Source organism: Falco punctatus, assembly GCF_963210335.1.
Source record: "Falco punctatus genome assembly, chromosome: 4".
Taxonomy (NCBI): domain Eukaryota; kingdom Metazoa; phylum Chordata; class Aves; order Falconiformes; family Falconidae; genus Falco; species Falco punctatus.
In genome coordinates, this window is record NC_137583.1 from 99,810,501 (window position 1) to 100,054,293 (window position 243,793).

A 243,793-nucleotide genomic window follows, 5' to 3' on the forward strand; every position below is an offset into this window, starting at 1 on the left:
TTATGCCTGTGCAGAACATTCTTCTTGCCCAGAGTACCACCTCCAATTAATCAGTTTGTACTTTGCTGGACTGTTGTTTGTAAAGCTGGGAATAGTCTTTAATATGAGCTCAGTGTCTGGGTTTTTTTTCTGTCTTCTAGGTGTGGAGGATCAACACAAAACATGATATTATTTATGTAAATGGGTCTGTTCCAGGTCACACAAATTGTCTGGTGAAGGTATGTTTGCTAGTTTCAACTTATTGGTGTTAGTGACTCCTAAGCTCTCTACAATGCAATCTTCATTTCTTCAGAGTCCCATCTTGTACTATTGAATTAAAGGATGATAGGATCAGTTATGTAAAAGGCTGATTAATAGGGGCAGTGGGTCACCATCTTCCTTGAAATGGCTCATTTTTAGCTTTGCACTGGGGTTGTGCACCCATGTAGCATATAATAAACCAACACAGTCACTGTAACCCTGTTACAGGACCCTCAGAGCTGGGTCTATCCCTTTTAACACTAACCTGAGTCAAGAGCACGGTGGTGAGATTTCCAGAACGTTATTTAAGGGCTGTATTCGTGAACAGAAATGCACAACAGGCACTGCTTTAAAGGTTATTCAAAGTATTCCCATAACAGTAGCAGTTACCTTTGTAAGGAGCAGGAGAGGTACAGGAGGAGACAGCTGGAGTTCACAATAGTGATACAAGTTCCCTTTGCAACAAGTATAAATGTGTCAGTGTTATTTTCTGTGGCAGTCTACAGCATTAATTTCAAATTTTATGGAGATTGTTTCAGCGTTGTCTATGAAAAACTGAAACAATGAAGAGTCTGATAGGTGTTCTTGTGAATAATCTGCATCAAAGCAAGGAAAGTACTCTTAAGGATTTTCAAAATAGATTTTTCTTTCTAATTAGGTATATTTACACATCTGCAAGTGCAAATTTTGTTGGTCATATACCTATGTATCTGATATATAGCTTAAAATTCTCAGTATTGTAGGGATTTAAACGATCCAGTTCTTGAAAAGTTACAGAGTTCAAGTTCAGATTTTTCAACTAGTTTATTCACGCTTTTGTCATATTTTACTATGGGCACCCAGTTTCTGTTACGTGTTTTCTAGTTGTGGAGCAGAACTCCACAGTTACTGGGCATTAAATAAAGCAACCCTAGCTTTTGAGTAGGTGTTTTACACACAGAAAAATGAAGTTTATTGTTGTGTTTCTCTCACTGGAAATAACGCCTTTTTTTCTGAGTGAGTGAGGTATCTTTAAACTGCTGTGATTGTAATGTCCAGCCCAAGCCTGGAAAATACATCCTGCATTTCTCACCCAAGACAGTGAAAATTGGTTAACACATGTCCAGGAGAAATAGTTCTCAGGATAACTGCTGCAAAATAACTTGGCATGACATCAGTGACACAGACATAAGACTGTAGTTTGACTGGGTTTTCATCCTTGTATTGGACTGAAGGCCCTTTTCAACTGTGTTCTAAGAATTTTTCATAATCCTGAGCCATGAACCTGGTTGCTATATGTTAGTCTGAGGTTTAAAAATGACATCCTACAACAAATGCACAATTAAATGACAACGTATGTATGCAAGCAGCATCATGTAGCTGAATAAAAGAGTAACATTTGATGCCCAGACTTCATTCTTTGATCTTAATGGTGCTCATAAGCAAGAGCTAATTGTTGCAAGATGTGTTACATCTTGTTCTCCTAGTCATGCTGTTAAAATCCACACTTACATCATTCAGTGGCAGCTGCATGTACACATTTCTGTCTTATCTGCAAGGATACAACATTTTATGAAGCCATTGAGACTCTGAATACAATACTTATTTCTACCAGCTCATAATAGCTAGACTCAGTAAATTAATTTTTTGATTTCTGGTTTTAAGTGAGTTAAGAAAATAAACATTTTTTAAACACCTGTAATATAAACTGTTTTTAAAAGCAAAGCCGTGTGTGTTAATACCACACATTCTTACATACACCATGAATATCTCATTTAAACAAGTCAGTGCCCCCTTGCTTATCAGACACTGCTCAGTTACACTTGGAGGAGAAACTACTGCAAGTGTTATGTGCTTTCTCTCGTGACTGGGTCACTTCCACCTTTTTCTTCCACTTTCTCTTTACTCAGGCATTACTTTTGCCTAGGAAAGCATCCTCCTTAACACCTTGGATTTACTGTTTTGTTCTGAAAGCAGTCCTGCTATTAGCTTAAAAAAATCCTTAGGCAACAGTACTGTCAACAGCCTTATTAAGAGGAGACTGCTGGACCAAGCTATTTGAGCATACTGCAGGAAAACAACCGTTTTGACATCTGTGATGTGAAGAGGATAGTGGACTTTGATTGCCATGGCAGTCTGCTGCATACCATTTAAGTGCTTGCCATGTCCAGGAGTGATTTCTGTTCAGTTGATTTGTCCTGGGTGATGGTTGGAACTTTATCCTAAGTTCAAAAGTTAAAATGTCTCCCTTGGTGGTTTGTTGTTTTTTTTTTTCCAAGTAAACTTAATGCACCAGTATTAACTAAGTGGCACAAGGCATTTTTCTGACTGCTTTATTAATCCTTGTACATGACTTCTACAAGATACAGAATCTGTATTAATTGTCAGCTATATTTGAAAATGTTTCAAGTCATAGTTATCTACAGTTTAGAAGTCCAGGTATCTTCAAGTATTTTGGTATACCCATTTTGGTATACCCATTTTAGAGTTGTGGGTAATTTCATTAATGAGGGTTGAGGGTCCATGGGAAGAATGAGGGATTTCATCCCTTCAAGCTGTTTGATTAACATAATATAGTATTTGAAAGATCTTGACCAAAGTGCTCAAGACTCCAATTTTCGTGGCTTTTTAGTAATAAATAACACTGAGATGAAGGCACAGTGGTAGGTATTACTATTATGAAATAGTTTTTTTTTTTTAAATTGCCTCCACTCACATATTTGGTGATTGGAGGGAGTATGTAGTCAGCAACAGTTCATTCCAGTTCCATAAACTGATAAATCCATTCTGTTTTGTTTCCTTCCATACGCTACATGAATTACATATATTAATTGGATTTTTTCCCTTATATTTCCAAATACATGTCCGAAGAGGAGAGAAAGCTTTAGTTAAAAAAGCTTGCAAAGCAATACTATTTAGCATGTATTTTTAAATTTCTGTTTTTTCTTTCTCTGTTTAATCTTGCTGCACTCACCTGTTGTGGTTTTAGCTTGTGTCTTATGCCTTTGTTCCAGGGTGTTTTCTTGTTTGCATATAGACTTTGACATTCTATACATTGTTGTATATTTGTTTGTATCTGTAGCTGGGGAGAGAAACTGGGATATTAGCATTCATAATTACTGTTCATTCCACTAAATACCTGCCTATAATTAGGTAGGACTAATGTCTAGGGAATTTGGATCCATCTGGTTTTGAGCTCAAAAACTGGAATATTGCATAATGCTTTTCCTTGTGTGTCTGTAAGAGGAAGGCATTTGTGCTCAGTACCCACTCTGTTGCCTGGTAGCCATTAAAACCACAGTATTCCTTAAAGCAATTTTTTTTTTTTTGTATGTTCTTTATTTTTGGAAACTTAGTGCATCAGCACTGTATCAAGACAGAGGTGACACACTTAATTTTTCAAGTTTCGTTTTCAGTAGAATAAAAGTACAAAATACTGGGTTTGCTGGATTCCTGGTTTAATTAGAAATCAGTTTTCATTTGTTATGGCACGCTGAAGCATGCAGGTAAATAACTGACATAAGTAATGTTTCTAGCCAACTGGAAAACTAATCAGAAAGCTTACTTTAGCATGGATTTCTTTCTCAATGACAAGGTCTAATAAAATTAAGAAACTTTAACAGTGTGCTAGAATATATGGAATATTTCTGTTACAAGAGTAACATCACAGAGTAAGCATTTGTAGATTATGCCTATCGAGACAGCCTACCTCAGGTAATACCTGTTTCTCTTGATGTATCTTCTTAGGTCACAGGGCCTATAGTTACAGTATGTGGTGTTGATCCTCTAGAAAAAAAGCTAATAGTTTTTTCTTTTGGAAGCTTATGGCTCTCAATTTCTCTCTGAAGTGTATTACCGAAAAGTTACCTCTTCTGGTATTCAAGAGAGAAGCCCAAGACTAACACCCTGTTTAAGTAGATGCTTTGTAATGGAGGGGATACTGTAATATAGTGTATTATAATTCAGGATGTTATAGTTTGTCTTTGATAATGTTTTATACCTGTCCTAATTTTAAAGCATCTGGTTTTCTTAGGACATTCAATGTTGATCACTTCGAATATATCACTTGTGGTGAAAGCAGAAATTCCGGCCAGTCCTGTAACCCATAGGAATTACTTAGCGAGTTAGATACTGAACTGGCCTTTTTGTATGCTGGAATTGAATTAAACTTGGTGTACACAGTTGCTTTAGCATTCTGCTTGAGCTAATAAACAACTTCTCAGTTTTCACCTACTGCTGCTTTTGGTTTTGGGGGGGGGGGGGGGGCGGTATTGGGGGGGAGGCAGCGCCAGGGGTGAAGTCCATAGAGGTTTGCATCCTACTTACTTTGTATCACACTTGCCAGTGTTGCTGTCTCTGTTTCTAGCAGCTGATACCAAGTTGGATGAGCTGTGCTCAAATTGAGGACATGCAAGCATAGTGTGATGCTTTCATACTTTGGCCCCCATGATAGAATTGAGTGAAGGTGGTTTTTTAGTTTTAAGACAAAATAAGGCTGGTCAGAAATGGATACAGTTCTTGGATTCAATTTTTTGTCTAGCTTCGAAAATAGCAGAGAAGCTGAGCTAGGTAATATATGACACCTGTGGTGATTATTTCTAATATTCTGTATATTTAAGCACATTTTACTGTTCAGCAAACAACTTGCATTCTTTGCTGTGGTTGCTAACAGCCTGAAGCCCCATTAAACTACAGATGTGAGTTGTGACTTAAGCATCAAGTTTTAATGCCTTGTTTAAGGCCATATTAAGTATTTTGTGGTGATAGATTTCTGAATTTGTATTTGTTTATACTACCTGTTATGCAGTGAATATATGGGACAGGCATATGTGCAATTTATTAGTCTGCAAATCCTTTATGACTGTTTTAAAGATCTAGTGACAAAATCCCAGCCAGCTCTGATTTCAGCTTTCGCTGGTAACTTTGTTAATAAAAAACTTCACAGAGAATATACTGTAGTTTGTATATACAATATATACCATCTATCTATAGTACAGTGTACTGTAACATATAGTGGTAATAGTACAGAAGTTGAGCAAGCCAAGTGATTAGGTTAGATTGAGTCATGCAGTGAATGCTTTTATGGATTGTAATAACAAGTTGGGCTTTCAGCCCGATTCCTGCTGTTGATGAGAGCTAAATTCACTGGGTTTTCTAACACGGCATTAAAACTTACTCTTTTATTAGGGATGTTCTCAGAAGGTTATTGGGAGAGCAGGAAGAGCTGTGCTGGGTCGCATGTACTTCTTGTCTGTGTATGTGCTTATACAGACAAGTGTAACTGCTGCTGCTACCATTTAACCCTTTATAATACCCTGAAATTATTGTGCAGGAATCTGAGGTAGTACATACAGGAAGCCTTTGGGTGTGGTGCTGCCTTCGTAAATGTAAAGGAAATCATTCAGTAATTTTTTTAAGTTGCTGATCAGTACTTTCAGATGTAAAATGAAATTGAGTTCTTCCCTTTGAGAGGAATAATAATAGTATCTGTCTTAACTTTTGAAGCTTAGAATGGAGAAAGAGTATGGTCATTCAGTTTGTTAGGGATGCTCTAAGATGGTGCTTCAGGAGTAGAACTTAAATTGTGTTTGAAAGCCATGAATGTGGAAGAAAATGGAAGAGCAGCAGTAATTTTCATCAGTCAAAAGAACTGTTTCAGTTATGCCAGTCAAGAGAAAGCATATCAGAAGGAAATCATTTTAATATCAGATGTGGCTTGTGCTGCTGGGATCTGTCAAGCATCTGAAGATTTTGGAAGGGGCGAAATGAAATAGTATTGTACTCCTCTGAGAGCAACAATGGTCTGTTGGAAATGTTTCGTAAGAATCTTAAAAGTACTTCAAGATTTCTCCTTATCACACAAGAGGCACTATCTGCAAAATGCCACCTGACATTAATATGTAAAATACAATGTTAAGGTGGCACAGAAATTTTGCATTTATTTAGATAAACTAATGCAGGACTAAGATTAGACTGTTGGGTTTGCCTTCAGTTAAGGGCAACTCATAAATCCTGTTGGTAAGTTGTTGTAAGAAAAGATGGGGGGGTGGGGGACGACATGGCCATTTAAATTCCTTTCATTTTCTAGATGTTCAAAACTGCCTATATGTAACAGCAAATATTATTTCATGGTGAGAATAATCCAGAATAACAAAACATTTTAATAAGATACATATGAAAGGAATAAGTTACCAGAAATAAATAATTTATTCTAATCTTCCTAATATTATGGTAACTCGTGTAGAGACCATGGGGGTTTTTACTGTTGATGAAGCAGGCTTGTGATGTGTAATAGGATTAGGGAGTAAAAGAGAAAGGGGCAAGGGAAATAATAGGTAACTGGTGAAGTTAATTAAAACCTGTTTTCATATGGTAAAAGAAACAGTGGCAGTGTAATGGAAGGGGAGGATGACTTCTCAGCTTCAGCAGTTCAGATGGTACTGTTGAAGCTATCTGTGTTTCCTCTGAACCCACTGCTGGTGGAACTGTTGCAGTAGAGGTCTTTAGATGTGGACCTCAGCCTAGTCTATTCCATGTAGGTACACAATGTAAATTGCTGTCTGCCAGGAGTACAGGTGCTTTGGTAGCTACACATGGCAGTTTACAAGTGAATAGAGAACACTTTTCATAGGGAAGTGTCTGACAGGAGAGGAATGGTCAGCTTGAAAAGCTGTAGCCATCCTAACCAGTGCAACATGTTGAGCCCTTCACCCCTCAATTCTTAGAAAAAAAGTTTTCTTTTGTTTATCCAGCCTGCACTTAGAAAACTGTTGGAACTTCCTCAGGGAAAAAAAAACCAAAACCAAACAAACCAACAAAAAACTAGAACCAAAACAGTTCTTCAGAAGCTGAAGTAAGTCAGATTTATTGTGCATTTCATCTGCCAGAATCATCCTAGGCTTTGGGAAAGGCTCAAGTAACCGCATATACGAATCTGGTAAATATAGTGCTGTCAGAACAGAACTTTCAGTGGGCATAAAATTGTTTTATTTAATTTCTGGCATAAATCACGGTTGTCCTATGTGAGGTTTTTGTCCAACCAAGTAAGAACAAGCTTCTGGTTCTTTAAAAGTCCACCATAAAAATAAGAGGAAGAGCTTGTCTTCTCTATACTAAGATTTTGTCTAATCTATTTGTACTTTTTTTCTTTTTAATCCACTTGAGTATAGTGGATGAAAGGGATTATTACAGCTGAGGAGGAAGATCATATGTAATAATTTAAAAATGAAGAAGTTAATTTTAAATAAAATTTCATCACTTGGGAATTTGTAGCTTTTTTTCTTCAGAGATACCAGCTATCTACTGCAGACAAACTGCTTTTTGCTGATAATTCTAGCTACTAATTTTCTTCAGAGATTGGAGTTTCAGGGGGCTAGATTTTAAATCTTTCCATATGTAGAGAGGTCAGTGAAGGAAAGTAATTTCCCTGTGGCACTACAGTTCTTGGAAATAACTCGTGTTTGACAAACTTGGGTACTGATTCCTAGATGAAGAATTTTAGATGCTTAATTGCAGTCACTGAATAGCTCTGCAGTAGGCAGAAGGACTGAATACAGCACATGCACATGTCTTTGCAAACTTAGTTGCCATAATTAGTTTGTATCATAAATGCAAAAGCATGTCTTGGTTGTTGAAGAGGTGATTATACCAATTTACCTTGGTATGTCATGTGGGAAAGTGCTGTGGGATATAAACAAAGTTTAAACAAGCCATACTTACATGTCTTTTAATAACATTTCAAAATATTGAGCAATGAGTTAATGAGAGTAGCTTGGTTTTGATTCTCTCGCAGTACTGATAAACCTATCATACAAGTGATAAATTCTCCTTTTTTGTTTTGTTTTGCTGTTTTGTTAAAAACTCCTTAGTGACGGGTACAAAATGTTGAATTCAGTAGCTGGGGTTGATGTTAAAATAACTGGTGATATACCTGGGATTCTTCACATGTACAAGTGTAATGTGATAATGGAATGCTGTTGGGGTTTTTTTGTTATGCATGCAAAGTGATTTCTTTAATTTCTAGCGTATCACTGTCTGAATGTCTTCTGTGAGATTTATTAACCCTACCCTTCCCCCTCCTGCTTTCTAGGTCAAAGATAGCAGATTGCCTACTTACAAAGACTGCAATAAAAACCCTCCATTCCCTACGTTTTTTGCTGATGGAGATGAAAAACTACCAGAAGACCTGTATGATGAGGAGGTTTTCCAGTTCACAGACCCATCTGTCACATATGCATAATGTTCTTCACAGCTTCAAAAACACACAATTTTGTTACTTTCACAAACTTTGCAATGTTGTATAAAAATAAACCTATGAATTGCAGTCTTGCCAACTGACTTGAACACTTCAGATATTGCCATTTTGGTCAGGTAATAAGATTTACCGCTGTCAGTTTCAAACCTGTATTTAAAGCAGCAGGTGAAGCCGAGGGACAACTTGTGAAGCACGCCAGGTAGTTTGTCTTCAGTGATCTTCTGTCGTCTGTCTCGGGCTGTGAAAACTTAGATATGTCTGAAAAACTTGTTTTGAAGATGGTTCCATTTAATTTTCTAAATGCTACCAAACTCTGTTTTTCTTTTGTAGAAAGTATTCTGGCCAACTCTGAGCAATCAAAAAAGCTTCCAAATCTGCCTTGGCATCTGGGGGGATCCATGAAGAATAATCCAAAATAAAACAAGAAAATGCTCTGTAGCAGCATGCGCTTGTTTTGTTTCCTTCTTTTCACCAGAGCTCTTTCTCTCCTTTTGCTTTAGTGTTCTGTTGAGTTTAATGTGGCATATACACAACAAATTTTCTAGAGGGAAGATGGTGCCAACCACTGCCTTCAGAGGAGTTCTGGCAGCATGTACAGTGAGGGGGTGTTTGGATGGGGAATGTTCAGTAACAAAGCGGCACTAAGACTGCAGTGGCCACCTGTTTGTCGCCTTCATTGACAACTTGTTCTGAACTTCACAAAGGATCCCTTGCATGCTCTCTGGAGAAATATCTCCACATCTACACTTGTCTCCGTATTGGATTTGTATGCTGTTACAGGAGAGCTATTATAAAGAGAACAGGCCAAATGTGAAGGATTTGTCTTTATGAATAGTGCTTGTTACCTTCTACCTCACCTTTCAATGACAGCTGGAATCAATATGCTCCATTTATTTTTCATCTTATATGATTTACTATTTAAAAGTCTGATCTTTTGAACACTGTAAATCCTCTCACATGCAGAAGCAAGTAGCTGCGTAACTGTCAGGGCCTCTGAGCACACAAGCCCTGCAGTAGTTCAAGAATTTGCATATACTAACCTACCATTAATACTGTGACAGTGCTGTCTGCTCATCTTTGCAGTTTCATCACAAGACATCAAATATCTACAGTAAATACAAGATTTCTAAAGACCTTACTAATACTATCCAGTTTGAAAGGTGATGTCCTTGTCATGATGGTATGTCTGTTACTGAAAATATTTTTACTTTTTTTTTGGCAATAGCTTCAAGAAACCACATGCCATCTTAAAGAGGCTGTACTGTCTACTACTGGCTTATAGTAGACCAGGAGACATCTTTAGAGACTGTGGTATAGAAATGTGAACTGGTAAATATCTACATTGTAGAGTATCCTCTTAGCTGGATTCAGTTGAGTTAAAAATGCAATTGAAATGAGTGCATCAGAATGCTGGAGAACAGCACCATCTTCATGCTTCCCCTTCAGTAACGTGGGCTCTCCAAGTGCAGACATCACACACACAGCAGGTGTGGTGCAAAAAGCCCATACACGTAGCAAATACCCAGTGGGGTGTCGGGTTTTGACCATGATACTTTAAAAGTTACAGCATTTCCATTTTTTTTTGCCCTTGAACATATTTAAAGCAGGGTGTGCACAGGTGTGTAGCTTGCTGTTCTTGGGCTGGCTTATGGAATAATTCTGGCACCCATATGTTTACCTTGAGAAGCTTTGTTGTTATTTTTTATTTTATTTTTTTAATTTAATTTGTAATGCTACAGGACTATGACTGAGGTGGTCACTTGGAGAGATGCTTTCTCCTACATGTTTTCTCAGCCGGAGGTTCCAAGACTGTGGGATCCTCACCTGTAAGTTGTTATATTCTGGGTTTGCTTTCAGTACATGCCTTGGAAAGCACCAAGAATCAAATGTGAGTTCAAAGGGAGCCACAGGTTTAAAAAGTAAGTTAAGATTAACTCTGTATCAAATGACATTTCAGCTTTAGGGGAAAATCAACAACCTACTTGAGTTCCTGTTTCTTTAGTATGAGAACTTCTCCCTTTTTGGCATAAACAGTGAAATTCCAATGATCTGATCATGTTACTTTTCAGTTTCGTTGTCCAGGGAATGACTGTAGTCATCCAGGAAATTCTGTAGTTAACGTTGCCTTCCATTTCTTTAGCTTTAAAATTTCTGTTGAAGCCTATATGCTATCAGAGTAGTCTCTACAGCTGTGCTTTTGAAGTGCATGTGGGATGTCGGGGGGGGGTTTAGTGTGTGTGTTGGGGTGGGTGGGAGTGAGGGTGTTTGTTTTGTTTTTTGAGATGTAGCTTATTTAGGTCATTATTGGTCTCAGCTTTCTTGAGATGTACAAGTGAAGCCTTTTCCATCTTTGTTTATCAAGAGTGCTTGGATTCTAAAGACAAGAGCTTTCATGGCTTAAGTAAAGACTGATGTCCTGAATGTAAGTGTTTTCTGTAGAGCAGATGCAGGGTGAGATGGGTGAGTAAGATCTGTTGACATGAGCTCAAAGTAGCGCAACCTAGATTGGAACATAAACATCTATTAGACCTGTTCTTCCATCAGGCGTTGGAAGGCTTATGGTGTTTTGTATTTAATTTTCCACACGCTCTCCATCTCTCTGTCTTCTGCTCTTCTGCCTAATGAAGGGACTTTGTGCAGGAAAAAGGCAGGCTGAATTTATTGCAGGGGCCAAAATTGTTCAAAAGTGTAATGATACCAAATACTTTAAGCCCACCTACGAGTTTATTCTTAGGAAAGGCTAAGGGGTGCTTACTGAAGTATTTTTAGATTTTATCAAAGGTGCTGGAGCTGAGTATTCTTTAATTCCTCAACATGGCTGAAGGTTGTTGCAGTTTATTGAGAGATGTGCTTTTGAGAGTCAAATAAAAGCAGACAAAATTAGGCAAATACCAAGTCCTCATGTCTGATTAGCCACCAGTGTCATGTGCTAAGGGCTGTGTTCAGTTTTCTAAAAGGCAAACCAAGGGCTCAGTTGCAAGTAGATAACCTGTGTGTTCTGTTGCTGTGCCTGAGTATCAAAAGTTTAGAGCCACCGGGGAACATACGCCCAGGCAGCAATAACAGCATCAAAAAGAAGCTCTTACTCTATATTACCTGTAGATTATTAAAGAAGAAGGAGCTGAACGTGTTACCGGGAGTCTGAATCCCATAGGACAACATCCTATCCAACATTTTACTGTCTGAATAAGTAATTGTTGGCAAGTTCTGCTGCCACTGCCATAACCTGTGAAACAGCTAAGATCTGCTGTGAATTGTGTAGCTGCTTCAGCACAGAGAGAGAGCAAATTATTCCTCTCTTCTGGGAGTATAATGCTTGGAAGTCGTGCACACTCTCCTCAGCCTCTTCTGTGTCCTTGGGCTGGTAAAGGGCCTGCACTTTCTCTGGCATGTACCATTTTGCTTTGTGATGCTTAAAAATCATGAGAGGATCCAGCAAAAAAGCGTGAGTGCTTTTAAAATTGTGAGTGCAAGTAGATTTATTGTGTCCTCTACTGTATAACCATCTTACCAGGAAACCGGTTGTGCAGCGCTTTTTTTTGCTCGTGTTTTCTGGAAAAACACCTACACGAGTGCCCGTACACCCTGGGAATTTGACTGTCTGGAAGTTTCTGTAACAGTGAGGCAAAGCATTGGTACCAAGCAGTGCCTTCGATTCGGTCTGTTTTCTGCAGGCATTTGGGAGTATAAGGGCTATGGGTTAGACCCTGAGCTTGGCTTTGCACATTACCCACTCCTTAGGCTGTTCTGTTTGGGCTGGAGGAGTCTTTAACATCGCTAACACGCTGCTTTGGAGGAGCATGTAGTGTTAAGCTTTAGCTGTATCCATGGCTTCATGGCGTGACTGCTTTGAAAAATAAATACTCTTCATTAATAACCCCTCTCAGCGGTTCGGTAATAGTACATGAATAAACAGTGGCAAGCTTACAATATTAGTTGAGGTAAAAAGACAGCAGGAAGAGGAAATCAAAACACTCATTTGTCACTTGACAACATAATTGCAGTCGTTGATGATAAACAAGGAGTTTATTTTTCTTGAATTCATACTTTCAAGTACCGTTGCTCTGTCATTATGTGAGACCAGTAAACATTTTCCTTTGCTGTTTTCACTTGATGTGGAAAAATGTGGTTTGTTCTGTTAGTATTTAATAAACGTTACTCTAGTAAAAGCTGAAAGATGACAGGAGTTCATATGTAGACTTTCACCTTCCTCCACCCTCCATGTGGATTTTGGAGCCTGGTGTGGCCCAAGCTTTTCCAGAAATTGCTGTTTCCTTGCTGAAATTCTTAAATCTTTGGAGGACTGAAAGAAGACGGATGACAATGTGGACCATGAGGGAGGCTGACATTGCATAACCCAGCTGCCCCCGTGATGCCTGGCAGCAGAGAGCCCAATACCCCCAACCAGTGGCTTTGCCCTGGCAGCCTGGTGCAGAGCCAGCAAGTGCACTGGTACCAGCCCCATACTGTGAGCTCTGGCACACAGGGCTCCCGCATGATGCCAAGGTGATTGCTATTTTAAAGAAATTGCTGGCCCAGTCCTAGAGTGCTTTATAAAGTCTGTCGATTAGAGGGATGGTTCCTGTCCTATAACCACAGTGTGGACAGCAGCGGGGTGCATTCACTTAGTGCTGTGTCTGTAACTCCTATCACTTGGCTGGGATCATTCTCCTGATTTATGTTATTCCCACATCTCCTTGAAATTTTGTGTGGGAGTGCCTTGGTTTTGTAACTGTAAGCATTACTTAGACACCCTGTCTTCTAATTAGCTCCTGTGCCCTTCAGTGCACAGATAGTGGTTATTAATTGCATTATGGAGCATCTCTCAGCTGCAGCAAATTGCCCTGTGCTGTTACACACCTTAGTGTGTAACATAGCATAGTATAATTTATTTATATAACACACTTGATGGCTCTTAAATCTGTGAAAACATGCGAAAATGCTAACCTTCGTCTTGGGTATTTACTGGTTTTGGAGAATGTGTGCAGTTTCTGGTGGAGGAATTTGAGTTGGTTGCATGTAGCCTTAACTTTATCACACCAGCAAGAGAATTAATTTCTATCAGTGCAGCTCTGCTGTGTTTGAGGTGTGCGGCCGCCAAACAGATAGAAGGCTGGCAGTTTTTCCTGGGGGCTGTGTATTGCAGCAAGCGATAGCGTCAGGTAGTAAGGCTGTACATTAGGACTGATAGTCTCCAAATTAATGCAGCCAGCTGACCTACCTCATGAAGTATCCAGAAAGATGTGTGATGTGAAATGAGGAGGACTGTCACACCAGTTCAGTCCCTTGTCATTCTAGCAGTGTGCTCTTCCTTGCATCTCTCCCCTTGCTTTACAGAAGCATGTGTGCAGTGAGGGTGAACGCATCACTGGACTGGGCGTCACAAGAAAGATTTCTAGCAGCGTCAACATCCATGATAACATAAGGACTAATAATACGCTAGTTCTCTCTGTACTTCCTTCATACCGGTAGGACATCACGTGTGGGTTCCCACCTGTGTGTATGGTTGATATGCCATAGACTCCTTTCTGTTTAAAAAGTGAAGACTCAAGGTATTTTCTTCCTTTCTGATTTAAGTGGGCAACCAGTAATCTGCAGAATTAGAGCTTCCACCTAGCTACTGCCCATGATGAACTGAAATTCACTGCTTGTGATTAATACTCACTTTCATGGCAGTAACTCTGAGCACTAGAACAGAACCCAGAAGAGGCAATCAGCTGAGAAACCAGTGTGAATGTGGAAAATGGCTTGAAATATTTGCTGTAACTTAATGAGTATACCTGGAGATGGAGCCTTCTGTGCTCTGTTGCTTGCTGCTGTTTCCTGAATTGCAGTGTGTAAAGTCTTCTGCCATAAGCTGTACATATTGAAGTCAAACTATGGATGAATCCAGCTTCTGGGGATTTGGCAGGGGTGGGATTGCAAGGGGAGGTTGTCAACAGAAGATAGACTTAAACCAGTTCGATATCATTCAAATTGTGTTATATAATTTGCTTCACATTTCCCTGGGTGCACAGTCTTGCGCTCAGCTAAGTCAAGTTTTCATCTATCCATTTTCATCTCCTTCTTCCTTTCCTTTTTAAGTAGTAGAAAACCTTAATAAAAGAATGGGGTTGGGTTTTTTTGCAGGTTCTCAAAACAATAACCTTGAAGAGGGTCCCCTGGAAACCTGCTGCTCTATTGAAAATCAGTATGATTCATCTTTCATAGGCAAGACAGTAATTTTATAAAGGTTTCTTTTTTTATTTCTAGATCAAGATTTCAAGGTCAAGAGGAAAGAGTAACATTGCTGAAGCAGAGGCTTTTCTGCATGGGCCTCTCTGAAAGCAGTGTTACACAGATTCTCACCAAATCCTGCCTGAGATGTGAAGTTGCTCCATACAGTAATGAACTTGTGGCACAAAAAGTTTTGGTGCCTCAGTCTTGTTTAATATGCATCTGTCCAGCACCACACAAAATATGCATGAAATAATTTGGTAGTGGGTGATGAGAGATTTACCACATGGTGCAGATAGCTGAAAAATTGTGGTACCTTTCTCTGCAGTTAGCAAGAAAGGGATTTTTGTCTGCTGGTTTGTTCTCAGATCTCACCTCCTGTTTCCAAAGGGGGTTTTTCCTTGGGAGCATCCATGTTCTTCCTTAGGCTAGCCTGAGATTTTCCTTTATTTGACCTGAAAGTTTAGAGCTGCATATGGAGAAATAGCCTGACAGAAAATAAAAGTATTTGATTTCCCTTCTCTCATCTTTTATTTCCCTTGATCACAGGTCAACAGAGAGCTGGTTTCCCTGTATGCTACTGAAAGAGAAAATCAATTGTTTTCTGTGAAATTGCCAGTTGATTTCTAAACTGCTATTTCATCCCCACAGAGAAGATGTTGAGAAATGTCTTTCTGCTCTTTGTCACCCTGTCTTGGATCCATAAGGCCACGGCTCTGAGCCCAAGGCTATCAGCCTGCAGCCGCACCAAGCGCCAGAGGCAGAATGTTTCAGGCTTTGTTATATGCAGCTATTGGACAATGTCATGGTGCCGCTGCTGAAGTCTACGTGTTACAGGGTGCACTGAGGACACTCGCCCAGCCATGCCGTACACGTGGCATGGAAAGAGTTTCGGGGAGGCTTTGTCTTCTCATGCTATGGAAAAGCAAAGAAGTGCTTTTAGAAGCACTATTTGCTAAGTACCCTGCGCAGCGGCTCTTCTTATAGCTGTGAACTTCTACCAGCTCTGAGTTAGTAGCTGAATAATCCAAACAATAATGGTGTAGACACTGTGTGTGTGTGCCTGCCTGTCTGCCAGCACTTGCTGTTTGTTCATTTCGGACTGGGAGACGCAGTGACAGGCTTTCAAGCATCACCTGTTTGCAATTCAATGAAACTGCTGCAGTTGGCAAAGCAGTCTGTTCTCTGCCCTCTTTGTAGGAAGGAAAAAAAATCAAACGCAGTCCTGAAACTTCAGTGTAGATGTATAAGCTAAAATGGATTTCTTCCCTATTTCGCATCCCCCACAGCCAGATTTGTCATGTTTATTGATGTCCAAAATACATGCTTTGATGTGAACACAAAACTTGCTCCTGTCTGAAATGCAGCCTGTATCAGAAATATCATCAGGTGGTGTCATCTGTTCTCATTGAAGCCATTGTGTTTTAACTGGTCATGTTCACTTAATCTCTTAATGAGCTTTATTGTGGGTGATTAAAAGTAATTGCTTATTTGCAAGCATGGAGAGATTTTGACAAAACAATTTCACAGTTACTAAACATCAAGTTAAAGTATTTACCATTTTATAAACATGTAAGTAGCTCATCTGTTAATTCACATTTTTCATATAATCATATCACATAATTCACCTGATTAATTATTAGTGCCCAGTTCTTTATTTATAAAGTATTTTTACAACCACAGACTTATGTTTCCAAAAGCTGTTAACTGTGTTTAAATTTATGCTAGTAAGCTACAAGAGAGCACAGGTCTGTGAGATGCCAGTAAACTGCAAGATTTATACCCCGTCCCAGGGCCTATGGAATTTAAATGAAATGTGATACAGGACAAGTGTTTTGTGAGGTCCTGGAGAAGCAAGTGCTGCTCAGAAAAGGGATTTGAAGAAGAGGAAAGTAAACACCTGGCAGCTGAGGACCGGGCAAGTTGTTACAGCTGTGCTGCACTGAGGGCAGCACACCTGAAGGCTGATGGGGAGAGAGAGGAGTGATAAGGGAGTGAGGAGGAAGGTGTGTAAAGGAGTATGAGGAATCCAGTGCTGCAGTCCCTAGGGAAGGAGACCCCAAGGGCCAGGAATCTGCAGAGGAGTGGCTCAGCTGACAGGAGAGAAACATGGCTTCGTGCTGCAGGTTGGTGGGAGCAAGGGAAGAGACTGTAAAGTCAGGATGGATGTGGGTAATAAATCTAGGAAGTGTTTGTAGCTAAGGACTGTGTTAAAAAGATCTGACTGGGCATCACCTGAAAGAATGACCCTACAGAAACAGATAAACTCTCAGAAGGGCAAGGTTGGAGGAAGATGGGGGCATAAAGATAAAGCCCTGTGCTTTAATGCAGCAGAAAAGATAAGCAACCCTCCTGAAAGGAGAAATTCTGGCACTAAATTATTTTCTGAGGGAAATGCCTGCCAGTTGCACACAACTAGGCTTTCATTCCCTGATTAAGGGCGGGATTTAAATTTAAGTCCCATCTTTGGTGATTCCTATTAGCTTTCTCAAGTAGCCCCCTGCTTGCTGTGCCAGCTGCTGTGTGCTCTTGATATCCAGAGTATTTTGGTATGGGGCCAGCAGGATGTACAGACCTCATGTTTTGAAAGCTGAGTGCAACGCAAGGATGATCTGTACCGAGGTGTCCATCAGCCTCTGCCCCTCTGTCCTCCTCTCATTTGTCTCTATCTGCCTCCCTGTGGCAGTGGCTGTCAGTCATTTAATAACACTCTTTATTACTACCACTGACTTGTTGGGTGTGTTACAGGCAGTAAGCTTACTGCAAAAGCTAACAAGAAACATAGAAGATGCAATGTATTAGATAGGTGGAGGAAGAGAATGTTTTGTGAAAGGAGTTAAATAGATAAAAGGCTTCATTCTGCATCCAAAATTAGCTACAATGAAATATTTGAATAGGGAGGGAATGCAGGATCAGGCCTAGATGTAATTATACCCGTGGTGCTTGATGTCTGTGGGGTGACAGGTTTTACAGTCCCACTCCTGATACTTCGACAGGTTCACTTGGAATTTTAACGTGTGTCTGGCAGGCTTTGTGACTGATCAAATCTTGTCTTCCTGGCAGTTCTTACACAGCACAGGTTATGTTAACATCTCCAGAAAGGTGTTGACAGACAAAATCCTAAAAGGTGATAATATCTTAGTAACAACTAAGCTTTCTTCTCTCTTTTTTACTTTTTTCTTTCTCTCTTGTTTTAATCTTCTCCCCCCTCCCCCCCCCCCCCCCCTTGTTTTTTCCTTTCTTTTTTCTTTTTTTCTTCAGTACCTTACTGTAATTGCCAGCCAGGTCTGTAAACCCTGATTATCTGTTGTCGGGTACTGCAGGTTTGGTGTGACAGCAATGAATGGTGCTTAGGTTTCTGCACAGGGAAGTCCAGTGGTTCATTTCTCCTGTGAGAATCAGAGTATGCTTGGCTCCTTCATTGCAGAGAGCTGCAGAATAGATTTCATTTCATGTTACTTTAATCTGCTTTTCCTCACCTGCCTCTTTCCCTCTCCACTTCTTTCGGTTTTCCATTGTGTTTAAAGTAGGGAACAGCAGCGCAGGATCTGGCAGTTTTTGCATTTTGTGGGTTTGAGTATTCAAAAGTAAAACTTAAAGTCCTCTGAGGTTGATTAGTTTACAGACTAGAAATTGGATCTCATAAAATCTAGCACTAGATTTTATAGGTCTAGACTGAGTAACCAAATAGTCAAAGTTAACTAAAACCTACCTTGTAGATATAATTCCTGATTTCATATCATCTTTCAGCAAAGGCATACTTTTTAAAAAATCCCTGAATATAGAAATATTTTTGCTTGTTCTGCTACAAAGGCAGACCCATGGGAACCTGTGTGGAGGGAGTGAATGTGGGTGTACAATCTCCACAGCAGCAATAACTCAAAAGAAAGTGGAGGGCAGGCTTTGCAGAGTCAGCTCTTCACCTAGAGGACTGGGATATGTGGGTGTGACTGGGAAAGCAGCAACTGTAAGACATGGCTTGTACTGGAGGAATGCAGGACCACATGTGCTTCTAGCTCTGGAGAATGTGTGCTCTGCTCTGGCCAAATGCTTTCCTGTCACTGGGAGATGAGAGCAAGGTTGTGCTTCCAACCTCAAAACTGATGCCAGTGCTGCAATCTCCGGTGAGCCCTATAGAGCCAAATATCATGTCCCAAGCCTTGTCACATCCTGGGAGTGCTCCCTGCTGTAGCACAGGGAAGCCTTTGGACCTAAATGTAACTCTGGTTTGAGGGTTCCTCTGATCTGGTAAGCATTATATAGAGTTATAAAAAGTGCATTTTGTTCCCCAACAGCTCCTTGTACTCAGGTTACTCAGGTTGATGTATATAACAGCTTCTGCTTGGTCTCACTCCCAGTTGGACGGCTGAAGCCTGTTGGCCCCTTTCGTTTGCTGTTTTGCAGGTTTACTTGTAAAATTAATTTTAGAAATGCAGTGAGAGAAATTGAATATCTGGATGCTGCATCTCAGGAAAGTTTGCAGCATCATTTTGTTTCCATTCGGTCAGTGGTTCCCATGGGAACATGGGTAAGCCAATGTGGAGTGCCTTGGAGAAGTCTCTGCCCTAAATCACATTAATCATGCCCACAAAAGTGTATGTGCAATAGAGAATTTGAGTTGAATCAAGGCTTAAGGAAAAAATCAAGCTTAAAAAGGCTTTGTTTGTATCCAGGAAAATTACCTACCTCCTATGTTAAAAAATTCTATACTTTTCTACCTTCCTCCAGTAATTCCTGTCATTAAGTTTCATACAGTAAATGCAAAATGCTGTAGGCTACGATATTAATTTGAGCTAAGGGCTCAGGTGCTTGGGTTTTCATTAAGTTCATCCATCTATAAACCAGCCAAACCTTTATGAGAAAGAAAGTATGAACTTCTTTTGCTGATCGTATATTACTAACAAAAGCAGGAGGCCTTATGTATGTACTTTGCATGGACAGATGCGCTTCAGCTCTCCTTTGTGTGCTGAGGCAATGTAGCATAGCACAGTTTTCAAGTGAGTTGCAGCAGCGCAGACTGCAAAGCAAAAAAGCCAGGCAAGTCCTCAGGGACCTACAATTACTATTCAGAAAGTCAGAGCAAGCTTTCTGGAGTGTGGAAAAATTTCAGGTCATCTAATTATGGGGTATGCGCCACCGACAGCAACAGTAGGAACCCAAGTGCTCATTGGAAATTTTTGTCACTTCCATTTTACCCTTCAAGATGAGTTGTATCTTGCCCAGTGTTTCAGCATGTGACGATTCAGGTGGGACATGCAGGAGCTGGTGTTCGCTGCGCTGCCCCTGAAGTGAAACTGCTGCCAGTTATTGACTTTATGGGGAGTGCTGACAACTCTGTCCCAATCTCAGAGCTGGTTCCCATTCCTTGCAGCCCATGAATGGTGCCCACTGCCCTGGAGGTTGTCTCAGGTTTGAGAGCATGTTACACCTGCCAAGCACTGTCTTATTTAATGAGTCCATTGAACAAACAGACAGGAGGCAACCAAACCATCTGGGGTGTTCCAAGAGGTTTCTATGCAGCAGCTCCAGACTAAGCTGGAGCTCCCTGTGAACAGGGCAGAGTAGCTCACCTTGCATTGCCTGTGCTAAGAGGACTTCTGCTGCTGTCTCTATTCATGCGCTGGACCCCAAAATCCTCCAGTAGAGCAGGGAGTGATGAAGCCTCTTAAGGAAAAGCAAATAGGTTTTTGCTGATGCCTTAGCAAAACTGTATCACTAGAGCTGTTATAGATGCATATGATGAGATTTATTTGGGTCTTTGAAAGAACTGGAAAGCAAAAATTAAGAAGCTAATAATTTTCCTTTTAGAAAAGGAAACTGTTAGCAGCTTCTTGCTGTCTTTCGCTTTAGTCTTGTATTTGCACCAGTATTGTGAAACACCAACATCATATAAAGTATCTTTGTTAAATGCAACTTGTATCCAATCCTAGTCCCACAGACCCACAAGCATCCAAGCCAAGAAAAAAAGGGAGGAGACGAGCTCTATTTGCAGGTTTCATTATCACAATGAATCTTAATTACACATTCCTTTTCATCACAGGTTCACCACACCTTTTTTCTTACCATCCTACACGTCACTGTCTAATTAAAGGGCAAAGCAAGGTGAAGGTGGCCTTTCAAATACTCACTTTTCATATGTCTTGTTGATTACGTTGAATGGGCTTTCCTTACAGAAAAGATGATACCTCTGCCTTTCAACCTAGTTTGACCTGTCTGCTCACTGTTTGTTGAGGGTTGTCTCTGGAAATCCGTATTCAAGTCTAATATTACTACTTACTATCATTAATAATAGCAGCTACAGCATCAATAACAAGTGCTGTTTATCTTACCAAAGATCTTAGGGAGTGCAGTTGAAGTGGCTCTCTCCTTTGCTTCCACTGCTTGTACCTCTGGGGTGGTCTTGGCCTGGAAGAGCTGCTAAAGTCTGCAAGAGAGGAGCCAGAGGAGCTGTGCCTTCCTGCCTGGTCAGCCCCTCTTTGTGGAGCTAACTGAGCTGAACCCCTAGTCAGGGAAGGAGGATCCCAGAAGCTGGTGGTCCCTATGGAAGTGCTGCTTTCTGCAGGTCCTGGGTAGCCGAAGTTAAACCTATGTCAGTTTGGGGATCAATAAAGCAGGCCAAAAGAATGATAAAAGTGAACAATATGAAACAGAAAGCATAAATAAAAATTAAGAAACTGACTACACTTTATGGTCTGCTTGTAATGACTGATACTTTAAAAATAAGCACCTAAATTTAGTCTCCTGCATTGTTTTGCTTATTTTCCAACTCTGGACATCTCATTAGCTAGGTGTTTCAAATTATTTGGCTATTTATTTAGGTACCTAAAACTTAGATGTAAGAAATTTAAGGCTAAGAAAAAAAAGCTCTGAGCTGCTCTGTCAGAATTAGGTCTTTGCATTCTGCTCTTCATAAGTCATATGTAAGCTGGGATAATGTCCATAAATTGTGGCTTGGGAGGTTCAGGATGGACATTAGGAAGAAATTTCTCCACACTGGAAGAGGTTACTGAGAAGCTGTAGATTAAGCAAAGTTCAGACTGGTGTCTGAGGGAGAGTCAGAGATGATGGGAAGGCAACTGCTGCACATTGGCACCGGCAGCGCTCGGCCGGCATTTCTGGGACACTGAAAACAACCCTAGGCTGTCTATATTTCAGGTATAGGCCAGCAAGTTGATCCTCATGGTTATGAAATGGCCAAAAAGAAAATAATGAATGACAAGAAAAAATTTTGTTCTACTGTGTGTTCAGAAAAGACAGAGGAGTTAATTATTTTTTTTTTAATGCAATGTGCTATCAAAACCTTTGCTGTGCATTTCCCATCCCCAGCAAGCAAAACTCATGGTGCCTGACTGCAGCTGTAGTTTAATCACTAGCTCTATTTTATACCAGAGCAAACCATGTGGCTATAATCATGTTTTCAAACATAAACCCAATCTTAAATTTAGCTTTATTTTTGCCAGTAAGCTTTAGTAACACGTGATGGATCTGCCTATTTCAGTAGGCTCTGTCTTCAGGTCTTCACTAGTCCTTCCTCAGCCAGGCTCCCACTGGGTGCATGAGCAGTGGTGCTGGTGTGAGCCCCTGCTTTGGGCAGGAGGAACCTGTAGCCAGACTGGGGCTGTTGATAAGGGATTTTACATCTGTAGAAGTCACAAGCCATATAATTCCTTACTAGATGCCAGGAGATGCATCTCTGGAAAAATTACTGATAATTTGTTGTTTCCCATGACGGTTCCTAGGTAAGCTGTTGCATCTGAGTTGCCAAGTCCCGAGCTGTGTTCGGATTCCCAACTTTTTGTTCCAAGAAACTGCACCAGCTTCTTCCCCCCCTGGAGAGCAGCTAGTTCTTCCATCTGGCACCAGAGCCTGACACCCCTCCCAAACAGTCCTGTTGCACTGCACAGTGTAGGGCTGGATGGTAAAACCCAGGTCACTGCAAGTTTTTTTGGGGATACAGCCTTAGCTGATCAATATTGTCCTAGCTCTAGTAATGTCTCCAAGTGAGAATGTCCCTTGATAAGGCTTCCAGCGCCAGACATTTGCCTCTTTAGTGAAGGGTGAACTGGTTATCTCACTGGTACATCTTCCTTTGCTTGCCCCCCCCCCCCCCCCCAATATTTATTTCTCCCTTTCCTGATAGATGACTTCAGCTTAACATACAGAGGCTGGAGATTTGGTCTCTCTGATTTTCACCCATATTGGATAAAACCAGCTGTGAACTATTTATAGCATCAAAGTCAATCCCCGCCACACACCCCCCCTTTATACTCATAAATTGAGCAGAGTTCAAATGAATGTCTGCAGGAGAGGTGGTAGGAGGCTCTAAAAAGATGAAAATAACAGGAAGGCAGGTGCTGTACATTGGCTCCATTGGTGTGGCTCAGCACTCCCCTGTCTATTGAGGGATGGATTGACTTGCATTAATCAAAACACGGTTAATATTAAAGAAAAAAAAAAAAAGCAGAAAAACTCTTCTGCCTGAGTGCCGGGTTTCTCTTCATTCTGCAGTTCAGCTTTCTCCACAGGCTCATCAGAAATAGAAAGCGCCATTGTGCTGATGATTGCTGGGTTTTAACTCAGAGGAGCGAAAGAGGGGGAACAAGATACAATTTAAGCTTTACAATCTGTAAGTGCAGAAGAAGAAGTTTGAAACACTTCTATGCCTACTAGTACCAAAAATACTTTCAATGTCTCTGTAAGAGTCTACCCTGCCAGGTGAGGGCTGTGGAGGTAGCCCTGGGGGTGCTTGGATGCTCATCCCCACAACCTGTCTGCAGAGTCCAAAGGAGCAGCCTGAGCACAGGGGTGGTTTTGGGGTCTATGGAGCAGACTCAGGCAGCCATGGGGGATGCTGTATGAAGGATCCTGCAGGCTGAGTGCCACAGTGCACATGTCTCCCTGAAGCACACCAAAATGTTGTGTCCCAGTCAGGGCAGGCACTGGTTTCCTCCAGAAGATCTCATCTGACCTCTGCAGACAGGTTGTCTCTTCCTAGTGAAGCATAAACACTTTGGGGTAGGTGTATTTTCATCCTCGATTGCTTGCAAAAGCCCTCTGCAGTTTGGTTGCTCTGTAAATAGCAATAACATTTAGGTCCTGCTGAGAAATGCGCTTGGTATGAAGCCCTGCAGGAAAATGTACTTACTGCCAAGTCCAGATGGAGGATTTTGAAGGGGGTTGCAACTCTCCACATGTTACATGGGGTCCAAACAAATCTCCAAGGGAACACAAAGTGTTTATGCCCAGTGGGATGGATGCCTGAGTTAAAGGAGTCAGGCAGAAACCTGATGTGGCTCTGGGGAAGGAAGTTTCTCCCTGGCTCTGTGCCACTGACCCCCATCTATCACTGTGCCCCAGCAGCCTGATTCGGCTGGTTCTGTCCCTGGGAGTAGCCACCTACCCCAGCAGTCCTTGACAGTTATGTTTCCACCAAGGAAGAGTGGCCAAAGCCCAGGGGTTTTCCTTGTCTTGTAAGATGTAGACTTGCACCTGAACCTCAAGCACGCAATGCAACCTAGCGATGCTCAGCCATGCAAAAGCATCAGTTGGGGCCAAGGTTGAGCAGAGAGGAAAGTGTGGTTGTGCCTAAGATGAAAATCCTGTGAGGTCACCTGGGACTGGTACCATGATCTGACTTTGCATCAGGGGTTGGTGTGCCATGGGTGCCATTTTACTCCAGACTCTGTGCGAGTGAGATAGTGTAGCTGACTGGTCCCTGCTCCTCCTCTGCCCCCACACATATACTCTTGATTTGCTGCATCTCCAGGCCTTTTACTGGCACTAGATAAGAGGCGGACATTTGAGTAAATGGTCTAGTTTTGCATTGTGCAGATACTCCTTCTACCCTTGTGAGAAAGATGAGCAGGAAGCTCATCAACACATAAGCAAAAACCGGATGACTTGTGCTCCTTCACTGTCCTGTTGTGGTGAAAGGGTGACTTCTCTGTGTACTGTTGCAACCTTATATGCAACAACAGGTAATAAATAGGTAGTAAACTATGGCTGTCTTCAAAGCTTGATGCTGAAAACGTTTGCTGCATTGATTAGTAGGAAATCGTACTGCAAGTGTCTCTTCCAAAAGTTATCTTTAGCTCTGTTACTTTTGTCCTTGCTAGTAAGTGCCCCGCTTAATTATCATTGCTCTGTGTGCTCCCAAGGATTTTGTCCTTTCCTCTCCTCCCATCAGGAATCACCTTCTGTGGGGAAGTGTCTCAAGATGGTGCCTTAAGGGAATAAATTCTCTGTGGGATCTTTGCAAGGTTTTGCCAGGCTCCTTTAGGGGACAGTAGGGTTTCACCCATCCATCCCAAAATGAGCAGCTGTCACCCCTGTGCACTGCAAATGTCTAAAACCTGTGCCCACCATCAGTTGAGGGCTCTGGACACAGGTGTATCTGGGGAAGCTGCGTGGGGAGGTGTCTGCTGTGATGGGTGATGTTCCCTTCTGATGTTTTATCTGTGCTGAACTGGGCCTGTTTGGTGTGGGGGTTGGTTTTGCCACATCTTTCAGTGGCAACTCAGGCTAGCTTGTGATCAAAGATGAAATTAGTGCTATGTTGTGACATTTGGAAAGGATATAGTGAAAACTCTTTAAATGCTATTGGGTCACTGAGAAAGGATGGGGTTGGAGTTGGTGCAGATGCAGCACTTATGGAGCTTGAGTGTTTCTAAATAGGCTTCTGCCCTCTTTTTTTTCCCTTTTTACAAATGGCATTTGACCCCACTGTTGCAGAGCCAGCTGGGAAAGTGTAGGTGAAAGAGAGCTATAAAGATCTCATTCCTACAGCCCTGTTTTAGGAACCCACCCACTCAAGGGCAGAAGTTGAGAGAAACTCACTTTGCTGAAGAGGGTCACCCAAACAGGCACAAAGCCAGGCCAATGCCCGCTGTCTTTAAGAGAGTTCTGTTTATAGGGCTGTAACTCAAAAGCCGTATTAATCCATAAAATGTCTGTGAAGATAGTAGTATTAGTGTTTTCATCTGTTTCTTAATTATGTCATACTTTTTAAAATATATATATATAATGAGGAAGTAGTTTCAGAGGCTATTGCATGTTCCCACCCAAAAAACCTGAAGTTATTATTTTTCATTAAGTATAACAACAATTTTTTCTATAGGACTTGAAATAATTGTTTGTTTCTGGTACTTCTGAACTCTGTCTGGTTAGTTTTTCTCCATACTTTCTTGTTATGCCTGCTTTTAAAAAGCCCTGAGCATTTTGTCTCTGCTTCATGCTTTTGATTTTTATTCATGTCACTAATAAGCACACCAGTTCTGATCACAGTTGCTAAGCGTTCAGTCAGCCAGGTCAGTCAACAGATACATTTTCCTCCTGCAGAGAAAAATTGTTTGTCTAACTTCACTGGGGCAAATAATAATAAAAAAAATATCTGACAGCCATCAGTCCTCTGCCTCTCTCATTAGAGTAAGCAAAAACTTCCCTCTGATTCCTGGGGCCTTTGGATTAGGCTCCTTGAAACAAAAAGTATTATTCTGTTGTCATAACTTACAGTCACAAACTTGTTGGATTTGATCACTGGTGATTTTGAAGCAGGTTCCAAGATCAGTTTCAAATAAATGCCAGTTCCCAAATTCACAGGATTGTGGGTTTTTTCCTTTCATTATGCTGGATTTATCAAGGCAAGGTTTATTTTCATCCTGGAGTGCAGTCACACTCCCACTTCAAGTCTGCCAGGATCAGCAGCAATCCTTGTGGAAATGACTCACCCGTGCAGACAGCCCATAGAACAGTATAGATGAAAAGAGGCTTGAGGAATAAAAAAAGAGTCAGAAAAGGATGTGGTTCCCATCTGATAGGGTGCCCAACTGGTTGCATTGAACCACATCATGAGAAAGGGTGATTTGCACTGGTTGATGTTAACTATGGAGAAGTTAAGCGCTCCTATTTTCCTTGTTCTCCCCATCACCCTCATGCTTCCCATATTTTTTTTTTTGCCTGTATTTGGTCTAGGATATCCACAAAATGAAATAAGTCTGGGTGGATTCATCATGTTCAAGGATCTGTCATGCTCTGGCTCAGTAAAGAGGCCCAGTTCTGTTTAGAAGGGGCAAGGATATTCTCAGCAGTGTGTCTCAAATACCAGAAATGTAGAGGACAAATGAAGGCAAAGTGGGGCAGAAATCTGCTGAGATGCCCTGCCAGGGTTGTAGGCTAGAGCAGCTCCTTTGGCAGCTCTAAACCATAGCCAGACTTGGCTCACGCAGGACCAAGGGTGACACATCCAGCTCCCTCTCCAGGACCCTTGGCCACCCTTTGTGCTCAGCAGACATACAAGAGCACCAAGCCTGTATGAAATAATAGAGGATTGGCACTGCTCACTAGCCCAGGGCAGCGTGTTAACAAAACCAGACATACTAAAGGAAGGGCTCAACATTTTCCTGGGGAGTGCTGAAATTTAAACAATCATTTTCAGGCAGTCCTCTTCAGAAAGCCCAGCTGGGAAGCCCACCTGCCTTCTCTGGGCCATTGTGATAAGACGGCAAACTATCTTGGGGTGCCTCCTCGCCGCAGGTGGCTGCTCAGCTGGGTCCTCCACAAGCCTTCTGATGTGTTGGGGAATCAAAGGGGGAGACACAAAGAATTGGCAGAAGTCATACATATGAATGTGCACATACATAGACAGTAACCTTTCCTCCTCTGATTACCCTAGCCATAAATGCTTGTGACATCAATACTTTATGAGAACGAACCTTGTGTGATTACCAAGTGCTGCTTCGGAATTGCAAGTGGAGGGAAAGGATTTAACCACCTTAGTTTAAGTGACAGCTCAAGTTTTATAAAGTTGCAGAAGATGGAGTGAGCGAACACCATATAGATAAGCCGTTACTTCTGCAAAGAAGTTTCCTGGTGTAAGACACATTAGATGTGAATTTGTTGCATGGCTGTTCTTGGTTGTATGTTCTGCTTCATGCAAAATAGCATCATGAAGCACTTATTTGTTTTTATTTATATGTGTGTGTGTATGTATGCATATAGATGCACACATGTATGTCTGTGTACATATTTTGTATGCATTTTACACATGTCTATATAAATAATACAAACACATTACATATGTATGCACCCATACAGAATGTAAAAGTGCTAGGATGAAGTGCTAGAATGCTTTAACACGGACAGCTATTTTTAGTTGAGTAAATAAGAACAGGAAACATTTCTAGCGCCTGAGTTCTTGCCAGCTGTTAAGATCTAGCCAAGAGTGAGAGGTGTGTGTAGGTTTTGAAACTAGATTAATTAACATTATGTTTTTACTCCCAGATTATGCCTGATTTTGGCTAACTTTTGCACTCCTCTACATTTTATGCCTTACAGTAAGATTCAGTTTCCAGGTGTTTTCAGTAGGGAGACCAAAGCCTGGAGTATTTTCTGCAGCTGATTGCCAGTGTTGAAGATGTGGTTCAGTGGATGCAGGTGCAGACAGGGACAGACACAAGGACAGGCAGAGGGACGGGGACATTGCCATTGAGGAGAAGAAGAGCCCTTTTACGAAGGAGGTATGCTTGTTCTGTAGCAATTGTGCCAGAAGGTGGGGAAATGAAGATCAGGAAAGAAGGGTTTTCAATGGCCAGGGATAAACTTTAGCCTGAAAAGAGGCTTTAGCAGTAGAGACTTGTACTTGTCCATTTTAACACCCAGGGTTCTCGGCTTACGAAGCCCACCTGGCCATGTGAGATGGCTATCAGGCCTATGCAGTCTCTTCCCAAACTCTGTTCACAGCTAACCACTGCTACTTCTGCTGTATAAATAATGGGGGTTTAACATCTCAAAACATCAAAAAGCTGAGAGGGAGACAGCAGCATATAGAGAACATGACAAAGTCAAACTGCAGAATTTGGTACTCTCAGGGCTCTCCTGGGAATGAAAAGTATTACCAGCTCCCAAAGTCATTTTAGCTGTGGCTGGCTGCGCAGATGTGCGTTGTTCACCCTACCCAAGAAAGTGTTGCCTTTTAAAACGTTGTGGTACGTCATTTCTCTGAAGCTGGAGCATCCTCTGCTAGGGATGCCCATGCATTTTTAAATGAGGCATTTGATCAGTTTGAAAGGAATCAAAACTGTGCATCAGACAGGACCTCTTGGCTTTGATGTGCCAGTTTTAGGACCATCATAAAATTTCTTAAAAGCCTTTACAAGGGCAGGGTGACAAGATTCTCTCAATGAGCATGAAACTTTGCACAGCCTTCATTACAGTAGATCACGGGCTGGTTATCCTCTGCTATTAGTTTGAACTAGAGTGGCTCTGAAAAGCTTCCCCTAAATCAGCTGCTGGGAGAACACAGGGTCCTTTCCCTGCAGCCGGAGTCCTGCTTACATAGGATGCTCAGTTCAGGACAGCAGTCTCTGAAGCTGGTCCCAGCCCCACACTTGATCACCTTGCAAGCAGCGGAGAGCAGCTCCAGCCCCTGAGCTGTGAGGAGCAGGTGGTCTCAGTGACAGGCAGGCAGCATCTGCTGGTGGTGGTGTCATGGCTGGAGGCTACAGGGTTGCCCTTAGCACTAGGCATACTGAGGAGGGTTTTACTACAGGTCTAGACCACCTGAAGGTGGGTAGGAAGACCCTCGCTAAGCAGTGTAACACTGCCTAGGGAAGCTGAGAGTACAGCCTCAAAGGGCTTGGGTCGGGGCTGGGGGGAAGCTCTGGGATTTTTGTTAGTTATTACACTAAACTATAAGTACTAAATTCACATTAAACATCATAATCTGAAATAAAGAAGCAATTGGGAGAGGCACTGAGTGCCTTTTACAAGAACCCTTTAAAAGTACCCACCAGCAATGTGATTTATTCCAGTATTTTTATAAAACAGTTAACAGAACAGTTCTTGAGTTTTGCGAGGTAAAGAAGCAGATACAGATGAAAGATTTGGAACAGCAAAGATGCAGGATGCACTGTATTGTGCAATATTATATTTAAATTATCTTAACCCTAGGACAGGAAAGAGAGCAAGAACTCAAAGCACGAGCAATAAAATATTAAAGCTCTAAGAGACAATGTTGTAGGCAGCAGTTTTTGTAGTCATTGCTATCAAAAGACAGACATTTCTGTTCCTCACATACTTCATAGGTGCTTTATTTTATTAAGTGAGCTCTGAACTGGTTGGCCATGATGAAATGCCTGGTAATTGCCAATTTTAGCTGAGGAAATTAGCAAATGACTCATGGCCTGCAAGTGGTGGGGAGCCTCATCCATCACCTCCAGAGCAGCCTTCACTTTCATACACTCCACTGTTGTTTAACTGAAGGATGGCGTAAAATAAAATGCAAAAGGTCATGAATGAAATGGTTTGGGAGAGATTTAACCCAAGCAGGCACAACCAAGGGTGATACTGATGGTTGGGGTTTTTTTCTTATGGCTGATGTTCAGAGAGGATGTCCTGAAAACCTGATCCCTGCCACGGGGCTGGAGAGGTTTGGCAGGGTGAGAGTCACAGTCAGCCAAGCAGAAGGAGACAGTGCAGATGAGTACCAAATAGGACCGAACTCCAGGGAGCTCAGGGGTTTGTCTATCCTTGCAGAGAAACGAGAATTAGGTACATAATTAATGTAGATGGAACTATTATCTCAGCTGGGAATTTTCTTGCATCTTTAGGTGGAAAATTAAAGCCTGAACAGCCCAACCAAATGCTTCTTACTAAGAAACGGGGGATGGGGTGGGATGTCTCAGCTCATCCAGTGGATTTTGGAAGAGAAGTAACCCATTGCTTATGTTAAGATGCAAACCTCTACTCTTACCCAGGCTAATATGGGGAATGTCCTGGTCTGGAGGAGAGCAGGGAGGGGTGAATAATACCCTAAAAAAATAATTTTATTAGGCAGCAGGGCTGGAAAAAAATGTGTTGCTTAGTAATAGACTGTAACAAGCATGATTTTCCCTTTATAAAACCAGTGCTCTTCTGTTGTTAACTCCATTGACAAAACAGTGTAGGTGGACTGGTGAATCAAACCTTGTGTTTATTTATAAAAACAACCAAACAATAGAGTGTTTTCCCTGGTGAAGTAACTAACTTTAGTAACAAAGTGAGTTTAGTCTGTGAAAATGTAACTACATCTATTTATAGGAAACATACCAGTTAGACAAAACAAAGACCCTTTTGAACACTCATTCCCTGTAAAAATAGAATAGAAGCAGTCAAACCAAGCCTTATTCACTTTCTCATAAAATAACAAATTGATATGAAATTAATGAATATAATATTCTGCCAAAGAATTTTCCAAGAAGTGGAAATACATAAGCAGTTAGGTAAACGTTGTCTCAAACAATGTAACAGCAAATCAGTTACTCCTACATTGAATGGTATAGTAGTTTAGCATTATGGAAAACCGCAGTTGAAAAAAACAGCTTTTCAACTAAATTCCTTCAAGAAAAAAGAGGTCCGAATGTGCTTCAGATTATCACCTTTCCTTGCAAATCAGCAGTAATTATTCTGTCTCACACCAACACAGATACATCTGGAGGGAGAATAAAATAGCCCCACCAAACCTTAATCAGAAAATGTGCGGGAGACAACTCCTTTGACAGTAGACTACTTAACATATTATTTTTTTTCTGCAAAACGTGTAAGTGTTATGTCGTCTTCTGAAGCAACTGTTAAATTACCAGGAAAATGGCTGAACGTCAGTGCATTAGCTTTCTAAATGACCTGAATACATGTTTTTTGTATTTTGGTTTTTGTGTTTCTTATTTGTGTTCTTAAATTACAGTCAGACTTCTGAGTAAGAAGTTTATAGGTCTCTGGTAGGGAAGGAAAAGTGGCTTTTAAAAAAAAAACAACTAACTAAGTATGATTATGGGAAAAACAGCATTTCCCATTGTTTTTCATATATGCTACCCTTCTTACCATTCCCACAGAAAACTGTTTTTACAGTAGATCCCATTAAAGTCCCCCAAACCAGAGGTAAAGATGAAAGTGCGTTAGTATGAGAGCTAACAGGAGAAGCTCAAATATTGCATGAAACCTATTGATCCAGATTCTTTAATGTGCTTTTTCAGTTCTCTCCCCAGAACACAATCCACAATTATTTGACCAACTACATTGATTTTCCTCTCATCTCAGCACTCTCCAAAGGCAGGGGAGAAAGTCAACCACAGAGCAGATGGTTGGAGGCTGCAGAGTGCGTTGGTACTGACACACTGAAGATGCCTTCCTGGCTGCTTTGTCAAATGAAGGAGAGGTCCAGACAGGTGGTGTTTAATTCCCAGGTGAGCAGCTTGGGATTGATTTGGCATGGAGAACAGTAGGAGGTCAGCTCATGGTATGAGGCTGGTTAAGCCAGTTCTAGGTGCAGCAGTCTAACTACGCTTGCTGGAGGTGCCTGCAAGCCAGCAGGGCTGGGCTGGGGTCCCCAGCTTCTGGGACATGCACCTTGGCCAACTGCCCTCTCCTCTCAGGTGTGCTTGTGGTGGCTGAATCGGGAAAAAGCAGGACAAATAGTGAGTGGCAGCATGAAATGGAAGCAATTAGTCACTCTAGCATGGTCACCACTCAGCAGTGACAAACATGCCCTCCTGCTTTGCAGCTCTCTTGTGTTTGGCATCCCAGTCTGCCACCAGCCAGTGCCACATCAACATTACCTCCCTTCCTGCACCCCAATGTGGCAGCAGTCCTCTCCAGCCCAAGCACTTGAACAGGGGGCCAGATGAAGTGGCAGGCAGTCATCTGCGGCTGCTTGGTTTCCCCCCTGCAACCCCCGGCAGGGGGGTCTGTAAATACTGGGGGGCTGGATTGAGGATCCTGGGGGGCTGTGTCTGGCCTGTGGGCTGTAGTTTGAGGACCTCTGCACTAGGCTGACTTGCTGCAGCCCCTGTGGCTGTCCTTCTCTTTGGCTCCCTGCAATAACCCCATCTCATGCCCCTCACAGTGGTTCTCTTAGATGTCACCCAGAGATCAACAAAGAAGGGAAAAACCACAGACTAGATGTAAGTCGAAAAGGAGAGAGGCATGGGAGAACTTGGCAGTACAGCCCTCTGAAGAGAAACTGGAAATGCCTTCTTTGGTGGAGGTATTTCTGCCAGCCCGGTTTAAGGAACCTCATCAAAACTGTATTCCAAGGCCAGGCTGGCTCCTGGGTAGCTGCAAGCCCCAAGACACACATTGCTTAGCCAAACTTCTGTCTCATTCCTGGCCAAACACTTCCTTGGACTTATCAACAGCTCACTGCACCAGGAGACAGAGCAGGTGCATGGGAGAAGTCCATCCCAGGTATGGCAGTGAGTTGCACTTGCCTGTGATGGGCACTGTTTCTTGCAATGAGCAAGCTGTTTCCTGGTCATTTTTCAGAGGCAGAACAGGAATGTTATTTGGTAAATGCAGGCAGAGAAGCTGCCAACTGGAAGAATGTGCTTGGAAATTACTGTAACCACACAGTGATGAGCAAGTATGAAGAGTGTTCAGGAGACTTTGGGAGGAGCAAGGAACTCTCACCTGACCCTGTGGGGAGGGTGAATGATCAGTTCCAGCACAGGGGGCATGAGCCAGGTGCCAGTAAAGGTGTGGGCTGTTTTCTTCCAGGCTCTTCTGACCCAGGATCAACCCGCTGCTGCCCAGAGACTGTTCCTTAAAGTCACTGCCTTCGGATATCACCCCCTTCTCCGTGAAACAAGTCATTCTGCAATCAAGACAGTGTTTCTGTAACGTTGCCAGAAATTCAAAGCAGGTACTGCAAGTCAACGAAATGCTAATTCCCAAAAGGTTAATTAAACTGAGCAGGACTCATAGATGAAATGCAACAGCTGACTGCTGCAATTAACTGTGGCTTTGTGGTTAGCCTTAAGTGGCACTCCAGTGTGGGGGAGTTCCTCAGATGAGTTATTCTGGCACTGTCACAGGTCAGGGTGGTGTCGTGTGTATATCAGTCATTTCATTCTCCAGGAGATGGAAACTAGTGACAACAAATTCAGTCAGCTGGGGGGAACAAAAATGCATTGCTTCTCTGCAACCCCTCTGAACAGAAACTTGTTAACACTGAGTTATAAGGTACAAGGCTCTATTTAAAGCTAGTTTTCTGATGTAAATGTAATATGTAAATACTGTTCATTACTGTATGGCCTTCATCATCCCTTCCAGGTAAAGCTGGAGGGAGAGGACATAAGAACAGTTTTGTGGGCTTGGGAAGGCTGGGCAATACTCTTAGGCAAAACAGAACTTTGCAGCCAGTGACATGGAACACAGAGGAGGGTCGCTTTTTTCCTTTAATATATTGACATTTAGTCTCATCGTGGGCATTCCAGTAAACAGGGATTCAGACCTGCAAATCTTTCATGTTCCACACTGCTGAGAGAGATGCCCCGAATGCCCCTTCCAGGGCATCTGGCAGGAAAAGGGAGGGAGCCAGCAGTCCCCAGTTCACATACTTTGCTGCAAATGTTTGGGCACAGTCTCACTTGCAGGGAGCAAGGCTCGCACTTGCTGCCTGTGTCCTCATGTGGTGGAGGAGCCCTCCCCACCTGCCCGGCTCCCCTCTATCACCACGCAGCAAGCTGAGCTGCCATGCTGCAGTTGCTCAGCTGTGGGCAGTGTTTGGCCCTTGCAGGTGGAGGTCTTTTGCTCCTGGTTCGGGAGAGGGGAATGGTGTGTGCATGTATGCACTGGTTTCCAGTCTGGCTCACTAAGCCAGTGAGACAGATGGAGCCGACAAAGTTCATCTGCCCACGCTCCACTGTTGTGTTCCACGGTGAAGAGCTGAAGCATGTAACTTTGCCAGGTCCATGCCAGCTCCTGCAGGCAGCCCTGAGCTCCCTATGGGGGACTGTTGCCTCCAGATGAATAGCTATTGTTGTTTTCCCCAGGAGGTACCTGCCACATAATAACATCCAAGAAACTCTTCCCATTACTGCCTTTTTATAGAAATATGAGGAACAATTACATAACAGCTGCATGCAATTACTACATCAGGTGATGTGACCTTTTCAAAACCAAGAAGTAATATAATTTTACAGGTAGAACAGGAAAAGTTTTTCTTGTTGAATATAAAAAAAATAAAAGCTGCGAGTTCAAAACAAAACTTTTTTTTTTTTTTTGTAGGATTCCCTTTTAAAACACAGATAATGGTTGTTCTTTGAATCACATCTCACACCAGTTTCTGGCCATCTGGAGACAATGGAATAAAAGGAAGTCATAAACCAAGTAAGTCAACTCATTTGCAAAAGTATGAAGCCTGTACTAAGACCTTGTGCCTTTAGGGAAAGCCCTCCTTTCTCTAGGATGAGCTGAGTTCATCTTGCAGCCTGGAAGGTCTGTTGGCATTATTTGTCACTTTCACCCCTCTTGGGGTTTTTTTTCTCTAATAGTAGAAACTTCCTCTCTGAAACTTCAGCCTGCCAAGTGCAATTAACATTGCCCAGTGGCTTCAGAAGTTACTGATAAGCACCCAGACAGCACTATTGCGTTCAGGTTAGTTATTTAGGCTAACATGCAGTGTAGTTTTCAAGGCTGAGGTTGCAAGAAAGGCTCTGGCAAAAGACAGTAGATAAATACATAAACAAACAATATATAATACAAGTCTTGAAATCAGGGGCTGAGGAGTAGAAAAGTTTTTTTCCTTCATCACCAAACAACCTTTTTCCATCGGGGCTTTTCCCTTTGCAAAAGATTTATCCATGATTCTGATATGTTTTTGTGGTCTCCCTTTCTGGCCTTCATTCCCTTGATGTCTGGCAGGGCTGGCATACAACCAGGCTGTCCTGAGTTGGTCTCATTGTGTGGGGAAGGGATGGTTAGCGTGGCGACACGGAGATGCTTGGCTGGAGGATGAGGAAGAATGAGAATGGAGCCTTACTTTACACCCACAAAAGACCATAACTCTACTCTGACTTGGAAGTGGAGCAAAGGAGGCATGCCTTTTGCATGCCTTTCCAGCCCCCAAACCCAGGAATTCTCCAGCTCAAAAACCCACAGGCTCTGAAGTCCTCAACTCTTGATTTTATTTATTTTTTTTTATATATACAACCTCCATGTGTATGGTTGCAAGGAGCAGTTATCATTTAAGTGATTAAATTATAACAGTGAACAGTTAGCATTTAAGTCTAATTCCCACAAAAATCATTACAATGTTCAAGACCCATGCCTTGCCCCTGAACCTGGCCTATGCTATACAAAGTAGCAGGGAGATAGACTGGACCTCTCTGCGCACCTTTCCTTGGACCTTAAAAAGGCATGAGACCACAAAACAAGTCGTCATCACTCCAGCCTCTCCTGCTAATCTCTCTCTATTCAGCATAGCTAGGCAAGCCTGCAAATATAGACAGACTTCTATGAAAGACTAACAGAGGAAGCTGATCCAGGCTGTTGTCCCACTTGTAAGTTAACTCTTTACATCCTGGTGCGTTCAGCAGTTTTTGTTCATCCCAAAGGTCTGGAGAGTCATGACATCCCAACAAACAGCCTTCATGCTATGTTATCAGTGGTTTGTTTTTTCCATTTAGTTTGCTGTCTGGTATCATAAGTCCCTTGGATCGTATTTTCCTCTGGATAAACCTTTTCTCTGAAATAAATCTGGAATTATGCATATCTACCTAGGGAAAGCTGAACATGGCCAGGTATATAGGATGGTATATAGATGCCATCAGACTTACTAAAAAATGGCACTGTTCTATACATTTTCCCTAGAAGAGAAGTAACTTTGTCTCTAAGCTTTTAAATGGCCTCATGAAGAGCTGTAAATGTCTCTTCAGCCAATTTATGTGTTTGTCTTCCTGTGGATGTGATCTGATATAGTTTATTAGCCAAACATATTCAACTCCTTTTTTTGAAAGCTTAATGAGTTAATAAATAATGCATTCTTTATTTTTAGATCTATCTGTTAATACTCTACATAGCTCAAATGGCATGTGGATACCCAGGACCACAAAACATTTGGAAGTCTTATTCCTCTGCTTTTTGATAATCCCTTTTCTTCCTGCTGAGAACATTTCCATCCTTGTGATTGCTTTTCCATGGCCCCATCCTCTTGCATGAAAGCAGATGCCATAAACAGTATTTGAGAAGGCTGAAGGACCAGTGATGTGAAAATTGCTTCAGTGCTAATTCTACTTTCTAAATATAGGCACATTTTTTTCTGAATACAAGGGACAAGACAACAGAAGGTGAATGGTACTGATACTTACTTTTATAATCCTTCACAACATCTGCAACATTTAATTTGGACTTCTAGGAGGAGGCATATTTTTATACCATTAAGTTTCCTATGGGCCTTTCCCTCCTTCATGATGCTGAGGAAAGAAAGAAGTGTACGTGTGTTTGTGTGCTTACATGTGTAGTTATAAGAAGAGGGAGAGAGAGACACCTACTTACATGTACTACAAAATGCAGTCTTTTTTAAAAGCACATGAATTTAATGCTCTTAAATTGACACCTGTCTATTCAGAAGAAAGGTTTCTTCTGGGTAAGAGGCTTGATCTTTATTATCATCCTTCAGTATTGTGATAATCCTGTCCCCAGCCCCAGGTGGAGTCTTTCTAGGATTATTCTTACAGTCAAGTGACATTATAGGCCAAACTTGCTGCTGCTGTATTTCCATGTATAGTGATGATATGATAGCTGTTATTCATATTTATTTCTTGATTTATTTGATACAGTATCTGCTAGTATGAAAACTTTGTTTCAGGCACCTGTTTCTGTCCACTTGCTGAATGACTCTGCTAATGCTGTTTTCCTTGCCAGGATGTAAGATGCATTTTGATAACATCTCCTTTGTATGCCATGGATCTTATGGATGAAGCAGTCTCTGCATTTTGATGTGGACCAAAAAAACCAAAAATCCACCAGGGAGGAGAAAGAAACACAAATGAGAGCTCATAAGGTAACAATGCTGCCAAAATGCTAATGCTATCCCCCAGTACATGTGGAAATGAATTACAAGTAAAATCAAAGGGTTGTGTTGTCACTTTCTGCAAGCTCATAGCTATAATTTTTGAAACTTGAATAGCATTTTAAAGGAAACTTGAACAACTGTTTACAAAACTTGAACAATGTTTTACCATTTTCCTTTAAGAGCCTTTGCAAAAACCTGTCAGACATACCCACCAAAGGCTATGACTCTGTAAAACCGGAGAGGGAAGGATGTGGTGGTCCTTGTAGGTGCTGGGTAAGTATTACATGTAATGCTCTCTTTTAAATTGCTCTGCCTTCCCTTGTCTCTTACTTTGACTCTGTTTTCTCTCTTCCTCACTCAAGTCATGCCTAGCATAGTCCTTCAGGAACAAGATTGTCATGGGTACAAGGTCCCACCACCCTCACACATGGTCATTGAGGTGGTTGGCATGCAGATACCCTCAGACTGAAACTGTTGAATTGGGTAGCACAAAGTGCTATTAGGAGTGGCCAGATTTATTGAGGCATCCAAAGGAGTTGGAGAAGTCTCTTGGTTCCACAGAGAAGTCTTCACTGTACGGTAAATCCATCCTATGGGCTAAAAAACTAGGACAAGTTAAGTCTCTGAGCTTTCTCCTTGGAGTCATAATGTTCCTGAAAACACTTGCTTAACATTAAGGTAGCAGTTAGATTTCATGAGGTGGGAGAAAATAGTACCCGGGTCTTGGGGAGAGGGAGTGGGGGGAAAGGGAACCATATCAGAAAAGTCACTGGGTAATATCTAAATTAAGTATCTCCTTGACCACTGGATCCTGATTTCCTATAACTCATCTATAACTTTCTCCTCTGTGGAGTCTCTAATGTTTAAAACAGAGACAGTAGGCTTGGACCTGAAGGAAATTTTGCAGGCCAAGACGCTGTGTATTTTTTCTAGCTGTATTAGATGATTTCATAAAATGACCTCACTGTACCTGTTTTCATGACTGTTTTCTGTCTGTTTTCATGCAACTTGTAGAAAGTGAATGTTGAGACTTTTGAACAGCTACCAGATCTGTTGGAAACTGAGTCACACTGCCAAAAGTTATCAAGGGGGACAGACTAAACACAAACACAGCACAACTGTGCAAGGCTTTCTTCGGAAGCCGAATTAAATAGCAGTTAACTCTGAGGCAGCAGCTCTCAGAGCTTTCAGACCCAACAGATTTAGCATCACAGTGAAAGAGAGCTACTCCAGCTCCGAGACAGCTCATCTAATCTGCCGGCTCTCAGCATGCGTCATCTTGGCTCCCTCAAGCGGCTGGTCCTAGCGAGCAGACAGCTGTCCTGTTTCAACGCTCAAGTGTTTTCCTCCTAGCAGAAGTGTTAGAGGTCTTTGCTTCAGGTACCTCTGCTGCGGGCTCTGCTAAAAAACGTAGCACGCATTTCTGTGCAGCCATGGTTTCTTAGAAATTGGTACACAGTCAATAAGCGGCACGTAGTTCTGAGGTCTCATCACCCAAGAAAAGACTGAAGGACTGGGACAGCCTGTATTTTTTATCATGGCCTTTCTCTTGTCATCCTGTAAAGGACTATCTTGCTAGTAGTACTTTTCTCTAAATTCAGTGACAGATCCTAATGGGTTTTTTTTGCTGGTTACAGTAAGACTTCATTAGCTATATTAACTGAGGTCTAGCTCTAAAAAAGGCTGGCTGGGTAGCTGTGGGACCACATCCTGACTGTAGCATCCTGAAGTTCATAAAAAACGAATACAAAAATCCTCTACCTGAGTTAGAAATGGAATTAAGATACTTTGGTCCTACACTTAAGAAATTAAAATGCAGGACTGGTAAGTGACAAGACCAGGATATTTTCAGACGTAAGTTTAGACTCTTGTGCATTTTAAGACAGCTAATAAAATTGACTTGGTACCACTGACTGTAAGGATTTGCAACATGCTTTCTGAGGATGTGCTTGACATCTGCTGAATTTGTGATTCTCAGCAATTTGGAAAACCTAAAGAAAAAAATAATTTTGTCCCAAACACCTGGCTTTGGTTTTTGGCTTTAAACTCGTAAGAGAAAAAATGCTGGTTAGCATGCCCTTAGTAGTCTTTCCTTGGTCACTGAGCACACCGCATCACAACAGAATAACACATTGAAGGTTGGGAACGGGATCTGCCACTGTAAGTAAGGAAGGCAAAGGATGGTGGAAGGGGAGACTTTTTTTTCCCAAGCCTTGAGCACCAGCATCACTGTTTCAGTAGTGGGATTTTCATGGATTTACTTGAGAATGCACTGCTTGGCTTATTTGGTTTAAGTAACTGTTTCACTAGTAAGAATTGAAGGAGCCTCCAACCACCCATTTCCATTTCTCTGTAGGGATTATACAGGGTAAGGAAAAATGCCTGAGGAGCTACACCTCCCTTTTTAAAAAAAAAAAAAACAACACCTGGCATTTCAAAGCAGTGGTGACAAGGGCAAGTAGAGTGGAAAAAAAAGGATGTATATTGCCACTGAGAACCCCTGTGCAGGTCTGCCAGCACAGGTCAGTGTGGCCCTGCAGTTACAAGCTGCAGCCTGGGCTCTGGTGTCCAGCAGATGCCTGCAGTGGAGCCCCCATGGCCCTGCAAGTGCTGTGTTACTTTCTTTAGGCTCTGCTGTTGCAGAAGTTAACCAGCCAGCTGCCCAATCCAGCCAACACCCCAGTAACCTCTGCCAATTAATCAGTTAAAAAAAATGTTCCTGCTTTTCCAGGTGTAAGGAAATTTCTGTGGACACATGCTACTGATTCCCTGGAAAGACCAAAGTCAGACTCTAATGTTCCAGCAGCCTTGACTTGCCTGGGTAAGGGTTTAAAAATCTTTCTTGAGAAGTCAGGAGATCACTATGGCTATTCTCTGAAAACACTTTCCCAGCTGATGTGCTGTCCCAGAAAGGCAGCCAGTGAGGGAGAGCCTGAGCATTGTCATGCAGAAACTGTGATAAAGCTGAACTACCTTTATAAAGCAGCCCAATATTACTCTTAAGTTTGTCATTATATTAGATTCCTGCCAAGCCATTTCTCACCCCCTTTGCATCTTTGTAGTGAGAACAAAGCAAAGACAAATCATGGCTGCCAGTGGTAGGTGAGGAACAAGATCAGTCCCCTCTCCGCCATTCTTAAAGGGTTTTGTGTGAGAATAAGTATGTGTTTGTATCTTTGATTTGTTTTAAATGCCATCTTAGCTATTTTTTTCTGAATGACTTTGTTTTTATTACGTATTCCCTATTCCTACAGGAAAAGAGCTAATTTACCTCTTCCCTTCTGCTCATCCTTCCTTTCCATCGCTGCTCTGTTTTGGTGGGTCAAAAGAAATTCATTATTCTTAAAAAAAGTGGTCAATACATGGTTTGATAGAAGGTCACTCTAGAAATTATTCCAATGCATGAAAACATGAATGCTAGAGTTACTGTCAAGTCCACGCGAGCCTGGTAACTTTCAACAGTCAACTGAACACACACCATGCAAGACTTACGCCATGTATAAGAGAAATGCCTCCATTTTTGACCCTTGGGAACTCAGTGATGGCTTATTCCTGAAACCTTCGAACCACTTTAGACTTGAGTGGGCTTCTCAATACACATCTGCAGCATCTGGGACAGTTGTGACATCAGAAAAAAAGAAGGGGAGCAACAATAACGTGCAAATGTGTGCACCATTGGGAAGGCAACCAGGATCGCAGAACAGAGGGCTGACAGCAGTGGAGGCAATGCTGAGATGGAGAGGCGAGAACTGATTGTGAGTAAAAGCGTATGAACCCTCCAGTGCACGCTAAATTCGGTTGGGAGCAAAGGGGTTACATGGCAGTGAGGGGTGCGTGACTCTGCAGGGGGAGCCTGCCATACATAAAATACTAGTGTAAAGCCCTGTGAGAGCTGGGGTGCCCTGAGGGCCCAGGAATTGTCCCATCGTTGCTTTGAGGCAGCTCCTCACAGAATGGCAGATTGTGGATGTTCTTTCCCCTCCATACAGGTGGGTCCCCTCTCTCCCTTGTCCTTGTCTCTTCCCCAAGTGACAGCATGAAGGACAAAGACTAAGCACAGATATTGAAACTGCAATTGTCCATCCTGAGAGCAGGGCTGGAGAGAAGAAGCCCCAGGGACAGCCCGTAATACAGAATTACTAAGAAATAGTCATAGGCTGTATAAAAAGATCCTGGAAGTTGAGCCAATCCAAATTACACCCTCTTGCTTCCCACTATAACCAAGAACATCAGTATTTCAGCTGAAAAAAATGAAAAGCAGGAAGACGACAGTAGTGGATTTTTGCACTGTGCCAAAACACACTTCTCCCCCATCACAAAGGTATGTTTATCTTTCCAGTGGAGTTTCAGATGGGAGAAGGGCCTGGCCTAGGCTGGCACATGTGAAGAGCCAAATCTCATTAAAATACACACTGGGTATCACTAAACAACATTAATGAATACATATGTGGCACCTGGGATTTTAAGCAGAGTCTAGCTCCATCAGGAGATTTCCCTGAAGCCACCGTGCATATACATCAAGTGGCACTGGAAGCCTGGGAGCAAAGCAACTGGTTTCCTGCAAAACAGCGCTATTGATCATGCCCCATGCCTTACCGTGCTGAAACATAAAGGCAGTGGGATTACAAACACCCTGCTACAACCATTACTGACTCTCATCAAAAGCTGAACTACAAAAAGTGAACAGTTTAGTGCAACAGCATAAGTACAGCTCAGAGGCGTTAGCCTCAAGGAGCAAAAAAGGAAGAGGAAATGCCCTTCATCAAAAGGCTGATAAGCATATTTTTAAGAAAAGGAGATCAAGGCTGAGATGCACATAGAAGCCAAGTAAAGGCAGAACTAGCCTAGCTTCCATGCAGAGAAGAGGTGATAAATGCACTTTATTAAGTTGTTTCTAAAATTGGAGCAGATGAGATAAGCCTCAAAGGAGATACTAATTTAAGATTGATGTGGATTAAGTGTGGAGAGATAGCTGTTGAAAAGACTTCCATAAACCAGCTTTCTACATTGTCATTCACTAACAATCCCCAGTGTTTTCTAATAAAAATAATCTGTTAAAATCAGTCTCTGGAGACAAGTTGCCTTTGGCTGTCAGTGCAATTCCTCATAATTGTTTCACATAGTAAATGCTTTTGGAATAAGCCAGGGATTGTTTGAAGAAGAGACAGCTTTGAGATAGATCCTTAAGTTATTGCTATTTATACCGGCAAGCACTTTATACAGCTTTAAAACAGAAAAAAAGGTTACAAGTTACAAAAGAAGAGGGAAAAATCTTTTTTTAAAAAAAAAATTCCAAATAGCTAGTCAGAGTCACTTCAGTTGCTGATGAACAGTCTTTCCATATACAAGTTTGCCATACTATACAGCTGTGGAGGGACTTAGCCTTGTGCTTGCATGGGACTATGGCAGTGCTGGAGATAATGAAATGCTTGTAAGCCCACAGGATAAACTGATAACCAGGAACTGCAAAGTACTGTGGAGACCTCATGCCAACATGCAGCTAAAATCCTTGCCGACACAATTACTATGAAGTTAGTTACCTAAGGCAGCAAAGGCTACGTTGCACAGAAGTGAGCAGAGGCCATGAGCAGCCTGGCTAGGTCTGCCCATACACATGATAGTGCCCTGGGTCCGAGAGCAGGGAGACAAAGTTATAGTCCCTCTTTGCTGGAACCGGGGCCATGGAGCTGCAGGCCTTGGGCTGTATCCTGAACACACAGCTGGTAGGCTCTTCCTGCCACCTCTCTTAGTCATCCAAAATTCAGGACACTTCTTGGAAAGGAAAGACCAGACCTCCCCCATTTTCTTCCACAATCCCGCCTCAGTAAAACAAGAGTGCGGTGACATTTGGTTTTCAAAGTGGAGTTGAACTGAAGCTAGAAAACCTTCATGAATCCACAATGTCCATTTCTTGTATGTGTCATAAAATTCTACTCATTATTTGGCCATTAAGTTTGAGAGATGGACAGCAGCGTATGTCTCTTTGTTAGCGATAATGCAGACAAGCCCCCAGCTCCCCTGGTGCAGTGCCAGCCTAGGGGAGGAGCAGTTAATAGTGATTTTTCTGAGATGAAAATTTGAAATTCCAAGCTGGTTTCACTAGTGAGCCATGAAAGTCATCTTTAACTCTTACATATTAGTCATGATTTTGAAACTTTTAGTGTGAAAAAGCCATCCTCCTGCTTTGCATAGCTTTGAAGCGGTTGCTAGCAGGGTTCAGCTGCACGAATATTTCCAACCATAGAACTGTGCAACAACCATCTTTCATAAAAATAAGAAAACACGCTTTGATAAGGGTAATCTATATACCACATCTCAGCTACCTGGAAACACTTCTACTGTTTTTCACTGAAAAAAACACCTCTTTACCTATTAAAATATTATGATCAACTCTAAATGAGGTTTTTAGGTGCTTCTATAAAGTGCAGTGTGTTACCTTATTGCTTTACCAGAGGCCACTTAAAAGCAAAGAAGCTTTCATAAGCATTTTGCTAAGGGACTTGTTCAATATGGGCCATGCTTAGCAGGAGCAGGATATACTGACGAATACAGCTCCACCTGCTGCTGCAGGACCTGGGAGGTGTGAGGCTACTTCCGATCATCATACACCTAAAAGCCAAAAGAGGGTAAGGTACAGCCCAGACACCACTTGGATGAGGATTCCCCTTGGAGGGAGGGAGAGCTGGTGTTCGTTGGACAGCAGGAATTCACTTCTGTAGTTTTCCAAGTGATTTTCAGGCTTATGTCCATATCATTAAGTGGCTCTCTATGGATAGACTGTGGGTACTGGGTGTGGACCATGCACCTCCAACAAAAGACATCCATGTCTCCAATCCAAAGCCTCAGGACCTGCCTTCCCCATAATCTCTTTGTCCCATCTTGTCATGGATGCATCTATTGTATGACCCATGTGATGTTTGCACAGTGCGTTGCTGTGGTGTGTAGATGAAAAGGGGCTATATAAATGCTAATTTAATATATTCATTTATTCTATACTGAAGGTTGTACTGAAGGCCAGGTAAATTACACCCACGGCATCTGCCTGTCAGCTATTAATGTCACCCACTTCAGAAACAATAAGTTTCCATATAATCTGTTAAGCATGATTTTCTTTTGTCAGTCCTTGAGACTATTTTTAATCAAATTACACTTCTCTAGGTGTTCTGTCTGGACTCACTACCTGTTCAATTCAAGAAACCTGATTCATTACTACCTGCGTCATTTGCCTGCCCTTGCCACAAGACCACAGTGGCAATGTAATGAGGGAGGTCTGTCCATCTAGCACAGCCCTGGCTTCTCCCCGCTCACTGCTGAGATCCTCAGGAACTGAATCCTTGCCCTGAAGCTTTGTTGTAACCTGCAACAAGAGCAAGTTCTTTATCACTTGCTCTGGCTTTACCTGGAGTCCCTTCATTATTTCTTTTACTCCCCTTGAAAGCGTATGGCTGTCCCCAGCATCGTTCTCATTATCCCTCTGTGAACACTGGAAAAAACGTATTTACATTTCCTGACATGCTTAGTATTCCTGCCATTGCCATCTACCTGACCCTGCCCTGACCTTTGCAACAACCTTTTGCAACAACTCTACTCCAAACACTTTTTTTTCTTAGCTGCTATTTCCTGTGCAATTTTGGCTTCGTTTTCCCAGCCCCATTTTTGTTATTATTTTCTTCTTTGCTTTTTTATGCTCTCCTATATAGATTCCCTGTGGTAGTGATGACCCGATAGCCCTTTCAGATATCGGTTTCTGGACTCAGAGCTCCCTGCCACCAGCCTCACTGTAATTCGTAATGCTGCTGGGTACTGAGCAAGGGGCAATTAAGGTCAGCCATAAGTGAGGCTCAGCACACAAAAGGAAGTTTTTCTTGTGTGACTTCAGGCAGATCAGCTACTCTGCTGCTGGGAGTTAGGTGCAGCTGGGCTCATGCAGACGTGGTATGTCAAGAGAAAGACTAAGCTTACAGCTGCCAGCATCCCTAGTGCGGCTGTTTTGGCCTCAGGCTAAACACAGCTACGAGATCTAAAGCTGTGTGCACCTGTGCTCAGGATCAGTGTCCCTTCAGCTTGACACACCTCTGCATATCTGTGTCCCAGGGCCCACTGTGTCTCCAGACCCTCGGAGAGTCTGTGAGAGGCAGGGAAATAGTTTTGAATAGGTAATAGCAAGATTGTATTTTCCCAGTTCAAATTACATGGGGGAGACATGAAGCCTTGAGAAACAAAAGGTGGCTTATGATACCCTGACCTGTGCGGTAGCTCCAGACTTAGCCCTGAAATTTGGGAAAAGGTAATCTGTGCTGGGGCAGACCTCTGGCTTTGTTTTGAGGCTAATCTGTAAGTAGCTGCAGAGTCTGAACCTTGTCAAGCAAGTTCTTGGATTTGTCTGTAGAGTCAGTAAGTGGTGCAGCCAGACCTTTAGTGGCCATAAAGCAGTAAAACTCCAGTGCAAACCCACTACCATCACTAATTTACACTGGCATAGCTAACAGTCCACAGGAAGAATGCAGTTTATTATATTTCTGACAGTAAAATATATATTCTCTTGAAAGCAGATACAGAAGTTACTTACTAGGACATCCTTATCACCACAGTCTTTCAGTCATCCACCTTCCCTTACTGGTGTAACAAGGTTGATATGGTTCAGAATGGCACCTATTAATTGTTTTCATTACCTTATTTCCCCCTCTGTTTTTTTCTTTTCCCTAGGAGGCAGTGCTGCTGGAGAAAGCTGGTACTCTGGTTTTGTACTATCAGCAAGTGAGGGCCTGGCTGATCAGACACAACAAATGCTGCTCTTCAAATGGACTCTCCAAATCCCTGGAAGAGGCACCCTTAATCTCTGGGAACCTCTTGGGGAAGCAGCCCAAGAAGGACAGATGCGCAGCTGGGCAACACATGTTATAGTCTCACTAGTGCAAGGAGTTTGGCTAAAACAGTATGAGGATTACAGTGAGTAAGAGTGATGAGAGCAGGAGCAGTATCATTTCACCCAGGCAAACTGAACAGCAAAGACTTGAGCATTTCCAGTGCTGAAAGCTGATGTTATGGTGACACAGCTAAAGGGACAAGCCATTTCCCTCCTGAAACCAAACAAAATGCCTCTGGCTTCTGCTTGGTTTTGTAGCCTTACTATTTTTTCCTCTTTTTTGGGAACAAATGGAGCGCAACAATGCTGGTAACAGTTTGTACATCTGACTGCTGCTATGGGAAATAGATGGCAGAGAAAGGGGTTGAAGGACACAGCTGCAAGGAGTAGCTGACAGTCCAGTTGTACAGGTCTTGTAACAGCTACAGAGCGAATCTTAGTTTCTTCATTTAGGTTAGTGCAAGGAAGCAAGTGGAAGCAATCTAGCAGCTGCCTCACCAAAACAAAATGCAGTGAAAATTGTTTAAGTTCTAGCTCTGCTTTAGAAAATAGTTGCAATGGCTACTGCTTACCTATCTTGCTAGAGCTTTATTGTCCCTTTTAACAAAAATAATGTTCATTAGGCCATCTGATTTCTCTTTGCAAGTTCGGAACATCAACTCACCAAGGACAACAGAATTTAGTAGATGTTTTCCTTGTTTCTGGCTCACACTCTTAAGCTTGATCGCAGACCTTGTTGTTGCCAGTTAAGTTCTGGCAGATGGGTTACACTTGGAAATTGAGGTTTCCAGGACTAAGCAGCAGCTGAAGGAGGAGTACGAATACTGAGATTTGGAATCATGCACTGAATCTTTAGGAAGATACTGCCCTGAAAGATTGTCTATTTCTTTACCAGAGCAGCGTGAGAAGCTGCAAACTTCATGCTGTTTCCTGGAGACCAGACACCCAGCAGGTCCCCTGCCTGGCTGGCAAATCCAAGCAGAAGGTCCTATAGGCTTGGTAAAGCTCAGTTGGATGACTTACCAGGCTTTTTCATAGCTGCTAATTGGCTGCCCTTTCCAGTTACCCGTTACTCAGCTAGAAGGAGCTGCACAGAACCCAGCAGCAGAGCTATCTAAAGCAGACCTTCTGCTTGCTGGGCATGCTCAGCAATGCCTTAGTCTATCTACTGTAAGAAGACCATGAGAACCAGGGTGTGCAGTCATCCCAAGACAGACTGCTGAGAGAGCACTAAGTAGCGTAAAATACAGTTTTGTTAATTCTGAGTAATCTAGTTAGATTTTAGAAGACATAGTACTGTGAGTTCCACACCTCTGTGGTCAAATGAGCATATCAGCAGGAAGTATACCAATTCATAGAGTATCACCAGTACACCTGCAGCAAAAAGCTTTGCATCTGCAGTCAAGACTTCAACAAACCCTTCCCAGGGTCTGTGAGCACTTGAACAGTGCCAGTGCTCTCAGCTTTCCCTTTTAATCTAGTCCGTAGCATCATCCATCTGAAGCTGTAACTACATTTCTTTCCAACAGCATCTTATACTGTCCATGAAGGTGAAGCAAAAGGAGAAGCAACAAGAATTAGCACTTCCCAATTGTGTGGTCTGAACCTGGGGGGCAGCAGATAACCTGGTGGGTCAGGCACTCGCTTTCTTGAGTTGTGCTTCTCTCAGAGGAAACTGTAAATGTGATGCCTCAAACCCAGATATCAATGTGGGGAGGAGTGTTTGTATGTTTCACACCACAAAGAGCTACCCTGCTTGGGCAAGCAGGAAAGGATGCCTACTGCCTTTCTCCAGACTAGAGCCATGGAGCTGAGAATGGATGGGAACGTGCATGGTTCGAGAAAGGACAAGTAGCAAATAAATAAATTTCCAGGCACTACTCGCTTCCCATGCATCCCTGTCTTACGTCTCTCATCTGGTAGTCTTTACTCCTGACTGTAGGAGATGCTTGGCCTGTGCTGGAGGTTAGCAGTTGTCCTGGTTTCAGCTAGGATAGGGCTAATTTTCTTCTTACTAGCTGGTCCAGTGCTGTGGTTTGAATTTGTATTTGGTGTGAGAACAATGTTGATAGCACACTGATGTTTTCAGTTGTTGCTGGGTAATGTTTATACTAAGTCAAGGAATTTTCAGCTTCTCAGGCCCTGCCAGCAAGAAGGGTGGAGTGGCACAAGAAATTGGGAGGGGACACAGCCAGAATGGCTGACCTGAACTAGCCAAGGGGATATTCCATACCCTAGAACGTCACACTTTATTTTCCAGCTGTGGTGAGTTGGCTGGGAGCTACTGGTCACTGCTCAGGGACTGGCTGGGCATCGGTCAGCAGGTGGTGAGCAGCTGCATTGTGCATTGCATTTTTTTCTTTCCTCCCCTCCCTTTGGATTTCATTCCTCTCCCCCTTTCCCTCCTTTTCATTGTAACTGTTACTATTATTGTGTCCTTTTTTATTTATTTTATTTCAATTAATAAATTACTCTTATCTCAACCCTCAAGTTTCACATTCCTCTCTAATTCTCCTTCCCACCCCTCTGCGTGAGGCAGGGAGTGAGCAAGCAGCTGCTTGGTGCTCAGTTACTGGCTGGGGTTAAACTACAACAGTGACAACTTCAGCTCCCAGAATCTTGTCAAGACCTTGTCTCAAGGAACAGCCATGCATTGTTGATTTAGTCAGAGTTTCTCAGCCTGCCCATGAGCAGTAAGCCTATTCTTGCAAGCTATTATAAATAACTATTTTGGCCTCCAACTATTTTGGAAGGTGGATGCTCCATCCTTCCTCCATTGTTTCTGTATAGAACCAAGGACAGTTGTAGATAGTAGCTGGTCTGAATCACTGGGACTAAGACATCAGAAGAAACAGTCTTAATAGCATAAGCTCAATTAATCAACAAATATAAATTAATCTAGGCAGACAATTAAAACAAATAATGAGACAGTAATAGGAACTGCATATCTAAATCCAGTTAGTGGCTTTGAAATGCTTTTCAAAGTCTGAGTCATGCACAGAGTGCAGATACTAGAGATACCATAGTTAGCAAGGACATGCTGTCTCTGGCAAATTGTCAGTGGGCAACCACTCAGAGGTCTTTCTGCATGCACCCTACTGAGACCCACCTGCCTTCTTCCTTGGTTCTGAGCAAGCTCAGACACATCTTCCTGCCCCAGCTGGGAATTGCTCCTCTCCAGAGCACCTGCATCTCTGTGGAAGCACTGTTGTCACATGCTGTCACCTCTGCATGCCACCTCTTCCCGACATGCCACCAGAGTTAAAGCTTAAATGCTCATCAGCATGTGGTTTTCTCAAGGAAATCCACTGGTGAGCTCTGTAGGGAGGGGACATGCACGCTGGGATGCTAAAGTGAAGGAGGAGGAAACCATTTCTTGCACCACTGTCATTTCAACTTTGAAAACTTCTGAGGATTAGCCTCTGGGGAATGAAGTCAATTAAACTGCCATCTGGCAAGCCTATGAGGCATCCCCTCCTTTCAATGGAAGTCCTTTTCTGAGTGACATGAGCTGAGTGAGGCAAGACTAAACAGATAGCAGCAGCAGCAAGTTGTTTCTAACTGAATGACTGCACAGTTTTATATTGTGGTACACTGCCACTGAGAGGCTGTCATTTTTTCAGAAGCAAATGCTCTGAAACTAGAGAAGACTGATTTCTGCTTTGGCAATCAAGATGTGACAACACCTCTGAACCCTTCCACGCCCCCCCCCCCCCCCCCTTACATAAAAGACACAATTCAAAAAGACACAGTCTGCATCTTTTTGCTTGGAAAGGAAAACCAGACATGGCCGAAACTCCCAGTGTGATGTTCCTGAAGAATACACCTCTCCAATCAACTAATGTTTGCCCAAGCACTTTCAAACACAGAAAAGATTGTGCTGATAAAAATAACTGCTTCTTGCTTGTATGGCTGCATAAAAAACATACCTGCCAAGCTGCCCAGGGAGCCAGAAAGCCTGCTACAGTCTACCACTGTGACACGCTACCCTGTATAGGTCCTTTCCTTTCACCTATCTAACTCCTCCTTAGACCAAGTGACTTGAACCTTGTAGCTGCTGTTATTCATACCCATATCAGTACAGGGCTAAAGCCTGTCTACCAGTTTTTTATTTTCAGACCACTGAGGCTGAGAATTAATCTTTTCCCTGGTCCTTGCGGTTAAACACACCAACCAGAACACAGCTGAAGTCCTTGCCAGCTGTAGGTTTTGATACATGTTTTGTCTCAAGATACAAGAGAGCTTTAGGTACTTGGTATTTTCCCCAACATGAGAGATCAACAAGTCATTTTTTAACCTTCCACCTTTGATAAAATAACCTGTCTGAGCTATGTGTCTTAGTATATGTTCTTGAAGACCTTCATGGATCTTTTGTGCCCCTCCCCATTTTTTTCCAAGACTTTTCCAAAATAAGACCAATAAAATGGTATGTGATCCACAAAGGATGGTCAGTATCTCCCACCTTCTTATTGCTACGGTCCAGTCCTCCACTTCGACATGAAAAAATTCTGCTAGCAAAGGTTTTATCACATCACTACGTTAAAAATGCATGTTCAGTTGCTGGCACAGTAGAGGCCCAAGAACCTTGCCAGGGTTGACATGACTCTTCATCTGCTGACTGGAGCCCAGGAACTGGCCTCTGTCAGGTGTATTTTGCTTCCCACCAAACCCATTACAAATTGTTGTGCCGTCATGTTTTGTCAGCAGAGCAATTACGCTCAATTCCAGACCACTGACAGAAACAGAGCGGTGTTGGCCTTGTACCAACACTTGCAATTCCCACTAGAAAAAAAAAAAATAGTTGGATCACAATTCCCCACTGACAGGTAGTTTCGGAGCTGTCAGTTAGGCAGTATGTAAGCCACTTAACAGGGCTTTAGTGATACCGCAAACTGCTCATTTCTTTGTGCTGCTCAGTACCATCCCCTGTGATTTCTGTAGGATCTCAGGAAATCAATAATGTGGGGTCATCTCGATGGGAACAGAAATTAGTCTTGAGGTTTGAGACAGGCGATGGCAGGAGTAGGGGGAGGACTACGAACTAACTTCTGGTTCAGCATGGAAATGCCTGCTTGTCCCCAGACACTGCCCACGCTACCCCCATATGGGGCTTCCTTTGCCAGTTTAGTTTCTGCTTAGCCATCGTCTCTGGCCACCCCAAAACCCCATTCCCCCTGTGGCCTGGCAGCTTGCACTTTCCTCCCCTCCCCAGATCAGAATTAGAAAAAAATAAAGTTCCCTTTGCTCCCCATTTTGAGAGCTGCTGCACTTGGGTTATCACCGTGCTAAACCCACAGACTGCAAAATGGCATTGAGAATGCTCTGTCAGCTCAGTTGCCCCCAAGCCAGACCGTGGCAGTGGCTAACTTCCAGTAGCCTGAAACAACCAGTGTACAGGGTCTTGACATGTAATTTCAAGTGGTGAACACAATTTATCACCAAGGAAATGAGCTGAGTGGACACCAAACAGAGCTACCCACAGGTCAGTAAGCAAAGACACGCTCAGTGTGAGTCTTTCTGAGCCAAACTGTGCTTGTGATTAGCTACCACATACACCGACATACAGTGATTGAAGAACTTATTTTTTGTATCTCTTGGCCTATCATACCCATAAAATACATCAGACTCCAACCTCATCTTCCAGAGCTCCTGGGTTTAGCTCAATTCCTTCATTACCACCTCATGTTCTTGCCTTCTCTCTATTGATGAGAGCAGTCACATTTATCCGATTCTCCAGCCAGCAACTTTGACTTTCTCTATTGCAAGCATCCCTTTCCTGACTCCCCTCAGCTTCATCCTTGTTCACTTAATGCTGTCATGTGACAATAAGTCAGTGCTTCTCTGGAAGAAGAGTAGTGCATGTGGACTTGCCTGTGCTGATAGATCTTACTGGTTTGCTCTCTTGCCACCTCAATTCTCATTCCTTTGTTCTGGCCACCTGTCATGACTTGTTTTCTCACCTCTACACCCTTTGGAGATAGCTCTGCTGCTGAACAGGTACATTGCTGGCAATCCAGCCACCGAGTAAAACCGTAACACAAACCTTATTTAATAAGAAAAACATCTCAGGGTGCACTGTTGATCCATGACACCTTTTGCCTAATTTCCCTTAATGAAGGAGCTGATATTTCATTGAAAACCATTTGCTGAAGAACATGAGCTTCACCCTCACACTGATAAATCTTAAAACAAAGAAGTAATTCAAACAGCCTACAGTCAGCCTACTGCAACATCAAGGGCTTTATTCCAAATTGAGTTCAAATTCCTCCTGCTGCCAAAGCAACAAAAAGCACTCTGTTTATTAACATGAAAAGAATTGTTCCTACTTCAGTATATCTTATTAACCCAGGAAGGGAATTCAAGCACCCTGCTATATTACATTTGATAACTGGTATTAAACTCATCAGACCCAGCTCTAAACTCAAGACACATTTAACAATATTCAGGCATTAAAGAAGTGCTGACATTATGAAATACCTGATTTATATTTGATCCTCTGGGGAGGATGAGGAAGATCACTTTCTCTGCTGTGTTCCCCAGTGCTCTGCTTTGGCTGAAATCAGATGTCTTAAGGGATGGGCCCTAACGAGGGCAATTATTTGAAACATGAGGTCAGCCACACCAGGCCTATCTGAATTTACAAAGCTGGCATGTTTTATGGTGTTATTAGTACTCAAAAGACTTAATTGCCGTTTTGTTTGAAAGAGAACTTAAAACATTGGCAGATAGCCATGGGGATAGTAAGGCTCTCCTCAGAAATGTGTCTCTTTTTTAGGGCTTCCTACCTTCTGAGGGGACTTATTTGTCCTCATTTACCAGGCTGGGTTTGAGGTTTATATCTTCAAGGGATTCTGCCTCTTCTCCTTTTTATCCTCTGCTCATCTGGAGTTTCTGCATCTCTCTTCACACATCCCGTTCCCAGAAACAGTTTCCTCATACAACTTCTACCTTGTTCTTGGAAACGTAACCAACTACTGAGTCCAGGGGGGGCTGACTGGCCCAAGTGGAATGAAATACTCCTTCTCACCTGACCCACAGCAGACAGAACGGTGGCATGACCAGCAGCAGTGGCCAGAAAGTCATCACTCTGCCTAGATAGCCAGCAACTCATGCAATGCAGGGAAAGAAAAGTGGAAAGTCACAAATCCAAGAGCGAGAGCTCTTTTAGAGAATAAATGCCTAAAGCTCACCTCACCAGCAAATGAGTTTTTGTCTTGCTTCCACAATGAGTGTCGACACTAGTGGGTTTTAATGGTGTTTAAAGGCTAAATTAGGGGGCGATGGCACACAGCATTTGAGCACACAGTGTACTGCTTTCAGGGCTCCATACCCGCAGGCTAATCAATGCACGTCCAGTTCCCACTGGAAGCACACATCTACCCAGCAGGTACTGCTGTACCGGTTCCTGAAACAGAAGCCAAGATACAAGCAAATCCACTGTCGACATACAGAGCATAATTGGAAACTCTCAGCCTAGCTGCTCGCTCGTTAATCAAAACAGATTCATAAAGTACCTGGCTCCTTCTGCCTGCTCCTAGTCTATAATTAGCAACTTGTGCGTAGGTAGCAGCACCGGTAAATTGCTTCCAGTCTTCGGTGACAGTAACTTGTACCTGTGAGAAGGATATGACAAAGAGACAAGCAATAGGCATGAATGGCTCGAATAGGCATGAATAATGCAGAAAGCCATTAGCACTAAACAGCAACAATAACTCTTCACATCTCAGTACTAGCTCTGCTTTCATTTGCATGAGTCTCCATTGCCTTGTCGGAATTAGAGACAGATGTTAGCAGCTGGGAAAGGCAGGCACCACACAGCAGTCAAGCAGGCTCCTTTTACAGAAGTAGAACCAGCACTGAGATTTTACTCTGTGGCTCCTTGGAAAAAAACCTGAAAGCTGCTGTGCTGGTCCCAGACCTGTTCTGCCTGGCTCTCAGGAAGCGATTCACCCCATCCATCCTCACCATCTGAACTGGGTGCTCAAGTCTCCTTTTTTTGCGATCCAACAAAATCACACCACCTGTGCCCTTGGGAGCACATTTCCCTTGATCACCTCCTTTCATTGACATGGCAACAAGACCTCCAGGCAGAGACAGGATCATGTTCTGCCTTAGGGATGCTGCTGGTAGTAGCAGTGCCCACGCACGGTCCCACATTCATATCACCATAGCACCTGCACTTCTCACAAGTGGAGATGGAACCAAGGCTCTTCTTTTAGCCTAAGATTCTGTTATTACTCATCCCTACCAGGTTCCACCACCACAGACCTGAGACATGGTCCACACAAGGACATTTGTGGCTCTTCTAGATAGTAGCTGCATAGGGAATGATTTATCCCTGGTCTCAGGCAGCTTTAAATGAGTTGGTGCGCTACCATGGAGAAATGGAAATGTTCATAGGTGTGAGAATGCCACTCATTATAATTCATGGGAATTGTCATTAAATCAACACATCCTCAGGTTCCGCAAACCCCTGAATCTGTTGCTGAAAAAAAAAGTCAAATCTGTCTAGTCTTTTTGATTGCAAATGAATATATTGAATATGTGCCTCATTCTCTTTGAGAAATCAAAGCCTGTTTGATTGAAGCTCATTTTCACACAATCAGCTGATGCAGCTCACACTTTAGACATTTTCAAACTCTTTTTACTTTTCTAGAAAAAAAGACATAAATCCTGGAGAAAAGTGACTTTCTCCAAAGTCATCTGTCCAGGCTTTTAGTCTCTTACAGTTTTTGCTGCCAAACTTTGATTTAATAAGATGAAAAATTGTGTATTTTCTTAGATAACAATAACAGGATGACCTTCTTCCTGTCTGTTCTGACTATAAACAAAGTAATATAAAAGCTGTTTTCATGGAAAAGAATTAGATTCAGGTACTGATAATACTAAAATACTGTAGGTTTATTTTGTAAGAATAATGCCTAAATCATGCTTCCCATTTTTCTTATAATCTTGCAGGTATTTCATTACATGGCAATAATTCTGAAAAACTGTTCCTTCTTTTGGTAGCTGAAAACCTGGTCCTTTTTCTGAATTCTCTCTCTCTCTGATGTTTTGCTTTGCAGAGTCTCTAGCTGGAATGGTATTTCTGTCTTGCTGTGAAGTATTGCTTGGTGCTCGCCTTTCATCCCTAGGAAGAATTCGTGTTTGTAATTATTTCAAAAGTTCAAAACTAATTTAAAATGTAGGGAACACTTGGAAAGTGTAAAGGAAAAGTTCAGCTCTTCAAAAGGAAAAGGACAGCAAGAGGAAGAGATGTGACAGAAATATAGTTCTGGTGTCTTTTAAGAGGTAGCCATTAATAAATAGATAGTAAGCATAACAATTGATCCAAAGTTTCTGAAAAATTATACCACTAACTTTACACCTGTCAGAAGCTTGGAAGGATAATTTCCTGAAATGTTACCAGGACGTGGACACCCAGTACACCAAACTCCTAAGAAAATTTCATAAGAAAGCTTCTTAGAGTCAAACAAATACAGACAGACAGAAAGAAAGAAAGGGGTGGGGTGGGGTGTGATTTTGTTTTCTTTATGAAAACATTGGAGCCCAAAATGTTTCATTAAGAATTACCAGAAAATCCAGCAGAGAAGAAGCCAAAAGAGAAGTTGCATCAGAGACACCTGTCAGATTAGTGCCTGGTGACAAAATGTGGGACATGGAAGGAGAGAAACAAACAGGTACAATCAGAGGTGTCAGCACCTGGCCAGAGTTTTCTGTTGGTTCAGGTTAAAATACCCCATAAATGTGCATCCTTCAGAGCTGAAAAGAGTAAAATAAAGGGAGAGCCTGTGGGCTGTCATTGTCGTCGTCCCAAACCCACATTTTCTGTCATCTTGTGGGGACTTGTTGTGATTTACGGACAAATGCTGCTTTAGATCATTTTCTAGCATTAAGAAGGAAGTAATTACAGATGCATCTGCTCCACCAATGCCGCTCGCTGGTGAGTTCCCACTGTCAAATCAAATGCTACAGCTTGTTAGAGTAGCAGGGGAGAAAAACTACCTGTGATGCATGGCCCTGCAGCCCAGCCAGGTGACAGCCAAACGGAGATAACCCAGCTAAGAAGGGTGTCCTGCTCTCCAGGCCTTGGCTGCATTTTACATTTAGTCAGATTATGAACACACAAAATAAAGGAAAAAGGGGATGTCAATCTGTTTATAGAACTCTGTTTATTTAAATGTCAATTAAATTAAATTAATCTTTTGATTGTATAAATCTCTATTCATTTAGTTCAACTGATTGGACCACCAGGCTGCAGTACTGTCAACATCTCCAGTGGATGGAGGTCTTCTCAGACCTCTGAATGCCTGTTGCTTCAAAGCTGGGGCTTCAAGCTCTGAAGACCTGCATCTTTTACAAGCAAAAAGTGCCTGTGCTGCGTTTTGTTCAGTACTACAGACTGGTGTTCCCTGGTCTCCTGGCAATTGGCAGCAGCGGGGCTGGCATTCAAAGCTAAGCACATGTTTAAATGCTTGATGGACTTAGGGCTCATTTTGTCTTCTTTCATTTGGGCCTTTCTGCTCTGTGTACTTCTCACGTAATGCAGGTTCATTCGATATGGTGAAAAATAATATAAGCAGACATCAGAAAGGGCACAATGCTAAAAAGCAACCTCTGAAAAGACCATCTGCACTGACCTGATGATGTGGATTGGATTTTCCATACGCTGGCAATTACTCGGTATTTCATTCAGTATAACTTTAATTACCTCACTGACACACAATAATCTATTTTTCTGCCAGGTCATGCTGAAGAAAACTTCAGTTTTTAACAAAAGTAAAAATGTACTTTTAATCCAAAGGGGTGGCAGGCGCACAACAGTATTGCTTTCTCTTGTTACATTATTTTCATGGTCTTTTCCACAAATGCTTGGGTGTCTCTTAGGTATTGCTTTTTAATCATCTACCCTCATTACATGTAGTGTTTGCTCCTTTTTCATTTTACAGCACAAAGCCAGAAAGAAAGCAATTAAAATTCAATAACGGTGCAGTACTTAGACACTCATTAAGTAGTCATTAGGTAGTCTGGAGACTCCTTGTCTTCACTCATTTCCTTGCTCTCTGTGAATCTCCTCAATGCAGTATTAGCTCAAAACAGTGAGTGTGATGTGAAAGTGAATCTGGAAGGGCTGGTGAGCCTCCTGGCCCAGGCACAAGTGCTTCACTGCCTCCCAGACACCCACCACCTGGGATGCAGCAAATCCCTGAGGCTCCTCCAACAGCACTGGGGAGATGCCCAGACCTGGGGCTGCTCTGGCTGCCACCATCCATGCCATGCTCCTTGGCTGGGACTGACGCATCAGTGATTCCTGTCCTCCTCAGCTGACATAAGGACCACCTCAACGCCCTCACTTACTCTGGCTTGAATAGCACCCCCTCCCAGAAACACAGCCCTTAGTTGTGAAGACAGATTGTAGAAGGATGTGCTTCTCGGCATGAGTAGTTGTCAGAACTCAGGCCTCTAGGGAGTCAGGAGCGTTTACTGTCAGCATCAGGAGCCAAGCTCCTGCCAACAGAGTGTTCAAAACAAGCAAGCTTCATTTTGAGGTGGGAAAAAAACCACTGGCAGACACAGGATGGCAAGAGAATGACACTGATTGTCAGATGCATACAGGCATCAATAAAGTAATGCTCACACTCAAAAATTGTCTTACAAAACAAAGAGAAGCAGCTTGCCTCGATTATAAGGATTGCCTCTGGACAATAAACAGCAGCATCTGTTCTCTGAATTCTGAGCATCTTGAGTTTGCTTTGCTTTCTGTCCTTGAGGAGGTGGGGAGAAGAGAGGACAAGACAATGCAACTGAGACAGTTCAAGCTGGGAAGGCTCCACAGTGGTTCTAAGGAGCATTTCACCAGAGCTCACTGAGAGCAGAGGGAGCAAACTCCAATACTTTAAGACTACTCACGCACTGCTGACCCTTTATAGATGCAGATCAATATAGTGGCCTCTGCCAGAAAAAGGAGGCTTCAATAGGGAAAAAAAAAATCTTAATAGAGATGCTGAGGGCAAATTATACAGTCCAAGCAAATATCCACATGACATGGTACAATAGGGTGGGCCTTGAGGGGTCAGCAGATAGCAGTGGAGGGAGCAGAGCAATTCACAGGTTCCCAGCTTGTTTGTAGCCCTCAGAAACCTCTGGGGCATAAAGTTCTGGCACAGAATCACCTTATCAATAGTGCATCACCTGCACACTCGCTTGTACAGCCATGGAGTCACATTTCATGAAATAATGAGTTTCCATATTAAAACTCATTTTAGCTCTCACTAAGCACTGCATTGCTCTTTAATACCTTGCTCTCCCCCGGTACCTGCAAGCCACCCTGACTGCCTGGCATGGTGTCAGGCGAGGAGCAAGAGCAGTGCTGCACTTTGCAGGCTGCCTGTTGCATTTTGCTACACATGCTGAGGCTACTCTGAGCCATCTTATACTCATCTTCCAGTTTGGTACTTCAGCTGTGAGGTCTCTGAAGTTGGGATCGCCTTGGGGCTGTTTTGTACAGTGCCTGGTGCTGGTGCTTATCAGGACTTTTGGGGTTTTTCCCCTTAAGGTGTATTTAGCTGTGCATTTAGCTGCTTGTAAGATTTTTTCTGAGTAGTTGGCAGATGTTTTGTTTATTAAGAGAGAAAAAGTATTCCTGAAGATTTGGTGATGTGTTGTGTGTAAGGATATATACATACCTATATGTGTATATATGTCTGTGTGTGCATGTGTAGATGTAGAGGCATTTGACAGATAGACAAATCATGACAGATTCACAATTAATTTCTCTATATAGATACAAATATGGAGATATAACATTCTCAGATTCCCCAAGACAGACTGCAGATTCTAAATGGAAAAATGAATCAATACACAGGACAGTTAATTAGTAGAAAGGTGTAACCTTCTTCCCTTCCATTTGCCACTTTTCTTTGGAAGTATTATTTCTTGTTTGCACACCACTGCCTTTGTACTTTGATAACAGCTACCCAGGTATTAATGAAAATGACAATAAAACAGAGCCCATTTTATCTGTGGGATGATAGTCACAATGTGTGCATTGCTGGCATGTTGCAAAACACTGGGAATCCCTGGCCAGGTGTCATCAAGTGGAATGGATAAATATATACTAAATAATTAAAAGATGCACTTCTAAACCAGCTGACTAAAAGTCTGTTTTCCTCAACAGACTGATTTTTCTGCTGGGAAGTTTATTCTCATGACCTGGTTTCTGTTTCCTGACCTGATGGGGTAGTGACCAGCTACACGGTGTGGGAATACCAAAAATCAGGTGGCTGCAGCAAACCATGTGTGAACAACTCAAGACTGAAACCTGTCTGCAGAGCTAACATGGCAAATTATCTGTCAACACTAATTATATGATGGACATATTACAATCCAGATAAAAGAAAATTGGACCCATAGTTGTATGGATATCTTCTTTGCATGTCTTCTCTTGCTCTGAACACTGCACTTGAGGTCAAGGTTTCCTGCTAGGATTTCACTCCTGGTCTCATTCCAGTTATTTCAGTGCCTTCAGAAAACCATCCACTCTCCCTTCCTTCCCCCAATGATAAAAAAGTGACAAAAATAATTAGGACTGGGTGGGGAATTATGTATATGAGGAGAAGGTGCAAGAGGGAGGAACCCATGACCATTTTCCTTCTATTCTGTCCCTTCCCCACCCCCTGTTCCAACAAGTCTGTACATAAATACATTTACCTTTGCTGTTCCCAGCTCTTCTCACGTACACAGGCCCAGGACATCTGGGTAGTTCTCATCAAGGCAGTCATATTCCTGAGCAGTAATAATCATCAGCCAGATCAGCAGTTGGGGACTGTATTTTCATGAGACTTCTACTTAGTACTGATAATCACATGCAGAAAACTTTCTGTGGGACCTCTCCTGAAAAACACCGTTTTCAGAGGAGACAGACTAAAGGGTTTTCAGGTTATGATGTGTTGTGAACACATATTACAGATATAAAATTAAGTATGCCTACATACCTCTTGTTCCTTGTCTCTAAGTGACTTTCCTCTTTGAGCTTTTCTTCTCTTGCCCAGTAAATTCCTTCAGGTAACACCAGTTGCACTTATAGTGCACTGGAAGACAAGTCTGTAAGCCTGCTTTGCTGCCTCCTATCTTTTTTTCACCTGTGTATCTGGTCGATGCTCCATCACCCCAGTTACATGTGGAGCTGGAGAGCCAGCAGTCAGGGGTGAGCTCTGGCTGTGCCAGCTGCAGGTTTGTGGTTTGGCCCTGAGGGCATCTCGGAACTGGTCCTCACAAGGCAGCACCCACAGAGCCAGGTCCTGCAGAAGGATGATCCTTTCCTGCAGGTAGGATTTTCAGACACTGGAAACCTCTAATTCATTTTATAGACAGGAAACTCTGATGCCTTCTAGGGATTATCTGGCAGGCCAATCACCTCTAAGAAAGGATTAACTTTTTCTTTGCTGTGACAAATATAATTGGTCTGCCCGCTAACCCAGCTGTGGACAAGATGTTGACAGTTCTATTTCTTATCAAAAAATTCAAATGTTCTTTTTCCTTTTATAGTTCAAGCACCTTTTTACCAGGTTCAAGGCACTAAAGCATTAAATAATTACTCACCTCACTTCCTTTGTTTGCAGTTATCTCTGCATCAATACAGCCCGTAGCATTTTTAAGAGAGTCAATAAAAAAGCAGCAAGGTTGCCCAATGCTTGTGAAGCTTTTGGTACAAATCCGTAGGTCAAATGAGACCTTTTATGAAGCCCAATCTGCAGGAATCTAACATCTTTACATTTATTTCCTCACATTCACTTCCAGCAGCTCTGTTGCTTTTTTATTACTGAAGATACATGATAGTAACAACCCTCCTTCTTTCTTTTAGTTTTCTACTAATGACCACAAGCAATGGGATTTTGCTGGAAATGAACTTGCTTGTAATTCCTTTGTTTTCACATATGAAATGCATTTCATATATAAAAGACAGGGACTAAGTCTTTTCTTCATCTTAAGCCCTTTTCCCGCAGCAAGCAGAATAAACCTGAAAACTAAAATCTATCTTATGCAAGATCTGATCTTCTATGAAGAGATTTTTTTTAAAAAAAAATAAATTCTGGCAAGTCACTGCATTTTGTAATAGACCTTGTAATGAATTTGATCTGTTTCTCTCCTTCCATCAAGGCTTTATTAGGTTAGAAAAGAACTCCGCCCTTCTCTCCTTGTAGATTAACCTGTTCATGGAACAATAAGGCCTGTTAAAAGCCTGACTGGGCTTGACTATTGCTTGCACTTCATGAACACTGACCACTCCTGCTTTCTTGAGACTTTTGGCATTTCTAGGGACCTCTAAGGATTCATTACCATACTTTTTTTTGTCAGTTCAAAATTTACTATTCTATTTTTATACTGCACTTGCCTACAGAAAAATAACTGATCTGGTAACCATATAGAGATTATCAGCATGACATTTCAATAAATGCTGTTACCTTTAATACTCATACCATTGTACCAAATGCAGCTTCCCCAGGCTCCACAGAGACAGCCTACCCATATTAAGGCACCAGCCTCTCTACCCCAGGGTGTGTAGAGACAATTTTTGATTAATGTGTCTATATATATTTTTATAAAATATACACAATTTTTGATTCATGTGTCTACATATTTTTTAAAAAAATCTTCACTGATCTATTTAGTCTGAAATATTTAGGATCAGTGGATTTTTAGCCAGTGGCGACCTCAAGAGAGAATCTGATAGGAGACATGTGTGTTTGTGCAAGGTTTATGATAACAGTATCACATGAATCATGAACAGTGTAGACTATACATTATCAAGATAATATCAGTATGATGGGTATACTTAGTTGTTATGTTGTAAAACAGATAGATATGGCAATTGTCTGGAAAAAGACCTTGCAACTTTTTTTTCTATATACGCACATGCCCATCTCTGCAAGCTTGGTGATAGCACACAAAATCCCCACTGAAGGCTACTTACTGTGCAGCTGCATTAGTGTAGAATAAGGCCTTTAAACATCACTAAAACCAAACCAAAAGTCAGCTGTGGAACTCCTGATGCATATCCTCCCTGGGGTACAGAAGGCAGAAGGACAGAGACAAATTAATTGGGTTTTATCAAGTTCCGGTGGAGAAAGACCTAACTGTCTCTAAAATAAGAGCCAGTCCTGGCCCGGATGATGCAGTTTCAAACCCAGCAATTTGCTGAGGATTTTGAAAGGGATGAGATCTGAAAAAGGTAGGGCTTTATTGGAAAATCAGAGTAGAGACAAAGGCATATAATGCAACCTAACACCTTTCTGAAATGACTGTCAAAAGAAACAGTCACGTAAGAATTTCTGTCAAATTCACGGTATTTATTTCTGTGCTTTTACTACAGTACAAAGACAAAAAGGTTCCTGCTGAGTTTAGTATGTATACCACATCGCCTAACTGTGGTATGATTGATGGAAAAACCAAACCAAAGCGTTTAAAGCATATAACCAGTAAAGCAGTAGCCTCCAGATCCTCACATGACTTGAAGGTCATATCCTGCAGAAAGAAGAAAGCAACTGAAGTAACTGTAAAAAGCACTGCAATGTCTTTTTTGCATGAACAACCAGAAGTACTTCTCATCAGAGAGCAACTGTTTCCCTGAGGGGCAACCTGCATGGCTAAACCATGGCTGCACAAAAAAAGTCTGATGAGGTGTTTGTCATTAATAAAATGGAACTGGCTGCTTACAGAGGCTGTTTTTGAAGTTTCTGTGGTAAGTCACTTTGAATCACAGCCAGAGGTAAGAGCAGTAGTCAAGATTACCTTTCTCTGACATTATTCTCACCAAGTGTCAGTTACTGTTTGCTTTGTGAACTTTTTAGTCCCTGCAACATCCAACCCCTCCTCCTGTATCTTGGACTTCGGCACGTCTGTGTTTAAATGGTCTTAAATGGAGTCATGTGCAAAAAATATGGAGGCAGGTATAGACACAACACTGAGAAGGATGGGCAGTGTAAGTACAAGAAGTAGTAACAGGAAAGAGAATGAACCTTACTGAAAATCTGGGCTTCAAACTGTCTCTCCACCTAAGGGATCTGAAGCACCACATAGAAGAAAAAAACCCTTATGTTTCCCTGCCTCGGTGAACATCACGGCAGCTTTTAGCCTCTGGTTTGTAACACCATGTATTCCAAATAAAAGCTGAAATCAAACATGCCAGGATCTCCTATTACTTTGAGCTGGAAATACAATGCCACATCTTCTGTAGCTGTGCATGTCCTTTGCTTCCTCAGTCTGTGTTGCTGCTGAGACCCTACTTAAGATGACCCTACTTACCTTTCCCTTTGAGCATCTTAAAGCATGTCACAAAGATGGATCAGTAGCATTGCTTAATTTACTATCAATACCAGCATCCTTAGCTGTAAATAACTCATCTCAGGCCAAATAGCAATGTTTTTTGATATTCATATTATTAATTTATTTTAATTTATTTAATTCAGCCCCTGAGTCCTTTAAGAGTTGTGGCATAAAAGCAGGAATTATAAGGATTATGATAATGGTTTGATGCCTAAAATTAATTTGGTCCACAGTTCATCTGAGATTCCCTTATGGATTGTACCACTTTGTTACCTTTTAGTGTTTTACACAGATGGATGAAGGAGCTCAGTATGCAGAATAAAGAAGAGGTAAAAGGAAAACATCAGGTATGTAATCAGAGCATGATATACAGCTGACATCAGCAAAAGTGTGATGCATATGAAGAAAGGATCATAAACACTAAGAAAAAACATTAATGGTAACTATGTGCAAGCAAAAAACCCCACGTTTATTGTTCCATCTGTGTACAATGAATTTGATCCAAAACTCTTAGAAGTCGCAGTAAGGATTTCTATCTAACATAGTTGGCTATAGCTCAGGCCTCACATCTGTCTCTACACATGCACGTGCATTCGGTATATGGCCTGACATCCTTCTGCCTCTATGCATATACATACCTATCTCTGCGTAGGTGAGCATGAATATAAATATACACGTATGCATGTATTTCACAGTTCCTTTGAAAGTCACACAGATTAAATGCAGTCCTTTTGAACAATGAATAATAACAAGACAATTAGTGGCCATGTATGTTCAAGGGTAAATCTGCTGAAGTACAAAAAATACGGGCTCAAATGTCATGAGGACCAGTTAAGTGCCGGGTAATCGACAGCAGCTGGAGTCTAACCCCATTTCCATCAGATGCAGCTTTGCCAGGATGTCTGAGGGCAGGATTGACACCTGGCCCAGGCCCAGAACACCTTTCTTTATGCCTTAAGTGGTGAAAAAAGGGGACTCTGGTAACAGTGAATCCTCCTCTCCAATGTCACAAACATTTGTTCTTCCTCCTGCCCCTGTAATCTGTACCGTATTTACCCAGTTCTCACTGCCGTCTGGATTCTCAAATAGAGTTCACCCACATACTTGTGTACTACGTTACCTTCAGCAGTTTCCTCCAAACACCTCCCACGCTTGCTGGCCTGAGGAAGGCAGCTCAGCATCTTCACACCTCCTTGCCTTTCCAGTGCTGTTACTGACACACCTTTTACAGCTGAAGACGTGATTCTGAAGCCCGTAGCTGCTCTTCAAAGTAGAGAAGCTGATCCACTTCAAAGCAATCGCTTGCTCTAGAAACCAGTTTCTCCAGACGTCTCCTGATCTCCACCTCACTGGCGTTCTGCTGTCTCACTTGCTTGAGATAGCTGTACACGGTCTCAAAAAATTCCACTCCCAGCTTCTCAATGGCAGATCTGGGGATAAATATTACATAAAGATCAAGTAAAAGTTAATTCACATTAGATATTAATACAAGCAATAGTTCATACTGATTTTTTCTAAATGTTGTAGCTACCTTTGATTAGCATGATATAATGATGCACTTTATTTGTGTCCTGCTTTTAGCTGGGATAGAGTTAATTTTCTTCTTAGTAGTTAGTGCAGTGCTGTGTTTTGGCTATGATGTGAGAACAATGTTGATAACACACTGATGGCTTTATTTGTTGCTGGGTGATATTTATACTAAATCAAGGACTTTTTGGTTTCTTGGGCCCTGCCAGCCAGAGGGCTGGAGGGGCACAAGAAATTGGGAGGGGACACAGCCAGGACAGGTGACCCAAGCTAGCCAAAGAGGTATTCCATACCATATGATGTCATGCTGAGTATATAAACTGGGGGAAGAAGGAAGGGGAGGGACATGACATTTGGCATTATGGTGTTTGTCTTCCCGAGTAATGGAGCCCTGCTGTCCTGGGGATGGCCGAACACCTGCCTGCCCATGGGAAGTGGTGAATGAATACTTTGCTTTGCTTTGCTTTGCTTTGCTTGCATGCACAGCTTTTGCTTTACCTATTAAATTGTTCTTATCTCAACCCTTGAGTTTTACATTCCTTTCCAATCCTCTTTCCCATCCGTCTGGGTGGGGGGGGGAGCGAGCAAGTGGCTGCGTGGTGCTTGGTTGCCGGCCGGGGTTAAACCACAACAATTTGTCTGACAGTACAAGGAACTAAAGTCTCCTGGGGAATTTCTCTGTGATTGATTGTTATATAAAAAGCCCAGGAGTAAAAACCTGGCCATAGTAATGTCATGGGAAGCATGGCCATCATCCTTGTTACAAACCAAGATTCCTTTTCATGCTGAATCTGACGTACTGTTTTATCTACAGGAAACCTGGTATACACACATGTATTATTGCCTCTGCATTTCATCCAAGCCAAAATGAGCAACCCCAGTAGCCATACACCAGTGGCATTTTATATGAACAAACACATCGCAGGATTCATTGCTTTATTTTAGTTTCTATCATATAACAAGGAAACCATTGTACAAGCTCAGCATAAGCCAACTGACATCTTTTTCTTTTCCTGCAGCACTCTCCTTTTATCTGAAGACACACCTGTAACTCGGCAACAAAGAATACACTCACAGGATCTTAATGCTATAATTTATAAAGAAAAGCCATCTGCAAACTACAAGACAATGAACAGCACTTCTTTTTCTAAAGGCAAACACCTTTAAATTCATGTATCACAAGCCACAGGTAACATAAAATTTTCCATTCAGTGATGGGTTCATAATATTTTGATTAATATATTGGATTAATTTTCCTTCAGCATATCACAAACTATCTACCTGCTTTGCACACATCTGCCACAGGATTTGTGGTTTTTTCTTTCACTAAACTCTTATATATTAGAGCAGTTGAGATTTGATTGTCTGTTAGTTCAAACTTGCACATTGTAGGGGTGATGATGCTCTTCACTTAGAAAGTAAGCTGGACTATTTGGGATCACCTTGCACGAACATCTTTAATTTGCATTTAAAAATGTCTTCTTTTGGTTGGGTAAAGTTGTGGTAAGCAGCCTTTCCTTCCACTAGCATTTTGTTAGGATTTCAAGGGGTTTTAGATAGGACAATCACTCCTTTTTCAGGAAATCCATCATGGCATGAAGACCTGTTCAATAAAGCTTCTCAGCATATCTAAACAAGGTTTCTCCAACAAATTTTCCCTCCATACTAAAATAACTAATGCTATCTGAGATTCTAATGCTCTCTTGTATTTCTCAAGCACTATACATATCGTGTCTCTAGCATGTTAAAACATTTGATACCTTAACACTTTGTTTGGTGGTAATTCTTTTAGACAAAAAAGGAGGTACAAGGAAGTGAACTGCACAGTATTCCAAAATTTAAGCCTGGATATTTGTGCTCATGTTCCCTTACCACTGACTCTCTGTCACACACTGCTTTCTACAAATTTATACTATGGAAAACTGAGAAAATGTAATGGAAAACTGAGAAAAATGGCCCCCAGAGTTGTCCCAGGATGGGAACTGCCTCATTTATCACTCCAGCAGTGAGCTGCCTATTAGAAAGGATTAGCATGCTTTTACAGTATTTACTGTCTAGACTGTCCCTGATGGGGGCTTTGAGCTGCTCCCTGCTTCTGCACACAGTGCGCTTGCTGGCACAGCCTCAGGCACGAGCAGATCGTGTCTTCAGAGGAGCATGCACAAGACTCCCCGAAGGCAGTTTAAATGGTAAAACACGCACACCGCCCTCCAGCAACATCCCATACTCCAACTGTATTTTTTTGCTGATTTTGTACTGATTTTGCTACATATCTAACACTAGGGTAAGGCCAACTGTTCTAACCTGATAGCATAATTCACCTAAAGGGGTGAATTCATGTTTCATCTGTGGGCATCCTGTTATTGCTGAGTAATAACATTGTTCTAGTGAGACGGCAGTCAGTAAAATTTCCACGTTATGAAAATTCCTCCATTCTTAGAAAACCATTGCAAAGAATTTTACTTTATTGTTTCTCAAACTTCATTTGATATGAAAACATATACAGTTTCCTCAGTAATACAGAACCACTTCACTAGCATGTAAGAGACTTCTGAAAAATCCTGTTGCTATATAAATTAGGACCTACTGCTGGTAAAAACGGACAATACAGCCAATATGGTATTTTTACTTGTTATCCTAGATGTCTGCTCTGATCTCAGAAGGAGGAAACACTTCTCCTCACACCCACCTGCTCTCTGCTTTTCTGCAGCTCAGTCATGCCCAGCTGAGATCTCCCCTTTGCCTACACATTACCACTCCCTGCTGGCTCCTGACACAGAGGTGGATTGAGAGCATGGGGCAGAGAAAGCCAAGACCCAGGATCAGAAGCCACAGGGCCAAGCTGGAAGCTCTGCAGGTCCAGACCCGACTCAGTCCTGCTTCCCGTAACTAGAAACTGCATTTTTTTCTACCAACAGTGCTGTTTAGGGGAAAACTAAAACTGTTGGAAGTTATTATCAGACACTCAAAACCTAGGAATCAGATTACCACAGGAAGCTAAGTAGGGATTTGTTTGGCACATAATGTACATTTCTTCACAAAACTTAATCTGAAATACCACAGTATTTCTCTCCAATGGTTAAAACTCAACACATGAGAAGCTATTTTGAAATCACTGCTACTTCATCAATGTCTTTACTGACTCCTCTCTCCCTCTTAAGACAAGGATGCTTAATTTTTTGGCAATCCTCTCTATTTAGAGATGAAAAATTAAGCAAACGTACCGTGGGAGTATTCCTTCTGCTAATAAATGTGACCTGCAGAGTTGAATCTTTTTGGTTAAGCTTGGCAGAGCATGCAAATAGGCTAATCTGTATAATAGCTGATACAATAGAATCAGGGAAAAATGTTCACAGGTTGAAAATTAAGGGGTAGGTAACAAAAATTACAACTTGCTATTACAAAAGAAGACATCAGGCTCTGTTTGGACTTGAGAGCTGCATTAATGTGAGTCTGCTACCACATCATGCTTTTTCTGCCACAGAGGTAGACATGTGGGATCTAAGACACTAAATGTCAAATAGATGTTACTGAGTGAATCTATCATCCTGATGGAGGGAGGGAGGAGGTGGTTTCCTGCAAAGCAAGGTTTGCCCATTACGGCCTCAGTCCTGTGCTAGGGGATATTTGTCTATCCATGCAAAGTCCTACAAAGGCACAATTACGGATTTTGCAGTGCCCTTCTGTTTATAGTTACTTCTATTTCACATGAAATATAGGACACCTGCATCACTGTATTGAAATGGTTAAAAGCCTTACCACCAAATGTGCTGTGAGAACAAGCACAGAGCTCACACTTACACTCCCATTTGGCCATGTTTTCTGATTTATTCTCTTTCTGTTGTCTTATAGCTCGCTTACCTACAAACGCACTATTTTCTGCCAGAAATGAGCCATCATTTCTTTCTCAGCCATGAGTACATGAGCAAAGGGGATACCTGACATCTGGGATTTCATTACTGTAACAAACTTTGTGGGCCACAACCCCATCCCACACTGCCCTAAACTGTTTTTCGCTATGCTGAAATCAAAGAAGTTACATCAGGCTCTACCAACCAATGGACTCACCCAGGATGACATACACTAATGTGCTTAAATGTCATGTCTCAGGTTGTTCTTTCTCTTGTTTCACTGTTACAGAGGCTTCCATATGTGGAGGGATTCATTGCTGGCATTGGAGCATCCTGTTTCCTAACTTTTCAGCATCTTGTTAAGCAATGAAATTCACAGCTTTCTAGTTGAACCCTATGCTCCCTGTACAATGCAGGCAATCCCAGAAAGGCATTGACCCAAAACATGAGCCCACCACAAGTGAAGAAAGGCATATCCTAAATCTGACACCTCTCTGGCTTTACTGAAGTTGGGAATCACCTCTGCCCACCCAGAAGTCGCTGCACTTCAACATGAACACATAGAGACCATGGTTAGAGCATTTACCCAGAAAGTTGGAAACCTGGGGGATGGACAAGATTCAAACACATGCCTCCCAGAGCAGTACCATAATCACCAGACTGGGGGACAAAGGACACTCCTTCACTTCCATTCTGATTTGTATGAAAGCAGATGTCTTGGGACAGAAGAACATGTGCAATGATGGAGGATAACTCTGGATAGACTGAGGACTATGGACAACACTGGAAGTATGTGCAAATATTATTTGCATGAAAAACTCCCTGAATAAAATAGTATGAGCAGTCCTTGGAGTCCTGCAGTCCTTGGAGTCCTTCGGTCCTTGGGACTGAAATCCAGGTTACCACATGTGTGTGAGTGCCCAGAGAGTGTGCTTTCTCATGCAAACTGCAAGAGATTCAACAGCGATCCCTAGTTCCCTCAGTCCTGGCTGCAGAGAGCAGTAGCAATGCTCTAGGCAGAGAAGGCACAGGGCTGGGGACCTCCACAGCCTGGAGGTACGCTGCAACCACCTACCTACTGGCTGGACAGCAGATTTGCCAGTCCCCACACTGTCATCTGTGGAGGCCATGGTCTGAAAAAAACACCACATCTTGCTGCAAGCTTTTGTGCAGCACTCAGTCCACACCTGGAGAAAATCAGCTGGGGCAAGCCCCAAAGGCCACAGAGGCAGATATCTGATTTGTGGCTATTGATGGGATCTGGGCATGAGATAGGGACTTGGTTCTATCAAGGGTAAGGTGCTTCCAAGCATGTGAGAAGCAGTACGAATATCAGCAAAATCATAGGCACTTAGCACTCTGACTCGCTGCCAGTGTTAGAGGGAAGCTAAACAGAAGCCTTGAGAACTGTAATTTTATACTCAGGGTGTCTAAAAAGTTTCCAAGTCATTTAGTGGATCTGGGCAGGCTATCTGGTGATTTGTAGCAGATTTCCTACACATCAGTGCAAAATTACTAAAATTTGACAATATAATAATGTTGTGCTCTCAACAGGCTGAGGAAGTTGTAAATCTTTCCCTGGGTGAAAAGAATTTTCTATTATCCCATGGGTCTTTATTTTGACTATTCCACTACTAGCTACATACTGACATTTCCTTTCTGGTTTGGAGATCAATTACAATACACCTTCCTTTATGCAACACTGACAAAAGCCACAAAACAAGATTAATGCTTAAGTTTTGCACTCCTCCATGGGTGTTAGCAGCTGGGTTAATATCTCTCAACAGCTTGTCATTGCCTGCCTTGAAGGATAACTGCGACACAAATCAGCAGCTAAAGGGGTTTTCAGCTTCTCACTTTCAAATGTCATTCAACATGATAGTAACTATCATTTAAAACCATTCTGCCTTCCCTCATCCACCCCTAAAAGGAAGCAGCACTTTTTGCTCACAAACACTGAGTTTCCACTAGTGCGTCCAGGGAGCTGAGGCATGGTCCATGCTCAGGAGCCAGGAGAGGCTCTGCAGCTGCCCCGTGCTCTGCACAAGTCACTACTGAGCACACCAGAATAACACCATGGAAGTCCCTCTGGATCAGGCATCAGCAATAACATCTCACTTCTGCTATAACAGGCAACAAACACACAGCTCCTAAGCCAACCACAGAAAATTAAGTTATTTCAAAATACTACTGTTACTCGTGGCTACCTCAAGAAAAACCTTAAAAGAGCAGCTTTCTGGACATGGAATACCTATTCCAGTGGGCATTTATTTATCCTTTTGGATGCAGCCAGGCTGTCTGCATCCTATACCAACAAGCATATTGTAAAATAGGACACACATCCATTGTGATAAGGGCTCAGAGGGTGTAAAAGGAAGTGTAGGGATCTCTGAAAGATTAATTTCAGCAGATGTCACTAAATTCTGTTCTCCTTAACTCAAGAGTATCCCCATGGAGTCCAGCAGTATTACTTACTATTACATCCAACTCTGATTTGTCCCTGAACATGCTATTTCTAAGCATGAATCTATTAACCTTATACTTCTCTTTAAAATAGAGTACTATCATGCCACTTTGCAGCTAACCAGTAGTAACCTGAATCTTGGTGAAAAAGCGTTACATTTATCTCCTGAAATTACTTTGCAAAAGAATCAGGGAATTGTCTATCTTTGATCTCATACAAGATATTGTTTTCTAACTGTACCAGAAAATCTTAGGATCATCTGCTACTGCATTTCATGGTTCAGTAAACAAACAGGTTTATCTCAGTTACCACACAAAAGGTCCCTTTCCTCTCAGGTTATCTTCCTGTCATTCAGTATGTTGGCATTACTGATTATGAACGATTAAAACGACGCTGAAACTTGAAAGAAACAGCTCTAGGTTCAAAATTGCATTTGCAGCAAAGTTTGTCTGTTGCTTTCTAAAGACCCTTTGAGATCTGTTAGGAGAAGCACATTACAAGTTCCATGACTTATTTTTTAGGAACTTATTTCTAAAGGTAGGGCAATACCTTTCTAGTTCTGACAGTTGTTTCATCTTGGGAATGTGAAAAGTGTGGCAAAGTCTAAGAAAAGGGCTTAATTAAAAAAAAAAAAAAGGAAATTTAAAGAATTATTATATAAAAGCTAGTAAAAGAAAATCTGAATTGCTAATATTAGCCCCTAACTTCACCTTCAAGTCTCAATGGACTTCGACTTTTGTCATATTACTGAATGAAAATTTCTTCACTTGAAGACACAATGATAATTTTCATAATTCAACCTTAATTACTTCATAATTCCTGAATTAAAGCACCTTAATATGATTACAAACAAAACTCTCCAATGTCCTACTTCAAAGACCTGCAAAATCTAAAGCATATTTAGGACATGTTTTCCCATGAGCTAAGCAGGATCTTATTATTAAAAGCTGTAGACACACAGCTGAAAAAATATCAACAATAATATTCTCCATGCATCTCATTTTCTGACATAAATGAATTTGTAAAATAGGAATTGAAGCTGACATCTGCTCTTGGAAGAAGTGTTACTTAGAATTTCGAGCTGCTAGTTGAATGCTAGCTACTACAGATTTAGAATATAGTTTGTCAAAAGAGGAAATGATTTTTCAGGTTTTCCCACAGAAAAAAAACACCAAATCACAACAAAACATGATCATTTAAATCAAACCTGACTATTTCAATTTTAGTCTTCCTATATTAACAAATTTACTGCCAATATTAAAAATGAAAAACAAGTTTGCTTATGTGGAGCTGTTCTTCAGGGGGGAAGACAGTTGAAAATGATACCATTTAGTGGCCATGAAGAATTACCTGAAACACGCTTCCCCCGGCAGCAGTCTCTTTATACACATTTTGAGATTTCCTAGCCTTGCTAATATTATTTTAAACATCATCCTGGTTTTTAACAGTGTCATGGCATACAAAGAATCTTTGAAAAATCATCAGTTTAACTCATTCAGCATCACTGATAAAGATCAAGCAAAAATTCAAGGCACATTTAACACATATCTGATGCCATTTGCTTTGATTGTCAATGCATTTGTTTTAGACACATGTGTCTGAAGAGCAAGAAAATATACAGCTGCTTCTTGAATGTGGGCATGCAAGCATACAGTAGTTATCTCTGAAGAGTCAACAATTATATACAGTTGTCATACAAGTTTAAGAATAAAACTGCAATCTTTTATTCAGCTGTGTGGTAATTCAGAGGTAATGCTGATCTCCTTTTACATGGCTTGAATTTTTTGGGGGGTCTCTCCTGATTTAGAGTCTCACACCAAAATGACAGTTACAAAACTAACAATTTGCCCATCAGAGAAAGGAAAAAATACAGATTTATGCATTTCAATGAAACAATCACAATATTAGACACTACTACATATATTTTTGCTCAATGCGAGCATTGCCTTTAGCCATATTGTATTAAATGTTACTATTGGCTGGAAAACAACACATTTCTGAGTTATCAATAAGCCAGTCTCATTAAAATGCTGTCAACATGTCAAGTGCATCAATGGAGAGATTAATGTAATCAGCTGGTATGGAGCTGGACAATTCTTGATAGAAACATCACAAGCCCCATAGTAATTTACTAAAAAAACCTTCAGCTGGGCTTGTGTACTGTGCAACAGCAGAGGGAGATGAAGCAGCACTTGAGAGCTGAATTATGCTCAACAACCATACAAAGTTATCATAAAAGTAATAATACTTTTAAGTAATCCAATCAAAAAGACATTTTAAAAGCTAAAAAAAACCCCAACTACTGTTGATCCTGAGATACCCAGTTATGACGAGTATATATGCACATACATACATACACATAAAAATAGATATTAACATATACACACAAAAAAATGTGTAAAGTTTTTGTACATCAACCATTTTGGCTTAGTTCACATCTATATCCACTCAAAGGGGCCTGAAGGTAGGCAGATTAAGGCCACAACTTCTCTCAGGTCCCTTTACACAACTGTAGCCCTTGAAGAAGTTGATAACACAAAACAGAACTAAAGTCAACCCACAGTTTGGCAGAGCCATACAATCCCATGACTACACTATACTATAGAGAAAGAAAGAAAAGCAATTACCAACTATGGACAGTAGACCTATGACTTTCAGAAAGGCCTAGAAAGGTTTAGGCATTTAGTTTCTTCTGGCTCTTAATCAAAATGAGACAAGCTTCACAGAGCTATTTGGGCATTTAAAGAGGCAGACAGCAGTCTAGTCCTTTTATTTTTTTTCCAAATGTAAACAATTAATACCTGAACACTTTTCAAAATTGGACCCTGGCCATTCCTTTGTCTCATATCTCTTGGAAAATCAAATAATTGCACATCTAGATACCTGAAAATATGGCATATAAAAGAATAATGAAGATTTCTAATAACATTTACAGAAATGTAACAGTCATAACATACAACAGAGTCACCCCTGATGCTGCTACACTCTCAGAAGTGGCAGCTGCTCCCTTCGTAGGAATGGCAAATGCAGTGGTTTGGGTCTGCTAACTTCTCCTTCACACAAGACAGTTTGCATGTTGCCCAGTCTCTGGTGTTCTACCCCATGGTCTATTTTTTAATGATACCAACATTGCTCACCTCCTTCCACATGGGGAATATGAGATGTATATCTTAATGACTTACATGTACAAAAGAAAGAAATCACTATCTGATGACTGAGTAAAAATGTGGTGAAGGAAAGAAGGAAAAGGACAGATTTTTCTTACAGACAAGTACAGTATTAGAGTAGCAAGCAGATGAAGGCAGAAGCAATGCAGGAATGGTAAACATCAGTAGTCTTGGCAAGGGTTTGGTGAATGCCCTTTGCGTAATCCCTACCTATATTTCTCCCAAGTGCCTCTGTAAACCTCCCAAGGTCACAATGCTGCATCTAGTAAACACTGTCAAGATTCTTCAAGTGCTTCCATATCCAAACCAGACTATATAATTAAAGCCACATGAAAGCATTCTCCCATTTTTAAACTACTGACAAAATCAAGGCGCTAGAAAACTGAACAGCTCAATCTATGCATTATGTATGCACAGCACGAGAAACGAGGGAAATCATGCTTTCTGTGCAAAGCAAAAAGATGTATCAGTCTAATTCTTCTAATGTTTTGAGTGTTTGGGGCTACTTGACATTTTAAAATTAGTGAGTCTATACTTACCATTTTATGTGGTTTTCTACTGGAATACAATTTTCAAACTGGATAAAAACTCTCTGTAGTGCTAAAGCAATTATGACATTACTGTCCACTTAAAAAAAAAAATCCTTAAAAATTCAGGATAACAGAATGGCTCACAGATCTATGGCATGCAGCTTAGTAGAGAAGCTGAAAAAGTCTGAGTTTTCTTTACATATCTAAGTAAATTCACAAAATCTTACACTTTAAGAGTTGGACCTGGGGTTCAAGTAATGCACAAAATGAGTGCCAGGATGAGCATCCCAAGAAAATAGATCAGAGTTTAACCATGCCCTAGTAGAATCACTCACTACCTCAAACACCAAGTTTATTCTCTTTATTCCTTTCAAAGTACATCATAACGAACGTAAAGCTGCTAAGAACTGCTGAAATGATGGCATCAGCAGGTGACGTGCTCTTCCCATCCCCAGATGCAGGATGGAATGGAGAACTGTAAAAGACAGAGGGCCAACACAAGAGAGGCAGCCCATTTTTGCTGTGGAAAGGGGAACAGCACAGACAATGGGAAGAAGTTGAATGAAAACCCATGGAAAATGCCTGGGGAATTAGACCATCAGCTCCAGCTTCAGCCTTGAGGGGGAAACTACTGCTTCTGCTGCAGAGGACTCCTACACTTCTGGGCAGCAGCCACTGCCTTGCTCACCTTCATTTCTTCTTTGGCAGGAAGAGTCCAGTACTCACTTTTTCCCCTTTCTCAGTTGTTGCCCTAGGACTGCAAGGACTCACAAGCTGGGAGCATTCACTCACTTCTCCCTGACAGGAACCAAGAACCGAGTTCCCAGCTTGGTCACATAAAGGCAGGTTCAACTCTCCTAGCATTCCCAGCTAGTTTTACTGTATTCTTATTTCACACGCCTGTAAAGTGAACAGCAAAACCAAAATACTTCAGACCTTCAAATCTGGGTCTGGAAGGCAACTATGCAATTACCTTGAAACAGATTAACAGGAAAAGAAAAAGAAACTCATGGGCTAAGATGTTTGATGTGTTTCATAGTGAGCTCATCCGGCCCTAAACAATTAAGAGATGGAGACTGGCCTTTAAAAATGAAATGTGAGAAAGACTGGTGAGGAGGATGGATAAGTAAGCAATACTTTGGCTTAGCTCATAAGAAGCAAAAAGCTACAGTTATACTGTAAGATGTCTTGGGATAACCAGAAAGAAATTATTACCAGAAAATGGAGTGCTGAACAGAACAACTGTGGTGTGTGTAAAAGGAAATTTCATGCTCAAAAACATTTCAGGATCAATACCTTCAAGAATACTGTCCTCTATTTGTCTGCAAAAAACAGTCATAGCTCAGTGTCAATAAACTTCCTCACCAAATACATCTTTTGTCTGTGAATTCCACATCTATGTCTACATCATGACACCTTCCACCTGACAGTCAATGCCAATTAAAAGGTCACTGAGAATTTTTTTTTACAGAAGCCTAAAAAACTGATTAGCTTTTCTCTTTGTTGCTTTTGCCTCCACCTAAAGCTGCCCTCAATGTCATGCAATTGTTAAAAAATGTGCAAAACCAAACGCAGAGTAAGTCTTCTATGCTTTAGGCATTTTAAGACTACTTAATCTTAAAGAATATCCAGTACCTATCCAATGACTTCAGTATGACCTTTCTTTTTGAATTTTTAAGATAAACATTACAGCTGATACCAAAGTCACAAGTACAAGAAGTATATATGCATACTGCTCATGAGTCTAAACCAGTAATATTCACAGGAACGGAACAGAAGTATCACCAAATGCCTTTTCTCCATGACTTCTGAAAGATGGCTTTACTTACACTCAGCGGGTGATGATGAAGTCTTTTGCCTGATCATGGTATGCTGCTGTGTGTAAGACTTCAGGGACTGACTAAGAGGTGCTTACTGCTGTGCTAAAGGATTTTAATTTACTTAAAATTCGGGGCATAAAAGCCTCTTCCTTTTACTGACATACATTTTATTGAATTCTAAACTGCATCTTAAAGTTCATGGCTATTAAAATGACTCGTTGTATATATTCATAGATACCTCCACAAAGGAGAACAAAGCACTCTGTACTAAGGTTTTTTTCTTCATTTCCTACATTTTTATTCCTTTTTATATTTTCATAAAAGAGAGAACAAGATATACATTCTATTCCATGGCTATTCCATTACTCAAAAATTATCCTTACTCTGTAAAACACAAATTCTGGTTTTGCAAAGCCCAAGAAATGAATTTTGCTATACAGTACTGAAGAGGCTTCAAGGCGATGCCTTCACTCACTGGAGACCTGGGATACAAATGCTACGTAATATAGAGAGGTGCAAATGTGAGTACGGCCAGCTGCACCAAAACCCCTAATAAAGCTTGTTGTCCACAAATTTCTGCACACTCTTGTCATATTTCTCACCTTTGCTTTTCTGTTTTAGATCATGAAAACCTGCACAAACTTGAGATGTCAAGCATGCATCGTAAGACTTTGCATAGGCTTCTGCACTTCTGCCAGGCCCTTCATTGCAGTCAAACTGTGTCTGAGGTGGTAAAAAATTTGGAAAGAGCCGCCTCATAGTAAGATACTGTAAGCTGAAAAGAAGTAGAAAAACTTTTTCAGCTAGAGATCTAAACAAGGTGGTCTGTCTCTTTTAATGTAGATTTTGACCTCTTTAGCCTCTTACAAGCTATCAGAGCTGTTAGCCCAAGTCTGAAGAGTTTGCCTACTAAGTTTTTCAGAAGCTGGCAGAAAACAAGCTAGTGTTAGCTACAATGACTCTTCTTTCTAAAGGCTTTCCTTAGGGACAAAGCCAATCTTTCAGACAACAGGTACTGCCAAGCCTTCTGACATCTTGTAAAAAAGACTTTGACAAGCAGTATGGACCTCAGAGGGGAAAAAAGGAATAGCTGCTATAACAATTTGATCTGATGGGGGAAAAATGCTTCGGCTTGAGAAGCTGTTTCTGAAGAACACTATGATTCTTTTCTGAGACGCGTAGTTAGAAAGTCTCTATAGGGGAGCATCAGTGGAACCATCATTAGCTTTTCTTCATGGGTCTCTCTGGTGAAGACAATTTGGCTCTGGACAGCATGTGAAAGTAGAGCTTCTCAGACTGAGGCATGCACCAACTTACCCAGTACTATCAAGGATGCAAACCACCATGAGAATGAGATGGTGGGCAGGACAGAAAACACCAAGAAACGGCTCCTCCTATTTCCTGCATCCAAGAATTCCTCAGCCTAAAAGCCCAATATGAGGAATATGAGTGACACAACTCTGATTTATGTATTTGCTTGACTTCTCACTGTTAACATGCAAGGCTGGGAAGGAGCATAATGAGAAAAAGTTCAAGATAACCTTTGCAGGAGCTAGTTCAAGAAATGGTGATTTCTTATCAACACTGCAGGAGATCCCAATATCGAAATAGTTAGCACTGAAGTAGAAATTTTTGCAGAGAGAATGACCTCCACTTGAAAGGTAAATTTAAATCTCTGCTGCTATGAACTTCATAACGAATACTGATAACAAGTGTAACAAACCAGAAATTGTTGTCACTGGGGTAGGTGATTTTATCATGACTTTTACTGAGAGGACAGCAACTCAAAATGCTAGAACAGAGAGTGCAATGGGAATTGGAAAAAAGATGTTGGGGGAAAATATTCAGGGATTGTAGTGAAGGAAGCTGGTGACTGAATCATAAACACTATAAGGCTGTCTACAGGTTACGCTTGAGTCATTCTTTTATTTAAAATAGGAGGAGACGAAGGACTCCTACCTACCATATTCAAGAACACGTGTGGCTTCCTTCTACATTCTTGTAAAACTTTTAGCAGAACTTCCCTCTCCTGTGAGTATCTCTATAAAGTCCTGCACAAGAATACAGTAGAAACTACTTAAAGTGGCACTCTGATAAACGACAAGTCTCTCTACTGTCAAAGAATGCATTTAGTGCAGCACACTGCGATAACTCAAGCAATGTGCACATCACATCTTGTCAACTGACTGTCCTGCTGCAGTTTGCAAGCCCATATCATTCAAGTGTCAATTAGAAATGGCTAAAAGGCCCTTTTGCTGTTAGACCCTGTATTATTTTACATGAATCTACCATTTTATCAGAGCTAATGAGAGTTTCTTTCATTAATGTTACTTGTAATATGTAGGCACAATGCTTACTTTCTGAGCAATTCGTGACATAAAAGAGAGTCTCCCTCATCAGAATCTACTGTTGTTAGCATCTGAAAATGGTACAAATCCAAAACCTTCGTATTTCTCTTTCAATAGTGACTTTCCACCTAAACAGATTTCACTGCACTTCCACATTGTAGCCCCTGCTCTTCTTTGTATCCCCTGCTCTTCTTTCCTGTTTCCTCATGAGAACTCCAGCTACTCAGTTTCTGTAGACAAAAAAACCCCATGTTCGTTCTTTCTTCAGAAGCTGTCATCTGGAAGACCCCAACGTAAGTCTGTGGCTTCCTGAGTAAAACTGAACAGCACAAGTCTAAATGATATTAGCCTTCCTTAAGTGGCACTGCTGTGTGGATGACATACAACACATCATGTGAAGTTTGCTGAGGGATGAGCAGAGCAGTTGAGACTCCATGCACCATTCTGCAGCCAGATGTTATTTCCTTCTCACTACTGAAAACTCCCCCACTGTGCCCTGTGTGCAGATTGGCCACATGTAAGAGTTTGCAGGGATCTCCTTGTGTGTGTGTGCGTGCTAGGTACTATGCTCACTCATTTAACACCCTAACTTCCAAGCAATTAACACACTTGCTCACCTTTACATGTTCAGAAAACAAGAAGGTCATAGTATGTTTAGGAGAAAGGGCAATAACGTGAGTAGATATTTTGATAGACTTCTTTAAACTAGCTGCTACAGTGCACAAGAAGAGATCTGTACCTTTATTTACCAAAACAAACAAACAAACCCCAAACATATTCCCTCCTTCATTTGTTCTCTTAATGAATGTAACTTGAAAATTGGTTGTGGGTACAGTCTGCTGGAAGTTCTCAAGATGTCAGTTGGGTGGGTCTTTTGGCCTACAGACCCAGCTGACTGTCCTCATTCAGGGATGCAATTACCAGAAAAGTGTTCCAAAATCACAAAGTCTAATGCATTAAATGTGAATTACTGCAGTTAATCAGGTTTGTCATTAGCAGATGGCTGTTCTATGAACTATTCTGAAATGTGATGTTTCTGAAGGACCATGTAACAGCACTTCCAAATTTTTCAGCATTTAATCACCACTACATACATGCTTATCCTATCAGAACCAACAAACTGTGGAAACCATGAAACAGCACTGGAAAAACAGAATTTGAAAGAAGCAAGTGATTTAATCATACCTCAGCTCTAAAGGCAATGACCGTGAAGTTCACATAGTTAAGGATTATCCTTTAGCCATGAGAACACAGGGTGAAGGCTGTAAGATTAGTGACTAAACATTTTGGCTAAACAACCTCACCTTGCAACTAGTTGGCACAACATGATGCATTTTTTTCATTTTTGTAAGTACTTTCCATAAAAAGGGAATGGAAAGCAATCAGAGTGGTAGGCTGTGATGCCAACTAGTTGCACAATAAAGGCTAAGCCATGAAGTGAAACCCTAGGAAATATCATAAAACTGAACAACTTCTACCTGGGGTAAATCTGATTGGTATTTCCATTGAATACATGGTGCATCTGGTGCTGTAATTTGTTTTAAAGAGTGATTGGGATCAACATTGTTGTGGATGCATTCATTTTCTTTAGAGGATTCACTTAAATAAGTACTACTATTAACTGTTTGAACTTATTTGTATTCTGATAACATCCACCATACTGTTGGCACTGTCCACCTACACAAGAGAAAACTGCCTTTTTTTTAAAGTTTACGATCTGAGATCAGTTGAATTTTGCAACACTGCAAAGAAAATTTGAGTTCAGAAATAATACGTAGCATTGTGATTATCAGATCAGTACCTAAATTAGGGTGCAATAAATCTTGGAAGGCCAGAAATTACTGAATCAAGACAAAAGCTCAAGATACATTGACTACTACATTCTAGGAAGGAAACACAGATCTTTGTTTCACTAAGACACTTAAACCTTTATTAATAAAGCTGGGGTATCAATGATGCTGAAATCAATTAGACAATGAGTTTCAAAGGGAGCTGCACATGTAAATTCCTCTATCTCATTTGAAAATCCCAGACAACAGCTGAAATGACGTTTGGTTTAAATCATCGTATCATTGTGTGAAACAAATCCATTTGTATTTCATTCCAGGCATGAATGAAGTGTGGGTGAGGAAACAAACACGGTGGGAACATGAATATCTGCAGGTAATTTATGGGCATGGGCTGAGCTAATAAAGCAAGCAAAGTTCAAAACACCACTGACAGCAGTGAAGGCAAACTGGGGTATGACAGTGATCGTGCAGAGAAAACAATCAGAAGTGACAGCCAACCTTCATCCTCTCTGGAGGCAAGCAGGCATCCAGTCTGTAAAGAATACCTTACCATCCACTTTAAGGGTTTTTTTTGGGGTGGGGAAACAACACATGAAACCATTGTTGTTTTCTTTTCAAAAACGAAAACTCTTTGCTGTGTTCTGCAGCTTTTCAGATCTATCCTCTTTGTCTGAACATTAGTTACTCATAAACATGCTACTTACTCCCTCATGTGTTCCAGTTTGGTCTCAGCCATAGTGCTGTTGAGAGCTCTGAATCCCTGCGACGCCTCTGGAGACGCTCCAGTGACAGTCCCTGAGCTTACAAATCAATGCACAGACAATAACCTTATCCACCTTCATCCCCTGAGCTCTGCTGCAGAGTCAAGGACAGTCAGAAGGAGGAAGACTATTCCCGTTTCTCACAAGGTAGTGCCACATTAATTAAAGATGAATTAGATTATTAAATGCACATTAAGGGAAACTCCTTTCTGAAGGATAAGTAGATTTATAGCTTAAAGGTACCAGAATTGTAACAACAATTTTCCTTTTGTGTATCATACAGGAAATTACATTACAACAGAAAGGACAGTCACCCAAGGAAGTCCTGAGACAGGTAAATATTCAAGAAAATGAAATTCGCTTACACAATATGTATTTTTCTCCACTGTTCTTGCACTTACTGATAAGAGTGAGAATCTTCTTCCTAACAGGCAAGTCTCTCCTTTAGCTTGATTATTACTGTAAACTGAAAATATTTAACTTATGACATCACTTTCCCCTTCACATGAAGGTACTCTTTTTACATAGACATACACAGAGGTATGTTTATATATATATATATATATATATGTAACTGTGAGAAATATACATATATGCACACTCTCTCTATTTACAGGCCTCATGGGCTGTTCTAGTATCTACAGACCTAATACAGATTGTTGTACTCATTCACAGGAACACAGAAGTGCTGAATCACAGAGAACTGTCAGGTTTGTCAGCTCAAATATCCTGCAATTTCATGTTTTCATTCTACCACACAAGTCCCTGCTTAACCTAAGGAGTTTATTTATTTATTGCCCCACCTGTTCCCACTAGAAGACAATCCCAGAGCCTCACTGTGAGCTGGTGGCTAAAAATCTCTCCTCTAATTTCCCAACAAAACTTCTCTATTGGCCAGTTCATGATCATTTTCCTCCTGTGCCAGTCCTTTTTCTTTGGCTTACACAGTTCTTCTCTTCCCTTTTGCATATTCCTTTCATTTCTTTATAATTGGAAAAAGAGATCCTACTTCAGCGGTCAATTTCCTAGGCTAAACAAAGCAGCTATTTTAGTTTCTTCTTGATAAGTATTTGGCATTAGGATTTCACTTGCCAAAAGAGGAGAGTATGTATAATGGTGGAACTACATCCTGCGTAAATGTGTGGGCTGTGGCACACAGGACCCATGTTCTGCACAGACATGGGAGGGCTCTGCACGGGATACGAACAAGCCAAAATTCACACAAACACATTAACACAATGCCTTGTCTACATGAACACACACTCCCTCTCCTAGCAGGGTTTTTTCACTAGGACTCGGCTAGGGTTTAGTTTCGATTGCATTAACATCGATCGCATACAGCCAGAGGGAGCTTGAAGCTACCTTGCCGCTACGAGCAGAATAGACACCCCCAGAGAGTGCTGAATGCTTCCCTGGAATGCGTAACCATGGATTTCCCAAGAGTTAAGCTTCTATGTCTTACATGATTCTAAATCCTGATCACATGAGGTTGAATAGTGAGATAAAATCTTTCTGTCATGAGGGATCCTACTGAATCACTCACTGTGTCTGCTGTATTCAGAGCTGTGCTTAAGAGTCAGAAGATAGGAAGTAGACATAGAGAGCGACCACAGAAGAAATTAATTCCTGACTCTGTTATCTGGCTATGGACAACAATTTGACTTTTAAAAACATTTTCCTAACTTCTCTTTACACTTAATGGCTAACAGCTGTCTGATGCCTAAATATTACAACTGAGGTATAGTTAACGTAGTTTAAAAGAGGAAAATTTACAAGCTCAGTTCCTACTAGCAACCAATAACTTCACCCATTGATGCAACAACCATTTCCTGATCATTTACTTTAACACAACACATGCATATCCATGCATTTTTACAGGGGGTCTGTAAGCATTCTATTACTTTAGCAGCACTGGAAAATTCAGCCATCCTCATGGTGTCCCTGAAGAAAGCCCAAGTGCTGCACAAAGCAATGCTCATGACTTACCAGGCGGCACACTCCTCTTCAAGTTGGCGTAGAATTAAGGTCCAGATGTGGGGCTTTCACAAGCAATAAAAAATTGACGCCCTGAGCACCAGTGGTCTAAGGAAAATATAATCTTTACATTCTCTTAAGAAAGAGCACGCTGTGTAAAAATCTAGCTGGACAGCTAAGCCCAAAGAGTGGTAGGAAATGGAGTTACATCCAGCTGGCAGCCCGTCACAAGTGGTGTTCCCCAGGGCTCAGTACTGGGCCCAGTCCTGTTTAATATCCTTATCGACAACTTGTCCAAGGGGATCAAGTGCACCCTCAGCAAGTTTACAGATGACACCAAGTTGGGCAGGAGTGTTCATTTGCTGGAGGATAGGAAGGCTCTGCAGAGGGATCTGGACAGGCTGGACCGATGGGCCAAGGCCAATTGTATGAGGCTCCACAAGGCTCAGTGCCGGGTCCCATGCTTGGGTCACAACAACCCCAGGCAGTGCTACAGGACTGGGGAAGGGTGGCTGGAATGCTGCCTGGTAGGAAAGGACCTGGGGGTACTGGTTGACAGCCAGCTCAGCATGAGCCCCCAGTATGCCCAGGTGGCCAAGAGCATCCTGGCTTGTATGCAAAACAGTGTGGCCAGCAGGACTAGGGCAGTGATGGTTCCCCTGTACTCAGCACTGGTGAGGCCACACCTTGAATATTCTGTTCAGTTTTGGGCCCTTCACTACAAGAGGGAAGCAGAGATGCTGAAGCATGTCCAGAGAAGGGTAACAAAGCTGGTGAAGGGTCTGGAGCACAGGTCTTATGAGGAGTGGCTGAGGGAACTGGGGTTGTTTAGCCTGGAGAGGATGCTCAGGGGGGACCTTACTGCTCTCTACAACTACCTGACAGGAGGCTGTAGGTAGGTGGGGGTTGGTCTCTTCTCCCAGATAACAAGCAACAGGAAACGAGGAAACAGCCTCAAGTTACACCAGGCAAGGCTTAGATTGGATATTCGGAAAAATTTCTTCACGGAAAGGGTAGTCCAGCACTGGAAGAGGCTGCCCAGAGACGTGGTGGAATCACCATCCCTGGAGGTATTTAAAAAACACATAAATGTGGTGCTTAGGGACAGGGTTTAGTGATGGACTTGGCAGTCCTGGGTTAATGGCTGGACTTGATGTCGTCAAAGGTCTTTTCCAACCTAAATGATTCTATGATTCTATTTAACCACAGGTCCCACCTAAATTCTCGTATTACTATTATTACGTGATATATCACTGTAGTAAAAGCTCAGCATACTCTTTCTGCTTAGTGAGTTCAGTCTATTGCTACAATACCTCCTTCTCCTCTGATATTTCATTATTAAAGACATCTTTCTTCTTGTTCCTGGGATTCCAGGCTAAATAGTTCCTACTCTTTCTGCTCTCCACACTGGCAGCTGGACAAGCAAAACTTATTCTCTACATGCAAACTAGCATCTATCTTCCTCTCATTTAATATTCTTTTCTGTGTACTATGAGGCACCTGCAAGGACTACAGATTGTAGGATCCTGCAAAGGTGTCATTAGTCATACAAAAATGAGTTCTCAGTGAAAACTGCTAAAAGCTTTACACACTGTTGCCACAAAAAGCCTCGAAAAATTTTCCTTGGGCGACTCATAACCCACACCAACTTCTGTATCAGAGGTCTTTTCTTAAAAGCAGTTACTTGATTAGTAATATATTTTGCACCCAGCTTCAAGCAGCTTGCCTACCCACACACCAACACAGGAAAAGGAACTATTCTTCAAAAAGTGACCAGGTAACTATTTGCATTTTGCAATATATCATTCTTGATTCTTTAAACAAAATCAAATGAAACAAGATCACTGACTTTTCAAAAGCAGGTATTGTGGCTTTCTACATACATTTCAAAGATGAATACCATCCCAGAGTCTAGCCCAGTACTGCAGAGAACAACATAAGGCAAAAGATCTTTGTCCTCTCAGGTCACGGAGCACAAGTTTGAGGTTCTCACTGCATCCTTCCTACTCTGTTAAAGGGAAGATGAAAGGATCTGTAGGGAAATAAATCCTCTGGCTGACATTTATTCACAAGTATTTACATCTAAAACAGGTGATTATGATTAGCTAGTGAGATTTTTCATACATTATGGCCCAAAGGCATTCCTATACCAACATTTCTGCTAACAACTGAATAACTAGTGATAGACACCTACTGCATCTCTTGGTAAGCCATTATGTATTGTGAAGCTATTGTCTACACTGAATATTAGACTTCTGTTTGGGTTTCAGATTTCTTTCTTCAGCTTTCACTGCTACGTAAGAGATCCTACAATGCCCTTTTCTACAAGATTAAAAAGCTCCTTAGAATCAGCTGTATTTTCCTGAGTTTATAATCAAAGTGACCCAACTGCCTTTAACCTTCTCCTCCTTTAATCTAAGCAGATTCAATAAATTGTAAAAACAGTTTTTCAAACTTTCTTGCATTTTGCAGTTCTTTTCTGGGATCTTCCCAATTTTTCAAACTTCGTCAGCATGGACTATCTTATTTCAAACACAATCTACATGGAACTGTATAGCCAACTCAAAATGAACCTTGTACCACACTAAACCACTGGTATTTATAGCGACTCAGTGGGAACTCTTGAGGAGAAAACTCAGTTACTTCAAAAGTCCTTTTACCCTCCGACACTGAGGTTTATACTACAGAAACTCCAACAGTGGAAAAACAATGTATATTTATTGCATCCTCTTTATTACAGCCCTTGGTGATCTAAAAAAAGTTCTCATTTTATGCTACTCAGATGTTCTCTAACATCTGCTTGAAATGGCATAAAGTTTTTCACAATCCCTTTAACAATGAAAGACCCTACAAGAAATTCTGGCCAGGCCAGATTTCTGCATATGCCCTATTATTGCCATGAAATCCATACTTTTTTCAGGAGTAGCCATTATAATGATGTTGTGGCTATGTAGCCCAGTAATATGATATTGTCACAGGCAATACCATGTCACAAAGCTTGGATGTGAGTTTGCAAGGCTTCAGGCTTTGTCTGAACTTACCTTGACTTGCCAGGAACTTTGAGTTAATTGTTGAAGCTGTTACAGCAACTCTTCTAACGATCAGGTAGTTGTGGCTACTTTATTTCCACTTATTATGCATTGTACAACCCCCATTTTTAGATGGACAGTAGTATTCTGTGCAGAATGACGTATTTGTAACTAACTAAATTCAATTAATGTAGAGAAACACAGGCCTGGTACAACAGCAGATACCTTGAAAAGTGGGGACAAAGGATAAGGTGTAAAGGACTATAGGCATGGTATGACAAGAGGTGGGGCACAGGCTGGTACTGGCAATCCCTTGGCCATAACCAACGTGCTAGTGGTCAGTTAAAGAAATGCAGACCTGGAAGTGGGCATAACTAGCTTTAGGGTGAACAAAGAGAACAAGCGTCTGACCTATGTAAATGCACCATATACAGAAAATTTTGATGTAACATGAATTTGCAGCCTAGTGAAGAAAATGCAAGGTATAAATGAATGTTAGTAAATATAGAAAAATGACCCTACCTGCAGCTTTGTAGCTTGATTTTGGAAGAACCTAAAATAGTAAACATTTAAACTTCCTCAGTGACACTGTGCATACAAAGATAAAAGGGACCCTAGAAGATTTCTGTCATATTATCATCACATATATTTGTTTGGAACATGTCCTACAAACCCAATTACTAACTCAGCTTGAAGAAAGGCTTTAAGTTTCAGCACAAATTGGTCAGAGATTTTTTTTAAGGATTAAAGCACAATCTAATTCTTTAATACTATACTTTAAAAAGGCACCTTCTTATTCTTCCTTTTTTCTTGCAGTAGTAAGAAGAGAGTCTTTTTAATACTACAGTTTCAAAAAAATACTGCTGTTTGGCTAATACTCTAGATCAGGGGTCCTCAAACTTTTTAACCAGGGGGCCGGGGCGTGGATGAAGTGGCAGGCAGTCATCTGTGGCTGCTTGGTTTCCCCCCCCCAGCCCCCGGCAGGGGGGTTCTGTAAATACCGGTGGCTGGACTGAGGACCCTGGGGGGCCGTATCTGGCCCGTGGGCCGTAGTTTGAGGACCCCTGCTCTAGGTTATTCCCAGAAGCCCTCAAGGCAATTCCTCTCTCATTAAAATAACAAAATACTGAAGCACAGAGCTAAATTTTGTCCCTATTTCCACTTCTGCAAACCCACTGCAGACAATGATGCTGCAAATGCGTAAATGAGGGCAGAATTTGAAGACTGTGGGATCTCTGTTAGTGTGAAGACAACCTGGACATGAATATTCCTTCCTTCAGTACTAAGGATTTCCCTGATGTGGAACCCAGAAGGTGACCAGACATGATTCAGTGGCTAGAAGACTATGACAGCTACAGCTTTGATTACCCCTTTTCACCCTTTTTCTTCTTTGGCTTTCTCTTCCTACCAGTTCATGCTCACGTGCATGGGTGAAATAGAGCTCGGCACTGGATGAATCTCTACAAGGAGGACTTCCCAGGCTTCCACTATATTCGAGTTTCAGAGCCAGAAGAGAATAGATGTATAGGTTTATTCTGACTGAATGAGTGCAAATGAGGCAGCTAAACAACACTGAGGTTCCTGTGGGAGCTTTTGGGAACTGAGCGGGGCTTTCATGCAAACCACACGCAGGCTGCTGCTGGCACAGTTCAACTCAATGGTCTTGAAGGACAGTGACTATGCCAGCCTCAGTAAATAGCCTTCTTTCGTGTAAGTTTTCTTTTTAGCTTTTTAGAACACAAAAACCCTCTAAATTTACAGACAGAATTTGCAGGACATTTTAGGATTAACATGCAAACTTAAATTCTCAGTGATTTTTCTGTGCCTGTAGTAAGATACTGTAAAATAAAATATTATCCAAACTTGGATCATAATTTAAAAAAATTACAAATATTTTAATTCATTTTCTTTTAGTGTTACCAGTAGTAGAAACTATAAAACAACTTACATCCTTAAATATTTTTCCCTGCTTCCTGAAGAGAAGATGGCAGAAGTCAAATTTTTAAGTCTTTGTTATAACATTCCTGACTTTTGACCATCATGCTTTATGGCTCTATTATTTTCAACAAAAGCACTTAACTGTGTATGCCTTGCCTTTTGGCAGATCTATACTTCTCTGCAGCAGATTAAGGAAGCAATTTTCAGGAAGGTCACATTTTTTGAGCTACTTTGTTGCAAAATGGAAATAATTGGACTGTGATTAATATAGACTGCTAATTGCTGCTACTACATTGAAAGAAGAGATGTCATCTTACCTATTGAGCTGTTACTCAGGATGCTCTCCAAGTACTTGACCATTGCCTCAATATCACTGTCCTCCTGTGGATAAATAAAACAAGGAATAGCATTAGTGTGAGCACAGACTTAAATATAAACACTGTGTACCAGAGGTATGATCCCACAAATGTAAAGGATATCGCTTACACCAATGTATGTCAACACTAGACTACATAGAGTTTACATTGCTCAGGACTTTTTCAGTGTTTTCTTCTCCTAAAACACCAGGCTTGGGAATAATGTTCCATACGATCAATTATTTACATCAGATTCCTTGCAGAACACAAGCGTGTAGAACAACTGTGCACAGAGTTTAAAGAAGATATGTTTAGTGTGGAAGGTGATGTGCTATCTCTGAAAATACACCAGCAATTTATTATCAGTTAGTCCTGGAATATCTAAAACAATATCACACAGAAAAAGGCAAGTATGTACTTCTTAACTATGCTAAAGTTTCTTATGCTTATGATAGCTGCCCACTGCAAATTAATACTTGTTTCTTATAATTGCATCTACTTACATATCTAGTAACAACTAACTGCTACCAGACAGATGACTTCAGAGTTTTGCCATGATACCTTTCATGTGAAATGCTGTTTGTGTACATGGATGAAATTCAAAGATCTGGCCATGATTATGGTCCAGGAAGTAGGTCACAAGTATATTAAAGTCCAAGACAAACCTGGACTCTGAGTTTCTAGAAGCTGCTGCTGTATGACATCTGACAACGTGGCATTTCTTGACTGTTTAAAAATGAAAGACAAAATCGTCCTTGCTGAAAAATCTGCCTATGGTTTAAAATTTAAAACACTGGAATAAAAAGAAACAATATTGTCCTCAGCTTCTATAGTGGACAATCTGCTTTATATTTCTATGCAACCTTACTCAAAATGCTCATTCTAAATTTCTCAAACTGAGGAACTGCCAGTATACCTTAATTGGATAACAGTAATTGTTGGCAATGACTGTTAGCTGGTTAGTGACCTTTCAGTGCAAGTGAGAGCTGTTACGGATGAACACGATCTAACATCTTACCACCCTAAGTTGTTTCATGGGCTTATACTTGAAACAGGCTCTGCTATTTTAGCTGATGTTTGCAAGATGGGAATCAGCTTCTTGGTTGGCCATTTCAACAGATAACCCAAAAGCTCATAGGTTTGAAAGAGCCTCTTTGTCCTTTTGGAGCAGCCTGTGGAGTCCTGGCTGGTTCAAGTCAGCACCAAATTTACAGTTCTGCAGTCCATCCAAAGTGCCTGAGTTAATTCAGAAAGCAAGTTAATCTGAACCTGCTTAACCCAGGGTTTGTCAATTAGCAGTAAAGTGCCCAGGAAATGCTACAGAATGCATTACATTTATATTTACAATATACATTGAATATTGAATTAAGACAGACTTAATATTACAGATATAATTTCTCTGTATTTGTCAAAAAAAAATTAAATGAACCTTTTATGACTTCACTAAAAAGTTATTAAACATTTTCATTCAAACTTGATATTTTATACTAATTTTCTGCTAATATAAATCGGTAATTACTTTTTATTTTCATTATCACTAACAGTTAACTGAAAATCTACAGAGGCAAGACAAAAAACATGGTAAATGGCCACATAAAATACTAATACAATTGCTTTAATAAAACCTTTTTTTTTTTTTAAGGGGATAAAGACTGCAACTACCAAACCTTTGACTTCTCACAATAGGATGTCATATTTACTCCAAATACCACAACAGAGCTGATTTTTTTCTCAATATGCTGTAAGGCAAAAGATACACTTTCATCACCATTGCTTTTCAAGGAAACTAGCTGGCTTAATTTGGCTATCTTGAAATAAAATTTCAATGAGGAAGAGAATGTGGTTTTCACACAGTGGTAAACAGTTGAATAGATGGTTAATCAACTTACACTGAAGTAGAAAATACCTATGCCTTTTCTCCACTTGGGTTTAGCAACCTAAGAGGATTTAAGCTGTTTTATTTAATGTTTATCTATTTAATATATTTCTTTTATGTTTCTCTTTTTTGCAGTACAAGCAAAGCCATACAGAATAGGCATGCACCTCTGGCAGGTGCACATAAGGTGACACATAAGGGCCAGCGTGGAATAAATGCTTGCACATTTTAGATTCAGAACAAATTAACCCCCTTCTAACACCAACAGGTCATGCCAAGGTACATGTTAGGAGCATTGTTTGGGTGACAGCAGGCAAACACCCACAGCCGCTGAAGCTATGATAATTTAGGCCAGCTGATTATCTGGTTTGACTGTCTCAGAAGCAACCTGGAGACTGAAAATAGGAAGCTGATGTACCACATTAGAAGACTTTGTCATAATGGAAAAGGAGAATTTGCTATTATTGTCACTAAAAGAAAACACAAAGCACAAGGTGATGAACTGCAGTAAAAAGCATCCATTAGCATCTCAGCTAAATCAAAGCCAATGAAAGCTTCACTGTGCACTAACTTTTCAAGATGAAACCTCTCCCAAGCTTCATATTTTTTAATTTTTTTAGGAACAGTTTCTCACTCTCCTTCATGTTTTCCCGTAGTTAGAAACCAACGTTCCCAAAAAAACCCCAAACACGTGGAAAAGAGACATTGGCTCAAAGAGGTAAGAGGTCTGGAAAAGTAATTGGCAAATTGCTGCTTGAAAACTGGCAATCTGCATTTCTGTTCCAAAAGAGAGAACAAAGGACACTAAACTTCAATGCTACAACGAAGATGAGAGGTACAGATGTGCTTAGGGTCTGAAATTGCTCGTAACTCCACACCTCCATCTGGACAATGTAGCTGAAAACACACAAGCTGTGTTGAAAGATATCAACATGGGGAAAACAGCTGTCTCAGCTCCCATGCTATACCTTTAAAGTTACACCGTTCCAGTGCCTACCTCCCTCCTCTACATCCCATGTAAAGCCACTACTTCTCAGTCTGTCTTGACATCTGTGGGAACCTAATACAGCTTGAATAAATAGCTCAGATCTCTTTCTGCATCATGCACGCCAATGTGTTGTTCAATTAGATGACTTCTCTGACCCCATGCTACTGCATGAACATCAGAAATTTTTTTAATCATTGTTTGAAGTAATGGGGTCACTAGAGAGCACTGCCAGATGCAGTATTTCTGCACTCTCTGCACAGAAGTAACCAGTAAAGCAATCTTGGCACTGGAAAATTGAGAGATTTGCACAGATTAGGAAAGTAAATATCTTACAAGTCCTTACCCTGTGTTGCAGTGGAATGACTTCTTCAATAGCACACACCTCCAAAAGCCTAATTTATAAAGGTATTTTTGAAGAAAGGGCTTAAGAGTATGAATCCCATCACAGAAAGAGGAGTAGGAGTTTTGGTATTAAGTAAATGACTGTGGAAGCAAACCCTGCCGTACACTTGCAAGATCAAATCTATTCTGGTAGGATTTGAAGCTTATTATTAATATGGAGCATGATCCCACCTACCTTTGAGTGGGATTCATTTCACGTAACTGTTGACATCCAGAATGAAGATGTCCTGTGCATACTAACAACTGTCGATCCCTTTATAATCACCAGAAAGAGGGACTTCCTAGTATACGCCATCTAACCTATGTTAGATGTTTACACCAAGATAACATTATTCCCTAAAAATGCTTGCCTACTCCCCTTTAATGTACAGACTTTCTGTTCGGTTAGTTCAGACACAGGTGTCCAGATTTGTACAGCTATGTTCAGTCTGCTTTGACCTCAGATTTACTGCAGAACTTTTCACTTGAGAAAGAGAAAACTGAAAATTATGCTCACTTCCCAAGAAAAAGAAAAGGTGATTGTGTCAATAACCAGAAACACACTTCTGCCTTATCTAAGGTGCTGGGGTCAACATGAGAAAAAACAAAGACAGACAATTAGTTTCTTTGATAAAGGAAGTCCTATAAGGCAAATGGTCATGGGGGATTCTTCCCAGTCAGCCTGTGCAGGCTGGTTGGCAGGGGCTTAATGCTCTGTGAGCACACAGACTGCTGGCAAAGCAAAGCCTCAGGGCCATCAGGGCTGGATACAGACAAGAAGGTGCCAGCGGGACAACTCTTCTAGCCCATGGTGCTGGTTCTTTTCATTACAGAATTCTGAGTCACTGCAAAATGAAGGAATGTCCCTGCTCAGATCTGAATGCCAACACCTAATTTCTTCTGCATTATTGAGAAATCTAATTTTATCCTCTGCCCTTCATTAATTCTAAGCAGCAGTGTGCCTGTTCAAAAATATTACTGATTGAGACTTAATGATACTGTCAATGAAAGTTGAATGAAAACTTTAAACAGTGTACTAAAAAGAAAAAAATTATCTGAGAGTCTGATGAAACTGAGCAACAATTTATTTTCAAGGTATCTGTGGTAGACTTCCTGGGCAACACAGTACATGTCTATGTCTTGTGGGTAAGCACAGACCCCTAAAACGGAAAAAAAAACCATTGTCTTAGATATTCCACTGATTTACAACTGACTAATAATTTCTTTAGACCACTATTGTATAAACCGATCCTGAATTTTATAGCATCCTGTGTGTTTAGTTTGAAAGCTAGGAGGACATTTCTAGATTGAATGAAGCTGTTCCTAAGTAAACTTGAAGTTTAACTGATAAGACAATTTCAGAACTCCCTGCTACCATGGTAGAAGTAGAGTTCTGATTTCTCATGCAAACATTTTATTTCTGCCTCAAAAAGTTCCTCTTAAAGAAGCTATTCGTTCAAAATTTTCAAAAATCAGTACAAGTTATTTGTAATTTAGAGGAGAGTGTTAGTATACTTGGCTGGTTCCCTGAAATGCAGAAGACATCACACTCTGTTCTACAAAATTTGCACATAAACACTGAGTAACATATATGATCCTAAGCAGAACCAGACAATACTGTTCAGAGTCACTGTACTCAATGTTTTACGCTGGTGGCCCAGGGGAGAAATCAATTGTTCTTGAATGCCTTAGGAAGATCCATTTTCAGATCCATTGATTTCACTGAGACTTGGTCACTGTGGACAAGATTCACCTCAGCTCATTCTGATCAGATCTAGATTAGGTGCCTTTTCCAATAATCTTCAAATTTCTTCTCACTGGAATCCCCAAGACTTTTTTGTAGCAGCAGCAGCATCTGATAAAGCTACTTTAAGACTTTCAATAATAAGTTTTCTCTTCACTGACACTTTCTGAGGTTCTTGGGAAAGTCTACAGATTTGCTGGTCAAGTCTTGCAGTTGTTTAGGCTCATAGTTCAACACACTGTCCTAGAAAACATGTCTAATATAGGCAGGAAAAAGTGGCAACTAAAGGTGCCTATCTCTGCTTGGGAATTAGAGCTGGAACTTCGATCTTATGCTTGAAGTACATTTTCAGGTTTAACTTAATTTACTTATAGCTAACAAGAGGAGAGAACCCCACTCTGAGTGTTTTACAGTCACAAGGCATTTTACTGACAACGATCTACCTTAAGGTGTTCATGGTATTCATATCCTTAATCTTGAAGGAATGCAAAAAGCTCTCTCATCAACATCTCAGAAGAATTACATATACATACACATATAATTAACTAATGGTACTGATATACACACACATTCTTAACAAAAATAAAATTTCAGTAATGTCAGTAGTACAAAAATCTTGGAAGGAGCTTAATTTTCCCATGGAAAATGAGCATCAAGTGTATACTGTTTTCCCAAAAGTCATATATACCTGGTGATTTGTCTTAGAGACAGTCTGTGATGATTCTGCATCCTCCTCCTCTTCACTGCCTTCTGAACAGGATTCAAACTCATCATTATAATATTCTTCTGCAATTTCTGGGTCTTCGGGGATCTCTAAAAGCAATTATGAGTTTATAGCATATAGACACAAAAAATAAATTATTTTTAAAGACAAAATGGATTTTATAGCACCCATGGTATGTTACTAGCAATACATTCCGTAACTGAAATCATGGGATAGGTTCTAAGGTTAAAATGTTCATATTCGATGACATGATAAGCAGTGTTAAAGCTTTCTCTGGCAAAAGGTCAGTTCCTCAACATCCGTAAATTAATGACCTGAAAGGATCTATATTGACTTTGGGCTTAAATCACTGAACCATAGTATAATTCAGGCTGGAAGGGACCTCATGGGATCATCAAAGCAGGGTCAGCACTGAACTGAATCCAGCTTTTGGAGCTGACATTATGCCCCACTTTGGTTTTCTCTAACACACATAACCTGTGCTGAATACCACTGTTAAGCTAAAATGGAAAATAATAATTATTATTTTATTAATATAAAATAGTAATAAAAAAATAAGCAGGCACATGTTTAAAAGATACAAGAAATAAAATCTCTTATCTTCTTCCAAATTTTATTTTGTTATGGTTGTGCTTCAGGAAAAGAAACTGGTGTAAAGTCAAGCTATGCATACTTGGGTATCGTGTTCTCTCAATTTACTATAAGCCAATGAGCCTATGAAGTACAATCAGCATATTCATCACAGCATGAAAAACAACCCAGCCATTCTGCTCTGGGTGAAATCCTTTAGTATCCCAGACTCCACAAGTAAGGATTTTGTGAGATGGCTTGAGGCCTGATTGCTTTGGGGAGCTGTCCTTTCTCAGCAACTGCACTTAAGCATGTGTTGAATTCTAAGCAGAGGCTGGACTGTGATGACTCTTTGAATAAAAAGTAGATTCCCCACTTTCCTAGAGAGAAAGCTGCAAGGCATAGAGTCGCCCATGGGAGACGTGGCTCACCAGCATGAGACAGGGTCAGAAGACAAGGGAGCCCAGCTCACCAGCCATCCCATGATGGGATGCCCTAAGCGCTCACAAAGAGAGAGAGTCCAGAAGAGCTAACTCCCATGCTTTGACTTTGGGCAGTCCCTCACTGACTCATCAAGGCAAGTTACATCCAAGCCCAGAAACAATGTTTTTCACACTAGCCGTTTTTTTTAAAAAAAAAAAGTTTGGTATCCATCCTTGCATGGTACTACTGCAAGAAATACTATTGAAGATAAAAAATGCTTAATATTCAACTGTAAAAAATCACCATAGTCCTAACTTTAGCTGATGCTGATTTCCATCATTCTCCTCAATTAAATCTGCCATTCAAAGAAATATAAACCAACTTACTTTACATATTACTGCATTGAAGAAAATCAAATTCAACCAATACGACATAAAAATGTTTAGTAGATTTCTTTTTTACTTGTTTCATGTGGCTAAAAAACCAAAAAAAGATTTAAACAGAGGAATAAAATTAAAATAAATTACAAAGACATTGGAGCTTGGGCAGGAAGAATAATTCTAATCTTTAAGGCATAAAGAAAGAGAACTCGGGGCGGGCGGGGGGGGGGGGGGGGGGGGGAAGCTGCTAACCCTCTACGGACATCTTTACCTTAGTTAATGAATGTGTTAAGTGGTAAGAAAGGGTCTGCAGCAGAAAAAACAGGCCAAGCCAGTTCTGTGGTTTGTCAAGGGGTTTGCCAAGTAGGGACTACATGTAAGAACTCAGGGGGTGATGGGGCAAACAATGGGATGAAGATAAGTAAAGAGGACGTTAACAACTACCAGATCACTGGGGCAACCACCTGCGCAGGCATAAAAAGGGTCACAGTCATATTAATGGAGGCCCTGAGAAGACTCATACATATGCAGCTGATTACTGGACATGTAATGGATACATATAGTGATGTAACATAAAACTGATCCCCGTGAAACAGTTGTGGGTACATATTTAGTGGAGCAATTCCCAGCGTATCTGGCGTCACAGCAAGCAACGCCTGGTTCTTAATACTACATTGGTGTTAAGGAGTTTGATTCCCGATTTTCGGTGACACTAGGGATGGAGGTCTCAGTACTGCTAGATGCACAGGGTTGATTCCTAGTGTGCGAGGCTCGACGACTGCATGGGTCAGCTCGGTCTTCAGGGGAAATGGTAATAAAAGCGGTTTAGACAGGAGGGTATGTAGAAAGAATTGGAAAGGTTGTGGGTAACTAGCAGCAGGGATAGGGTATCCAAGATAAAGCACATTCTACTCAGGACCCAAAACCAAGAATGGTAATTTCGAAGGTGGGGGGCAAAATTCGCTTAGGAGTGGGAAGGCCCTTCGGACCGCGGGGTAGACGTGGCCTCCCTTGCCCGAACCGTCAGGTAGACCTGGCCGCCCTGATGGCTCCATACTACCGAGTACACCTGGCCGCCCCACGCTGCCGTGATGCCGCGGTAGACCTGGCCTTCATACAGAGCGTTCGCTTTTTGAGGCGCCGCGTGGGGCTCTTTTGGTCGATTTTTAAAATAAATTATTGGGAAATTATTTAAGGTTTTTTTATTTATTTAACTCAATTTAACTGCAATTTCGCATTCATTAACTAAATGCTTAAGCAGCAACAGTGACCTCCATAAGAGAGTATGTGTCAGATAACAAACACATTGCTCGTTCAGCGTCCTTTAAGCTACTCTTCATTGGGTATCGATTAGCACCGGCTTAATTATTACTCTTACATTCGTATTAGAGTAGAGCAATGCCTACGAAAGCAGTAATTCCGTCACCGTTAATAACGTAGAATTAAATTCTGTACACACGTCTTTTTCATGAGGAGACCGTGTAGGTCTAACCGGTTACTGAGTTGTTACCGATCGCCTCAGGCTTACCGCGGTGCACTATGGATGCTGTAGTACTGCTGACACTACTGAGACAGGAACAGAAACGAAAGAGAAACGACCCCAGTAATAAATCGTTACTCGCGTCTTGCCGATTCCGTCTACGCGGCTGCGGGAGCCCGGGACGACCTTCGGCGAGAGCCCGGGACCCCGACAGGTCGCTGCCGGAGCGTTCTGCGAAAAGAGCCGCCACGTCTACACGAGGCCAGAAAAACATGGCAGCACTTCCGGCCCAAGGGAAGACATACCCCCATCGATGCTGCCGAAGGCGTCATCCTTAACCGCTGCCTCTGGTTACGTCATAGTAAGAGCCGCTGCCATTGGCGCTACTCCCCGTAGGCGGAGTCTCCCCTCTTAAGACTCTGACGGGCCTGCGGCCATCGCGGTTCATACTATAGGAGCAAGCGATTGCTCAGCTCCGGAGTAACACTAGGCGGTCGGTGGGCTCCCAGTGATGCCTTTTCGGCAACGGGCCGCAAATTACTCCGATAGCTACCCAATTGTGAAGTGAGAGCCATCCTTTTTCAGAGATACTTTGTTTACAAGTAGCAGTCCGTAATATAGGAGCGACCCGTGTGTCGACTCCGAACCATCATTAGCGGCGTATCCGGCCACAAAGAGGTCACGGGGCGGTCGTTCCGCTCGCCGTTCTACCTTCACGGCAAACACCCGCCTATTGGTGCAGCCGGCGATAACGAGCTCGCCGATTGCCGCCGGCCGGACCCGCCCGCCCCGCGGCGCGGTCGCCGGGGGGTCGTTCGGCTCGCCCTTCTGCCCCTCGGCAGCCGCCCGCCGGGTGGCGCGGTCGTTCCGCTCGCCGTTCCGCAGGCTCGCCACCGGCCTGCTCCGCAGCGCGGTTGCCGGGCGGGTCGTTCGACTTGCCCTTCTGACCCCTCGGCACCCGCCCGTCGGGCGGCACCGTTAGCGGTGGGGGGGTCATTCGGCTCTCCCTCCTGCACCCTCGGCAGCCGCCCGCCGGCCGGCGCCGTTACGTGGTGGTGGTGTTTCATTCGCTTCGCCATTGTGCCCGCTCGGCACCTGCCCGCCCCTCGGCGCGGTCGCCGGGGGGTCGTACCAGCTCGCCCTTCTGCCCGCGGCACCTGCCCGCCGGGCGGCGCGGTCGTTCCGCCCGTTCGGCACCCGGCCGCCGTGCGGCGCGGTTGCGGGGCGGGTCGTTCGGCTCGTCCTTCAGACCCTCGGCAGCCGCCCGCCGGCCGGCGCCGTTGAGGGGGGGGGGGGGCATTCGGCTCGCCATTGTGCCCGCTCGGCCCCCGCCCGCCCCTCGGCGCTGTCGCCAGGGCTCGTTCGGTTCGCCGTTTTGCTACTCGACACCGGCCCGCCAGTGATTCTGGCACTTACCCCACAGCGTTGTCTGAGCGCCAACCTTAGTGTGCGAAAGAGAATGCGTATGCATTTACATTGAAATAACAGCAGTGTGCACTTGTGTTAGTGTTAGTTAGTGCACACAGCTGTTAGAATAAAAAAGATGCACATGCATTTACTTCAGCACACAAAGCATGTGTGAATAAGGTTGGCTCTCACATAACTCCGTGGGGTGAGTGCCAGAATCACTGGCGGGCCGGTGTCCAGTAGGCAGAACGGCGAACCGAACGACCCCCCGCCGACAGCGCCGCGGGGCGGGCGGAAGCGGGCACAATGGCGAGCCGAATGATCCCCCGGGGATGCAACGGGGCATTGATATTAACTGTAGTTCCTTTTTTTTAATGCTGATTTAATTTGGCATTGATAAATAGAGTGTACCTCAAAAAACTCACCTTGGCCAATGACTACAGTTCTGGCAAAGTCTTCTTAAAACTTACTTGGGAAGTCTCTTCGCTGCTTCCAAACCATTATGCTAAAATCTACAAACCCACTGTGTGAATTTAGGAAGGAATTAATCAAGTGCACCAAGATTGTGTATGTACAAAAAAATACTATATACTAGATTCTGTAGCAGATACTTTGTGTTTTATCTTCCTTGGAAAGACAGTCGTTTTTATTCTAAGCTGTCCACCTTACAGGACAATACAGCTTTACACCACACTTTAGATTCAGGGTTAAACTGATGTAAATAAAGACTGCACCAGGCTTTTACTTGCACACAAATGTCTGTGAACAAGGATGGCTCTCTATAGTGATTTTCATTTCTCTAACTACACTGCCTTGTTTAATCAGTTCATTTTAAAAACATAGGGTATTACACTTACTGAAAGTTTGGAAAAACCTAGTCAGTGTAGTTAGATAAATGAAAAGCACTCAAGTTAATGTTTAATAAGTACATTTTAAGAACATAGGGTATTACACTTACTGAAAGTTGGGAAAAAGTGAAACCTCAGTGAAAGCAGAGTATAAGGTGTTTTATTTTCTATTCCTCTCCCTAACGCTTTAAGGGCCTGGTCTTTCAATCCTCTGAGCTGGCTGAGGGCTCTTTCCTGTTTGTGTAGCAAAGTTTTTTTAAGGAGGACTGCAGCTTATGAGCCAAAGAACTTGCCTCCCCACCTGTTGGGATTGGAGTATATCCCTAGTTGTTCCCACCAGCCTTTCCCATGCCTGAGAGGATATTTTAGTCTGTCCTGAAGTAATAGTATAGGCTGCTGCTGAAGCCTCCTTGGCATTCATAAACACTCTCCTGCCTTTTCTTACCTTCCTCAACAGTCTTTAGTTGTTGTAACTAGGGAGCTTCTTGGTCTGGTTTTTGTAGTCTATGAACATGTAAAGACAACTTTATAAAACCATTTCTTATAGCCTTGCTTCTAGTTCTTGTTCTTTTGTATTAGCCCATTGATCAAGAACCAAATTCTATTGAAAAATCAAGAGCTGGAACTGAGTCTATTTTCAAGTAAATTTCAAGATAATTTTTGTAAATTATCAGTAGTGAGAGATTTAACGTTTTTCCAGACACAAGGGGAAATCTAGTAACTAAAGGTAGAAGACAAGGCAAAATCTCATTATTTCTCTGATGCTTTCACTGACTGTTTCCAAACTGACAGTGCTACGACTGAACAGGCCTATCTTCTGTTGCAGATAGCTTAAAAGTAAAGGGACAGCTTACGCTGGGAGTCATTCCAAGACTTCATTCTTACTAAAAAGCCAGTTGAAATGTTAATATTCTTAATTAATCAAGTGAAAAGAACCACAGCCATGCCAACCTAGTGTTTGAAGGACTGCAATTCTAAACATCTTGAAAATCAAATTCCATAATTAGACTCCCATGGTACCAAATGCTCATCATGCCTTCTACTCAATGCGAGGTTAGTTTTGGTGAACTCACAGAGATTCCAGGCCTTATTTCCAAACACTATTATATTTTTCTTTCACAACTTCATAATATAATTGAGAAATAGTAAATTATTAGTCCCAGTCTTATTTGTTTCTTCCAAAAGATCTGAAATACTTTGGACTTTATTCCACCACGTAGTGCAGGGACTTTTCCGCTGAAGGCAGATGCGCCACATTTTGTGGGCTGTGAACGCCTCACCCTAGGGTTTTATTTCACTCTATAAAAATCATAAATCATAAAGCCTTTATAACATTTTGTTTCATTTTGATGCATGTTTTGATTAAGTTGCATTTTAATTAAGAGATTTGCCAATAGAAATTTATAGCTCAGAGTATAGTCTTATCAAGTGGTCAAAGAGGGTAATGGATATGTTATCAAGGCTTTATGATTTATTATTTCTATTGAGTGAAACATAATAGAAGGGGAGATTTGGAGGAAGAATTAAGTACTGTTTCTGAGTGGAACACCTGGAGGGCTATGTGTCTGTTATGCATGGATTCTTTTTCCAAATTAATAAGATTCTACTGTTTTCACACCACACTTGAGGTTTTCCCCATAACCCTGTTGTGGCCAAAGCAAATTAGCAAGCAATTCAGTAAGGGCTAGCACAGAAAAACATTGCAAGGTGACATAAAGTCTGAATTGATGGCCTCAGAAACTCTGCAGCTACATATATATACTTGTGAATCAATAGTAATTGCAGTTGAGCAAAAACACTCTGTAAAAATCACATCCTAGTGTTACTTGTGCCAGCTTGCAATGCCCATATCCAAATGCTACGAACAAAAAGCTAAGGGCCTTGATTTCCTTTTGGAAAACATGTTTGATGGGCATTTATGTCTGCCTGATTTGTAAGCATTTGATACTGGAGATGGTACATAAATTTATTGTCATTTTAAACAACAAAAAATCTCCCTGAATTGAAACCACTGTATAAAAGGTATTAAATTTACATCTCCTCTCCATGGTGTTTTCAATAATATGGCAGGCCAATTTTTGTACTTATATGGAGATTAGGAAATAATATTAAGAGGGTAGTTCTAGGTTGCTTTTCATTTTTTCTTTGCTTTGTTGCATTTTAGTGTTTTCTATCATGGGCTTTTTTTTCCCAGCAACAAAATTAAATATGTTTATTTTGTAATAAAAAGGCAACAATATTAATCTTCAAACCTTGTTGTCGGTCATGCATCTTTAAAATATATTAATCCCTGAGTTGTTTATAGCCAGATGACTTTGGCTGAAAGTGATTGCAACTAAAACCAGTGCCTTCTCAGACTGGAGTTCTACTTTCAGCAACACAGATCTAGAGATGGATGGGAAGGGAACATAGTAATGGAAACTGGAAGAGCTGCTTGAGTGTAGCATCTGGCTTAAGTAGTCCCATACACAAAACCACAGTTACCAACTCTCCCCCCACCAGGGTGAGGCGTTCGCAGCCCACAAAATGTGGCGCATCTGCCTTCAGCGGAAAAGTCCCTGCACTACGTGGTGGAATAAAGTCCAAAGTATTTCAGATCTTTTGGAAGAAACAAATAAGACTGGGACTAATAATTTACTATTTCTCAATTATATTATGAAGTTGTGAAAGAAAAATATAATAGTGTTTGGAAATAAGGCCTGGAATCTCTGTGAGTTCACCAAAACTAACCTCGCATTGAGTAGAAGGCATGATGAGCATTTGGTACCATGGGAGTCTAATTACGGAATTTGATTTTCCACATCTTGTAGAAGATCCTTCTGTGCACTCCCTGATACCACATCCTAAACACAAGTATTCTGTGTTTCCAGACAGCTGGCAGAAGAAAAATATCAAGAAAATATCAAAGGAATGCAAGAAATCAGGTCCCGTAATTTTCAGCAGCTGAATGCCGATGTCCTACATGTAAGTATGGGCTGGTTGTGGTAGGCCTCATTTACGCACATTCGGTGTACAACACGTTTGTTTCCCTGCATGCTTTCTTTAGCACTAGAGGCACAGGCCTGTTCTGAAACTAATAATTGGGAAGTGCATCAAAGCCTGGGACAGCCTAGCTGAACCTGTGGCTCTATGGTGAGGGTAAGTATATATATGGTTCGACAAACTCTGTTGATTGCACAATTTTCTTGTATTAAGTCACTCTTAAATCTAAATCTGCTCAAAATACATTCAATTTCAAGATGTTTAGAATTGCAGTCCTTCAAACACTAGGTTGGCATGGCTGTGGTTCTTTTCACTTGATTAATTAAGAATATTAACATTTCAACTGGCTTTTTAGTAAGAATGAAGTCTTGGAATGACTCCCAGCGTAAGCTGTCCCTTTACTTTTAAGCTATCTGCAACAGAAGATAGGCCTGTTCAGTCGTAGCACTGTCAGTTTGGAAACAGTGAAAGCATCAGAGAAATAATGAGATTTTGCCTTGTCTTCTACCTTTAGTTACTAGATTTCCCCTTGTGTCTGGAAAAACGTTAAATCTCTCACTACTGATAATTTACAAAAAAAAAGGATTTATTTTTTTTTAGTTTTTCCCTAATACAAGTCCCAGCATCTGTTGTATTGTGGTCCTGCTGAAAGCTCTAACTGTACCTGTGTCTCCATGCTGCTTTAATTCAACTAAGGAATCTGACGAGCAGGCTTCAAAACCCCCAATTCAGTCTTAGCCAGTCACTAAAGGAGATTATGTGTCCATAAGACATGATGAACCAAGTGGAAATGAGACAAGTCAACCCTGCATGTCTGAACTTACAGACCATGGTAAGAATTCAAAATTTGATGTTGAAATGAAACCTACTATCAAGAAAGCAAGATTTGTCCCTTGTAGTTAACTGCAGTATTAAACGTGGTGAGGTTTGTAAAGCTGTCGAAAAAAAACTCAGAGAGAAGGAAGATAATCTAGGTGGATGTATGTACAGAAAGATTACAGAAAGATTACATGTCAGGAGGTCTGTGTTTCCAAAGTTTGAATGACCTGTGAGCAGCAACGGAGGTGAACACGCCTTCTTCCCATGAGATGCTGAGTTAGAAGGAAGTAGCTTTAATTTTACACATATGAAAAAAATTTCCTGAATTATCTCTCTAGTGCAGAAGTGAGTAATACATTGATGCCATGGTCTTTATAACAATGAGAGAAGCAGACAGAAACTCTTTTAAACTGTGCTTAACCTTTTATACTGTCCTCAAATACTAACCACTAAAGAATATGAAGTGCTATATACAACATAGATGAAAAAGTAGTCAAGCTTTTCAAAAAGAGTCAGAGTGTGGACATTTGGACATTGACTAATTATTTGGCATGTATAGATGAACTGTTCTCTGCCACTCACTGATGGTGGCCCTGCTCTGAGTTGTGATCAAAGCAAATCTAGTCATACCCACGTCTGTGTAAATTTTTCCTTTAATTTCTCTTGAATTTCTGGTCCTCATCAATAAAGACAATTCACTGGTAAAATGGTCTCCATAGACCATCTCTAAAAGTCTGAGATCAATATTAGTCTTGTCAGAAAGTCCATTATTAAACTCTGAGATTAATATCCTTTTTCTGATAATGGACTGTCTTTCTGACAAGACTAATATTGATCTCAGACTTTTATCTCATATCCTACAGTAACTACATATTTTACTATACGTACCAAGTATTAATTTCAAATTACTATGTTTTGTAACCATACAAATTGTAACAATCCTGGACTATCATTCTGAAATCAGGATTTTGATAAATGAGTTGTTTTCATTATGCTTTTCAAATGTTGACTATCGAGGGAAATAGTGTAAAGCTATGAATATTAGTGTGAAATACAGAAGATTAAGGACAAAGACAAGAAGAATGCAATTATTCATAGGAATGGAACTCCTCAAGTATGAATAATGTAGACATATTTCTTGTCCCCAGTAAAAAACACTGATTTAAATTATAAGAATCTCCTGAGGAAAAAAAGCCATTTTTCATCCAAGTTGCAACTGAACTTGTACAGCTTTATGCTTACTTTTAAATATTTAAAGTTATGACTTGCATGGGATTGGAATATAGTAAGCTATTAAAAGGCCTTTACTAGCAGAAACTAGACTCAACTATACAAGGCAAATATAATTCCTTGTGAGAAAAAAATTCATAAAGTAGCAATGATTGAGGAAGACACCATAACAAGCAACTCAGACTAGAGTATTGCTTTATTACAGATGTGGGAAATTCACTTTCTCCTCCACTTTTCTGCTCTCTACCATTTTGCAGGTATTTTTATTTCATTTTACCTACCTCTTTAGATCTGGGATTGCAAAAATTATTTGGCATTTTACTTACCACCACAGACATTTACTTACCAGCACAGACAGCTGACATTCTCATAAACACAATGAAAGTAATAATAAGATTATGGGTTCATGCATATTCCAAAGGCAGTACTGACGTAAGAGCCAAGAAACATCACTAGCCTTAATTTCTCGCTATAATCACAAGACAAATATAATAGTACCCTATGGACATATTAGCTGAATATTAGTTTAAGTGTATATGTTTTTAGTTTGGTCTCATTTGGGAAGCATGGCTTTCACCTTCAATAGGGACACAAACAGCAGCACTATAAATGATCATGACATAAGATGATGATCTAAACCTTTAAAAGGTAAAGACAAAGGTCATAATTTACATACCAATTGGTACTAAATTAACATATGCATATATCACCACATGCACATGCAATTTACAGTTATATAATAAAAATATTTCATCTGTAAATCCTTTCTTTCCCCCCTAAATCTTAACCGTGTGTCTCACTAATGTGGTTGCTCTTCTGTATTTCAGTGGAATGGGTCTCTCTAACTATAAAGCACTATGAGATTAACAACATCATATTATTTGGCAACAGTGTAAATTCATATACTGTTGCCCATAATCATAACACTTAAAATACTTACACAGCATCAAAAATGGGAGCACCTTCTTTCTGCCAGTTTTCTGCCTTGTCTTTCACAGTCATGTTTGTGAACTTGTACTGCGTGTTCTGCAAGAAAATAAAATAGAAGTGGTATCAACACTTGAGGCTAAAGTGATCTCGACTCTTCAGCTATGACGCAATACAGTCCTAATGTAAAACTTGACTTAAGCAGTTTCTTTCCTCACCTTCTTAGAAAGCCAGATATTACATACACCAAAGCAGGGACCGAAAGAGCAAGATGCACTGTTTTTCTTTAGAAACACTACTAAGCAGGACAGTTTAGAGATAATATGTACCCAGGCCTGAATGATCTGCACTTGTTACACATAAATGTCCACTAATTAATTACTGCTCAAAAAAGGGATATACATTCAGCATAAAAGCGACAAGGGCTTCTTTTCTCACTGCCTCGGTACTTCAGTCATATTTGGAATTTAGCTCTGAAAGTCCCCTGGATTAATGCTCCCATGAACTGCTATTAATTATTTTTCCTCAACAGATTGTCTTTGCCTCCATTCTGCTTTTGCAAAATACATACTCAAATAGTAAGTGTACAGCTATCTCTTTTTCTCATATACCTTTAGTTGCTCATCAATATAAGAGACTTCTAGGATCTCTGCTGCTGCTGGTCTCAATGAAGCATTCTTATTTAACATGCTGAAACATTAAAAACCAAAAGTCACAATTAAGCTATTTCCCAAATTAACTTAAAAATCCTGCTAAATAAGAAAATAACATACCTGCACAGCACAGCATTCAGTTGGCTTGGATATCTATCAGGAAGAGAGGGTGTATCACCTTCTACAATTTTTAACACAACAGACAAAAAAACTGTGTCCAGTAAATGCGTGGTTCATACAGCACATCTCATACAAAATGCATCCCAGGGACCTTGAAGAATAGAATAATAGGAACATATAAATAATGTTTTTGAAAGTGACATTGCCGTAAGTAACATCACAATTTTATGCCTTCCTCTCCTGGGAACAGGGTAGTTCATTATCATGCTATCCTTTCCATCTGAAATACTTTTTTACTCAGATCACAAACTTGTAATGATGAGAAATCATCAATTTCCGTAAGTGCTGACACAAACTTAAATTCTGCATGTGTATATACATATATATATAAAAATAAAGCAAAACCCTATTACATGAACTACCAACTATTACATGAACTGCTTTAAGTGGTTACTCATTAAGAATGACTTAACTGAGAAAATAGTTTTGTGGTGTTTTGACATAGCTTTAAATTGTTTTTGCAAATCAGTATCTGAAAACAAACTGAGGCTAAAATTTGAGTTCAAATTAAATAATGCCAGTTTCAAATAACAGAAGTGTCTTCTGCTGTGATTTCACTCATTTGGCCACATACTCAAAACAGATTTTGAAATCAGTTTGTACTACTCAAAATATCAAATTTGAGATGAGAGCATCATATTGCAACATATAAAAACAAATTTTATTTGGAGAAGAAGAAATCTGAACATGTAGTCCTGGAGACCTAGCTAAGAACTGGTGTCAGCTTTAAATCATTAAAAACCAGGATGAATGATTACAATTTTAATTGGGCCTCTGGTTTACCATCACCTTATTTACCAGGCTTTATTCACTGGTCCTAATGGAGATCACAAAAGATCATCAAGTTGAACATTTTAAATTAAACATTCTCACAATAATTTATGTAATGACTATTCACAAAAATTTGCACTTCAGCTGGGTTCTATCTGACAAACATTTTTTTAAAAAATACGGGCGTTGAGCTTTCCAGGCTTTGAAGGATGCTCAGCATTACCTTCAGTCTGCAGTCAGAAGAACTGAGGCACTGATGAGTGACAAGGTCACACTCAAGGTCACAGAAAATGCCTGTAAGAGCCAGCTACAGGATGAGACTTGTCTAAGTAACCAAATTAAATATCAGAGCCACTTTACTCTTAATGTCATATTTGATTGTGATCTATATTTATGATGTACGTTCAAACTCTGAAACAAGATAATTACAACATGAGAAAATACTTAAAAACAACAGCCAAAAAAACCCTGCACACATGGCATCTGAAAACATCAAACAAAAATGGAAACCAGCCAGAAGGAAGAAAAAAGGAAGGAAAATCCCAACCTGACAGAGTGTACTGTAACTGCTTTTTGCAGAATCAGTCGGTTTTGGAGGCTGCTTGATTCTGGCAGCTACAAATTGCTTAATGAGCCATTAAGGAGGACAGGATTTGCCACATCAGGGAAGCCCATTATTCATCTAGTTTGACTACACCTGAGGCTTTGGAGAAAGATGAAAAGAACACCCAGGGCATTCTGCTGAGCCAGGGCCATGAACAGGCTCCCTGGGGAAAATCCCATCTGTCCCATGAAAAAAAATAAAAGAAAAATGAGGGGAAAAGAATAAAGTTTTTACTGCAGGATACAATTCTTTGAAATTAAATAAATATCTCCTAAGATGAGAAATGCTGCCTTGGGTCCCAGAGCAAAGCTGTTTCTTCCCAGGATAGCTGCTGAGCTGCAGTTGTCTGAGGAAGTTACCACCAAGCTTTTGCCTCAAAACTGCGTTTCTCAGTTGTGTTCCTACCATTCCAGGCTAAGTATCTTGTAAGGGACGAGAGAAAATTGCTTCCCAATTCCCGTAAGCCAGATGTCCTCAAACCACGGCCCACAGGCCGGATACGGCCCCCCAGGGTCCTCAATCCAGCCCCCGGTATTTACAGACATCCCCCTGCCTCCCTCCCCCCCCCCCCCCCCGGGGGCTGGGGGGGGAAACCAAGCAGCCACAGATGACTGCCTGCCACTTCATCCGCGCGCCGGCCCCCTGCTTAAAAAGTTTGAGGACCCCTGCCATAAGCAATCTGCACATGACCCAAACATACAATTTAATTACTTTTCTAATCTTATCTTGTATAACTACCAGTGTTATAAAATTCTAAAATGCTCATTAAACTATCCATCCAGCACATTTGGTTTGATGGCTCCCTATATTCTGCTAAATTTTATGTAGAAGTAAAAGCAGTGAAGACCTGAAAAAGCAGTGTCTGAGAGTCATGATGGTAGTATGTGTGCACGTAGAATCACAGATTACCTGAAGTTGGGAGGGATCCATAAGCATCATCAAGTCCAACTCCCTGCTCCTCATACGACTGCCTAAAACTAAATCATATGACTAAGAGCATCATGTTTAATAAATTTATATATATTTATAAATATATACAAATATTATATATAAATACAAACACACACACACATATATAAGGTCCTAAACAGCACTTCATTTCAGCAAAATTGATGTATGATCACTTCACGTTGGAGCTACTTATGCTCAATCACATCATAAAATGGAGCATCTGGACAGGCAGGCTTCTCTACAATATCGACTGACAGACCTCTAACTTTTCCTTCTCAAGAGAAGTTTTAGTTTCTAATTTTCTAAATTCTAAAACTTCTATTTGTTCCATATAAGTGTTGCCATCCTTTTAATATCTTCAGATCTTTTGTAGATCCTTCCAAATGATATAGTTCTTCAAAGGCTGTAAGATCCAAGCTTTTAAATTAAGCTCCACAAGCCAGATAATGTAAATGCACGTACCTTTGTGGCTTGTATCTCTCAGCCTGATCATACCAAGAGGTCTTAAGAATTTGCTGACTCCAAAGTCTATGAGGAATGTGTTTCTGAATTTAATTTCCTCACATACTCATCAGCAGTGATACTAGCTCCAGATGGTGTACGAGGCCTTATTGCTGAGGAGGGATGCTCCCAAACCTCTGTAAATACTTTCACTCCCTTAAATGAGAAAATGAGAAACCCACGCTGCTGTCTTTCCTATCCCCATCACCTCAGCATCAACTTTACACCTACCTGAACATTGTCAGTGCTGTGGCTGGGAAATAGAGGGTGGACGCAAGGTCTATTACCATGTACAAAAGGAAGCTGCTATGAAGCATGATAAACGTGACGCTCTTAGTTATATGATGTAGTTTTAGGCAGTCGTGTGAGGAGCTGGGAGTTGAACTTGATCATGCTTATGGATCCCTCCCAACCTGAGATAATCTAATCATCGTGACTCTCGGACACTGGTTTTCAGGTCTTCACTGCTTTTACTTCTACATAAAATTTAGCAGGAAAAAAAATTATCCATTTTTGGATTGTTAATATTAAACAAAATATTAAACCAGGGGAAAAGCACAGACAAGCAAGCACAATTAAAATGAAAGTCCCAAGATCTGTGGTGTAGGGAGCCCAGTTTACCCAAACTCTACAGACAAACCATCTGCCAAAATCTGACAGTACTTGATGAAAGGCAATAGAGTACAATGGATTTACATGTGACTGTGATATTGCTTTGTCTCTGGAAGACACAAAGGAAGTTATTTGTACCTCTCAAAGAATTTGCTAAGTCTTTAAGTGAAAAAAAGCATTGTTTTTCAACTAAATGATTTCTGTTATAATTTCTGCCATTGAGATAATTTATATTTAATATAAATATAATGAAATATTTTATATTTTTATAAATATAAATATATTTATATTAAATAAAAATATCTAAATAATATAAATATAATAAAAAATGCACAGATCCTTGGAAAAGCCCCTGGATGGAGTTAACCTTATATGCTCGTAGCTTTGAAAAGAAAAACAAAATGCTATTGCTGATAGCTGTTTGCATACACTTTATCCCATCCACTCAGAAACAAAATACCACCGCACAGATGGGTGCTCAATATTTGCACTCAAAGACTTATACCGATCCTTGCAGACTCCCAGCAACTACAGATTTACGTCTACATCTGAGCGACTCCCAGCTCTCATAGAAAACCTGCAAAAATCTGTGGGTGCAGTACAGGCTAACCACTAGTGGCAGGCAAATCTTGGTAACGTTGTTCACAAGCTGAACAGGGAGATCGTTTCAGCTGGGGTGGGAAAGAGTGATGCTCAGTCCCCAGTGTGAAGAAAGCAGGACCTAAACCGGTTGGGAACCCTTGTGCCAAGGGAATCCCCAGTTTTCTGGAACAAAAGGCATCTCTGGGGAAGCTATAACTCCCCTTTAGCTTTAGGACCATGTGCAGTTGTCATCATCAACCTCCTTGGTAAGTCTAAGCTTTCTAGGTTGCATAAAGATACTGGAAAGTATAAAAAGGTATCCCTCCTACTCTCACTGTCGTTTAGGAAAGCTCAAATATGTGAGAAAAAAGTGCAAGTGCTCAACTAATGCATTAATGCATCGTCACCCTGTCCCTGAATGCACTAGATACCTGCTTTGTTTCACTTTCTTCTCCTGTGGGAAGAAAGACACTCATTGCTTTCCAATAGTTCTGGGAGTCAGAGGACACCTAGTCTTCTCAGCCTCATGTCAGGAAAACCACATCTTTTGGGCTGGAACGGTAACCCTTAGTCACTGTACGGACTGCAATGAAAGCAAACAGATTACAATTGTTACTTTCTTGGGAAGACTTTCATGTAATCCCCTCGGATCTCTAACTGCTTTCCTGATAACATTGCTGATGGGACTCCATCTGCATTTGTCAGTGCTGGCAGACCTGTTGTGCCCCGATTCTGTGACAGTTTTAGTTGGATGACGCTGACACAATCTGAGTGGATTCTCACCCACTATTTCTTACCAACAACAGTTTTTAAAAAGCCCTCCCAAATAACAAAATAAAACAAACACATTCCTTATAATGAACTGATAAGCTCAATTGGCCTAAGGCCAAAGCACCTAGCACATGTGGTTAACCACAGGGGATGAGCCCTACTTGTGTCCCTGTGAGAACAGAGATGGTCAGGCATTTTCCAGGGAAAGAGCACATCACTGGAACATCAACTTAGGCTGAACAAGAAGTTTGGAGGCTTTGTCAGCCACAGAGGTTTGATGAAACTTTTGCCTGGAAGGCTTTGAAAACAACCCTGCTGCTTGTCCTGGACATCAGAGGCTCAGACCAAGGTCTCTGCTTCGTCTGATTCAGACCAGAAACACTGACTTTGGTCCCTTGCACCACTGGGGACCATCTTAGCCACCAGGCTACCGGCTATTTCACGCGGCTCCCTCTGCATTTTCCATCAATCAATTTTCACTCACTGTCCCAGAGAAGCAGACTGCAACCACATCCATGAACGCAGTGCCACAGGGCTGGTGGCAGGGGAGCGCCGGCCAACCCCCAACACCGGCGTCAGTCCCACCACATGGTGCTTAAGGCCAGGAAGGGCCACCAGGAGCCCGGCACAGCAGTGCCTCTGGCTCACACCGTGCTCCTGTACAGCGGAGCCCCAGCTGCCAAATGTACGCACACACCGCAGCGGCTAATCCCCGGCCTGGCCTGGCCTCTGGAGCTAGTCACTGTCTCACCTGGCTGCGGGCGCTGCGCTGACTCTTCCTCTGCTGGCTCATTACAGGGAAGCACCGAAGGGCAGAGGGGTCGCTGAGCTGCTGAATTGAGACCAGCTCCCCGAGGAAGCTCCTCTCCTGCAGAGGGGGAAACTCCAGACTGTGCCATCTGCAAAGGCTTTCACTTACTGCCTGGCCAGTCCAGGCTCAGGGATGGCGAGGAAAACGTGTGCCAATTTTAATTTGCCTCCTGTGAATTAGGATTTGGCATAAAACATGGAACAGCAAAGAACTCCAGCCCTAAAATTTTAACTGAGGACAAACATAAACACTGCAGCTTCTCTGAGCCTAATTGCAGCACTTCCTCAGTAGGTAAAAACTGTAAAACATGAGGCTTTTTCCTATCTGTTGACCTTGGGTTATAAAGGACAATACTCCTTGCACCAGCTGCTGCACTGTGAATATTCAAGCCAGTTCTGAAGAGCCAGCTGCAGTGAACCTGAAAAGCACAATGTCTCTTTATAGAGTACATCATTAACACAGCATAAACATGAACAATGCTTAACTGGACTAAACGGTGAGAGGTCCATGATAACGTAGTGAGATAGCACAAACTGTTTACATTTTCTTACATTTAATATGGGAACAATTGTAATTCGGAATTTTGATGTGCAATATTTTGAGTCCTGCTAGAGATCAGAACCGGAAGTCTGAACGAAGAACATAATTTCAGGCAAACCTGAACAATTTCTTTACGTTTACAATTTCTGAACAATTTCTTTACGTCATTAAACCAGACCTGGACAATTTCTTTACGAGCAAACTGAACTTCCTGCAAAGCAGCACAAGGATTTAATCTGACCTGGAGCCTCCAGGGTGGGCTCCCCTGGGCGCTCAGGGACCTCTCCTCTCTTGGCCCCTGCTAGAGGTGCAAGTGAGAAAAAAAAAATATAATCAAACAGAATCATTATTAAAAGATTAAATGAAGAGATGAAATTACAAAAATTTCAAACATATGAGTTGTGGCAGCTGACAAGTCCTGATCAAAAGAGAGTTTCTTGGCTCAGAAAGAGAAGGGTTTTGTGGGCTGGGAGTCTACTGAGTCGAGGCACACCTCCTCCTTAGTGCCCCTACAGTGGTGGCCAAGAAGCTCCTACTAAAGGTCGTTCCACCCTCAGATGAATGCCCTTGGTACTGCTGTGGAAGGATTGCAAAATACATGAAGTATAGCAGAAAGCTAAGAGCTAGTGTGTTGGGGGGGTGAGCTATTTTGTAAATTTTAAAAGAGTGATCAACACATCATCTATAAAAATACTGGACTAAACTTCTTTCATTTACTCTGTACAGCTTCAGTGACTTATATGGACTGACACTTGTAACCACAAATAGAACTTCAGTATTATTTTACATTCTATTTCAACTGCAACAAAAAAACCTACTCTTTTACAGTAGAAGAGCACAAAAGGCAAGTTTTCCTGTCTATTCACTTGTTTTGACATCTTCTGAAATATTCTCTCAATATATTTTTATTGACTACATGTAATAACTGATATTTGTTTTGATACAGATGAACAGAAAGACTCTGACATCAAATCCATCTCGGTTCAGCTATACAGACCATGAGATGAGATTCCTGACATATCCATTCACTGAATTAAACACATTAACTGTGAAGAATGGTTGCCACCAGTTGGAAGTACAGGTGACTGTTCTCAACTTTTAGAGTTATATCCTGCAGTCACAAGTATATTTTGAAAAAGGAAAACTGAACAGAAGTTACAAATTATCAAGTAAACAAACTACATTCCAGTGGCCAAATGTTTTATGAAGGAAATTTCCTGATTTGAAATATTCATTAAAAAAGAACCTTCAGTTATGTATACGTACAGAAAAAACACCTCTTAAAAAAGAAAGAAGATTTTATATAAAAATACTCTGACAGAATTAAAAAACACATTAGTTCCACCATCTTAAAGCACGAGATGTTTTAGGACACACAAGCTAGATATTTTCCCGATTCCAAAAAAATCATTCTTCATCTTAGCTTGCAAGAATAGCTGCACACCTAAAGGTTTCCTTAAGTTTTTCAACATATCTCAGCATCTCAACCTGATTTTCTAACCACCACCTCAGAAGTCTTCATCTCAGTAATTTCTGTGATCTAAGTGCAGAACTGACACTTTTCTTTCTACCTTTTCGCCTTTTCGCTTCTGTCCTAACACTCAATTAGTTATCCTTATTTTCAGCTCCCCTTCCAAGTACCTTCTTCCTTTTTGCATTTGCCAACGTTCAGTTCCTAAGGTCCTTCTGCTTGCCTCCCAGCCTGGAATCCTTCTTTACTTGTCCACTTGGAAGTTTCACAGAAAGTTGCTTCTTTCCATTCGTCTCAATATAAGAAAGATAAAGATTTTCCCCTTCCTAGCAAAACCTGAACTTGGTCTACAATCATCCTCTGTCACAGCAGAGACCAGACCTGAATCTTACACTCCTTCAAAGTCTCAGATAAGCCAGAACAATAGCAAACGACACACTTCTTAACACAAAAAAAAACCCTTCAAATTGCAACTTATGATATAAATGTCCTGGAATAGTATTGGTGTGAGCACCCTCCATAGAGAGCCATTTTCAAAAGGAGGAGAAAAAAAAAAAGTGGTTCCTAAGTAACACCAAATACTGACCTAGAAAAGAAATGCCTAATTCAACCGAAACAGCATGCTGACTACTCACCAAATATCAGATTTTGTGTTATATCCCTGGTGCTTCAGTGCTTCTGGACTCATGTAGTATGGTGTCCCAGTAAACGTAGTTGCCAGATCACATGAACCCATCAAAAGATGAGAAACTCCAAAGTCCCCTAAAAGTAACAGCAGAAACAATAATCCATTCAAATAAACCTACATCTATTCATATAAACTCTTTGTGTTTATTGTTAGACATGATACAATGACTGTATGTCAAAAAAACCTGCCAGTATTTTAAAATATGGAAAAAACAATTTTCTGTAGTTCTTCAAAATAAAAACACCATACAAACACAGAACTATAGAATGATGTAGGTTTGAAGAGGCCTCACAAGGTCATTTGATTCAAACCCCCGGCTCAAAGCAAAGCCTACTTCAAAGTTATATCAGGCTGCTCGGGTCCAGCCAAGCCTGGAGCACCTTCAAGGCCGGAGATCTCCCTGCTTCTCTGGGAGGCACTGTTCCTGTGTCCAACTGTCACAAATCAAAATGCTACCAGATATGACTTTATTTAAAACCCTTTATAGACAAACATCTGCCAGACTGTTCTATCATACTAAAATATATCTTTAGGAAGTATGGAAATCTCACCAATTTTAAGCAGATCATTTATTCAAAAATATATTCTTGGCTTTCAAATCTGTTAAGTATCCGCATGGAATATAAAAGGAAATTCAACCTCATGCAACTTAAAGCATTCATGGTCACATAACAAGAAGTATTTAAGTTCATTCCTTGTTAGGAAGGCCAGCCCACCACTGCTGCCCAACACTGTAAATGACAATTCACAGATGATGGCATTAGGGAGCTACACAGAGGTGCATTCACATACACCCACATGCAGGATGCCTAAGCAGCCAGGGTAATAAAAATGCACCCAGGGATCCCAGCTTCAGAATACAGATACAGACTTAACATGAGCAGAGGAAGGAACAAAGGCAAGTCTTCTTATCTGACTTTTCTTAAAAGAATTATTTTCGTAGTTTCTGCCAGGAGAATGAGATGTCTCACGGTAGAATAAGGGGTGAGAAAAACAGCAATAAGAGATTCTCAAAGCTCAGAGAACTCTCCTTCAGAGAAAATGAAAGACAAATATGTATAATAGACTAGGCTAGTAGTTCAAATTTTTACAGCAACTGTGTCAAAAATAAAAGAACTTTACAAGGACAGAGATCAAAAGGAGAAGAAAAAGAATAACCAGCTTTTACAGACTCGTTTTTCTATCAAAGACTGAAACAACATCATAAACTACACAGCATATGAGGACAGACAGCATCTTCTCCATTTCTTGAAATCTCAATGTGTGCCAGTATTCCTCTAGCTCCTGAGGAAAATAAAATATCTTTACAGTGTACAAAACACGTTCTCAATGAATTCTTGTTAATAACATTTCCAAAAGGGTTCCCTACAACCTCAGCTAAACTAGAACTCATCCACTTCTGATGTTGCTTCAGTCTTTGATGGAAAAAGATGTCTGTAAAATAGCTTGATAACACACAGTCATCAGGTCTGCTCAGGAGGAGCTTAGAATAGCATTTGGTATGGACTGGCTACAGAAGCTGAATTTGCTAATACAAATACAGTAGTTGTTCAGCCATTTAGAACAGGTAAAGCAACTGACACTCTAAGATTCTTGACATGTGAGCAGGAAAAACAAATCTATTTTAATTTTTTTTTGAGCAAACCTCAAGTATTACCTCAAATTTTATCAAATTGTTAGTCTTACGCATTGAGATATGATCTCTAAACCAGTTGCCATATTAATCCTAGTTTCCAACTAGGAAATACATCTTCTACAGCAAAATTTAAAAAAGCAATTTAGTCCACAACTCATTTGAAAACAATTTTTGCAAGAAAAGAAAAAAATCATTAAATTCAATATACTCAGTTCACAAATGGGGAAAATAACCATGAACAATAGAAGACCTTTTAGTATGCACATACACTGAGTATGAAAAGGAAACATTTCTATTTTTATGGGACAAAGAAAAGAGTTCTTTATGCTTCTTATGGCTCTCTCTCCAGTTTTTGTCCTGAATGTAATGCTTGTAGAGAAAGGTTTGCCCATTGGGAAAAATGAAAGTTTTATTCAGTGTGCCTCCACGGACGCTTATAAATAATTTGTGCTCTACTTGGCAACTTTCTGGAGCAATACATGTACACTCATCATACATTACCTCAGTAAGGAAATTAAGCGAAAGTGATATTCATTATTATTTCATAAAACTATATATACACAGTTTTATATAAATCTTGCTCTGTTAGTTTAGATCCATAAAGCCTTTCCTTACCATTCATCACACAGAGCCTTTAAAAGGACTTCACCAAGTTAGATTTTTCTTGCATATTGTTGAGCACTGGTGGGTTTTAACCATTATTATTACTACTACTGCTACTACTACTACTTTGTAGAACTATAACCATGGACTCTTTGAACCTAAAATTATCCTGGATATCTGTGATTTGAGTAACAGGTACCTTGAATTGTAAAAACTATCCAGAAAGCTTTCAGTAGCATATTATTTGAAAAAGAGATGAAGAGATGTTTGAAACTCACATTAGTTTGAATTGGAATGTAATGCTAATAAGCTTGCAACATATTGATGAAAATGTTATGGCCATTATTTGCATTACCAGTAACTATAAGATACTTTTACATATTAATATGACTAAGAAAAACTTTGGATGATTCTTTGGAACTTCCCACAACGATGTCTCTTCAATGCAAACCGCCTTACTCTGCCAGGATATATCAGAAGATAAACAAGTTACAAGCTGAAACCTTAACTGAAACAACTATTTTAATTCTGGTAAGAAATATTGAGCCTGCACTGTAAATCCAGTTTTAGAAAGAGCGTGACTTTTTAACGTAGCAAGAGAGACCTATAAAGGTAATATGAATTAACTGGGCTCCAGCAAAACTTACTCTAATTTGACAGTCAGTGAAGTGGTTATTGACATTTTGGGTAGAAATTAACACTTAGGGATAGTTTTGAATTTGGGCTATAAAGATACCCATTACCTATGTTCTAGAGTACCTGCTTGCTGTCTCATAGTCATAAAAAAAGGAGCACAAAGCACTGAGCAGTGGGCAGCCTCCTTGAATAAAGCTTTGTCTGCAACATACCAGCAAATGAAGCTGATTGAAGCTGAAGTAGTTTACCACTGTGAAATATCCAGCAATTAATGTCTCTTTCCCCTATCTGAAGAACTATTTAGAGAATAAAAGGTTCTGAGCAAGTCTGAATCCTGTACTAGGGATTCATGAAATCCAGATAAGGTACTTGGGTAAAGCCTTCTGTTCCGTAGACTGAAAGCAACAGATTTCTTTGCATACCTGTGTTAGCATATTGTCCATAAAGATTAGTAAAGTGATAGATAATGGTCAATCCATTTTTTACAGACCAAATGATCAAAAAAGGTCAGCTTGATTCAAATTGAGGTTAAATGAATCAACGGCCTCATTGCCTGATTGCTGTGGGATCAATTTTGTGCATTGATACGAATTCTGGTTACAAGTAAGCCAGAGACACTAGATCAGGGGTCCTCAAACTTTTTAAACAGGGGGCCGGTACGCAGATGAAGTGGCAGGCAGTCATCTGTGGCTGCTTGGTTTCCCCCCCCAACCCCTGGTGCGGGGGGGGGGTGGGGGGGTGGGTGAGTGGGTTCTGTAAATACCAGGGGCCGTATTGAGGACCCTGGGGGGGCGGATTGAGGACCCTGGGGGGCCATATGCGGCCCGCAGGCTGTAGTTTGAGGACCCCTGCACTAGATGATAGTTTTGTGCTAACGGTCTTCATCTAGGTAAGACCGCTGAACTACACTGTCTGTCCTGTACTTCTTTCTCAGGTTCCATCAATGACAGATGAACACTGAATCTATTTAATTCTAGATAATTTAGCTTTCAAGTTTAAAATAAAAAAAAAATCTTCCAATTATGCAAAATAGCCACTAGACAGGATAATGGCCACAAGATATTCATGCCCCCTTTGGGATTAATGAAGCATACAGATTAGATATTCCTGTGTTTTACCTATAATCACAGGAAAACAAAACAAAAAAAACCCCAAACCCCAAATAACCTGAGGCAGCAAAAAATGTCCTGTTAAAATAAGTTTCCTGCATAAGAGTTTTCAAAAAGTGCAGAAGTTCAACTAAAGCTGTGCAAGGACAACCAAAAGAATAGTCTATGTCTAAACCTAGACATAGTAATTTTTCCTGCTCTAGAATAAAAATTCTCATTCACAGCAGCTGAATTTTTTTAATGAATGGCATGAGGAAGTCCAACCCACACATAATGAACACTTCAAGCTTCTATTCTAGGGAAAAGTTTTTGCATTAGAACATAGTTCAAACATATTCCAGCTTTTTTCCCTACCAGTAAGGAAGAAATCATGTATGACTGTACATAAACAGAGGGTTGTTACTACGTTTCAGTAATTCAAATTCATTTCTGCAAGTAGTTCTAAATTATTTTAAGCCTAACATTTTCCACTTAAGCTACTGTTTGTCTCTGAGCTAGTAAGATAAAGATTACATTTTCTAATGTGCATACAGTCAAATAACACATTTTACAACACAGGAAATTCAAATAAAAACAAAACTGTCATGTCGTTTGTATGTATCTGGAGAGGTGCTATTAAATAGCTGTGATTCTAGAAAATCAAATATTGCTGCTTTCACTGGAGAATTAAATGACTCTTCAGGGAATCCAGTAATTTAATATACATATTTACCAAAGACATATGAGGTTGGTTTTTTTTATATATATTTATTGTAGAACAAGTAGAAGATGAGAAAAATAGAGAGACTAGACAAAAAGGACATATGGGAGAACAAGAGATAAAAGAGGCATGAAGAAATACAGAAAATGAAAAAAAATAATGACTTATTCAATAGAATAGTGCAGTTGAAAGGGACCTACAAAGATCATCTAGTTATTATTACGCTGCATTAGTCTGCACAATGCATCCTTTAAACACATACATAAAGGATTTCACCAAAAGTGGACTTCTCGGATTATCAAAGCTTTTAATGATAAATTGTTAAATTGGAATTCGAGAAGGGAAAAAAAAACCAAAAAACAACACTAGCTTAGTTAAACAGTCAGGATTTTTATTTCCATTTCCCTCTGTCCTTGCAGCCTGAGGTGAAGGTTGAAGAGCACAGAATCCCAAGAGAGCTCTCTTCTCTGTGCTCCTATTGCTGCTGTCGGTGGGGGCAGCACTTCATGTACAAGCCCCAGATTAATTGGCATTTAGGAACCAAAATGCTCTTCCATCCGCGACAGCAATTCACTCTGCCCTTTTCCCTCTACAGTCTGACACTGTAGGTACAAAAACTCATTAGGGATCTATCAGATTAGATCAAACAGATCCCACAAACTTCAGCTCAACTCAGAAATAGTTGTTCTTGGTGACAAATGGCTTTATCTACGACTCTGTTGCAACTCAAATTCAGGCAACCAAATTTGACCCAAGCCCTGCTGTGAAAGATGTCTGAAACAGCTACATCAGTTTGGTGTTTTCATCAAAATCTTGTTGTTTGAGCATTCATGCAGGATAGAAGGTTATGGACTCTAGTTTACATGCAGCTTGAAAAAAACTGAATTCTCATCTCCAGATTCTGGGTGTAACGCAGCCTTCGAATATAAACATCTTCTCCCCTGCTCCTTCCCCCCAGTCTGTATTAATTAATAATTTAGACCATTATTTTAGCCAGATGACCTCCCCAAAACATGCAGATGATTACAGACAAACATTCTTAGCCTCTTCTAAGACAGTCCCTTAAAGCAATGCCATTCTTATTTCTAAAAGTTCAATAGGAATAATAGTTCAAATAGTTCAGCTTGGCAGGATAAAAAATCTTGGGCTTTTGGGCTACAATGCTGTTTTGGAAAGTATTCTCTGTCTTGTTCGTTAACAACATTTCACAGCTGCCAACAGGCTAAAAGCAAGAGGGAGGAGCCAGAGAAAAGAAGATGCTGAAAGCCAGGTTAACTTCAACTGGATTACTTTCTGAAAAGCTACCAGGAAAGGAGCTTGGTATTCCCATTTGCTCAGCCATTCCTCCAGCTCTCAATGTGGGTGGCAGTGTGCTGGGCCTTCTCCTCCTGGCTCAGTACAGCACTCAGTCTCCCTCATACCACGCTAAATAGTCTCACCTACTTCAAAAGGTGACAGCGCTGGATGACGTGAGAAGGGAACTGGGCAGGGCTCATACACATGTCCAGTACACTGGCAACAAGGGAACTGTTCAAATTGCTGAAGTTAGCCTGCCTAAATTAGGTTGCAGGCAAGAACTACACCCATGGAGATAACCAGCTAGGTATTCAACTCTTATCTACCTCTGCTCCAAACCAAGTGTGATATCCACATGTCACTGTCTGGATGACCTGCGGTATTTTTTTAGGTTAATCTTTGATGTGCTGTTAGAAGTTATGTCTGTTTTCAAAGAACTTATGTATGTAACTTCACTTATTTTAGAGGGTGTACATCAAGCATATATATTGGATTCTTCACATTAAATATCTTCATGAGATCCTTTTGACTCCTCTTGAAAAAGCCGACTTTGTTATAATCTTTTAATCCATTTCCTTCTAACAATATTCAACTATTTCTATTGTGCTAAATTCTTCACTTGGCTCTTAGAAAAAGCATATCTAATGCTGAAAGACATCTACCACTGCTGCTAAAAGACAGACTAATACACGGTGTTCTTGCAGGATGGATAATTAATTACATTTTAGGTATATGACATACTACAGCAGTTTGGTGAACAGGACTTTATACCAGTACAAGACAATCCATATGGTTTTGTTTCTGTTTGAATATCTGCAACTAGTCAGTAAGCCTACTATTCCCCTCCCAAGCTAAATGCTCTCATTTTAAATGACTGTACCTTTCATGCATATAGTTGACTCCGAGTAACAACTGTATCAACCAGTCTATAATTGTCTTTGAGCGAACGTCTTCCCCGATTCTCTGTACTGTTGAATTCTAAAGTGTAGATCACCCTGAAAAAATATCACAATGTATTTGTACATTTAAAGTAAGTTCTTAAGATGTCTTCTCCTTCAAAGTACATGACTCCACTTTCTTAGACCTTCAGGCTCCCTATCACATAGTCTGTAAAACTGATGCTTACACATGAATTCTGAACTCTCCTAGCAGAAAAAGCATACACAACCGAGGATCAAAATGAGATCAAGCAGACTGGCTGCATAGAGAGAAAGTAGGTTGGTTTTCTCTTAGTGTTACACAATATCATTGACGTTTTCAACTGCTCTCACTTCATGTCACCCAACTTTAGACATGTGCATCTGAGCTGGTCACCTTAAACTCCCTTTAATGTTAACACAAAGAACAGGCATCTGTAGATGGCAGATGTAATTGCACTATAAGCTGTCTACCTTAGGAAGGGATGGATCATGTTGTAGAAATGCTGTTTCTCTGCGAAGGTTTATGATGACGGCCTGCATTGACTGGCTAATATGGAGACACCTAAATCTGCTCCAATCAGTCCAAGTAAGTTTATAAATTTGGGAAAAGCATTTCCACTTAAGTCAAACATTGCACATTCAAGAGACACTGTCATTTATTATGCTGAAATAACCATGTCAGCAAAGAAACCATGCTGTTTCCTTAAGAATTAAAATACAGTCTCTTTTAATTATGATAGTTTATACCTCTTCCAAACCCACTTTGCCAGAAACAGAGCAGAATTAAAGCTTCAACAATCTGTAGCATGTGTTATAATTAATACTTCATTAAAACTAAAATTGATCTTGAAGTAACACCAGAGATGGAGCAATATGACACACAGTAGACACTGAAAATAAAGCAGAATATACAGAAAAAGGCTACTTGATAACTTTAAGTCGGACATTTAGAAAAAACAGTTGAACAGCAGCGTGAGAAAAGTTTTTTGAGAAGACTTATATGAAAATTGTTCATTTTGCTAAAAACCAGACAGATGGTTGTCATCTGGTTGTTTATCTAGTTTAAAAAATAAATGGACTTTGTCTACAAGAATGCACCTTAGTGGCAAGCACTGTGCTGAGGTAACTAATCCCAGAGCAAAGGGACTGAGCCTCATTGTACTCCAGTGGCTAACTACCTTACATGAGCTCCAGAAATCATTACTTTTATGCTATAAATTCTGCATAAAATTAGAAGTTATGTGCCATACACAAGAAAACAGGTTAAACTGTACCACTGTTTCCTATCATCCTATGTACTGCTGACTCTCAAAATTTTATGATCTCTTCAGCATTTCTTGTTTTTGTTTCCAACACCACAGTGCTTCATACTGCTGCTGCAAAGTAAGTAGGTTCTGTCCTTCTAGATCCATACATTTCTGTCCTGTACTTCGACATTAATTTACAGTAATTTCTGTGGTCCCTGAGGTTCTAAGTTACAACATGCAAGATTGAGTGTGTTAAAAAAAAGAAAATATGTTTTGTCATGTATCAAAATGTGTTCCCTGACCATGTCCTGCAATCTTATAATTCAAATGTCTGAATCATCTCACTCACTAGGGAAGGGAATATGGCTTCAGCTCTCCATCTGCCTCCCCTGCTGCAACCCTGAGAGAAGCTCTTCTGGGAACTTGGACCTCTCAGCAGCTGCTTCCCTTTGCAACTCCAAATGTTCAACAGCTTCCCCCTGGTTGCTTGCAGCAGAGCAGAGGAAGGAAAAATAAAGTATTGCTGGGTACTCTGCTGCACGGTAACCAGATGGGCTGTGTCTGAGCATACTCACACACCTCAAAAATAATGACTCATCTATTCCAGACGGCTCCTCCAGACCATCCATCCAGAGCCAAATGTTGCAACAGCCCAGGACTCAGGGGCTGCTCAAACATGTGTCAGCTGGCTACTGGCTGCAAGGGACTATGTACTATCCATGTGATGACAGATGTCAAATGACAATCACCATTTCTCCCTGTCCAAATGTGTCCCCTCTCACAATCAGACATTGCCACTAGAAATGCAAAGAAAAGAAGTGTAGGCCCTACACAGTTAGGCTAGCAAATACTGCCTTAAGCTGGGGGTCGTTTCCTTCTAAAGGTCTAAGGAGAAGTAACTGTGTGGCTTTTTACCTTCAAGCACAGAAGACATGCCTCAGCGTCCTGTAAATAACTTAACCTTGATTTTATGTCTAAATAAGGAAAACAAACAAACAAATTTGCTGAAATACTGCTGCCATGAAACTCTGAAGAAGTTTGTTAATCCAATTTTGTGTTTTGGAAGGTCAGTATAATAAAGTTCATAAGGAATTTAACAAATTAAGTACATAGGGAGTTTCCAAGCTGCAGTTTCTATTTAAATATCAAGAGTATCAAACACACCAGTAATTTATTTAAAACAGCTTAGCATCTACAGCTGATAATGTGAACAGGCACTGACTACTTCAGTTATTCCTTTTGCTCAGATTTCCTTAACTCACATCATGGCTGAGACCACAGTGAAGAGACAGAAATAATTGTTTGGAGGAAAGTACAACTAGTTCTAGTTTATGATGTATTAAAATGATGCAACTTTGTAAAAACTGTACTTTATTGAAGTCTAATTTATGTTATAAAATGAAATCCAAGGTTCATGAAGGCATTTTTATTTGAAATCTGACTTCTCTGACAATGTTTATATTGCCTGTAAGATTGTGATTTGGGAAAATTGCCAAAGAAGATCAACAAGCAGATCAAAACAGAACACATAGACATCTTTTCTACAACTTTCAGTGAAATCAGTTACAATAAAAGACATCGGGTAAGCAGTGGAGACCAGCGTTCTCTTTTGTTCACAGGACAGGTATAGCACTGGGCAGGTGCATTGGAGACTCACTCTATGCTACTCATGCAAGAATGAACAAAGTACTGTGGCTATTAAGTATGCCACATTACTTTGGAGAAAATAGAATAAGGCTCAGAGGATAGTTCTGTTTTTCTGCCAACTTAATGCTTATTTTTTGTTTTGAGTCTGCCCAAGAGTACCAATTACTGCCAATTTGGTAATTACTCTATGCACCAGAAACCAAATGTACTAGACTTCCAAACAAGGTTCAGGTAGCAACACATTTTTCTCATTCTCAATTTATGCGCAATTTAAACAGGCATTTTTTTAGGTAAAAGGTCCAAATCCCACCACATACAAAGGCAGGTTATAGGTAAGTAAATATGACAGTATACCTTCTGGAAATACTCCCACTAAAACAGAAAAGAAAAATTATAGCACTATGTGAAACCTTGCTTTGTACTTTTTTTGTCTGAACATTTGATTAAATACATCATAACTACTTAAATGAAATGATACTACATAGTGTGTCATACATACATAGGAAAAAGTCAGAAGCATATCCCAGTGGATCAACTGTCATTCTGACCTGACCTTGCAGACTCAAAATGAAGATTCAGCTGCATAGCCAACGCATCCATTTCCTACTTCTTCATTTGCCTTGCTCTAACACATTCTCATGTGTTTAAGTATATGACTCCCAGACCCTAGGGTAACTCCACACTGAAATGTTTTCATACAGGGTATTTTATATTGCCTGAATTAAAAAAAATCCCAAGGGGTGCTGCAGCAGCTTGAGATTACTCTGTTGATTGATATTGTGCTCTTTTTTATTCACCTATAACTTTATTCCAGATTTTTTAAAAAAAAGGGGGGGGGGGGGGGGGAAGAGAGAGATTAACTGATCTCGTGTTTGCTGTTGGGCCACTTTCTACCACTAGCAGAGAGAAAATCTTAGTGTGTGGGAATATCTGGGCAGTTAGAATAATCCTTCAGTTCTGAGCTCTGAATTTCCACAGCGTTGGCAACACCAAATTTCCATCAAGCCCCAGCTGTCAGACATTCAAGGAATGATGCAAAGAGCTTCTGTATGGGTCAACAACATGTGAATAAATATTCAGATTGCATAACATAACATAAATTGAACATTTCAGATTTAATGTTCAAAAATCCCAGCAATAAATAGGCATTTAAGAATCATGTCATCAAAGAAAGCTTCTGGGGAAGTAGTGACTGGCAGGAATAGTAAATACTTCTTTAATTATTCACACCAAGCCAAATACTTGAAGAAATGAAGAAATTAGTTAATGCAAGCCTGATTTGTGGGCAGGTAACTTAGTATTCCAAGGTCATTAGCTTTCAAAGCATTTCAAATGTCTAGCAGAGCACAACTGAAGAGTGTGCTTTACAGTTTCATAAAAAGATCACTGTATATATGACAGATTGTTTTTTTTTTAAAGAGAGCACATCTATATTTAATATAAAGTAGGCACTTGTTTTACACAAACTCTTAAAAAGCTGGCTCAAATATGTTTAGATTCTTATTTTAAAGCCTTAAGAAAAATTTCAGCAATCTGTTTTTAAACCACATGCAGAGATAAAAAAAAAAAAAAGGCAAACATACTGCAGTATATCCTGCTTTAATATCTATTGTCTACCTCTACTACACTCTGGTCTTTGACTCATACTATTCTTTTCACTTCATAAAGCCAATGCTGTTCCCAAACTCATCATCTGTATGATCAGGCTTAAGCTTCTTGTAATCGCCTCCAAATCACAAGTGAGTTTTCACTTCCTCATTTATATCAGATTAAATATTGTGCCCCCATACTCCCAATCTCATCTTCTCTTACCTATCACTAGTACATATGTGGTACAGACTTTCTGAGTTCACCCATAGATCTGGTAAAGTGTCTGCATTTAAATCCTTCTTATAATACCAATTAGTGAATGAAATGAACTTGTGTTTAATATTACCTATTTCTTCTTCTCTGGTATGTCTGTCTATGAGCTATGAGTCTCATGTGAGCAGGTAACATTGCTTATTTGAAATACACCTAACAAGTAGCAGGTGACATCACAAGTAACAAAGAATAAAATTCAAACTAAAACCTAAAAAAACTGGGCTAGGCTTCTTTTAAGACCCTATGAATGCACACATTCTGTCAAATTTCTTCAAAGTAATCTACAAGTCTCACCTCATGGTATTCAGTGATAATACAAAAACTATCTCGCTCCACAAAGCTTGCATAAAATCTGACAATGGCTGGATGACCCAATTTGGAGAGTAGCTGTGCTTCCATATTTGCTTCAATTGTTTCATTAGGCTTTAGGTCTCCAATAGAGATTTCCTTTAGGACCTTTCTAGAGGAAAAAAAAATATTTATATTAATAAACCCAGAAAAATGTAAGATATAAAAATCACATAATGTTCAAAATCCCATCATAATTTCTTAAAATTAAAAATAACGACATTAACCAAGTATTTGGCAACAGGAACCAATCAGGCAAACATGGATAAGCAAAGAGAATGCATTAAAATGCAAATAAATATGCTAGGCACCATAGTGATTAAGCAACATTTTGAAACTTCTACTTTGAAGTATTTTTCCCACTAATTCCCTATTGCACTGCTTTCTTTATGATGTGTTTTCAGTGGTAGGGATTAGTGCATAATAATAAACATAAATAAGAAAAAATCAAATCTAAGTGACTTCAAACCCACTCAGAGCATATAGCTCAAGATTCATACATGAAATAAGGAGCACCAAGAAACTGGTTCTGCTGCTTCTGCCAAAGTCTCTCCATGAAGGCATGAGAAAAATCACACAGAAGGTAGTATTTCTGTGACTATTGTTCTGATGATAATATCAGGATGCCAATTCTTTTTCCAAAGATCAGCCTGCCCTTCACCTGAACACCTAAGTGAAAAGTGCAAATCTGGATTTGTGGTTGAAACCTAATTCTACTGTTTCAATGAACTCTACATTTTCCGTGCTTAACATTTGCTTTGAGAGGCCCTAAATCCTCTGAGAAAGACTGAAAAAAATAAAGGGATTTTTCATATTCTTCAACTTTAACATGTGAACATGCCATAGGACAATCTGTAGATCAGACCTCGCTCTAGACAGAATGTGGACCTGGAGAGTTTATTGTCAGCTTGTTCTGGAAAAAAGCCCTTTCTGCAGGGCACTTTAAGGAAGCGTATTTTGCTGAGATCTTCCTGATGAAATGTTTTTAAAAGGCACACATCACACAAAGGCATGCCATTTCTATCTCCTTCACCAGCCGCTGAAGAATGCGTTACTGATCTATGTCTGAAGGAGCCTTTTGAGACTATTAGAGAATATAATGGTATTTTACTGAAACAAAGTGATGAATTTCCAATAACTTTTGAATACATGGAATGACGGTTCCACACTGAAAGGTTGTCTTCACAGTGCTTTTAGTAATTTCCCTATTCAATACTACACAGTTGTAAGGTCACAGTAGGTAAATATGACAATGATAAAACTACAGTAATTCACTTGATCTAAGGAAAAAACCCTTGATTTCTCCGTAAGAAAATTTCTTCCTAAATCTCAACCACCAGTTTCTGACTAACAATGCATGAATTTTTATATAAACTTGCCTAATCCCCATCTGGCAGTGTGATGAAAAACACATGCCATTTAATTTGTCTGCAACTCTACAGACAAGTTTCATACCACAGAGACAGGTAACACCTACGCCAGTCTTGTCATCTCCAGTTGACATGGGGACATTACTCTTTCCTTCATATAGATCATGTCACAGAACTGACAAAACAGAATGAGTCTTTGTTAAACACCACTTAATAAAAGTTTCTGGTATACCCAAGGCAGCAATAAAAGCCTGATGTGTTAATACGTAGGGATAGCTTGTCATCTTAGTCACTCAGTGATTTTGGTGCTGTCATCAGCCATCAGACAAGACAGGTGTTTGTTTTTCTTATTTAAATTAATTCCCAGAAAAAGAAATCGGGAAAATCTATTTTTTGTAAATAAGGTATTGGTTTTCTGCTACACAATGGTAATTCATATCCAGAGTTGGAAGTCGTTTGCATCTAGAAAAAAAACTTTTGTCATGCAATCTAAGATTAAGTATATATGTAGATAAGGTTTGATTTTACTGCATTTAATATAAAGAATGTAACTAGACTTCATACCTTCTACAAAGCTTTTGATACCTACACTTAAAAATTAAAAATGCATGCTTAAATAACTCTGTTGATTAAATATTGACAAAGAAGTTTTGTCAGTCTCAGAAGTCTCACAGTGAAAACAGACGAGCCTCCAGATCTGAAGTGGCTCTTTTCTGATAACTTTAGGAGAAAAACAATGAAGCTAGAAGTCTTCAGTCAGAAATTCATCTATATAAATTAACTATACTTTTCAATACATAGAACACTTAAAGAGTGCTTAAATTCACTCTACCCCATTTTAGTGTTTACACAAGTAACTTATACCTGAACAGGGAGATAAAATGAGCAATTTCTGTGATTCACCTATTTCCTAAGAAAACTCAAATTAGACATCCCTGGTGATGCTAAATAGGCTGGTAGATCCATAACCTGATAGTCTGCCTATTAAAAAAAAAAAAAAAAAAAAAAGTAATCATAAGAAAAGAACACACTTTTCTTACCTAAACAATCCTGACAGCATTTGCCCTCTACTATGAAAATCCAGCTCTACACTTTGAAAGCGACAAAAAGTGTTTTCTGTTTATATGATCCAACCTGCATTTTAAGGTTGCCATATAATAAAGAATAAGTTATTGCTCGTATTTCAGCCATAGTGTATCATCTGCTGAAAACCTGCATTGAAGAGTTTAGAAGCAGAGTTAGGTAACACGAAGTATTTTAAACAAACCTTTTGAAGCATGCCACATGAACATTTATTATGGATATTGGGAATAACAGACCCTCCTGTTAAGATTTTGTCAAGACTCCATCTAAACTACACAGGTCTATCTGAAGCTTTTTTCATAAAACCCACCTCTATTTTTTCTGCCACTTAGGCTCAAGTATAAAGCAGGACTTAAAAGGTCCAAAACTATTTGCATGACCTAAGAGATCATAGGTTTAGGTGGCACAGACAGAAAAACAGGTAAAACCACTAAAATGTGGATGCCCTCCAAATACCAAATTAGCAAATATACTAAAAGAGATGTACCAGTTTAAATATATTTATTATAAATTCCATTTAATTTAGAATACAGACACATAAGCAGATCACAGAATCATTTAGGTTGGAAAAGACCTTTAAGATCATCAAGTCCAACTCAAACATAATGCTGCCAAGTTCACCGCTAACCCATGTCCCTAAACTAAAGAAAAGATAAAATGTCAGTGAGCACAACTAGAAAACTGTTACAGGAGTGCTAGCAGATACCTTAAATACAGAACGATAGCCTCCAGATGTTAACTGTGTGGGAAAAATGCCCTAACCATGCAATTTAATAGTGCAAAGACACTTCAAACTTTGTCTTGAACTGACTGTAACTGGAAGAGTCTTGCAGTGAATGCATTGACACCTTGGGAGTAAAAAGCGCTGGCTGTCACTGTTTACATCCATCGCGGAGGAAGCTGGGTCTGGTACAGGTAACAGCATCCATCGCCTCAGGGCAGAAAAATAACACAAGCGATAAGCCCACTCCCCAAAACACAGAAAGCAGCTGCCCTGTCTCTGCAGGGCCCATGCCTTGGCAAGCTCACAGACCTTCCCTGGGAACACCTTCTAGCTCAGGGGTCCTCAAACTTTTTGGACAGGGAGCCAGTGCACGGATGAAGTGGCAGGCAGTCATTTGCGGCTGCTTGGTTCCTCCCCCCAACCCACGGCGGGGGGTCTGTAAATACCGGGGGCCGGATTGAGGACCCTGGGGGGCCGTATCCGGCCCGCGGGCTGTAGTTTGAGGACCCCTGTTCTAGCTTATCATCACCAAAACCTTGCTGGCTTGCATTGTCAGGCTTTGAAATGCAGCCAGGCCAGCACACCACATCTGAAAGTGCAGTTATGTGGAGCAAATAGGGATAAATAGAGCAAGATTTAAAACAAGAGAAAAACAATCACGAAGGTGGAATTCTCCAGGATATGGACACACAGTGGGAATCCCTTTCTGAGCTTTACTAGTGACTGACAATATGCCACAGCAGTGTTTATCTCCGTCTATTTGCACTGATCTAAAATGTTTTACAACCCATCTGGTATTTGTTTACATTGATGACAAACTTTATTATTATATAATCTGGTTAATCGGATCAGCTGCAATTCTCAAAAGACTGCCCTTCTCAAAATGCACTGTTTACTGAGTAAACTGCAACATGAATTATTGACTAGGTACATTTGCTTGCTGGTAATGAAGTAAAAGAAATATAACTCTTTCAATGTGAGCTCTAATTAATGATGTCTTAAATTCTATTTATCAAACAGCAGAGAAGGTATGGTTCTACAAATGAGGGCCAAAATGAAGAAGAGGTGACAACCCTCATGCAGAAGTCCTGTCTGTACAACAGCTTCCACGTATTAATGGGAAATTCAGTAACAAGGACACCGTGTGCCTACAGACAAGATGAAGTCACCCATGACTACTGCTTCTCACAGTCAGTTGCTTTCTAGAATATTGCACAGTTGATGAGATTTGCAAGTTACAGCCAACAGAATAGTTCTAAAATCATAATTTTAGATCTGTGCTGATAACTTCCAGATTGAAAATATTACATTACTGGAATCTAATTTTTGATACATAGTCCTGCCTATCTCCAACTTACACTGTCCTTTCTGTACAGTTTACATCTGGGTATTACAGAGTTCCTTTGATTCTGACATTCCACTATGCATATGAGGTTCTCTTCATGTAAAGTAACTTGCCTGCCATCAGGCATTATGGCTTCCACACGTTTCCTTTTGTATCGCATTTCAATTCGGCACATCCATCTTTTATTTGCAATTAAGATACTTCACTGATTTTATATGGCACCCTGTTGCCTGGAAACTACTTCCCTGAATTAGGTTGGTCTTCTAGTCCATTGGAATTTTCATCTAATCCTTACCCATCATACATACAGCTATCCCATTACTAATAATCTCACCAGATTCCTCTGCCTGGTGTCAGTGACTAGCTTTCCCGCAGTTTACAGCTTAGTATGAAAAAATCAAATAATCATTCTTTACATTTTATCCACTATGTTTGGAGCACCATTTTCTGCATGCTCAGATGATTAAAGACATTGATCTATCTGTTAGGGAAAGAAGGACCTGGTGAAACCATGAAATGCAAAAAGTCAGCACACACTAATCAGTCCTACCTAGAACAAATACTTGGTTTTAGTTAAGGAAAGAAACACTCACAGTAAATTAAGAGCACTTGGTTTCTGTGGGAAAAATCAAGATTACCACACTTCCAATGAAAAACAAATGACGAGTGCCATTTCCTACTCCTACTTATATACGTATGTTTACTCATTAACCAAAACATTTCAAACTTCAGTGTTACTACGCAATTTCTTAAATCAAATCTTGCATTCCTTTTATCATTCCTATGGCCATTACAGATTTATTAGTTAAGACAAACCCATTTCAATCCTATGTATTGCTGCACAACTCCTTAAATCAAATGCTGTACTTCTTTTTCCATCCCCACAAACACTATTGACTTATTAGTAAAGCCGTAACACTCATGAATGACTGGTTTTTTCCTATTCTCCAGAACAGCCTATTCATGCTGTTCACAAACGTTCACAAGCATCAAGAACCAATCCCGAGTTAAACACTAAGATTTCAATTGCTGTATGAACACTGTAGTATCTGTAGACGGATTAAATATAATTTCATTTTCTGAATAAGCACTTTAAAGAATTTAACTGAGCTTAAATATCTTTGAATGGTGATAAGATTTCATAAATTTACAAGTGAAATGGATGATTCATTTCATTTCCATCAGCAAGTCACAATTATAGCACCTACAAATGTTTTTCAAGATGCCTAATTTTCAAATGCTCTAACATATGCACTAACACTGAGCAGTTCAGCTCATGATGTAAACAGTTTATGGTTATTTGAAAATTAACAGTTCTTAATTAGTATCCCAAAGGAATACAGAATATTTTTTCTGGAACATGAAAGAGAACACTGCTGAAATAAGTTAACTTCAAGGAATACAGCTTATATAATTTTCTTCTGGAATGAGAAAAATCTCTTGTATACAAAGGCACATATTTCAAATTATTTTTGGTCAACTATAGGTGCCAACACTGAGGAAAAATCAATAATTACAAAGCAAAGCAGAGTACTTGTGTTATCCTGCACAGAACTGAACAAGACATATTACTACTGCACAAAAGCATCCATGAATGTTACTTATTTAGATATTAAATTTTTTTTTTTTGTGTAATTCTTTGGGATCTCTTGGCTTGTCATCTACACTGATTAAAAATTACAAAATAAAAGTGGACATTGATTAATAAAGGAAGAGTTTTCCACTAAAGCCACATTTTTGAAACCTAGAATTTTGTCCTTGACAGAAATGAAAAAACAGAACTAGATTTATAGTCTATTTATATGCTTAAGCTCTAAATCAAATACTAACTGAACTGAAGAAATTTGTGTCTACTCAGGAAAATTATAAAAAAATTGTTAGGGCGTGCAAACTAAATACCTGTAATTTTTTTTAATATTTTTTTAGCAATGCTTTATCTCTACATGTTGCACTATCACCATCTACTGTTCATTTATCCTTTTTTCTACATCCTAGTCTTGTTTAAGAATGTAATTAAGTACCATGCTGTCACTAATCTAAATGGAATTTTAGGGAGAAATGTGACAAGGACTAAACAATTTGTTTATTCTTTGTATCTTTGAAGACCTAATTCCATCAAACATTAAATCATCTAAACCAGGCATTTCTCCATTGCGAATTCATTACACACACTCAATACATTTCACTATTAACTGCTCTCTGCTAATTAATATTCCCCTTCAGATAAAAGAGATACCGTTAGAGAACTACAGTTGGATGCAGCATTTTGTTTTCAAGCATTATAATATGATTAAACATCTCAAAATTGCAATGTTACATTTCTTCAACTTGCATCCTTAGGCTGCAGCATCTGCCAAAAAGAATTTTCCTTGTATAGGAATTTTGAAATCAGTTTCAATTAGAAGTTTTGAAGAAAGACCCTCATATCACCTGATTCATATATACCAGTTTACAGAAAACAGACAGTTTTGAAGAGCAGGAGTTGAAGGGAAGCCAGGCACACTAATAATCACTATAAGAATGCATTCCATAGAAATTCAACTAAAACATTTCCTAGTATAAAATTTACTTGGTTCTTTCCTGAATGTAAATATATTGGTAAGCAGAACTATGTTCCTTTCAATGTTGCAAGGATATTTGTGTCAACAGTATTGTCCCTTCAGTGGAACTAATTCCCATAAGTAATTTAAATACTAATTGCTGCAACTTTAATGAAAAAACTCACTCTTCCTACATGTCTCTTTCCAGCAGGCATCTTCTGTAATGTTTATTTCTGATATACAATGAATTATCTATGGTACAAAAAAAGGCGGGGGAGGAGAGAAAGAGATAAAAGCATAGTTCGTACCCTTACAAAAGCATATTACTAAGTAGTCTACAATCAAAAGCAAAGGGAATCAAGAAATGCTGAGGAAATTAATTGTGTATAACATCTATTGTTAGATAAAAATCTTTTAATACTTTCCAGCCCTCCTAAGTATGATACTGTGGTCTTAGAAATCAGTGAAACAGGTGCAATTAAAAAATGAAGGAACTACCCAGCAACACTGAAAAGTTATTTTAGATCACATGAAGGGCAAACCATGCATGTAAGAGAAACAGTGAACTAGGCATTACATTTACTACTGTGTCACGTAAGCACAACCAAAAAAACAGAAAAGAAGGAAAAATACACTGATTGCCCAGCAAATCCAGAATTTATTTCACTCACTGCAGCAGTTTTCTCATTACAATGTACTGAACACAACAAAGAGCTGGAGGCTTGTTCTGCATGGAAGAAATGACAACATCCTTGATGCAAATTTAAGAGAAAACACCTTGCCAATAAGGGTAAACTGCAACAAGATACAATAGACAGGCATATTCAAATGTTGCAAAAACACTGTATCTTTAAGGCAGGTGGTCACAGTTCAACCTGAAGTAATAATACTATACCTCTCAACTTTCCTACTAAAGCTAGCTTACAAATGCATAAACCCTAAATCTCAGTTTCAACAAAACGAATGAGACAGAAGTGATCTCAAGGCATTTGCTTAATTACAAAATCATTAAATACTGTCTCTGCTGTGCATCTCAAAGAACCAGTAATTCACCAACAACGCCTTAAGCACAATTCTCTGCCTGATGTTGGAAATGCTACTTGTAAACAATTTGATAAACAGTGAACTCAACCACCAGCACCACTCAGTGCCTATACACAAGATCAGAACATGGCAGGTGCTACAGCACTGAGCCTGTAGGGGACGAAATTTGGAGTAAACCCAAGTAGTATTTTCTTTATGGAACACTGCCTCCCACTCACATAAATTAAGGGCATAGTTAGAATGCACCTCAGTCAAATGGGCAAATCCCACTGAAAGGAGAGTAGGCTACTTAGTTAAAAAAGTGTAAAAATAAGAAAAAAAGAAAACCAAATATCAATACCACCAGATGACAGCAGATGCAAAAGTTGCATCAGACATTGCTGCAGAGGATTTTCAGAGGCACCTGTGTTACACAAGCTGAGCAAAGAGCCCAAGTATGTTCTGAGTATTCACCCTTCAATGGCAAAGAAGCCACAGAATACCAGGTTTTATACTTTTTGAAAAGGAAGGGAACTAGAAATTTTAACAAAGAAATTGCTTGCGCAAAAGCCTACAGCATGGCTGTCACTTTAAATTGCCAAATCTGTCACCAGCATGAGCAGTGTGAAAACTCACATCTGTGCTCCAATGTCAGGCTATCCTGCAGCCCCCACTAGAGATTTATCTGGCACAGGGACTTTCCATACTTTCTTACGTTGAGCTCTAAATAAATTGTTCCAGCATGAGATGGTCCATTTCTTGGATTCCTCTGTGTCATAACAATCAATTCTGTTGTTCTATCAGCTTTAGCAGAACATCCTTCTGCAGAGATGCATGTATGCGTCTGTTTCCATAGCTTTGTGGTAGCTGTGTAAAAGCATAGCTTTACTGGAGAGAGGAATGCAGAGCTGTAATGGTAGCTCCTGCCTTCTCTACCTGTGTTGTACTTTGGCACTGACAAATTCCCACTGCAAGAGAGGTCTGCAGATCTCCAGGGGCCAAGAGCCAGGAGGAATCCTATAGAACAATTGCTGGGCCGCAGGAAAAGCTGGGCACTGACAGGGATGCAGAAGGCAGGGAGTAAAGCACCTTCCCATACAGTCTTCAGTGAGAACTGCTTTGAATGAGTCAGGGTTAGCAAACTGGTCCCTGAACCTGTATTGGTCTGCACTAAAAACTATCTGAAACAATTGTGGCCACAGCTGCAACTGTCTACCAAAACTGAAACAAAAACATTTACAGTTCAGTGGAATTTCCAGGTGTCCTCTTCAACTAAGCCACAAGAGCATCAGCCACTGCTACAGAGATTTCAGCAAGGACTTTGACACTTGGCTGCATCTTGACTCCTGCAGCATTGTTCACAGAATATGAAAGTCATGCTTAGCCACTCAACTGGAAAGCTCATGAAGGCTAACTCTTCAAACTGCTCTAGCTAAATCAGCAAGACCTCTCTGTCAGATATTCTTATTTGGGGCCAAGAATGACTGCACACCGTAGTAACGGTGGCAGCTCAGCTGATACATGGTAGTCTGAGCCTTACAGGAAGATGCAGAGGCACACTTGACTGAACCAAGCAAAAGATGGTTCACTAGGAAAAGCTTATTTAAAAATAAGCAGCAACCAGGAAGGTCCTATAGGAAATGCACCTTTGTTCAGTTTCCAAGGAGATCATGAATATCTGTTCACAAACCTAAAATGACCCGATGGATTCCAGTTTTAATTTCTAGTTTTTATTATTAAATGAGGGAGAAGAAAAAAGGAAAGCAGCATAATTAGATGAACGTGCAGATAACAACTGGCAGGGAGTAATTTTTACTGGTTTAATCAATTCAATATCAAATGACCATTCCCATGGAATACCTTCAGAGAAGCAAGCAGGCACCAAACACAGGGACTGACAACACAGCAATCTGCTGATGGTCACTTGGATATTCCTATACAAAACTCTTCCAGCTTTAGATTTTATTTCATTTGTTATAAGAAGTCATAAATAATTGAAAGTCACATGATAAATTATTCAGCTAAGTGCACAGTTTCCAAGGAGTCATAGCATGAGTCTGGATTAATGGTATAATGCAAGTCAGATGCAGAGGCTGAGCCGACGCCCCACAATTACCACACACAGGAGCAGTCCAGGGAGTTTGGCGCTTCTCAGCGTGTGCTTTCCACCATAGGGACATGTAAGTACCTTGTGAATATTTATGAACTAGAAGTCCCTATTGCCTACTGTGTACTTCAGCTGCTTGCCCATGCATGGTTATGAATTAGTGAAACTTAACCTAGAGCTTCACCTGGCACAATTGATCAGGATATTCATTATCTATACGTGATAGCACTGTCCTTCAAGACTACTGCTGAATGTACATCTCTGCTATAACAGGCTTTGACTCTAACCATAATTGCCTGTTATAATTTAACCGATAAGCTACTCAGGGGGACTAGGATAGAACTGACTGCAGGAATATTACTGTTTGCTGTAAAGATACTGGTACAATCCTGCTACTTTATACAAACCATGTTTCTAATTATTTTGGGTAGGTCTAGGTCCATGATGTCCAGAAACAGAAGCAAACTCCTCAAAAATTGAGACAGACTTTTGCAAAAACATATGCAAGTCAAGAATCTGGGGGGAAAAAAACAACACCTGCAGATGTCCTGCATTTTGAAGGTGATTTGTAAATCTTCTCTGAATGTACCAATAAATTAAAAGCTATACTGACACAATTTACAAAAATTCATAGAAACTATTTTCTAGACACAATATTGAAATGCCTTCCTTTTCTTTGTCATTAGAGATTGCATTTGAGCAGACCATTGAGATGGTAGAGTTTTATAAAACAGTACCGGCTTGATAACTACTGAGCTGCTGATACTTTGCCAACAAAATTGGCATTGTATTCATACATGGGCGTACCTTGAATTTCCTATCAAATAAGATCTAATAAGCTTCAAAGCATTTACATATGATGTTAGTAAAGAACTGAGGGTAGGTATTAAATACCAAGTACATTAGAAAGGTGCAGAAGAATTTGTAGTGTAATTGTTCCACCAGCATTTCCAATTTTTTCCAATTTTCCTAAGTTTGGAGCCTTGTCTACCAAGCAAAAAAGATCTATCTAGCAATCACTACTCATCTTAGGGAGCTACCATCCAGTTTCAAACAAATCTGTCAGAAGTGTAGCAATTTCATGGATCTTAAGATGACTTTAATGCTCTAGGCAGGAAGCACAAGAGCCTTAGTGGGCCCTGGATCTCAAAAGTTACACATTATTTGACCTGCCAAGCAGCTAGTGTATGTATATCAATCATAGAATCATTTAGGTTGGAAAAGACCTTAAGATCATTCAGTCCAACCATTAACCCAACACTCTGCTCAGGAACCACCATGGCTTGACCTGTTTCTCTTGCAACCACTAATTAGGGAATATGGAAGGAAAATGTAAATATTGGGGGGATACAAGAGGGAAGCTACAATTAGAGGAAGTAAAAAAAAAACAAACAGGGGACATCCCAGAAACAGGAATGTTGTCATAACATGTGTGGTGAAAAGGTAGGGTTTCTTGTGGTAGATTAAGGGAACAGAGGATGTAAATCTGCAGGAAACTAGGCTTCCTTCCTGACATGCACAGAACAGTTTGTTTCCAAACTACAGAACTGAAACCTATGATATTAGGCTCTAGAAGAGGATCGAGCGCCTACAATGTCATTAGAAGTTCTGCTAATATTTAGCGAGATCAAGATATCAAGGAATGATTTCTGAAGTAGTGGCCCTTTATTTTCCACAGCCTTGCTACATGAACCCAGGCAAACTCTTTAACCTTCCTGTTTATTGCCCATTTGCAAATTGGATAATAATACCTCACAGCTCTGAGAAGTGCTTTCAGGTCTCAGAATAGTAAAGGTGCTAAATGCATGCAAAGAGTCATTCTTAATAGACAGTATCCCACGGTGGGCATACATGAGTCTAGAAGAGTGACAGAGTAGCACTGTTTATCCTTTGCTAGTTGCTAGTAACATTAAATTATACAAACATAAAGGGGGGGGGGGGGGGGAGGAGGGACACTTAGATCTAACTTCATGAATGGTGCAAATTTACAAAAGACAAATAGGAAAATTAACAAAACCACATTAAGTAGTAGTTTTTACCCAAATTAAAGCTACCATTTTTTCCTCTGAAAAGAGTGAAACCCAGAGCCTTTTAGAGGCTTAAAATTTGTGGAACTCCACTAATGGCAACTAGTGATATGCATCCCCATCTACCGTGCCTAAATTCAGTTCAAACTCCGGAAAAGATTAAAAACCACAGCAAATACTTGCAGGTGTATCCAATCTTTTTTTGGAATCCAATTACCTATCAGATAAATCAGTTTTCATTTTGAAATAAAGACTTGCCAGAACTTGTTTTAGAGACCACTAGAATGGAAAACAGTGTCAACATCATGCAATTCAATCTCAGTTTTAGTGAATGTACAGTACCTGGCTCAAAACAGGATTTGCAAACATCTGACAGGGAAAATATCAAATAATTCATAAACCAAGCCATTCTGCATAACTGGAACTAAGAGGCTTGCATTCATACAAATATGTCTCTTGTATTTAGCTGACTTTAGGGCTTATGATAAAAATTGTGACCATAGTTTCTTCCAAAACTGGGGGAAACTGATGATCCCTCTACTGTGTTGATTGTCTATGACATGAGAAACTTCTTTCATGGTAAGCAGCCTCCCAGGTTCTGACCTTTCTCTTTATGAGGGCATTTTTTTTGTTCTCTGCTGTTTGTTTCCACAAAAGTTGCAGGAACTTCTATCTCTGAGATCTTTAACTGTCTGTCATGCCTGGTGAGAAGGCGATGGCGTAACTTTCTATACAAACATAGAAGACAAAAGTCACCTTCCCTAGCTTTAAACCTAAAATGAAGAACTTGCACTTTTCTTTTTAGGAAATTATTACGAAATTCAGAAAAGTCATTCATCGCATGTCTGCACAAAGCTGGTATCTCAGAATAAAGTAAGTGTGATCCTTAAGTCTAACAACCAGTCTGAAATAACCCCAATCTCACTCCAGAATACTAATCACTGGTTTGGCTTTCTCTGACCACTGTGGATAATATACTTTGGGAAAACATAAACCACAAGAAATACAAGCAGAGAAGCTACTGCTCAGTAAACTTAAGTGTGAGCAGAGCCTATGAAAGCATATTTAAGACTATACAATGACTTGCAACTATTATTTTCTAAAGGAAAACAGAGTCCACTGACACAAGAAGACTTGCTGTATAATAGGGATTTTCCTAACTTAGCCTTTTAGGTATACAGCTATGTCTGTAACTGACAGCTCTTTACAGCAGTACATAATTTTCTAGTTGAGACAAGGTAGAATGCGAAATTAAAAATGTTTTCAGAGACAGCTAATAAAAAAAGAAGGCAAAATTATAGAAATCACACAGGACTATGAGCATAAATTACCAGGAAATGCAATTTACAAAAAATACAAATGAGGAAGTTAAAACAACAGGCAAGAAATTTGTCGTACAGTCAACACTTAAGAGGGACTTAAAGTAAGAAACTTATATATGCTACTATATTTGTAGTACTTCATAACCTTATTATTTATAGACTATGCAACTCCACCATATCACACTGGATGTTTCTGATCTAGTATGATCTCAGAAAGTCAGTATCCAGATCCCATCCATGCACAGAACTGGAGATCTGCATGAAGCTGGCACGTACTTCTAAGAGAGGCAGGTATTGCTGGCCTGAGTAGCAGTATGTGAGCTTTATGTAAAGTAAGTCTGCCAACTTGAGGCATGCCCCAAATAATCTTTCTCCCTCTCAGCTGAAGCAGTTTTGTGCACAACACTTCACTCACCACAGACAAGATCCTTGAGAGGTAACAAAGTACAAGGCATGCCCAAAATTTCTTAAAACATGCAAAAGCTTTGCTGAACATACATTACATTACATTAAATGATAAGTATTGTCTCTGCATTAACTCATTCTGTAGACATTACACTAATAGAAAATTGAAAAAGATATCCCCAAACAGCTTCTGTGCCAATATCTAAGATGCCACCCTTCTTGGGAATGTTCCACAAGCACAAGAAAGTATTTTCTGATTTGAAAGTAGTGTTAAGAATGTGACTTCTAATATATTTTTCCACCTTGAGAAACAGTATTTTTAAATAGCCTACACTCTAGCTCAATATGCTACCTGAGCTTTCACGTTCACCTGGACCAGTATTTTTGTCGTCTATTAGAATGTAAGTGATAGAAAGTTGGAGGAATCTACTTGAAAATCTGCATTCGAGGCACAGAAGAAATGAGTAACTGTGATACACAAGTACCCCCTAGTGATGAAAGAATGAACTACAGTATTACACTACCACTTCGCTTTGTTAAATATCGTCGTAGTCACAAAGAGATTGATAAAACAAAAAAATAACATGCCATTTGATACTCAGCGTCTGTCCTGAAGTTGGCAGAGGACATACTCAGCCTCATCCCTAACAAAACACAGGCATTCAATGCTGCAGGCAGTGAATGTTTGTTCAAAACACAGTCACTCTGAACTAAAATTCGGAAAAAAATTCTTAAGGAAAAAATAGATATAGTAACTACTTAAGGGCAAAGCACACATTCCTTGTTTGGCAGCTTGTGCTACAGCAGCAAATGTGTGAAGACACACATTTCACTATACTTTTAACATTCTAAGAATGAGTTGAAAATAGCTGAATTCTGAAGGGTTTTATAAGTCTGGTAGTTCCTGCCACCCTATTTGCATGATAAATTATTTAACATAAAAAGAAAATGAAAAATATTTTCTACTGGTTTTAATGAAAGCTTTCATTAAAGAACATTATTGTAGAAAACCATACCTAAGGCTAAGAGAGATCCAGAAGTCTTACAAGCCCGCTGGAAAAAGCTAAAAGCATAGTAGCCTCTAATCCAAGGAGCTGAGAAACTGTAAATGGCGCAGAAGGAAAACAAGTGAAATAACTATGCCTTGGCTGCACATTTATTGAAGCAATATTGCCAAGAATGCATTGTCATAAATAGCAAGAGTGAGGCACAAATGAATCAGAATAAACTCTTTTATCATATAGTGCTCATTAATGTACCCATCAATACGGACCAATAGACCCCCATATTTAAAGAAAGAATGTATTTCTGGCTGAAAAGCACACTGATTAGATGTTTGAGACTTTAAACAAAAAGCCTCACAAATTTTATGGGATAAACCCAAAAATATTCACATCTAAATTTCACTTGGTTTCAAACTGATAGACAAACACAGTTCTAACACAACAGCAAGTCCAGCTAGTAATGCATTTCCCAGGCACTCAACTTTAAACTCACATACAGAAATGTGAACACCCTGAAAGTGTTCTTTTGTCTTTGTGGTTTCAGAATCCTAAAAGGTTTATCAACCAAACTGACAAGACCTGTCCAAATTCAGGCAGGCTAAAAAAAATAATAAAATAATCGAGATTTGCTGACAATGAAAAAAAAGGGCTCTCAGTTAGGCATACAGTAAATGGAAAGGTGTTTACTGAAATTTCTGTAAATATTCCTTCTCAGGTTTCATTTAGACAACTGAATTACCAAAAAATAGAACACCAACATAGAACAGTTTCTTTTGAGACCCCTCCAACAATCTGTGTCCTTACAATGACACAGAATTGATTCCTGAAAACTTCCAATTAAGCGTTATCAAAAAACTTATCTACAGTAAAAAAATCAGAAATTATCAGAAGCGAAGAAAGAAATCCATTAAAATACACTCAAATTCTGACATTTTCACGCTCCCTTTCAATGTTCCATGCTTTAATGAGCACGTGTAACTGAATGAAGCATTATAGAGCTAGATATTGCAGTAGCTGGACTTGATTAGAGTAATGATTCTAGTCTAAATTTTTTTTCCACACGTAAAACAAAAACATGATGTTCATGAAGATGGGTAAGTATGGGATGGAAGACAAATGCCAGCACTTTAGTAGAGTGTTCTGAAGAAAGAACTTCAAGAACTGAGTTTATTTATGAAATACCACATTATGAAAAGACTGCAAAAATAAACTACACAATACTACTGCACACATATATATTGACATAATTGTTAAATGGTACCTTGTAAATTATAAAGCTTTAAGCCTTTAACAAACCATTTTGTTACAAAGAGCAGCAGCAAATTTGTGAAACCTAACATATATCTTTGTCCTGCTTCTTGTCAGGACAATGATAAAATTTACCTCGGTTCTGAGCAAATACAAGGGTCTTTTCCAGGAGAGATTCAGCCATAATGCTGAGTCAGCATAAAACCTGCTCCTATCCTGTGTCTAAAGTTATACAGTTAAGGCTGCATCATCAGAGATGAGACATATATACAAAGAAAACAACCACAATACAAGAAATATGTTCCAGACATTTTTATATAAAGTATGTGAAGGGTTTACTTACAATTCTTCTCCTTGTTTTGCTTTTCTTTCAGAAACCAGATACACATTTCCAAAGCTTCCATTGCCAAGTTTCCTCCAAATAGTGTATCGTCGTGCAATTGTAGTGTCTGAGCAAACAGAATTAAATCTGGCAGCAACATGCTTATCAGTTTCTTGAAATTTCAGCATTTCTCTGTGTAACAGAAACTACAGAAATTTCTCTCAAATGCAGCTTCCGGATCCTTTTACTCTTCCATGGACCCCCACAGGAAACACTTTTAAAAAAGAAAAAAAAATTATTTGTCAATGTATTATCCCTATTAAGTCCCTATGAAACGACCATTTAATTCTACGGCAGTGCCTATGGTGCTCAGCTTGCAGCAAAACACAGATTAAGTGGAATCATTAGTTGCTAAGTTGTGGGCACCAGACTTGATAAAGAAACTCCATATAATGTAGATGTGACATAATCAGCCTTCCTCTAAATGGACCTTAATTTAATTCACTGAAATGACAACACAGGGCAAATAAAACGCAGGTGCTTATACATTAATTTATTTAAAAGTTCAAGTGCTTTTAGCAAGGACGACAATACCTGTATTTTACCTGACAGTTCCCCTAGATATAGCACTCTTCCTCACCACCTGTTTTTATACCAACTTGGTACCTGGCACCAGAAATAGCTGTGTTTCAGAATACAAGTTGCATGACTTTTGTATAGAGTGAACATAATCTCCACCTGTAGTTTGAATTCACTCCTATCAATAACTGCAAAGCTGTTATCTCTGCTCTTTCGTTTGCCCCTCAGATTTCACCATCTGTTTCAGTGCTGACCTTACAGCTTCTGTGTGATTCACTACTAGTACCTTCTGCAAATTAGAGCTTCAGGGCCACCCAGAAGTCTACAAGACTTCCAGTAAAATCCAATTCTTCCAAAAGTTCTTCTTTTTTTTTTTCACTGTAATAACTTGCTTGAGCCACATTTCTAACAATTTAGCTTTGACTTGAAATTCTTGTCTAACAGAGTCCTAATTCTGCAAACATTGGGACTGCAAAGGCAAATCTCTGGTGTTTCTATGGTTTTCAATAACTGAACGTGAGTTTACTATAGCTTTGTTTACGCAAACTTCCTCATTCCCAAAGATAAAGGGTGTTCAACTGCACATAATAAAACAATATTGCTTTCATTACCTTGCCTCTATAAAACACTGCCTGCATGATTTGTGCTTGAGGATCCTTTGGAACAAATACAGATGTTGCAAGATCCCACAGTCAGCGTGACCAATACTACTATCAGCACTGCCTGCTGCAGTGCAGCGCTCCCACATTGGGTTTGTTCACCATAGTATTTTAATGTCAATGCAAGTACATCAAAATAGGGTGGGGGTGGGTGGGTGTAGAAGAGAAAAGACAAATTGGTTAATTTTAAAAGCTAACTGCTGGGTCCAAGTTGCTGTCTTCACTTCCGAACAAATGCAGAGCTTAAATGAAGATTACAGATTTGCATCTTACAACAGTGTGTGTGCAAGAACCTATTTTAATATTCATCTGCTGAGCTACTATCACACTGTATCAAGAAGCTTGACATTGCAGTGTCACTATATTATGAAAAACACAGCCAAATTTTAATTATTACAAGCCATCTTAACAATGATACAAATCCTGTATGTTTCTAATCAAAAGTACTCCTGAGATTCTTTCTGTATTCCCTTTCAGATAGCAAGCGACAAAAATTTTGAAATGCAAATGCTAAGCAAATAATGTCAGCTAGAAGATTACTTCTTCTGTAACTCTGAATTTGTCTGGAAAGGCATAAATGGATCATGTTGAGGAGGAGGGGAAAAGAGTAAGATTAACTCCATAAAAATATTACTTTGCCAGTTCTGGAAAAGTTTACGTATTTTTAATATTTTTCATTTACTATCCTATTCTCCTAGGAAGTTGCTCTTTTACAGACGCCTTTATAAACTCCAAAACAGAATAGCTTTGAAACACGTAACCTTTAAAAATAACTACATTTACAAAAACTGATGAACTATCTATTCCTTTTTTCTGGAGAACTGTCCCTTAACACTGCTCACTTTCAATTTTTTTTACTTACTTAGGCCCTAGGAGTATATTACAATCCTTTACACCACAATATCACACTTGAGATCAAGTAGCCCATTGAGTGTAATGGCTGTACTTTATTTCCAGCCCTGCCTCTCACCCTCTACTCTGTTTCAATTTCCCTCTGTATATAGTAATAACTGTCATATAACTTTGGGAAATACTTTTGATATATACTGCTGAACAGTGTTCTAAGGCAGGGGTTGTTGACTGCCGTTGTGATGTCACAGGCACATTTTAACGGCACAGAGACATAGATCGCTGAGCCACTGCATTTGAAAGAAATACCCTATGAGTCATTAGACTTTAGAGCCTGACTCAACCGTAAGTCTGATTCTTTGGGAAGCATATGAATGGGGCAGCCTCTCCTACCTCACTCAAACCTTTAGCCTAACCTTTGGTGTATTTTTTTACCCACATCCATTTTCTCCCACTGAACAGGTATTTCCCAAAGAGCAGTACATCAGTTGCTTCATTAAAGTTCAGAAGAACTAGAGATAACTCAAAGAAATCAACTTTCCATCCGCTTTTCCTCAAAAATTCCAGCATACTCTATCCAGTAGCACTCTGGTAAACAGTTAACTTTCTTCATTTCCGCCTTGGACCAAACCCCATTCCAGAGTCTGGCGGACTGCAGATGCCATACTAATGCAACTACATCATCTGGATCACTTTTTTTATTTCCCCTTCTTCCTTGGCTAGAGTTCAATCTCCTTCCTGTTTAGGTTTTTTTTGTTGTTGTTTTTGTTGTTGCAAGCTAAAGCAAAGTTCTTGTTTAGGGTTTCATAGTTCCACCTACACATGCTAAATGCACAGCACCTCCACTTCTTCCTCTGACCTTCCTTTGCTTATGTAAGAAATATATGGGTTTTAGTTTTCTTGACATAATCTTCAGGTTTCTTTAGCAACAGCGAAGAGGTAACACTTCCTGACTTCAAGATAAACCCTTCTTTGCCAATCAAGGCCATTTTCCAATTCTATCAGGTTTTCTTTTTATTCCTTAAGAACCCCTGTGCTACATAAATATTTGTTGCCCCTCACTCCTTGCAACACAAATTCCAGTTTTTATATTTAAACTCTAAATATCCTCGGTATTTACTACCTTGGATTTTTTTCCTGCCAATGACTTCAGGCTAGTCATAAACTTTTTTTTTTTTTTTTTTTTTTTGGGGGGGAGAAATATTTATTCGTTTTTTTCTTTCATTTAAAAAATCCCCAACTCCTGAACGCTGGTGCCATTATAATTTTCTGCATCATTATAAACCCAGCCAAGTCTAAAGTAACATCACCTCACTTGGCTCAGTTTACCCCTCCCAGAGAAAGGATAACTAAGAAAGATTTTATTAGTAGCGTCGGTAGCAAAGAAGCTTGATTGCAGATGATGGTAAAACAAGGTCAAATTGATAGCTGGGACTATCAGAGAGGCTAATTAATTTTCTCCCTGACGCACACTCAGGGCGCCGAGATCCCCTCACGCTCCGAGCGACCGGGGCACGCGCGCATCTTCCCCTTTGCGCCACCCCCGGCACGAAGTGTCCCCGCTTCCCCGACCAGATACCCCCGCACAGAGGGGAGAGAGCGCCATGCCTTCCCCCACTCCGCCTCCCTCAGCCCTCCGGGGAAGGCGGTGCTCCCCGGAACCCCTCAGGATTCGCCAGCAGGTACGCGACGTCCCCCACCGGTTTCCTGCCCTTCCAGCGCCCGGCCCCCGGACAGCCGCCATGGCCGCCGGACGGCGGGGCTACGGTCCCTCAGGGCCCTCCGGCTCCCCTCAGGACGGCCTGAGGCTGGGCGCTGCCAGCCCGAGGCAAAAAGAGGGAGCGGCCCCAGCCTCCTACCTCGCCCGGCCTCGGGAGCCAACCCGGCCGGCGCGGTTAGGCTGCCCGCCCCGGCCCCTCGGCCGGGCCCGTGTTTGCGGCCCCGTCGCTAGGAGACGCCGCGCACGCGTACTGAGAGCCAGTGGGCGGGAAGAGGAAGAGGCGCCCTGATCGGAGCACGCAGCCCGTCACTCCTAGCACGGCTGCCGGCGGCGTGGCGCTGTTGCTGGGGGAGGTGGGTGGCCGCCGCCGCCGCCATGGGCATCCAGGGGCTGACGGGCTTCGTGGAGGAGCGCGGGGCGTTCTTCACCGAGCTGCGGGTGAGGGACACCAAGCTGGTCATCGACGGGAGCAGCCTCTACCACCGGCTGTGCTTCGCCTCCGCCGTCGACTTCCGCCGTGGCGGCGATTACGGCCTCTTCGCGGCGGCCGTGCGCGATTTCTTCGGCAGCCTGCGGGCCTGCCGCGTCGCCCCCTTCGTGGTGCTGGACGGCGGGCGCGGCGCCGACGACAGGAAGCTGCCCACGCTGCGGGGCCGCGCCACCGAGCGGCTGCGGGCGGCTCACGGCCTCTCCCGCGGCGACGGCGGCTGCCTGGTGCCGCTGCTGACCCGGGAGGCCTTCGTGCAGGCGCTAGGCCGGCTCGGCGTACCCTTCCTGCAGTGCTTCGCCGAGGCCGACCGGGAGATCGCCGGCCTGGCCAACCGCTGGGGCTGCCCCGTCCTCTCCCTCGACAGCGACTTCTGCGTCTTCGACCTGGCGGCCGGGTACTGCCCCCTCAACCACTTCCAGTGGCAGAGCGTGTGCGCGGGAGAGGGGGCGCAGGGCTGCTACGTGCCCGCGCGCTGCTTTTCCGTGGAGAAGTTCTGCAGGCACTTCGGTCCCCTGGACAGACGCCTGCTCCCGCTCTTTGCCGTCATGAACGGCAACGACTACATCGATGTGGCAGCGCTCGAGGGGTTCTTCAGCAAAGTGCGCTTGCCGAGGGGCTGCGCGTCGGGGAGGGGGGGGAAGCACCTCCGCCTGCAGGGGCTTCTGCACTGGCTGTCGCAGTTCGCTGAGCCCACCGAGGCTGTGGACGGTGTGCTGAAATGCCTTAAGAAGCACCAGAGAGAAGAAATAAGGGAGCTTCTGTGCGCTTCAGTGGAGGATTATACGCCATCTGATGTGAAGCTTGAGGACTTTTTCCAGAATGGAAAGTACGAATGTGAAGCTGCCCAGAAAGCAGGTGTACCGCAGTGGGTACTTGATGCTTTGGCAAAAGGTAAGCTGGCCCCATTCATCAGCGATGCCCTGATCCTAAGAAGTACCTTCCTCCACGTTCAGGTGGAGAACATGCAGAGACCTAGTGCACACAGCACAGCTTTGCCCATTCGACAAGTTATCTATGGACTGCTTCTGAAAGTAGCTCAAAATGCCAAAGCTGCTTCTCCAAGTAAGCAGACCAACGAGCTGCCAGTTGTATGTGAATTTGACAGACTCCAAAAGACACTTAAAAAAACATTTGTTCAAGCAGCAAGCCTACCCACAGATTTTAGTGATGATCATTTTACTTTGGACAAGTTAATGGAGGTAAATGGTTGTCACAACAGGTCACAGTTAACAATGTTTCACACATGACAAAAAATACTTGGGAGTTGTGTTTGCCAACTGGTTGTTCCTAACGTGATGGCTGAACTAGGCCACCTCAGTAACTACTTCATGGGTACCTACAGGGCTTTAGGTACCCACAGCTTGGCCTGCGGTATTTCAGAAGCTACATAGATTATGCCTTTATCTTCTTCCCTTTCTGCCTCCCCCCACCCCCAAGTGGGCCAAGACAAATTATACAAGAAGTTGGCTGTGTGTATATGTAGCATTGCCTAAATTTTCCATTCTAAGCCCTTCTCATACCTATGAATTCTGTTACACTAATACTTGCTTTTGTAACTATAGGAAGGAACTCAGTTTCCTGACATTTAGACGAGTATAGTTTACCACTACAAAAGTTAATTTATATTTTATCAAGCTGTGGATGTTTCAGAGCAATGCTTTAAAACAGAATCAGACCCATGCTTCTTTACTAAAAATTACTGTTATTTCATGTATGAATCTTGCAGCTGTCCAGCAATTTTACCTGCCACGAGTATGCATCCTGCTAACTTGGACCCCTGCTGTTTGCCAGACACAACAGCACCTGAAAAACAGCTTGTAATCAAAGGGATGTTGTACTAGGTTAGTTCCAGTCACCATTAGCAATTCTGTATTTAAATTCTAATGATTAAGACTGTATAACTTTTGCTGTGAACAGAAAGTAATTTCCCATTCACAGGTTGCATAACCTGAAGTTTTGTATGCAGTAATTTCTGAAACATTTGGAATAGAATCTGTGTCTTTTAATACTGCATATTTAAGCCACATGCTCTATGCATCTGGCATTCAAATCAGCTGTTAACACGTCTCTGTGTGTGGGCTGTGCTGCTGTGTTTTCATTACTTGCTGGTGGCTATTTCATATATAAGAACGAAGTCTTATCACTACTACAACCATTAAACACTATAGATAGCTATGGATCCGAAGGCCTACATATGGGTTATTTTACACAGGTTATTGTTACAGGCCTTTTAAATGAGCAACGTGCAAAGACTTAAAATCCCCAAACATGATTTTTCTAACTCTTAAGAAACATTAACAACTTACTTCTTGAGCCTTGGTATGTATGCTGCTGCTTTAATGAATTTGAGCTTCTGCTATTACAACTTTTCATACTAAAGGCAGGGGAATTGCCAGTTCAGCAGAAGGTTGTAAGAAGGGTTATTCTGCATTTAAAGCGCTCTAGCCAAAACTGGTATCAGGTTGTCTTCTACTGTGGGGATGTCTGCCTAAGAATAGGCAAAACCATCCTAAGCCTGTTGCGATTCTGCTGCATGCATGAAGTTATGGATCAGGTTTATAACACCACTTTTTAGAAGTTAAATAGCACAACAAACAGGGAACATGTGCTAGGAATTAATATGTTGCAGGTGAAGACTACAGGATTTCATTGTGATTACAGGTAAGGGTGTTTTAAACGCATCAAGAACAGGTCTCACCATTGCATTTCACAAAGCAAAGGTAACTTCTAAGAGGCACAAAATGAAGTTTTTTTCATACATATTTGCCATACTAAAGTACTTTTACTGCATTATGGTTACAAGATTGTCAAAGTAAAGTTTTACGTAGAAGTTAAGTCACCTGATTTGAAGACAACTCCGAAGCCTCTTAAAATCTAACCTCAGGCAATTGAAAAAACTACTTTTATCCTTCTACCTAACATTTAACCGTGTAGTTTTTAAAGCTTAAGTAGCATTTAAAAATATTTCCTGTTCAGAATATCGACGAAACTTATTTTTTTGTTGAAAACCTGAAGTACTAGCTAGTTTAAACACAAGCTTATTTGCCTTTTGGAAACTGCTCACAGCAAATAAAATCTTGCCTTTATTTTCCATTCCAATTTAATTTGTTTTCAGGTACCCATGTCATGCCGTCAGATGCTTTTGCTGGAGACTCTAGGAGTGAGAATGAGTTTCATAGAATCTATCCCCAGTCACTTACAACTCCCTGTTGCTGTAACATGTTACTGGATTTGTTGTTCAGAACCAAAAGTTAATTTGCATCAATTAAAGGCTTTACTTCTAATGATAGTATCTGGAGAACTGCACAGGATAACAAGTGATCCAGGTAGGTCTCCAAAGAATACAATTTTAAGTGTTCAGCTACTATGAAAATCTATACCATAATTAGTTTTTCCTCGTTTGTGGCAAGTTGTCAAAATTCAGATGAATTAGCACTGATTTACACTATATCCTGAAGCATCACACCCTTTCTATTAGTACAGAGCAGAACAGTGCTAGTCATCAATTTAACACATTTTATATAGGTAAAACAGCACTTTGACATCTTGTAAAACATCGATTTGCTTTCATAAATGCTTACTTTAGGATTAAAAGATTAATTTTGATATAAAAATTAAAATAAGGTTAACACTTATGCATCAAAATATAATAACTGTTACTGATGCATTCTGATGTTTTTCTCATGAGTTTTTCTAGAATTATCTGTACTTAAAACTGAGTTGCACTGGCACCCCTTATCTGCCTGTGCATTGCAAGAATTTGAAAGGACTAAATTATCAGGAAATTGTTTCAGTAATATTTCTACCTATTACAGTCATGGTGGCATTTCCTCTAGCAGTCCTTCATTTGATGACAAAGATAAAGTTTGCCAGGGTTATACAGTTTCTTTAGGTTCTAGTTTATAGAAACTGGACTTTCATCGTTGCCACCTGCTATCCCAAGCGGGTGGGAGTAGAATGGAAATCTTGTTTAGAACTGATCTGTTCACAGAACAGCGTAGCAAATTACCTAACAAATAATTCCTGATTTCACAATTTCAGATTCTTGTGGATATTCATACTTGAATGTTTACAGAATTTTACATCTTGAAAGTTCAGCTTGAGACATTTGAAAACATTACTAATGCTTCCTGAAATAGAACTGGAAGTTTGAAGACCCTGTGGACTGTAGATACCTTTTCTGCTGTTCACAGCAGAACATCTATTCGCATGTCATTTTTTGTTTCTAACCTAGATCCCACAGTTTTACATGCTGAAGTTGACAGTATTGCATATAATGAATTTCTAAAATGGAAGGAAAAGAAATTGCAAAATAAAGACTTTGATTTAGATGCTGCACACAGTTTTTGCCAATGGCAGTGCTGTCTTCAGATGGGACTGTATCTCAACCAGCTACTTGGCACTCCTCTCTTCGAGCCAGACCTGAGTAGGTAAGGATGTTCCAGAGATCCACTTTCCACACAAGCCCGTGATAGAATGTGTTCACATGTTGGTTTGTGTGTGTCAAACTCTTTTGGCCAATTTTACTGTACTTGAACTCCTGTCTTTAAAGATGCTGATTGGAAAAAAAAATACTGAGTAGAATAGGTATCCCGTAGGAACCTACTATTGGATGCTGTCTGTAGTCAGACGTGTTTTTTCATGAAGCAGCATGCTTCTGTACCTGTCTTGCTGAGGTATGATTCAAAGTGAGGATTCTCTCCTTCCTTTGAGCAGGCTTTACACTGGGACCCTTGTGCACAGACTGTATCAAGAGCTTAAATCAGCACCTGCAGTGGAAAATCTGTTCAGTTTCTCTCAAAAAATGACTTGGCTTTATCAGATTTTGTTAAATACAGTGAAGTCAGCTGTACCTCCAGACTGCTTTCAGAAGATGACCAAGACAAAATCTGAGTCCTGCAAAAAGAAGAAAGCATCTAATAAGAAAAAAAAGCCTATCAGGTGTGCTATATCAGAAACTCAGCATTTATGCAATGTTAATAGGTTTGCATCACTTGGAGTGGATGAGTGAAAGTATTATTTCTGGAATAACTTAATGCCATGCAGATAGAAGAAAAATTGTATTAAAATATATGACTGTATGGGAATCACATAAGTAGCTGATTCAGTCTTTACCAGCAATTCTTGCTGCAGGGAAATTTTTTATTTCCTTTTTTCTAACAACATTCTTATAAAGGAGGTGCTGTATAAAAGTTGTGGTGTTTTGGTGTTTCTTTAAAGGTGGAAAATGAGAGCAAAGTTGTTCAGCCTTTCAGAGCTGGACTATTTTTAGAGGAATTATTTTCCCGAACATTTATATTTGGCTATTCCTCCATCTCCCTGAAAACTTCTGATGTCCAAAAAATCAGATTTCTAAGTTTGTGTTTGAGGAACAGTGATGACAATCTTACAGATCAGATTAAAATGGAGATTGACAAGTTTTTAAAAAATACTCTTTACAGGTACAAGTATTTGTACTTTCAGGGAGAGAGCACTTTTCTCAGCAATAGCTGAGGCAGTGTCCTTGGAGCATTAGAGGTACTAAACTACACTCAGGGAGAAACCAGCTTCTGTTCTGTGTCGTGTCCCCTTATCCCTGCCCCATTTGGTATGTTTAAGTAAAAGTTAAATGCTTAAATGCCTGTTCAAAGCTACCACATCGTAGCAAGTTTCCATAGGTTTGCTAATTCAGTGTAACTGTGTACAATCTTCTGTCATTAACTGTTGTCATTCAGGTAAACCTCCTTCTCTAATAGCTGGATGAAAATTACAGACCTGTTTTAACTGGCCCTGATATACACAGTTACTTGACAAACCTTTACTATCAATGTGGTAATACAGAAAAACAATTTTAAAAAATCCTACATCATCAGTATTTCTCAGTGCTTTGTATTAGCAACTTCCAGCAAAATTAGTCAATTATAATACATGCATAAGTGCTTTTTTTATAAAACTTGGTTTTCCAGCATGTTCCTCGTGAAATTACTACATTTCTGGATGTTCTCCTCAAGAACTCATATACCTTTTTCTTATATTCAGGAAAATCGTTATTTCCACCTTTAATCATTAAAAAGTTTTGCCCATTACTTACCAAAATTCAAGCTCGATCCCTGCATCGCTGTATGTTGTTTTCAGATCTGGTTATGCTCCCCTAACAGAAGTTATCCACGTGGAAGTAACTGTCTTGTGACTTACAGGAAGGATGCCTGATACCATACAGCTGAGTCTTGATACTGCCATAATATGTTAATGAGAACTGAATTACAACAAGTATTATATTAATGAGAAAATATTTTTGAGATAGTGTGTGATAGTATTTTAATTTTTTCCCAGTACAAACCTACTACTTAAAACTGTCAGCAGATGGCATCTACACTCAAGCATACAGCAAATTAATAGCGCTTCACAACCGTTACACTTCTATTTGCAACTTCCTAGTCACATTTCCATCAGATGGCTATGGAAATTTAGCCTTTTTCAACTTTACAGTTCTTGATTTTAGTAACTAAACCTTCAATCCTTAATGGTCTAAATCATCCTCTGATCCATTACGAATCCACATTTCATTTTACCAAGCCCTTATGGTTTTTAACCATCAGGAACATTTAAGTAAGTCACATTTAAAGTAAGTCTTAAATACAGGCATGGTTGGTTCCACTTTGTTAGTGATGTGAGAAAAAGAGATCTTAATTTACTCTAAATCCCATACTGAAAAACTGCTGGAGAACAAATTCTTGAGAGTTGCTGAAAAGCAGTATCTTCAATTAGATAGTTCAGAAGACTGGGATAAACTCAAGTACTCCACTTTCAGATAAAAACACTACTATGATCACATGGCATTTTGGAAATTTTGGGAGTGCTGACTTTATGATCAAGAATTAACTCTACTGGAAATGTGTTCTCAATGTAGAATTTGGCTATTTTTTGTTGCTGACAAAATAAAATACATCTTGTTCCAACCACCAATCCTGTATGCTGAAGAAAGTAATTACTGATTCAAGGGTTGCTATGCAGAATTTAAATTGAATGTTTCACTTATCCTTTAAGTCATTATAGGTTTTCTATCTTCTTTGTAGGAAAAATAAAAATAAAGGTCCTTATTAAAACTGAAAAGTTCTTTATTCCATGCTTTAGCAAGAGCAACTAATTTCAGTGGTTGCTGCCTATTTTCAGCCCATGTGAAATGCCTTTTAATTTTTGTGGAAAGATCCTACCATTGATTCAGTTGCTCTGGAGAAAAATCTTTCAACCTTTCTGTTAGGTGACAATGACCAAGAGTGAAGCAAAAAAAAAAAAAAACCAAAACACCAAACAAAGGTAATGGCATTCAGGCCAAGCATTTCTTGTAAATAATGAGATTGAGCTACATTAATTGTTACTGTGTCATCTTTCATTGGAAAGCATAGTTTGGCATATTTAAAGTGAATTACATTCAATTTAGTTCACCCTGCAAGAAGGTGAAATTGTTCTTTAAAAGACTGAAATTTTATTTCTTGTCTAGACTGACATACCTTATTCAGAAAGTTAGTCTTGTGCTGGGAAAGGAGTACTTCATAAGATTTGTTTAAAGACTAGGCAGTAACACTTCCAAGCCAAGACAACAAAACTGGCATTCACTTCACTTCTGTACTTACCTGGATTTCTGAGACTCCAAGTGCAGAGAACAAAACAGTCAAAACCCATGGAAGAATATCAACATGTTAAGACCTACTATGTGAAAGGCACAGTTGCTATAAACCCCACAGTTTCTCAAAACCCAAGTTTGTTCAAGAGATTCTTCATCAGCATGCACTGTCAGTTTTTACTATAGAATACTAAAGATTTTATTAGTAAGCATTCTCAAATTGTATTAAGATACTGAATGCACTACAATACAGAGCAACTACAGCCCCACCTTGCCAAAGACTGTAATAGTTCAACAGGAAGAACACTGACAAATCTGTTCAACTTCTGAGAGGCAAAACTGCTGGAAATAAGAAACTTTTGCTTGAAAACATGACAGTGTTTCTGTAAGAGGTCATCTTGTTCAGGCCCTACCAGCTCAGTGGTTCACATAACCGTGCAGGAAGAGATGAGAGGCATAAGCTGCAGTCTTTGTCTTTACACAATTAAATCTCCAGTACATTGGTAGTCCAGGTAGTAAGTGCATATTGAGTAGGCCCCGGGTGGGCCAGAGCAATGAATGGATGAACTGCCCATGTAAAGCAGGCTCGGTCGCACACTCACATCCTGCCTGCAGCCCCACTTCCTGAACAAGTCTGCAAATCTCCCAAGGGGGGAAAACCCCAAACAATTAAAATAATCTCTTAGCAGAGGAGTTCAAACAGCACTTTCCAAACTGCCTTGTTTACCATGAACTCCCCAGATTTTGAGCATGGCACGTGGGGCAAGCCACAAAGGTAAGTGCAAAAATATCCCAGTGCCTGTTTCCAACGATTCCTCATTAACTGACAGGATGACCATTGTAACAGCAGGGCCCAGAGCCAATGCCAACGCTCCACTTCAAGGCCACCGTGTGAAAGGTATGTTATCCACATGCTTTCAAGTAAAAGAGATACCTTTACATCTCCAACTCCCCCTAGAGATCCTAGACATCCTCTTTTCAAGATTGCCTAAGTGATTGTTTCTTGCATTTCCTCAAGGAATGACGAGTCCTGCTGTGATGAGAAGACACTAATGACAACAGCTGCAAGTCTATTTTGAAGAACATTTCCAATTAGTGAATAGTATTCAAGCATTATCATATCTTAATACTTTCAACATATGAAAACACAAATCTGTTACAATGCTTTTCTAGCCAGAAAAAGTCATTCTGTAGGTTAAATTTTTAAGTTAAACTACCAGTAAAAAGTTTATTTTTTATAGTCACAGTGAAAGAAGGAAGAAGGAAAATCAAGCTTCTTTTTCAAAGAAAGGGTGGGGGGTTTTGCCATTAGAGTGAGGATTAGTGCATTCATTTTCTAATTCAATACACTACAAGTCATTTCAACAGTACCGTCTTATAATCACTCAAGTGATCTAACAGTCATAAGCTAAAGTAAATATGAACAAGACATGAACAAAGACTGGATCTAAAATTGTATCAAAACAAGCATGCTAATCTGGTGTAAATGCCAGTTTCTTTTAAGACAAAGAGACAACACACTTTTAAGAAAGCAAACATTTACTTCAAATTGCAGTATAGGCTTTTCAATCATAGAATAAAGAAAAGAGAAACAGTGATCCAACAGCGGTCACATCCTGTGCAAAAAACCAAAACCTGGGATACAAAAAACTAGCACAAGGTACTGGAGCCGCTCACACATTGCAGGATAAAGTAAATAAATACAGTAGCTAGAATATGGCACTCTTGAGACAGACTCTAAACCCAGTGGAATGCCTCTGAAATATTTCTTTTATCTGTGTATTAGTAGCAAAGTCCCACCACCATAAAAGTAAAATAGTACAATGTTTTAAATAAAACCGAACTAAAATATTTATATCTAAGAGAAGGATTTTACAGTTATATCTTTTAAGTGCAGAAAATGGGACTTGGGCTTAGATCTTTCTTTAAATTAGACCCCACCCTCACCCCACCCCCGCAAAATCCCGTTCAATCTCAAAAGTAAATTTATGTTTGAGGAAAAATGTTACCAAAGTTGCATAATGTCATTTGTTACTCCCACAGGTGGAAGTTAAATTCTAAACAGTCTTGAAACATGAATGTTCATCATTAGCCAGTGAAACAAAGGACTTGTCAAAAGCCCTCAGGATTTCTTTATCCTCCAAATAATGTTTTGCTTTCTCCTACATCTTTAGACAGCAATCTCTAAGTTTGCAAACAAAAGAATGCAATATGCATCATACATCGAGAAAAGACGAAGTTGACGAAGAAGAACTTCCACGTTTCTGGATCTTTTCCTTGCTTCTTTCAAACTTCTTTATGATCTCAGTGACTATGCACACAGAGGAAGTGAGTCCCAGAAGAAACAGTAAATCTGGAAAGAGATAATTTGCTATTTAAGGCTGAGGGAACTTAAAAAAGAACAAGTCTATTAAGACTTTCAAATTGTCTCCCAATCATTGGAGAAGTTCAGGAGAAATAAAGCAAGAATCAATTTTTGCAACATAAGATTAACATGCATAGTTTAAGCACAAATCAAAAGTAGAGGCCATGGTATTTCAAACTTCTGATGTATTGCATAACCCTATTTTTATTAACACCTATGAAAACAAAGAACACTTAGCAACATAATTAACTTAATACTGAAAAAATATTAGTATCATCAGAAATAACACTTCAATAAAGAGAATTATATAAAAATATGTATTTTGTGACAATCATTTAATTCCAGAAAGCCACAAGATAATAAACGTCTTATGAGGCCAACAGCAGCATCTATAGCTGCTTAAAATCCTCATGTCTTTTTACCCTACAACACAATTAATTATTAAATAAGGGATCAAGGTTTCTAAATAAAGTGTTTATATTTAAAGAATGCTGAATAGCATTATTAACAGTGCTTAAAAAAACTTCAATAAAGTCTATGCTTAATTTTTGCCTACATCAAAACTTATGTTAAGAAACCTAATACATATAAACACCTATGAAATTTAAGAATGTGCTGATCAGTTGTGTACCATAAGCATTTAAATCATGGTTCCCAAAGAAAACATCTAGAAGGACCTTTCTTTTTTTTTTGGAGAGAGAGAAAAAAAACCAAAAGCCAGCAGGGTTTGTATTCCTGTTGTATGCAAACAGCCAGAAAGTGCTCTTACAGAACCATCAGCTAATGCATTTGCAAATTAATCCCTACTGTACAGTTTTGAAAAGGGAACTGTTCTTACCCAAGACACTCAGGCTCTCTGTTTGGAAAACCTTCTGAAGTGGGGGAAAGTAAATGACCAGTAATTGCCCCATTATAGATCCAAGGACGGCATAACAGAACATTTTGTTACTGCAAAGTCCAATCTCAAACACAGATTTTGTCTGTAAAGTAAACAGCACATTACACTGTAGATATAATCTTAGACAAGAAAATAATTCATGATTACAGTTTCTTTTCATCCAGATTTTTGGAAAAAATCTTGTTGACCTTTTATATAATCCAGAACAAGTTCTCTCTGCTAAACAGTACAAATCTTGTCTTCAGAGTCAAGAACCTCTATTTTGAGCTTTTCTGCAAGTACAGTGCATTAAGAAGACTCCCTCTACACTAGAAGGAAGTGGTTTTGTTGATCCTGATAATTCACATCAGAAAATACACTGCAAATTAGTGTAAATGTAATATATACTAGCAATGTACTTTTCTCCAACTAGCACAAGATTTCAAGATTTGCTTCCTTAAAACAAATATATAGACAGAACAGTTTAAGAATTTTTCCTTGGATTATGGGTTTAGGGTTACAAAATAAAGTTAAGGCCTTCCAGAAATTTCAGATTCTGGCTAGGATGCTGAACTAACAGTTTTCAAGGAAAAAAACCCAACCAAGTGTATACAGCAGTACAAAGGACCACTGCACTTCAGCTTTGCACAAAAACTTCCTTGCTTCTGTCAGGACGGAAGTATTACTACCAGCTCTGCATTGTGCAAACACATTAAGGAAACTAATACTTAGCTGTAATTCAAAAAATCCTACCTAGTAAATATGTGAAACTTTGAAGCTTAATAGCAGATATGAAGTAAATCTGCTGGAAAACATTTGAAATGAATGCAACAAGATCCCTCAACGAAAATTCTGCTTATTGTGTAAATACTATGTAAATAGACAATATATATCACTTACCTGAGATCTAGAACTCAAAGCATTGAACATATCAAAAAATACAAAACAGGTGAAAGTCATGGTTGTATCTCGAGGTGTTATTACGTTGTCTCTTAACTGCCAAAAGAAAATGAAATAGTTTTAGCATGTTTTAAATCCTCTGCAACTAAACAAAGTTATTACAACAATTCAAGTTCTACTAGCTAGTAAATGAAAGCAAAAGCAACTTGTTTGCCCCAAGCTAATTTAATAAAATCATACAGCAAACATTATGCACCTGTAACTTATAACAATTTGTAATTCCAAGCTATGATTAAATGAAGCCTCCTGACAAGCATTTATGCAAGCACATGCAATACCAAGAATTCTATGATGTGCTACCAAAAGTTCAAACATTTTTCTCTATTGGGAAAAGAAAGTCAAATAGCTGTTTCATAACAGTCTGGCTAGAAGATTTGTACATTTACTTTCTATGGGCCAAGGTTTCCCAAGTAGATTTGGGACCTGGAAAAGTCTGTCTTAAAATAGAGACTGGAGAATAAAACTGTATCCCTCATTTCAACAACTACTTTGAAAATCTTTCTTGCTAACCTGCTAGCTGAAGATTATTTAATAAGCATGGACAAAACTTGCAGCTAAGTTCATGCAAATTCTGAATTCCAACTGCTGGTATAAAAAGGACTTCTTTTAAATTAGAAGTTTACTTTGTTAGTGCTTTAAGTTTTGTATTTTTGTCATACCTCTCTCCAGAAGACGAACAGTGTCCCACACACGATAATTATTGATGAAACCAGTATTTTAACAATCAGGTTTTTGGTCAGAATGCTGTCCTTCAAATTTCTTGGAGGCTTCCGAATAACATCTTTATCCACAGGCTCCACCCCAAGACTTACAATTAAAACAACATCTTAGATTTTTATCATTGTAAAAATAATTCACTGCTTCTAACTTAAGGACCAGATTTTCTGAGTTGAAAGAAAGATTTTAATCTTCTCTCTACAGCCCAAGAATAATTTCATGCAAATAAGCACATATTTTCACTTTCTGTAAACTTAGTTAAATGTATTAGTAACAGGCAATATTCTAATACTGCAGTTTGAGAGTCCACAAACACATGATATCCGACCGTATTAAAATTACCAGATGTTAATTTTAAAGAAAGCTGCGGTATTAGTTACATTCCCTATTTCTGTTACTATTGTCAAGCTAGCTAAGGAATTTACTGCTAATTTCTTTCCACCTTCCCTCCACTATCTACTTGCAATGAAGAGGGTCAGAGGAAGAACCCAGAGGGAAGCCAGAATCCTGCATGCAAATTTCATGGGCATATCCATGCTCTTTAGGTATCCACACTGTCCCCATAATTATAATTAGATACTAAAACAAACTAAAAGGAATGAGCATAGAACTACAATGCAAACATTGTGATTCAAAGAAAAACTCTTGATGATTCAGAAGCATTTCACTGAAGTTTTCTTTATAAGCAACCATTTTACTTGCTGAAACAGAAGGACTACAGACCTCTACTGGAATTTAAAATAAGTACTTACCTTTGAGCTGGAGGTCCATCCATAATAATATTGATCCATAAGATCTGCATGGCATTGAGAGGGTTAGGAAAGTTCATTAATGTAGCCAGTGAGATTAAAGTCAGTGCTGCTATACTCCTGTTGAAAGAATCCATTTTTATAACTGTCAGCATGAAACATTTGTGAAGATCCACTGATAACTGCTTTGTAGTCAACACTTCAACTGCTTAAGAGTAGATACAGATTTTGACAGTGTGAATCATGACTGACATAAGCCTAGCTTTAAAGGTAGAACATGAATGAATTTAGATTATTCATCTTGACACAGTCCGTATTTAAACCAGCATTGTTTTGGCAATAAAAAGGCAGCAAATTTGTGTCTTAGAAGCCTCCCAAACTTTAAGATAACATTTCAGGGTTATCACTTACCTTCACCTAATTGATTTTTCACCGGGCAACTGGGTCCTTACTTTCATCGTGCAAGAAACAGAACTTCTAATTACAGTTTTGAAAAACAAATTGCTTTTACATCTTTGATGTAAACACAGCCACCCTGTGCACCTGTCACCATTTTGACTAATCAGTCAAGGCAAGGTACTACTCAAGCTTCCTAGAAGTACTTCTGCCACCCCTCATCATTAGCAAGATGAGAAGGCTAGGCAAAAGACTGGAAACAGATTAGCTGGTTGCAAGCCTGGTATTAGAAACCTCTCTAAATGAGTATGCACAAATTGCTTTCAGTGCAAGATTAAGTGGTTTCATAACCAACTAGAAGAGAGCAAGGCTTAGAGTAATTCCAAGTTTCGCGCTCTACTGAACCCTATTATGCTCTCCCGACAAAGGTGAACAGAAAAAAAAAACCCTAACTCATTCAGCAAAAATCTGAACTCTTGTCATCATGTACGTAAGACAAGAAACAGTTAGCACAGGAATCCTTATATGCAAGAAAAGTAATTCAGCTTCTCAGAGCTATCTCACTCCACAAACAAGTACATGGATTACAGAGAAACTAACCTCCCATTTCCCTGGTTTCTTCTATTTGATGTACATGTTCTGGTTAAGGAGGGAATGACTACTAACTTCTTTCTCCTTTAAACAAGGACCCAAAGGTAGCTATGCTCCATCCTCTCAATTACTGACTTTTTACATCTTAACAGGAAGAACTGTGACAAAGTTAGATGTCTGTTTATTGCACTATTTTCTGGTTCTTTAAAAATGAAACAAGCCACCAAACACAAATTACTGAATGTTCAAAAGCATAGCGTATCAGCATCCTATGCAAAATTTACGATGTTCACATTAATTTATGCAGCATCTACTTCATGATGCTTTAATTCATAATGTAGTTATAACCTTCTGATATTGCTAAATTTTCAAAAACTTACGTGCTCAGTTGAAATCTAACAAAATTTTTTATGTTATTATAAATTCCTTTACCCTCTTCAATTGCAGACCTGCAATTAAAAACAAAGAGTACATCACTAGACTAACGAGACTACTGCCAAAAAAGCTTAAAACAAATCAAATTTAATTAATTTAATTAAATAAACTAAACCAAATCCTTTAAGCAGCAATACAAACATCAAGAACAAATTGAGTTGAGGTTCTTGTAACTTTAGCAGTCAGTTTTTCAACTTCACTATGAGATTAATGACAAGGTATTTTTCCAGCTGCTTAACTTTCAAAATGAGGTATCAATAGTAAAATCTCCTCCTCGTCCAAGACTCACCATCATCCCTGATGAGGCCTTTCAATTCAAGTTAGATAATTAAAATAAACCCACACCCACACACTTTTACAAAACCATAGAAATACAGTATGACTTTAGAAGACCATGTATGTTTACTACACCAGAATGAAATATATATAGACCATCTTCTCAACCTCCAGCATGTGTTTCAACTTGCCTATCACATTATCATGACTATGGTAGTGCTAAAGTCTACTTTATCTAAAAATCTTTATCTAAATAGCTAAACCAAGTCTACTCTGCTGCAAATAAAACAGGTTTCTTCCTTCCATTCTCCCAATAGCCAAGAATAACAATTCATCAGCATTTCTTTTGTAACTTTTAGTACAAAAAGATTAAAGGGGTTGGAAGAAGGATGTAGAACTGTGGAAGCTCATATTTTTTCCCCCATTAGCGCTCATAACTTTTCACTCTCCTGTTGAGAGCTTCCCTGATGAGGTGAGCAAAACTGGGTAAAGCATTCCAACAAAAGCCTCATCAAGCCCAACTGAAGTACTTACCATAGATGTCCATCCTATGTACTCTTTTGAATAGCTTAATTATTCCCTTTGTTTTTTGCACAACAGCACATGGCTGTTGGATGAATTAGTATGGAAAGTTTTAAGTAAGAGATCTTCTGTTGGCATACTGCTGCCTACGTAGATTTTCTTACACTGTACTTCTGCATTTCACTTCTTCCCAAGGGTTAAGCATCATACTTTCAGACAAACCAAAGTGTTCTGAGATTGATGTATAATTTTGAAATGAAGCCTATCTCACTAGACAGCAGTTCAGCTCTGCCAACAACCACTACCTTCAAAAGTCAGATGGATTAAATTCAAAATGAGGTAAGTTTAGCTCTGCTCTCTTTGAAGTCAACCAAATAAAATAGTGAACAGCTGGTTACCAGAAGTTGGTAATTTATTTTCACCTGTGATACTTTAATAGCTTATATTCCTTTCCTTTTCTGAAACACTACCACATAGAGAGTTGAAAACGCAGCACTGTAAAATTTTTAAATAGAGAGGAATGTGGTCTCTTGTTCTTACATGTGATTCATGCTTCCAAAGTAAAAAATTAAAATTAAGATGAATCCTACTGACAGCTAACAGACTCACAATTCCACCTCAGTTACATTTCCAAATATGCTACTACCATAATTCTACATGGAGAAGCAGAAATACAGGTTAGCTTTTATAGCACACACATGTATAACCTCCTTTGTTACTTATATCTGATCTATGTACAAGACCAAAGTAGCAAAACTTCTAAATATGTAGATACATTCTTATATTAAGATACATAAAGAGACAGAAATGCTTAGCTGCTCCTCATACTATTATACTCCCAGATCTTTAAAAGGATAATATGTGTAATCACCATAAAGATAAAACTCCTGATTTAGTGGAGAACTCATTCACAGCTGCTACACTTACAAGTTTGGGGAATTCCTTTTGTTTTTAACTCAGACCACATTTCATTAAAACTATATAGCACAAGTTATGTACATAAATGCCACCTACATTATTGTCTGAAAATCATCATCCACAAGGATCATATCTGCTGCCTCTTTACAAACATCTGTTCCGGTTTGTCCCATTGCTACACCAATATCTGCAGCCTTCAGAGCAACAGCATCATTCACTCCATCTCCCGTCATAGCTACTACTGCACCGTTATTTTGCAGGGACTAAAGAAAGCGAAATCAATTTATAACAGGGATTGAAATAATCCATCCTATAAAGTTATTCTAGATACAAGGTTGGCGTCATTGGTCACCACCCCCACCCCTCCAATTTCTTACAATTCCACTGTAACTTCCTTAAAAGAAAAGCAGCAGCTGTTTGTATATCAATTAATTTTTATACAAGATATTAGATTAAACATCAGTTCATATATTCAAAGAGCGCAAACTGTAAAGCTAGGGTACGTAAAATCTGCCTTTAAGAGAAAGTAAAAAACCTCTAGACAGAAAGATTATATTGTATTTGCATTTTAACATTACCACCCTCTTACAATTCTTGATATATTCCAACTGTCTTAACATTTGACTTCCTTCTGCTTAATGTTGCTTTTCCAGTTCTTCCGATTGTTACCTTGAGTAGGTCCCTCTTCACTACCTTCTGAATAGAAGCATTACCTCAGACACAGCTTGAAATCCATGCCCTTTTATCTTGTTCTAAGAAGTATCAGAATATGGTTCTTTCATGTTCCTAGTCAATTCAACTGCTACATGACAAAACCTCAATCAGTCCCCACCTCCCTATATAAAGCATGACGCTGCCTACCAGCAGCTGCCTTTCCCCTGTGGGCACTATGCATTTCTCTAGGCAATTTTTTTCAAATACATTTCACTTTCAAATCAAATGCATTTCCGATTTCATATCGATACACTGCAGCATATTATAATTTAAGTAAAGGCACCACAAACAGTGTCCAGCATTCCAGCCTCTAGTAAGACATACCTTTATAATTTTTAATTTATGTCGGGGACTGGCTCTGTAAAACACTGCAACCTGTTAAAAGCACAATGAAGAATTAGTGAAAATGTAGACAAAATAAAAGAATCACACTGGATTCTATAAAGCCAGAGGATAAAAAAATACCATCAAAGGTCAACTGTACTCGTTAGCTCTAAAGTTGAAGCACCAGTAAGCTGCGTTTTTAATAGAGTGAAATCATTAATTCCAGAAAAGATTCAAAGTGTGTTCTGGTAAACAAAGTTGGTACTACTTATTTCAAGATACAGTATATAATTCAAAAAACTTCTGAAATCATGGAGCAACTGAGGTAGATAGATTGGGTTGCTGCTGGCCTTCCTGACTAAATTCATGCAGGCAATTGTCGTGCTGACTCTGCAGTTAATGTCCTTGTCTCTTATCAGCACTAGTGCCAAGCTACTCAGGACGTTTCAATTTTACTAGTTTACGTAGCATATTATTAACAGATCGAATTTTTAAAGCTAATTAATATAGATTTCATCTTAGAAGGATATATTAATTTTTAGATTTTTGACTCTAGTCTTCTCTGTAAATTTAAATTTCAGCATGTGGAATTTAGTTTTCCATAACCTTACTGTTAGCACGCACATGTATTTTTCCTTTTTAAGAAACTGGATAAGAAGTTGGACTTCTCAACAGCCACTTTAGACTGTACACAGATATCAATATTACTGGTTGATTTTAATTAATTCCTAGTAAGATTTTAAATAAATGCCTAGAAAATTAGTTGGGTCTCAGGTCAAACACGCACAAAGTAAATGTGTAGCTATTTCAGCTACTTAAAGTAGACAGCCCTTAAGAGCAAGTATTACCAAATAAACCAAAAATTACTATTTGCCACACAATTCTTTTTTTCGAAGTTTGTGTGACTCACCAAGGAAAGACACAAAGCTGTCATGCACATTTCTTGACTGTAAATACTGGCTTTTGTCTTGCTTACATCAGACTCAAGTATGCTGCAGTCTAATTTTGCAGTCTTTTGCAAACAGGGCAGCATTTTCATGCATAAATTCTGCAACATAGCCAAGGCTGAACCTGAACTGCATTTGATTATGCCTTCACATTTAAACTGACACTGGCTAATACCTTCAGCTTTTAATAATTAAAAATTATTAAACAGTAGCTTAATAAATAGACCCTTTCAAAATTCACAACCAATGACTTGATTAAGAATTAAGAATCATTAAAGATACAGACAGCTCCTTTTATGAATTACAGAAGGATGGACTGTCTGAACATACAAACTTTAAAGTTACACATATATGAGCCGAGCTACTTAAAAAAGTAAAATGGTCTAACACTACAAAAAGACAAAAAGGTGATGTCACTCAAAGTGAGAAGTGGCAAAATGCAAGTTCCAATACAGGCATTGAAAGGTAAAAACAAATCAAATCATTAAGAGATGCTCACTTAGAGAAAAGAGAAAACAAGCTCACTAAAAAAGATAAACTTGTGAGTTGAGAGAAATAAATTTCAGTACGGTTTTATGTCAAACAAAGATACTTGTTTGATCTGGGCCAGTTTCTGTACTAAAAGCCTCTAGTAATGTACTGTTATCATTTCTATTAGAACCACATTATTTGCATCTCAGAAGTTAGTTTAGCTTTCCACAGAAAAAAGCATTTCTCAATATAAAATATGTTCTTTATTGCATTTTAGTAAGTAGTATATCAAAACAAACCTTTGGCGTTATTTGAGAAAGCTGCTGAATATCCAAATCATCTATTTCTTCTCCAGAGATTGCCTGTGAATTTTTTGAATACAATCCCAGTCGACTTGCTGGAAATAAGTAATAAAAAAGGCATTGCAATAATTTACCCTTTTAAAACATTAAGTACCCAGTTTTATTTTTTTAAACCTACTATTTTCTGCAGCATTTCAGATTTTAAATGCCTGGAACAGAACATCTTAACACCTTACTGATTAAGTGTACTGAAGGGAATTTATCTGAACCCTTGAGTAACACATGCTACAAAGTATATTCTAATCTGATATTTCTTCCCTTACAAATTTTAGGACTAAAAAATCTGCAATTCATAATGCCAGGTATCATATAAACACAAGAGCTAAGTTATCTCTAAAGAATTCACAGTTCAAAAATAACAAAACAGAAAATGAAAAATGACATGGGGGAGGAAAGGGCGGAAAAAATCCTCTGACAGTACTGCTAATCTGAGAATATACTTTTCATGTGCACATTCAACAATTTGTTCATCATCCTGTATGTAAAAAAATAATATTCTGGTTAAAGTACTTTTACTTTTTACAATATAATACATTAAAGTAGCAGTTTGTTTGAATATTTATTAATTGTACTTAAGCTTCAAAAGTGCAATACATCCTAAATACTCATTATCACTGACTATTTTAGTTTCTCACTGTTTCTCCAAGACGGGCGTCTGAAAGCTGACGGTAGGGAGATTAGTGGGGGATGTAATAACAAGAATCAGAAATCAAGCATGTTTTAACAAAATACAGTACGAAAATGCATGGTTTCAGATAGCAAAAGTCATACATTAACCAAATTAGAAACACTACAGTTCAGGCTGAAATCAAAGGATCACTTCAGGTTAGGGTGCTGGGGTTTTGCGGGTTTTTTTCCTCCTAATTCCACTGTACCATATGTTAACCTAATACACAGAACTCACAAATGTTGGACTTAATACCTATGCTTTACAACAATTAGCTAGGCACTGCCAAAACAGAAAACAAGTGAAATGTGACAGGTGGACTATTCCTACCAATGGCAACTGCAGTCTCCTGTGAATCTCCAGTAATCATTTTTATTGCAACACCTGATGTGATAAGTGTAGTAACAGCTTCTTTTACACCAGTCCGTGGAGGATCAATTATTCCCACAAGCCCCAAAAAAGTCAGCTGTCCTAATTCAGGACCAGAAGCTAAGGCCAGAACTTTTAGGAGACAAAGAAAAAAGAAGGTTAAGATTTGAAATTAACATTTACATCAGCATTTAAAACAACTGTTTTAAAATAGTAGGCCAGCATAAAGCAGAGGGCAGGAATCACCATTTTTCTTTTTTAAACCTTGGTAGCAATGCCTATTATCGTCTGTATTCAGAATGGCCTACTTGGGTATATTCCTTTCTTGTAAAGAGCAGTCTTCTTACCAAATATACATATTTCAGGTTTTAAAGACAACTTTCCTGCTTATTCTCAGATTAAGGTGTTTATACTTTCACTGTGTGGAAGAAACAGCATCTAGCTTTGTGGTTTCTCTGTACATGCACAGTCTTTTATGCAAAACTATGAAAGGGAGGATCAGTTAATATGGTTATTTTCTGCTTTGTTTTTTTTTTCTTTTAGAGAAGCATATTTCATTTAGTACATGATGAATATTTTCTGGAATGTCTTTTACAGTAGGATATTTAATTCAAATATATTTAAGTGACATTAGAGTTGTAAGGGAAAAGCAAATCCACTTGTTCTAAAAAAATACCCTAGATTTTTTTGACAGTGGTCTGAAGCAGACAAAGAATGACTGTCCAAACAAAACTGCACAAAGAGATACCACTCTTAGCATATCCTCTCAGTTTCTAGAAATTTGCATCCTAGGAATTTCCTGAGCCACAGAGTACCCATACCTTAAAAAAATATAAAAATTAAAAAGCTATGGAAATTACTCAAGAGCCTAGAGGTCTCTTTACGGAGCTCAAAGCCAGCCACATATAATGCTTGCCTCCCAACACCTATCAGTCATGTTGTGAAAAATACTTTCAGTTATGTTTTAAAATCTACACAGCTTTTTAACATGAAAGGTAATTCTAATGGCATCTTCTGACCTATAATCAGTTGTGCTAGCCTAACTCAGACAGGTGCTGGAAGCCAAAGTAATAGAAAAAAGTATATTTACTTTGTAAAAAATCCACAGACATCTATGAGATACAGAAGCTATTAGGTAGCAATGTACTGTTCAGTTATGGTCACAGGTAAGAGATGACAGGAACCAGCAAGTGCCTTTTCTCACCCTTTGCAATATAATCATGTTACTATACAGGCCTTAGGCAACAGCACGTGTTTTTCCACTCCCTCATTTTGAACTAAGCAAACCTGTGGCCCTTACTGAACAATAAGAAAATTTCTAGTGGTTTTGGTTGTTTCTGTTTCTTTTAAATAATAAGCAGTGCCTTTTTTTTTTTAAAAAAAAAAGGTTATTCTGAGACACTGAAACATCCTTACCCCTAAGTCCTGCAGAGCCCATAGATGTCTTCTCTTGTTGATACTGCTCTCTCTGTTGCTGAACAAGAGGTAGGGTCTGCCCCTTACAGTTATATGATGTACAGTACCTAATGACTTGTTCGTAAGCACCCTTCATAAAGCAAACTTCAGGTTTGTCCTATAAGGAAAAAAAATCGTGTGCACACGTGTGTATGTATGTATATATAAATATACACACACAAGTACATAGACATGCACATGTAAGCATGGCATATCTATACTTGTCTATGAAGTCTTCAGAACATAATGTAAATCCAAGTTACACTTCCAATCCTAAAAATCTGTTGAGTATCTCTATACAGTGCATGTTCAAAAGTGGTAACGTTAAAAAGCCAAGCTAATAATTGATATCTCACTTCACCATACAAATTAGATGCTGCAGGTCACAGTTTATAGATTGAAGAGGCTGTGCAGAAGCCAGAAATCAAACCTACACAGAACATTAGACCTGAAGGACCTTTAGTTCACCATTTGACCAGCTGCACAGGTCATTAAAAATCACCTGCATCCTTTTACCATGCCTAACTCCTATAATATTTTCCAGATAGTCATCTAGCCTTGAGAGTTTCAATGGACTGAGAATCCACCACCTACCTGGAACACTTAACTCCAATGCTAAATCAACTCATCTCTTCCCTTCCCCCTTTTTCCATCAAGAATTGCTGCCTTAGGTCAATATCCAATCACTGATTCTCATCTTCTGTCCTGTTGAGCTAAAAAGCTCTTTAAATAGAGCTGTTTTATCCCTCTGAAGGCATTTATGCACAGTAATCATTACCTTAATCTTGCTGATAGGCTGAACTGATAGAGGTCTAAGTTTCTAAATCTGCTACATTTCTTAGCCTTCATATAACCTATGCTCCCTTTAAAACTGTTACCAGTTTTTCAACAATCTTTTGAAAAGCTGATCCCAAACCACAGACACAGTAAATCCTTACATGGATGAAAATTATATAGCAGTTACAAGGAAAATAGAAACATACTATCCATACAGACAAAAGAAGCCAAATGCTTTGTTTCCAAGGCAAAGATTTCACTGTGATACTTGAACCCTGTCAGCAAGCCTTTTTTTGGTCAGAAGTACTTTGAAGTCTTTCATAAGTCCAAGACTGTACATGCAACAACAGCCCTTATCTAGAAGGCTTCAGTTACCAGACTGGCAATGATGATGTCTCAGTTACTGTAACAAAAACATTTGGATTAGTCTAAATTAAATACGAATGCAAATATGTACGTGAAAGCCCCAGAAGACAGAAGAAGCGGTTAAAGAATGGTTTCTATTGATAATCCAGGACACTGCTGACATCAATAAAGTCTGCATCAAAACCAGAAAACCTGTGTTTTCAAACAAAAGATATTTTATAATCAAACATCAACACATCTTGCTCTTAATTAATTATGTAACTATGTAGCACTGAAACAGCAGCAGATTAGCAGAATTGCTTTAGATATTTGAGGGGGGAAGAGAAGGAAGAAAAAAACCCATCTAGGTACACATTAAAAGTCTCATGTATCAAAACAATTAAAATAATATCCCCGTATGCCTTTTACACAAAGACTTTCTTGTAATTCTCAACCTCCACTTCAGAGCTTGAAACTACAATTGTGTCTCTTATCAAACCATATTTCCAGGACTATGCACTACCACCAGCCTGCCATAACTTCTGAAGTAAAAACCTAGGATATTAACAAAGACAGATAACCATTCCACAGAGCCAGTGCACAATGCAAGAAGTGACTGAAGTTTACCTGCTGTGTTCTGTGAACACATTTAACTGCCATCCATTTTTGTTCCGAACTGAAGGGATATTCAGCCTTCCTTATGTAGTCTTCCTGGAGTCCATCTAAACCCATCTGTATAAACCAGAAGTACTACCACAATGTCAAGACCTTTTCTTTTCAAACAGGTATGCAATTTATTGACTGAGACATTTCAGATAACAATCATTACTTAGTTAAAAAACAGTTTCATCTCCAAAGTTGCTTTTGAGCACGCTGTTCCAGTTTAGACAAACTAGCACTGAAAAATCCTAGAAGTTTCTTTCAGGCCTCATCTGAAGTCAGACCATTTAACACTATATACTATCTTTGATCCAAAGATCTAGAAATACTTTGTAGATTATGACCATTCACAAACAAATCTTGCAATGGCTGACAATGTTGGTTTGACAAAGTATGTCTATCACCTCAGAGCATTATTTTTTTCCCCCCAGTATCTTCTGTGCAATTTCTCTGCTAGAAGGGCCTACAAAATTCTAACACAAGACTGTGGCAAAGTATGAGGAAGGCAAATCACTGATTTTAAGTTTGAATGACCCAACCTGAAATTACTTTTAGTGATCAGAATCACCCAAATATTTAATCTGAAACTAACCACAAAGACTCCAAACAAAATGCATTTAATTTCAAATGCTGTTATCTCCCCACCCCTGATGCAACTCACAGCATTCCATGCTCTACACTTAACTAAGTCCAAGAGAAGATGCCAACTAAAGAAGATGCAAAAGCAGCAGCCTGCTGTAAGCCATTCCTAAGACTTACACTGCACTTCACAACTCCTTCACTACCTCCCTTGCCAGCAACAGATGTGAGACACCCCTGTTGTTCCCAGTTTCTACGGGCTCTTGCCAAAATAACACCACTCTGATCCTCTCCAGTCAAAGACTGGGGACTTGGAATGAGTCTCAGCAAGAATATCGATACACCTCAGGCCTCAGCTACACAGGGAAGGACAGACTGTAAAGCATTAATCTCTCAAAGTTCGAGTTTATTCACTGTCACAGAAAGAAATTTTTTTTAAAAAAAAAATTAAGTGCCAAGATAGCTTGCCACATTTCTTAGTAGCTGTAATGGGTATATCACAGCATTATTAAAAAAACCCCCAAAACATTTAATCACAGTGACCACAATCCAAACTAACTGTACCCTGCACTTAAAGGGCCCTACAAATACTACAGTCACCACTACATCAGTTAACTTCTTACTGCTTCTGATGAGAACTGGGAAAGAGACAGCACAATCAATACTCAACAGGTGAATTAGCTGTGGCAGGTATGGAGACAGCACTAAGTGCAAAAAGTTGAAAGTAAATAATTCACTTAAGTTCTAAGCGATTTTCTCTCATCTTTTAGAACACCCAAAGAGTTCCAACAAGTAAGAAATTTAGGAGATAAGCAGTTGCAACACAAATCTAGGAGACTCAAAGGAGAAGAAAATGGCAGGGGGGCAGCGCAACATGGGGATGGGATGACCAAACCCACACCTTATTTCTACACACTTCCCATCTGCCACCTGATTCAAAAAAGCACCATCAAGTACGCACCTTCATAGCAAGTGCAATTAAAGCCCCTTCTGTTGGCTTCCCCATTAACGTGTTGTTTCTAATTAGAGCATCATTGCACACACAACCAGCCTAGAAGATAAGGAAGGGAAGGGGAGGAAACAGAATAGAGTAAATGCCATACAGAGTTCTTGAGTTACATCATCAATTAAAACTCACCTCTCTGTGCCAAGATCTTACCTCAACAATTTTGCTAATGGATGGGTTGTTATAACCGTGAATAACTTCACCATCAAGCATCACTTCTCCAAACCTGTTATAACCTACTCCAGTAACCTGAAAGACATACAGCCAAAGGTAGTATGCAATGTGATATTCACCAGGTTCAAACACTGTTTTAATCTCAGCTTTTTACTATAAACTATAGAAAATTTTTTAAAACGCCACCCACAATGACTGATTTTATCCAGTGCTAATGCACTCTCCTACTCAGCTTGTTATGTAGCAGATACCAGATTAAGAAATAAAAACTGAAGGCAAGTGAGTTTGATGAAATATATTAGAGACTAATTTTTTTTAAAGTAGCAATTTTATTTCTTAGCACAAATAAATGCAATGTATGTTGTTCCTTAAAGTATTAGGCAAACTTTCTATCTTTCTTATTTCTCTTGCTTTTTCATTTTTTCCTCCTATTCATCTTCATCCTGGTTAATAATGCATACCCCCTGCAGGGGAATGGAAGCACAGAGGAGAGTCCTACTTTCACCCAGTAAGAAAAAAAAAAAAAAAAAACAACAGCAACATAGTGGAACAGCCTTTCAGGTCTTGGAGAGCTAGAACCGTATTTTTAGTGCAGGGGTCCTCAAACTTTTTAACCAGGGGGCCGGCACGCGGATGCAGTGGCAGGCAGTCATCTGCGGCTGCTTGGTTTCCCCCCTCCGCAACCCCCGGCGGGGGGGTCTGTAAATACTGGGGGGCCCGTATCCGGCCCGCGGGCCATAGTTTGAGGACCCCTGTTTGAGAACATAAGCCAGGAATCCCATCAGGATCCTAAAAAAAGTCTCCATGTCTACAGCACTAACAGCCAAGACATTTTACAGTCATTTCAAGTTCTCTCATTTTAGGAAGGAGCAGCTGATTTGACCCAGATGTAAACAAACTGTGCTAGTACTAAAGAAAAAGCAATTACAGTATTCCTATAGATATCTAATAATAGAAAAATAAATAACAGGATATAATCAAACATCAGCAAATGACAGGAAAGAATAAGAAAAAGTGTCAGTATTTATGCCTACAGAAGACAATGACAAGATCCTCTTAACTGTATTGTGGGGAAAAAAAGCTCCGGTCAAGAAGAGTTCCAGAACTTAAGAACTTTTTTTAAAACAGTCCCATAAAACCAGATCTAGCTCCACACCTTGCTGCTTTTCCATTTCTGTTGCTTTTGATCATTTACTTCAGTCCTTGCAACAACTCCCTAACCTCAACCACCACTGTTTGATGTTTCATCTCCTGCTCCTACTTCCAACTTCATCCATCATGAAAAAGCAAGAATGACAGTATGCACTAAGTATGACGGTTCACAAAATAAATTGCCTTTCAGTCAAAAGGTGGATATCCCTATTTTAAATGTTTGTAACATGAAAAGTTTTTATGCACCTGCAACAGCGAAATAGCCTCAACTTTCTGTAATGAAGAGAAACACAATCTCTCAACTTGTCTTTGTACCATATCTCTGCATCTGTCTTATTGTGTCCTACAACCAGCTGGAGATTCAAGAACTTAACATAATACACAAAAAAATTCTTCTGTACCTAGAGAGGGCTTGGATAACACAGCTCAAAGGCTGCAATACTAAATGAAGAACAAATTAGCTGGAAGTTGAGGAACAGGAGTTTGGTGCAATAAATTTATGCTTTCTTAACTGATGTTTCACCTGCAGTGGGCTCAAGCATGTTTCAGCTCATACACACAAGTGAAAAGGAAAACTAGAATCTAAGAGTCTCACTACATACCTCAGCATGCTGCCCATCTGATGTAAAAATATGAGTAACAGTCATTTCGTTCTTTGTCAGAGTTCCAGTTTTATCTGAACAAATTACGTTGCAACAACCTGAAATAACCCATTAACATTTATAAGACAATGCTTGTTTAGAACAATGTAACTAGGAAGAACAAAGTATTCTAGACAGGGAAAATTTCTAGAAATAGTGCAGCTGTCAAAAAAAACCAAAAGAAAACAAGATTTAACAAAGACAGCCAATTTTAAATTATTAAAAAATAGCTGTACAAGGTTCTTCTCAAGTTTATCCAATAAATCAAAAAAGTAATTAAAATCCAAATTCACAACTTATCTGAAATACTTCCATTCACTACCTCTCCTTCACCTTATTCCACTCTATCTCAAAGTAGATTACTGAAACCTCAAATTGTAACTCCTGGTGAGGAGGAAAGCTAAGAGTCTGCTTTACAGCAGCCATTCTTCTTTATCAAAAAGTGCAACATCTAACACTAGCCACGTTTTCGTCACACAACTGTGACTGACTACTAAACCTGCAAATTTCAGTAAGATCGAAGAGATTACAGAAATGTGAAAATTGTATATGCCTTTTTAACTCAGGAAAAGGGTATTTTAAGAGTGTTGCAGTATCTTGATGTTTCTGGACACAATAGGTGAAATTGCAAAAGCAATGAAAAACCTTGCAAAACTAATGAATCTCTGCTAGAGGCACTGGAAAAAATATTTCCAAACTTCAAATGCCAAAAGAAATTCACATGCAGCAGAATCGTTTAACTTAGAATTTCTACTTTTTTTTCCATGCCTTGTGTTTTACATTTTATGACTGCAATGCATACAGAATGTTTTTAAGCTTTAACGTTTTTGAAGTTTTAATACGAGCAGCATAACACCCTGAAGGTGCATTATGATTAAAAAGCTTTTTCTAATATTAATATCTGGATTTGTTTGCAACTGTCACTATCACTCCTAAATTTACACCAAAAATTTAGTTTAAAAAAACATTTTACACATTCAACAAGAATGTCTTGCAACAAACAAGTATAAAGAGTATTCCATACATCCAATCACTCAGCCTGTTTAGAATACTGCTACTGTGGCACGTTATTAACTGACAGACTGTTTATTTCAGTTAACTATGAAAAACATAGTTAAAGGGCCCACAAAAACATAAACCTGAATTCTAACATTCTGTGTAAAATGCATTAAATTTAGAAACATTTTAAAGATAATGTCACGTTACCAGCAAAATAAGAATACCTGCTTTATTTTAACTATTAGTCATCAATATTTGTGTTGATTTCCCAACATTTGTATCAAAACACTATTTCTAAGTTAGTCTAGTCATACCTAAAGTTTCAACAATAGGCAGTTTTTTTACAATAGCCCTTTTCTTCACCATTCTCATCACACCAAGAGCCAGTGTCACTGTTACCACAATTGGGAGTCCTTCAGGGATTGCAGCTACAGCCAAACTGTAAGGAAAGTAAATACACAAATCTTGTCTTATAAGATCATACATGAATACATATGCATTTACACTTCAAAACATTGTTTCTGTAGGTGCCTGTTCACTGGGGTTGGAAGTTAAAGGAATCAGCTGCCATGTGAATCTAGTTGTATATCATTCAGAATAGAACACACACTGAAGACAGTAACAAAATGCAGTAACTTAAGATATTTCTATTCATTACTTATGCAAAAGTATGAAGAAAACTCGGGGGGGAGGGAGAAATCAATTGTACGTCTGTTTTGCCTACACAAAACACCAGTTAGAGCTGTGCAAAGCATGACTGTGAAGAATAAGTGTAGTCAGCACTAAACAGAACTGGGAAATGCCACCACTGCATGTTGACCGCTCATCCACAGCTGTTACTTCCAGATCATGAGATGGCAGCAAGTCAAGTATGGGAATGGCACAGAAGATCACTTAAGAAACAAACAAATGAAAGACCCAGTAACAGTGCAAGCAAGATCACCATAACTCATTACACAATGTTCAAAGATGCAGCTGACGGTGCTTCTCGGACCCACTCACCTCCCAAAACCCCCACCCTCCAAAAAAAGGGAAATCTCTAGAGTCTGACCCTGTAATTTAAAGGAGCACTTCTGCTTTCTGCACTGTCCATGTAGTTGTACTCTGAGAAAAATTCCTGAATTGCTAGCGTTAAATCATCTAAATTCAGCATTACCTTCAGCAGACAACACCCTGGGATTAAGTTTCCATAATATGCTACAAAATGAGCTAATGAAATACATGACAAGGACTGTAGTAACTTAGTTTACCTGATGCCACTTATAAAATTACAGTTACTTGACTTATTCAGTGATGGAAATTCAAATCGTACAACTCTTATCTGTTTGCAGATTTTCTAGAAGACACTCAGAAATCACCATACAAATGCAGTTTGAGACTGACAACGTACCATATCCTTAAAAATAGGTATGAATTTGCTTTTTTGTAACACAAAGTCTATTTTCATTTTTAATTCCTTATACAAATTTCAGAGCAGAGTCTGTATGCAAGCATATTGTAATAGACATCACTAGCTTTGAGAAACTTGTTGTAATGCACAATCCACACTATTTAAAAACAAAATTCTTACCTTACACCAATGGTGAACATATCAAGAATATGCTTTCCTTGCAACCAGCCAACCAGCATGATAACTCCTGTAAAGAAAATGGTCATCAGGATAAATGTAAAAACCAATACTGTAGCCTCAAAGGGACAACAAAAAAGAACTCCAACAGCTAAAACTAAGCTTATCATTGTGATATCTATAAAAATCTGTTACTCCTTTCACTGTCAAAGTATGATTACACTAGTATAGCAAAGGTGAAGAAAGTTTCTACCAGTCAAGTTGCCCAAACATACCAACAATGAGGTGATCATGCACACCTTGAACCAGAAAAAAAGACACACTGCAATTTAAAAAGATGCGTTTAGAGGACAAAAAGTCAGAAAAGTACTTTGCAGGAAGAAACAAGTAAATACCCTTATGATCAAAGTTAGGTCACATTAGTAATCTCCATACGGTTTACAGCGTGAACTCCAAGTGACCAATAAAATCAAGAGCCAAATATTTAAAAGAGATCAAATCTTTCATTTTTCCAACCCTACATGCTAGTTTCAGTTACATTATAATTTGTAATTCATTTACGTAACTTCCCTTACCTATTATACCAAAGGAATACAAGGAAAGCTGTTTTCCCAAGAGATCCATGCTCTTCTGCAGAGGTGTCTTTGGAGCCTTGATGAATGGTAAACACACAGCAGTTAACAAGCACAGGTTAAAAACCATGAACTGTATCACATATTACTTCAGATACACGATTTCAAGATGCTGTCAACGAATAAGATGCAGTTATACCCTAATGTTTCTACATGTTCATTTTATGAAAAGAGACTATTCTGTTCCATTCTTGTGTAGAATGCAAGACAACTCAAGAACGCTTCAATGAAATATTTATTAGAAATATTCTTTGGGAGCTTTGTTATGTCTACAGCAAACCTAATACAAAAGGTCTTATCAACGATCTTATAAAAAAAAAAAAAGCACAATAACATGTTGAGTAAAAGCCACTGCACTTGTTTGAAGACCAAAAAGTTCTTGATAGCAAGAATAAAACTGACTTTTCAAGACTGAAGCATTAGAGCCCTGAAAGGTCAACTTGTTAGTCACCTGCAAAAAATTCCATTTAGCCAAATAGAATATTATGGAAATATTTATACAATATAGTGTGTGTGTGTGGGGGGGGGGGGGGAGGGGGGGGAAGAAAAGAAAAAGAAACGAGGAGAGGACACAAAGCAAAAAGTTTTAATTAAAAAAAATACAACACAAAACAGGAAAATGGATTTTTACATTGGATGCCAATAAGTTTGGGGTTTTTAGTAGTAATATATGGTGGACTACAGTACAGAAAGCCTGGCAAAAAAAGGAAGACTGGGTCATCATCTTTGTTCAACAAGTTATGAAAAAAGCCCATACACTCTATACAAGCAAGCTGGTATCAAGTTTGATTCACTCTCACCTTCAAAATTTACAAACAGAGTTTACTGTAATGTAAACATAAAAAATAACCTTACAATACTCTTATTTCAGAATGCTGTTGGTGCAGAACGCTCATAGGGCTCACTCTTAGTTTTTCATTAATAATTCCACTTTTTACAATACAAACTGAATACTATTGAACAGATGATCACGTTTTCCTCATGTGTATTAAAGTGGATTCCACTTCAGAGAATGGACAGTAGTATTCCCTTGAAATGTGTAGCAAGGCACTGCAGCTAACACCACACAAAGCACTCAAGAGTCTGAATTCCCATGTGGATCAGTGTAGTGCAATAAAGAAAAATCACTCTGTGGGAGCTTGATATACAAGAGTTAAAAGGGAACTTATAAAAGGATAAGGTGGAGATCATGAAACAGCAGGAGGCACATGCATAACCCCAAAGCACACTGCTAATAAAGTGAAAACAGTCCTGTGCACACAGTGCACAAATCTGTCATACAAATCCCCTCCACGCAAATGTAGTTCCACCTGAAAGAAATACACTTCCACAAATTGCAGTGAGATTTGTTCTGTTCAACAGGTTCAGAATATTTTCAGTCAACATTTTTAGGTCAGCTATGAATATTTTGTTGTACTTAATTATTTTCACATTCAAAAGCTAAGAGTTGTTTTACTAGAGAAAAAAATACTAAAAGCTATGCTTAACTAAGTTCCTATGGTATAAATTTGAGGTTTTCATTAATGAAATACTTAAAAATATATATATATATATCTTTGCTTCTAAATATTCACTCTTACCTCTTCTGCTTGCATCATTTTGAAAACCTCCCCGAACTCAGAATTCTCTCCTGTTCCAATAACTATCCCCTAAAAAAACAAAAATAAAACCAATTCAACTCTGAGGTTGAAATTTTACTATTAGCAGTTGCTCTGACTCAGAGTGGGCAAATACCATTAACTCTACTGCAACTTTGTTAGTTTTGTTTATAAAATTAATTCTTGGCATAAGCAGGGAATGTTTTTCCTAAAAACATTTTGCCTCTGTAAAACTAACGGCTATTCTGTGCGCTGCTGAAGTGTTTAGTAACTACCAGTAACAAAACTCAAATAGGGTTACACCTAACACTAGCCACAACTGTTTTTTCAGTTACAGATTTTCAAACACATGAATGTAGTTCTAGAAGTAAAATACCATATCCTAGACCAGAGTTTCACATCATCTGCTTCCTATAAATTCTCCTGCCCCTAGATTCATTTTCTTTTAAAAACGGTTTCTGAAAAAGCACCAATGAGTACAGCTATGCACCGTATCACAATAAAGTCTTCTGTATTTCCAGTAAAAATTTGTACTTCTATTCCATTTCTATTGTATCAGAAATCTCAACATGCATGTAGTCATTAAAGTACATTTCTGAATTGATAGGTGAACTTTCAAAGTAAGAACTGCCTTCATATAGTTGAAACACGGAAAATATTCTTCCCTATCAACAATGACTTTACCTTTGCTTTTCCACATCTGACCAATGTTCCCATGAAAGCAATATTGCTTCTAGAAGTAAGGTCTCCATTGGTTGCTGCTGGCTGAGGGGTTGTAGATTTAGAGCAAGGAGCTGTCTCACCTGTGAGACTGGATTCATCAATAGAAAGGTCCACAGCCTTTGAAAACAAAATAGGTAAAAAGCATGACAATCTTTTTTAAGTAGTTGGAAGTGTTAACAGAAGTTTCCCGATTTCAACTATTAAAAACATATCCTATTTATTCATATGCTAAGATGCCATGGCAACATCAACTGTATTTTAAGGATCAAAGCAGCAATGCGCACTCCTACAGAACACCGCAACAATACAACAGGTTCTCACTTTGAAGACTCAAAAGTTTACTCAAAATTTTGCAGTCATTATTGGTTTTTTATAAAACATTCAAGAGGCTGCAACTGTGACACATTTGTCACCAAACAAAATAATTAACTGGGAATGCAAGTGCACATACATACTACCTTCAACTCTTCCTCTGTCCACTTCTTCCTAGCACGGTCTGTTAAGAACTCACTAATGAGAACCATATTTCATGCAGTGGTTTTTGCTCGCAAACCTTCTAGAGAAAATATGCTATATTTTCAGGCAACAGTTACAGACTAGAGGAACGTTTGTGTTATTTTTGTAGTTTGTTGGTAGCAAGTGGGGGCAGTTAGAGAAGGAAGAGCTAAAAATAAATTATGCTGTATTAATCAGCTGACAGATGAAAATAAAATGTGTGTTCCATAGATACAATCCAAAACAAAAATTTATGAAAATATAAAATTAAATATCTTTCCCTACCTGGCATCTATTTGTACATCTTAATGTATTGACTTTAATGGGTCTTGAAAAGAGTCAACTCTCAATCATAAAACTCTGCTCACAAAATACAATAATTTTGCATTATTAGATTAAGTATAGCTATTACAGTAAGTATAGCATGCTATGAGCAAGAAAGTAGATGCTGCTGCAACAGCTATTTTGTATCAATGCAGAGACTGTACAATTGCTGAGGGAAGAAGAAAGTGGCTACAGACACAAAAAACAACCCCACTCAAGTACTAACTGCTCTACAGGAGCTAACAGATGATCCAGTCAAATTTCTGAAGAGCGCCACAAATTCATCTCAGACTGGACAATCTGAGGACACCCAATCTAACAGGAAAGCAACATGATACTATTCAAACAAAAGAATCAAAATAAGCAAGATTAATATATACCCAATTCACTTCATTTAGAGAATCTGCAAGTACTGTTACAGTGCCACTGCTTCAACTCAAGCACTTCCAGCAGTGTTAATGATACACATCAAATATTTAGTAAACTGGAAGATGCTGAACAACACACACTGATGAAAAAGTGTCAGAGAGAAAAGATTACACTGGTACGATTTCACAATTATTTCTTTTAATATTCCACTATCAGAGAATACTGAAACTATACCCCAAAGATTAATACAAATAAAAGACTCAAAACCACCTGCAACCAGCTGCCGAAGTATCATTCAGACTGAAAAAAAAAAATTCACAAAAAGTTTAACATCGAGGAAGGAGTCTAAAATTTTCAAGAATGCGTTACTACATAAAATTGGAACATTCTTTCCTTCCATGCCCTACAGTAAGAAAGTACATATATTGTTAAGAACCTAGTTACATTTGAGAAGTAATTATTTCAAAATGTCTATCAAAATAGTTATGAATGCCAAACACCACCACTTACTGCACTTCTGTATTCAGTAGCTATTTTCCCCTCTGTCCCACAAAAAGAAAAGTTATTTAGTATTAAAGCAATATTAGGTATATACCTCAAATAACCGTAGATCAGCTGGGACTCTGTCTCCAACTGACAGGCAGACTGTATCACCGGGGACTAAATCTCTTGCAAGTGTATGTTCCACTCTACCTTCTCGTACACTGTAGGTAAAACCAAGAATAAGAAAGTCTTCTTTGGCATTTTATCTGACAAAAGCACACTGTTGTGTGCAATGTTACTGGTTTCAGCAAAACATTATTTCTAATTTGCTGCTTGTTTCTTTGACATTACACATCAGTAACATCATTTGAAAGGTTCAGAGGGGCAATGCAGATTAAGTTTTTGGCTCATAAAACAATCTTTAAAATGAGAAAAGCAAAGCATGTTCTATGTCAGAATAAGAGCTTGATACAAAGGCAGTAAGTTCAGTGAAATCTTTTTCATTTACTCATTTCTGATTAAGTCATATTAAATTAAATTTAGGAGTAAAAGGACAATTACATACCAATGGCATTCTGGAGGCACAAGTTTACTAAGCTCTTCAAGAGATTTTTCTGATCTGTACTCCTGCAGAGACATTTTTAAGTAGTAAAGCAGATGGTATCTTTTAAAACGGGCAAAAGTTAAACAGCAATAGGATACATCCACATCTATTCCAAACAATCAGATGCCATTCAACAGCTCTGTTACATTACACATTTTAAAAAGCAAATATGGTCCAAACACTGAAAAATTTACAGATTTGTCTACATGCATTTTTTCTGAAAGAACAGCAGAGGTCCTTTGCATTTTCCTTCAGTATCTTTAAGTCTTTGTAATAATGCTTCTAAACTCAGGGGTCAGATACATGATTAAATTCTACTGTTTAACAAGTTAGTAAGAAAAATACTGTGTTCATGCTCTTAGCCCCTGAAGAACTAAGGTAACACAACTCATCTTTAACTTAGTAAACACATTACAGAATTAAGGTAAACAAAGACATAAAGCAGAGACACAAAGCAATTCTGGTTTAGGCACACACTGAGTAAAGCTGTGTATTTACAGAATTAAACAACATTTTTATGATTTAAAAAGCTACAGAATCACACAACGGCTGGGGTTGGAAGGGACCTCTGGAGATCTAGTCCAACCCGCTGCTAAAGGAGGTTCACCTACAGCAGGTTGCACAGCATCATGTCCAGGTGGGTTCTGAATGTCTCCAGAGAAGGAGACTCCACAACCTCGCTGGGCACACTGAGGGCTCTGTTGCTCTCAAGATGAAGAAGTTTTCCCTCATATTAAGAGGAATTTCTTATGTTGCAGTTTCTGCCTGTTGCCCCTTGTCATGTCTCTGGGCATCACTGAAAACAGCCTGGCCCCATCCGCTTGACACTCACCCTTAAGGTATTTGTAGACATTGGTAAGATCCCCTCTCAGTCTTTTCTCCAGTCTAAACAGCCCCGGCTCTCTCAGCCTTTCCTCATGAGGGAGATGCTCCAGTCCCCTCATCATTTTTGTCGCCCACCTGTCTCTCCTGAACTGGGGAGCCCAGAACTGGACACAGCACTCCAGATGCACCCCAGGATGCCATTGGCCTTCTTGGCCACAGGGCACACTGCTGGCCCATGGGCAACCTGTCATCCACCAGCATTCCCACATTCTTCTCCACAGAGCTGCCTTCCAGCAGGTCAGCCCCCAGCCTGTACTGGTGCATGGGGTTGCTCCTTCCCAGGTGCAGGACCGTACACTTGCATTTACTGAACTCCATCAGGTTTCTCTCCACCCAGTTCCCCATCTGGTCCAGGTCTGGCTGAATGGCAGCACAGCCTGCTGGTGAATCAGCCCCTCCTCCTCCCAGTTTTGTATCACCAGCAAACTTGCTGAGGACACACTCCATCCAGGTCACTGATGAATCAAGTTGACCAGGACTGGACCCAGTACTGACCCCTGGGGAACATCACTAGCTACAGGCCTCCAGCTGGAGACTGTGCCATTGATCACAACCCTCTGAGCTCTGCTGTTCAGCCAGTTCTCAATCCATCATCTAACCCACACTTCCTGGGCTTACCTATGAGGATGTTATACAAGCCTGTCAAAAAGCCTTGCTGAGGTCAAGGTAGACAACATCCACTGCTCCCCCACATCTACCCAGACAGTCATTCCATCACAGAAGGCTAATCATGCTTGACCAATCTGATATAGATGATTATATATTTTTTTTAATTCCTGTACAAAATTGAAGCCAGAGCTATGTTTTCGTCATCTATTTTGTATGAAGTTAAATATTTAAGTACCTCTACACTGTTTATTCGAAGTACTTCTTTACAAGTACTCTTTTATGGCTGAGCATAATATCAATATAGATGTGTAAATGTCAAAGTGGTTAAAGCAGGACAAATCATGCAATTCAGAAAAGGCAAGACTGATAAAAGCACAGCGCTTTGTACTCCACCATTCACAGCACAATGCATCAAGACAACTACTTCAGTCTTATAAATAGAAGAATTTACATAAAAGCAATCATCTTAACAGCTATCTTACCTGAACGAAGGCAACTGTAACAACAATGAGTATTGCCTGCAAGAAAACAAAAGCAGGTGGGATAAAAGAACTCCAAACGGCCACAGAAGTATGTGATCATATTTGGGTTTGCTCAGCCACAGCTGTTACTACATATTAACAACATGATTTGAAACAAGCTTTCTCATGCTCAGAATCACGCTGTATCCCTTGGGTTTGTTACAAAAGCAATGCCGTTATCTATTTACATCTGCTCTAGCGATGTCCAAGAAGTCAATAACCTGATTTTACTAAAAATAAGATAATAACTAGCAGCAATTTTCAAGAAAAACTTCCTCTGCTCCCTGTTCCTAAAGGATGAGCAAAAGACAGCAGTGGAGAGAGATCCATGACACAAAGAAGAACTGGTCTGAATTAAGTGTGAATGCTGTTCTCTGTGAACAAAGGTTAGGAATGGTGTGTTAACTGCTACAGAGCATCATAGGTGTGGTTTGATTCAAACAACAGGTAACAGAAAGACTAAAAATAAACTGAAGACTAGAAATGAAGTAGCAAGCTGAAGAACAGGTCTGAAGCCATAAAATATCCCAGCAAGAACAAGAGGGAGATGAGACTCATAAGCTGCCCAAGACTCCCAAGGAATGAAACAGGACACTGAAGTATACCCTAAACAAGTCAAGATGCAAGAGATCCCAAACAAATAAAGCTTTGAAAAATTGCTCATCACAATTAATCTAAGAGAAGTACTAAGGCCTCAACAGGTTCTCCATTATTACATACAATTCTGGTCACAACACTTCAATATAAACACCACAGGGCTTGTAAGTATGTGTTGTGAAAGTGAGTGAGTGAATGAATCAATGAAATCTATTACAGGAGGTCACAAAGATCAACTTTGTGTAAAGTTAAGCATCATCTTCCCCTTCAATATATTCTCAAATTGAGATTTGTTACAATAGCTGAATTTGTAACTCAAATAATGAGATATCCAAGATACAAGACACTCAAATAACCAAGATATTACCATTTTCTAAGAGACAACCTTCTTGAAGAACTCTTCACTAAATCAAGGATAACTCCAGTAAATCTGCTTTATTTGTGGTACTAACATTAGCCTCACCAACTATGTATTAGGAAATAATTATATAAATTCCATCTTTCCATGGAATAATTTCCACCAAAGCTACATGTGTTTCTTTTGGAAGCAGTATTATCTTCTACAGTTCGTGCTACCTGACGTAACTTTGCATCTCTAGCCTCACATCGGTGTCTCAGCTTGTGTCGATGTGCAATGGCTTACATTAAGAAGCCAATATCCTCCAAATGGGAAAAAGTCTAATTTTTTAAAAGCTTCATCAGTTCCTAGTCCAGATCAAGAAGTTTTATGATATGTTTTTACCAGCAGAGCTAAAAAGATGAAAAAAGCTGCTCAAGCCAGCATTGTCACCAAAAGAAATAAATTCCCGGACCTCTAGCAGCACGTTAGTTTTGTTGTCAAGGTTCTGACCACAAATACACAGTCACAGAAAAACTACGCTATCATCTGAAAATGAAGCAAGACAAATACTCACTAGGTGATAAAGTGGGCATTAATAACAACAAGACTAAACGGTAGGTTAGTCAAAAGTTAGACAACCACCACAACTGGTGAACTTTAACTCAACCATACTTTTTCTCCGTATTTTAAGACACCTCCACTAACGTTCATGAGGCTATCAAAAACTCCTTCTCAAGTTGTAGCATAGAATGCAGAAATTAACACTCCCTTACACTAACTGGCCTGTTCTTTTCTCATTGCCTTGCTCAAGAGAGTTAGGAAACAAGACTTAAGGTCACTAACCAAGGAAAAAAAAAATGAAATAATTAAACTTTCAGCCACAATATAATTAAATACATTTCATAATACAATGATTTACCTAAACCCAATTTAGGAATACAATGGACCGTTCCAAACTAACACTATAATCAAATTCAAAATAGCTTGTTTTTCTTAAAGCGGACACATAGTTTATATTCCAAATAAAACTACACTTTCTAAAGAATTAGAGGGGTTAGGAGCAAACTCCCAGTTACCCTGTGTTAATTACAAAAGCAAACTCAACATAGAGAGTGTAGAGCTTAACCAAGACAAAACAGCTAGAAGTTGCCTCTGATCATACTGAAATCCCAATTTTCAGTTATCACCTGTCACCCCAAAAAGGTCAAAGGGATGATATTTTTCTGTGTCATTAGCAATGACAAATGTTTAGCAGTACTATATTTCGCTCACTAGTTTAGCACCCTATTTAACTGCAAGTTTCTGTAAAAAAAAATTATTTCAGCTTCGGACTTCCTTCTGCTGTTTCTGAAGACTTCACTTATTTTGATGTTTTTAAAAGATTACATCTTGCAAGTAAATTCATAGAAGGCTTATATTGGTTTCAATTTTCAATTAAAGCATAATTTAAGACAAAAATTACATAGCAACAAATGCCTGAAGACAAGCATTTCAACCAATGAAAGCGTAAAGGTGCAAGAGGCAGGCAGATAATTATTCATTGATACATTTTGATATGTGTTACTGCTATCAGTCAACAAAAAAAAAAAAACCTAAAAAACAAATTCAGTCACAAGCTAAACAGATTTAGTGACAGCATACAAATCAAAGTCATTAATTAGAATCAAGTAATATCATCCCACATTGGCATTTATATGATGTTGAAAGTACATGCGGTCACACATTCTGAAGTACTCCCAAAGATAAAATTTTTAATTCCTTACCACAGTGATACTGACAGCATCATCAAACTGATGCATTACAACACTGATGACTGCAGATGCCAGGAGAAGCATAATAAGAGGATTTTTAAACTGAAATTAAACAGAACAGTAATTTAGTGGTACTTGACAGAAAGACCATTTTATCTACCCCTCAAAGTACATCTAATCTATTTTTGAAACATATTATTCTATAAATAAAATATTTCTAACCTACCAGTGCAAAGAAAATCTGATTCTGTACAGTTCAGATGTTTACATGAGGGTTTTTTTAAATATCAAAGACCTTGAAGAGACCGTATTAGAAATATAACAGGAAAAACACTTGTTACATTTGATTCACATTTTTAAAACAAAACCAATCATCTCCTTTATTTGTTTATACTGTATTTAAACATAAAAAAAAGAAGCCTCAAAAATATCAAACTGTCTTTGAGGTAACAGGCTATCCTGTTACCAGCAACTGATCACTATCAAGGCAGCAATGTATTTCATAACTTTCAATTCATGATTTCTTTTTTTACTAGATGGAAGCTCTCCTTTTAGATCATATGTTTTATTCAGATTTTTAAGGCTAAAATAAAAAAGGATCATGCTTGTACATAACAACTGGTTGCTAACATGTGGGTTTTTTTAAATAAATATTACAAGAAAGAACCCACTCCTACAATTAAAGAGCATTCTAAAAGCGCACATAAGCATATTCAAAGCAATTGTGTATCTTAATAAATCCCATCTAAAATAGACTTGGATAATATGTTTTAGAAGCGTTCTGATGGATCTGACTAATTTGATACTACACATGGGAAAATAAAACATTAATGTCAGGGGACATTAACGTGATTATGTTCTCACCGATATCACATCACCAGAGCACTGAACACCTTTTTAGTCACTCCCAAGTAAAACAGTGTCTTTAGAATTAACCATCTATTACTTCAGGGTTTACTCCAGAACTTTATGGCGCTGTTGTTCAGACAAGGTGCAGGAAACAGTGTCCAAAGTATTTCATGTCAACATGTTTGCTATAAAGAACTTCTGTGTGAAAATTAGTTGTAAATATCTTGGGGCAGGAGAGGCAGGCTAGAGGAAGTAGTGACACTTACACACCACTCAGGGAAGCTACACATGCTCATTCATACATATATACATACATATATACATACATATATACATACATATATACATACATATATACATACATATATACATACATATATACATACATATATACATACATATATACATACATATATACATACATATATACATACATATATACATACATATATACATACATATATACATACATATATACATACATATATACATACATATATACATACATATATACATACATATATACATACATATATACATACATATATACATACATATATACATACATATATACATACATATATACATACATATATACATACATATATACATACATATATACATACATATATACATACATATATACATACATATATACATACATATATACATACATATATACATACATATATACATACATATATACATACATATATACATACATATATACATACATATATACATACATATATACATACATATATACATACATATATACATACATATATACATACATATATACATACATATATACATACATATATACATACATATATACATACATATATACATACATATATACATACATATATACATACATATATACATACATATATACATACATATATATATGAGATAAATCACAGTAATAGAAAAAAAAAATCATACTTTACTTTCACCAGTTCTGCCCAACACCAGAATGAAGGTGCCTCACACCTCTACCCTCAGTTCACAGGCAGCCATTTTGCTGTTTAAAATTTCTTTGTCTATCAAGTTATTCATACTTCATGTTCCATTTAAATATTTACCAACAGTCATATGCATCTGTGCCTGACCTTAGTGTGATTCGTGCTCGAGTGTTTGCCTACAGGGAACTGTTTTCTACTTCTCCAGCCCTCAGGCTAGTTATGAGCAGTACTCCTTTGGTTAGTTATGAAGATACGTTCAAGAACAAATCATGTAATTAAACCACCAGATTTTCATTAAATTGGATATTAGATTTAAATTAAAACTGGCATATATCTAAAGAAAAGCTTTTTCAATACATAAAAAAGATATGAATTACAGAAGCTGCCATTTCATGTTCTACTAGATTTTCCCTGCTTTCATCAGAAGATGTTCATGCAGACAAAAGGTAAGTAAATTGAAATAAAATTCAATACTACTGACAAGTATTGAAACCAAAAAGCAGAAAGGACAAAAATCTTAACCTGGGAAATGTATTTTTTCCATAGTGGTTCATCTTCACTAATATCAAATTCATTCCATCCATGGAATGCCCTTCTATGACAAACTTCACAGTTTTTTAAGCCATTCTGAAGATTAGCCTATTAAAATATGAGAACAATAAAACAGTCAGCAATTACACTGGTAAGACTCTAAACTGAATTCCAACACCTAAATATATAGCCTTAGATTATACAAATTTGGCCGGTATCAGAAAGACAAACTTGGTACTAATGTTTGTACGACAATATAAGCTAACTATTTCAAAACTCAAGTTGGCAGTAATTAAGAGATTCAACAAAAAAAATCACAGAACTACTACAGAAGCAGATGCTGTTTAACATCTCTAAAAGATTGCTGATCTTCCCTGCAGAAAACTCTACAAGCAGCCAAACTACAGGCACAGTTCAGACCCTTGAGGATTATGTCAGGAGTTTGGTCACACAGCCAAAAAACAGCAATAGCTTCAAAGTCTGAGTTGTCAGTGACAAACTTATCACTGTGTACTCCTCAAGCAGTCAAGCATACAGAGAATGAAAAAAGACCATGCATCATGAAAATTAACCCAGATTCAATGGTTCATAAATCTGTCAACGGGTAGCTTTTCCAGTCCTGTTCCTCCACTTAAAATGGAGGCTACCAAAACAAATTAAGGACATTAAGGATTCCTTAAAGAAACTGAAGCAATAGCTATGAGAAAGAGGACAGAATTTAATAAGATTGACTCTGGCGTTTTTATTAATAAAAACTTATATAAAGCATACAGAAATCCAAACATTTTCAAGCTGAATCCCACTCCCCTCCAAATCCTCAATTTAAAAAAAAATGTTAGATTAGGATATTTCAAGTAACAATTTAAAAATCAACATGCTTTTAGAAGTAGGCAGTAGCCAGTACCAAACTGCATGACAATGCACAAGACATCCAATGACAAGATCTGTCCTTAAGAAATAACAAACTTATTGTTTGGTAATATCAGTGTCTTCTTAAGAGATACAAAATCACTTACTTGCAGAATGCTTGCTACTTCATCAACTGGCAATTCACTTGCTTTTTTTGAAGACAGTACAGGAATCATTGTCTCATTGTCACCATCAGGGATTTTCTCAAGACGTGCAACCTAAGAAATAAAATCAAAGTCTGAAGGCAAAGAGCACACTACCATTTCATTTCAAAAAACATATACCAGAGCAATACAGTATTAATGTCATTAAAAGGTAGTTTTTGATAACCACTGCACTTAAAATCTACAGTTCAGCTTATTTTCATGCAGCACCACCTACAATAATAAAAGAAAATGCTAGACATGCAACTGAAGACTTACTTCTTTAATGACATGTTCAGTGATGACAAAGATCCTAACAGTTAAATATATTCATAATCCTTTAGGCTCATTATCACCAATACCTGGTCAGAAAGTAATCACTCCCTGCCCCAACTTTCTCTCATTAATGAAGGTGGTCTAAGCAGGCCTATTCACATTTCTTGTACACAAAGAAAGGCGTAACAACATTAAGAAAACCTCAAATGAGCACAGATGCAAAATAAAATAATAAAATTTGACTATAGTACAAAAACTTTAAGTCAATGCTATAAAAAGCAATGTTTTCTGGTAATTTTACAAAGTGAAAATTTTGTGAACTACAACACAGTGCAATAGCAACATTGACCACACAGCTCAGTACTGCTTTGATATTTAATGAAGCTTCAGAATTTCCAAATTCTTACTTAGTAAAAGAGAAGCTGGAATGGTACTCTTTCTTCCCCCCTCACTACCTTATTGCACCCACAATTAATATCTCGTCCCATCGTGCCACACATATCCACTCCTTCCATTAACTGGAAGACACCTAACATGCAAACATGCACACCACAGAAATTGTATTCCCATTAATACTGTCACAGAATTCAAATAGGTGGTTTTATGCTTTTAAAAAAAAAATAATTGTCATATATAAATCTCCTCCATGGATACTGAGACATAAAATATAAGATAAAGTACTTCAAGATGACAATACATTAAGAGATTCCAGCATTTTTATCCCCTAAAAAAGGTAGGACAATCTTCACTTTCTATCCTGAATGCAGTTCGCCATGTACTCAAATAGAATAGCTGAGATTTATGTAACTCAGTACATGTTGTTCTAGCTCCTTACCTAAAGAGACTCCACAGAGATTTCATCCCAGGGGCGCAATGGAACAATGCGCAAAGGTGAAAGTGCTACAGTTGGAACTCGCATGCTTTCACTTTCAAGAGAAACCCTTGGAAACTCTCCACACTTGCCATGTAGCTCCTAGTCAAACAGTAAAGCAACAAGACTTGCTCCTTCACTGTAGTTCTAAGAAAGCAGGTCTAGAGACTTAAGGCGAGAGGCAGGTGAAACGGGGTGTGGGTTTGAGCTCTTGGGCAAGGGAGATGGCAGAGAAAAGAACTGCACCTTAACGGTGTGTTTACTGGCCTCCGAAGATGGGGAGTCGCTTGGGCCCCACTCAGCTTTCTGTAGACTGAAACCAGCAGGACTCAGCAGCTGGAATGCAGCTCAGCAAAGGCTAAGAATAAACGCTCAGCTATGGTCTGCCACACCTCCACTCCAGTTTCTGTATTTCATCCCACTGCAAGACCTTTGTTTTGTTCTTTACTATCCTTTTAATGATGCATTTGTGCAAAGACCAGAATTGGAAAGTCTATGGCCAAATTTTTGGAGTATTACAAAATATGTGACTTAAATACACTTTAACATTGGCTAGGTACTTACTGAAACCTTAAGTATATACACTGATGTTACACCAGTGTAAGTAGTCTTTTAAAATTATGGTGAATACATATTAATACACTATAAATACATACATTAACAAAATTATCCACCAAGTTATCATTTTCAAATACCTTTACATGTTTCAAATCAGATAAGAAAAAAAATCAGTCAAAAAGATTTCAGCCATGGTTCAACAAAACAACAGACTTTTCCTCTCTCAACATTTTACGTACATTTGAGATATTTCAAAAGAACTATTACTTTCAACATCAGAAGAAAACCAAAATTATTAGTATAATTCTGTCCTAACAAGGCGTCTTATTACAAAACCCAGTGGTAAAAAGCCCTTACATGAACAAGGTTAGACCTATTCTGGACCAGAGAGACAAACATTTGCTTCACAGTCTAAGGCTACTCATGGAACACAGCACCACAGACTCTCTCTACAACACCGAACTATTACTAAATCAACTTAAGCTGACCACAGCAGCAGCAGCATAGTAGGTATTTCAGTTAGGAAGAATACAGACTTTGTGACCCTAAGCCTTATAAAATACTCTTTGGTATCTACAGATTCATTTCCCCAAAATGTCATTATGGGAAGTGATACATCATCATGATCACTCAGTCTTTCATGCAGACAGACAGCCTTTGATTTAAGCATACAACCACTTTTACCAGAATTCACGGAACACTTGATGCTCACGAGATTCATTCCCTTTTGTGGAGTACGAAGGCACAGACTCCAGCTGTGGTTCAACCAGAGACACTTTATTGTACAGAGAAGCTCATATTTATATCTCTGAGCCCAGATACAAATTCCAGCTATATGTACCACCAGGCTCAAGGCAGAAACCATTCATGCAGTTACATAGCTATATTCACTACAAGCATGCAGACACCTATTTGCTACTAGATAACCATGTTTATCTTTCTTACTCTCCTTCACAATACCCAGCTGTTCTCTCATCCCCTGCCAGTTCAGACATTCTCCATCCTCCTCTCCCACACCCTAGGAAGAAAGTCACCTATTTTGCAGTTAAGAACACACCCAGTTAACAGCTGCTGTTAAATGTCCACATACAAGCCAATGTTAAGTTAAATCAATTCTCAGGAAATTGCCATTGGAGATTATGACTTTTCATACTTTACATGGTTATACTTTGGATTTTAACCTTACTTGTGTTTCAGTTTTCCAAACCGAAAATTCACCCAAATTTTGCCACAATCTCCCCTCATTGATAACACACCCTACAGAATTACTAGCTCATGTTTTCTTTAAGATTTCCTATCTTAAGTACTAGCTTTTGATCTTTATTGAAAAATAGATACCACATTCATGGTATTAGCTACCAAACATCAGTTTAGGGCTGAATATCATTACGCCTAAGTGCTGTTTCAAAACAAACTCACAAACAAATGACTTTGACCAAGATGACTCCACATTCAACAAAAATGCTGAGCAGTCAAGCTTTGCCAGTAAGAGCAGGCAAAAGTCAACTGACCAGCATTACAAATTTTAATCTGGAGAAAAATCTTTTTCCCTATACCACCTGACACAGATGCTAAACACAAACAACAATTCCAAAAAAGGATACTGATTACAGATCATTTCCCTAGTATTACCAATTAGGACTTCAGAAAGTCTAACATGCTTTTTAGGGATATTTTAAGAAGTTAAATATTCTTAAACAGAGATCAGGCTTTTCCAAATAACTCTTCACTAGCACAGAAGGGTTGTACTACAAAAAGCCTATTTTGATAACCTTTTTTTGACAGACTCAAAAAGCCATTACTTTTGAACGTGTGTTTCATTCATATCATCTCCCACTTTTTACAAAGAAGACTCTACTGTATGTAGAGAAAATCTGGTATAGGATTAGAAAAATAAAGGCTCAGAAGGTCTTTTTATAGCCAGTTCCTTTCTCTAGAACAAAATTAGATATCTTAAGACTCTTCTGGATGGATCCTCATCTAATTTCTCAAAAACCTCTACAATCTGTGTGCATTATGCTACACTTGTAGTTCAGAAGTGTTTCAAATATCTAACACTTTACCAATTAAATCCAGTTGCTTAAGACAATGAGAAACTGATTACTGCTCACTGCTCCCTTCATCACCCCCTTCCAACATATAAAGCAAGTTATACCAACAGATTCAGATCAAAAAAAATAGTTAGAAAGAGTGCCTGCTATCTGCTAGAACACAAAAACTATATTTAAGTGAGTAATTTTGCCTTTACTATGCATTACTTCCACAAAGCAAGAGAAAGATTACTTACTCGACTCTGTTGGCAAAGGCTCTACAGTGCTTTGCACTGCTGCCCAGATCTATACACTGGAGAGCTGGGCTTCTGCAACACCTTTTAGCAGAAGCTACCCCCAAAAAACCAGTGTTCCACAATAAAGGAGTCCACCCACATATAGTAAGATGTCTTCCCATCCTATGTTGCAATTAGTTTTCAAGCATCTATCAGCTGATACCTTATACAGTTAAATTCTTTGTTGTAGGCCAAGTTTTCATATGGATAATTGGGCTAAGAAATTGTACTAGCCCATACTGCTATATCAGATAGGCAGCACATACATACATGACCACTGAAGCTTCTGGAGCTATGACTACAGCTTTCCATTCCCTACTTGCAATGCTACCAAAGAACAAAGCAGCAGGATTCTAGCTAATAAAAATAAATAGCTGCCTCGGGAAGGACTTTTCTTGGACCACTTCCAATGTACACCACTATTTCTAGGCCAAGAAATACACACTAATCATATGACCACAGAACTGTGACCAAAGTATGTTTATTGAAATACAAATTCATCTGAAGGCTTAGACTACCAGAAATTCGGAGTTCTATCTAAAGGAAAATCCAGTTACCAGTAATGTGTTACTGTTTCTTCTTCCTCATATGCTACAAGAGCATGTCTACCCTCTTTCTACCACGATCAATACAAAGTACCAACAACTTACACCATTCTGTTTCTCAGATTAGCAGGAAGAGTCCATTATCAATCAGCAGGGCTCACTGACATTGAGAAACTTCACGATTATTTTTAAGGGGAAATTTTAGCTCTGCTTGCTCCGAGAATGCAAATGGCAGGACCTACATTCACTGAGAGCGGTCTAAAAATTTAGAACACTCCAGCAGCAAAACCTATTTTTAGACAAACTTGTGACCAAAACACTTTGGCTAACTTGCTAATATAAAGTCCTGTAAATGTTACATACAGTTACTCAACTGACCTACAAGTGCAAAATACAAAGGTGGTGTAGGAACAAAACTACAGAGAACAGTAAAAGTGGGGAAAAAACCACCAAACAAAAAATCCAGAGGTTTTCAAAACCATGAAATTTAAGTTGAGATACTTGAGAGAAATGCTGACTCTTTGAGAAGTTCCTTCAGAAAACTGACACAGGAAGACATCTGCATTTGAACATTCCACTCTCAGAACTGTTTACCCTACCACACAAGAAACTGACAAACTGCAGGTTAGTAGAGAGAGTTCTCAGAAAACACCGTGGCACAACTGTGAATGTTAAAAAATGACTGGAAGCACTGACTCAGCATGCTTTCTATATTTACATCTTAACCATACCTATCACTTTCTTCTGAATCTTCCCACCCACCTGAACAGCTGATTAAGTCAGCCTGAATCTGCCCCATTAGTCCCTGTGTAACTGAACCCCCCTGAGGCCAACTCAAGCACTACAAAGGCCTTTCAACTTCTTTGTACTGATCAATCTGTAAGACTAATATTGTACAAGCAGTTAGTGACCCACATCCAGGTATATGACTATCGTGGATGCCATGCGATCACTACTGAATCTTGCCACGTCTAATCAATAATAAAATTAATGAATGCACACATAATCGATGTGTAATTAATCGATGTGCATTTAATCTTAACTATACATACTGTACAGTGTCTTTTCCACTTGAAGTATCACATGTACCTGCTCAGGAACTGCAGCTTTATTAATGAGATAAGGGTATCAGAGCATGTTATCCAAGGGACACCTCAATGCCCACATTCCAAACCCAATTGCTATTAGTGATTGATGAATCTCTGCTGTGAGCAAAACCCCATAAGAGTACCAGCTAACTCAAGAACTGACAAGATTTACAGTGTGCCATGCCCTGACCAGGGATCCATCCAAAAGCCATATCATCTCAGGGTTCCCAGCATCAGAAAGAACATATGATTTTATGTCGCAGCAATCTCCAAACTAGCTGGCTGCAACAAGGTCTTTTACCATCTCATACCAGCATACTCTTCATGCCAGTCCCTCTGCTGCCTTCTCCTAGTCTCTCCTCACCTAGGACACATGCACTCACTCTCTCTCTTCTCTCTGTTTCTTCTTCCTCTCTCTTATTTGGCTGCTCTCTCTTCACTGGCTCTCAACCACTTAACAGCACCAGCCACACCTGCACCTTACCTACATCGGTCAACCCACCGCCCCTGACACCAACCCACAGTTGTATATTAGCAATGCTAATTAACCCAACTTTATCCCTCTACAATTTTATACCTTGCTATCACTTTTTCTGAGTTATTAATAGTCATCTGCCTTGCAAGTGTTTGTCGCTTTCTTATTGGGATCCCCAAAGAATCAGCATTTCCTCACCCACCAGAAGAATTAGCTTCCATTTTTTTATCTACCTTCCCCACACTGAAAAAGCAATAGTGTTCAAGAGCACAATAAAAAGGTATTTCATTGAATACAAAACAGACTGAAACTTACAAGCTTCCCATTTCCTGGACTTTTTGTATGATAAAACTCTGTGATGGATACTAAAAGAGGTTCAGGAACTCAGATCCTACTAAGCGTATTTTTCTCCAGTTCTCTACAATTCAGAGACAGGATGGTGGGTGCAGCGAGGTAATGACAGATAGATCAACTACTGTAGACATCTGTGTACACAGTAACATAATAAAATACCAAGCGCTTACCTCTTCTGCACTGTCTGGAATCCTGAAAGCATAGGGGGTTAGAGATCAACTAGACGCCAATGGGCATAGAGGCCTGAGTCTGTTTGTGTGTGGACTTTGGAAACAGCTCCTGCTAGGCAAAGACTCCTGATGGAGAAAAGAATCTTTAAGGAGAAGACTCTTACCCAAAATAGAAGTAATCCTCTTTTCTGTCAGTTCCATCAGACATGAAGCATTGGTGCAAAGTCTTCTCCTACTCATAAGCACATGGTGGTGGCTAGAGGTTTCAGAGATCCAGATCTTTAACCATCTCATTGTTCATCTTCAAACTCTCCACTTAAATAGGTCATTGCTCAGCATCAGGAATCATGCTTGTGATTCCACAGAGCCTCTTTCCAACAATGCCCTCAAAAATATTTATTTCACTAGATGTTTCTGCCATCTTTGCCTCCCTCATTTGTCTAGAAGGCAAGGTGCTCCTTGAACCTCAATAACCTCAATACAAGTCCCAGCTACAGAACAATAACCAGTTGATGACAACACACAGCAAAAAGCCAAGCACAAACCAAAACAACAACAAAAAAACCATTAAGCACACTCAACAGTTAAAGTCTTAGATCAACTGCCTACCCAGCAGCAAACCCCAGATGCCCAGCAGGATTCCAAAAGTTGAGACAGTGTGGACAAGAACACATGAAGAGCCTGCCCTCATTCTGGAACAAGCAATATCCAACATGGTTGTGACAATGACGAAACTTCCTCCTTGCAATTCTGCGAGATTTTAATAGGAATTAAATCTCCAGAGAAACTCACCAGTTATGCTAATAGATGCAGTAGGTAGGAGTAGCTGAGTGTAGTAGATTCAGATTTAATAAAATTTATAAAAATCAGTGCAATCAAGTTCACAAACTACAGATGCAGACAAGCTACAAACTTACATTAAATAAATCTAATTTTTTAATATCTTACTCTTGACCTTTGGACTAGTTATCTATGCTTTGATGGTGCACGTAAAATTGGACATTATATTCAGGAAGGCTTCATCTATACAGACTCCACTGATAAAGTTGCGTGTAATATACCTCATATGTGATTAAATCGAAGACCAAGTACATCCTGTATTCTCAACTAGCAATTTCTCTAATGAGCCTCAAAACCTTGAAAATTTAGATATGAAAAATACTCAGATACTGTGACTGACCAATAAACCCCTATAACACAAGGCTCAGAAGAGACGGGCAAAAGCCATGTGCCCATGAAGCTCAGGAAATAATGGAAAGTGTGACTAACCACAGCTGTTGAAAGGAGGCTAACTTTACCTCAACACAATGGGGACTAGACGGTGGCCTTTGCTTTCGATAAACAGCTATGTCAGTTGAGTGAATCTTCTACTGCTGTAAATGTTTCTCCTCAATTTCATCAAAAGAATGTGAATGCCAGTTAGCCAGACCAGCATGGGTAGGGGATGCATATGTGGCTCAGTCCAACATAGGCACTGAACAACCAACAAAATTTCAAAGAGAGCATCCCCGACCTGAGGATGCCCAGCATCACGATGGTGAGCACATTATAGAGACTAGTAACAGGAACCAAACTGGCATTGCGATTGGCCTGCGTATTGTGTTGCAATTTCTGTATTTTGCTAAGTGTAACTTAGAAAATATACTGAAAACATAGCACAAGTGTGACAATCCACTAAATCAGAAATCCCACATATCAAGTATCATCAGATACGTACATTTGATAGTAAACATTACACCCTCCATATGTGGGTTATCTAAAAGAACCTGGTCAGAGAGTATTATACCTTGTCAAATACCTTTATGGGAAATAATGCTGCTTTCTTAGAGTGGCAAGTGAAGTGCCAACACTCATTCAATACAAACATCCATGACCAATTTGCAAAAAGTGTATTTTACTTGCCACAACACCCACCCCCAAAAGGTTCAAGTCTGCAGACTAATGAGCCACTTGTTTTCTACTGTTTGCTCAGGCACTGTTTGCTCAGGATAAAAAGTACTTTTTAAGGGCTTTGAAGTTACTGTCTACTATCTTCATTTGAATGGACTCCTTTGGAAAAGTGTGATGATTTTTCACTTCTGGGGAAACAGCTGCAGCAGCCATGTATTCTAATATTCAAAGAAATTGATTCCTATTCAACAGTATTGTAGTTTAAACATTTTACCACATCAAAGGAAGTGCACACAGAAAAGTTCTGTCTCTAAAAAAGCCAGAAGGAAAGAGAAAGACTAATTTGCATTGATGAGTTCTCCTTGCAGAGTAATTTCTATCCTGGGAGGTCACATAGTTCCAGCCCCTTGCTACTGTGTGTTATTTTGAGAGACTTGACAGAAAAAAGGGTGATATTCAACCTAGCACTGACACCTCCCAATAACCAAAGAAATTCAAATACCCAAATTGATGAGAACAACCTGCTAAACTGCCTGTAAGCCTGAAAAAACCTGCCGTGTATTCAAATACTATTTCAGCAGTGATTAGGACTTTCACTATGGCCAACCACCAGCTGTAACGCAGAACTGTGCTCCTTGGCATTTCTGACCAGATCTGAATACTGGCACTGACCATGTTAAATCTCAAGGTTTGCCCAATCTTAACATTTGTGAAGCATTTTCTTAAACCTATCCCCAACCCCATCTACTTCAGTCAGTGTGACTGAAACTATGATGCTCCATTTAACATACAACTTACTAACTCTACAGCAGTCTAAAGCGCAAGAACTACTTTCAAGTACTAAAAATATCTTCTAAAAAAAAAAAAAAAAAAGACTTCTCCAAGAAACAAGTCCCTACAACCTGAAATACATCTTACTCTTTCAGGATGTTTCAACATGCCTTCTTTAATTTAAAAAACAGAAAGTAGGACATCTAGTTCAACTGAGGCTACCAACACAACAGTAAAGCTGGGCAATTTTCTGTAATTGTAATATATACCATGTGGTAATCTTGCAAGCCTTGTGAATGACAACTTGCCTCCTCTTCAGCTACAAAAAATATTTCACAAAAATAATGATACCTTAACTCGACTGCAGCACTGTAGACTGTAAGAGTAATGGCAACAGAAATTCAGACTAAAAACCCCAAGACCACTTTATCTTCCTTTAGCTCACTTATGTAGTACACACTTGAAACTTAAGAACACCAAACATTGAAACTTTGCATTCAATCATTACAAAAAATTTACCATTTGGAACATGCCTGTATACTCTGGAGGATGTACTATGACTAATTTAAAGCCTGGTTACTGAAAGCCTTGAGGTGGCATCAGTTACCAAGAACGCACTGACAAAAAACATCAGACCAATCTGTATTTGGTCGACCAAAATATTCAGCTTTGATCCTTATTGTTCAAAAATACTCCTTGAACATTTCATACATTTTGCATTTACTTATTAATCAGAAGAACAAAAAGATACAGAATCCTAAGCACACACTAAAATGACCAAATCAATGCTAGTGCCTTGATGAAAGCTAGCATTCAGTTCAGAAACTCATCACCCAAGGAAGAGCACCGATGGCCACCTCTCATGACTCCAAACAGCATACGCCTCTGCTTAAATCCTGATTCACATGAAACCTTTCAGAAGTTGAAGGTCAAAAGACCTTTGGGTCTAAATATCAGTCAATTATCTTGCCAGAGAGTTGCTAACTTTCCAGAAGAGAACATTTATGCTCAGAAATAAGATCACATGGCTCCTCTCCAATAGACTGCTTTATCTCACACACTTAACTGCTGAGCTTCTCAAAATGAAGGATGGCACTCAAACAGCAAACACTAGTAAAAATTTTAGCACCCTATGATATACTACTACAATATCTATGACATGTGCAGACTTCAGTTGCCATAATTGTATTAAGCAAAAAGAACAGAAATATTTGCTCAGTATTTGTTTTATAAAAAAAGTGAAGCTCCAAGACCCAATCAACAATTATATGCTTGACAGCTATGCAGTTACTTCATAATGTGACAAAATTCTAACTAAAAAAATCCTGAACTTACTGTTTACAACAGGTCTCAGTACCAACCTAGCGTCAGTGCTGATTTAAATGCAAACATAACCCAATGCATAATTACTCTACTTATGTTAATAAGCTTTCTTATAATTAGTGTTAAGAAAGCAGCAACATTGTATTCACCAAGCTTTTTTTGGTGAATTATGTATGCAGAAAAAAAGTGCTGCAGAAAATTTATGAATTAAAAATATTTATAAAAGATTCTGTAGGCTGCATCTGATAACCCGCTATCCATTTTAATCCTTCCAATTGTTAGGATAAAATGTTTACAAAGCAAATAACTAGAAACAGATGCTTGTCCAAAGTTTATACCTTGATTATTGTATTTTATTTTCCCTCTCTTTTCTGCACAGAAACTTCATCATTCCTTCTAGCTTCTACAAACCACACTACAAATGCCAATTTTATCACCCATTGCCAATAAGGTATCACCTGAATGCTTTCATGAACTCGAAAACAGGTATCAACTAAAATCTTATTAACTTGTTCCATTCTTGCAAAATTCCACCACGGCCTATGGGTGAATTTATATTGAACTGAAGCTATGATTACATAAAGAACTGAGTTAAGCTAATGGTCTGCCTGTTCTAAGAGGAAGAGGTCTCACTCCTTTGCCCTTCACTGTTTCCACGGTCAACTGGGCACTTCGTGAGCCCATTCAATTTACTAATTCAACAGAAAGCTGTTCAACAGGGGGCTAGGGAAAAGAAGGGCTGGACTAACCTTCCACCAAGCTAGCAAGTCAGTCAAACTCACCAACCAGTAGCCAAGACAATGCATACAGCAGGAAGACAGCTGAAAGTAAGATCTTCTTTCAGCAGTAATGAGACCATTTTCATTCAGTCCTACAGAAGAGCATCCCAAGATCACCACAGGGTTTTTTTGGAGAAGAGTGACAAGTGAAAATATTTGTTTCTCTTCGGTCAAATTAGCTACCCTAAGAACTGTCTGCATTTTCGTTACACATTTTGTTACACTGTTTTTCCTGACTCACTAAGAGATTATGCGATAGACCCTCCACGTAAAGGACGTACAAAGCTAGCAAAATAACTAAACATACACTCTGTGATGTCTGCACTCAAGCAGACTCCATGTTAAACCACTTCTATATTATTATAGATTAACATTTCTGATTTATCCGCATAGGGAAAAAGGGGAAAGAAAAGACTAAAGCTATCTAATGCTCCATCAACAGTCAAACAACAGATTAAAAGATGACACTGACTGTTCCATTTAAAAGAAAATATGTTTCTAATGCAAGAGAAGTGCTGTGTTAACTTAGTTATTAAAGTTAACACAGCACTGTTAAAAGATAGGCAGGTATCTATCAGAACCGGTCTTCAGTGAAGACTCCACTTTTTAACAAAAGGGGAGGGAGGGAATCTCTTCTCTCACCTTACCCTCCAAGTTAAACAAGAGATGTGACTTTTTTGCCAACATAGGTGTAAAGTATTGGGTTCTGATCTTCTGCAAGCTGTAGATGGTAAAAAGCAGCAATCAATGAATATCAAAATTCTTCTTTTACCTACTACATTATTAAGAAATTATCTACATGTCAAAAGAAACATGAACTGCTGTAATAACACCAAGTCCATTTCAGAATTTCTAACATTTCCCATCACAAATCTAGTTGATTATTTTGGATATTACTTTCACAAACGACTGATAATGCCACTCTGGAACAATTTACACTCTTTTCAAGTCACTGCTGCTACAGGTATCCCTTACCCCTCCATTGTCAGTTCCACGTACACATCCTCCACCCCTTACACTTACAGCTGCCTAACCCACAATGAGCTAGTCCAGGGTGCTAACTCACTGCCCCCCAAAACCAAAACCTATTTACTGATCTTCAATCTGTTAGTTTAGAAACTAAACCCATTTTCACCATTTAAGAAAAACACACATGAAAATCATTAAGAAATTCAACTGCACATGACAAAAAAACCCTATTTGTCATCTCAGGATTATGTGAAGAACTAAAGCACCTTTTTCAAAGAAAAAAAATTCTTGACTTATATCTCACTATTCATCTAATTATCAAAATAATCCTGAAATTACTACTGACAGACTACAGGCTGAAGTTAACAGCCATCAGTCTTTGACAATTAGCTGAAATTAACTAGGACTCAAAACAACGAAGATTAAGGAGAATTTCAGAATCACCACATGATGTTTTTATTACTTACAGTAAGTCTGGTCTGAGTTTTTGTACCAACATTCTACATAATTTCGGGAAAGTCTTTTTAGTTTACAAGTGGGAAAATGTTACTCTGACCTCTTCTGTTAGGCACTTAATGATCTGAAAACAAATGCTGCAGAGGGCCTTGGTAACAAAACAGCGCTCCTATTTAACAATTTACATTTGTAATCATAGTTTGACCTCAGAGTAGAGAAACTCAAAAAGCTGATGTAACCTAAACTGTATCCTTATTTTCGTATTAAAAGGCAGTCTTCTACAAGACACTCCTCAGTAGAAAAAAAAAGAACCTGTCACAATCTAAAAGATGCTGATAAAAAGATGGGGGGGAGGGGGGAACGAACGAACAGATTACAATACAGAAAATTACTTAAAACAGCCCAAAGGCATTAACACAGAGAACCAAAAATGAGAGAGCCTAGTTTGCACTCAGTTATGTTTTCTCTATGCAACTTATCTTTATTCTCTACAGTAAGAAAAAACTCCACTTACGGAAAAAAGTCACAAAATTCTACGTTTCTGAACAGAAATACAAAGTCTTCCTATGACAGGAAATTCTCTTCTCCATTACCATGAGATACATGGATTTTTGCAGAAGAAGTTTAATCATCCTAACACAAGAAACAGGAACTGCAAAAGTCTTGGGACAAAGCATTAACTGAGAGCAAACATACAATACTGCCTGTGAGTAATGAATTAACACAGGAAAACAACAATTTTCCAAACCACCTTATCACTTCCCAATCTTGAATATCCATCCAAATGGGAGGGGTGGAGGGCAGGAAATCTGCCATCTCTTGCTCAATATCCCAAGTAAGGAGACCTTTCAAATGCAATCTTACAAAACAAAATAAGAGTTTAAAGATAGTCTAACTGCAATCTTTGTTCTATGAGATTACAAAGATTCTTCAACTGTCTCCTGGAGAAAATACATTAAGGATCCTTAAAAGAGTTCTGAAAAGTTCCAATATGAGCACTGCTAGTGCCTAGCTGTCTCAAAATGTCAAACGTATAGGAAAAGGATGGCTCAGAAATACCAAGAACACCAAAACAGACAGTAAACAGTTGTCAATAAATGTGCCTGTCTGGAGAGTCAATTATGACACGGCGGGTGGGCGTGTGGAAGGAGGGGAGAGAAAGTAATTCAAATGTTAAGAGAGCCAGTCTTTTTATTCACACTGGAGTTTAGCTTTCCTTCTACCCCCAGAAGTCTACTCCGTTTTGAAAGCCCTCAATAAACTATGGCATTTCTTTATGCCTTTGAAATAGGCATCTGATAATCTTTTGAAGTATTTTTCCCCTAGATAAAGCTTTTTTCACATTACTTTTATCATACAAATATTAGCAATTTTTAAACATTAATTATTTATTCCATAAAAAACTTAAGAAATGTGCTACCAGCATTCAGAAGAATTAGAATGGACCATACTATCATATGCAGCTTGATTATGAACTACATCTATGACAAACTATTTGTTTGGTAATAGAACTAAAAAGCATTAAGTCTTCCTGCTGTTTTAGTTTTGGCAGATAAATGTCAGCTAGGTCTCTTTTTCCCCCACCCTGTTTTTTCTGTTCAACGGTATTACATCTGCTTTCCTTCCCCCACTTTCAGTGCTGCCCATTCAAAGACCTTTTACTTGCAACCCGGTGACTGAAACACAAAGGCACCAACACTACTTCTATCAGCTATCTAGCCTCTCAGAACAAAGATCAATCTTCTAGAGATTCTCATACACACTTCAAAATTCCTTCTACCTAGCAAGTTCCATGCTCTTTATTATAAACATTCAGTTGGAAGATACGATCACTACAATTAAGAAAACTAGTTATTTTTAAGTTAGAAAAGAGTTCAGAAATCCCACGTTATAATAACCTACACAGTTTTCAACATAGGTTGGACTTTGCAATTACAACTCTTCAGTCATGGAAGTCAGAACGGAACAATATTCAACCGCAGAAAATAATTCAGTTAGTCTAGCTACAAATTCAATTAAGTTCTTCAACTCAAGTCATACTACTAAAAAGTACCTCTCTTTTCAGACTGGGGTGGGAAGAAAAAGAGCTCCTGTGTCTCACATAACCTATAGCAAAGGAAATCCAGTAGTTACCTGAAAAAAAATATCCATCTAATATCTTCAAAAACTACTGATGATGTAAGTGGAGGTGGAGGGAAAAGTTTTTTTCTTAAATGTATAGAAATAAAAACACTATGTTTCAGGTATTTTCAAAACCCAGAGTCAAATAGAAAAGGAAAGAAAAAAGTCATTAATGAAGCTCAGTCATCATCACCAACGCAAAGGGGCTTTTGAGGTTCCCCAAGCATAAACTGAAGACCAATATGTTAAAACTGAGATAACTCTCTGGATTAAGTCATTTACAAACTAGACAAGAAGGAGAAAGCCTAACAGAGCAAATTCTTTCAGTACACAGAGTTTACAACTTCACACAAGATCTTTCAAGTGGTAGAATTCAAAACTTCAGTGCCACTTTTTATTTAAATACTGTCCAAGAGAACAAAGTTCAGTCATTTTTAAGAATACAAAATATGCACAAGAAATATTTAAAAAAAAAATGCAACTATTGCTTCTCAATCTCACCCTGAAAGATGAATTTTAATGGAATCATATAATCTAAGCAAAATACCAAGCAACTAATGCTCAGAAGCCCCTATCTAAATAAGAGATTTCTATTTCAAACACACAGAGCACTAAAATACGCCATGGATGTTTTGAGTATCTGTCAAAAGAGGAAATAACGCCTATTTAGATCAACAAGCAAGCAGTACAAATAAAGGAAAAGCAATGGTCCTACAACTCTTAAACTAGAAAACGCAGATCAGAATTCCTACCACGAGACTGACACACGACAGCAACCCTGCAAACCCCTGGAACGGTAAAACATACACACGCACCAGTTGGAGTTGTCACCAAATCGCATGCAAAAATCCTCTTAGCTCCAATGAAGCCAGTGACTCTGATGAGACCTTTACCTTCATTTTCCATCGAAATTGTACTTGAGTCGATAGTTACAAAAGTCTTTAGCAACAGCAGCACTGGAGGAGGAGCTGAAAGGTGAAGAGAGAGATGCCCCAAGATCCCAGGCAATCACACTGCTCCCTTTGCCCCCACCTGCAGCAACATCTGCAAGAGAAACCAGCGCTAAAAAAGGAAAATAAAAGTGATAATTATTAAAAAAAAAAAGCCACAAACAAAACCAAAACCACAGCCGAAGCCAGTAAGTCTCCACGGTCTCTGCACTCACGCCAGAGCGGAGCAGGCACACGCACGCAGGGAGCCCGCAGAGCTGTCAGAGGCCACCAAGGATTAGGATTAGTTGCCCAGCAGCTACAGCAGCACAGAGCAGCGCCGCCGCTTCCTCCTCGCCTCCAACTGCCTTGTCCCGCCCGGGGAGGGGCTCCGCTCGGAATGAACGCCCCGCACCTAAAAATAAACCCTCACCCCAAGTAACCCACGCATACCCCGGCCTGCCCTCCCCGCACCCCGTCCCCTCAGCGCCAGGCGGGAGGAAAGCGGCGGCTCCTTGAAGCTCGGCGGCCCCGACGCTGCCCGCGGCGACTCCCGCCCCGGCTCCCTCAGCCGCCCCGGCCCCGCCCGCTCACCCTGTGGCACAGGCCGCCGCGGGAAGCAGGGTGGCGCGGAGGGGAAACAGGCGCAAGCGGCAGCTCCCTCACCACCGCCGCCGCCTCGTCCCTGCCGCCTCGCGGCGCCTCTCACCGCTGAGGCTCGGGGCGGCAGCAGCGGCGGCACGGCCGCATCCCCGCTCCGCTCACTTCCGCGGGCGGCGGGGGAAGGGGGAGGCAGCGGACGGGGCGGGGCGCAGCAGCGGAAGGGCGGGCAGGTCCCCCCCACCGCGCTCAGGGGCGCCTGCGCCGCAGGAGGGAAGCGGCGGCTCCCTGCTGGCAGCGGCGTGCGGGAGGTTGCCGGGGGGACGACGGGACGGCCCTGGTGGCCCCGTCACCCCCCTCAGCCACGCACGCGAAGTGGGCTTTGGCCGCAGCCGCGGGCTGGAGATTCGCAGGCTGCGGAGAGCCCCGCCACTGCGCGGCGAGCCACGAAAATAAACGCATTTTAAGTCCCCAGCCGCTGCTGGAGCCTCGGGGGGTGGCCCCGGCGTGGAGGCCTGCGGCCCCGGTGCTCGCCTCCGCGGCGAGGCCGCCTCACCTCGCTGCCGGGCAGAGAAAGCGCGTTACCGTGAGGGACGCGGAGCCGCGAGCAGTGCCGAGCGGTCTCAGTCAGGGGCGCGGGCGGCCGAAGAGCCAGGGGCGGCGGTACCGCCGCAGCGCGTCCGACCGGCCCCGCCCGAGGGGCCCCGCCGCCGCCGAGCCCGGGCCGTGCCCTCGGCCCCGCCGGCTCCTGTGCCGGGCTGGCCGGCTCCTGTGCCCCGCCGGGGGCCGGGGACCGGGACCGGCCTTGCGGGCACGGGCCGGTCGTGGGAGGAAAGACTGCCGTACCACCCGCCGGCCTCGGAGCGCTCTGCAGCCTTCCGCGCCGCCCGTCTCCGAAGCGGTAGTTCTGTGAAAAACTAGTGTCGCACAGACGGACGGAGTAGCTGCTATTTTTAGCGTTACGGTACACCCAGCCTGGAGTTGTAGGCCAGTTAGTTTCGAATCAACAGACAAATCCTCGTGCTCTTTCAAATGTTAGCAAAAAAAACAAAACAAAACTCCAACAAACCAACCAAAGACCCACCACCAGACTCAATACAGAATCTTAAACCCTCCAGGTGACTACTTTTAAAACCTGGTTTTAGGTACCAGTCATGTAACCACTGGCCCTTGCCACTGCTCAAGTTACTGTGAGAAAAAATAAATGCTTTACCAATGCCATTATGTTTACCTAGATGCCAAAGGAGTATCGCTTGAAACCACAATTCCGATGCTGAGCTCCGAGGCTGGGGAAATTTTTAAAGTAATTTCTATTGAGATAATACATTTTGTATTTGAGGTATGACACGCAGCACTAGTAAGAACAAAATGCCTTTTGACTTTCAAGGTCAAAAGCTAAGAGAGACGTGCTAATTGCAGGGCTTTCTAAAGAAGCATGACAACACAGTAGGAGAAATATGATTGCATTGACATCTCACCATTAATGACCTGTCACCTGGGCTTTGTTTCTCTTAAGCAGTAGAATAAACCAAAAATCAGTCATTGTCAGTTCATAAGAAGCATTTAACAGAACTAAGTTTTAAACATTTTAATTAAATTTCCTAACCCCTAACAGCATGCCTCTTGAATCCATCAGCTGAACAAGGTGAAGTTAAAGAGCATATTGCTTCTTTTGAAGCTCTTTAAGATAAATTTGTTTGAATGCTAAAATAATATAAATTTGTCAATATATTTTGAGAGGTAAAGAAGAGTTACAAGTGCAGATTAAAAGCACAGGCCCAAGATGTTTGCATTCCGGAAAATAAGATGACAACAAGCAGGTTAATTGTTTGAGAATACCTAATGCATAATTTCTGACCTGTCCCATATAGTTGCTGTGTTACTTGAATATCTTTTCATGGTTACTCCACGAGTATCCCACTACAAGTAGGTAGTTACTCTTCCCCAAGATACTTCTGTTAACTTGTTTGTAAGTTAAGAACCATGTTGAGCTACTTGTGATGCTAGTTATGGTGTCTCAATTTCAACACAAACCCAATGCACATTAGGTAAAACATTTAATCACTTCATTAAAACAGGTAGCTCTTGCTTTCAATATCAGATGTTCCATTAAATGTAAAAAAAAAACCAAAAAAACCAACCTGTAGGTCCTGATAACGTTTACATCTACAGCATACTTGAATGCCTCTATACTATGTTGTGAAAAGTTCTGGGGAGAAAATTGGGAGTTCTTAAATATCATTGAGCTTGTTCACAACTGGAGCCTTTGAGATCTAAATATCTGTGACGAAGTCTGCCTACTAAGAAAAATCCTGTGTTCACATGCCCTTAAAGAGAAGAAGGAAGCCAAAAGCAAGCTCTACTGTATAGTTAAAACTAAAAAAGATTCATCTCTGAGGCTTAATCTCTTTCGCATTAGCATATATCTGCCAGTCATACCTGCCTGTGATGCTGTCAGGCAGCTGGGAAGTGCCTCTTCTGCATTATACCAGGACCTATATCCATCCTTGAAAATGGTATTACTGTTTCTGCCATACTCTACACCTACAAACTGTGGCTGTTTAATAAACAATGCTTGAAATATTTTATCTCCACCTGCTGCTAAATACTAGTTCTTAAAAAATCCTGACCTTAATGTGAGCTTGATATGCAGGAATATTAGGACAACCTTAATATCTTCAGGAAACCTCACAGAAGCGTGTGGGAAAGGCATTATTTGGCAAACCAAAGCAACATTATTAGAATATGATTGTGGAGTTAAATTCTGAACTTTAAAATAAAGGCTTTGTTTACAGTAACCAGTTGTAGCCAGTTGCACTCACAAATTACAATAATATTTTTTACATTTTCTAATCTTGTAAAAAAATCTTGCAATAAAATGCTTCTCCAAATATCCAATGAACAAATACGTCTAGCCACAACAGAATTATTGCAGTGAAAACACATATGCAAACTAGAAGAACATATATACATTCAAATATAAAAGTCCAAACAATCCCTAAACTTCACAGTTAGAATCTCTTTTTTTTTTTAAAATAGTTCTTGAAAGGATATGCAATACTGATAGGTTTTGGGAAGGGAGAGGAAAAAAAAAAAAAAAACGAACAGACTTGGATCACCAGTTTTGCCTTTCTAGTTCAGGGACCTGAGAATACCTCCTAAAAACAAGTGAACCTGCTGATAATGGGATGGCATTTCAGAGAGCAGAGTTTCATGATCGTTCAATACCAGCTTAAGCAGGCCCCAGCCCCAGTCATTCTCCTTCTCTTGGTGTGTTGTCAAGTTTAGATGCTACACAGCACCACCTTGGCATCCTGCATCAACAAAGAGTTCCTGTCATCCTGCCACCTCACCACCCCCCCCCCTCCTTTTCCCAACAGAAATCTCCTATCTCTGCCTCCTGTTGACATCCAGGTCAGACTTTGCCTTCTGCCAGCGGCTATCAGCAGCACAGAGCCACTAGAGTATCTCAGAACTACAACCTCAAACTGACCAGCACCTAAGTTTATATGGTAACTGATACATGTTTGGAATAACCCAGCAAATCAGTTTTAACTTAACCAGACTAAACCAGAAGTGGTTGTTCTGGCACAGCCAAGACGTTGGAACAGGTATGGGAAACATGAATAGGTACTGCGGCTTTCAGTACTTTCTCTGCTCCCTTAAGCCTTCAGGGCTGAAAACTAGTGATTTGATGAAAGGGTTTGGTTGGTTAGGTTTTTTTAATAGCCAGCTGTAAAAAAGCACAGTTAGCTTCTGTATGAATCTAAAGGCAACCCAAAAGGTTGCTTTTAGTTGTCTTTCTACTTCTTCAGAAGAATTAAGGGCCTCTGGAAGGCTTGGAAAAAAATTAAAGGTGATAAATACGTGACATTCCACATAGTACCATTGATCAATTGGAAGGAAAGAAGGGAGAATTCAGTCTAATAGCATTAAACAGATGGGCCTTAACCTGCAGTATGTTTATCTGCAAGCTTAACTTCAAGTTTGATTTAGTCTTCAGGATCACAATCAATTCAACTTCATATCAACTACTCCCTTGTGCTATAGCACTACCAGAAGTAGTAAAATGTATTTTAAACATAACAAAGATACCTGTAACTGCATGGCTCACAGATTGAAGACCTATTATACGGAATTCTGTTTAGGTCACTTTTCAGACTGTAATAGGACTTGAAATACTTGTTGCTCTGAAGTGAGCTTCCAGATCCTTTTAAAGGATTCTTCTAAAAATGCATTTGTTAAAATTCCATCAGTGTTGAGTAATGCTAATGAAATCTGCTACAAAATTTGTTAATCTCATGAGAAGTTTATTCATACATTATAGTAAGAGAAACATTTTACTGAATCATAATATCAATAGTGTTTTAATATGGACAAAGCTTTCTACAGCACTTCAGTTTGGAGCAGAAAAGGTTAATATGAGATTCTTCTGTCAAAACAAGCTTCTCAACTATTTGCTTATTTTGCTTTAAGTATAATTCAAACTGCCCTCAATACACTAATCACAAATTGGCTTTCCTGGAAGAAAAAAATAATCACTTTCTGGTAAGATGGACTTTGATTTAATTTCATTATTTGTTGTCTTCCATCTTGGTGTCAAAAGCTCAGCAGTGCTTTTACAGTCTGCTGCAGAGCACTTGTATGGCTGGAGTCAAGACAGGGGAAAGATGATACTGGAGCTTCTCATTTACACATTTTAAATGGCATGTGCCATTTGCAAAGCCCACTTTGCATATTTCCTCCCCATATCCTTCCCACCCATGCTGTTCAACTGAGAGCTGATAGAAGCAATCGCCTCATCTCTGAATGGAATTCTCCAGAGGAAAATCCATGCCAATTCCACCTGAAGTTTGAATGTTTATATATCTATCTATCTGTATATCTGTGTGTATATGAAATCACTAAGTTTAAAAGAAAAAAAAGATGATACGATTTTTCCCCAGACGAAACGAGGACCCATTTCATTTTATAAATCTGAGCATGTTAAGAAGTAAGAAACACAGCTACATTTCCAAATTACCTTGGCTCATCCCTGTCTTGACACTGCAATTATGCTAAGTAAGGAACTTGGGTTTATGACAATCTTAAATTACATTTCACTCATTTTTAAAACAGTATTAAATTTAACCCTTATAAGCATCCCTACTAACATTCTACATTCAGAGAGGGGGTGCAACACCCCAACAGTTTAAGTCAACATGAAGTCAGGCTTTTGTGTTTCTCTTTTTGCTGATGCTCAGTTCTGTGCTTCCCATGTTCTGGCACTGACACTCTCATCTCTTACAACCCAGCTTGGGGGCCAAGAAGAAAGCCTGCCTCAAAAAAGAAGGCATTACTGATGAACTCCGAGAACTGGTACAGGAAGGTAGCTGGGGCAGTGGCAGGACTAAGGGAGCTCCAACCTTAAATCAGTTTGAACTGTAATGAACATATGCTCTCAGAGCATTCAAGGAAATCTGGTTTAATCTGTCCTTCAAGGAAATACTAAATGAACTAATTTTCTGACCACAGTGCTCAACTGTTGTCTCAAACCTGTATTTCATCTTCTATACTTCTCTCGATAACCTTCCATACCACATATTCCATACTTACCTGCCATTCTTTTCCTTCAGCCACACTGTTTTGAAATAGTTGAAAATATTAATTGCATATTTCAGTTCTTCAGCAGTTTCTGTTTTACCCTCAGTGATTGTTTTCAAAGCTGACTACTCCAGTAAAAGCTTCATTACCCAAGTGGAAGCTCTCAGAAGGGCCTCTATCCTATCTACTGAGGCTTCATACCTCCAGACACAATCCTACTCATTTTGTGAAGTAAGAGCTAGTTTCCTGCTGCCTGTAAAAGGCAGCCAAGACACACGTCCAAGGAAATTATGCTCTATAATTGGAATATGCTGTGAAGCAACTTACTATTGGAAGTCTTAGCTGGGACAGGCAACATGCCCTGTTACGATGTCTGCTACAGGACAAAGGCATCACTCCTCTGCACCATCAGCTGCATCTAGTCATGCTATGGCCTGAGTATAGCAGAAGGTGGAAAACTGTTACCTAACAAACATTTACATATTGCCAAAGGATTACTGCAATTCGTTGAATGGGATAGAAGAACAGTCCATTTACTTTTGAAAGATTTCAGTTACATTATAGTAAGATGTCTGTGGTGGAGAGTAAAGACGTTTCAACAATGAAACTATAAACAGTTAAAAAAACCCAGTGGTAGTAAAGTACTTTGAATTGATTCAAGGCTAATGTGCCAAGAATTTCAGGAATGCTGCTTATATTACAGACAAGTAATTTTGCCAAGTCTTTGGCACTTGGAAATTCTTTTTCAAGACTATTGGTGGGGGTAAAACGGGGTGAAGGTAATACTCAGTAAGGAATTTGCGGTTAGTAAACAGATGTTTACATGCTTATAGGATTTCAGCTCCTGGCAAGACTAAGATAATTTGTTTGATAAAATACTTATGCATAATGTGTTGGGCTGTGTAATTTTATTCACATTCAGAGCCAAGCATTTTATCAAGTGAAAGCATGTGGTAGCTTTTCAGGTTGGGAGAAATTCATTACAAACTTTTGTTTTACAGAAGAGTTCACATTCCACTTTTATTTTTCTTTACAGAATTACTACTATGTGTATGTAAATGGAAGTCAAGTATTCAGAGGGTTTTTTCCTCCCCTGTGTCTTAAAAACAGAAGTGTTCTGAGGTAATTTTTTTAAAGCTGGTAGAGGCTACTGATAAAAGCCATCAACACAGCGCGATTCTGTTGCAACTATGTGCTCTAGCATGAAAGACCCCTAACATTAACATAAACCAGGTGGTTAATTGAAAGACCAAATCTGTATTCAGATGCATTTTTAATCAACCCCAACAATAAGGCTGCAAGGGGAGGCGTAAAACCACAGGTTATGCAACACTTAGAAATTAAAAGTACACTTAGTAAAAATACCCAAACCTAACAAGATTGTTCAGACCTGGTTCCCTACCCAGCTACACAAGCTTGTGCTGGGACAAAATGGAGATGGGAGCAAGTACAACTGCTGCTGAATATCAGACTTCAGCACAAGGGAATTAAAAAAACCAAAATCAATTTCACAGCAGCACAAAAAGGCTCCTGTGTGCCTTGGAAATAGGTGCTAGAACGTTTTCCAGCAACATCACCATCTTCAGCCTAACTCTTAACATAACAGATCACATACTCAAGTCCATGCATGACCCAAGTTTGCATACAGCCCCAGATGGATTGGGCAGGAGTGGATATGGGAGGGACAGACCTTACAGTAATATCATATGAACTGGAAGGGTATATTCCACCAGCCTATCACAATGGGAGGGTTAAAAGGGCCCCGAGGTGCCCCTCTCTCTCCCTTCCACAAAATCAGTAACTAACCTCAGCTGCGTTCTGTGCATCTGCAACAAGCCAGGAAGAACCAGAGGGGGATTTAATTTAAAGAATTGAAACTTGTACCATATGCCCTCCTCCCCACCATCTGCTTACTGGGGACATTCTGTACAAATTCAGCATGCCAACTGTCTACTCAGAAGGAAAAAGAAAAAAAAAGAAGTTTCTCATTCAGTAAAAATATTAGGCATTCCCATTCCATCTTTAAGGGCCTCCAACGTAATCCAGATCTATTGAGGAGTTCTGAGGATACAATACTATTTATAGACTACAGAAACTGGTAGTGATGGATCAGTGAAAAGCTTGCTTCCTATTTGAAGTTCAGCCTAAATTAAATTATAACCCTGAAGATCCTATACACTATTTGAAAACAGCCTAGAATCTGTTTAGATATAAAGAGGCATGATTTCTATCATATCTTGCATATTTCATATAATATATTTAAGGCCAGACAATGATAATGTTATCATATTATAAGATTATGAGATCCTATTTACCATATCACATCAAATATATCTTAAATTTCTTACATCATATCTATTATTTACTTAATCATAATTCTATATGTTTATATCTATCACTAGGTTATATATAATCATATATCTATCCAGCCACATATCTGTAGTTTATTTAATATGCTGAACTGAGAAGATAAAGCTGTAAAAGTTTCTGATTCCTTATCATTGAACTGTGAAAAATCATCCATCTGGAGAAAAAAATAAAACTATCATTGGAAGCCTCTGACATTGTAGGAGCAACATGGATTAACTATAAGTTACTTACATGTGTATGCATTGGGAACCAAAACCTGGATTTTGCTACTTGAAGTTACAGAACAGGATTCCTAGAGAATTTTCTTCAGTAGATGCAGATTCCAGTAAACCAGGTGCTTTTAAGAATTTATCTTTCATATCTCCCATAATTTTTACTCCAAGTTGTTTTCCCTGTTTTGAAAAGTGGATCTTTGGTTGTTTACAGCCTCACATCTTCAACATGTGCGTACAGTCTGATGCTGTTTTTCACTTCCTTGGGCAGATTACAAAGGATTTTAAATAAGGTAACCTTAGTGTTTCATGCTTTCCTGTTGATAAAGTCTGTTACATCCTAAGACATAGTCTCACTGGAATATCTGAATAGAGCACTAGATTTGAAGAAATTAAGCTTTGCAGCAATTAAGCTATTACATCCTACAGAGTCTAATCAAGTTACTGCTTCTAGGGTCAAAGCATAAGGTATGCAAAACCATTACAGAGAAACTGGAAATCAGTGAGGAAAAAAAAAAATACAGTCCATTTTTAGATTAAAGATTTTGACAAAGATAGCATTTTCTTGTCCTGTTTATGGCAAAAGGAAAACCCTCGTTTTTTTCTCAAGTCCTAGGCCACTTAAAGAAGTGCATCCATTTTGAAGAAAAGAAAAAGTGACTTAATACATTTCTGCAGCCCTGCACACAATGACTGCTGATCCCAACAGGAACTTTTTAGCAAATATTTTCTAATGCATTCCAGGTTTACTGCAGGTATACAAGCTTCCACTTATCTTTAGGCAGGACTTGTTTTTGTTATGTTTACATAATTTTGAGCCAGCCTCACCATTGTGACAGCAATTCCACTCAACATTTTAAAATAGCTGTGGCTTCCATGTAAAATCAGCCCGGCTCAAACACAGTGCTTCTTGCAGCCCTGTAATTGAAGGAGCAGCTACTTTAGGTTTAAAAGTTTCTAACAGCAATCCCAGCATTTTTGAGTCCCGTATATAGGATTGTTGCTACTATATTTTTTTGATGTTAACCCTCTTTGAAAATATCACACGCTACTATGAAAGGCAACTGCTATTAATAAATTGCTATCAATAATTCTGGTTCCTCCCTTTGTCCCGTGGACTCAGTTCGGACTGTTGTAGCTCATAACAAACTCCCTGTGGATGCAAAGCAAATACCATAAAGAAAGAGGCGTGGCATTAACACCAGAGAAAGGCTACAATCAAAAGCCTGATTCCTATCATACTGCTGTGTTAATGGCATTTGCAGTTCCTGTGCTTTAATATCATATTCTTTGATGTTACATGCTGGTTTGTGAAACTGTGCAAGTATATCAAAGGTGTTTGCCTATGCTGAAAGAAGTTTCTAGTCCTTTTAGTTGCACAGCAAAATCTTGAAGGAATGAACCTCAAAACTTGGATAGAAAGGCCAAATGAAATGTCTTTGACAAGAAATCAGAATTTTAAAGGCTAAATCTTTTTTGTAATTGTTGCGATTAACAGTCCTGGAATTCCTAGCATTTAAGAAGCATTTTCAGCTAGCCTTTCTTAATGCTTCTTGAGCATTTTCTGCTCTAATTCATTTTTAAATCTGGTAAGAAAATAGGGCTGCTATATTTCTGTCCGATTTCCTGGGGAGAAATGTGAATACATACATGTGTTACTGAGTGTACATGAGCCCAATACCTCTTAATTGTAGCACATGTTCAGTGCATCTGATGGTGTGATAAGCTAGTTTGAGTGCAGCTGAAGAAATGCAATTAAGAAAACAGGAATCACAAGCACCTGTTTTGTTTGACTGTCTCAGAACTTTAAATGCTACCTACAATTTGGTGTTTCTTGTCTTTCTGTGGCATTAGAAATGCTAACATGAAGGTCCCATAAATTAAATCCAACACATCTGTATCTGGCAGACTTATTCAGTTTAAAAAGGGAGGAAACAGTGGGATAGGACACAGATTTTTTTTAATTAAAAATTTGTTTAATTTGTAGACAAATAAAGCTACAGTAATGGAATATATCTTAGTTTTGAAACCTTTTCTCTTGGCCTTCAATCCTTGACATACTCGTACGCTGCTCTACCAGTTATTCAAATAATGCTGTAAAAGTTGAACTTAGTCTCTCTTTAGTCTTGAAGCTTTCTACTTCACAGCCTATTCTGTTAAGGTTTTTCATTTTACTAGATTTCAGAAGTGGCACCCAGCCCACTCCATTGCCCCCTGCCCAAGCAGTAGCTGTTGTCAGCAGCCATTCAGTCATGATACTGGTCTAAGTGAAGGACCTGACTGTATCTGGTTGAGATAACGCGAGTGTCACTAAAAGTGCCTAAATGAAAAAAAGTATTTCAGGAAATTTAATACAATTCTATTTTAAATGTCAACAATGTAAGAATTCTTCAGACAGTCTCAAACTTCAGATGCCACAAAATCATTGACCATTTATATTATTAAGTTTTCAAATTCTAATTTTAATAGTATAAACCATTAGTCAAGAGCTGCCACAGTCCATAAGCAGCTAGAGAAGTTCAAGACGCTAAGGGACCACAGGTCCTCTTCACTTTTGTCAAGAAGGTAGAAGCTCAATGCCTTAAGATTAGAATCCTTGTTTAGCATAGTGCTGCTGTTCTCTTATAATGACACTAAAACCTGCTCATCTGGAAATGTGTGTATATAGATTGAGATAGCATATGCTTGAAAAATTGTATTCAACCATAAGATGGTAATTCAACAAAGACATTTATCTGAAGGGGCAAAAAAACCAAGCTTCAATTCCAATTATCGTAATTTAAGAAGAAAATCTACTTGGGGGGGGGGAAAAAGAACCAAAAAAAAAAAAAAAAAAAGAAGAATCTCCTGGAAAGCTTCATACAATCCTGACAGGAATTTCTGTGCAACAGTAGAAAGTCTAGCAAAAGCCAAATCAGGACAAATGTGGATTTCTTCTGATGCAGTCTTTCAAATATTGATCCAAATGAGTTTAGAAGAAGCTAATGTGACAAAAAGGATACCCGAGCTACCCGTCTCTATTAGGAGATATAGAGTTTTCCAAATGAATTTGTGAACTGCAAGGACCTGTTAGGACACAAGAATAATTTTGACATGATGGTGTTAAGCATGAAATATTAAACAATATAATAACCATCAGCCCCAGAGACTCACAAAGTATTTCAGACTCAGGACATACCACCCCAGGGGCACAAAGCAATCCGTTAGCACTTTTTACACTTCAGAACAATAAAGACCAGAAACTAGGGAAGTGTTTCTTTAGAGAAACAAGTCAAGCCTCTGTTCAACCACAAAAATGATAGCACCTTAGTCATTCAAAGCAAGCACCACTTTTAATGTATAATCTCTAATTTAACATATGCATAGTTTTTACACAGCAAAGAGTATACCACTTTTATTAAACAAACTTAACGTGTCTAAAGCCATTAGTTTTCATTAATAGCTATATAGATTTCTTAGTTGTCCTAGCAGAGAAATACTGTCATTTGTAATATTGGCATATTTCATAGAGTCCTTATACTGGAAACTTGAGGCAGCTACTCCAAATGCATCTTTAGATGCAGAAATATTTAAAAAAGCAGAACAAAGCCAGACTACACGTGCCTCCCTCTTTTTTTTTTAACCCAATAGTAGCACTTGGACTACCACAGCCATAAGACAAGCATTATCACAGTTATAACACTGGCAATAATAGATCTCTTCTACACATACTAAGAGACAGCATCAATTCTAGCTAGAGGTTAACCTGTGCACGATGGGAGGTACTGTTCATCTCCAAGCAGACATCAAGTGCCAGCTATTGCAGCAAAAGCTGCTAAATCTTTTACTGGATAATGTGTCCTGTTTAGACCCTTCAGCTTCGTCCTCGGTATCTCATCTCCAGGCTGACTAGGTGTCCAAAATCTTTCCCACCTGCAAGATTTAATTCTTGCAAAAGTCTTAGTTTATCACTTGAGGACACAAAAATGTCCTTTAAAATGCCTGTAGTCCTATAATTTCAGGAACTGTGTGTCAAACATATGTTTGATTCAGTTGCACTAAAGTCATTTGGCATACAATGAGTACAGTTACAGACGAAGTTCAACAGTGCCGTTTTTACTCAACAAATGTATATTTTAAAGCTTTGAGGAATTATTTCTGTAATCGAAGCTGACTGTGTATGCAAGAGAACATCTGTAAACTGTGCACAAAGACTACAACCTCCATTTCATCTATATAAAGTCTTTTATAAGTGCCTCTAGCCAAAATTTCAGAGTATAGGCTGACAACAGATAAATTATCCCAAACATTAAATACTTATTGAAAGGCATGCCTTATTTCCTATTTGCATGCAGCCTGCAAGCTTTTTTCTCTTTGATTAAAGACCTATCCTTTGTGAGCACTGTCTTCCTCAGTTACTTCAAGATAAGACTTTGACTGTTAAACTGAGCAGAGTTGCCATTTTTGAGGATAACAAAAGGTAAGGCAAAAGAACAGTGCACTACACAAGCAAGCATCTGATAAGTTCTGTTACAAGAACACGCTCACAAGAGGAACTGTACTCTATTCCTACTCAGACCTCAGAACAACTTACACATCTTGCCCAGTCACAATTGGGACAGTGATTTCAAGGAAGGACAACTCGACGCAACTCAGCATAGATGCTATTATCCACCTCTAAGCAAATTTAGAAAGCAGTGATTGAATTGCAAATAGTGAACCTGAGAAAGACAAATAGGTTTTCATGGCAGGGAATAGCTCTCCCATGACATTTAGGGGAATATCCTGCCTGGTTTCCAGCAGTCTGGTGTCCCCTGGTTGACTGATTTTTAATTCACTGCAGGGAATCAACCACTACCAGATATTTAAGTCAAGGATTTTTTCAACTATGTTCTCTAGGGTAGGGTTTGGGGGTGTTTTTTGGGAGGGTTGTGCTTGTTGGGTTTTTTGTTTGTTTTAATACCCAAGAGGTGCCAACAGCGACTGGAGGTTTTCCAGTATATGAAGTACTCACAATTGCTCTCCCCAGCATGATCTCTTAATAAAATGCCACTCTTAAAGGGTATTTTGATAGGATGTCTCCCCTCTTACCAGTCTTACTTTCATTAAGTGTGTGGGTATTCCACATCTTTAAGACTCTTCTATCCATGAATCACAGTTACTGGGGGAAAGGGAGAGATACAGCTCACTTCCTCCAGAAAAGAGGCTGAAAAGGGTCCTGCCAAAGCAGCTGTGTTAATTGTAAAGACATACATACTCTCAGTGCCAAGCACAATGTACAAATCATTCTGTGCTGCCTCAGTTCTGGACTTCCAGAGCTCATTTGGTGGTTTCCATAAGGGATTGAACCCTCCCTGTTAATGCTTATGTATGTTATGCTCATTGACAGTGCCACTCTTACACATGAGCTGTTAGCTAAAGAAATTATTTTAGCATTCATATGGAGACTGGTGTGTAGCTCAAAAATAATTCTAAAGCAGTATTGTCTGGACAAACTGCAAGAAATTTCTATTTACTGCTAGGATTCAGAAGGAAAGCTGGTGGTTTCTCAGCACAAACAATGTTTCCTCCATTTTCTTTAACACTGCTCACGTGCCCTTTGGAAGCCAACTGTAAAGGAAAAAAGCATCCTCTGGTTTCCTTAAGAAGTTTCTATCTGGGTCCAACTGGCATTTTCAACAGGAAGTCTAAGTTTTATGGCCATGCTTTGGAAAGAGGTAACCTTACAATACTCTTGAAAAGTCATTTCCTCAAATGCTAGTTTAGGCATACCCAAAATAGCAAAGGCAAAATATATTTCTTGTTTTGCCAAATTAATTGAAAAATTACTTCAAGGAAAGGAGGGAACCCTGCCAGCATATACACCATTAAAAAAGCCATATACATGCTTTCTATCATATTTTATCTAAGCAGAGAGGCCTCAAACACCTTGAAATAATAGGCCTTTTGGGTTTGGCAAGAAAATAACTGTCATGTTTATAGCTATGCTATGGCTTTATCAGCAGAAGCAAACAAAGTCTTCTGATTTATATACTCAGAAATGGGGTTGAGTGGGATTAGTTGGTCAGGTCATTAAAATCACAAGCCCATTGCATAGTCACTGAGAAAAACCTCATTTCCAGGGCTACTCAGCTGCTATTTCAGGGTTGCTTCCAGCCACTTCCAAGGCTAAAATTCACACAGCTTTGGATTTCTAGCTCCCCAAAAGAAGCAGTAGCCATATCAAAACATACATTGTATTTTCACCTTCTCTCTGGTGTCTTCCTTTCATCATCTTCTAAATTCCTTTATTATCTTATTTGGAGCTTATTTTTTAAGTTCTAAGAAAAAAATTCTGCTTCACCTGTCAATGCCCTAGGATGTGAAACTGTCATTATCTCATTCAGCTCCTTACTCAGGCTGAATGAATATTAAGTATTCTACCTTCTAAGAACTTAATCATAGTAATTTTATGGAAAAAAAATCAATGTCTAGAACTAGATAAGAATTACTCTTTTAAAAAAATGCATATTCCCATAAGGAATAGCTATATAGGTCTAGGTAAAAGCCTCATTTAACCAGAATTACCTCCTAAACTCAACTATGCTGTTAAAGTGTCGCTTACTCTCCAAGAAACTCTACCATGTAGCCATAAAACACATTTTCATACCATTCTATAAAGCTGTCAAGCAGCTTTCAGATTTTTGTGCTTTAAAACATTTGAGATTAGTTAAAAACAGGAGAGAAAATCTTAAAGATAATGCCATTATTGGATCATACCGATACTCCATGAAGTCTGTGCTCCTGGACCTGATACGTTCAGTAACGAATGATTCCAGAAGGTCTTCCAAGAAAGGAAACATAATACACTGCCAGTATGGAAACAGTCTTTCTAAACTGTACTGTGTACCTGAAGCAAGCAGGTTTATCCTTCTTAGTGTAAGTCTGGATGTTCTTATCTATACACATGTCCTCCTTATCATCTGTTTATCTCTTGGACATCACAAGATACTGTGGTAATTTCCAGAATCTGTTGTTTCTGAATGATACGCACTTATTCCACAGCTTTAGTTTTTACTGAAATATTTGATGACTAATGTTCTTACTGATGATCAGTTTCTTAAAGTTTCTAAGCAACTGTTAAACAGGATTTTTAGTTTTCTGGTTTCCAGAGTAAAATGCAACTCGTTAAAGTGAGCATGCAAAGCTGACCTGAAATTGAAACCATTAGACTTATTTTAACATTGTATTTGATTTAAAATGTTTGACAGATCTTTTAGGCTGTGTATCTTTTCTGAAATGTCACAGTGAACAGCAGTTCTTCAACAAGCCTCATTACATTCAGTGCATAATATCAGTCAATGTAAAGAGAGTGAGTATTAGCATCACATTCAATTCACTTTATATTGATAAAGCTTTCTGTCTTAGGACCAAGATGTTAGTAACCATGTGAATGCTTGTGTTCATTAAATGCATTTCTTCCAGCAGTTTGGAGCAACAGTGCCAGAAATAGTCTCAGTCTGATGTCAGTTTTGCATGCTCACTTTAGTGAGCTGCATTTTCGTCTGGAAACTAGAAACAGTGCCAGAGGTATATTGCACTAAAGATATTCACATTGTTACACAAATGGAATGATTAAATTTAGCATCAAGTTACAGGTTGCTCTCTAAACCATTCAATTCCACCAATGAATGAACAAGTTTGTCTATGCATCCTCTGAAGTTCAGCTGTCAGAACAAGCCTTGAACAACTCAAAAGCTATTAGCCAACTAGCTCTGCATGCATCCTTTGCTTGTGATTTTTGCCTCCATGACTGGACAAGCAGCACTATGCACATCAGACGACAAAACCTACCAGAACATGAAAACCTATCAGAAGCCATCAGTTCTTTTGAGCTTTAATTTAATACCTGTCAAGATCAGTAATGGGTGAATATTGAGAAGACAACAGCAAAAAACCCTCAAAGAAAAAGCAGTTAGTCATCTACTGATAACATTTATTAAAAGGCATTGAGCCAGTATTAAGCAAACAATCCCAATGACTTACCCTGCTAGATAGAAGAATGCAATCCTCAAATAAAAAGCTTATTCTCAATACCACGTAGAACAAGCCACTGAGCTCAACTGCGCTTCCCACCCCGTAAGTGTTTATACAGTCAAAGCAGAAAATTTAGTATTTGGTCGATATCAGCCCTGCCAACATTGGACAAACCCAAAGAGAACAAATATGTTGTTTCTTTAAGCATGTAGTGCTTGAGCTGTTAGCCATTGTAAAAACATTAGCAGTGAGAATGAAAATAATGAACATTACTGGACCAAAACAGGAAAAGCAGATTTCCACCCACTCCCCACCCCCCCAGTTATAGCCCTGGTACTTTTTTTTCCAAAATATATCATGTCAAAGGAATGTGCCTTTCTTTGCCTGCTGACCTCTCATTTAGAGAAGTATGCTATTCAGCATCATTTAGTGCACAAAGAGCAAAGAAGTTTAACCATTTCAAAGGAATGCAGAAGTTCAGCTCTGGTTATAGGCTTCTTCTGAATGCTTATCACATAGCTTGATATCAAGCACATATTGGATGAGAAAGAACAGTAACTCAGAGATGGCCCCCTTCCACACTCACCCCTTCTCTTCCCTCCCATGCTAAATAGCTGCCATTTCCTTGTGAAACGGCAACAGCTTCAGGTAACAATTCAGTTCTAAGGATGTCCATGTTGCACTTTAAGTCAAGAAATCATGATCTACCAAAACGTTTAAGAAACCAAGTTACAAGCCTTAGTGCCAAGAATTCAACTTTTTATCTAACGTAGATTTACATGGCAGAAGGCCCAAATACTGACCAGTCCCTATACCTGATCTCAGGCTAATTAACAGCTCTTAGTAGAGACAAAGCCTTTATAGCACTAAGAACAGCAGAGCATAAAGTTATGGCTAACAAAAGAGCTGAGAGGGGAAGTCTGCTTTACTTTATATACATATTTAGAAATTAATTTTCTCAGATATACCATCTTTAGCATAACAAGCAGATTCAAAACTATCAAAAGTAAAAAGAAGTTTAACAATTTCTTCAGCCAGCTAGGATGGAGATGAGTGATGCAAGATGAACTGGAATTACACTAAGAACAGCTCAGAACAGTAGGGAAATATGGATTTTTGTGATCCGCAACAGACAGGTAATGACCATGTAAAGCTTCATGGTCTCAGACCTCAATTGCTTTAAGTGTCCAGTAATTTCCTCAGAATCAAGAATCCTTTGTTCTCAGGGCAAATTTTCTCAAAGTCACAGAGCTCTCATAAAAACTTGAACACAGCCATTAATCCCAGATACTGACATTTAGAAAACAGTGCAGCTACATTTCTGATCCTCTCCCTTTACGATATTGCTAGATCACCCACAGGGCTGCAATTGAAGGTTGGGGTTTGGGTTTTTTTGTCTGTCTGTTTTAATTTGCTTTTACCTTTTCTTGAATCCTCTTGTCTTTCACTGTCGATACAAGTCTCCAAATTGCATGGATAGGAAGCTTTATGAAATAGGAGAAGACAGACTTCTTATCTAGCAGATTATCCATAATTTAAGCAATTTCTGTTACTGCACAGTTAAAGAGTCTTCTCTGTCTGGAGTCTGAGATCTGAATGCATGTTTTCTGCCTCTTCCGAAAGATCAGTAGTCCTTGACTGTTGCACAATCCTTTTCTGCAGAACAGCTGGTGAAAACCAAAACATCAAGTGCACAGCCTACAACAAATGACCAGTGTTACAAGTGCCACAAGGGCAGTGTGAGCTGGAAGAACTGAGGGGCAGTTCTACCAGTGCAAAAATGCAAATAATTTCCCTGACAGCATGCTGTAACAGCCCTGCTCCTGGTAAGAATATTCGGCTGTAAAAAAAAAATATCAAATTAACAGTAACTAGGTCCTGATTTTCCCTACCCCTCTTGCCACAAAGAACAAACCTTAATGCCTCTTAAAGCTTGCTCAGCTGCAGTAAAGTGGTTAGAAAACTGCTGTTTCTAGCATATTCCCCCCTCCTCCTCAAGCTGTATTTCACTGACTGCACTGTCTGATTTCACTTTTGTTTCGCACACAATCCTGTTATGTGGATTTCAGCCAGATTAAATGCTTTCTTTCTTTCTCCGCTTTCCAAACTGGAACTGCAAGGCACCAGTTACAAGGCATAACAATGTAAGCTCAGATAAAGCTTAGCTTGCAGTTGGAGGTTTTGCCTCGAATATTACCTGCAAACTCATTCCCTTTCAAGTCATTACATTTCCTCTTTCTGTGAGCCCTTCTCTGCTTTGTGCCTTTGATCAGCAGAGAAGTAGTAAGTGTTTGCCTAGCTTTTGTAGTGGATGGAAGAGCAGCAAAGCACACTTCCATCAGTTATCATCCTAAATTCTTAAGGTTTAGAGTTATGGAAATTTGGCTTGGGTCCCCCCAGACCCTCCCCTTTGTTGTTAATCTTTTAAGCAGAAAAGTCCCAGAGAGAAGCTGGCTTCTTATTACAGCAAGGCAGTTCAGTCTGCACCACAACTCCACAGCCATTGGAGATTAATTCAAAGTCTTGAAAGTCTTTGCTAAGGTATATTTCAGTCTATAGGAAATTATTTAGACCTTGGCTAATACTACATAATTTGTCCCAAAGCTATTAAATACAGCTGCCACAGACTAACCAGCCAGAGCAACATTATGTGCCTCCTGCACATCAACAGCTGTGGAAGGCAAAAAAAATAAATGTCTTTACCTTGTCAGCACAGTTTGTGGCAAGTCATTCATATGGTGGGGAAGTAATACAGCTTTTGCAGGACTTTTCTCCCACTCATCCCTTCTAGGTCTCACAGCTATGCAAAAATATTTCAATGGATCCAGGAAATGATCCAAGACAGATTTTCATGTTTGTTTTCAGTGTTAGCTCATCCCACACTTCTCACACATATCCTTCCCTTCAGGTTTGGAGGGTTGACACAGGCAACCATCCTGACATTCATGCTTGGAAACCTGCCTTCAGCAAATCTATTTCATGTTCCTAAAGGACCATTTGGCTGCTTATACTTCAGCCCATCTCTCTGGAGGACACCAGGCCTGCTTACAAGGTGATCTTCCAGTTTTACTTCACTTTCCCCATCTAGAGATGCCAGCCAGTTTTGAGCACTCAGCATAATACCTCTCCTGCCCTCATTTTGGTACAAATACATGCCGAGTCAGAAACACCGCTTCTGTGCTTTATCAAATTTATTGGCACTTGTGTGGCTCTGACCAGCTGCACAGCAGAGGAAGAAAACTGGAGTTGTCAGCACTGGGAACTGCCAAATACACTTGTTGCTGTGAAGCCAGGGGAATGTTATGAAGATCAGTGAAACATCACAGCATGAAGATTTAAATTGTAAACACTCTGCAAAGCCAGAATTGCCATAAGCAGAAAGACAGGGATAGTAAAACTGAAGACAAGCCACAGACATAGAAGATTCAAGTAGGTGAAAGCATTGAGCTCCACTTTACTGTAATGGTTCTTTTAAAATGGACAAATACTAGGATATATTTGTTTTGTATAACCTGTCACTTCTACCTAAGATCAGTGTTATGGTTTATGCCATTCACTGAAAAATCCCACCAGGCTGAAGATGCTTCTTCACAAAGTTCTGAAGTGCATGACCAAGCTCTTCCAGAGGAATGGATCACTTAACTGGCAGGCTTGTTTCAGGCTAGCCTAACATCAGCGCTCCAGCAGCCCATGTACACCCACCTCTTAGATGCTGCATAGGGGTACTTACTGAGCACAAAGGGAGACATATGCAGTAATCCAGATGGCTGGAGCCATCAAAGTGTAGGAGGACATCATCTGGTTGCTACATAACTTGGCCTTAGCCAATATCAGAAGTCTACATTTTCTTTAATATCCCTTAAACTCCTTACTGCAACAGAGATGAAGTATTAACTGGCTTTCTTAACTAGAAAAATGTGCAATAACAAGAGTAAGTCAGTGGTACATATCACTAATGTTCTCCCCCCTTCCACCCCCCTTTAAGAAAGATAGTAACAAGCCAAGGGAAGCAAAGACAAGCTTTCAACATGCTACATCAGCTGTCAGAATGTTTTAGTTTAAGAGTTTTAGTGAAAGATTCTCTTTTCTCTGGTTTAAAATAATGTGACAAAAATTTCCTAACAGGCATTTTGACACCTGAAGGAACAGTTTCTTCCTGTTGTGCCCTGTGTTTTTGTTAAAGAAATCCCATGACTTCTTATGCCACGATATATTTAAAAGGCAATGAAAGAAATATAGACACTTCAGGTTTACCTAGGAACAAACCCAATTTATACTAAAATAATGATCTACTATGTATTCAGAAAACAGCAGAGAACACAGACTAAACCCCTCAGCTCTGGCATGGCAACTATCCAGCATCAACAAGAATAGCATTAACCTATTTGTTTAACTAATGCATGTTCTATCAGTCAAGGTGATTTCAGCAGCTCCCATACAGCTTTTAAACAGCCCCTGCCCCATATTATAAAAATCTTTAATGATAGCAATAAAGTATATCACTATCAGTCAAAATCTACAAACAGCATCCAGATCCTGTCGTAAAAGATGTCAATAATTCTCTTTTTATTGAATAAAAAATAATATATATATATATATGCGCATCTATACAGGTATATGTGTATACCTATATATATGTATACACACAAAACACATAGAACACAAATACAGACTTTGTCCTACTACTCCCTGTGAGTAACTGGACAGACAGGTTGCAAGATATAACTCTTGCTCATTGTGAGCTGTTTTGTCATCTTCTACCATCTTGACGTCTCAGCTAAAGACCTCCCTCTTTCAAAACCTTTCATTTCAAAGTTTCTTAGGCCAAGTATTCTCTATCCCAATGAAACCATGCCTTTTGCATCCTTTAAGGATATAGGATATGCTTAAAGGAAGCATTGTGTTTTGGGTTTGTGTATTGTCACAATAAGAATTTGCTTCTTCCTCCATCTCTCCCCACCTCATTACTTTGATAAGTAACAGTAATTCCAACATAGCTGTTAGTATAAGATTTTAAACTCATTTAATTTCCTGTTCTTGTGGGCAGGATATGTTAGTTCAATTCTAGTTAAAACCTGATCCAGTTCCTTTTTTATTTTGAATGGTGCAAACTCCGATCTTCAATATGAATCACTGATTTAGATTTTCTAAGATTTTAATGAAACAGTATATTCTTAGTTCCACGTCCAGTTATGGGCTCCCCAGTACAAGAGAGACATGGGTATAACTGGAGTAAGTCCAGCAAAGTGCCACAAAAATGATTAAGGGACTGGAGCATCTGTTGTAGGAGGAGAGACAGAGAGAGCTGGGACTGTTCAGCCTGGAGAAGAAAAGGCTCAGTGGGATCTTCTTAATGTACATAAATACCTGAGGGGCTGAAATGGAGAAGAAAGAGCGAGACTTGTCAGCACTGCCCTGGGAAAGGACAGGAAGCAATGGGCACAAACTGAAATACAGGAAGCTCCATCTAAAAATAATTATTTAATAAGCCACTGTAATAGTGATTAATAACTGGAACTTGCTGCTCAGAAAGGTTGTGGAGTCTTCAACCTTGGAGATATTAAAAACTTTACAATCAGTTCTGAGCAGTCTGCTCTTTCTGACTGTATTATTCTGACTGAACAATAGTATGGTACTAGATGATTTCCAGGGGTCCCTTCCAACCTCAGCTGTTGTACAACTCTGTGAAATTACAAGCCATTACTATAAAAAAGTCCTAAGCATATGCAATTGGTATCATTGATTCTGTGTAAAAATAAGTGCTTTTTAAGGAAAGAAGATACAATTTTAAAAAATGTCACCAGTAAACTGATTCCCAAGCGTATAGTTTCATTGTTGGTGCAGTGCCAAAATATAACATTTAGTTTTACTGTAAGAAAGAATTTACCTGAGTCTTTATAATGACTCTCAAACATTAAACAGTACTTTTGTGTAGAAGCATTCTCACAAACACACAAATAACTACATAAACTACAAGTTATGTGGCTAATAGCTTACTTGGGACTGTTTGACCAGATAACTGGCCTATAACTCCTCCTAGCCACTGAAATACTTTGAGATTTTTTTTCTACCTCTCCCACACATGCATGAAGCAGTTTGCTTCCCCCTTTTCTTCCTAGAGACATCTCAGTTCCCAAAAGTACCAAGTCATGAGAAGCAGCTGCCTGCAATAGTACCTCTGCTTTGCCGGGGCCTCAATCTAGATGAAGTCACTTTATAAAGAGACACCACAGCTCTAAAAACAAGGCTCAAAAGCAGCACCCATCTCTCAAAACTTCTTTCCTTGGTTATGTTATTCATGGTCATCAGCCTTCCCCACCAATCAGAAGATACCGTTAATTCAGTTTTGTGGCTGGTAGGAACAGGCTGGTAAGACAGTAAATGAAGGCTGAAAGTTCTACTCTTATATCCTGCTACATTTTCCATGACTGAAGCAGCTCCTTCCCATTGCATTTTGCAAAGTACAGGAATACATCAGGAGCTGGCATCAATGGATCATATGCAGGGTGCCTGATCAGGTGCCACATAGCTGAAAGATGGATTGTCAGTGGAGCACACTGTGCTCATGTGCCTCTCCAAGGCTGTGTACACATATCTATCACCTCTGCATCGTGTTCAGAAACTTTATTCCTTTACCATCCAACCTTGAGGTCACAATTAAAGAGTTTATTTCACAAGGGTGACTTGTTGAAGCTTTACACTTGCATTGTCACACTAGAAACACAGAATAGATATCCTTATGGCCGCTGTCCTACAAATGGCCTCCCTTTTACTCTCTCTACAGCCAAAAAAGCTTTTTGTCTTTTTAAAGCTGTATGGTATTGGGTTTTGTGCCCCATTTGTTACTTGCTCTCCTAAGTTCTTCTCTGCATTACAGACTGGTAATCAGCAGCCTTCCATTTTATAAAGTGTTACCCTTAGTGCACTGTTTAACGTTTATCTAAATTAAAATCTCACCGTATTTAAAATATACCTTTTACTCCAAAATCTCTTGATCAATCACTCTGTAGCTACAGCCTGGCCTCTGCAAATTTCATCAATGCATGCTTTGTTTTTTCTTCCATATTGTTTAATAGAAACCTTAATTAGGGTTTTCATTAATTAATACCAAACCCAATACTGATCGGGAGATATCCCATTTGATAGCTCCCTTGCCACTGGTGTTTCATTGTTAATTATTCTGACATTGTAGCCCAGGCAACTCTGTATTCATATTAAAGGATTATGAAGCAGAGAAAGGCTTTTTTCCTACTGAATTCTTCCTGAAGGAGCTTCCCGCACATAGCGACAAGAAGCCATGATAGAGTTAGGTAACAGAAATCCACTGTGTTTTATTTGTCTACTGAACACATAATATACTGTGAACTATTAACTTTGCCAGAATAGAAAAGTTAACTAATTATTCACAAATGTCTCAAAAGAGCATGAAAGCATCTTCCTCACTGTGCTGGTAGGCTGTGGGTTAGTTTTAGGGTGCTTGACAGAGCAGCAGGGCTAGAGAGGCCAGGCTGAAGTCCACTGCTTGTGAACCTGGCAGCCAGCTGAGCTTCTTCTCACCTCTAACTCTCTCTCATCCAAGGTCCAACATGTTACATCACCACAGTCTTGTTTGCCTAACACAATTAATCATCCTATAGAGTTGTTGTGCAGTAGCTATCCTCAGATTTGCCTTGAAGCACAGAAAATCAGCCAGCCTATCCAAAACCCCAGTAAGGTCCTAGCCAACAGAAGATGCTTGAGGGGGTGTGTGTAGTATTGCAATGAAGGGGGCCTTTTCTCATTAGCCTTCATTTCACAGACATACAGATCTTCCAGCTCTGAAGAGGACTCATCTGAATGTTTTCCACCTCTTATTCAGAAGAGTCCTACGCAAACACACTTTCACTCGAGGTTTGCCTCAGGTGGAGAGCACTTAAGTCCTGGTTTTTAATAGGCCCACTTATTTGAGACATAATTGGAGACATACAAGGTCAGATTATTAACAAACCCCTCTTATTTAAGTACAGGCATTACAGAAATTGCATACTGGACATCAAGGATTAGATCTACACATCTTCTTAGGGATAAGAGATTCATTCTTGCTAGGAGCCCCATAAGATTAAAAAAAATATTAGATTTTTAAAGCCTCTTTTCAGAAAAGTTATAGTAAGACCCAAAAGTCCTGCTTGTTTTTGAGTTACTTTCCTCCTCTTCACACCTAAACAAGAGGAAGGTCTTTTCCAAACCGAGTCAAATTCCAGCAAGTCACCCTTAAACACTTGGCACTAGGTTTTCAAATTATTTCTCACGTAAGACTAGGAAAGATAACAGAAAAACCTCAACATGCATTCTGTCAGATTTGACATACAACTTTCTCCTTGAAATTAAGGAGACACTTCACTAAAGCAGAAGTGGTATCTTGTAGCAACTCAACCTTGCTTCTCAAACCTGCTGCTCAATATACTGTGCTGTATTTCCTTGTGGCTTTATACCTATATAAACCTTTTTTCTTTCTAAACATAGTTGCCATTCAACAGCTCAGAACCAAAAATAACTAACCAACTAACCTTTCTTCCCATCTTCTCATGGGCTGTAATTCTTCTTTTCCGAAGACCTTCCAAATGTTCCTCTAGGAACATGTCTCTTGGTAAGGCTACTACACACCACAGAAAAACAGAAGGGGGTTGCAATACTGAATTTATAAGGGCTCACCTTGCGGCCCCTTCCTTTCACTTTAAACCACCTGGCCTAGCCCATGGTTTAAGAAGAGTACTGCTAGGTAATTCTAGGTTTTTTTTCCTCTTGTCTTCACAAAGATCTCAGACTTCAGGCTGATGAAGTAAGCAAGCAAGGACAGGAGAGGAGATACTGTAAGTGAAATGTGACTTATCCTAGAGTATAAGATGTGAATCCTGCCAATAACATGGTATAAAGGATCTAATTGAAAGCATATATGTAATTTGAAAGCTGGTGGAGAGTAAGGACCAAATGCTGAGCACCTGAAACTCCAGGTGCAATTTAATAGTTCAAGCTGCTTAGAATCTACTGAAAAAGCCCATACCCTGCTTTATAAGAGACTTCATTTATAAAAGGTTCGCCTGTCAGGCCAGTTCATTTCTCTGTTGATCAGATAAAAAGAAGAACATGTTGGAAACCTACATACAGCTAAAAGGAATAATCAGCACAATAGTAGAATAAAAGCCTGGCCAATAGGCTCTGACTTTCATGTACTAAATTGTCAAATGGCTGACTTGAAGAATGGTATTTGGAAGTAAAAAGACATTCAGAAAATGGATTCTAGAAAATTATGTCTGGTTTAGACTTTGTATTTTTATATATCAAAGGATGCTCTTCCTAGTAGCTGCATGTCAATCTGTTCTTTCTGCTTTGTACACACTCCAAAAATTATTTTAGGATTCAATTACCTGTCAGTTTGAGATAGCCTAGATCTCTAGCGCAGAGGATATACAGCTACTTTAAAGACATCAAGCAGAAGGTATTGCGTGCATTATGCATGGATGATCCAAAAAAGTATGCCTAAGAGAATGAGATGAGGATGTATTATTTTCTCTTTTAGAAACTAAGGATGTGTCTAACTGGGAGCACCTATAGCTGGATGTATGATTATCTGACAAAAAACAACTGCAGAAATGCAAAGACATGAGACAGATCATGGTCATGAATAGTCATACAAAAGCTTTTATATGAAGAAGGATTGAAAAGATGCAAACTGTTTAGAGCAGGCAGGAGACAGAGAGAGGGAAATGAAAGACAATACAGAAGAACAAGGTACAGCAAAGAAGAGCTGAGGTCTTATTTGCTTTTACCCTACACAACGGAAGAACCAAGCCACAGCACATCTGAAATGCAGGAAAGAATTCTCTTTTTTTGATAGATTTTCTTTTGAATAAAATAGGAAGTGATTAAAACATGGAAATTTTTTTCTGCATCTGTCATCTCAGAGGCCAAACATTACTCAGATTCAAAAGAAGATTGGATAAGTAAGCATATAATGGGAACATTCATTAGAAAGGGTACAGGCTGGGATGTGAAGTGTGCTTCAGGGCATAAGTCCCTCATCAACTCTATAGTATTAGAAACCAGACTTTTATAAGCAGTTATCCTGGTAGACAGGGAAAGAGTTGTTAATTTATTTATAATGCTTTTGATCCAAAACACAAGGGGAGGATATAGATGCAAAAGGAAATACAAATAGAATTAGCAAAAATACAAACAAATCAACATGTGATGACTTATGAGGAAAAACCCCAACTTACTCTTTAGAAAAAGGAAAGGGATGAAACACCAATTAATCAGCTAGAGAGAAATGGAGCAAGGTTCTAGGCTAGGCACAGTAAGGTGCAAATGTAAGCAGACAGGAAAAGTGCTCCAGGTCTCTAAGTGGAAGAAAAAAATGCACCACAGTTACAAAGAGGGTTGAACAGAACTGTGGCATATTGAAGAGATGAATAAATGGATTTTTTATTAAAAGAAAAATCACAGTGAACCAAATTACAGACCAGATGCAATATTAAATGTTTAAAAGTTTTGTTAATATAAGTTGATGCTTTACTGAGGCAAGCAATTTGTCTAAATGATTTGCTATATGTACATTCTCATCCTGAGCCTGGACATGGTTCAGTTCTAGCAGAGGCGGGAAGTAACACAGAAATAATCCTTTCCCAACAGCACTGAAATTTGTTGACAGGAAAGGGTGATGACACTTGAATTACATATTTTGTTCAGAGAAATGATCATTCATCAGGGCTGTTTGAAACTAGCTTCCTTTTACACTGAATTCTCAAGGTAGGCAGGCAGGCAGAAAGAGAAAACCCACCACCAATTTTCTGTCTCATGAGGCAAACTGGGTAAACAGATTCCAATTGCAGAGTATGCTATGTTATTAACTTTTCCCAGCTCTGACCACTGCATAAGTTGATAACCAGTCTGTTGGTAGCTGGAGTGATCTTCATTAACCTAGCTTATGGCCGCAAGTGAGCCATAAGCCGTGTTTCAGCCCAGGCCATTTTATTACCACCTCCTGTTTGAAGTCAAAAGAATTTCTACAAACCCCTGGCAAGACATGTCTTAGTCACTTTACCATTGTTGCTGGAGTTTATTGAGCAGCCATGCCCATACATACCCCTAACCTTTCTGTTTGGCACAACCTTCAACTTCATAAATTCTTTGCAAGAGAATCTCTGTGAAGATGTAACTGAATTGTAGGATCCATGGTGCTGCATAACCAAGCATAATATTACTGTCAGACTTACCACTTTTTCTCCCAGTATGTGGGACCACATTTGCTAGATTCACATGGCAAAGAGGCAAGCAGGCAATGTGATGGGGGGTGATGGGGGTGACAGCTAGGGTGTGTGCCTGTGTCCCACAGTTAAAGGTGTGCTGTGGAGGGTGGTCCTTGGCTGGATGCCAAGTGCCCACCAAGCCGCGCTATCATCCCCTCCTCAGCAGAAGAGGATAGGGAGAAAAGATGAAAAAATACTTGTGGATCAGGATAGAGGCAGTTTAATGAAAGCAATAGCAGAAGTTGCACATGAAGAAGCAAAGGAAAACAAAAGATGTTATTCTCCACTTCCCATCAGCAGGCAATGTTCAGCTGCTTCCCAGGAGCAGGGCTTCAGTACACGTAGCAGTTGCTCTGTAAGAGAAACGTAAATAACAAATGCCCCCTCTTCCTCCTCCTTTCTCTTAGCTTTTATATCTGGGCAGATGTCATATGGAATGGAATATCCCTTTGGTCAGTTTGGGTCTATGTCCCCTGCTGAGATCTTGCCCACCACCAGCCTACTGGTGAAGTGGGGGGAAGGTTGGAGGGACAGCCTTGATGCTGTGCAAGCACTGCTCAGCAGTGGCCAAAACACTTTGTTTGAAGAAGTGTGTTATCAGCACTTTTCTAGCTACTAATACAAAGCACAGTACTGTGAGGGCTGCTGTGAGGCTCAGCCAAATCCAATACGTGCACAAACGACATAGGTGCACAAAACACCAACCTTCCATCACCTGCTCCATGTTCAATGGTCAGTGTATCACAGGTTGGGTCACTGACCTTCTCACAGCACATCAGATGTCAGCGTGGGCTACAGACATCAGTGTGGCACAGCAAGAAGTGAGATATAAAGCTAAAAGAGATGTAGCTGTGAGCCAAGGGGGATCCGCAGGGCAGGAGAGCATGGCCTCACCAGCCAGGGCCTACCCTGCTGCCCTCATGGAGGGAGCAAGGCAGGCTGGAAGGGAATAGCCAGGCACGGCCTGGAGCCCAGGTCATCATGCAAGTCCACGGGTGATGAGGCAAGTCTGGGGTCAGGCTGGGAAGCTAGTTCCTGGGTCAGCGTCAGTGCATGCATCAGCAGGTTCCACAGCCAAGCATGGGCATGGCCATGAAGTGGCACAATGTAGATTGGCTGTGACCCAAGGAGCCAGAGCATGAGCTCAAAACCAGATCCTGGGTGAATGGGAAGTTGGGACAGACCTAACTGAGTCCTCCCAACTCTCTCCATAAGACCACCAGCTGCATCACAGGGCACTAGACTGGCCCTGAGCCCAGGCAGCCAAACCCCTAGAAGGGGTGGGGAGTGCCCTCAGGGCCCTGACACAAGGTGAGAGACTATCCTCATCCATTTCTGCCAAACAGAAAGTGTACTGTGATGTTCTTGTATCACAAGTTGCAGTTCCGTGGATTCTCTTCATAGGTCCCACCATTTGCCTTAAGTGATCATAACAGCAGCAGTACCTCATCAGAGTATGTGTCCATTGAAACCTGCTTCCTGCAGTGGCTTGTAACAGATGCCCAAAGAACCGACTAAGAACAGAGCAGGTACACAGCGCTGCTTCCTCATGGTACTTTCATCAGTTTCCAGCAGTCTGCAGGTCAAGGATTTCCTGCACCAGAAGCGGTGTCTTTAGGTGTAAGGGACCAGATGAATTTTTTTTGTGCATGGATTTGTAGCTAAATTACTGCTGAATTCTTATGGGTAACTGAGAATAGACCTCAATCTGGTATAGCCACAGAAGTATCAGTTGTTTTGAATGATATGATGCTACTGTGTTCACATGGAAATAAAAATTTCAGGCTCAGCGATACTAGTAAAAGGACTCTTGGGAAGAAGTGATAAAATGTGTTTGGTTTTTGTAAAATTTGGCAACAAAACACCCAGCAAATTAAAAAAGGTAAGTAAAGGGTATGTTAGCAAAAATTTTATTGCATAAAGATACCTCCAGAGACTATAATAGCAAAGCAAACACAGTGTCAGTGCCATTTATCACTGAGAGAAGACATGGCGCTCCCACTTGGGTTTCTATGGAGAAGGCCCGCTCTTGGCTTTCTCCCCATTATGATCAATACACCAAATATGCACAAATGCTGTTTCCAGACTCAATCGAGTTTTCATGCCAGAGGAACAGTATATAATTTGTCAGTCAGAAAAGAAAATTACCATACAAATCCCATATTTGGGTTATTCAGTGCAGCATATAACTGGGAAAGTCTTGCTAACTTATGGATTATGGAGAAAATCTGAGAAAGAACGTTGCAGAACTGGGACAGATCAGGACATCAGCAGAATATCATCCACTGCTGGTATCAACTGCAGGGTCTTTTCCCCATGTCTCTGCAATGGGAATGTGCATATTGGGGATTAGGATACTGCACTGTTATACCCTTGTTGCATTGCCTTTTGAAGTGCAGCAAAACTTGCTCCATCCCTGAGTATTTTTTCTTGGCATTACATGCATTTGATTGAAGGAGCAGGTTTCAAACAGCGCTCCTGAGAGCTTGTTGCCAAAGCTAGCTGGGCATATACGCCATAGGGCCCAGCTTAAGGCATCAAATACAGTGCACTTCCAGCCTGTCTTGAGTTGCTCCAGGCATTTTCAGGCTGTTGCTGCTCTCCAACAGCAACTTATCTTGTAAGGGAAGATACCCACTTCCCCATCTGATGCAGAAAGCTGATGCCAGCGGTGCCCTGCTGGCTTTAAAACAGCGACAAAAAAGGAAGCCTACATTTTCCTTATGCCTCCATTTCAGGGTTTCCATTGTGAGAGTCACCTCAAGGGCTTCCTCTACACAGAACAATCAAACTTATTGAATGCTCTTGAGCTGCTATGATTTTGGGGTGGGAGAATAAAGAGTTATGTTTCATGCTTTCAGGAGATCATTTCAAATAGGGTTTCTAGTGGAGTTAGTTGTGTCACTACTGGAGCTAAGAGGGCATCTCACCCCTCTCTTCTCCCCATTTTTCTATTTAAACCCATCTTAAGCACACAAGTCGCTCAATCATCCTATAGATGCTTACAGTGCATGTATAAGATGTAATACTGTTCTCCTCCCATTTGTTTTGCCAGGGCATCCCATGAAACAACATGATGCCATCACCCTGTAAGTTACTACTGTTGCCCTTTGCTTCTCATAGCTCTCCATTCCAGAGCACAGGAAGCTAACCTGCTCCGTTGTCTCAATGCAATTTCCCTTATCACCTCATGGAAGCAAAGACCCTGTCTTCTTTGTAAGGCTTTGATTCTGCTTTAAATAACAATCTTCAGACTGACTTTACAAAAAGTGCACTGTACTCCTGGCTGTCAATACAAAGTTAGATTTTGTAAATAAATGTATTATGACACACTTAACAACAAATTATTAAGTGCAAAAAAATATCATTTGCTTAAACTGTCAATTAACCACCTGGGAAGCCTGCATATAGGAAGCGACTGCATTTATTTTTACTATATCAGAATTCGATTCAGCAGTACTGGGTTATTTCGTTCCCTTAATTAAATGGGTACACAGAGTGCCCATTAATGGAAATAAAATAAATGTACTGATACAGGAGAAGGTGGTGGGAACAGAAATAGAGCTTCCAGTGAAAAGGAAAGCAGTCTTTACATCCATTTTTGTGTCTCAGGTACAGTATCTGTGCATCATTTACCCGATGCATTTGCAATGAGTTGTCTTCTCACAAGACATGAAGCTCAGGCAGCTGGAAATACAGGCCAAATCTCCCCCAAGGGTAAGAGGTTCTTTAAGTCCCAGTACCTAGTTAGTCTCGTCATGGCCACTACGATGAAGTGAACACTGGTACTCTATCAAGTGGGTTTTTGTGCCACCACTGATTCATTGCATATTGATGATAGAATAGCCATATATAAAAACATTTCCTGCCCACTTGCCTCGATTCTAACTTTTAACTATTAAAGGTTTGGTAACTGAGCTATTTGAGCATTTTCAACATATGGTGTACGACACAGAGAGAATAGAAATGATTCCCTCCCAGACCTTCTACTTGGACTCTCATTCTTCTGGTTGCCTCCCCATCTTCCCAGTAGAAAACCACTCAGTAACCACAAAATGGTTACACTGACTAGCTGGGATATTAAACAAACCTGCAGTGCTCTAAGGTTCTAATAAATAGTTGTAAGTTGCATCTGTTATTAAACATTTAAAACCAATAATTCCAAAGGTCTGGTATTAAATTACAGAATGCTTCCACCTTTCAGCCACTTGCTATCCATTGCAAAATTACCTCATGTAATTTGTCCGGTGCTAAGCATGTACATGCAGGTAGCATAGATGAGCACTGTTGTAAGAGGAGTGTTTACTACATGTATTTTCTATGAAAAGCAGGAAAACCAAGCCTTACCTCCATTCTCAGATTCAGCTGTGATCCTCTGTACCAAAAGCTAAAGGGACACTGGAAGGCAAAACAGGTATTTTACAAGAGTACTGCACACTTTACATCTTGGCTGCAAATAAAAGGCTTTAGTTTCTACAGCTGACATTATATATATATATATATATATATTTATATATATATATACACAAAGTCCCTTTGTGTAACTACCATATTGAATTCTAGAGTACCATGAAAGTTCAAACTGAAGGTATCAGAGGATGCTTTCCAATGAATTTGCTCTGATGTAAATCCAGAGTACCTCCAATAAAGTCATGTCAGACTTCTAAAGGTTTACACTGGGATACTATAGGATGCCATGTATGAACATGGCCATAAATTCACAGGAAAGCACTTGTCCCTCTTGTGGTATCATTTTCAAGGTCACAAAACACTGATAAGTAGTTCTCTTATAATACTACCATTTTTCCACTCAAAAGCATATGTATTTTCAGAACTGAAGCACTCCTTCAGTACCTTTTAAGTTCTAGATTGGCCACAATGAACAACTATTAGCAACACTCACATGCTCTTCCAGCCAAGGGACAATTCAGACATTCTACCCTAAATATCATCTACCCAGTGGCATAATTGTCCCACTGAACCACTTCTGTCAGGTAAACACAGCAAAGAAAGACTATGTTATAGAGTAATGTGTCATGAATAAATATTGTTGACAAACACAGAGTAATTTTGACTGAACTGAAAACCAGAATTTCCCAGGCACTAGAAAAATAACTTTCTAGGTAAATCATGGCAGATAGCCTCTACTGTCAGGGAAGTCACTCTGAAATTACATTCCTCCCTCTTCAGCATGATTTCCTGATTGTTCTGAAAACAATGGAAATGTCCTTACTGATTTTACTGAAAGAAGGTTTTCAGCCCAGTCTTTTTAAAGCATTAGTCCAGAATAGCATTTATCAAATTACTGTACTTCCAGCCTCCCTTCAGAGCTTGCAGACAGGTGGAAAGTGCTTTGGCCTTACTTCACTTGCAGCCCCCCAGGTTGTGAGTCAGAGTTTCCATCTGGAGCAGCTGAGCTATGGATATAAATTAGCAAATCACAAAATTCAGCACAGCATTTAAAAAGTGGTCTTGGTTCCAGTGAGAGATGAGTTGTCTTCTCATTTCACATGAGACGGTGGGCTAAGGTCAGACCTCTTGCCACCTGTGTAACCACTCCTGAATTTTTCCAAGTCTTCTCAAACTCTCTGACCAATTTAAAGCATTAACTTTCCACTAGGTAACAGAATGGACAGGTTGGAGAAACCAATTTCAGTATGCGTCATGGCAAGTTCCCCTGAGAGCATTATCAGCTGTTTATTAATGGTTGAGGTGAAGGTTGATAAAAACAGCTGTGCAGAAAGATTAAACATATTTCCCACGATGACATTCATACTGACTCAAGAGTTCACAAAACCTCATAAAATATTAGCTGTAAAGCAGTATCAGTCTAGGCTGGTCTTTAAATAGATTACACTTCATTTTGTCAGGACCTTTCATCAGAAATAAAATAGGCAGAAGTAAATGAGAAGTTATAAACAAATCCCTTGCCTCAAAATCTGCTGGTTTTACGAACATTATACACAGCTACTATAAGAAAGGTCATGGAAAGAGTGAAATTTGGATGAATGGACTGTAGACAGCAGCCGTAAACATTCTTGCTTGCCCTGGTAACTTAACAGTGTGTATAAAGGACCAGCAGAATGCAGGGGAAGATCTCTCATCCTCACTCTTACTACTATGGAGTGAATGGTACAAGCTGGGCTGCCAGGGAACACCTACTTGCAAATGCCTAAGTATCAGAGAGCTGTAAAGCAAATGGATAGAAAGGACCTGTAGAAGTTACCTAGCTGAATTCTTCTTAACTGTTTTCACCACTGGTTCATCAGATTTTAGATGGCACATTTGCTGCACAATTTAAAACTCCATAATGTTAGCGAAATATACAGCCAAATATAAGCAAACAAATGAATAAAAATGACAGTAAAAATCTTAAAGCACGAACAATCCTATTGCAGCCCACATGTTGTTTAGTTATACAAGAAAACAATTACGAAAAAAACCAAGATATATCTTCCTTTGCTTAAAGTTTGGCTTGTTCTTCAACTAAAAAAGGCTGAGGAACATTGACATAGACCATTGCTCTGTCCTAAATTTTGTGTATGTTATTCCTCACAGCATTTGTTTACCCTGTGACCAAAGACTTTCAGGGATGGAAATTACACAACTTCCATGAGTGACACATGAACCAATCCAGTGATCAATTGAGCTGAGTAATCTGCCGGTCCGAATGTGGCCCCTGTGATTCCTTCATACAGCAATTTCTTAAGAAAATGAAAATATAAATTGTATAAACCATGTTCTTTCATTCTTCGCTGAAAAAGAGTACTCATTTTCAGACATAATTAAACAATGAGTAATTAAGAACTAAACATAAAAGAATGAAATATTGAAAGTTATTAGCTTCTGAGACAATTTTAATGACCTTACTCAAAACTGCCCTGAAGGTCTATAGAAATGTTATGATACTAGGATGTTAAATCAAATACCCAGGAACCAGCATTAGATGATAGTATGGCATTAGAAGATATTTTGATACTAGCTTTTCACATTTTGCAGATCCTTCTTTACTCACAAGATCTGAAAGGCAGTTTCACAGTATTATTCTAGTCCCTGTCTATAAGTGTTAGAGAAAAATGACTGTTGCAGTTTCAAAGCTGGCTAAGCCTGTTCAGAAAAGGTTTGGCATGGGAGTAGGAAGTGATGCTGTACCTCAGGAATTAGGGATCACATGCTCCTGTTACTAGCACATGAAAATGTGCAGCAAAATGTTACAAAACCTGCCTTCTAGTCTCAAGCACAAGCCAAGGCATCCCATCTGGTATGCCAAGCCAACATGGGGATCTGCATGCGGCAGTGCAAGAGTTGCCAAGAAGCGCAAATGAAGGTGTGTTATGTAGGAGGTAGGTGCTGCTGGTGAAAAAGCAATTTGCTATATGGTAATATTATTCCTGTAACAATGCAGAAAAGGTAGCATAAATAGTCATCTCTGGGAGGCAATATTGTGCTATAAAACCAAATCCCTTACTCTCCAGAGAATACAGCTCATTATGCCTGGTTACCTGAGGAAGTCCATTGGTCTTTTTGCTTAATTGTCAAAATTAGCTGTGAAGTTCTCAGTTGCAGATATCTGGGTTTAAATGTCTAGAGGCTTGGGAAAGGCAGGATCAGTGGAGATACCTTCTTCTAGAATTCATTCTTCCTTCCCATCTAACACAGTCCTGGTGTTTTGACTGAAGCAGGCTGTGATAGATTATATCAGTATAGCTTCAAAATATGCATTTGTTTGTTCTGTGCACATGAACATGAATTAATGATACTTAACATGCTTCAGCACTACTGGAAGCAAGGTTTTGTTACTCAAAGGTTCTCTGTAGGTAGGTAAGGACCAGCTCTTTTTTTGTCTTGCTTTTATATAAAAGAGGAAGATAATTTTCTGTCAGTTTAGCTTACTGGACATGAGATGAAAGATAATCAAATGGCTAGTAATTAAGGATGGTTAGAGGCAAATTATTAGATATGAAAAACATTTTTTCAAATAATTTTCTGAAACACCCTTCAGTGCAAGGCTTCAAGGCTGAACTAAAGGTTGCTATGTAACCTTAGTTTGTGAACCTCGATTAACTAACAATCCTTCTTAAGCAAACATGTTAATGTCCCCAGATGCTGATTAATTATATTGAAAATTCTCTCACGCATCAAATCACTTGGTTATCTGAAATTGTTCTTTGGCCACTTTCTGCATATGCAGGTGATCAAGCATATGATACAGTACAGAAGTCAGCTTGTTATTTTACCTAGTAACTTCAGAAATGAGCACTAAATTGGAAGGAAACCTGTAGCACAATTATCCGAAGTTATAGATTAAGTGAAAATAATTTCTGTTTTCAGGACCATGCAGCTCCTAATGACCATTTTAAATTATGCTTTACTCCTCATAAGAAATATCTGGATTACAGAATTATCATGTTAGCCTTGACACTCTGGGCTAATTAGATGTTAAGCATAACAGCTCAAAAAGGAAGAAGCCTTCTTGTAACATTAATTCTTAAGAGGACCACTTGAAGAATTTGTACAGCAAACTGTTCTTGTGCACAGAGAAAGCCAGAGGAACACCAGCATTGCAGGTAATTTCCACTCAGCCAGAGTGGCAAACACTCTGAAAATCAGGACTCTGCCAAACCTGAGGCTGCAATGGTCACGCATCTCTTTTAGAGAAACACCTGTATCAAATAGCAATGCCCAGGGCCCACGACCATTTTGCTGACTTAGCTGACAAAAGCAATCTTCCCTGCCTCAGGAGATGCTGCTGTGGAGACACTTCCCTGCCTGCTGTTCTGAAGAGCAACTATGAATTCCTTCTCTTAGCTACTGCTCACAGGTTTGGGTTTTTTCTGTCAGGATTGTCTTATTTGTATACAATTGCTGGTATAGTAAAAACTTTTAAACCAGGACATCTCCA

At 39.7% G+C, this 243,793-nt stretch overlaps 4 protein-coding genes across 9 annotated transcripts in view; 2 read left to right on the top strand and 2 right to left on the bottom strand.

The window, feature by feature from the left end:
* Positions 1-8,917, top strand: part of MRPL3 (mitochondrial ribosomal protein L3) — a 31,334-nt gene extending 22,417 nt beyond the window's left edge. The window contains exons 9-10 of the mRNA XM_080385990.1: positions 141-218; positions 8,309-8,917. Of these exons, the coding sequence (XP_080242116.1) occupies positions 141-218; positions 8,309-8,458 (228 nt within the window). The 3' untranslated portion in view covers positions 8,459-8,917. The remainder of the gene's footprint in view (positions 1-140; positions 219-8,308) is intronic.
* Positions 8,918-32,424: 23,507 nt separating this feature from the next.
* On the bottom strand, positions 32,425-143,905 carry NEK11 (NIMA related kinase 11). Its single transcript, XM_080383224.1, is given in 24 exon segments — positions 32,425-33,311; positions 34,872-53,993; positions 60,091-62,443; positions 64,826-65,135; positions 81,907-82,002; positions 84,816-85,000; positions 85,251-85,344; positions 85,931-85,945; positions 87,489-87,519; positions 89,222-89,285; positions 94,938-95,062; positions 97,875-98,156; positions 98,474-98,724; positions 106,053-106,138; positions 106,651-106,729; positions 106,813-106,901; positions 106,903-106,963; positions 115,122-115,248; positions 115,726-115,744; positions 115,746-115,774; positions 122,030-122,092; positions 122,095-122,149; positions 127,126-127,291; positions 143,721-143,905. Coding segments are annotated over 21 exon segments (2,289 nt in total). The 5' UTR covers positions 143,888-143,905; the 3' UTR covers positions 32,425-33,311; positions 34,872-53,993; positions 60,091-62,443; positions 64,826-64,930.
* Positions 143,906-147,867: 3,962 nt separating this feature from the next.
* Positions 147,868-153,951, top strand: ASTE1 (asteroid homolog 1). Its single transcript, XM_080387245.1, has 4 exons — positions 147,868-149,195; positions 151,112-151,322; positions 152,231-152,426; positions 152,713-153,951. The coding sequence occupies exons 1-4, from the start codon at positions 147,882-147,884 to the stop codon at positions 153,005-153,007; spliced, it is 2,016 nt and encodes a 671-aa protein (XP_080243371.1). The 5' UTR covers positions 147,868-147,881; the 3' UTR covers positions 153,008-153,951.
* Positions 153,952-157,120: 3,169 nt separating this feature from the next.
* ATP2C1 (ATPase secretory pathway Ca2+ transporting 1) lies at positions 157,121-239,258 on the bottom strand. Of its 6 annotated transcripts, none has more exons than XM_080387202.1 (28): positions 207,441-207,647; positions 206,811-206,961; positions 190,910-191,020; positions 189,885-190,001; positions 187,558-187,647; positions 184,819-184,854; positions 182,804-182,865; positions 182,351-182,459; positions 180,529-180,684; positions 179,827-179,895; positions 178,190-178,265; positions 177,618-177,684; positions 176,362-176,486; positions 175,010-175,107; positions 173,235-173,330; positions 173,037-173,126; positions 171,464-171,586; positions 169,676-169,832; positions 168,221-168,391; positions 167,161-167,258; positions 165,444-165,494; positions 164,502-164,668; positions 162,635-162,703; positions 161,271-161,387; positions 160,461-160,608; positions 159,742-159,837; positions 158,803-158,944; positions 157,121-157,952 (listed from the first exon to the last, which is right to left on the bottom strand). In XM_080387202.1, exons 2-28 carry the CDS (start codon positions 206,814-206,816, stop codon positions 157,816-157,818), a joined length of 2,784 nt encoding a protein of 927 aa, XP_080243328.1. In that variant the 5' UTR covers positions 206,817-206,961; positions 207,441-207,647; the 3' UTR covers positions 157,121-157,815. The 6 variants fall into 6 exon arrangements, with proteins under 6 accessions (XP_080243328.1, XP_080243327.1, XP_080243331.1 ...); XM_080387201.1 differs by having other exon boundaries at positions 206,811-206,979; XM_080387205.1 differs by having other exon boundaries at positions 206,733-206,979.
* Between the last annotated feature and the right edge of the window lie 4,535 nt (positions 239,259-243,793).

Bases quoted from the DNA above. Each gene is read 5' to 3' on its own strand.
- ATP2C1 (XM_080387204.1), bottom strand. The intron at 168,392-169,675 runs GTAAGGATGTTT...GTCTCCTAAAAG, and splicing joins GGGCTCTGCAGGACTTAGGG to TTCTGGCCTTAGCTTCTGGT. The intron at 165,495-167,160 runs GTTTGTTTTGAT...TGCTTTTAACAG, and splicing joins TTTCTCAAATAACGCCAAAG to GTTGCAGTGTTTTACAGAGC.
- ASTE1 (XM_080387245.1), top strand. From the start codon at position 147,882: ATGGGCATCCAGGGGCTGACGGGCTTCGTGGAGGAGCGCGGGGCGTTC. The intron at 151,323-152,230 runs GTAGGTCTCCAA...TTTCTAACCTAG, and splicing joins CAGGATAACAAGTGATCCAG to ATCCCACAGTTTTACATGCT. The intron at 152,427-152,712 runs GTAAGGATGTTC...TCCTTTGAGCAG, and splicing joins TTCGAGCCAGACCTGAGTAG to GCTTTACACTGGGACCCTTG.